The sequence below is a fragment of the Camelus bactrianus genome, chromosome 32 (genome assembly GCF_048773025.1).
Source record: "Camelus bactrianus isolate YW-2024 breed Bactrian camel chromosome 32, ASM4877302v1, whole genome shotgun sequence".
Classification (NCBI taxonomy): domain Eukaryota; kingdom Metazoa; phylum Chordata; class Mammalia; order Artiodactyla; family Camelidae; genus Camelus; species Camelus bactrianus.
The window spans coordinates 17102907-17387809 of NC_133570.1; the positions used below are offsets into that span (position 1 = coordinate 17102907).

The window sequence follows — 284903 nt, forward strand, 5'->3', positions numbered from 1 at the left end:
CGTTAAACTTTGCAGGGCCGACGGGCCGGCGGCCAGAGGAGGCGGCTGGCACCCCGGGCGCGGCCGGCCCCTCTCGCTCGCGGCCGGCCCCTCTCGCTCGCTGCCCGCCCGCCCCCTCCCTTCATCCCCGCGCTCGCTCGGCACAGACTCGGCCCCAGCCCCCTCCCTCCTCCCGCTCGCTCCTCGCGCGTTCGCTCGCTCGCCGGCTCCTCCTCACTCGCCCGCCCGCGCCCGGCACAGCTCGGCCAGAGCGTTCGCGGAGCTGAGCGCGCGTCCGCCCGGGGGGCTCCGGCGGCTGCCCTGGCCCGCGGCCCCCGCCCTGGCTCCCGCCTTCCCTTCCTCGCTTGCTGCCTCCCTTCCTTCCGCGGCTCCGGTGCCCTCCGTCCGCCTGGCATCCCGCTGCTCCGTGCCCCCCGCAGCCACGATGCCGGCGGCCCGGCCGCCCGCCGCGGGACGCGGCGGGATCGCGCTGTTCCTCGCTCTGCTCCTGGGAAGCCCCGCGGCAGCTCTGGCAGGAGGTAAGCGCCGGAGGGACGGGGCAGGGGAGGGGGCAAAGTTGCCGCGAGTGCGGGGCAGCTGGGGGTCCTGGATGGCCGGGACGACTCACATATCATCTGCCGGGATGCGGAGCGCGGGCGGCTGCCCAAATTCGGGACCCGGAACCGCGTCCCCGGGCTGATAGGAGTGTGGAGGCGGGGATGTGTCTGAAGGACTCGGGCGCTTTCCTGCTTTGGCTGCGGGCTCCCTTTCTGCCTTCCTGGCTATGGAGCTGACTCCTCTTTGCAGCCCCAGAGAATCTCCTTGGAGTGGGGTCGGGTCCAAACCCCAGATTCCCGGAGCTCTCTGCACCGCACCCGGGGCTAGGTGCCAGATAATTCTCACCCTTTCGAGGAGAGGACGACCGAGGGGGTGCCAGTGACCCGCCCTGCAACTGAAGACTAGACTCAAACAGTGCGTCTGGGGGTCGTCACCGTGCCGCGCCCTCCCACTCTAGGACCCCATGCCTGCTTTTGGTTCAGGCTGCCCCTTGGGACCGGGTTCCTCGACCGATCCCAACGAAGTGTATGGAAGCCGAACTTGGGTGTGGCTTTCGCCTAGAAGCCGGTGGAGGGGGCTCAGGAGTCTCAGAACTTAGCGGGGGAGGGAGAGGAGATGTTAGGTCACAGGCGGGAACCTGAGCGGACTCCCCTCTTTTTTCTCCCCGTCTCTCAACAGTATTATGAATTGGCGGGGGGAGGTTGTTAGTTTCACACAACACGTGCTCTTCGGCTGGGAAAGGGGCAAGATCCAAGTTTAGCGGAGGATGGCGGCCCCTCCTTCCCAGACCTGGAGCCGCACCCTCTCGTCCACCTGGCTGAGGCCCCCCAGGAAAAGTTGTGTCGGGTGGGTGTGGGTGGAGGTTCCAGATGAAGAGCTGAGTACAGCGCCTAACTCATCCAAAGCTAACCTCAAGAGCTTCGAGGGTTAGATCAGTCCACTAGGATACCCAAGGGCGGAGAAAGGCGTTGGTAGACCACCCGACCTGGCCTTTTGAAAGGTCCAACTCCCTTTCCCAGTAACTTGCACCTCACGTGGGAAATAAACAGGCAGTCGCAGGGTCTGCCCAGCTGACGACAAGCCAGAGGGCGCACGCTCTGTCCATCTGGAGCCCCGTCTCTGGTTTGGACTGTCTTGACCCCGAGTTAGGGGACAGGCAGTGCCCCTTCTCCCTGGGGAGTTCTGGACGCCTGGCTCGCACACCTGCGTTCAGCACCGAAGGCCGCGGACAGCTCTCCACTCGTGGGCCCAGGCTCTGGATCTCGTTCCCTTCAACTCTTCCCCACCGCCTGGAGTGCCCTCCTCAGCATAAATCAGGCATTTTATCCCCCACCCCCTTCTCTTTAAATGTGGAGCCCAGAGTGCAGACCAAAGGAAATAATTCATCACTTTTTGTTTAACAAAGCATATCATTAAAGAACCCCCCTTTTATGAGGCCATAATATTCACAATTTACACCGGGGCTGGACAGTTTCTCTGGGAAAGATGGGGGAAGAGAATTGGCTTAAATAAATCGTTTCCACCGCAGCATGCCCTTTCTTAATTAGCTGTCTTTTCCAACAATGGCTTGGTGGCCTTGAACAGAGTCCAGATCTCCCTCCCTCATTCCCCTTTTGAATCTGTGTTGTGACTAACACACACAAAAAGAACCTGAAGCTAGTCAGTGGCTTGCTGGCTTTTCTAAAGTGATTGTACCTCTGAGGACTGCACTCTCCAACATACCACCCTCCAGGAAAAATGTCTTAATGGTACATATTGAATTGTCATCCAAGGATTTCACATCCTGCTTCCTTCACCGGTGGCTTCAAACACAAAATGTGTGTGCGTGTTTTAATTTTTAAGACATTTTATATTGTTTTTCCGACTGCTTGACTCTATAGCTAGCCAGCATATATTTTTAATTAACTTCAGGTCACCGCCCAATTAAAGTCAACCGGTGTACTACTTCAGAACTCATTAATAATGGTGTGGTTCTGACTCCAACACTCTGAGTCATAAGAAGAGTGTAAGGGTAGCCAATGAGCTTCCGGAAACCACTGACCTTCCACAGTGAACGTGGAACTCAGCTTCCACGGATGTCGGATGGAGAACTGTTCATCTAGTTCAGTGTTGAAAACTAGTCCTTGTGTTTTCAGTGCAGTGAGGAGATTTGTAAATACAGTACTTGAAAGAAACTTGTTGCTAAATTCTTATGCGAGTCACGTGATTCTCTGGGCCATTTTGCTGCAAGGCATGGGTAAGTATAAAGTATAACTTGTTTTTAAAGAGGCTTCTTATTGTCTAAGATACGCACACGGGGAATAATTGTAACTAAGAGCTAAGACTGCAGAGCCTGAGTGTAATTTCTTTTCTTTTTCCTTGAATTAATAAAGTAAATGCAGTATTGCTCAGTGAGATTCAGATTTGCTGTTTCCCCCCAGTCTCTAATGTACATTGTTGTTAGATTCACTTAAACACTATTTTCATTATAAATCAGCCTTTTTTTTTTTTTTTTTTTTTTTGTCTGTGGAGTTTTGCCTGCCCCTGCTGGGGCCGTCTTACTGAAACCTGAGGGATTCTTGCGTTCACGTGGCTCAGTAGGACATTAGGAAAATAGTGTTACATTCATTTCCTCCCTCTTCCAAGGCAATGGGATATTTCCTGATTAGAATGACTTGTCTTCTAGTTTTACAAGTTCATTCCTGCTCTTCAAAAAGCTATTCAAAGGGGCTCAATTTACTGGTCCTCGTATTTGGTCCACAGTTTCTGCAACCAGCATGCCATTGGTGCAAACCTCCACTTGGGGCGCTCAAAGCTACAGCTGGTGCTTGAGGGCAAAAGAGGTGAATTCTGACCTTTGCAACGACCCGATGTGTGCAATGCCAAAGGTCAGTGGAATAGAGCTCTCCTATTACTAAGAGAAATTATTTGATGACGCTTGACACATACAGTGAAAAAGAGAAAAAGAAAAGTGAAAAGAGGGAGAGAGAATGCTCTCCAAAAGGCATCATTAGAATACAGGGTCCGACTGCCCTTTTTATTACCAGTTTGTGGTTTCCTTTATGGAGCCAAATTGCAAAATGCCAAAGAGTCCATGACAAGGCCATTCTGAGGAGTGTGACTGAGGTGGGCACTGGAATTAGATTTATAGGGTCCTGGAAAAGAAGTATGTGGCTTTGGACTCAGAGTGACCTGAGTCAGGTCCAGGTCTATTGTTTATGAATGTGTGACCTTCTGCAGGATGACCTTCTCTGAGCTTCCATTTCCCCACCTGTGGAATGGGGGTGGGGTGGGGATTAATGGCCCCAGCCTGGAAGGATGGTGGCGTTGATTCCATAACAGTTCTAAAGCACCTGGCACGCAGTAGGTGCTTAAGTAATGTTTACTCCCTCCTCGTCCCTACTTTCCAAAGAGCAAATTGCCCCCACTAGTGGGTGCCCAGAAAGTAGATCCTTGAAGTTGGTGTGAAGGAAGTGCTGGCATAAATATCCAGGTAATTTGGGTTGGAGGAAGGGTGATGAGTAGCTCCTGGAGAGAAGTTTTCATCACCTGGTACAGACTCCCTTTCTTTTCAAACTCTCACGCTGTATCTCTTTGAACCTCAGTATTACTGCCAGGAAGCAGAGTTCATTGTACCAGAGATATGGGATAGCAGGATAGTGGTTGGAAAGAAAACAAAAGAAGAGAGCCTTTTCTCTAGACAATTATCTATTCATTCATTCATTTGACATTGACCAAGCACTTGCTGTGTATGCAGCCGGCCCCGTTTTGGGTGCTGGAGACACACAATAACATGATGAGGGCCCCGTCCCAGTAATGGCAGCCCAGCAAGAGAGGTCTGCAGGTAAATTATCAGCGTCCATGCCATGTGATACGTGGTTCGCGAGGGGGATGGCCAAGTGCGGGGATCCTACAGGTGGGCGTGTTTAATTCTGGCCAGAGGTAATCAGTGACGGCTTCCTGAGTTGGTAGCATTTGAGCTGGCCCTCAAGGGATGCGACAGGTACCAGCAGCCACAGGGGAGAGTTGTGTGAGGGGGCAGTGAAGATCTTGAAGGAGGCTTCACTCTCGGAACACATCCCACACCTGTGGAATTGGTGCGAGGGAAACAGGAGAGAGTGGGCAGGCAAGGGAGGCAGGCAGGCACGCTCACACGTGAGGAGAGAAGAATCTCGGAGTGGCGCATCCTCTTTGCAGTCCCCTGGACTTTGCAGCACCGAGTAGTTCAGAGCTGGAACAAAGGCCCGGGAGCCGCGGTGCTCACTGTTGTCCACTAGAGGTTGTGATGGCACCGACAGAATCCTCTCCGAAGACAGGCCGGTCCAGATGCTGAGTGCAGACGGCCGCGCACAGCCCTGGGTGAACAAATGCTGCTTTACTGGATCTGCGTGTTTAATCCTCTGGTTACTGTAGTTCTTCAGAAGCCCTTTAGTAGTGGTGAAGGTGGAGTTGGGGGAGAGAGCAGGGCTGCTTTTAAGGGAGGGTAAAAGGATGATGAGTTGGGACGAGGTCACTGGGTCCATGTGACATAGTTTACTAGCTCATGGCCAGGACTGGGTCTTAATGTTGAAAACAGCACTTATTGAGTGTTGATTTTATTCCAAGCCTGTGATCAGTGGCTTATGTAGATTTGTTCAGAGTAGACACTGTTATTGTACCCATTTTACGATCGGGAAAATTGAGGCACAGAGAGGTTAAGCAGTGCGTCGAAAGTCATAAAGCCAAGAAATGGTTGCAGTCCAACCTCAGACCCAGGTCTAAGCCAGAATCCTTTAACGCCATGCCCCACTACTGCCTCTTAATTCCTGCATCCCCTGAGCTCATGTGCAGAGTCTACGGACACAGGTGAGGGGCCAGTAAATATGTGTCAGGTGTGTGTTGGATGTGTGCCTTATGCCTACCACCCTTTCTGGCACATCGTAAGCACCCAAGTAAAACTGGTCAAACTGAAGTGAGTCGTAGAGTGAAATAGGCTACAATTAATGTGTAGACAATTAGTTTATAATCATTATATCTAATGAGCACTTAATATATGTCCACCCCTTACATGGCTTATTTTATTGAAATTTCACAGTTTCTTTCCATTTTGTAGATGAGGAAACCAAGGCTTAGAGAGGCTGCTATCATTTCAGGAAACTCACAGTTGTCAGCTAGTAAGTTGCAGAGACAGGATTTGAACCCAGGTAGTTTGGCTACTGAGTTTGTGAGCTTGACTGCTGGGCATAGTGCCTTCCAACCTGGGTCCTGTGTATTTGCAAATGAAATGTGTAATAAAGATGCCTTCACTGTTACATCAGTGTGTAGCTAGGGTGGGTGAGTTCAAACCCCAGCTCACCCAACTCCAAAGACTAGCAGTCAGAAACCCAAATCAACTAGGATTTTCCCAAGCTATTAGTAACTCTCAAAAACAATGAGCGGTTATCCTTCCCAGGCAGGGAAAGAATTCATGAAAGAGGGTGAGTGATACAGCTGGTTTGTTGGTTGATTTTGAAACTGTGGCTGTTTGTAATTTTGCATTTTTCTGGGCTGCTGAGCTGTTAATGGAGAACTCACAGTGTAGAAGATTGGTTGCTCTAAGCCCCTAAGTTCAGGACCTACGCTCAACCATCTCCTAGCCATGAGCCTCAATTTTCCCATCTGTAAAATGGATCCCAGTAACCGTTACCCCATACACAAAGCCATCCTTGTGGGGCTGGGCACCTCCATGTGTTTCTTCCTGGGCTTGTTATGAGAGAATGACAAAATGTAACACTGCTATCTGTCATTGAGTGTGGGCTCCTCTGTGCCAGAGGACTGTCCAAGTGCTTGCTCTGTGTTCATTCATTTGATCCTCACCCAGCCCTCTCAGATGATGTCACTAACTAGGTGTTACCGATGAGAAGACTGAGTCTTAGAAAGGTGCAGGCGCTTGCTCACGGTGTCATGGGCAATGAGTGATGGAGCCAGGATTCAAGTCCAAGACCATTTGATTCCAAAGCCCAGGTTTGTTCTAGATGCTAGGGTATGAGTGTCTCGGTATTGCATAGCAATGGGTAAATGAAGAGCTGATGTAAACCCAGAAATCAAGGCAGTTTGACTGGCCTCCGGGAGGAGACATGTTTACTCATCCAGTGGTAAATGCCAGCTTCTCACAGCAGATCAGTAAGAGGAGAAACAGTTCATCCCAATCTTCCGTACCTGCTCTGACGGCATCTGGGTGAAGCATCCTTCTGGTCTTACTCATGCAGTTCCTTGACCCTGGACTGTCATCCTAGGAGATTGTATAGATGAAGGAGTTCAGAGAGGACCAGATTAAATTCCCAGCTGGCTGATTTAGCAGCATGATCTTGAGCTATTTGCTTTAGTGTTCTGAATCTATTTTGGCCTGATATATAAAATGAGAGGGTCGTGTCTGCCTTGCAAGATTGTTAAAACTAGTCAATGTGTATAGTGATGTATAGCTTATAGCAAGCGATCAATAAAAAGTTGCCATTATTGCTAGTATTTGTTACCTGGCGAACTTCTATTCATCCTTCAAAACCTAGTCCCTAATTATCTTTTTCTGTGAAACCTTCCCTTGCCTCTCTCCTCTTTATACCACTTATGAGTGATCTTCTGCCTCCCCCCAACACATTTTATTCCTCTATTATGAGCAGCTCATGCACTGATAATGCATGTGTTACTGGTTTACATGCCTTCCTCCCACTAGACAGTGGACTTTTTGAAAACCTTAGCCGAATCTTATCATTTCTCTCTTAGCCTGTCTCAAACCTAGTGTAAGTGCTCAGCTCATTTACTCTGTTCAGTTAACTTTCATCTTCATCTTAGTCACAAGGAGGTGGAGTCCTGAGATCTGAAATTAATTCCTGACTCTTTCTGCTACATCTGTGTAGTCTCAGGCAGCCTGTCTGAGGCTTGGTTCCTCATCTGAAAAATTAGACTAATAATAGTGTCCTACCTCATAGGACATGGGGAAAATCAATGAGATAATAGATGTGAAATCACTGAAGACTTCCACAAAGAGGAAAAGGATAAAGAAAAATCAGAAGATGAGGAAGGAGAGAAATACACTTTGTAAAGAGAAAAAAAAAAAAAAAAAAAAAACTCTGTGCAGACACAGAGCCACAAGATGGACCATTCAATGAGTGCTTGCTGAGGCCATCTTTCTTTCCAAAGGGAATGTCCATTGCAATGATTTACCCTGTGGCTTCACTCATTTCAAAATAGGAACTTTCTGGACACAACACTGGTTGTTGTAGAATCTGCCTTCTCTTGGGTCCCTGGCAGCTGCAAAAACAGCAGATGCCCAGCTGAAAACGGGGAAAGTGTAGCAAAGTGATTAAAAACCCAGGCTTTCGAGTCAGAATGACCTGAGTTTAAATCTGTTGCTTTTCTTCAGATGCGTGACCTTGGACAAGCAGCTTTGTCACTCTGAGCCGGCATTGGGCCTCGCCTGGTGGTGACGGTCTATTCTCTGCCCACTTCCCAGGGATCTAGTGATGGTCAGGGGCTTGGTATAGAGAAGCTTTGCCAAAAAAGTTGACAAGCTACCCTTCCTGGGGTCTGTAATATTAATCAGATCATAGCAGATCTATCAAGCTCCCCACCTGCCTCTGTCCTCTCCCTGATATTTTCATTTTGTTGAGGAAAGAGACTCAAAGACAGAAAGGGACTGACTTACTCAAGGTCCCGCTGCGAGTGAGCAGCAGAGCCAGGATTTGAACCTCTGACTCCTGTCTTCTCACTCCCATGTAAAGTGACTTCCCCCTTTTGCAAATGTTAACCACTCTTTATCAAAACAGATTTAGAAAACAAATTTCTTCTGTAGAGCACAGGGAACTATATTCAATATCTTGTAATAACCTTTAATGAAAAAAATATGAAAATGGAAATATGTATATACATGCATGACTGGGACAATAATTGTACACCAGAAATTAACACATTGTAACTGACTATACTTCAATTTAAAAAAAAAAAAAAAAGAACAAAGGAGTCCCAGCTCTCCTCAAGTGTATTTTCTGAGACCCAAGGAGATGTAACAATAAAAGCCTTAAGGGCATCTGTCTCCATTAAACCAATGGCATCCATACCCAAATTGGATATTTATATGATGTGGCTGTGGGAGAGGGACCACATAAAAGGAGCTTCAGTAGAAGCTAAAATCAAACCACAGCTCCCTCCTCTGCTGCCTTGGCACCTGTATCTTCAAGGCACCAGTGGACCAGCTTGCACCTGGGAAAGCTGCCATCTAAGCAGATGGCTCGAGTCAAGCAGGCAAGAGTAAGCCATGGAGGCTCAGGGAGGTGCAGGTCCCAGGCCAGGTGGCCCTCCTGCGCTTCCTTGCTCGCGCCATGGGTTGTAGAGAGTGGTTGATTGAAAAACCCAGCAGGGGTGTGGGGTGTAGAGAGCCAGGGAAGGGTCGTATGAGGCATAGATGATGTGGTCAGGGCCAGCTTTGGGCAAGTAGGACACAGAGATGATGCAGAGGCTGGAGGTTAGAGCGAGGTGGATGGGTACAGTCTAATTCGTGAGGTCTGGAGCCTGAGACAAGTCGTAGAGGGATGAAGGGGGAGTATGAGCCACCAGGAGACAGTTTCCTTGTCTGGCCTCACCCGTTCCCAGTTGAGGGTAGGCACGTGCCAAAGCTTGGCATCATAGATCGGTGAGTTCAGGATGCCGAAATGAAGCGTTGGCCCAGGACCAAGAGCCCCACTGGACAAGGCAGTGGAGCATAATAAAATGCACAGACACTGGAGTCAGAGAGCTATCGGTTCCAACCTGTGTCGTCTTAGACAAGTCACTCCACTCTGAGATGATGGTGGGGGTGAGGGGGGTGGTGATGATGACGGTGATGATTTGTTGCTGCTGTTGTTGTTATGCTGAGCTGATTCTCAAACTCCCAGATCAGTGCTGGCTTCCAAGAGAAGCACCGTTATTTCTTTGGGCTGTACAGAACAGAGATTTGCTCAGGATGGCTCAGGAATAAGAAGGCTTGCTCAAAGAATACCTCAACTATTGGGCCAAGGATGTTCCAGGGACCAGCTACTGTCTCCATTTCTCTTTCATGGCATCTGCTTCTCTCTGTGCACCTGTCGCCTCTGGCTCCCTCTCCATTGCCTGCCTCCTTCTGCTCACTCCCCATAGGTGGCCCTCTTCACGTCTGCTTACATGTGGGTCATCGTGGCTTCTCCAGCTCCAACTCCCGTGGGAGGGATGTGCTCCCTCCTACAGTAGCCATTAGTCACATGTGGCTATTTACTTTTAGATTTGAATTAATTAAAATTAAACTAAATTAGATTTAAGCACCTCAGTCCTACTAGCCACATTTCAAGTACTCAGTAGCCATGTGTGGCTAGTGGCTGCTGTGTTGGACTGCCTGGAGAGAGAACGTTTCCATCCTGACAGAAAGTTCTAGATCGTGGCAGTCCCGACAGACCTCCTAACACTCAGACTCTTGGTGTTTCCTGGTTCAGGTTCCTGAGAGGAATGTGGCTTGTCCTGCTCAGGCGGTGGGTTGGCTATTGGCGTTTGATCCAGTCATCTGTGGCTGGTGTGATAGGCGCGCACTGGGCAGAACCCGGAGCCATTCAGGTCTGTACTTTGGGTTGAGTGATCACCGCTAGTGGCATTTCTCACACTTAGTCTGCTGACCTCGATAAGTTACTTCCTCAACCCTTTTAATTGTGAGGATGTGGCTCTGGAACTCTTTTGTCGGTGCATCCATATTCATGAAGCTGTGGTCTCACTGATGAATGCACCCAGGATTGCTGGGAACTCTCACAATGTGTTGTAACCGTTGATTTGTTTCTCTTCCTCACTGGACAGTGAGACCCTTGGGGCTAGAGGTTGGCCCTTATTATCTCTCTATTCTCAGCTGTTTTGTTGAGTGGATGAGTGAATGAATGAATGAAAGGAAGAAAAGAAAGAAATGCATTTGATGGTCATGAATGACTCAGATTTGGGGGGTCAATGGTCATGAATGACTCAGATTTGGGGGGACATAGGAAAAACATTTGTATGAAATGTAGATCTTCACATCATTTGGGTAAACTTAGGAAAAAAAACATTTTTGGGCAGAAGTTTATGAGAGGGTCCTCAAATATGGTGCATTTAGGCATTTCAAGGTGCTCCATTCTCCTCGAAAATCAAGCTTGGTTAGAAAATGAAGAGAAGCTTCGAGATAGGGTCCCAGGAGCCCTCTCCATCCTTGGGAAGGTTCTTCTGGAAGGACAGCAATGCATTTAGAAGCAGTGAGGGAGGCCAGTGGGAAAATAGGATATGCTTTTTCAAACATGTGGTTCTATGCATGGTTTTAGTAACACAGCTATTATATAAGATTGTGATTTCTCCAAAGCTTTAATATTATGGAGACAGAGGGAGGAGGTGTTTGAATGAATGTATTCAGAGTGAACTTTCTGAGAATGGTGGACTCAGCCCTGAATTAGGACTGAGACAGGCCTGAATGTGAGTCCCAATTCTGCTGTTTATGTGCTGTGCAATGCTAGAGGAAGTCATCTTATCAACTGAAGCTTCGGTTTCCATCTGCAAAATGAGAATATAATGCTTCCTCTGCCTCCCTCCACAGGGTGGATTATGAGAATGCAATGCATATGGCCCATTCCCTGCACAACTGCAGGAGGAGCTATTCATACTGCAGTGTATGTGAAAGGTCCCCAGAAGTTAAGCAGTGCACAACCTATGCAGCTGTACTTGGCAGCCCTGGATACAAAAGTGCACCAGGAAACTATAAAGCGATTTGCACATGAAGAGGGTCAGTGTTACTCTCACTTCTCATTCCCTAAAGACTTCTGATCAGGCCTCCCCCTCCATCCCCCTCTTTAAAGCAGGTTTACCAAGCTAATTTGGGGCCAACCACCTTGGAAATGAATGCAAAATATGTGGAATCAGGCCTAGTTTTCCAGGTCTTCAGAAGGAAAATTTGCCTAATTTATGGCATAAATCAAAGATGATATGCTGGGGCTAATTTGCATACTTTAAGTTGAACTGGGGTTAAAAACAACATTTTGTTGTTGTTTTTAAAGGAAGCTTCAGACCCATCTTGTTCATCCACTTGTGTAAGTTTAGACAAATTATTTAACCTCTCTAGGCCTCAGTTTCCTCAGCTGTAAAATGAGAATGACAATGGACCCACATCATAGGATTATATTTAGGATCCTTGAGTTAATCCTGTAAAATTTAGAGAATAGTGGTTAGTACGCAGGGTAGGTGCTCAGTAATTATAGTAACAGGTATAATATGTAACATGTATCATCATCATCATCATCATTAATTCAACATGTATCTAGACCTACAGTTGATGTAACAAAAGAATCAGAAAGATGCCGTATCGCTGTGTAACCACATGGAGTTATTTCAAGCTCAGGACCTAGACCCCTGTAGAAATAGCAGGTGTCTGGTACTAGGACACATGAACAAATGGGTTATAATCATCATGAATCACTTCCCCACGGGTGCATGTGTTTGAAAGCCATTTTCCCCTTCTGGACAGCGAGGTCCTCCAAGGCAGGGAATATATTGCACTTGTTTCTCAGTCCCCACCTCTCAACAGTGCATCTCCAGAAAAACAGCAGTTCAGTAAATACAGAGTTGTTGGTTGAATGAATGCTGAAGTGTAATCATTCTTAATTAGTGTGGGGAAAATGTTTACGAGTAACGTGGGTGCTAATGCATAGTTGTCTTCATCACAGACGAAGAACTCTTCAAGTCTGTGTCACCCACATCTGGCTCAGAGGAAGTGACACATTGGACAGTCTAAAAAACTTCTGGGGTCCCTTCCCTAATGCCTCGCCTCCCCGCTCCTTTCCCTCCGCCTCTGCCAAGGCCCCAGGCTGGCACCCCTGCTATGGTAATAAGCCTGTACTGTTACTAGTTTTTGTTTATGCATCTGGCTTTCCCACTAGGGTGCAGGAAACTCGCAGATTCAACTACAAACAGCAAATATTTCATGAGTGTCTGCTATTCAGCTCTGGTCCAGGCACTGGTACCAAAACAGTACCAGCCCTCAAGGAACTTACCCTCTGTGGTCTTTTACTTACTGATCAGCGCATTTGTTCATTCAGTTTTATCCAGCAAATATCCATTAATTGTCATACCTGTGCTGGGTGGGCTGCATCCCCTGCGGTGATATTTACATAATCAATAATTTGCATAATCAGGTGAAAATGATGGCCTTACCCCTGCAATGAGAGAAAAAAGGTTCAGCTTGTCAGTGTGTGATAATAAACAAGGCAAAGAGTTTCCAAGGAACTTCAGGATATATACTGTATGCTTAAAAAGAGAGCCAGGGACCCTGAGAGCATTTATAACCTCTAAAGAGCAGGAGCTGCATGGGGAGGGGGGAGTCCCTCACATTGCCTTTGGGGCATAGCCAGAGCCAGGCACTTTGGTCTGACTCAACATAACTCCTTGGCCTGCACTAGCCAGGAAAGCCACCCAACCAGGAGTCAGAGATCTGCATTCTGGAGCTGACACAACTGCCAAAGATGTGCTGTGTGACCTTGGGCCCATTGCTGTCCCTCTCTGGGCCTCAGTTGCTCCATCTCTACATTAGTGGCCTAGGCTGGGTCAGGTGTTTCCCACAATTGTGGATTGCGAGTTAAAATCCCACGGAGAGCTTTTAATTAACAGACACACGTTACTACATACAAAATAGATAAACAACAAGGACCTACTGTATAGCACAGGAAACTATATTCAATTTCTTATAACAGAATGGAAAAGAATCTGAAAAGAAAATATATATCTGTATGTATATGTATACCTGAATCACTTTGCTGTACGCCTGAAACATTGTAAATCAATTACAATTCAATAAAAAAAATTTTTTTAAAAAGAAAAAACTAAAATAAAATCCCATAGGGAGCTTTCAAAGACGCAAATACTCAGGCTACACCTCTGCTTGCTGCCTAGGAAGCTCTACATACTGCCTCCGGAGATTTCTGATGCATCAGCGAAGTGCGCCTGAATTGTCTGACCCCTAAACCATGACCTTTTTTGATGCCTATATTCATGATAACTATGCTTGCATTTCTATGCCAGGCACCTCCCACTATATCATTTAAGCCCCATCAGAGCCCTGCAGGTTAGAGATGGTCATTCCGATTTTACAGCGGGAGCCACTGAGGCTTGGAGAGGGTCAGTGACTTGAACAAGGTCACACAGCTCTAGAAAGACCCAGACCTGGGATTTATATCCATGTCTGAGCATCTTTAAAAGAATTTGCTGCCCCTCTTCGGTAGCTGGGCGGAGGTGGGAGTCTCCTCAGCGTGTTCCCTTCCCTGGGGCCAGTCCTGGTCTCCTGCTCCTCCCTTCCCTGGAAATCTAGTTAACTCCTTTAATGAGCCAAATAAATGTGCCCCGTGAAGTGTGTGATCGATCACACCCAGCTTCCTGTGCGTGGGGTGCAGGTTTGCGGTGCACCAGGCCGGCCTCCCTGACATGAATTATTGCCGCCGTCAGCCCTCTTTTCCGCTTCCGTGCTTGCAGGGGACAGGCTGAGCCAGGGACGTGTTGGCACTCAGGATCCAACTCTGGGCTTAGCCAGGGTAAATGGCCAGAGATCGAGGCATTTGGAGAACTAACAAAAAGCCTGTGTGGCCAGAGTGTTGAGAACAAAGTGGGCACAATGACGTTTAGGGGTCGGGAGTTTATTCCTCTGTGCTTAGAGGCCACTGTGAGCAGGGGAGTGGCCTGATCTGATTTGGAAAGCTGTCGATGAAGAGGAAGCCCTTGCAGACAGGACTTGACAGAATTGATCCCACCCTCTCAGCCCACCACCCTGATACAGGAAAATGGGGCACAAGAGGATGTCTGTGTCCCGGGTCTCGGTGGGGTCCCTGGGATGCTCCCCGCCAAGTGAGGGTCCTTGGCTTCGCACAGGAAAGAATTTAAGAGTGAGCCACAGTTGAGTAAAAGTAGATTTATTCAGAGAAAGGTTACACTCCATAGAAAGAATGCAGACCATCTCAGAAGGCAAGAGAAAGGCCATGCAGTTCAGGGCTGGGTGCTTAGTTTAAGGTAAAAGTAGATACACATTCCATAGACAGAGTACAGACGGTCCTGGAAGGCGAGGGAGCAAGAGGCCAGGAGGCATGGTGTTTTCAGCTTTCGTGGGCTAGGTAACCTCATATGCTAACAAGTGGGAGGATCATTCCAACTACTTTGGGGAAGGGGCTGGGATTCCCAGGAATTGGGCCACCGCCCACTTTTTGACCTTTTATGGTCAGCCTCAGACATCCCATATACCTGTGGGGGTGCCATTTAGCATGCTAATGTATTACAGTGAGCATATAATGAAGCTCAAGGTCTACTGGAAGTCAAATCTCCTACCATCTTGGGCCTCAAGGTCTACTGCAAGTTGAATTCTCCACCATCTTGGTGTTAATTGCTGTGTCATTCCTTTAAAGTCTCTGCCCTGCCCTCTTCCTTCCTGTCTCACCACCACAAAACAGGCTCACCTGTCTCCTGCCTCCAGGGAAGATCTGGAGCCATCTGAATTCCATTCAGCCCAGCCCACCACTCCTGGCACAGTCTCTCTCCAGCTACAGTGGAAGGAAGGCTGGTGCTCTGAGCCTGCTCAAAAGTCCACAGGATTCCCAGATCCTTCAAACTGTGTTTCAGACTTCCTATCAGTCCCCAGACTTGCCCCCTCAAACCTGAAATTGTGCTTTAAAAGGCTTTCTGTGTACTCCCTGTAGTGGCTAGAACATGGGAAAAGCAGCAGAGAGGAGAGGAAAAGAATATAAATTTGAACAAATGAGGATTAAATCTACCCCTCCCCTCCTCCTAAACCCTGATCAGACTGTACAAAGAAAAAAAATCTTATATATATTATCACTGGCTCTCGGTTTAATGTAGGTCTGACATTGCAGGGTAAATTAAATGACATTTATAATATAGCTTAACTATAAAAATGTGCTTAGGGCAGAAATTAGACATACCAAGCCTTTTCCAGCAAAAGACATTTTTACAAATGCATGAGCACCTGAACCAATTTGGAGGCTCTGTCATTTTGATTTAGAGCCTGGGAAGTGGGGCTGATCCCTAAAGAGGAGGAACAATTCAGATGAGAAAAGGTTTTAAAAATCTGGTTCTTACCACTTACTGGCCTTGGACTCAAAAGTTTCATGTAGAGAAGAGGGTTGACTCATGTGTGAGAGCTGGGACCCTTTCTCACCTGTGTCACCCACAAATCCCATACGACTTCCACATGCACTCTCTTCCAGGGAGCCATCCCTACCCCTTGAAGCTGGGTTAGGAACATCTCATTGGAGCACATTAACATCCCCTTTGTTTCAGTTAGCTATTGCTGCATAACAAAACACCCTCAAAACTTAGTGGCTTAAAATAGCAACCATCTATTATCTTAAATGATTCAGTGGTTTGACAGGGCTCAGCTTGGAGATTCTTGTGGTCTGTGCAGGGTCGGACAAAGCCACAGTCATTGGGCATCTTCACTGGTCTAGAATGTTCAAGGGGCTCATTCATAAGTTGGGCAACTGAGCTTCTTATCACCAGAATATCTCAGTTTTCCCTCATGTGACTTTTTCATGTGACTTGGGCTTCTCCCAGCATGCAGCTGGATTTTAAGAGGGAGTGTGCCAAGAGCAAAGGCAAAAGTTAAAGATCTTGCAGGGGCCAGGTTTAGACACTGAACATTGCATTCTGTTAGTCAAAAGAAGTCTCAAGGCCAGCTTAGATTCAAAGGGAAGGGAAATATACCCCATTCTTGATGAAGGGGTGCCAGAGTCTTGGCAGCTATCTTTAATTTATTCTCTCTTGTACTCTTTCATGGTTTAGAATTTATTGTGCTATTGCCATGTTCTTGGCAGCTGCTATGCTGGGTACTCACCACTCTATACTCAGTTTATGTCTGTGTCTCCTCCTGCCAAGGGACCCTTGTCAAATTCATTTCAGGTACAAAGGAGGTGCCATTGGTTCAGGTTCAACAGAGAGGCCACAATTCTGAGTGTTCATTCCAAGTGTGGTCACTCCTAACCCAGGAGATTACTATGAAATATTACAGGAACCTAAGGACTAATATTATATTCTTTTATAGGAGCAGCAGTAATCATAATAGCAGTGGTCATAAGGATGATTTATTGTAGTATTAATAATGGTATGATCTCTTCTGCTCTAGAAGTAATAATTGTAATACTGCCTTACACTTAAGCATTTGGCCACTTAAAAAGCATCCTTATTTCTCTTATCTTACTACTCTATCCAGCAACCTTGGGAAATGCCCCAGGAGGACTTTTGTTATAATCCACAATTTATAAACGAAGAGACTGAGCCTGAGAAGAAATAAAAAAAAAAACTTACCATTGGTCAATCATAATGAATATGATTTATCAAGGACCTACTATTATGTGCTGGGCACTTTATGCCAAACATTTAGTTTCCTTCTTGTAGCAATGCTGAGAGGTAGGTGTGACCATTGCCACCATTTTACAGATGAGAAAACTGAGGCTCAGAAAGGCAGACTCTTTTACTTGTCAGTTTCATGGCTGGAATTCACTTCTAGATCAGTCTAACTCATGAGTCAGTGACTCTTGCCATGAGGCTCCACTGACTTCCTCCCAGATCACCATTTTCTAAGTTACTTTGAGCCGAGAAGACAGATAACGTTCGTGTAAAAATAGTGTGCAAAGTCAGAGGGAGGGATTCTTCTGTGCGTAACTTCCACCAGCTTTAGAGCCCACCCTTTGCAGCCTTTTTTTACTGCAAGCTTTCATTTTTCACTTGTTAATTCTTAGTGGCTTCCACTTAGCTGAGTGGAAGTAAAGTTTCAGAAAAGTGAGTTGTCATGTATATAAAGTTACATGAGGTCATTCAGTCCAATTCACCCAGGGATTAAGTCACTTTGGAGTTGTAAACTAAGTACTGAATGGGAGCAAACATATATATTTTCCAGCATCCATGAGAAAACCCATCAGTTGGTAGTTTTGGAGGACACGGTATACACCAGATACTAAAGGGCAGGCTATTGCAGGATTAGGCGCACTGCCTTGAAATCAGGCCACCTGGGTTCAGATTACATCTCTGCCACTTATCCGTTCTGCAGTCTCAGGCAAGTTATCTAACCTCTCCATGCCTCAGTTTCCTCATCTTTAAAAGAGACTTGTCCCAGTACCTATTTCACAGGGTTGTAGCAGGATTAAGCAGGCTGATATCTGTACTATATAATCAGACTTGGTTTGCGTGCTCATGTTTAAACCAGTCACCGGGGCTGGAGTGATGTAGGACCTGACTGGCCAGCCCTGGGCTCCCTGGGGGCTTCCCTAGGGAAAATCAAAATGCTGTCACAAAGAGAAAAAAGGCACAGAGAAGTCTAATACGTTAGGGGGCCAAGAGCTTCTTTTTTTCCTTCCTTGTGTCACTTGATACCTGAAGGGCTCGGGAAGGGACAGAGTATGTGGTGAGAGTAAGATGGCATGAGTAGGAATTAAGCAGACGTGCTTCTCCTCAGCAGAGTCTACAAAGTGGCTTGGACCCAGACACAAGACTGCCATCCACTCTTCTGCCTTTTTCAGGAGACAGCAGGGAAAGTGTGCAGGAGGGATCCTGGGGCTTGGCAAGACAGAGACCTGTCAGTTTAGCAGCAAGCTGTCATCGGCTGTGAAATACTATCCTATAAATACGTAAGGTGCCTGAGAAATAGGCATGTGCCAGGTCTCTCCAAGAGGCAAACATTTAAGCAGCAACCTCCTGTTTGATGAGAATGAAGAAAACGTGCCACCAGCTGAGTCTCTTCCTTTCTCTGGCCCTCAGTTTTTTCATCTGTAACATGAGCAAGTTGTACCAGATGAGCTCTTGGGACCTTTCCTGTCCTTGTGCTCGAGGAACTGCGACTAAATTTACATGGCTTTAATAACAGCTTGAAAGTGAGGGATCAGGGCACATTCACTAACTCACTGAGAGAGATTGGGCAGGCAACTATCCACCCATCCATCCCTGTCCACTATTCATCAATCCATCCATTTATCTGTCCATCTACCCACCCACCTATTCATGTATCCTTATATACAATGGTCCATTCATCCCACCATCTTTTCATCCATTCACCTGTTAATGAATCCTTCCATTCATCTGTCTATTATCCACCCATGCATCCGTTCATCCATCCCTTCATTTATCTGTCTATCAACCTGTCCATTCATCAACTCATCATATGCAAGGCCATTTGAAGACTTTGTTTTGCCCTAAGCAGTCTTATTCTGGAGCCCCAAACTCACAACATATACAAAGTTAAATGCATTTTTATTGTAACATTTTAAAGGAAATATTTAAGTTATGCTTTTGGAATTATTTTGTTGCTGCAATAACTTTCTCAATTTATGTTTATCTGTAATTTCTTGAAAAATCATCAAGCGTACTCAGGAATTCTTGGGAAATGAGACTTTAAGCCATCAACTCTTTTCCAATATAATGAAACTTTTATGAACACTAAATTTAAAAAATACTAAGTTTGACATAATGGTCTGTTATGGAGCCATTTAATTTGAGCCTTTATTAATTTTGCCTATGCAGTTTTCTTTTATTATTTTGAAACCAATAGACTGCTTTTAGCTCCCAGACATTTTCATGGGCTCTTAAAAAGCTTGTAGGCTTCAGGCCTTACTGGATAAAATACGCCCATTTCCCAAGTCCTTTATTATTAGTCCTATATTTTTTTTCAGTTCTTAGTTGAATAAAAGGAAGGACGTCACACAAATGAGCTATCTGGTCAACCCAAGATAATGTGCTTCACGAAGGAAACACAACATGAAACATAAACATCACACTAAAGAAACTGCTTCACATTCACCCCTTTAGGCATTCCCGTCCTAAATAGAAACAATAATTCTGGACAGATGAAAGAGGACAGTGAAGGCAGTTTTAAGCGCTCATCCTAAATCGTAATGCATACGTACTGTAGTAGGGAGCATTTCGATTACTTTTTGAAATGTGAAATAGCAGATTTATCTCCCGTGATCACATCAGGAACAGTTTTTTCCGTATAAAAAGAGATTTCAAGAAATGCTGGGGGTTTAGGATAATGAAGGCAAATTGCTCTTACAACAGCAGGGAATGTTGAGCAGTTTTGTGTGTCTTTGAACACGGAGAAATGAGAGAATTCCCCAGGGAAAAAGAAAACCCTTAATTTGTCACCAGAAAATCCATGTGAGAAAAACATGGCTCGATGCCTAAGGAGTACATATGAATCAGAGCCTTTGGTGAATATTCTGGTCTGTCTCCCTTTACTTAAAGATGAAGCACGTACACCTCGGAGAGAGGAGGTCACATGCAAGATTACAGAACAGGTTTGTGTCAAGGCCAAGGGCTGACCCTGGCTTGATGCCTTTCTTCTATCTTATTATGTCACATTGTCCTAAAATAGTGGGAAATGTGTGAATCGAAAAGGTACTATTTTTACAATTTCTTTTTTTTTTTCTTTATTTGACATTTTTGAACACCGGGGAGATGTGTAGAGAAAATTATCCTGTCCCCACCGCAGCACACCAGCAAAGCCTGTGTTAACAGCCAATGCGAATCTTTTCTTCCCTTTGTTACAATTTTGAAAAGCCATTTTCTCTTTATATTTCTGTATGCTTCTTGAGTCTCTGTGATGTTTAGGCTTGCCATGGCATTCAGTTTTGTTCAATTCCCTGTAGCTGTTTGGGTCAAATTCTTCCAGGAATAATAATCATGTTGGAGACGGTGGTGCCATGTGGACAGTGCACCCATGCTGGGTGTCTCTTGTGTCAGGAACTGTGCTGCTTGTTGAAGGAAAGACGTTGTCTAGGACAGAATCCTTGCCCCCAAGAGACTCGGGGACTGATGGGGAGACTGGATGTATAAGCAGACAATTTTGACAAATAGCAATGTGTCCTGTGATAGAAATAAGCCATAGACAGCCAAGCATGCACCTGACCCAGACTAGGATTTAAGGAAGGCTTCCTGGAGGAGGTGATTCCTGAGCTGAATCCAAGAAGATAAGTAAAACTTAGCAAAAATGGAAGAGAGAAGGGCATTGCAGGCTCAGAGAAGAGCAGCCTCAAAGATTGGAGGCAAGAACTTTGGGACTGAAAGCAACCTTAGATGCAGCTAGACCATACGCCCACAATTCCTAGTTTACAGATGGAAAAAGCAAGGCATTTTTGGCAGGGTGTGGTGCTATTATATAGGGTAGCTCATTCTGTTAACCTTCTTGGCCTTTATGGAAGAAAATGGTCCTGTCAAAGATGATTGTCCTGAATATCTTTGTTGTAACTAGGGCATCCTGAAGCAAAGGAGGTGTGGATTAAATGTGCCCATGAGTGTCTGTCCCCACCCTGAGCTCAGAAAGCCTTTCATTGCACCTCTGAGCTGACAAGTTTGGACTGCACATCAGCTGTCTGTGATCCCCAGTAACTGTTTCAATCCTGACCCAGATGATCATATTTGGGGGCCTGCATATGAATCAACCATTGGGGGTATCCCTGATGGTACAGGAAAGAGAACTCTGGACCTTTACCTATCTCGATTGGAATCCCAGATCCACCATTTACAAGCTATGCAAGCTGGAGCAAATGCCTGTATCCCTTAATCTCCTCACCTGTAAAGCGGCAATAGGAGGAGTTCCCACCTGGAAGGGCTTTGTGTGGATACAAACGCGAGTTAAGGATATTGACTGAGTGCTCAGGACATCCAACAAATGATAGATGTTTGCATCATCTCATCTTAGGGCCAGCTACTCCCACTGACGTATTCTTTTTAGTAAAGTTTTGTGCGGGGCATAAAGCGACAGGGAAATGCCCTGAGCTGGAGCACATCTCACATGTCCTGCAGAGCCTCCCAGGCATAGTCGAGAATGACTCAGTGTGGAGAGTTATTTCCGTTCCCCCTTTGTCTGCTCTGCTCTGGTTGTTCCGATAACTGGACTTTGCTGGATTTTGCAAGACTGGCCAGACTGAGCTCTCCTGAAGTGCCCCTCAAACTCTCAAGCTGCCTTTGATATGCCTGCTGCCTTTGGGTGAAATACTCCTCATACATAAAGTAGGGAGGGGTGGAGAAGCCTTCTAAAACTCAAGGTGTTAGGAATTATACAGTGATTTAAAAGCCCAGCTTTGGGTCAGAGTGGGCTTAGTTCTAACTTCAGCCTAGCCACTGCCTAGCTGTGACTTTGGTCTTATCAGCGCCTCTCTCTGAACCTCGGTTTACTCGTTCCTGAAATGGGGAGAGTAACACTTGCCTCGCTGGGTCTATCATGAAGATGAGATGAGATCCTGTGTTCGTCGTTTGGCATTGTGCTTGGGAAGTCGTAAGCACTCAGCAAGTTCTAGCTATTTTATTATATTTATTTGTTCATTTAGAAAAGGGAAGTATCTTAACACTTTTTCTCTATGCTATGCTCCTGGACAGATGCTAGTGACAGAGTTGCAACCAAATAGATGTGGTCTCAGCTGCCATGAAGTTCAGTCTATAAGAGGCAAAAAACAGTAATCAAGTTAAATGTATAAATATGCGTGCGCACACAATTACCAATAGGGATCAAAGGGCTGTAAAGGCATCAACCAGGGTGCTGGAACTGGGGAATTGGGTAGTCAGGGAGGGCTTCCCGGAGGACGCAAACTTTAAACTAAGATCTAATGGGTGAGTAGGGGTTTGTCAGGCCAAGAGCAAAGGAAACAGCATGTGCAAAGGCCCTGAGGAAAGAGTGAGTTTATCCTGCTGGAGTCAGAACCAAGGCCATTGTGGCTGGAGCATGGTAACTGAGGGCAGGCATGGTCAAAAATGGGTTGAGAGATGCAGCCAGGCTCTCGCAGTAAGTGTTTGGAGGCAATCTAAGAACAGTTGGAGGCAGCCACTGAGAGGTGTTAAGCAGAGGAGTGAGGGATGGAGTCTGAGTTCCATTTTTGAAATCTCACTTTGGCTGCTGGGTGGAGAATGAACTGTGAAGGGAGACCAGCAGGGAAGCTGTTAGAGTCATCCGGGGAGGCCGAATGGCAGCTTGCACTTGAGCGGAAGACGTGGAGATGGAGAGAGGTGGCGGGTTCAAGGTCTGTTTTGAAACTAAAGTCAGTAGATTCGTTGGTGGATAAAATGTGGGGGAAAAGGGAGGAAACAGAATAAAGGTTGTCCCCCCAGGTGACTGCTGAGTGACTGGCTGGATCAAGTGGTACCGTTCACAGGGATGGGAAGGATTTTGGAGACTGAACAAGCCCAGGTCTAGGGCTGTTGCAACACTGACATAGATTGGATGGTGTCTGTCAGCAGCAACACAGTGAGGGATGGAGTCTGAGATATATTGACGGGGGTGCGTACAGATAGCTGTAAATATAGATACATACACCCCCTCCCACACATACACTCAGGCTCACTCTGTTACATCCCCTCATTTCCTTCAAAGCACTTATGAAAAACAGAATTATCTTGTTACTTATTTCTTTTCATAGGTACCTCTGGGTCCCCGACTAGAATGTCGGTTTGGGAGGGTGGGGCATTCGACTGTCTTGTTTACTACTGATCCCCAGTGCCTAAGGCCGGGTCTGGCACTTAGTAGGTGCTCCATAAATTCCTGTTGGAAATGTAAGTCTGTACGTTGGCGTGGTGATGTGTACATGTAACTTAATTGCTTGCCAGGTGTTCCACTTCATGTAACTGGAATGGCCAAATGGATTCTCAGTAAAGCTCTCTCCGTGGGCTGGGGAAAGCCTGAGGCTGGTCTTACTGGGCAAGCTGCACACTGTCGCCTGTGCACTTCTGGAGGGGTCCCGGTATAGGGACAGATGAATGTCGTGAGCTTTCTGATATGGAGATAGGGTGGCCGGTGGCCTTCCAGGAAGACTCAGCAGTGTCGACCGACTGCAGGAAGAGTTAATAACTACTCCCAGCCCAGCCAGCTGGGCTCGTTGCTAAGCAACTGCCTCCCTGGAGTTATATAATATGTAAGAGAAACAATTTTTTTTTTTTCCCCCGCAAATGGAACACAGGCTTTCTAGGTGACAGGGGCTTTTCACCTTGATGTTTCTGATCTGCAGTTGGCTTGGGTGAATTAGTCGTGAGAGTGGCCTCGCAGTGGCTTTCAAGCTGCTCTGACCAAAGAGAATGCCTTTATCCAATAAGGGATGAATTTGGACAGAAGAGTGAAAGGGCAATCTGTGCAGTTCCTCTTTGCTCACGTGGAGTCCCTAGGGAACTCTGGAGTGGTCCTGCCTCCCTCTGTGGATTCTCCAAAGGGCTTAGGTGGCATCGGATTTCCTTGAAGTTTTGACCAAACTTACAGCTGGATTTGGGCAAATAGGAAGAAGCTACTGGTCTACCCAGGGTTTCATTAGCTCATGGAATTACCCATCTCCTCAGTCTTTGAGGCTACAAACATATATTGAATAAATGACCCACTCAGCAATCAATTGTAGTATTAGAGAAGCAGAGGGGTTGAGGAGTGAATCACAAGGTTTGAAATCAGACAGAACTTAGTTCAAATCTGGGCTACCATGGGGGAAATTACTTAATCACTCTGAGCCTCGGTTTTCTCATCTGTAAAATGGAGGTGGTGATGATGATGATGATAAAACTAGTCTTCGTCTTAAGTGCTCTGCAGGGCTGAGGCCAAGATCTAGTGGGGTGATGGATATCTAAGTGCACTGGGAAGCCCTTAAAGCTATGTAGATATTGGTTATCTCTGGAATTAGGCTGAGACTGTAACTTAGACTCATGGGTTCCTCTGGAAGCTCAGTGATGGGGGAAAAAAACAAAATAAAAACAGGAAGGGATCACCAGGTAAGGAGAACTCATCAATGAAGATGTGGCTGAATTTGCATGATAAGTGTGTCTGATTTGCATAATAAGCAAATCAGGAATTGATGTATAGAAAGCCCTCACTAAGCTCCTTTAATTCAGTGGTTCTCAACTACCCAAGAAACTGGGAAGGCTTTAAAATGCATGGATACCAAGACCCCACTCCAGATCAGTGGGGCCAGAATGTTTACTAGTGATTCTGGGACTTTTTTTTTTTAACTTCACAGATAATTTCGTAGACTATTTATGGAGTGCTTTACTACAATGCCCAGGACGTGCAAAGGACTATGCATTCAGCATCTTAGTTAATCTTCTCAAGAGTCTTGTGAGACGAGTACAATCACCTCCACTTTACAAATAAAGAAAACAAAGGCATAGAGATGCTAAGTGACTTGCCCAAGGCCACATAGACAGCAATAGAGCCGAGCCTCAGTTCTAGCTCCAAAATCCTACTCTCAACTCTCCCAACAGACTGCTTCTCCAGGTCCATTGAAAATATGATTTAAGGTACAGTCATTCTATTTATTCACACATTCCCGGAATCTTATCATAGGGTAAAGCAAGACTCACCTCTGCAGGTTGTGTACGTTATTAATAATATTGGGTCAACTGCTGTGCCAGAGAAATCAAAATATACTTGAGGCGTAACCAAGGCAGAAGTCTGTTTCTCTGTCAGTGAGGATCGTTCAGAGCTAAGAAGACAGATCTGGAATCTCCAGGGACCCCAGGCTCCTTCTAAGTCATTGCTCTGACATTCTTAACATGTACCTTCTTTCATATCATCAGAGACAGCTGTTTCAGCGCCTGTCCTTATAACCACCCTCCAGCCAGTGGGAAAGGGTAAAGAGAGAGGGAGTGGTGGGCACTTCTTTCTGGGGCATTCAGCGGGAGTCATACCCAGCATTTCCCATTGGCCAGAACACAGCCACATGGCCACATCCAACTGTAAGACAGGCTGCGAACTGTAGTATAGCCTAGATGGCCATGTCTCCAGGTGAAATGTGGAGATTTTATAATTAAACAAAAGAGGAGGAAAAAAAGATCTGTTTGGGGAAATCAGCAGCCCCAGCTTCCCAAGCCCTAGGGGAGTTATTCTCACAAACCTAGAAAGACAATGGGGTGATCAGTCATTGGACATTTCATAGCGAGTCTAGGCTGTTAAAGACAAGCCAGTTAGAAACTATCAACTCTGGACCAGCCCTTGAAATAAGAGATGTCTGACCGTTGGGAGATGAGAAAATGGATTCCTGGGGAATGGGAAAAGCTGGCCCAAGGCACTTGCAAATTAGCAATGGAGAAAACCAACCCACTGCCAATCAGCAACCAACCTTTGGCACCAATCACTGTGTTAGAGCCTGTGATTTAAGAAAAAAAAAAAAAAAAAAAAAAAAAGTAGCTGGAGAACCACATCCAGGTCTCACGTTGCCCGGGGCCTGATGCTGAGTGGGGAGTATGCATAGCTCCCACCTTCCACCTAGTGTTCACTCTCTGAGTGCATCTCTAGTGGACTCTCTCCAGAATAGACAGCCTGGGAGGGAGGGGATGTCTGGGAACTGATATAACTTGTGTCTGTTCATCCGAGAGGACACCCACAGTTTGATGACATCAGGAGCTACTTTGTACAAAACGACAACTTAAGAGAGAGGCAAAAGCAATCTCTTTAATTACCTTGGTTTGATTCGTCTACCTGATGCTTTTGGGGAAAGGTTAATTTAATCGATTCTCTTATGGGCAGTCCCATTACCTCTGGATGTTTCCAAAACATATTTATGCGGCAAAACTATCTCTTGGCCTTCATTCAAGTTGGACCCTTGGCCCAGCTTACCTTTCCCACCATCTGCCCATCAACATCCCACTCAGAATCTGAGCCCAATTCAAGTATTTCTAAGCCTTCTCCCCAACAGGTCCAGCGCCCTCCTTCTTGAGGCCCCACGGTTCCTTAAACCTCTTTACCTCTCCTGTGGGTTTCACTCCACGGGAGACTTGACTTTCCTCCTTGCTGACCTGAGTCCCTGGCGTACGGTAGGGACTCAATAAAAGTTAACGTAATAGACTGAAATGTCTTTGGAGGTAGTCGTGGGGCCTGATGGTAAACACGGGCTATGGCGATGACTGCTCGTATTTAAAGACCATGCTGCCACTGTTTGTAGCAACTACCTCAATTCCTCTGAGTCTCAGTTTTCTCATCTTTAAAATGGGGGTAACAATCTCTGCCTTGCATGATTGTTGGCAGGGGGTAAATAACCTAACGCATCCAAAGCATTTTCAGAGCCCTGGCCCAGGGTAGGAACCCAGCACATTGGAACTGCTGTTATTGTTGTTGCTGTTTTATTTTTTTCTGAAAAGAAGACAGAAGCAGGGGATCCATTATCCATCTTCCCTCGTACCTGCGTCTATATCCTCATGTATCCCTGTATACAAATGGCTAAATTTCTGATTCACGTAAAAGCCGAATCTATCGCTTGATGTTCCCAGTAAGCATATAAAAAGGTCCTTCCTCCGACCTCCTCAGCCACAGCGTGGTACAGATGAACAGGCACAGAGGTCCTCATGGGTTTCCATAAATTCGCGATGGCACGTTCTCTAACAGACAGTGAAGGAGGCAGGGGCTGCCTCAGGAATGTTCCGTACCTTTGAGATTGATGGATGAGAAGGCCGCCCAGTCTCCTCCCCGAAACGCTCCCTCGAGGCCACTTTCAGACATGGAATCCTGAGCTAGAGGGACAGGGAGGGGCAGGGGCTAACTCTGATATTCTTCACCCAGCGAACAATTCATCAGCTTTATGTCTTACTTTTTCTTCTGATGAGGTTAGCAGTGGAGAAGAGGGAGAGTTTAATGATGATGTGGGCGGAAGGGCAGAGCTGCCTGTCAATTACAGTCGCTCAAAAACAGAGCAGAGCTTTGGAAGAACGATCAGCTCCTCAATGATTTAGAACATTCTCCACTCACCGTATTACCGAGTTTGCATGTGAGAGATCATTAATCATCATTAGCTGATGTTTAATAGAAATAACTTTTAAATGAACACTGGGTTGCAGTAATTTTCCTTAATTGTGGTACTTTGTGCAGCACTACTTAATTTTCACATTTGTAGTAAAGTTTCTTTGTAGACCACATTTGTTTTTCTGTTCTAACCACTGAGGACAGCGAATCCCTGCAGCTCCCCCTGGTGGAGCAGTTCCTAGTTGCCCCCAGTGAGAAGCAGCTTGGCTGTAAATGTGTGCCTGCACCTTGGGGCCTCTGCCCTTGTGGTTGATTTATGGGTAGTCAGGGTGTCAGGGTCCAGATCACCTCTCTAGGACCTAGAACACTGTGGGTACCCAAGCACGTCCCACAGACGTTTGTCAAGGAATGAATGAAGCTGGCAATCGCAGCTCTCTCTCTCTCTCATCTCCATATCACGTACCTTTGCCTGGAATACCCTTTCGCATCTCTCATCTTCACCTGGGTAGCCTGTCCTTATGTCTCCATGAAGCCTTATCAGTACCCGTCCAGAGTGGGTTTGGTGAGACCGTTTTGCCCCCTTAGTCCCACACGTTCCCCTTGTGGATAGCAGCCACGATGCATGTTGTAATTTCTTAGCTTAGCTCTCTCTCCCACTAGCCTCCCAGCCCCTAGCGGTGAGGGCTTTCTTACTCACCTCTTTGACAAGCACTAGACACATAGAAGGTGTTGGTACAAGCATCTTGAATGGATGAGTCAGATCACTTGTTTCTGTCCTCTGTCACTTCCCTTCCTTCCCTGGGATTCGTGTCCCTGTGTAAAATAAGGGTCTAGTAAGCACGGGGACACTTACTAAGCACATGCTACACACCAGGCAGCGCTTTTACCATGTAGACCTCTCAACGACTGTAGGAAATGGACACTTCATCACCTTCATGCCATGATGAGGACACTGAGGTCCACAGAGGTAGGGGGACTGGACCAGGGTCCCACAGCTAGCCAGGATTGGAACCCAGTTCTGCTTCACTAAAGACCTGAACCGTCACAGCATCCCGCATGCCCTGCCTCCAGGTGAGAGCCAGACTGGGCTATATGGACGAGTCCTGTAGATCCCAGGAGCTGAAAAGGAACAGAAGTACAGAGAGAGAGCATAAGATGATGTTTTAACTTCTCTTTCTAAGTTTTGGCAAGACGAGCATTGTCATTCTGAGGCGAGAGGATTTTGCTGCCAGGCTTTGAATGGAGAATTTAAAAATTTTCCAAAGTGCCTCCCCAAAGATTGCAAACTTTAAGACACCTTCATTCTGGAACCCACTCTGCAGTCCCAGGGTCTGCACAAGTCCCTCGTGGCCCTGGGAAAGCACTGTCCATCCCTGTATCTCGCTGCTTTCCCATCTGCAGCATGAAGATTTGCTGAGATGCTCAAAAATACACGTTGGATAAGTGTATCCACTATGTGCAGGAACTGGAGTCACAGCAGGGCGTGATACAGACATGGTCCCTCTTGGGGTCTTTAATCTACTTGGGGAGTCAGACATAACACAGATGATCATACGCATAATCATTACTACCACTGTGACAAGAACACAATGCTTGGGGGGCAAAAACAGTCCAGAGGATTCTGCAATAATAGTTCCACCGCAAACACAGCATTTGCTACGTGCTGGTCACTCACTGTTCTAAGCATTTGACATGTGCTAACTCAGTTAACAGTGACATTTAGTTATGAAGTGTCTGCTATTAGTATCAGTCCCCATTGTACAGATGAGGAAACTGAGGCTCTGAGAGGTTAAGGAGTTTTCCCAAGGTCACCCAGCTGCTAAGTGGCATAACCTAAATCCAGGCAGCCTGGCACCAGCGCCTAGGTTCTTAACCATCTGGGTCTGTTGCTTGGAGAGCATCTAAAGCAGGTGTCTAGTCCACTCTGGGAGCTGGGAAAGGCTCCCTTGAGGAAGTATGTTTCTGCTGAGAGTACCACACACCTATATTAGCAAAGGATGTTTGTTTGTGAGCCAAGAGGAGAAAGTGGGAACATAACCTGGAAAGCCTCTCAGTAAATATAAACCATTACCCTTCCCCTGCCCTCCACCCCAACGCACACACATCTTTCCACTGGTTCTCATCTGAGATCTATCAGGCCAATTTCTGTTAGAGGAAAGACAAAGCAATAATAAAAGAAAAAAAAAGATCACACTGAGAAGAAGTGATGGGGTGAGATTGAAGTATAGCTCGTTCCCGACTTCCTGAATCCCTCTCCTTCCTTCTCCCTGCCTCCGACCATACAGATTTTCTTTTAACTCCTTTCCTTTTTCTAATATTAAATGGAAGAAAAGACTTTTCCGTGAACTAATCTAAAGCCTAAGCCGGTTCTCCCTGTTCCCTTCTCTCCCCCAGAGAGGAGGAGGGAGGGTTCCCATTCAGAGCTCATTCTCCTGAGTGGGATAAAGGACAGAACATTAGGGGCTTTTTTCTTTCCCTTAAGAGAACATAGTGCTCCTTTTAGAATTCGTGGGGACATTTTGGAATACAAACAACAACAGCGGAAGGCACCCGTGTGGTGATAATTTAATGTAATTCCGATGCCGGTGACACGCTGTGATGGTCTAGTCAGCGTCCCCTGGGGGCGGTTTCCTTTGTGTCTTGCCTGGGAGAGTGGGCGCCCGTACGCTTACACACCAGCCCAGCACCCTGGCGCACGTTTCCTCCTTCCCCATCCCCTTTCTCACAATGGTTTTCTGATTCCAATCCAGAGGACTCCTGGGGAGGCAAAGGAAGTTGGAAATTTTTCCAAGAAGAGAGAGTCTACAAGCCAAAACTAACCCACTTGAAGTTTTAGATTTGGCCTGAAACTATCTTACAACATTTTAAATTAATTATTCCAATATTTAAAATGGAAGACATTTGTATGAAAATCCCAAAGAAAAATCAGAAGAGCTGACACACAGGATCTGCATTCCCATATTGTGACGAGCAGGGCATGCCCCTTACTTTGGCACAGGTTGTTACCCAATATGCCATGATCCCAGCTGTCCACTTTACTCATTTGTGTGTATTTTTGGTCAGTTTTCATGGACACCTGACCTTATGAATCCTGCCCCTGAGTTATGTTATGCCCCAAGCTCCAGCCTCCCCTATAGACTTCGCCTGGGTTTCTCCACTTCTTGCAGAAGAGAAGTGCAGAAGCCACCTGGATCTGTACTGTTGCAATGGAAATTTCCACCCCATGAAAGGAAAGAAAACTTCAAGATTTTTTTTTTTCTCATTCAAGAAGTTTTGCTATAGTCAACTTTCAGTCCTGCCAAGGCATTTAATTGGTAGAGTCTGTTGGAATGAGATTGGGCCGTTAGTGGTGTTGGCCAAACTCTGCCATTTCACTGAAGAGCAGTGCCATCTGGAAAAAAGACTATGGACAAGAATGTAACCCACCCCACCCACCCCCACCCCCGCCCTAGATCCTGGGCCCGGAAGATGAAGTCTAAGAAAGGAAGACCCACCCTGCCTCCCCAACCATCCTGCTATTTCATTCTTTATGCCCTAGAACTGCAACCACAGTGCTAGAAAGCTTTAGGCTCAAAAAAATACAAGTGATTTGGTCCAAGGGGGTTTCCATCAGGATCCAGTGGAAACTGGAGGTCAGTGGTCAGCCCATGGGGCTTCTGAACTTCCCACCTCCTTCAGGTATTCATCAAACATTTATCAAAAGCTATTCTGTGACAGGCAGACAATGGTGGGCAAAAGGATACAGAATCCATGCCCTCACAAAGAAAGTCAGACGTGACTGACAGGAGAAGGGATGGGCTGTGCATTCATATATCAGAGATTCCAGCCTGGGCTTGGTGGCTGGGAACCAGTAAAGTGATAAAATCCAAAGGACTGATGGAAACTAGTGGGGTGAAATGGAGCAGGTAGACAGTGCTTCAGAGAAAGAGGATGGCAGATTCAAGATTCCCGGGTGGAGGGAACATGAGATGCATAAGGAATTAGAAGCAGGTCATTGGGCAGAGAGGAGACAGGGAAATGGGGAGATTTCAGTCCATGCAGGGCCTTTCAGATCATGATCTGGGCTCTGGACTTAATCCTAAGAAAAATGAAAAGGTTTCATAGCCCCGTGGAGTCAGCCAGAAAACCCATTTTTATCACCTTCTATGCTGCAATTCATGATATGTTCTTATTGAAATAATGGATTCCGTAGTTTAAAACAGTTGGAAAAACCATCACTCCAGCCATTGTGTTTAGAGATGAGGAAACTGAGGCTCAGAATGGGATGCAACCAGTAGGGGGTTCTGAAGCAGATGGTGCCCCTGGAGAGAGAGAGGTGGCCGGCGGGGTGCAGCGCCTGCAGCGGAGATGAGAGCAAAGGCAGAATACAGTGCCTGGAGAGCACAATTGCAAATGGCGGCCAAGACTCAGGGTAGGACTAAGACAAGAAGCTGGACCCCAGCCCTGGGGTCGGCACTCTGGTCCTTGGGACAGGGACTGGCAAGACTGAGCAGAATTGACAAGGCATGGTCTGAGCTGGGGACAGAGGCAGAAAGCCTGTTATCAGAACCAAAGCCCCATATCAGTCATTTGAGCACTGGGCTGGGTCTTAAATCCCAGATCTAGAGTGGGCTGAGGGGCCTTAAGCCCCTCCCACCAGTGGTCAGAATCCCTTGCAATGAGTTATTGTGTGGCTGGCTGAGATGAGGCTTGGTTTGTCCACACAACCTTCTCCTTGACCCCCAGTTTGTTTTTAAAGAAAAATAGCTGTTTCATTGTGGGGAAATCGTCTTTCATTTATCATTGGCTGATTGCAGTTACAGATGAGAACAGTAGAAACCTAATATGAGGAAGCAAGGAAATGGACTCAGTTCCTGGCTGGATGCAGGCAGGGCTGGATGGCCCTGGACCGGTCTCCTTACCATACTGGGCACCAGCTTTCTCGTCTGCGGAGTGGAAACAATGGTGCTTTCCACTTTATTTTGAACTTTATGGGAATGGTCATAATACCAGTGCTTTGTATTTGTTCAGAGGATCATAGCCAACTGAAGGTGATGGATGCTATCACCCCAAAACACATGCGTCCTGCATCACTGGGCGTATCGTTTAGTTGATTCACAGGCCACACACCCCATCCAAAGCCTATCCCTGCATCGCAAGTTAAGAGTTCCTACTTACTTTTTCTTTGTTTTCTTCCTTGAGAGTAGAGCCTGGTCTTTGGTTTCTTTCCCTAGAACCCAGCACACAGCTGGGCGCAGTCTAAGTTCCTAAATTAGAGAGGAATTGAATAACTCAGGCCGTAGCATGGATTGGACCCATGCGGCAGATCCAGTGTTGTGCAAGGCACCAAGGCCGTTCGGGGGTACAGAATGCCGTTCTCTGCCACACTTTGCTTGGGATTCAGTTGTACTCACAGCAATATTGCGAGGACCAGGAAAGAACCTACAAGAGAAACTGGTGGTTCTGGGGGGTGGGGGTTGTCAGTGACCTCCTAAAGCATCAAAGGGCAGGGGAGGTTGTAAAGTGCGTTGGTTAAGAAAGAGGCTTTGGCGTAAACTTTGTTTGAAACCTAGCGCTGTGTCCTTGGGCAGGTCGCTTCACCTCTCTGAGGCCAGTTTCTTCATCTGAAAAATGGAAGCAATGATTGAGCCCGCCTCATGGAGCCACTCTGAGGATTAAATGTGCGGAGGCACATGAAGTTCTTAGTACAAGGCTTGGCACACAGGAAAGAGGCGGAAAATGTTAGCCCTTCTTACCTAATTCACATCTAGACCCATTTGCCCACATACACTGCAGGACCTGGGATCCAAGGTGACAGAGTCTGCGATGGAGAAGAAGAGAAGGGATGAAAGCTTTAAAGTCCTGAAGGAGCAGGAGCTACACAAAGCAGGAGCATCACGTGGAGGGTGGTGCACGGGAATTTGCCGGCTGGAGCTCGGGTGGAATTTCAGGGAAGGAGCAGCTTGCCCAGGGGAAAGGCGCGAACAGACAGTGACACCTTGTTTTTAACAAGCCTCAACAAAAGAAATGTGGAGCCAGTTGGCCCAGATTTGGAGGGGAGGGAAAGAGAGTGGGCAGCCTGCAGTTAGAAGGGGGAGATAAAAGTAGAGCACAGAGTCACGGTGTGGGGGATTGGAGGGGGCGGGATGGAAATCGAGCTTTTAACATCGATGAGCAAAATTGCATGCCGAGAGGTCATGACTCTGGATCCTAGTCCCATTTCTCTCTCAATATTTGGCCGTGTGCCCTTTGGCTGCTCATTTGGAAGAGGAAAGGTTTCAAGTAGGTCACCTACAAGGTTATTTTGCTAAATTTTCCCGAATCTAACCATCCAGACAGGACGAGTTCTAACCATCTAGGCAGATGGACACAGAGTTGGGGTATATTGCAGACAGTGGCGGAGGGCCCAGGGCTGTGCGGGGAAAGGATGTGAGCTGGAATCTTGGCTGTCACTTGCTGGCTGTGTGGCTTCACTAGCTGAGCCTCAGTTTCCTCCACTGTAAGATACTTCATCAACTCTAAGATGGCGCCGACTATAAGATACCTAATATTTTTTTGAATTACTGAAGTATAGTTGATTTACAACTTTGTGTTAGTTTCTGGTGAATAGCATGGTGATTCAGTTATACATTATATATATTCTTTTTCATTATAGGTTATTACAAACTATTGAATATAGTGCCCTGTGCTGTACAGTAGGACCTTGTTGTTTATCTATTCTGTATACAGTAGTTGGTATCTGCTAATCCCAAACTCCTAATTTATCCCTCCCCCTCCTTTTCCCCTTTGGGAACCATAAGTTTATTTTCTATGTGTATGAGTCTGTTTCTGTTTTGTAAATAAGTTCATTTGTGTCATGTTTTCAGATTCTACATATAAGAGATATATTTGTCTTTGTCTGTCTGACTTACTTCATTTAGTATGATTGTCTCTAGATCCATTCATGTTGCTGCAAATAGCATTATTTCATTCTGTTTTATGGCTGAGTAGTATTCCATTGTATGTATGTATGTGTGTGTGTATACACACACACACACATATATATACATACACACACACATATATATACACTGCAACTTCGTTATCCAATCATAAAATACCTAATATTTTATGGGCCACTAAGGAAGAAAAAAATGCTGCTAAGGGACTGTGATACACTGTGCATCCAGATTTCGGAGATGTGTCTCAGAGACATTAAAATGTAAATCAATGTAGATTCGAGAACCAGTGAAATACAGTCACGCCTACTTCATGGGGTTGCGCGGGTGACAAGTGAGCTGATGTATACCTGGCATATAAGGGCTCAATGTGAATTACTAGATCTGAGTTAGGCAGGCCCTACATAAGTGTATATTGAATTAAAGAAATGGTTTTTCTAAAGGGGGAGAGCAAAATGGTTCCAGAAAAATGTTTCTTAGAACCAAACTTTCATCAATTCTTACATGGGTGGTATTTGGTTAGAAGGGAGAATTGAATCATATATGTGTAAATGTCTGTTGTAATTTTTTAACTTAAAATGCTTATTTTAAGTTACAATGATCATTGTATGGTTTGCTTTTGGCCTAAAGTACAGTTTTGCATCTTCGTGGTAAGGCCCTGATTTTCTCTTCCTTTGCTTGGAAAACTTTCTTTTAAACTTGTTATTATTTTTGTTTACTTATTATTGAATGACAGATTCTTTAAATTCTATACTGTTTTATAATTTTCAAAAGTTTCATACATATAATTTCATATACTCGCATGACTTTTTCCCCCCTGCTCCTATATTGCCCCTCTCCCCTTCCCTCTCTCCACTGGTAACCACTAATTTGTTCTCTGTATCTTTGAGTCTGCTTCTTTTTGTTTTATTCACTAGTTTGTTGTATTTTTTATATTCTACATATAAGTGATATAACATAGTATTTGTCTTTTTTTGACTTACTTCACTTAGCATAATGCCCTCCAAGTCCATCCATGTTGCTGCAAATGGCAAATTTTCATTTTTAATGGCTGAGTAGTATTCCATTGCATATACATACCACATCTTTTTCTATCTGTTCATTGTTGATGGACACATGGGTTGCTGCCATACCTTGACAATTGTAAATAATGATGCTGTGAACATTAGGGTACATGTATCTTCTTGAGTTGTTTTTTTTGTTGTTGTTCTTTTTGGATATATACCCAGGAGTGGATTACTGGGTCATACGGTAGTTCTGTTTTTATTGGAGAACTCCCGCCATCTTGGATTGGAAAACCAAAATGGCAGAGGCAACTCCTCTTGTTCTCAGAAGAAAATTGGCCCCTAATGGAGACACAGGAAGAGATGAAAGAAAGGAAAAGAGGAAGAGACTTGACCCCAAAGGAAATTGGAGCATAAAACTGAGAGGTAGGGAGAAACCCCATGAAGAAGTTCGCGAATGAATAACAGGATTTCCTTAGGCCTTCATTTCACAGCCTGAGGGTTATGCCTCAGTGGCCTGTATTGGGCTTGAGATCAAGTTTTCAATGCCAGTGTCTTGTCAGGGGTCATTTCAAATGTATTTGCCTCTAGAAAGAAGGGCCATTATATATAAATAATGGAATACTACTCAGCTATAAAAAAGAAAGAAACAATGCTATTTGCAGCAACATGAATGGACCTAGAGACTATCATACTAAGTGAAGTAAGTCAGACAGAGAAAGACAAATATCATATGACATCACTTATATATGGAATCTAAAAAAATGATACAAATGAACTTATTTAGAAAACGTTATTATCTCATTTACTCCATTCAGCAACCTTATGAGCTAGTATGACAACCTGAACTCACCCAGGGTCACACTGTTGGTAAGGGCTGGGACCCAAACACTACCAGCACATTTTAAAACTCAGCCCACTTCTCACAACACTCCTTAAAACCTAACCCAAAGTCATCCTCGGGACGTCAGAACACACAGGATCCAACCTGTGCTTACATTTCCATCTGCATTGCAAACATCCTCCCTTTACTCTCTTTACTTTGGCCTCACTGGCCTTTGGTGCCTCCTCCCACCACAGGGCCTTTGCACCTGCTGTTCTCTCTTCCTGAGCATCCTCTTCATATGCTTCTCCCTGCCTTTTGGCCTCATTTACTTCTACTTCTCCTTTAGATCTCAGTGTATCACTCCCACAGAGAGCTCTCTCTCTTCCTCTAGGGTAGTCATCCATTTGGGATTCCACATTAATGATGTGATTATTTAATTGTGTCATTAGTTAAGTCTCCACCCAACCAATTCCCATCTGGGTGGCCTTGAGCCTGTCTTCCCCCCTCTCTGGGCCTCATTCTCTTAGTCTGTAAAATGGATGACAGATATCCAGGGCTCGTCATGATGGGCTTCTGGGGCTCTGAGTGGACCTGGCAAATGTAGTCCTCACACCTCTATGGGAAATCTCTTCCCCAAGGAAATTCCACTTAGACCTGCCATAGAATAGCTTCTGAGGTCCCCTTGCCACCTGCTGTGATGGAAGGTGAGAAGCCTGGCTTTCTCTCATAAGAGGCGAATTGAATCCGGAATGCAGGAGGCATTCCGAGGCTGGTGCAGATGAGAAATGAACACGGACGTTGGTTCCTTCTACAGACAGTTCCTGGTGACCCTTCTCTGTCCTGTCAGACTCCTGGGGGCAGGGGAGCAGAGGTAAATTAGACATGTTCCCTGTCTTTTATGAACACACAGTTGAATAGGGGGATGGATAACCATGAAGCAGAGGGAAAGAAAACCGAGGTTTCCCCTTTATCGAGGGTGTGTTACGTTTCCGGCAGTGCTGAGCGCTTTATAAATACCATTTCACTGTCCCTTTTCAAGCACAACCAAAGCCCTCCAAAGTACTGGTAACATCCCCACTTCACAGATGCAGCCTCTGGGGCTTAAAGAGGTGAAGTACGTGTCCAGGTCCCATGAAGAGCAGTGAGTTTTGCTCTATTTCTTTGCCAAAGACGATCCCCCGGCTGCAGCCAGAATTCTCACGTCTTGAGGGAGGCTGGGTGCTGTAATATTGGAAAGTCCCAGGTTCAAGTCTTGGTTCTGACACCAACGAGCATGTGGCTTCTCTAAGCCCCAGTTCCCTCAACTGGCTGAGAAGGGAGCCCATCACCTTCCTCACAGGGTGGTTTTAATGTTTCAGTGGGACGAATCGTGGGAAAGTTCCTCATTCTTCTTCATAGAAGGTGCTGAAAAAAGTGCAAGTTTTCCTCGCTCCTGGCCAGCATCAGTAGGAAAGCAGGTCAGATGCGAATAGCACAACGGTGGAAATGGAGACAAGACTGGTTGAGTCCTGCGTGCCTTTTCCTTACAAAATCTGTTCTGTAGGTGGACAGCTTGAAAGAATTAAGAAATTAGAACTTGCCATTGAGCACGTGACTTGCTTTGTTTTCTGTGTGAACTCTTGTCTCTTGATGTCAAGAACCTTTCTCTTGTGAATCCATCTTCTGAGCCCAGGGCACCCACGTAAGCCAGGAAACTCGCCACTTTCTGAAGGCATTTTTCTGAATCTCGTGCTATGAGAAAAACCAATAAAAATAATGAGGGGCTCATTAAAGCTTCTGGCTATAGGAATAGGGCAGATTTAGCCTTGACAATGAAGAGGGACATGCAGTGCCCAGTGACAGCAATTATATTAATGAGAACAGTGTCTGTCCACCAGGGCACGGGGTAGGTGACGAGGATAGCGATACCAGGGAGCTTTGATGGGAGAACTGAGCCTCACAGGAAGTGGGGAGTGCATGTATGCTACTGTCTAATAGCTCTAGTGAGAACCCTAGGTCCACGCCTGCTCGCTGTGCGCCTCTGGGCAGGTGGCCGCACCTTTCTGGGCTGCAGTTGCCATAACTGCAAAATGGAAAGCATCATCCATTCATTCGTTCATTCAACAAATATTTACTGAGCATCTGCTATGTACGAGGCACTGTCCTAGGTACTGGGGCTATTGGTGAATGAGACTGGCAAACCCCTGCCAGTGGGGCTGACACTTGCATAGACTCATAAGTCAGAGACGGTAATAATAGTGGACCATCCCTGACCCTGCCCTCCTCAGTCCCCTACATCCCTTGGAGGCAGACAGAGCAGCTGTTGTGTCTTCACTGTACAGATGAGGACACTGAGGTCTGGGAGCACACCCGGCATTAGGCTGTGGGCCTCCCGCCTCTTTCCACTCTACCAGCTGTCTTGGGTGAACCCAAGATCTGTTGCCAGCTGAGCTTGAAGGACAGGCACTGTGCAGGCATCTTCCTCAATCTGGAACGCATCCCTGTGAGGCCACCCTGTATAGCGTGTGCAGAATCTGTCATGGTCATCGCTGTGTGGTCCCACGGTCCTCTACCTCTCTCTACCCCAGTGGATTGTGAGCTCTTCCAGGGAAGGGGCCATTGTGTCCCCAGGGCTTAGCATGGAGTCTGGCACCTAGTAAGTGCTCAAGGAATGCATGTGGAATAAAAGAAGGGATGGAGGAGGAAGGAAGAGAGGGAAGGGGGATTTGGGGCTTTTATTACACAGTAAATATTAGACTGATGGATCGATGGATAAATAGAAGGAAAGATGGCCGGCTGGATGGATAGATGGAAGGAAGGCAGAGTAGAAGGATGGATGGAAAGATGGATGGATGGATGGAAAGATGGATAGATGGTTAGATGGATGGATGGATGAAATAAGAGAAAGAGGAAAGAAAAGAGAAAGATGAAAGGAAGGAATGGAGAGAGGGATGAATAGCCAAGCTTCCTTTGGAAGAGCCCATAAATGTTGAACAAATAAAATAAAAAATGAAATACTTCTCAAATCCCTTCTCTCACTCCCACAGCTTACCCCCTGCCCTTGCCCGTCTGATTCTCCCCACAGCCTTCAAGGCCCAATTAAGTCTTACCTCTGCTGTCTGCTCCAGCCCACAGAGACCGCTCTTTCTTCTAACATGGTGTGTTCCCATTGTCTAATTGCCAATTAGCATCTTGGTTACACACTCTCACTTCCCTGACTGAAGCTAACCATAGAGCTTGTTAGCACTGGGCAGCGGTTAAATCACAGGGCTGTAGGAGGAAGACTGGCTGGGAGAATTTTGGCTCTGCTACTTCCTAACAGAGTGGCAGAAAGTTACTCCAGCTCCTGGAGGCTCCTCTGTCCCGTGTGTGAAATAGACGCTGTCAGTCCATGCCCCATAGAAGTGTCAAGAAGACTGCCCGTGAGAAAGCGTGCGGCGAGCTTCCCACGGGACTCAGTGCAGAGCGTGCGATCACGCAGGTCAGTTGCTACCAGCAGTGCTGTCATGTGATCTGTGAACGTCTCTCCTACCCAACAACACTGTGAGGTTTAAAGAGACACCTGCCATCTCTCCTCCGCAGGACACGCACACACCCAGCATAGGACGAGGTATCCAGAAGGCTTATTGGTTGATACCTTCTTGGACCCAAGTCCAGGCAGGTTTCATTTCTAAAGATCTGTGTTAGGTGATACTCGATTTGCCCACAATTTCATCCAGGCCGACTTTTCAGAAGTAAGTTTATTGCAGGAAATCAGAAAAGAATGAAGCACCAGTCTGAGTGCGTGTTCTCAGCAAGCTCACGGGACCTCTGGTGCGCTTGGGCCATAGTAGGTGAGGACAGGTTCCGGGAGCCTGGGCTCAGTACCCCTCCCATTCGAACCACTTGGAGGTGGGATTGGGACCTGGTTAGACATGAAGATTCCTAGGATCCATCCCAGACTCACTGAATCAGAAACTCTTAAGCTGGGGCCTGGAAGTCTGCATCTGAACCAGTTCCCCTGCTGAGTCTGGCTCATGCTTAGTTAAGGAACCACCGTCATGCACAGCCTCATAGAACCCTAGGCTTCAGAGCCTGGGGGCCTTTGAGAGGTTCTAGTCCAACTTTGTCACCTTAAAGACAGGGGACAGGGAAGTCCAGAGAGGGATAAGCACCCTATGCAAGGTCGCGCGGCAAGACAGGGACAGGGCTAGGACACAAGCCCAGGGCCCCCGTCTCACTGCCCTGCTGGCTTTACTCCGTTCCACCACTTGCCTCCTCCTCTGGAAGCGTCCTTGCTGGCTCATGGGGAGGAAGGAAATGAGCACTTATCGAGCCTTTACTGTATACCAGGCCCTTGACGCAGGACCTTCCAGCAGTCCTCAGGGCTCAGTAGTGTCATGCCTGTCATTCTAGAGAAGGGAACTGTGAATTAGAGAGAGAAATCATGATATTTTCTGAGAAACAAAACCTGCTGGTATATAAGACAAATTCCAACATTACAGGGGGAAGCTGGGGGAATGATTATAAAATGGCTTAATAAGAAAAAAGTATTTTTTCATTCATGTAAACAGAATATACTGTATATTGGAACCCAGTAGGAATCCCTAATAACACTGCCCATGACAAGTGGTTGCTGTTAGATTTTTATTTGTAGCTGTGGTTCTCCACTGAGGGCAATTTGGCACCCCCAGGAAACATCTGGCAATGTCTAGAGACTTTTTTTTTTTGTTGTCACAGCTGAGGAGGGACCACTGGAATCTAGTAAGTAGAGGCCAGGGATGCTGGTAAACATCCTGTGCTGCACAGGACAGCCTCCCTCAACAAAGAATGATCTGGTCCAAAATGTCCATTGTGCTGAGGCTGAAAAGCTCTTACCCTGGTTGGGATGTCGTTTGTGGCCATCTCCACCACTAGGAGGCAGTATAACTGCTGGTCCTGGCAGTTCACCCCAGACGTGATAGTCATTCAACTCTTCCCAGGAACGTTCCCTCTTCTGTCCACAAACTGGGTATATTAGGGTGGTGTCAGTGAGGCGGGCGGAAAAAGAGAGAAAATAGGTTATGCGTGAACAACGACTCCTGTCAGAGATCATGCAACTGCTAACAACTTAGACTTCAGCTCCAGGTCAGTCTAAAGCCAAAGTTAATGACATTTCAAGTACTCTTGCCTTACAGATCAAAGTCCCGCGAACCAAATTTTGCAACACAAGCCACTCAAGTCCTTTGCATCAAATACAATCTATTTTTAATTACATTGTAGAGTGAGTTGAGTTTCTCAACTTTCGTTTCAAGCGTCATTGGTGACAGAGTACCTGCTCCTTGGCCTCCCCTTCAGTGGCGGAAGGGAGTGTTCTTTAGGGATTAAAAACGCAGATTTGGTGGTCAGCCTGAGTTTGAATTCTGGCCCTGCTGATTTGTAGCTTATGTGACCTTGAAAAAAATCCCTTTGTTTCTCTGGGACTCAGTTTTCTCACCTGTAACATGGGGATAATAATAATAATCTGCATGAAAAGATTATTGTGAGTTTTAATTCAGATGATGCTTGTAAAGTGCTTAGCATAGTGTTTCGTACGTGGAAAACACTCAGTAAATGTTGGCAGTAATTATTACTATTATTGTCATCATGATTATCATTATAATTAAGTCCCCAGGATAGGGAGAAGGTAGGAAATTGAGAGTCTGGGGAATACTCAGCATTTGTAAAGCAAAGCTGATATCATCTGGTTTTGGTAATTCATAGCTCACTAAATCTTACCTATCATTTCTGCTCTTAAGGAAAGTATATTCAATATTCGAATTAATTACTATTAAAGTGGCCTTGTTATTAAGCACCAAGGGATCAGTGACAGATCCAGTGGGTTATCATCACTGAGTAAAATGTCTTAAGGAAAAAAATCAAGCTGAATTAATCCAATTGGAAAAATCCCTCATAACACTAGCTGTTGCTGACAATTAATTTAAGGAGGTTATTGATCATGAGAGAGCTTTAGAGGCAGAAACTAAGGTGGGAGGGGAAACGAGAGAGAACTGGACTTAGCCTGGCTCTTGGACATTTCTAAATCAGCGATTCTGTAACCAAGGAGGAGTTACGGAGATTTGAGGACACTTGTTACCCCAACGAGAGGTCACTCTATGAAGCAGAAGGAGAACTGGACAGGGAGTCAGAAGAGTGGGCCCCGGCCCAGCTCTGTTCTCTATAACTAGGGGTGGTGGCAGACAAAGAGGAATAGGAGAGATCAGAGAGGCAGGCAGGGACAGATCATCTAGTGCCTTTGAAGCCATGGTGAAGAGTTTGGGGTTTTTTTCCTATATACAGTGGGAAGTATCTGTTTGGGTTGAGAGCAGGAGGTGATTTAATATTATTTAAAACTCAGTCTGAACTAAAAATAGTGTTAACTTATGACCCAGCAATCCCACTCCTGGGCATATGTCCGGATAAAACTCCAATCTGAAAAGATACATGCACCTTGCTGTTCATAGCAGCATTATTTACAATAGCCAAAACATGGAAGCAACCTAAATGTCCATCAGTAGATGATTGGATAAAGGAAATGTGGTGTATATATATACACCACACACACACATATATATGCAATGGAATATTACTCAGCCATAAAGAATAATAATATATGTATATACATATATACATAACTGAATCACTATGCTGTACACCAGAAACTAACACAAAATTGTAAGTCAACTATACTTCAATAAAAATAAAGGAATATTCTGGCCACTGACTGGAGGGTAGACTGAAGAAGAGTAAAATGGGAGACCAGTAGGAAGCTATTGCTGTCATCTGCATAGGAGTTTAGAGAGGTTTGATATAGGATTAGGGTGGTGGCAGGGGTGATGAAGAGAGCACACAGATGGAAGGTATGTTTTGAAGAACAAGTTGGCAAGAGGTGCAGATGGATTGGATGTGGAGAGGGAGGGAGAAAGGAGGCAATCAAGGATGCCTCCCCTAGATTAGAGTTTAAGTAGCTAGATGGATATAAGTACCTGTGTCAGTCAGCTATTGCTATGATAATGCCGCATAACAAATCACCCCCAATTCAGGAAGTTAGAACTGCCATGGCACGAGTCTGCAGTCATCTGCAAACCAGCTGCACTAAAGTGAAGACATCTATCTTAGATATGCCATTATCTGTACTACAGAAGTTCTACAATGAATGTATTTTACTTTGGGATCTGAAAATAAGTTACTGAAAAAAATAAGCTACTTTAAACAAAGGAGAGAAATCAATGATGTGACGAGTTTGGGGTGGTATGATTCTAAAGCCCCTTGAAAAGATTTGTCCCAACCATCCCACAACTCAGGGCATTGAGAGAGAGGAGGAGGCTCCAATTTATCCCAGACTCAAGCAATTTCGGTTTTCTGATGAGCTTTGCACAGCTAGCAGGAACTTGGTCGGGCAGATAGCTTGTCACGCCAAACACAGGACGAGCCTGTCACTGGTCAGGAAGCTGACTCAGTCAGAGAGATTGGCTTGCTTCCCCCAGTCGATGCCATCCACATAACACTAAGAATCACAACCACCGCCAAGCCAGTGCCAACTCCTCCGTTACTGGTTCCAAGCAGCGGGATCACTCAGCCTGTCAGAAGCCATTAGACTTCAGGAGTGGCTGCTTTCAAGAAGGAGGGCAGGGGTCTTTTCAAGGACAAGCTGAACACATAGAAGGGAAAATAGGCAGAGGCCCCGGCCCAGCATCCGTGGCTGAGGAATGAGATGACTCCAGGAAGGAAGAGAACCAACAGGATGATGCTTTTGGCCACGCTGGGGTAAGGCGTCACATCTCCCACGGAGAAAGAGGGATCAGGGATGTGCTTGAGGAAAATCGCTGCTGTCCCAAGTGGCGATTTGCAATCTGGACAGGAAGTAAGTAAACGGGCAGCTACAGGCACCCTAAATCAGCTGCATTAGGAGCTAAATGCAGGGCTAGCCTGGCTGCCTGAAAGGTGAAGGATTTGCAAAGAAAGGATGGCTTCTGATTCCACAGAGCAGCAAACCTTCACGTGGCTCACGCTCCTCAACTCACGGTCCCCCACCCCATGCCGTGCCACAGGCCTGGTCATCTCTCTGGAGTATGTGCTGGCTTAGTGACTGGTGCTACCACGTGTGTGCTTCAGCAAAACAAAAGCGTGCACGTCATCCATTACTCCTTGCTCTCCCTCATTTCCTTTAGCCAGTCCATTTCCAAGTCCTTTTAGTTTTGCCTCCTAAATATTCCTCAAGGCAGCTCGCTTTTTCTCCATCCCTCCTGCCATCATCCCAGTCTTAGCCACCATCAGCTCTCACCCGGCCGACTCCAGCAGTCCCCTCACTGGTCTTCTGGCTTCCGACTTTCAATCCGTTCTCCACACTGCTACCGCAGCCATCTTCCCAACACACGGATCTGCCAACGCCACCTCCCAGTTTTAAAACCCTTCTGTGGCTCCCCATTGCTTTCAGAATAAAGACCAAAAGTATGAATATAATTTACTGTTCCCAGCCGGGGCTGGGTCCCGGCCCACCTCTCGCCGCTGCACAAGCTGTTCCATCAGCCTGGAACACACTTCCCTCCTCCTTTCGCCAAGCTCACCGAGTCATTCTTCAAATTCCAGCTTAAGTACTAATTCTGCAAAGCAAGTGTGTGCTTTGCTCACAGCCTTAGCTACATTTGCGATCAGAAACTTAAACACGTGCTCAGAGGATCGTGTTCCATTCCTTCAGAGCTCTTATCTCAGCTCGTAATTGCACCTTCATTCTTCTGTGATTTTTCGGTTAAAAAAATCTGTCTCCGTGTGTGAGCTCTGGGAAACTGTGGGCACATTTACCAAATGCCCAGTCCAATCCCGTCCTCTCTGGCCTTTCTCTACTGTGGTTGAATTCCCAGAATTCCTTGCAGGTAGGAATGGCCATGGGACACCGTCTGGCCAATGAGATGCAAGCAGAAGGTGCTGTTGAGGCTTCTGAGAAAGATTCTTGGAAGAGGAGAGACTCAACTTGGGTGCCTTTTGCCCTTTGTTCCTCACTGGAACATAAACCCGGTGAAGACTGGTGTGGCGGTCATCTTCCAGCCGTGAAGAGAGGAGCCACCCAAGGATGGGGAGCAGAAGGAGGAGGAGCTAGGGTTCCTTGTTGCCACCGTCGAGTGGCTGGGTCAGCCCTGGTCCACTGCCCCCTGGCCTCATTGCCACGGGCTAGGGCTTCATGTGACTGGCAGGGCCTGAATTAATTCCACAGGACTTGCACCTTATTCCATAAATTGTAACTGGTACAAGCTCCATAAAGACTTGAACTGTGAGTATTTTTTGCTCTGCACACATCCCCAGCATGAAGCCAGGCACGAAGATCTCTTAAATGAGTGGATGGAGGGAGCACCGTCCTTGGAGTCCAACAGACCGAGGCTCCAATTTCTGCTCTATTGTCGATGGCTGTGTGGCCACTGAACCTCTCTGAGCCCCAGTTTCCTCAAGTGTCAAACCAGGCAAATAGCCTCCTCCTCCCCTGTGGGTCGAATGAGGTGATGTGTAGAAAGTACCAGAAGCTCAATAAATGGGAGCTGCTAGGATTACGATTATGAGTGATTGGCTCTGTCTCCTCCACATGCCACTCTGAGCACTGACTGTCTATAAGGCTCTGTGATAGGCACTCAGGGGCCAAGATCTGCGTAGTGGCCTCTGCCCTCCAGGTTTGACAGCTCAGCTGGAGAGAAAAAAAGTCGCACAAACACATGGGAAACTCCCAGTACCTCTCAGTAAAAATATGCCAATGACCATAGGAGGGGCCGAGCCCCCAGACCCCGTGGAAGTGGAGAACAGGGGTGAATGGGATCAGAGGTGCTGATAACGTCATCCCTGGGAACAGCACTGCTTCTTCTCCCCTCACCTAGTTAACAAGCTCTTCTTGGTGCCCCTACGGTGAGGCTAAGTCCTAGGATAACATGGGCACACGCCCACAGAGGTGCAGAAATGGTTACGTGCAGATGCTCGCCTGCCTGAACAATAGGCCAAATGAGCAAAGACACAAACAAATGAACTTCTGAAGAGAAACAAACGAGCTGGAAAATAGATGTAGGTGTTCCTGAGGAAGTAGCCAAGCTCCAAAAAAGGACAGAGTCTGGGGAGATGGAGGGCCAGGCTGCAGGCTTGTGTCCCGAGCCAGAAATGGGGAGTGTGGTCGGAAAAGAAGGTGGGTGGAGGTGGAGGTGGAGGCAGGGAGGGACGATAAGGCTTGACGACACCCCACCTTCCCACCCCAGTGTCTTGTCTATGCTGGACAGCACGGCATTTGTCACTCACCCATTTCTGTGAAAGCGGAGTGTACACACCAGCATGGCGCCAGACAGTGGGCACCCAGTGGAGAAGACAAGACTCTCACCCTTTTCCACCCCTCATCCTTCCCAAGCATCTCTGCTTCCCAGGTCTGCTCCCTCCTCTCAGCCCGCCACGACAGTGGAGAGGGTGGTGGGTCTCCTGTTAATGGCAGGGTGATGGGGGGCTTAACTTTCATCAAGGCGCTCTCCAAACATCTCCTTCAATGCTTCCAATAACGTTGTGAATTTCGGACCATAAAATGAAGAAATTGAGGCTCAGAGAGGGGAAGCAGCCACCCCAGAATCCCACAGCTGGTGAGTGGCAGCACCGGAACGGGAACCCGCCTCTCAGAAGCCAAACTCTGACCTCTTGATTACTGTGCTTGCCTGTTTGAGTTTATCTTCTAAGCCAGTGGAGTTCCAAGTTGAAGGTGTACATGCAGAACCCTTTGGGGGAATTGGATAGGTCCACTGTCGTGACTGCAGTGATGGCTTCGTGGATGCAGGTGTATCAAAATGTGTCAAACTGTGCTCTTTAAATGTGTAGGTTATCATATGCCATTTATACTACAAGAAGACTGTTTTTAAAAAGCGATTAAAATAATTCATGTGCCTAACAATCACCCTGCTTATAAGAAGATGGAGATTGTTGGACCCCACCCGCTGCCCACAGAGATTTCGATTTAGCCGGTCTGGGGTGACAGCCGGTGATCTGTGACTTAACAAGCATCTTCCAGGTGATCCTGACTCAGTTGCCCCAATTTAGGTAACCGGTGGTCCTTAATGGCAGTCACGCCTCAGCGTCGCCTGGGGAGCTTTTATAAAACCCAAGGTCTGGGTCCCACCCCAGATCTGCTGAGAACGGGGAATGAGGGATGGGGAAGTTCTGCTGGTGATTCAGATATGCTGTCAAGACTGAGAGCCTCCGAGGCTCCTAAGAAGTCCTTTCGTTGCCACCAGGTCGGGGCTGTGCAAAGCCAGGTGCAGATATGAGCAGTGCCCCCGGCTCTGCCGGAACAGGCAAGTCGGGCCCTGCAGATGATCCAGAAGACGACAAAAGCCCAAACACACTCGCTAAATTACATCACTCTGGCGGATGCATGGAGAACACTGCAGAGGGGCCAAGGACAGTAACAGGACAACTAAAAGATGTGACAGCACTGAAGTTCATCCCTGCGAGCCTCAGTCTCCCCATCTGTAAAATAGGGATGACCATTCAGGTAGTCATCTGAGGCTTCCAAGGATCCTGCTGGTTTGTTCTCAGCACAGGGGTTTTAGAAACAGTGTAAAAATACCAGCCGTGAGACTCTGTCCCCAGCCCTGCCCCCATCCTCTCCCCGCGGACTGGGAGGCCGTCTGCCACGGGTGAATCTGAGATGGGAGCAGAAACACAAATTTTCCATTCAAAACCCACAGACCATTTTTGTTCAGTAATAGATTTAAACAAGGTTTTCTCTCACAGCAATCTTCCCTAATCTATGATTGTTCCCTTTTTAGAGATGCAGTGTCCTTTTGCGTCGCTTGGAGAATACAAATTAGATATTGTCTGAAACCGCTCCTTGTGTCTCGCGGAGCCTCTTCCTCGGGGCCGTCTTGTTCTCTTTCTTCAGATGCAGCCACTTCGGGGAGCTGCCTCGTGCTGTCGGGGGTGGGGAGTGATTCTCCCCGCAGGTCCTCACAGATGGAAGGTAGATGTTTGTCCGGAATTGGAGGCTCAGGGGTCCCAAGTCTGGCTTCTAACCCTTGACATCCAAGGAAGAAAGAATAGTAAAAATAAACGGGCCACCATGTGTTAATAGCACGCCTTGCACCAGCCCGCCCCCACCTTCCAGCACCACCCTGAGGAAGGGAAGTCTATTGTGCCCATTTTGCAAATGAGGAACCCTCAGTCTCAGAGAAGGTAAGTCCTTGGACCAGAGTGGCACGGCTTTCTCCCAGCCCGGAGGGAATGTGCCAGATCAGACACCGCTTCCTCATTGCGCCTGTTTGTTGAGTATTAAGTACATACAGGTCTCTGATCTAAACCCGGGAAGCAGATGGTAAACAAGTAAACCCACAAAGAAGCAGGGTGATTTCAGGTTGTGCAGGGGGTTTGTAATCACGAGTGTCGGTGGTGGGTATGTGTGATATCTTGCAAAGGTGGGCTGGGGCTGGGCTTAGACGGTGACCTTTGAGCTGAGCCCTGGGTAGTGAGGGGGAGCAGACTGCACTGGGGTGTGTGGGAAGACGGTTCTGGGAAGGAGGACTGGGCTTGGGAGTGAAGATGGAAGTACAGGAGGCTGGGAAGCTGGGACGAGCATCCACATGGGGCTCTGAGGCCAGGGAAGGAGTTCAATCTTACTCTCGGTGCAGCTGGATGCCACGGGCGGGGCGCGAGGCCGCTGTTTGACACTTCAAGGACCTTTCTGACCTCCTTGTGCAGCCTGGAGCATCAGGAGCCAGGAACAGGAGCAGAGAAGCCTCCTCAGCGTTGGAGGCACCGAGAAAAGACAGGCTGGCACAGTGGAGTTGGGGAGAGGAAGTGGAGAGAGATGAGGAAGGGAGGGGAGCCCGGTCATCCAGAGGCTGCGGTGAGGCACCAGCGCGGTCCGTGCGCCAGGTTCCCTGGGGAGCTCAGAAAAGATGGGCTTTGACGCTGATCAGTCTAGATCCCGGGCCACACAGCCCCTCAGTTACTAACCAGCCAGGGGAGAGAGGAGAAGCCGCGAGGTGGTGACCCCTCAGGCACGAGGGGCATGTGGGCGGGTGGGTGCACTGGGCATGTGGGAGGGTGAGTGTGCTGGGCAGTGCTGTCTGGGGTCTGGCGCGTCTGCGGGGAGAGTGGGGCGTTTAAGGGAACCGATTCCCCTCTTCTCCCAGGGTGTCTCTCTCTCCCCCTCCTCCTCCTCCTCCCACCTCTGTCAACAACATGGATGAATCTCAAAACACGCTATACTGAGTGAAAGAGGCCAGATCAGAAAAACAGACTACACACTACATGATTCCACTTACATAAAATTGTAGAAAATGCAAACTAATGCATAATGACAGAAAGCACATCCGTGCAGCCTGGGGAAAGCTGGTGGGGCAGAGAGGGATGAATGGAAGGAATTCTAAAAGAATTCTCTCTTCCTCTTTCTCTCTCTCTCTCCCTCTCTCCAAAGCAGGCCTTACAGACCGTATGACAGATAGCAACAATTCTGTGGGAGCTGGGGGCAGACTCGCCTGGCGACTGAGAAGTGGGACTCACTAGTCATCACCCCCTGGGTTTGAGTCCCACTTCCACCACTTACTAGCTGGGTGACCCTGTATGAGTGACCTAACCTCTCTGAAACTCAGTTTAGCCTTCTGTAAAATAGGACGAAAGCAGCATTGACCTCATAGGGTTTTTGGTTTTTTTTACCGGCTTTATTGAGGAATAATTGCATTTAATCGATTGCTCATGTTTAAAATGTATAATTTGTTAAACTATATATATGTGTGTGTGTATATATATATATATATATATCTCTGAAAGCATCCCCATAACCAAGGTAATGAACACATCCAACTCCCTGAAAAGTTTTCATGCCCTCTGTAAAAATTCCTCCCTCTCATCCTTTCCCACTTTCCCCCATCTTCCCTAGAATACCACCGTCACTACATATTAGCTTGCATTTTCTAGAATTTTCTATAGATGGAATCATGTAGTATGCATTCATTTTTTTTTTTTAAATCTGGCTTCTTTCACTCAGTATCACGTTTTGCGACATTCATCCAGGTTGGCGTGTGTGTCAAGAGGCCGTCCCTTTTTCTTGCCAAGAAGCCTTCCGTTGCCTGAGTGTCCCACAGTTTGTTTATCCGTTCGCCTGCTCTGGGACGGTTGGGTCATTTCTAGTTTGGGACTGTTACGAGCAGAGCTGCTGTGGACATGTGTGCAGGACTTTATACGGACATGTTTTAATTTCCCTTAGGTAAACACATACGAGTGGAATTTCATAATCCTATGGATGGTATTGGCTTATCTTTTTTAAAAAAACTTCCTGTTTTCCAAAGTGGTGCCATGTTATGTCCCATCACTTATGTGTGAGAGTTCCAGGTGCTCCCTGGAACTTGTCAGCACTTGGCTGCTGTCGGTTCTTTTAGCCATTCTAATAGATGTGTCAGAGTATCTCATTGTGATTTGAATTTGCATTTCCCTGTCCTTGTCAACACTTGGCTGCTGTCGGTTCTTTTAGCCATTCTAATAGATGTGTCAGAGTATCTCATTGTGATTTGAATTTGCATTTCCCCAATGACTACTGTGTTGCGCATCATTTCACAAGCTTCCTTGCCATCCATATATCTTTGGATGGCACAGTGTCTTGCCCACTTTGGGGGTTGCTTGTTTTATTACTGTTGAGTTTGGAGAATTATTTATATATTCTGGGTATAATTCTTTATCAGATAGGAGATCTGCAGATAGTTTCTGTGGCTTGCCTTCATTTTCTTAACAGTGTCTATCAAAGAGCAGAAATTCTTAATTTTAATGAGGTTCAATGTATCAGTTTTCCCTTTGAGGGGTATTTTTTTTTCCTCACAAGTTATTCAGGTAATTCAGTTCCTAGCACATTAGCAAGCGTGTAATAAATGACAGACGTCATTGTTATTATTATGAAAGGGAAAAAGACAGCACACTGAGTGAGGCCCGGAGGCCCAGTGCCTCTGCACACCTCTCCGTGTAGCTCAGCCAAGCTCTCCTCTCCTCTCTGAGCTTCAGTTTCCTCATGTGCACAGGATGGGGAGTTGCAAGGCTCAGTGATGTTTGAGAACCCTGTATCTTGGACAGATCAGAGTGTTAATGTTCTCTAAACGTTAGAAAGGAACATTGAGGGACAAGAGTTGGGGATTGGGAGCTAGGGATGGTGAGGGTCTTTTCTAGGGATCAGAACTCCTGCCTCCCTTTTGAACTAAAAGCTTCCTGCGGGTGATTTCAGATCCTCTGCAGGCATTTGGGAGATGCTAGTGTGGGGGGTGTGGGAGAACCTCTCGCCTCGTGCTTCCTAGAACTGCTCAGATACTGGGATTATGCAGGTGGGGGAAGTAAGGCTCAGAGAGACATGACTAAGAAGTGGTGGAGCCAGAATTTGAACCCCAAAGCACGTGTTCCCTCGGCTCCAACCAGGCTGGACCCTGGAGGAGGGAAATGACGGGGCAGGCAGAGAGAGAGGAACTTCAGCCAAAGAAATGTTCCCTCTGAAAGTCACAGTGCATTCCCTCCCAAGCAGCTGCGAGTAAAAAATAGAGTGGGTCAGAATTAGCAGACCTTTTTTTTTCCTCCTCTTTAATTTATAGCTTGTTAGTTGACAGGCTCTTTGGGAGAATGTCTTGCTCTCTGGCTTGGCAGCAGAGTCAATGACAAAGTACTGACAGCGCAGAACAGCCTTCCTCCTCCATGGCAGGTCATGACTGGGGGCGGAGCTCATCTGTGTACTTGGGCATCTCAGCCGTGGTGGTCCTTACACAGGCGTCCTCCAGGTTCCAGAAGGCAGAGAAACCCATTGTGGGCTTGATGGCTGCAATAGTCCTATTTCTGATGTTCATTTCCCCAACCATTTAGTCAACTACTCACTGTTCTCCAGGAACCAGAGAAATAAAGGCAATTAGGACACAGCCCTTGTCCTCAGGGTGGAGGGGAGATAGTCACATATACAAATAATTACAAGATGGTGTAATGGAAATTGCAGCAGCAGGGAACAGGAAGACTGAGCCTGGGTTGGGGCATCAGGGAAGGTTACCTGGAGGAGGTGATGTTTAAGCTGGGTTTTGAAGGATGAGTAGGAGTTCAACAGGGTTGAGATACCCACAGTGCCTGATACTCGGGGATGTTCAGTAAGTGTTTCTGTCCTGTTCTATTTTCTAGTAGTTTCTCAGCTGTTGCTCTTATGTGCTTTGCCAGGTTAAGAACTTAACGTTTCTTTGCCGTCTCTCATTTCCAACAGCAGTGGCCGCAGGACCTAACACACAGAGCAGAATCTCTCACTCTCAGCCCTATTAGTATTTTGGGTTAGATAAATCTTTGTTAGGGGCAAGAAGGATGGGTAGGGGTATGTCCTACGGCATCCCTGGACCCTCTACCACCGGCTGCTGGTAGCACAGCTCACCCTTCCCTCACCACAGTCGTGACAAACAAAAAAATTCTCCAGACATTGCCAGATGTTCCCTGGAGGCAAAATCACACTTGGTTCAGAATCACGGTCATGGACTGTCCATGTAGTCATTCATTCATTTAATTTTTCATTCATGCATTCAACAGACATTTACTGAATATCTACCATGGCCAGGCTCTTTGGCAGGCGTGAGGAACACAGGGACATGTAAGACACAGTCACAGACACTGTCCTCAGGGAGTTGCCAGACCAGAGAGGAAGAGAGGTCAACCAATGAGCTACTAGGGGGGTATAGAGGCTGTGGGAGCGTGATGGGGTGTATTCCAGGAAGGCTCCCTGGAAGAGGTAACATTTGTGCTGAGTATTAAAAATAAATCAAAATTAGCCAGGTGAGAGGGAGAGAAGGCATTCTAAACCAAGAAAATGGGTGAAGCAAAACCCTCGAGGATGGGCAAACCTGGTCCTCGTAGGGGAGACCAGCAGTTTTGCATACCTGGGGCATAGATCTCGAGGGCGGCCAGAAGACTAGAACAGAAAGCCTGTGTCCTTGAAAAGAATCTATACTGGGGGCCGTCTGGGAGCCATTGGAAGATTCGAAGCAGAGAAAGAAGGACACAATCAGGTTAAGTAAGAGCGAGGCTCTCTGGTTGCAAAGCAGCAGAGAGGCCCCAGGAAACAGCACGAGTCTTTGGCCTGGGCGATGCTCTCACAATGTCAGAGGTGCCTCCTGAACCTGCCCTCCCTGGGCCCTGCCCTCCAGGTTCCCTTCACAGAGATGTTTGGGTCCCCACCCCCATCTCTCAAGGATTCAGTCTCCATCTCATCCTGGCCCCCTTCCACAAAGGCCACCTTCCCGTCTGGCAGTTTCTCAGTGATGACAGTCCCTCCAGGTTGACTTGGGGACAGGTCTTCAGCTACCTCTGCCTTTAGACCTGTCCCTGAGCCCGATTATGTTGGGAGTTTGAAGAGAGACTGCGGATCGGCACGTGGCTTTTTTCCGGAGACTCACAGCTGCCAGCCCATTAGGGCTCCAGAGCTGAACGGAGAGGCTGACCCTCTAATTGCTTGAGAACTTTGGTGTTATTGAAACTTCCTCATGCCTGAATGATGTATGGTCTTCCCAGTGTGGTTGGGCATTTCCGCAGCTCTCCGAAACAGGCGACTTTTTTTTTTTTAAACCGTTTACTTATGTATTTTTTGATCTGCCTGGGAAGGGAAACATTAAAAATTAGGAATGGGATTGGGGGTGAGGGGGGCAGACCTTTCCAGCCTGTGGACTTGATTAATTCCAGTTGTGACATTTATTTCAAAAGGGTCCCTCAGAAAGGTAGTTATAAACTAGACCACTGGTTCCCAGTCTGCGGTGGCCAGACCCTTATGGTCTTTGAAAGGAGTGACGGGGGAGGGTCTGAGAAAGAAGGTGAGGGTTTTGAAAACCCTGCTGGGGATTCTATACTTAGTGAAACTGAGGCTGAATCTGCCAGCTCACAGGTCAGGTCGTTCTAACTTAACATTCATCAATACTGCCTGCAGGATGACATCCTGACTTTGACCTCGGAGGCTCAGCTTGACATGAGCACTGCCAGCCTCCAGGACCTCACTGTCACCATGTCCCTCCAGCTTACCCTGCTCTCCTCTCTGGCCCCGCAGAAGCCCGCACACCCCAGCTCCCTCGTACACGCTGCCTCCCAATACACACCAGCCCCCCAATACACACCAACACCCACTAAACACCAACTCCCATACACACTGGACCCCCATACGCACTAGACCCCCATACACACCATCTTCTCTCAATCCAGGTTGCACCCGAGACCCTTCCCTGCTGCCTCTTCATCATACTGAGCCCCCTCCCCCCAGTACTCAGCTCACCATCCCACCTCCCAGAAGCTGCCGCTGAGCATGCAGACTTCCCAGACCTGTGTTCCGGGGAACCTCGAGGTAGTGGGATCTTGAGTTACACGGACCTGGCTTCAAATCCCAGCTTGGCCACTTCCTTGAGGTGTGAATTCATCTCTCTAAGCCTCCGAGTTCCCACGTGTCAGACAAGGACAACCAGTACCTACCTCATAGGGGCACCACGGGGGTCGTATGGAATCATCACTATGAAGCTCTTCACTCTGACTTGCCTCCGAGAGTCCTCTCCTGTCAGCTGTACCTTCCTTCCTGTCTTCATTTCCATGTCTGCTTTGCCCGCGGTGTCTCCAAGGGGTCAGGGACCAGGTCTGGGGCCCCTTATCCTCAGAGTCTGGTGCAATGCCTCGCAAAGAGGAGACTCCCAATAAATGTTTGGGTGAAGGTGTCCAGAGACATCAGAGAGGGGGCTGGAACCACTTAGCAGCTGGGTGAACCCGCCAGGTTACTTTCTCTCTGTGTGCCTCAGTTTCCTCCTCTTTAAAATGGGTATCATGATAGTACCTACCTTGCAAGGTTGCTGGAAGGATGGACTGAATTAATACATGTAAAGCACTTAGCACAAAGCAAACACTATTTAAGTGTTACTCTTATCATTTGCTTAATAAAACCCAGGAACAGAATGATTTATTACTTCGCCAAAGCACTGTGGAAGACAAAACACATTTCATAGTATACAGTGGGGGGGTGGTATGGGGTGCTGTTAATGATAAAATTATTGTGGCTAGTGAGGTGGTCCCATCTCCCCCCGAGCCCGCCCCACCCACTCCCAGGCCTCCAGGCCAGTGACTGCGGTGAATAATGATCTGGGTGGGTTTTTTTTTCATCAGCAGAGTGCGGGTGTGCTATTTCACACACCGGCTGCTGAAGTGTATACCTAGTTACAGCTGGCTGCCTTGGATGATTGGTTGAGGGGGCCCAGTTCCTTTTTGTCCCCGATCAATCTGGAAACTGAACAGCGGCCAGAATATTCATTTTCCACCATCAGTCTGGTCAGCGGTCTGGGATTATTCTTGATGGAGGAGGTGCTGAACCCAAAGGGCCTGGGAGAGGGTACAAAAGCTGCAGTCTTCCCAGCACCCCAGGGCAGTTGGTAGATGGACAGAGGCAGGGGCTTGAGCAAACCGTGTCCCCATTATTAAGGGGCAGGCACCAGACAAAGGGGCAGGCGGGCTACGGTGGCGTAGGTGTGGCTCTAGGCCCCATCCTGTTGATGGCAAAGTAGTATCCTTGACACAAGGTAGCCCCAGGTGACGCCCAGGCGTGGAGGCGGGGATTTCATAGGCACCTGCTGCAAGCTTGAGGTTCCGCTGGGCGAAACCCTTGTGAGAGGAAACACACAAGGGAACATAAGAGCTAAAAATGCGACTTCCATCTGGAAGAATGGAACAGGCAGGGAACCGTGTTGATGTAGATCGCCCCGTGACAAGACGGCATTCATTCGGTGCTCCTTCGTTCACTTCGAAACTTAGCATCTTGCGATGAGGCAGGCATGGTTCTGATGACTTGCAGACGCCAGAGGGGAGTGAAACTCCCCCAGGAGCAGCAGCGTGAGAGGCAAGACCACGAAAGTGCTTGCACAACAACCGCAACAGTCATTGTGACAACAGTCACCGTGGCTGCCATCCAGGTGCTGATGGTGAGCCAGGCTCCGCACACTTTTTTTTTTTCCATTTATTCTCACAATAGCTCCGTGAAATAGGTCCTGTTTTTACTGTGAATTTGCAGATGGCGAGCCTGAAGCTCTAAGAGGGGTTAGTCGCTTGATTGAGGCCGGGGCAGTCCAGAAGGAATCGCAAGTTCACCCAGCCCCATCTGACCCCAAACCCTGCTGCAAACCACTCGGCGAGCCTGCCTCTCAAAACAACCAGAGCAGAGGTTTGTTTTTGCTTTCGGAACACATAGTTTTAACTGCTGAATAGGAACTGCAGGAAGGACCTTGCTCCCAGCTTGGGGGTGAACCCTGGGCAGTGACCCTCCTCCCATCTCCCCAGCACACACTGTAGTGTCTTGCACATAGTAGGTGGGCACCAAGAAGTTGCTGGATGAACAAGTTCATTCCTTCGAAACACCGTCTTTCTGAGCACCGTCAGGCGGGTGTCGTCTGCCCCCGATTTCTGTAATGTCGTTCACAAGGCATCATTTTATCCATCAAATCCGTGAAGGGGGACCATGCTAGTCCTCACTTTGTAGAGGAGGGAACGGCGGCTAGTGAGAAGCAGGCTTGAATCCAAGCCCCCAAGGACTTCAGAGCCCAAGTTCTTCGGCTTTGCACCCACGAGGGGCATGAATACAAGACCCAGCCCCCAGCCCCGTCCAGCTCCACGCGCTGCTTCTTCTTCAGATCCAAGGGGCAGTTCATCCCGCTCAGGTACCTTAACGTGGAACCGCCTTGGTGCTCTGACACCCTGGGCCACTGGGGCCATTAAACATTCTCTCTTGTCACTTTCCACGCTGAGGAAATGCATCCTAAACCTGCTGGCGTGACCTTGGGCTGCTGCACACAGACCCAAGCTGGAAGCCACTCATTTCAGTGTCATTCTCTTCCCTCTCCGACCTCCGACAGCACCCCCTCGGGCCCCCACCTGCCACTCAGCCTCGGCTTAACTTAGGGAGGTTGGGTTCCCTCCACCGGCCTGGGGGTGGAGCTTCTTGAGCTTCCTGATACTCAAATATCATTGAATCATGGGGTTTATTTGACTCCTTCCTTTATTGTTCACTCATGTCTCCCAGGTGCTGTTTCTCCCCCTGGCAGGGGTAAATCTCCTGCTGTAGCCCTCACTGCACCTTTCCCAGGGCTGGGCCCAGGGGAGATGCACGAGAAATCCGTCCGGTTGACCCCTGCACCTTCTCTCATGCTGTTCCCTCTGTCTCCTGCGCCGTCTCCCCCTCTTTCATGTTTGACTCCAACCAAACAACCCCTCCTCCGTGGTGGAAGGGAAGCCCTGCTTATCAGGGGCCTCCTGTGTTCAGGCGCCTGGTGCACGGGGCTGGCCCTGAGAAGCTGACTCAGAATTCAGACACAAGGTGACATGGAATCAGCCCTGCCTCTCGTCAGCTGTGTGAATGCGGGCTGTTGCCTCGCCTCCCTGAGCTCCACTGAATGCAGTGATAATGGTACCTGCCTGACTTGGTTGTTGGGAGGACTGGGAAGGGAATTCATTCAAAAGCATCTGATCCTGTGCCTGGCAGATGGCAGACACTTAATGCAATGTGAAAACACTTTGCTCTGTGCAATTTAAGTAATAACTTATACACTGTCCCTTCCAGGGCCACTGCTGTGTCAGGGGCACTAGGCTGAGTATTCCAGGCGCATCATTTATTCAAGAGGAATTGGGCACTTCACTATGGGCCGGGCACTTGGAGTTCATCAGTGAGAGAACAATATGGAGGATAAATTCTCGCCCTCATGGAGCTGGGAGGTGAGCAGGGAAGGCCTCGTGAAGATGTGATGTTTGATGTCCCTGTCCACCGATTCCCCAGCTCAAAGGACTGAGCCAGATGCAGACAGGGGAGGGTGACCTGCTGCGGGTGTCCACGCTCCCCCGTGATGGAGTGAGTCACGTGGACACTTCAGAGAAGAACATCCCTGCCTGTTCATTCGTTCGTTTCATCCCCACGAGATGCGTCGGGGTGTTACGATCCCCATTCGAGAGGTGATGAGACCAACACTCAGAGAGGCTGACGGCACATGTGAGGATCGCAGAGCCAGCAGGGGACATCCCTGGCTTGCTGCAAGTCAAAATATAAGACCTTGTTAGGATCCAGAGGCTGGTGGGCCAGATGACAAAGGGCGGCGCACTCTTGCACCCCTCCCGTTGCTGGCCCAGCCCGTTTCTAGGCCGCCTGTCGGCTCTGCCTCCGGGAACCTGGCGTGGATTGTATCCCATGCACGTGGCCGTGTCTCACGCCCTCCAAGGGGCCCAGCACTGGGTGGAGGAGAAAGAAAGGGAAGCCTCATCTTCTTGTTCTGGGCTTGCCTCCTCCGTCTTGGAAAGCGAGTCTCAGAACATCTGCTCAGCCAAGCCCCGGCATATTAAACAGCCGCTGAAAATGTATTGTTGCCTCCTTCAACACATAGCAATTACACGGCGTGTTTTGCTCATTAGCCAGAAATTGACACAGAGGCAGTCCTGCTTTTTAAATTACCGCTAATCTTCCCGCACCTGCTTGGGAAAAAGGCAGGAGGAGAAAAAAAAAAAAAAGGTCGGTGATAACCATTTCATGATATTTTAAAAACAAACAGTTCTAAAACGCCCTTAAAAATAGCTTTTGGGGCTTTTGGGCTTCTGTCTTATTTTAGAAGGAGGCCCTTTGCCTCATGCCACAGGCTGGCATTACTGTCTGTCCACGTCACAGCCTCCAATGCCACATGTGTCCCAGCATGAGGAACAAGGGAGGCCTGGGGTACGAACCTGGCTTCCTCGAGGTTATTAAAAATGAGATGCTGGGTGTTAAGGGACTTGGTGCACGTCAGTGAGAACCGTCATTCCTAAGAGGCTCATAGAATACTGACTTTTGGGAGAGGTGATAGGGGAACACAGATGCCTTCACAGGTGTCCCCATGGCTCAGAGAGAGGGGGGAGCCACTTGCCCACATCACACAGCTCTCCCTGAAGCTGGCATTCAGACTTACTGGCCAAACCGACAGCTAGGACCACAGTGCCCCGTTTCCCACTCCTGTCTCAGTCCATGGGGCCACATGCCACGTGCAGCACCTCCCTGCACACAGTAGGCACTCAATAACCACGACCTAGCTCTGCCTCCTGAGGCTCTCCTGCGCTGATACCCTCCGGGCCTTGGATCTGTCTCATTCTATAGGGGGCAGGCTGCCTGAGGTTCAAGCCCCTCTTTGGTTGGGTGATCTTGGGCAAACCTCTGTACCTCTCTTTTGCTTCCTCCTTTGGAAAGTTGAGATATTGATGATATTGATGATAAATGCTCCTTCAGCTTGTTGGCTGATTGGTGAGAGCCAGGTGCGATCATGAGGCCGAAAGTACTCAAGGAACTAGCAAAGTGGTCCGGGAATCACGGCTGTTACTCTGGGGTTGATCACTCCTTGGAGGAGGTGCTGGGGCACAGTCTTCGGTTAATGAGAAACTTAAGGAGAGCTTAGCACAGGACTTGGTTCTCAGTCGAGACTCACCCCATGAATTCATTCATTCATCTGAAAAAGGACTGATACAGTGCCTAGTCTTGCCAGACCATGGATGCTGGGGATTCCAGGGGCTGAGGGTGCAGCAGGGAATGGTCTTGTCCTCAGAGAGGTGATGCTCTAGAGGGAGAGAGGGTGTCAGTGCCCAGGGAAGCTGTCACAAAGTACCACAAACCGGGGATGCTTAAGACAACAGAAATGTCTTCTCTCACAGTTCTGGAGGCCAGATAGATGTCTGACATCAAGGTGTCGGCAAGGTCAATCCCTTCTGAAAGCCCCAAGGAAAATCTGTGCCACACTTTTCTCCTGGCTTCTGGTGGTCACTGGCAGCCCTCAGCATCCCTGGCTTGGAGATACATCACTCCACTCTGCCTCTGTCGTCACCTGGCGTTCTCACCTCTATGTCTGTGTCCAAATTCCTCTCTTCTTATGAGGGCGTCAGTTATTGAATGAGGATCCGTTCTAATACAATCTGACTTCATCGTAGCTTGATGACATCTGCAGAGACCTTGTGTCCAAATAAGGCCACATTCACGGGTCACCAGGGGTTAAGGCTTGAGCATATCTTTTTGGTGGAGACCATTTGACCCACTATAAGGAGATAGAAGGTAAACAAACATGCATAGAATATAGCAGAGAGTATTGGGTTCCGCCCCTTACTTGAAGACAATTAAGAAGCAGGGGGAGGATTTCAGGTAAGGGATGATCAGAGCAAGCTTCTGGGAGGAGGTGACACTGAGTGGGGAAAGAGCAGATGAATGAGATGCGGATATCAGAGGGAACAGCATTAAGATTGAGAAAAGAGCAAGTGCAAAGGCCCTGAGGCAGGACCATGCTCAGGATGTGCAAGGGGGCCAGGGTGCTGGAGCTGAATGAGTGAGGAGGTGGAGGTAATGTGGACTAGATAGGGCAGCCTATCATCTCAGAGACTGAGGGCTTCAGCTGTTACTCGGAAAGAGAGGGCAACAGTTGGAGGGTTTTGAGCCATGGCGTGACCTTGTTGTGGCTGAGGCTTTGTAAGCATCACTCCAGCGGATTCATGGAAAACAGCGCAAAGGGGCCAAGGACAGTAACAGGACGACTAAGAGAAGATGAGAGAGCACTGAAGTTCATCAAAGGACGGGGCCTGGTGATTCTGTTTAACCCATTAAACCCCCCAGAGAAGAAAAATCAGCAGAGTGTCCCATCACCCCAGTGGCGGGCTAGTAGAAGCTGTGAACCTGGCCCTACCATGAGCTGGCTTAAGAGGCCCTGGAATAAGGGAGAATCACAGTGGCCTTTGATGCAAATAAATCTGAAATATATTTGCTTCTTAAGCACCTCAGGGTGCTAAGGTCTAGTCACTGGGGGCCCAGGGATGAAGACTACAGGTTCCCTAAACTCAAAGGCCTTACAGAGGAAAGGGAAAGGCGTTTCATACACACGCAGCTCACCCCAGTGAACACTAGAATAGAGAGGCATTTGTTCTTAAAAGGGGCATCTGGAAGGCCTTACTGGAGGAGGTGGCAACTGAGCTGAGCCTTCTAAGAATGAGGAGGATTTGGGCAGAGAGATTTGGGGGTGTAGACCTGCCCAGTCTTGGAGGAGGAATTTTGAGGAAGGATGTTGAACTTGAGTTTATCTCATGGACAACTGATGCAGAGAAAATTCTCACTTTTCATTCCTTCCTCATTGTTTCTCCTTCCTGAGTGCCTGCTGTGAGCCTGGAGTTGTACTAGGCACCAGGGAAGCAACGATGAACAAGACAGACCTGGGGGCCTCTTAGAGCCCACGGACTGGTGGGGTGGCAGGACTTTAGTGCTCACGTGCAGCTCTATTGTGGAGACGGGGGACATTTTAAGTTTCAGAACAAAGAGTTTGTTTGCTCCTTCAACTACTGGAAAGCCAACACAGGATTTAAGCAGAGGAGTGACATAATTTGAACTGGGCAGTAGATAATCATTTGAGCAGCAGGTGTAGGATGGATTTGAAGGAGGCCAGAGGCAGAGAGGCGAGTGTTCATCAAAGGAAGACCTGCCTTTGTACCCTGCCTTTATCTGGGCTCTCTGGTCAACCTTGCCCCTGTGTGGTGGGGAAGTGGGGGGTGGAGCGTCAGAGGAGGGAGTACGGGCTGCAGGTCTGGGAAGGGATGAAGGGTTTCCATGGCAACCTTTGCTTGCCTGTAGCTAAGGTAGCTCTGCAAATTCCCCAGGCACCATTCCCGTGGACCTTGAAGCCAGCATCCCTGTCAGCTGAAGGCGTAGCTTTAGAAAGACCGGAATGCAGTAGAAATGGAAAAGGAGAGGGAGAGAGAGTTGGGGCAAAACTGTTCTGCTGGAACCGGGGTGCAGACTCCCAGGCAGCCCTTGAAATGCCCCCGTACCTCTTCTGCAGGCTTTTCCTCCCTCCTCCAGGCAGGGATTCTCCTGAGCCTGTCTTTGCCCCTTGGCTTACATCCTACACCATGGAGGCTCAGGACATCTGGGAAATGGGCTGACAATGCCTCCTTTCAGGGTTCTTGTGATGATTTGCAATACTGTCTGCCAAGCTCCCAACACAATGCCTGGCTCAGGAGAAGCAGCCCAGAATCCTGACGGTTATTGTTTTCTTTGGCATTGTTGTTAAAGGATCCTGGCCTGGGTGCTGGGAGGCCAGGTCCTTCTCCCAGGCCAGCACTGTCTGGAGTGTGACCTTGAGAGAGTCACTTCCCTTCCCCTGGTTCCCCTGTCCTGGGCCGCGTGGAGATGCGGACCCCTTTCCTATGCGCTGCAAGCTCCTTCGCCTGATTACTATTAGTGTTGTTGTTGCTGAAATCGTTACAATTATTGTTGTGTTATTGTTATTGGTAGTACTGTTACTATAACTCCTATTCTCTTGGCTCCTGCTGCAAAGGGCAAAAATCATATAAATAGTCCACTTAGCGGAGAATGTGAAATTGTTATACCAAAGCAGGCAATGCAATGCCCTCTCCTCTCCCCTTTTCGAGACATAGTTATAGGAAGAGAGCTCATGGAAGTGAAATACTGTATCATACATACCTCAAGGCAGGCTTGCTTGTAGATGGTGAGGCGAGGTAGGCAGGTTAATCCTTAAATGTTCTTTTGTCTTAGTTTTAATAATTGACTGGAATCGCCTGTCCCTGAGTTCCGACGGCGGGTCTGGGTTGTCTGTCCATTTCTAAACTAGGTGATTCCACGGGGAGGGTATAGCTCACGTGGTAGAGCACAAGCTTAGCATATATGAGGTCCTGGGTTCAATCCCCAGTGCCTCCTCTAAAAATAAATAAACCTAATTACCTCCCCCAGCCAAAAAATAATTACTTAAACTAGGTGATTTCAGATTAATTGAGAATGCTGAGCTCAGACCCTTATAAGGCACGGCCCCTCCTCTTGGAGGAAAGCCCATTCAGAGACCAGATTTAGTTCACTGTACTCCTAACCCTAACCCAATGTGGCACACAGGATGGAAGGAAGAAGGGGAGAGAAGGAGGGGTGAGCACTGCTTTCTGAGCCATTAATCTGGAGAAGAAGGTAGAAACAGACCCTGTCTATCTCTGACATCAGTTTTCCCCGCTCTAGCCCCAATCTTTCTCTCTTCTCTTTTACCCACCAATGCCCAAAGGAAGAAAAAATATATATTTCTAAGATGCAAGAGCCTCGGAGTTTCAGACCTGCTGGTACTCCTCCTCACAACAGAGTCAGTCAGCAACTCACCACATTTCTCCTGGGTTGTCGTTAATTGAATTAAATGAGATAATATGGGTTGGGTACTTAGCACCGCGCCTGGAAATGTTTATTGCACAGAATGGAATCCTCAACGGGCAGCGACGATTCGCGTGGTGGTTGCCACTCTTAATTGGGGTTATTAATAACCCCCTTCATTAGCACAGCACGTTGGGACTCGCAGCCCCTTTCCCAGCGCATTTCCTGACAACGCCGTCTGGGTCTCAGTCTTCCATCAGGCGGATGCGAGAGACAGCGCAAACTGTGTGAAATTGTCCGGAGGCCGTTCACACACGGTGCTACGTGCAAGGGCAAGACCCAGGTAAACGAGGGCCATCAGCAGGGCGGAGAGGTCCCAGGTGTGTTCTTAGTGGACTAGCTGAAAGCACAGACTTGGGCTTCACAGAATCTGGGTTTACATCTGAGCTCCTCCACTTCCTCAGACAAGTCAGTCTCTCTCTCCTGGGTTAATAACGCCCCCTCCAAATTCACGTCTCCCTGGCATCTCCGAGTGTAACCTGACTTGGATATTTGGGTCTCTGGAAATGTAATGGGCTGAGTTGAGGCCGTATCAGATTAGGGTGGGCTCTGAAGACGTGTGTCCTCCTAAGAGGGCCATGTGAAGTTGCAGAGGAGACACCCTCTGGGAAGAACACCTGGTAAGGAAGGAGGCAGAGACTGGAGCGGTGCAGGACAAGCCCAGGAAAGCCAAGGATGGCTGGGAGCTACCAGGAGCTGGTGGCAGCAAGGAAGGAGTCTCTCCCAGAGCCTTCAGAGGGTGCACAGCCCTGCAGACACCACCTCCAAGGGTGGTCTGCAGACCAGCAGCAACAGCATCCGCTGGGAAGTAGTTAGAAATGCAGAATCTGGGACCCCATCTCAGACCTATGGAATCAGAATCTGCATTTAACACAATCCCCAGGTGACTCGCTTACCCACATGGAAGTTTAAGAAGCACTGGGCTGGAGAACAAGAAAGAGGAAAGGGTTAGGGAGAAAAGAACCCTGCTATTGAGTTTGTTTTTAGTGATTTATGTACTTACTTGTGGTTTCACATCTGAAGGTCACACTGCCTGAGACCCTTGACAGACCTTTGGGCAGAAACATTCCTCACCCCCCAAGTATATCGGACGGCCTGCAGGCAACGTTCTTGAAATTAACACAGCGATATTAATCATGATAGCAAACAGTCTTAGAGCCCTAACTCCGGACCAGGCACTGTGCTAGGGGCTTAGGGAGAATTACCTCATTAATCCTCACTCCTACCTGGAAGGGTGAGTCTTATTAGTTGCCCTCATTTTACGGAGTTGGAATCGGAGGTGACGTGACTGGTAAATTACTTGTAAATTACAAGCTGGGCTTTGAACCAGGTCCTTCTGCTGCTCCATCTCCCTTTGCCCATCAGGTTGCCCGTCCTTACATATCAGAAGGTTGTCTCCAGCGTAATCCTTGGTCCAGCTTCTGCCCCTGTGTGAAATACATGTGCTCACGAACCTTTCACCTGCTTTATTGTCATTGCGGTTGCTGTGTTTTGTTTGTTTGTTTGTTTGTTTTGATTTGTACCTCCCACCTCCCATTTACCTTGCCCTTTCCCAACATTCTCATCAATTTACATTAAAAATGGCAGAAGAATGAGGGAGGGTATAGCTCAAGTGGTAGAATGCATGCTTAGCATGCATGAGGTCCTGGGTTCAATCCCCAGTACCTCCAATAATAATCATAAATAAACCTAGTTACCTCCCCACCGCCCCCAAAAGAGGCAGAAGAAAGGATATTCAAGCTCTTGCTCATTTTTGAATCCCTAGCTCATTGCTGGTGCACATTAGGCATCCAGGAAATATTTGCTGAATTTGGTTTATGTCTTTAGCTGAATTATTATTTGGTTCAGGATCATTAGTTCATTATTACTCGGTTGAACTATTTAGTTTGTTACGAACATTCTTAATGAGGACAGTATTGCCCCCGAGGGACAAAAATTAGTTCTTGGGTTCCTGTGTGTGTATAAAGCACAGATCTACAGACAGTACGGAAAGAGATATGTAGTCTAGCTGCTGGATGAATTTTTCATGGGAAAATGATCTTACTGGGATGGGTGGTAATGAAAAAGGAAAGATTTGATCAACACAGGTTTATGGTGTAATTTATTCGAAGTTATACTTTAAAAAATCTAGACCACAAAACGCAAATAGACAGAGTGCATAATTAAATAATTTACCAACATGAACCGCGAGTGGAAAGCCTGTGGGAAACGCTCATCCTTCTCAGAGGTCAAGTCAGTGCATCTGATGGTGTCCTTGAGGGACCACCTGACGCTGACTAAATTCGTTTAAAACGTTTAAACCAATAAGAAGGGATGCTGGCAAGGTTATCATAACATTGGGAAGCTCGGGTGTTTTGTAATTTGAAAGACCCCGTAGGAAAGCAGCGTGGCAATTCCGTTCCGCTAGAGCTGTAAAAAAAAACTTCATGCCCTTTGACCAAAGAATTTCATTCCAGGGAATTAGTGCTTGGAAGTGGACTTGATGGAAGCGGAAGCTGTACGCCTAAAAATGCTCCTTAGCCAAAGCCAGCGCTGATAAAAGTAGAAGGACCGGAGAGAGAGGGACATATGTCCTCCAAAAGCCAGCATGTGTGACGAAGCATCTAGCAGAGGGCTGAGCACGTGGCGAACCCTCCAGACAGTGGCTTCCCACGGGCCTCCCCTCCCAGCTAGCAGTCAGGTGGGAAGATCTGCGTATCCGTTCCACCTGGAGGGCTTTGGGAAGGAAGGTCAATGTCAAGGGTCATAAGGAGGGAGGTCTGGACCACAACCCCAGCCAAGCTAAGACACTGGACGGCTGCCGAGGCCGTAGGGGCGCATCCTACACGTCTCTTTGTCAGTGGATGGGGGTCTCCAGGCTGTTTCCTGTCCTCAGAACTCTATTACCTGGTCCTCCTAGCTCACTGCTGGTGAGAAAGTCAGAGCTTCCGGTTTCTACAGTTACCTTGCGTTGGTTAAGGGGCCTTCCCTGAAGCGAGCTTGGGTGCACTGTACAGAGCAGTACTGAAGAACTCTCTAGAATTCTCTCCCGTGGCCCATTTTCCTCTAGCCTAGGGATATAAAGGCATCGTAAGGCATTACCCATCTAAGGCCCAGGCGTCTGCATTTACAAACTAGCTCTTTGTTCCTCCCAGGCGTCTGGTTAATGCTTTAGGAAGCCTGTGCTAATCGCCTATAGCTTTCCCACCTGGGGAGGCCTTGAAGGCCTAGAGAGGGGCCTAAAGTCACTCTGACTGGTAAATAAATGTCAGACAGATTGTGATTTCAAGGTCCTGGGTTGATATACTGCAGTTGAGACCAGCTTGAGAAATCACTATTGACCACTGAGGATGACTTTTGCCAAGATAGCGGGAATTAAGCTCGTCTCTGTCTTTTCCAGGTGATTTCGCAATCCACCCGGGCCCACAAATGCTGGGAAAAGAATCCTAGGGCTGTCACTTGAGTGTCTACCAATTGCCAGCACAAAGGGCCTTGCCTGGGGCACGCAGGGGAGGGTGACCCGGGGCGGGTGTCCAAGCACCCTCGCAGTATCCGTTCAACACACAAGGGCGGGTACGGCACTAGACACGAGTGCAGTGACAGCAAAGACAGACAGGGCCCCTGCCCTCGTGGGGTTGAGTGACAAACAGTGACCACGTGATAAAAAATGTAAAATGACACGCGTGGGAGCTGTAGTGTTGTAGGAGCACGTGAAAGGGCTCTGAGCTGCTCTGAGAGATTAAGGAGGTGATAGTGACTGTGAGGCCTTGAGACGGAGGAGGAGGGGAGTGGGAGGAGGATGGAAGCAGGAGAGAGAGCTCCGTGTGCAAGGTCTGCTGTCAGTCTTCCTGCTCCTGTCTCCCTGCTCACGAAGCAAGACGGGAAAATAGATGAGCGAAGATAAAAATGGGGAGGAGAAGGAACCAGTAGGTGGGGAGAAGGGAAATGAGTAAGAGACAGGTGAGGGGTGAGCAGCGGGTAAGCCGTGGGGTATTAGGGATGGGAGGGAGTGTGCAGGAAGGGAGAAACTGACCAAGGCACATGGGGACAAGGAGACGAGCTAACAACTGAATCAGTGAAGTGGATGAGAGGCCAGTGGAGTGAGGAGGAGACCAACACATGAATAGAGAGCAGGTTTCTTCCATTCTAGCATTTTTCCGTGGTCAACATGGTCCAAAGGCTCCTTTTGAAAGAACTGAATGGAGACAATGTAGACGAGGTGCCTGTGGCTCCCTCCCTCTGCACCGTAGGCTTGTCTGCAACATTGGAATCACCAGGGAGCTTTAAGCGACACAAGGGCCTCACTGCCACCCCAGAGATGCTGATGAAGAGGGCTGGGGTGTGGCCCCCACAGGGGTTGGTAAAATCCCCCAGGATGACTCTCATGTGCTGCCAGGGCTGGGAACTACCGCCTGAGGGCACCGGCTCTCGGAGTCTGGGCCCTGGACCAGCAGCCACAGCATCACCTGGGACCTTGTTAGAGATGCAAAATCTTCGACCCCTTCCCAGACCTGCTACATCCAAAACTCTGGGTCTTAACAAGTCCTCCCAGGGAATCCTGACGACAGCTCAAGTCTGAGGTCCACTGCGAGGGAGGGAGCTCGTCACTTCCCGACAGTCCGTCAAGGGGGAACGTGCTTCTGGTGCAGGGAGGGCTGGGATTAATGTGAAGAAGGAAAGAGTCCAGACTCCTCAGTGTGATGATCAGACCACCACTGTCTAGGCCAGGGGCTCTCAAGGGGTGGTGGGGAGCAGCTTTGCTCCCCCCAAAAGGCTTATGGCAATGTCCAGTGACATTTATGGTTGTCACAACTTGGGTTGGGGGCAATGGCTGGCATCTAGTGGTCGAGGCCAGGGCTCCAGCTAAATATCCTACAGTGCGCTGGCTAGCCCCCACCACAGAGAACTGGCCAGCCCAAGTGTGAATCGTGCCCAGCGTAGGTGAAGGCACCTAGCAAAGCTCTAGCTTTAGAAGAGGGGCGCCCGATGTGGATTGCTTTCCTCCTGATCTCAGTTCTGTGAGCTCCTAGTTGATGGACTTAAAAGGAGCCCTACAAAATCCCAATCATCTCTCTCACGTTACAGGAGAGGAAAGAAGCCAGAGGACGGAAGTGGCTTCCTAGGGTCTCGCAGCACTAACTCCTGTCCGATAATCCATTCCATAAATCCACATTGAGGATCCACCATGTGCAAAATACCGTGTTGGCATAAAGGATATAATGGCAGACCAGACAGAGATTATTCCTGCCCTCAGCGAACTCACAGTAAACAGGGCACCAGTAAAAATTATGACGTCTTAATTTAAGGTGGCTAGAGAAGGTCCTTTGGAGGAGGTGATGTTTATGCTGAAATTTGAAGACTGGGGAGGGGCAGCCACGGGGAGAGGAACAGGAGGTGCAGAGGCTCCCGCAGCTCGGTTACTCCAGCCTGCCAGGAGAATCTGGTTTTTTTTCCCTGCAGTCGAGTGTGTCTGCAGCTCCCTGATGTGGAGGGAGTTGCTGGAACTTGGAGGAGACAGGCTTTTAGCTCTGGCCAGCATTCAGTCTTATAGAAAACCCCAGGGAGTTTATCACATCTAAGACCCTGATAGCATCTGTATTAGAAATGAGAATCTGACCAGACTGCTTGTGAAAGATTAGCTTTTAGTTCGTTCAGAATAAATGGCTTATACCAACTCTGGCCGCTTTATCGGCGTGCTCCTGCCAGCCTGCCGCCTTCTCCCTCCATCAAGATGGCCACACGAGGACTCCTGGAATGAGTCTGTCATTTCTAATTCAGTCAAGCTAAAAAGTCTTTTGTGAGCATCCACTCTGCCAGGGTCTGGGTGGAGAGCTGCGGGAGGGGCACCGGGAGAGAAGACGCAGCCTCTACGTTTGAAATACACACAGGCTCATAGGAGAGTAAGATTCTTACATGGCCGTGCATTCGACAGATGCAACCCCAGCATATCCTCCTATGCCAGGCACCGTGCCAGACACTGAGGATGGAGACAGGGAAGATGCAGCCCCTAACTCCCATGGCATGTGTCAGGTGCACAAATGGTTACAGGACAGCGTGAGAAGTGAGCAGGGATCAGGGAGGCATTAACCCAGCCCAGGAATCCAGAAAGGCTTCTTGGAAGAGATGCTGCCTGAAGTGAGAGTTCAGGAGGAGGAGTTAGCAGTTAACCAGGTGAACAGAGGGCAGAAGCACCAGCATGAATCAAGGCACAGATAACACAGCATGTTTAATAATAGACAAAAAAGGATATAAAAATATGTTGAAAGTATGTACAGTGTTAAGACCTTTATGCAGATGATCTCATTGATGCTACAGCAGCCTTTTGAGGTAGGCGCTGCTTTATTTTTCCCCCTATTTTTACATGAGGAAACCATAGTGCAAGGGCATATGACATACAGCTAGCAAACTGCAGGGCTGGATCCAAACCCAGGCATCCTGGCTATTGGACCTGTACTCCTAACCACTATTCTTATATGCCCTGTATCTTGAAATTTATATTTAATTCTGTGTCACTGGATAATTGAATTATAAAGGATCTGGGGTAGGGACACCAGGGGAAGTTGAAGCTGTAAATGTAGGTTTGGACTGGAATTGAAGGGCCTTATACACAATGTTTGAAGGAATCAAACCATATCTTGAGGGTAAAGTCTGAAGGATTTTAAGCAGAATATGGTTGTATTTGAATTTTTAGAAAAATCACCATGGAAGGAGGATCTTTTGGAGAGAGAGACAGGGGTGAGGGTGACCAATGAGGAGGCTGTCAGAATCATCCAGGCACAAGATGATGATATGTTGGGCCATTGACATGGCCGGGTGTGGATGGAGAAGGTGTTAAGGCTGAGAGAATGAACAATCACAAGACATCGTGACTGACTGGAAAAGAAGGGAGCAGAAACGGAAGACTTCCAGAATCCTGGCTTTCATTAGGGCTACCACAATTGCGGAAGTGAAAAGGAAATTATATTTTCATCCCATATGAGAGAAATAAAGGAGTACTGGGTTAAGATTAGGGTTAGTCTATGAAGATGAAACGGGCTGACACCAAGAAAGGCAGGGTAGTGATTATTAATATTTCCCTCTATGTTTGGCAAACGTGGAGAGCTGGAGGAAAATCTCCTGTGTCTACAGTAATGAGGTTCAAAAGAGAGTTTAGCCTTGAAAGGCAACCAGAGGTGCAGGTAAAGGTGAGGAACCCATGGGATCACAGCTACAAGATTCCTCTGCTCTAACTGGTTTTCCTTAACTCAGCTGGCGAAGCCTACCAAGGAGTAGGCAAAAGCACACATCCCTAGGGAAGAGGCTGAAACTGAGGACAAAGAATGGGGACAGTGGGAGAGAGCATGGCAGGAAAAGGGGTCAGGAGGGCAAAGAGGAGGCTGGATTTGGAGAGACACCCTGAAGCGTCTTCACACAGAGGTAGGAGCTCTTAAGGGCACAGTCCCTTCTAGTCACTTTCCACTCTAGGAACTGCCCCACTACTTAAAGGAGGTGCCCATTTCAGGTGGGGTGCTATCCATTGTGCTGAAACATCAGTGTGCCCAGGGTGCTTACTGTGCCTTCTAATCCTGGAGTGCAGATCGTGCCTGTCAATCTCTCTCTTTCTCTCAGTGCTCTTCATTTCACTTAATTTCTTGGGGGAAAAAAAGTTTGTGATTTCTGTACTATTGAAGAAAAAAAAAACTGAGCCATGACTTGTGATGGCCATGCGGGTATCTAATTTAATGAAGGTTTGATTATATTTTGAACAGTTACACAATGATTTCCTCCCTGGGAACTTGGATAGGGAACTCATCCCCTCTACCTCCATATGCTGATCTGTCATCCTTTGGGATCTAATTAGGGAATAAAATATCTAGAGTGCAAAGATAAACATCAGCGTGAGGCATGTATTTGGTGTATTCATCTAACAAACGTTTATTGAGCACTTAATCTACTGCAAGGGATGAGGAAGCAGGGGGTGTGAAGATGACTCAGAACCCCGTCCTCAAAGTTACAATCTAATGGGGGAGGCAGACATTGAACAAGTAGCTACAGGTGGAATGGGTGTTACACGTGGGAGGTGAGTAGCCTGTACCCACTAAGCATATGGCACTGGTTGCTGTAAGAATACAAAGTCGGCAAGACAAGGCCTCCTCTTCTTTCAAAGAATATGGTTGAGGTGGTGGGGTAGACACAGATAAGATAATTTAAAAAAAAAAAGAGTGGCTCAGACAGAATGGATGCAGGTATTTCAGAGAAGTCAGTTTGGACTGGGGTTATTGGGGATGGCTCGGAGGAGGAGCTGGGGTCGACAAAGAAGGAGCAGCAAAGAGGGGGACCACAGGGGTCCAATTCTGTGAGTGTTCTAGGGGTGGGGATTCAGAAGGAGAAAAGATCCAGGAGGTATGTTTGTCCCAGCCCTGGAGGATCTTGGAAGCCTAGAGAGAGTATTTGGATTCTTATCTCCCGGGGGAGGGAGCTGGGTTACACTAGGATGAAAGAATTCCAGGAACAGTAATCTGGCAGCCAGGAGTAGAATGGGGGACATCAAAAAAAAAAAAAAACCATTTAAAGGAATCCACAAGCCTTCTGAATTAGAAGATAAACATGAGACTTCTGGATCATTGAGGTAAATATGAGACTCAACCACACGTCATCTCGGCAATCTGTAGAAATCCCTGGGGGGAAAGGAAGGGAGAGATATTAATCCAGATGTGGCAAGGAACCAGGATGAGGTATACAAACTCATCCATTCATTTCTTTATTCAAATATTTACTTTGCCTCTTGTCTGTTCCTGACTCAGAGCTGCTGCTAGTACTAGTTTGGTTTGTTTTTTTTTTAAATGGATATAGTTTCCACTCTCAGGCTTCTCTCCTAGGAGGAAAGACAGATGTTGAGCAAGTAATTAGAAGCATGGGAGCTCAGGGAGCATGTCATGGGGACTGACTTAGTCTGGAAAGCTGCAGAGGTAATGTTTAAGCAAAGAGCCTGAAGTCTGAGTGAGAAAGGTATCCAATAGAGATGTGGAGGACCAACATGTGCACAGTTTAATGGGGGGCTGCCAAGAGCCCAAAATGTGAAGCCCAAATAATTGATCATGAGAAAGCTCAGTCCCTTAAAGAGAGGCCAACCTGAGGTCACTAGAATCCCAAAGCAATCAATAGGAAGAGGACCAGGCGATCTTCCTCCCAACACTAGACCTCGCTCAGCATCTCCCTTCTTAGGAAGGTCTTCACTCTCCACTTGCTTGCTCAGGCATAAGCCTGGACATCATCCTTGCCCCCTTTCCCTCTTTCAGTCCATTCCCCCTCCATATCCAATCCAATCGCAAGACCTCTTGACTCTAAACAGATCTGTCTTAAATTTAATTCACCTTTCAGCTTCCACTGCTAGCCAAGCCTCATCATCTTTCACCTGGAGTGTTCTCTTAGCCTTCACCCCTGCCCTCTCTCAAGCTCCAGCCGGAAAGTGGAGTGATCTCTGCAGATCTGGTTGTGTCACCTCAACCCCCATGTTCAACCCCCCCCCCCGCCCCATTGCTCTTGAGATAAAACTCTGAACCTTCAACATGGACAGCTGAGATGACCTTTGGTCATCTCTCAGATCAAGGATTCCAGTCACAAAATTTACTGCTAGTGTCACAAAGAATAAACTCAGGGTCATCCCAATTCTGGGTTCTTGGCAGACTCTGAGGCTGCATCTGCTAGAACAAACACTACAGGGGAGGATGTTAATATTTGGTGACCTCAGGAGCACAAAGGCTGAGAACCGGGCACAGACTTTGTCAGGGCTCCCTTGGAGGAGCCACAGGAAGCAGGAAGAGTAGTTATCTTGGAGTTGGGCTCTTGAGTTTGTGTCCTGATCTTGTCACTTTCCTGCTTTGTGACCTTGGGCAAGTCAGTGAACCTCTCTGAACTTTAGTTCTGTTTCCTGTACGAATATAAATGAGGAAGATGAATGGAACAAGCTGTGCAATCTATGGGGTCTAACACCAAAATGGAGCATTAGGTTGAACCACATGAAATTCCCAATATTTTACCTTTTTCTTCTTTTCGCTATAAAAATGGTAATTTCACATATTCATACTTCAAACCAGAGGTTGGCAAACTTTTCCTGTAGAGAGCCAGATAGTAAGTATTTTAGGCTTCACTGGCCATTCAGTCTCTGAGACAATTATTCAGTTCTGCTGTAGCAGCATAAAAGCAGCCATAGACTATATGTAAAAGAGGAAACATTGCTCTGTTCCAATAAAGCTATTTACGATAACAGATGGTGAGCCAGATTTGGCTCGTCCGCTGTAGCTTGCCTACCTCTGCTTTCAACCCATGGGTTTCCCTTTGCCGGTAATAATTTCTGATGTGACATTTGCGTGGAGGAGCTGTGAGAGCCTAGCAGAGGGTCTGGTGAGCAGCAAACGCAGGTTCATTTCCTTCCTCATATCCTCTCCCAGGAAAGATGACTTAGAGAGATCCAGCACGTGGATGTCTTACAGGGCACGGTGTGTTCATATTGCACTAGATGTGTTTTTAGGAGTGAGGAATCATACTCAACTATGCACCACTGAGCCCCCCACTCTCAATGACGTCATAAGCAATGCTGCAGGACTACAAGCCCCACCCTCCCGGAAGATCCTCCCCTTGGGAACACTCTAGGAGTTGCTGAGGATGGTGTAGCTGGGGCAAGTTTTCATACATTTGCACCCTGTGAATCTCTCTGGTTGACCCAAACCTTAGTCTCCTTCCCCTTCTAGTTCCCTGGAAAGGTCCTCTGAACCAGACGTGAATTCAGATCCGCTTTGTGCAAACAGACCCTCATGCAGGCGAATTCTGAGCTGGGAAGGAAATAAATGCTTCCACCAAATTAGGCCAAGTAATACCCGTTTTCTCTAGGGGGAAATTATTTAAATAGCATCAAAATCAATTTCCGTGCCATTAAATATTCTAGTCTGTGTTTTAATTGAGACGATTATATATTCCCCAAAAAAGAGACGAGCTATTTGAAGAATTGTCTTTTCTGTCTCCCTCTCACTGGAACTGACAAGGATAGCACCTCGGAGAGCGGCAGACCGCCAGTTAGCCTGTCTCTGTTCCTATTCATCTTCTTTAGCGCTAACCTGGTTTATTATTTTTCTTTAAGAAATAAAAATGGAGCTCTGAGAGGCACCCGGGGCACTGGGAACTCTGAGTTCTTCAAATAGAATAAACCAGGTCATTCTGTCTTCTCCTCCTTAAGGGACTGGGTTTATGGTATTCCAAGTGGTAGATGTCCCAGTAGCTGGCAGGTATGTTTGGTCAAAGGGGACAGAGGGTTGAGGGTCATTCCCAACCTCTGCTGCTCCCAGGCCCTCCTCCTATTTGATAAATGTTTTGACGCATCTTCAACACTCCAGGCTCCCTGAAGGAGCTCCCTGTCTGGTGGGGGAGATGTGCCTGAAAACAAATCATTAAAATGCAGCGTACCAAGAGCAAGAATAGAAACCAGGGCCCTGCTAAGTGTTCCCGTAGCTCTCATCCTGGTTGCAGTTAATTTTCTGTGTCATTCTATCACATCTGTCTTTTCTTCTAGACTTTCAGCTCCAGGAGGTCAGAGGCTGTATCAGTCCTGTTTCCACTGTGTCCCCAGTACCGAGGATGGCAGGCACAGAGCAAGGCTCAATTAAATTAAATGAATAAAGGAAAGAAGGAGAGAGGGAGGGCAGGAAGGAGGAAGGGAGGAAGGGAAGGAAGGAAGGCAGGGAGGAAGGAGGGGGAAGCAGACAGACATGGTGCTGCAGGAGAACAGGGCAAGGAGTGCCGTCTCTTCCAAAGGGATATGAAAAGGGCTTTACAGAGAAATGATATCAAGGCCAAGATAGCCGATATGAGTAGAGGTTTACCAGATGGCCAAGAAGTGTTTTCAACAGAGGGAATGATAGGTAAGAAGTCAAAATAGTATACAGATCTTCCCAGACTTACCATGGGGTTATAGCCCAGTAAACCCGTCATACGTTGAAAATATCATAAGTCTAAATGCATTTAATATCCTGATCTACAAAACCTCATAGCTTAGCCTAGCCTTTCTGAAACGTGCTGGGAACACTGACATTAGCCTACAGTTGGGCAAAATCCTCTAACACAAAGCCTGTTTTATATTAAGTGTTGAATAGCTCATGTGACTTACTGAATGTTGTACTGAAAATGAAAACCAGATGGTTGTATGGGTACTGAGTGGTTGTAAGTATATCGGTGGTTTATCCTGTGACTGCGGAGCTGACTGGGAGCTGAGGCTTGCTACCACTGCCCAGCATCGTGAGAAAGGTTTGGGCCTCAGAGCACTAGCCCGGAAAAAGATCCAAATTCAACATTCAAAGTGCAGTTTCTACTGGGGCACGCCTCTCAGTTGCCCCTGGAATAGTGAATTGGTGGATTGCTGGCATCGATGGTAGAGGTCCATGGAAGGGTTTTAAGGCAAGGGATGGTATAATCAGATCAAAGAGGGAATCACCCCCTGCAGGGAAGTTTCCTGGAGAGAATAAGGGGCAGAAATTAGATCTGGAGGCTCTGCTGAATTCAAGATCCTCCCAGCCAGGATGTGCATGAAGACCACTGGGGGCGCTGGCCTGCGTCCACTCCACTGGCATCTAAGAGGGGCTTCTACTCACAGTGGATCCAGTGGGAAGAAACTGAATTCACACACATGGCATTATCCAAACAAAGCCATGTTGCTTCTGTATAGAACAACGGGCCGGCTTTTCAGGGTAATTTAATGGCGATGGCATATCGCCCAGGCCATCCATTAAATTCCAATCCAATTTCCTTCCAAAGCATTCTCTGCCTTGGGAGATCCTTTTTAATGTGGAGCAAATCTGGCTGATGAGGCGGGAAGACAGATCGGCCAAAATGCACAATAACTTTGCCTTTCACAAAGGCCAGCCTCTCAGATCTTGTCTTGTCTTCCAAAAGAGGTCACCCAGCATTAACAGAAAATTAGACATAATCAGATCTCAGGACAGGTTTAAAGTGACAGGGGGAGTCTTATTTAGCCTAATCACTCCACCCCTGTCCTTCAAGAGGAAACTGAGGCTCAGCAGGGAGGGCTGGCATGACCAAGGTCATGCAAATGACTTAATAAGCTTCCAGAATTTGCTTTTTCATTACAGTCCATGCTCCCTTCGGCAACTGAAGGGATCCAGAGTCTAAACTCTCCAGAAGCATCTCAGTGAGCTTAGAATAGGATCTAAGTAGGATGAAGTAGGGGGCATAGTCCGGTGTTCTCTGTCTACCTGGGCACTGCTAACATTTAGGCTGGGTGGCTCTTTGTGGTGGGGACCACCTGTGCGCCGTACAGTGTTGAGCAGCCTCCCTGGCCCCTACCCACTGGATGCCAGCAGCACTCCCCACCCCGGTCGTGACAACCAAAAATGTCTCCAGACATTACTAACTGCCCTATGCTGGGCATAATCACCCCCAGTTGAGAATCACCCGCCTAGGGAAAATCCCGGAGAGTAAGATGTGTTTGAAGGAGAGGCAGGGAATCAGCACCGGCTGCTCTGTGTACTGGAAGTGAAGCATGTACATCTCTGAGCCTTGGTTTCCTTCTCTGTAAAATGGGAAGGTAATTTCTTTCCCACAAGGTTGTTCTAGGACCACATAGGGCAGTGGTGGTGACTGTGCAGTGTACACGATAAAGTGATCTAAAAAGATTACAAGATTAATTGCAATGCAGTTCAGTGCAAATTCACTGGTGTAATGGCATGGTTGTGGGGATATTATGGGATGTAGTTTTCTCCATGCCCGGAACTCCCAAAGGCAATGAGTCTTAAACATCAGTGAGCATCTGGCTTACTGTTATGGAAAATATTATGGAGATTCCTCAAAAGACTAAAAATAGACTTACCATATGACCCAGCAATCCCACTTCTTGGCAGTGGGAACTTTAATTCAGAAAGTTACATGCACCCTAGTGTTCATGGCAGCACTATTTACAATAGCCAAGACATAGAAACAACCTAAATGTCCATTGACAAATGACTGGATAAAGAAGCTGTGGTGTATCTATACAATGGAATACTACTCAGCCATAAAAAAAATAATGCCATTTGCAGCAACATGGGTGGACCTGGAGATCGTCATTCTAAGTGAAATAAGCCAGAAAGAAAGAAAAATGCCATATGATATCACTTATCTGTGGAATCTGAAAAACTGAAAAATGAATTTATTTACAAAACAGAAACAGACTCACAGACATAGAAGACAAACTTATGGTTACCAATGGGGGAAAGGGGAGGGAAGGGATAATTTGGGAGTTCGAGATTTGCCAGTACTAACTAATATATATAAAACATATAAACAGCAAGTTTACATTGTGTAGCACAGAGGACTGTATTCAATATCTTGTAGTAACCTGCAGTGAAAAGAATATATAAACGAATATATATATCTTGATGTGTGACTGAAGCATTGTGCTGTACACCAGAAATTGACACATTGTAAACTGACTATACTTCAATAAATACATATATATACATACACACACACACACAAATTGGTCCCACCTACACCCACAAAAAACCCTAATTTACTGGATTTGAGATGAACCTAGGAATCTGCATTTTTAATCGGCCCAGAAGATTCTGATGCAAGTGGTCCTTTAAGAAACACTGGCCTCAGGGAAGGCAATACCCAGAGTTTTCTGGCAGAAGATTGGGAACTTTAATGAATACATAAGCCTGGAGTGTAGAGAGATGTGGCGGACACTGTCCCAAGATCAGCATAGGAACCCTGGCCTCCTAGTTTGGAGGTCTGAGCATTCATTGCATTTTCTGTGGCCCTTTGGAAAACAGAGATAAACCCCCGTCTCTGACCTACCAGCCCCCACCACTGACTTCATTTTTCATTTGCTACTTACACAGCGTGACTGCCTCCAAAACACATTTTGATATGAGCATCACCCAGTGTCTGATCAAAAATTATGGTAAAACATTGTCTTGTCATGAGGCTAATAAAGCATGTTATCCTGCTTGTCACAGAAGCTGCCTTACAGATGCTGTTTGCTATCCGCCAGGGCCCTGCATTAATCTCCCTTCCGCGTGGCTACAAGGAGTAGAATCTGCCATGGGAAGATCAATATTGCATTATCTTGCCCACCAGTGACGTTCCAGCAGTGGCCGATGACTTGTCATGCCGGTTACAAGCCTGGTGCACAAAGGGAGAGGACCAGGAAATGAGGGGAGAAAGGATATCCAAAAAGGAGATTGCTAGCAAGAAGAAGAACCCTGGGAAGGTGTCAGAGAGCCAAGAACACAAGAAGTAGTTAAAGACACTTGCCCTGGAGCTGGAGAGACCCAGGGACAGTGCTAAGCCTACGTTCAGAAGCTTCAGGATAATAATTTCATTTTTCTGAACCTCAGTTTCTTTATCTACCAAATGGATAAAACACAGGACCTGTCACAGGATTAAATAAGATGATGGATGGTGGTGCCTTGAGCCCAGTTCTTGGCACCTAGTAAGGGCTCAATTATTATTACTGAGATGTTTTTATTATTGTTGTTGTTGTCATCTTCATTGCTTCCTGGGTAACACTGGATAAGTCACTTTCCTTCTCTGGGCTCAGTTTCCCCAAACAAAAAGTAAGGATTCTTCTGCAATTCTAAAAACAAACAAACAAAAAACAAACAAGAAATCACAAGAGCAAAAGCAGGAGACTTAAGTTGTAATAGCAGAAATGGCAGAGATTTTGGAAACAGAGATGTTGGTGCTGAAGGTTGTGATGTGTGTGTGAGCTTCTGTGTGTCGGGGGGTTAAGTACTCCTGGTAGAGGAAGCAGCACCAGCAGAGACATGGTGGCAAAAAAGGAAGAGGCAAGAGTGCGGGAGGGCAGCCGTGGAAGTCTCCAGTGCCCTGCAGGGAGGATGTGGATTCAGACGTCTTGGAGATTTAAATTCTGGACCATTGCAGAACTGCCCCGTCTCATCCTTGTACCCCTCCTGTCATCGCTTCTTCATTCAAGAGCGAGTCAAGTTGGTACATAGGAGTTGCATTGCCTCCAGCTTAAAGCCTGGTTGCCTAAGGCTGGCCCTTGGGGAGAAGCCCTCCCTGGTGCCTCTTGGATGATTATGGCTCCTCCCCGTGCCTGGACCCCCCTTCCTCCCTGCCTTTCTCTGTGGGCCGCCATCTTGAACCCTCATTGCAGGCAAGCCCAGCCCCCTGGATTCATTTTACACCTAGTTAGAAGGAGCTGCAAGAAGCAATCCCCATTCAAGGACGTAATGAGATGTCCACGGATGATCCAGACACCAAATGAGGATGAAGCGTGGCCAACCGACCCTTGGAAAATGGAAATTGGTATTGGAATAATGTCTGATTGGCCTCTTGGGATGTGCGCTTTGGTCAGGTTTTTATCCAAACCATTCATTTGTGCTTCATATGTGCTTTCATGCCCAAGTCCTTGAAGGATAGGAACAACAGAACGGCAATAAAAATAGTAACTATTAGTATTTCTATAAACAAGATTAGGTTTCTGTTGGTCCACTAGTTACTGCATCAGAGGACAGCAGCTGGATAATTTTTTTGTCAAAATTGGAAGATTTATACTAAATCTTTGGCAGTGTCTACTGAAGATGCACATGCCATACTGTGGAACCAGCATTGCCCTGGAATAACCCAGCAGGGATGGGTATATGTGTGCACCAAGAAACATGTAATACAGTGTTCACAGTTGTACTATTCACAGTAGCCAAGGGCTGGAAGCAACTCGGATGTCCGTTGGCCATAGAATGAATAATGTATAGTATAATCACAGAGTGGAATACTATGCAGCAATAAAAAGGAATGAACTACCACTACATGTGACAACATGGATAAATCTCATATATATGAGTGAACAAAGTCAGATACAAAATAGGACATGTTGCATAATTACCCAATGAATTCATAAGTAGCTAAAAACAGCCTTCCACAATAGAAGCCAAAATTGGGGTTACCTTGAAGGGGCTGTGACCAGAAGATACAGAATGTGCTGGCAGTGTTTTGCTTCATTATCTGGTGGCCAGTTATGCAGGCGTGTCCAGCTTGAGAAGGTTCATTGAGTAGACTTTTCTATGAATATGTTACACTTCAGTTAAAGTTTATGAAAAATATTAAAAAGTATGTTTGGAACCAAGAGATTCTAAATATGGTCTATATGACCATCCTCACTTTTGAGTTCTGGACACAAGAGACTCGAGCTCTCACCCAGTGTTCTTATCATTTGACCAGGCTCCATCTGGTTATCTTATGCCAAGTAGATAACCTGGGTCAAGGATAAACATCAGGGCATCCTTTGCTCCTGGTCCCATAGCCTCAGACAGATGTGGGCATCTGGGAGGGGAAAGCAGGGGCTCTAGAGTTAGCTCCCCTCTCTTTCATTTTCATTCACTCCAAGAATAGAGACTGCTCCTAACATACTGTATACCTGCTTCCATATCTCTGAGCACAGTGCCTGGCACCCAGTGGGTTCTTGGTGGGTTTGTTGAGTGACTGTATGAGGGTATGAATGAATGAAGAAATTACTATTGTGAAAAGTAAATAAGATAATGAATCTAGGATGCTTTCAACAGGACCTGAAATGGAATAGAGCTAGAAGTTCAAGGGCTCGCATGTCAAACAGACCTGGTTTTGAATCCCTGCTCTACCACCCTCTCCCAGTGTGTTCTTGGGTGAGTGAATTCCCTCTCTGAGCCTCCGTTTTCCCACTAGCAGAACAGGGAATTGAACAGTCCCTTATCAGACAGTAGTGCTGAGGATTAAAAGAGACAGTGCATGTAGAACACTTAGCACATCGTAAGGTCCAAAAAGTGGCGGCCGTTATTGTCATTACGTAAGAATTATTAGCGGTCCTGTGAATGAAGCTGCCATTATTGTTCGTGAAAAAGACAGACTGGCATCGTTCCTCGTTCGTCTCTCTGCGTCTCTTTCCCTGTGTCACAGCCCCACATGTGCTGAGCTAACCTTGGCAGAGTTGACTGCTAAGTGAATAAAAGACATTCTCCTCCCACCCCAGGGAGATGGCCCGGTGCCAGTGTGTGCGGGCTCAGTGCCCGTGAAGGGGGCCAGGTGGGCGCCAGGGCACTGAGGCTCTCTGTGTAGTCTCTGCCAGACTCGGGGGCTGACAATGGCCACTCTGAGGACCATCGGATCCGCCCCCTCCAGCGCTTCCCCCAAGCCCTGCACCTACCACCTGCCCACCGGGCAGGCCTCGGGGTGAAGGGAGGCTCTGTGCACCGCCTCGGCCTCAGGCCCGTGCACACCCGAGGCATTGTTCCTGTTGGCTGCAAGAGCTCATTAGGCTCTGGGCAGAGGCTGGCTGAACTCCAGGAGGCAGACACCAAGGCTCAGGAGTTACAGAACGGAGGAGCCTGGGGCTTGGCGTTAGATGGTGCCAATCTACTTGCCAGGATTCACTGAGCTCGTCTGCCCAGTGAGAACCTTGAGCTGTGTGAGGCTGAGGGTAGAGATGATGTGTTGTGCATCCTGTATCCACCCGACACACAGTGTGTGCTCGATACGTGATGATGGGATGGAATGGGAAGGGATGGACTGAAATGGAATAGGATGGAATGGGTGAGATGGGATGGGACAGAAAGGGATAGGATGGGTGGAATGGATTTGGAATGGAATGGAATAGGATGGATGGGTTAAGGCGGGGGTAGAATTGAATGCAATGGCTTCTCCTGTCTCTGGCCCAAGTCCCCCTTGAGGTTGACCTAGAAGTTAGCAGGTATGGACCTGGCACGGACAAAGTCACCTGAGAGAGCAGAGGAAAACTGGAGGATAAGTAGAAACTGTTTCTTCCTCCAAGTCCCAGAATTCTCAGCCGTGGCCGCAAAAGATAAACTGTCCCTTAAGGTCATCTATCTCTAAGACAGATGATCTGAAAAGCATATGAAAAACCAACCTTCCGAGTGCTTTACAAATCATGTTCAATTCTCAACCCCACCAGCTACTAGTTGTGTTGCTTTTGGCAAGTAAACCAAACTTCTTTGAGTCTCAGTTTTCTCATCTGTCAAATGGGGAGGGGTGTAATAGTATTACCTACTTCCCAGGGTGCTGACAAAAGTAAATGAAGTGATTCGTATAAAAGCATGAACTGCAGGACCCGGCATCACCATTAGCTTCCATCATCACCACCATCATCATCATCAAATGTGCCCCAGGGAAGGAAAAAACTTAGGGGAGCAGCTCTCAGACTCCCACCCCCTACTCCTGATTCAATCCATGAGGTTCCACTTTTGGCTGACTATGGGGGTTCAGTGTTCCCCAAGACCACCCTCAGGTGCAGTCATTTGCTACAAGGACTCACAGAACTCAGAAAAGCCATCATAATCAGAGTTCTGGTCTATTACGGCGAAAGGATACAGACTAGAATCAGCAAAGGGAAAAGGCACGTAGAGCGGAGTCCAGGAGCGGCAGACACAGGCTCCCAGTTCTCCTCTCCCAGTACGGCCGTGCCCACACTGCTTACCTCCAGCGACGATGTTGTGCGACACCCGCAGAGTATTGTCAGCCCCCAAAGTTCTCCTGAGCTTTGGTCCCCGGGGGTTTTACTGGGGGTTGATCACTTAGGTGTGACTGACCACCCAGGGGGCTTGTCTTAGTCCCCAGCCCCTCTAGAGGTCAAACTGATACCAAGCCCCAGGCCCCCGCCATAAATCACATTGTTCACATAGTGTGCCTGGTGGGGCCCAATGCCACCAGCTAAACAGAGATGCTCTTACCAGGCAGGATATTCCAAGGGCTTAAAGGTTCCATCCCAAGAGCCAGGGGCAAGGCCAAGCCTTTCCTTGGGATGTTCAGGGTGTGGACCACCCAGGCCTGCTGAGTTAATCCTTTACTGCACAATTGGACTTTGTCATTCCTCTTAAGGTTTTATTTGAAGAGATGATTCCATTAAACAGAGGGTAAAACTGAGGCCCAGAGATGAGAATGAGCTTACCAAAGGCCATAGGGTGAGTTAACAAGGCATCCTGACTTGCCTAATCCAGCTTTTTCCTTTGCCCCACGGGCCTCAGTTTGCCTGCCTGTGAAGTGGGGGTGCTGGGCAGCTTCCCCCACCTCTTTAGATTCTGCCTTTGTCGGAGTTGTCCTCTCGCTTTCCTCTGAGGTCCAGGCCTCAGGAAGAGCATCTGGTGTTCTGCTACTGCAGGGCGCAGTCAGCATCCTCCTCCGTCTTTGCAGGCCTCTTAGCTGGAACAGCTCCGGTGCTGATTTGTTGGTAGTAGGTAGCACACAGCATGCAGCCAGGAAGCAGCCAGGCCAGGGTCAGGGTCAGCTGGAGGAGAGACACAAACACAGGCACAGGCTTGAGGGTCAGAAAGCCCCAGTTCAAACCCTAACCTTCTGCCACTTACCAGTGTTTCCTCTTTATTAAAATGAAGATAACAATAGCTACATTTCAGGAAAAGAAAAAGGAAAAAAAAGCATTTCAATGCTGCAGGTAAAGCCATGAAGATGTTTTGTTTGCCCCCAGCAAATAAAGCCACTGTTGTCCGTGTTCTGTCTGAAGACAGGCCAGCCCTCAACTCTTTAATGAAACAGATTAAGCCTCACAGTTCTGAAACTCAGTCGTACACGTTACTGCTCCCCATCGCCCCAGTTTTGTTTCTTTAAAGTTGACCAGGCTCAGATGACTCTCTTAACCTTGTCAAGCAAGAAACTGAGGCTTTGAGAGAATTTGCCCAAAGTATATAGTAATTTGGTGGAAAACCCGGGTCTCCTGATTCCCTGGACCTTCTCCACTCTGGGCTTGTCTCAGAAGCATCCCAGGATGGCGGTGTGCTTTGTTCTTGTCTGTGAATATGAACAAACAGGGGAAGAGAAATTGTGAGCTTACTGGTGATGTCTTTTAAACTCACTCCCAGGCCATCTGGCTTCATTCCCAAGTATTATATTTGTCTATGTGAGGATGTAGGTAATTGAACCCAGATAGATTTCCCACCGGGGGGGTTCCTCTCTGAGCTGTCTTGTGTGTCTGTCTCCCAGTCCTCCCTCAGTGACTCACAGATTTTCATGTACACAAAGAAATCACGCCGTGTTCCTCTCCCCATCACTACCAGCAAGACATCACCTCGTTGCACCATGATATGTGAATGGGGGAGGGTTGGGGGAGGGTTGGGGGAGGGCGGGGGAGACGGAGGTGGGAAGCGAGGGGAGGGTTTAAATGCTAATCTGTTGGCACTGATGTCAGCCACAGTTAATCAGATTGTTAAAGATACAAAGGCGGGATCGCACCCCTGTGCCAACTGCTATGTGGGCTCATTCACTGGGAAGATGGATGCACCACTGGCCATCGCTCTGATGAAACGTAACTGAACATAAAAGAATCTTCAAGGCTTTCTGAACCCAACATGAATTGCAAAGGAAGCTCATTTGTGGGGGGAGAAGCCAGCTCACAGAGGACAATTATCAGATAATTACTCTTGCAGCCTAAACACTGAGTCTTTTCTTGCCTTGTAAAAGCTTATCCTTTTAACACCTGCTGTAAGTCCCCTGCAGCCCTCCGGGGGGCTTCTGCAGCAGACACGGGAGGGGTCGAGGTGTCCACTCACAGATGCAGTTGGTGTGAGCTTTGGGGTGATACGCACATTGCACTGAAATCTCCCCTCCACGCTTGCGACTGTGGCATGTTGGGCGGTGGCAGAAAAGCGCTGAGACCAACAAGCAAATTCACCAGTCGGGTTTCCATCTGCCCTCCCACTGCTGAAGCAAACCGTGTGATTGATGGGAGCGGGCTACCTTCCTGCTCTCTCCTGGCACCGGGATGAGATTATGTTTTGAATTAGGAATAGGTGCTTTCGTTCACCTAAAACAACTCTCCACCCGTGATCCTTTGAACCAAAGCATCTTTGTTTCCTAAGGGTTCACCTTTATGGTAGCGAGGCAGTGTTAACCGTCTGCTGGTCCGTAAGCCCTCACGTAGAGAGGTGGACTTAATCTAACACCCTGAGTCATGTTCTCAACAAGGCTGCAGGCACGGTTAGGATTCACTGAATAGATATTTATGAGGGACCTACTGTGTGTCAGGCTCGTGGTCATGGGATAGGTTCTAGGGTGACAGGGACGAATTGGACAGAGAGGATTGGTGTCCTCAGGAAACTTGCTCCTAGTAAGGAAGAATAGAAAAGATGTTAGACAAGTACGATCGTGTGATAAATGGTGTGGCTTATCTTTCGGGGAGGAGTTAAGGCAAGGCGAGAATACCCAGCAGTATGGTTTTGGTAGTATTGGAAGCTAAGGGAAGGACAGGAAACCTGGGAGAGACCACCAGCCACTGGAAAGGGATGGTTTAGAAAGATTCCTCTGACTACTGTGGATGGAACAGGCTGGACTTAGGGAGCAAAGTCCAGGAGAAAAGCAGGGTTTTCAATGTGTGGGAATACTGGGATATCTAAAAATACCTTTTTAAGATACAGCTTGCTCTCTTTGCTTCTCTCATGGTGGGACCCAGGTTCTTGGGTGCCTTGTAAAACTGAAAAGCTGAGTTCATTCAACTCCCCCGTTGGACTGTGTTGAGTGGAACCCTAGTTCCTTGACGGGGTCTGACCTGCTTTAGATGTTTCTCATGCTCTGTCTGCAACTACTCAGTGCCCCTGGAAGTAATCTCCTTAGACGATTTTTTTCGGAGCGATGAATGTCTCAGCCTGGTGGAGAGGCTGGCTTGACGATCCTTTGCTTTAGGAGATGTATCCAAAAAAATACATTGCTGCAATTTTTGTCCAAGAGTGTTCTGCCCATGTTTTCCTCTAGGAGTTTTATGGTATTCGGTCTTACATTCAGTCTTTAATCCATTTCGAGTTTATTTTTGTATGTGTTTGTAATGTTGAAGGATGTTCTAGTTTAATTCTTTTACAAGTAGCTGTCCAGTTTTTCCAACACACTTATTGAAGAGACTGTCTTTTCTCCATTGTATGTCCTTCCCTCCTTTGTCACAGATTGACTGTAAGTGTGTGGGTTTATTTCTGGGCTCTTTGTGCTATTCTGTTGATGTATGTGTCTATTTTTGTGCCAGTACCACGCTGTTTTTATTACTGTAGCTTTGTAGTATAATCTTCTGAAGTCAAGGGGTAAGTTTCCTCCAGCTCTGTTCTTCTTCAAGACTGTTTTCGATATTTAGGGACTTTGTGTTGCCATATAAATTTTTAAATTATCTGTTCTAGTTCTGTGAGAAATGTCATTGGTATTTTGATAGGAATGACATTGAATCTGTAGATTGTTGTGGGTAGTATGGTCGTTTTAACAATATTTTGGTTTTATTCTCAATCACTGGTGGGTTTTAATCAGAGATCCTATGATCTGATTTACATCTTGAAAGTACTACCCAACTACCCACAATGATTTGATCATTTCCAAGGGCTCATCTGGTACAAATCCTGATTGGGGATCAATTTTGAAGATGTGGTGAAAAATCTGCAGTGGCTCTGATGGTCTTCTTATATCTGAAGATTCCCATTTGTCTTGCAAAAATGGAGGACCACCACAGACCACTTGATAGAATTGCAAAGTCAGTACTCCCTTGAAGATCATGATGTGCTAGGTGACGTCCAGGTTACTTGTGTTTAACCTCAGTATAATAAACAAGACCATGAAACCCATGGTCTGGACTCTGGACTCTTAACTAGTCAGTGCAGGGGGCGGAGATGGTCATCACTCACCTCGGTGGTCCTCTCCTCTGATTTTAACCAAGTGGAAGACAGACACAAGGAGCCAGATGGGACCAGCTTGATCACAGGTGAAGCTGGGCTGCAGACCACGGATGAACACCTACACTCTGTCCTGCCCAAGGGACTTTGATTCGAGGGACCCAGGCACAAGGAGAGAGGTCTGGAAAGGGAAGCAGGGAACTTCACTGCTGGGTTTTTGGTCCAGCGGCTTTGCCCTGCTAATAGGATGCAGTGGATGTCAGTGATGCCCCGAATACCTTCCTCCCTAACACCTCCAGTCAGGTGGTCCCTCCTCTCCCAGGAGGGGTGAGGGAGGGATGAGAAACGGAGCACGGCTGTTGTCCCTGGGGCCTCCCTGCTGCAGTGATGCTCATTCTCCCACCCACCCTGGAAATGTGAGAGCTGTCAGAAACCCCGAGAGAGGCTGGAGTTTGTTCTCCGCCCTTCTCTGAAACTGGGGTGGCAAACCTCAGGGCGTTCATTATTATTATTAATTACTATTACTAATTACTATTTCTATAAAAGTAGTGTGCTCGTGGCAAATTAATGAAGCTATAAAGAAATGATGCACAGTAAAAAGTGATTCCCTCTCCCACCCCAAGCCTCGGTTCTGCTCTGCTGAGGCAACTCCCATTACCTTGTTCAAATGTATTCCTTTTACCCACATGAGAGCTGTTATACCCACTACACTGCCTTGGATTTTTCCACTTCACGTTGAATTCTGTTGGCACATAGCTCTGCCATTCTTTTTGTTATTTTTAAATTAGTTACACAGTTACTGAATAGGTAATGTTTTCTTGATACAGACACACATATACACACACCTCTATGTGTATATATACATACATGTACACACATAGATACATATATATGCATCTATGAAAAAGTACATAGTGAAAATTCTCCTTCCCACCCTTACTCGCCATCCTGTATTGTCTAATGCTCCACCTCCCCTGTAACCAATGTGATTAGTTTCTTGTGTCTCCTTTCAGAGTTTCTGTATGCACATATAAGCAAACGCAAACACACCGAGCTTTATTTTTCTCTCCCCATTTTCACACAGAAAGCAGCAAACTCTGCATACCATTCTTCAGTTTGCTTTTTAACAACACGGAAACCTCAGCCATCTCTCCGCTTCTGTCCACAGGCAACTTCGCCATCTTTCCTTGCAGCTGCCCGGCACTCTGTCTGGATGTTCCGTAATTGATTTAACCTTATTGATGGACACTTGGTTTGTCTCCAAGTCCTTTGCTCCTACACGTAGAGCTGCATTGCCTAACCTTTTTATGTGTGTCGTTTTGCTTGGGGGCAGGCATCTCTCTGCAGGATAGGTTCCCAGAAGCAGACTTGTTGAGTCAAAGGGGAGATGTAATTCCGGACGTTCTGCAGCTCACTTGCCATGTTATTCACCAGCGACTGTGTCTCATCCCTGCATGTGTGCCCCTGTGTGCCTCTACAGTTGTTTAGTGAGCCCCCTCTAGACAGACAGGCAAACTGTTTCCAGATTTTTGCTAATACAAACAGCCCTACTTTGCATTGTGAATGCTTTGCACCATCTCCGTGGGTGTCATGACCATAAGTGTCCCTCCATTTTGGGACATGACCAAGCAGCCTGTCTACCTAGAAATCTCCTGCTGTTTAGATGGAACCTCTTTTGCTCTCAAGCCATTCCATCCACACTCTCTTCCTAGCCCTCATTTGCCCCCGATCACCAGCCTGATCTGTGACATGAACTCTGGCCATGCTGGGGTGGACTTTCCATTCACCCTAGAATGGTCTTCCTGGATGCCTCCTGGTGAGGCAGGTGAAGGGCCAAGAACAACTTGGGGCACAGCTTTAGCAGCAACTAGACAGAGCACCTCGAAATCACCTGGGAGGTGTTCTAGAAGCTCACTGCGCCTGAGCCCAACTGCCCCAGATTCCAACTCAGATTGTCTAGTTACAAGTCACTGGAAGTTAAGCATAGGCAAAGCTGGACGGCAGCAGTGCTCCTGTGTAGAGTTTGTGGCAGGGTAAACAAAGAGGCTCAGATTATTCTGGAAAGAGCCTTTTCAGTGTCAGTCAAAATTTTAAATATGTACATCTTTTGGCTGAGCAATGCAACTGCTAGGACTCTGTCCTGAAGAATTACCTGGACACGTTCACCAAAGATATGTATTTACTGCACTGTTATTGGGAAGACAGGGTGGAGAATGGCGACAACCTAAATATTAATTGATTTAAGAGCCTGGTTCAATAATGTATATGTTCCTATTTTAATGTAGCCACTAAAAAAAGAATGAGGTGGCCACATCTGGGCTGACAAAAAGATATCCATGATAGATTTTAGGTGAAAAATTGGTGATAGAACACTAGTGTAGTGGAATACTATTGAGCAGTGAAAAAGGAATTGATCAAAACTACGCTTAAGATAGATGAATCTCACAAATTATTAACCAAAAAGAAAGGAAGGAAAAGGAAGGGAAGGGAAAGAAAAAAAAAAAGGAGGCTGAACAATGCCATATATTGTTGAGATATTGATGTGTGTGATAAATAAATGCACACAATAAATAACAGAAACAGTAAAATGTAAACAATGCACATAATAAATGAGGGTGCTGAAGGCCGAATTCAGGACAGTAGCTACTCCCGGGGGTGGGGAAGAAGGATCATATGGTAGGGAGGAACAGACAGGCTTCGACCGCCTTCTGTTCAAGCTAAAAGTGTTACATGTACAGTTATTTGTTGCCTCAGTCTTTAGCTCTTTCTGAATGACTGAAATATTTCAAAACGCATTTCTTAGTAAGTGACAGAGCGATATATAAAATGTCATAACTCTGTGAATATCCAGATTGACAGACAGAAAGCAACAATGTGCCCCTGAGGGCTGACAGGCTGCCGTGTGAACTGTGCCATTCACTCATGATCTCATCTTACTCTCAGGTAACCCTAGGAGACGAGGCTGGTATGATCCTGCCTCACAGATGAGAACAGAGAGGCCCAGAGAAGGGAAGGGAATGTTCAGGGTCTCGCGGGCAGTTAGCAGCAGGCTGAGTCTGGAACCCAAGCAGCTCTGACTCCAGCCCCACACACCTATGCGCTGTCACACCTTTTAAGGTAAAAACCCTTCACTATTTGTATAGCCATGCATTTTAATCTGAAGATTAAACCAGATCCTATTAACATGGGTCCCCTTTGGAAGGCAGGACTGTTGGATGGGCAGGGGTGGGGCAGGGCTGATCATTCTGATTTTACACCTTTCAGATATTCTTCCATTTTTAAAATAAACTGTTTTATAAGGGGAAAAATATTTGTGGGTCTGGGAAAGAGGAAAGGGCACAGAAAATAATGTCAGAAAGTGTCTAATTCCACCCCAGCTTTGCTCTATGATCTTGCATGAGTCACTTCCACTTTCTGAGCCGTAATTTTTTTTTTCATCTATACGATGGGAGAAACAACATGCCGATCTTATGGACTTGTTTGGAGGCTGGAATAAGATCACAGCTGGGAATGCACTTAGCAGGGTGTCCGTCACCACCTGAATATCAGTACCGTTAGCCTGGGCACAGGTAGAGGGCTGCGACTGAGGCACTAGACAAAGCCCCACTTCCCCCTGAGCGTACCCTGCATGTCTGCCCTTTCTGTCCCAGAAAGTCTTCTCAAAGTCCACACGGGGCCAGCACCGTGAATCTACCCAAGGGTCCTCGTTCCCGCAGGGCTGAGGGAGCCGGCTGAGCTGGGTCCTCTCTGGCTGAGAGAAATGGGTTGTTGTCATCAGTTCTGGCTGTTTTCTATCCAAGGTGGACCCCGGGATACCAACACCCCTGGCCTGACCCAGTACACAGTGGTGCATAGTGGGCGCTCTCTGAATAAATGAATGAATGAATGATCAAATGTGAGTGGGAGAAAGAAACTGAGCCCTCACTCATTTCAATGTCCTTATCTATAAAATGGGGGTTTTGCTAAGACTTTCTCCACCCTAAAATTCAATGATATAAGCAAAACAAAGCAGATCAACTCCAGGAATGGGAGGGAAGATCTGTCCTGTTCCGGGGGCAGTGCCAGTGGTCTTCAACTAGAAGCCATTTTTCTCCCCCTCCCCAACTAAAGGGACATTTGACAATGTCTGGAATCATTTTCTGGTGTCACAACTGGGGGTGAGGGGAGGTGGCTACTGCCATCTAGTAAGTGGAGAGCAGGGATACTGCCCATCTACAACGCCTCCCCTTGCCCCCCTAGCAAAGAATTTTCCATCCTAGAAAGCATAGAATGAACTGACATTCTTCACGGCAGTCCAGATGCTCCTGGGTTTGTTTCTGGTTTCATTCAGTGTGCTTTGGTGTGGTTTTTCAAGCCTCAAGTTGCCTTGTTTTGTTATGGCTGCTAACATGCTGTGTGAGCCCATTTTCCCTCTCTGGACATCAGGTCCATCCTCTGGGCATTTGTAATCAGAAGCTCCAGGAGACTTCTGATCTGCAAGATGTGATGTTTAGTTTTGGGTTCTGTCCCTGTTGGGGCCAAGCAAACCGACCAGGGCGAACTAGGCAAGTCCTTCTTGTGCAGTATGAAAATACAAGAACCCACGACTGAATCAAGTATTAATATTGATGATGAAATAGTGGCTAACATTTTTGTACTGTTGTTTAGCAAAAAGATATCAATTGATCCACCTACCATTCCTACCTCCTAAAGGTACTCCCTGTGAACAGTCTGAAGAGAAGAATTACCACCATCCCCACCAGGAGCCTGCATCCCAAAGGGGGTCAATGACTCAGTTAGTGAATGAAGCGCTTCTGTGATTACAAATGTGTGTCTGCTTCCCCTCCTCCTCTCCATCACGAGGTGCCAAAGGCAGCATTTAAACCTTGCTCTTTTCATAATTTTTTTTATTAGGAAAGTCCTAAATATTTATTATGCCCATTTTGGAAAATACCAAAAAATTGAAGGAAAAAAAGACATTGCCAAAAGTCCCACCACTCAGAGGCAAGCCAAGATCACCATTTGGGAGCCATTCCTCCGATGGGAGAAGGACTCTCTGCATTGCGATCTGTTTTAGTTGGTTGTTTCTAGTCGGTTGCGTCCACACCAGAGAACTTTACCGCTAGCTCTTTCCACTGAACGTTGTAGTAGAAGCACCATCCGGCTTTTGTTTGCTCCACGTCCCATTCTACCCTCTGGTGCCTGTGTGACGATGTGGTATTACTTGGAATCCAGGCCATTCCCGGTCATTCCACTGCCGCTCGGCATTTAAGGTACAAATATTCAGCTTCAAAGCTTCAGAACTTGTGGTTTTTCGACTTTAATGGGATGCTTCCAAGTCTAACCTCCCATCTCCCCATCAAAGTTAGAAAAAAGAGAGAGAGATGTGTTCCTCCCTCCCCCTCCCCCAACCCCGCAACTTGGACGGCAGAACAAATGCTCAGTTGCTCGGTTTTGTCTCAAGAGGGGAAACCAACATCAGGATGTATTTAATTAAAACTCTGCCTCTTCTGTTTGATACCCACGTGGGGATGTCGTTATGTGTCTGCCTTCCTCACTTCTTGAATGCAGGGACCATATCCTAGAGTGTTGACTTTCAGCCATCAGAGAGAGTCAGTACCCAATGCATTCACTCATTAACTGACTGACAGCCTTCCAGTGGGGCACTGAACGCACATGATGAAGGAAAAATCAGCCCATGTGACTACGATGGTTGGAAAAGTTAAGTGCTCTGAGAAAAAGGAGTTAATTCAACCCAGTGGTCACTGGGAAGCCCCAGGAAAACCCAGCCTATTCAAGCAAGTTCAGTCTCTGGATCTCTGAGGCTGTGGAATCCAATTTGGACTAATTCTCAAATTGGGACTTGGTTTCAGGTGGCACTCACCTGGCCAGCGTCCTGGCCGAGGACATAGGCCGGGTCTCAAAGGCCGCACACATTGCAGACCACAGATAGACACTCACCTGTCTTCAACGTGGTCTTAATTTTGGAGCCAGCCAGCAAGACCCCAGTGTGTGTGAGCTCTGAGGAGTAGGGGACATCAGGGGCAGGGAGGTGAATTTACACGGTGGATATGCAACTCTTCTCGGCAGCCAGGTGTTCAGTGGGAAAGGGCTGACTCAGTCCAGTGGATTGACTTCCTAAAACGCTTTATTGCTACCGTGAGTGGGACCGGTTTTGCCCCGGGGACCCCAGGGGTGAGAGCAGTGACTGTGGGGAGGAAGCTGACTACAGGATCCTTTCTCTTGTGTTTCCTCCTGCTCTTGTTGGCCGCGTGGGCTCTCAGCAGGCCGGGAGATTCAGGGGTGATGGGTCTGGCAGGGGAGACCGAAACTTCGTATTTTCACAAGGAACACGTTGAGGGGTGGGGCTATTATCATCCGGAGGGTTTAAGAAACATTGTAGCCCACCTAGCAGAAACACAAACAAAATGAGGCTTTAGAGAGAGGGGTGTTGACAGGGGACAGGTTGATTCAGCTTTGCAATATGACCTTGGAAAGTTCCTCAGTACCCCAAAGCTTCTGTTTGCCCACCCATAAAATACGAGTAGTAATTTCTAATTAATAAAGTGGAGAACGAATTAAATGAGGCAGTAGATACAAAGCGTTTAGCCCATGCCTCAATTCACGTATTCAGCACTCTGTCAAGCCATTAAGAATTACATGTTGTCACTGCCACTATCACTGTGGCCAAGGCGCACTGACATGCTTTGTGTCGTGGATAATCTTTCATCAGCTTCTTTGAAACAACTTGCTTCCCAGTATCTTGATCTCCCACACCCTCTCCTTCCTCCCTCTCATCCAGCCCCTTGTGATCAAGGGGACAATTCTGTAAAAAGACTGGCTGAAATTAACATAGCCACAGGACCCAGCTAAAGTCACAATCCAGTGTCAGGATCAAGGCTGTCACTTTGCCCTTTTTAGCAGGATTACCAACAGGCTCGAAGAATAATTGCCAATTACCCGGTTGTTTCAATCATCAACGTCAGAGCGGGAAGGGCCCTTAGGCCCCATCGAGTCCAGCTGCCCATTCAACACAGAGAGAGAGAGAAGTTGGAGAGAAGAGAAGAATCCACACTGTTACAACAGGGAGTAGTAATCAAGACAGGACCGTCAACCGGGTCCCCCAAACCCTGGTTGCATCCAAGCTCCGTGCATCGATCCACAGCTGGGTCTCCGGAGTCAAGTGTCCTGAACCCTCATCCTCTCCTATTTTTGTCTCATCGCCTCCTCACTCAATAGCCCACAAAGATGGTCAGCATCAATCATTTGATAAAGGCCACTGTGAGCATAAAAGTCACAGCTTTTGCACAGACGCGCAATCTGATCTGATCCTACGAAGTTGATGGAGTATGTCTATTACACAAAAAAGAGGCTTAATGGACCTGCCCACGTTCACCCAGCTAGTAACTGTCAAAAAGGCAGGATTTGAACCCAGGTCTAACTCCAAGGCCTCAGCTCTTCTTCTTGGCCCTTTCTTGGACTGAGAAACCTGCCTGGCACCTGGATGAACTTGATCTGTCCTCAGGTCGTCCACACACCCTCTCCTCCCTGATGCCCGCTCCTGCCCCAGTGCCAGGTCAGCCCGGGATGCACAGGCTGGTAACCAGTGTTACGCGGCAGGAACATCTGTCGATGCCAGTTGCAGGCGGCTGCAGTCTGTACAGATGAAGCCACTGCCCCCGACTCCATGAAAGTAAATGAACCTTTCCAGCGGCGGCGGAAATAAATTTAAATGACAGTGCTCAAGGGCCCGAGACTGATGCTGAGCGAGTATCTTTCTGTGGAATATCGACAAGGACAGCTATCGGTCTGAGTGCCTTTGTCCCCCGGACATAATTCCTTTCTATCTTGAGATCGTCATCATCGGGAATGTTCTGACTGCTCCAGCATCCTGCTGAGAGGAGAGATTGCAATGACAGTAGTAAGGACGATGACAGAGCTGGCATGTGCTAGGCACTGACTATCGGTGAGGGACCCCTATGTACGTATGTGTTATACACATCATATAACACACTGAATGATGTCAACTCTTGAATGATAACATCTATGGGACAATAACCCCATTTCACAGCTGGGGAAGCTGAGGCTCAGAGAGAGAAAGCCACTTATCAGCTTGCAGTTGGCAGCCCTGAGTTTCGGATAAGTAGATGAAGCTGCTTTGGGGCATGCTTCTGCCAAACGGCAGTCCTTGTTTACAATTACTAGGTAGTTTTACTTTCAAGACAAAAATAAATCACAAGGAGCCAGCAAGCAGGACATACAAAGCCCACCAGAGCCTGGCCCCAACCTCCCTACCTCACCAGCTTTGTCTCGAATCACCCTCCACCTCTGTCGCCTGTTCTCTTGTCTTCCTCTTTTGCCCTCATCTGAGCCTCACCTCTACTAAACCTGCCTCAGGATTCTGGATACTCAAATCTTTCTAGGTCTCCCACGAGGTCCCTTTTAGGTGTATTTAGTAAAAACAAAAACAAAAATCCTCCCCCGATCCCAGGACCATATAGTCCTGAGTTGGGGCACACAGCTTGGGGAAGAGACTGTGGGTTGGTTACAGTCCCACTCTTCCTCCTCATGGGATTTCCTTGCGCAGTGAACAATCTGCTCAACTGTACGTGGTAGTCCTGCCCCACAGACTGCGTTGGTGGCCTGTCCTCTCTGTCCTCTTAGCACACAAAGCTTCTCTCTTTCATAGCATTTATCACATGCAATATGATTGTTTCTATTTTCTGACTTCCCCTCCCAGGACATACCCAACTGGACTGTGAGATCCTTGTGCTCTCAGTTTCCGCTTAGCTCAGACTGGGCACGATCAACCGTACAAATCCATGATCAGGAAAAGGAAGGGAGGAAGGGAAGAAGGAAACGAGGTGCCCCCTGCATTGGTTGATTGGACTGTGCTGGCATCCTGGCAAGCCTTGGGTGCCACCTTAGGAGGGCCACCCTCAGAGTCTGTCCGGTGGAGGACCTAAAGCCCCCAGCCCCAAGCTAACTGATGTCTGTTCTCTTTCCAAGATATGCCACTGGAGGGAGACACTGGTCCTTCGGGTACTTACCTTCTGCCCTCGGGAGCCATGGGGAGCAGCAGTCTGAGCCAAGAGACCCCCGAAGATAGAGTGACCATGGCCCCTCTGAATCCAGCACAGCTCGGGGAAGAGCTTCATGAGCCTGAGTTGGAAGGGACAGTCCCATCCGCGCCTCAAGACTCAGTGGCCCCGTCCACACTGCTTCCACTTCCAGAGGAGCTGGGCACCAGGCACGCCTCCCCGCCGAGGAAGAAGGCGCCTTCGCTCAAGCAGGTGAACTCAGCCAGGATGCAGCTGAGGCCCAAGGCCACCTCTGTAGCAGCAGTCCAGAGGGTGGGGTCCCAGCCAGCATCCCCTGGCCTGGGTCTCCTCTCCTCCGCTACGGAGAAGCCTCAACCCCCAGGGGACCTGGACCACCTGGCTTCCGCAGGAGAGGAGACTGGCACCCTGTCCTCGGAGGAGCCCCTCTGGCTGGAGGGGAAGGAAAGTGCGGTCCCCACGACGCCTGCACCCCTGCAGATCGCCCCCTTCACCTCGCAGTCGCCATTGGCCCACACGCTCCCCCAGAGCCCCGACCCCGACGCCGGGGCACCCGCCATGCCCGAGGAGGCCCACGAGGCTCCCCCTGAGAACGCCAGTCCCATGACCCTGATGGACAAAGGTGAGAATGAGCTAACCGGGTCGGCCTCAGAGGAGAGCCAGGAGACCACAACGTCCACCATCATTACCACCACGGTCATCACCACCGAGCAGGCCCCAGGTATGCAGCCCCCAACTCTTCCAGCCCTCGGGACTGTGAGGCACCCGCTGTGCTCCAGGCATGGGGGGGAGGGGGCCCCAGGGAGGTCTACGCCCCACCATTAGTTACCATCTGGGAGCACTGACTATGAGCTTGACTTTGTGACTCGGAATTAGTATCCCCAGTTTAGAGATGAGACACCTGAGACCCTAAGTCATGAAGCAACCTGCCCAAGGCCACACAGCTCAGGAGTGTGGTTCCCAGCCTGTCGCCTTGAAGTAGAATCCTTTAGCTTGCCTAGCAGGCCCTAGCCTTCCACCACGCTTTTGCTTTTACCATTCCATGAACTTGATAAAATGCACTTCTGTGTTCCAGTCTTTCTTCTATCCTTTTTTCCATCTCAGAAGAGAGACATCGGCTGTCAATCATTCATTAATTTTGGACAAATGCAAAGTGGCCACTCATTAAAGAGTGTGAGCTCTGGGTTTGACTCCTGATCGCTGTGTGAGCTTGACCCAGATGCTCTCCCTCTCTGAGCTTTGCTTTACTTATTTCTAAAATGAGAACAAAATATCAGTCCCTCCGAAGACGCAGGGGTCCCCCCTGTAGACTGATGAGGTGCTTAGCAACATGTAGTAAGTCGTTATTCCATGCCAACCGTTGCTGTTTAATTAGCAAGTTGATTCTGGGGCTGAAGAATTAACAGCAGTGGGAGGAGAGGGGCCAGGAGGACACAGGTATTCCCAGCGGACCTGTTCCAGCCCATAGCCCATCTGAGAGATTCCATCTGAGCTGTTCTCCGTGTCCTAATTACAGTGCTTTCCTCCAGCTCTCTGCAGTGTGAGTTTCTCTGATCCTGAAGGGTACATCGACTCCAGTGATTACCCACCATTGCCTCTCAACAGCTTCCTGGAGTGCACCTACAATGTGACAGTCTACACTGGCTACGGAGTGGAACTGCAGGTAAGCCCAGAAAGGTACCCTGCGGTGGCTGCATCTTCTTGCAGGAAGTCTCTGGAGGGTTGTCTGAGCCAGGATCGGTGTCATCATCCTAACTAGTTTGGTTCTGTCTTTTCCCTAACTGTGGCAATTTGAACTGGGCTTTGGCGGATGAATAGGAGTTCCCAACTCAGTGCACAGCTGGAAATAGCTTAGCATACATGGAAGCAAGAGGATGTGTTGATAAATTGTGAGACATTAAACCCAGAAGGAAAGTCCTCTGATACCCTGCTTATCAAATTTATCAAACACACACACACACACACACACACACACACACACACTCATGGAAGCCCCACCTGGTTCATTTGTTTGCTAAACTTTTGCCTGGGAACTAAAAACAGAAAAGCAGATTGGCATAGTGCTCAAACAGCTGAGTTTTAAGTCCCAGCTCTACCAGTAATGCTGCTTGGCTTTGGGCAAGGGATGTCATTCATCTCTCTGAGCCTCGGTTTCCTCATCAGTAAAACAGAGATGAAAATGTTGCTACTGTACAGAGTCTCAGTGAAGGATAAATATGACAATGCACAGAGAGCATCCACCCAGAGCCTAGGGGAGACAGAGAGGGCGCTCAATGCATGTTACCAATTATCCCCTCCCTGGTTCCAGGCCACCCCTCACCAACCACCCCATCTTTAGAGGTCCTTTTCTACATGAACTGAGGAGCTGTCCTGGGGAGTGGTGAACTGTCCTTTTCACTGCCTCGCCGAGGAAAGGATGGAAGTGAAGCCAGAAATGGGGGCCAGTACCACGTGGTGGCAGACCCTTCCAGGCCAAGGTTAAAGGGCTGGACATGTACCTTTTTCTAATGGGCAATAAAGAGTCACCAGAAGTCTTGAGGCACAGTCAGTTGTATGGCCTAAGCAGAATGTTACTTTAAAAAGACTTTCTGTTTGTATAGGGAGGATAAAAGAGAAGCCTCTCAACAGAGTTCATGGTCCTTGCAACCCCCAGAGCTTACCACAACGTGTGGCACGTAGTAGGTACTCAATGAATGTTCATGGAATTCAGCCAGAGAACAGTTGCAGTCCCTCTGATTCTGGAACTGAATGAACACTTTCCTCCACTTGAAGAGACCCACTCTGTGTCGCATGCTGTACACAGCTCTGTATCAGACACCATAGAATTCCTTCACTGAGCACCTACTATATACCAATCACAGCAGTTGACACTAGGGGACAGGATGGTGTGCAAAAACTGATGCAGTGTCTGCCCTAAAGGACTGTCTCACTGTTTTGTGACTGAGATAGGCACACACAGAAGACCCTGGGATGCCTTTTGAAAAGGTCTCTAGTAGTGTTTATAGCAGATGTTGTAAAAATCGTGGTGGAGGGACAGGCAAGTTTCTTGGCAGTCAGGGAAGGTCTCACAATGGAGGGCAGTGTTAGTGGGGCTTCAGTGGATGAGTAGGAGTTCATCAAAGAGAAGAGAAAGGTGTTTGCTCCGAAAAAGGAAAGGCTTGTGGGTAATGCCTGCCTTGCTTAGACAAGAGACAGAGGGTTTGGGGTTCCAGGCCCCACTAGGAGAAGCAGAAATGTTCAAAATGGGCACTGGGGACTAAAGGCCCCACCTGACCCATGGCTCCATTTGTCCTTGTGTATAAGTAAAACATCTCCATTCTTTGTCTCTCAAGCCTGGAAAATGGACTTAGCAGACCAAGTACACGGTTCTTGGAGGGAGCTCTGCCACTGAAGCCACCATTGGGGAGGATGAGAAAGTTCTAGAGATGAGGCCCCCTCACTCCCTCACCAGCTGGGGCAAGAATGTATTCAGCCGTTCTATGAATATTTATTGAGCACCTGCCATGTGCCAGGCACTATTTTAAGCACTGGGGACCCTGGGCAACATGGAAATTTTCCCACCTCCCTGGAACTTATGTTCTGGTGAAAGGCCTTCTTCTGTCTCCCTGGAGATGGGACTTGAGGCACATGCTGAAAAATAAGGTCCAGGAGAGTCTCTCGGCTGCCAGCATCCGGAAGCCTGTCTCGTGGGACCCAGCTAAGGGGGCTCACAGACCCTTGCAGTGCCTCCACCCTGCAGCTTGGTTTCACTCTGTCCCCTTAGCCCTTTAGGGGCAGGAAGGGGGCCTAGGTGTTCCCAGGGCTGGGGCTTGGGGCCTGTCTTCCCCGTGGACCCAGGGCCGGTTGGAGGAGGGGTAGGTTGCTGTGCTGGTAGCCTCAAAGCCTGGGGTGGGGGTGGGGGCTGTCTTTTTTTTAAGTTTTAAACTTAAAAAAAAAATTTTGTCTGTTTTTGTAAATGGAGGTGCTGGGGATTGAACCCAGGACCTCGTTCGTGCTAAGCACGCGCTCTGTCACTGAGCTCTACACCCCCAACCCAGGGTCCTGTCTTAAACACGACTCAGGTTCTGTCTGTCTGCCCCTGTTCATCCCCAGGTAAAGAGCGTGAACCTGTCCGAAGGGGAGCTGCTTTCCATCCGCGGGGTGGACGGCCCCTCCCTGACTGTTCTGGCCAACCACACCCTCCTGGTGGAGGGGCAGGTAATCCGGAGCCCCACCAATACCATCTCCGTCTACTTCCGGACCTTCCAGGACGACGGCCTGGGGACCTTCCAGCTGCACTACCAGGGTAGGACCGGGCCGGGGCTGCCGGCACGGAACTCTTGTCTCAGTTTCCCTCTGGAGCCTAGGGTTCTCACCCTTGTGGTGCCAGGGGCCCCCTCTGGCAGTTTGGTCACATCTATGGACCCCTCCCTTGATTTATGTTTTTAAGAGCATAAAATAAAACATACACAATTAAAAAGGAAACCAGCCCTATTGAATAGCAGTTGTCAAAATACTGTTTTCATCTGTGATATCAGCATCTATGTGCTTCTTTTATTAACACATGAAATAATATTTCCCAGCAGCTGTGATAATTACTGTAATTTCACAGTACTGAGAAGCAGAAGAAATATGTCAAGATACTCATTTTGATAGGAAAGTATCTGCTGTTTCCCTCGGTGACAGAGTCGCAGGTTCTGTGATGAGGTTACAGTGCGTTGCCTGCGTTCATGATTGAAGGGAAGCACCACCATCTGAGTTAAAGGTTAATGAAAAATAAGCAAGCCCCCTTCCCCATTCAAGTTCATGGCTCCTGAATTTGGTACATGGGTCCCATGCGTCTGTGGGTTTCTGGTCGAGAGCCTCTGCTGCCGGGGTCCGCCCCTCTTTTTCCTCCTCCTCCACTATTTCTTTCCTTTTTGTCTGTCTTCCATTCTCCCCTCTTTTGCTTTCTGTTCACCTTTCTCTTCTCTTTCCCTTCCCTCTGCTGCCCCTTTTCTTGCTTCCTTCCTTCCTTCCTTTCCTCCTCTCCCTGTCTTCATACCCACCCTCCACTCCCTCTTCCTTCTCTCTCTTCTTCAATGTCATCCCAATTCCCCACCTCCTGGGCGGTTCCCCAGCCTCGGGTTACTTCCCTTACCAGGAGCTCTTAGCCACAGCTAGGGATGCTGAAAACCATCCACATTTATGTCACATTGACCAAACATCCAGAAAAAAACAATTCATTTAAAAATTTCCCCTTGGATGTTTCTGAAACAGATGGACGACTATATAGAGTGTCTATGTCATCACACCTTCTCAAGATGGAGACTGTGCTCTCTGGTCTTTGTTAATTTAAAAATGGAAAAGAAAATAGTGTGCTGAGACATGAACTTGAATTTGGTCCTTCTAATGAGTACTGGGAATGCAGGTGTCCTAGGCTGCAGGAGAAATCAGACCAGAGTCTAGGGGGCGGAGCTAGGATGGGTTTAGCATCCTCTTGTGAAAATGAAGCTTGAGTGCAATGCGGCCACACACACCCTTCTACCACCCCCATCCAGCGAGCACTGTGCACCAGACATTGAGTTACGGAGGCTCTTTTTCAGCATTTCCCGTTTAATCCTTACCACCTACCGTGAGGTAGGGACCATTATTGACTCCACCAGCAAGATGCGGAGAGTGAAGGTCAGGGCACTGTGTCACTTTCTCAAGTGATGGATGAATGGTTTCTTCACCGTTTCTAAGTGATGGAGTGAAGAACATAAACTCACATTGGTCTCCACCAGAGTCCAAGCCCTTACCTCCCAGGACAGTTGTTTTCAAGCTTTCATATCCTTGGCATTTCCTGAGGAACTAGTTATTCCAACTCTGGTCCAAGAACCTGCATTTGAAACAAACACCTAAGATGTTCGTGCAGGTGGGACTAACCAGCTGGGCAACCCCACCCCTCCTGTGCTCAAGGAGAAAGTCATTCTATGTCCACGTGGAGAGAGTCTCCAGTGAGGTATGGGACACACATTTTTCACCCCAAATCTACTGTCTCTGGCTAGGCAGGGTGGGGAGCTTTGAGCCTAGGAAAAGCGCCAATCTGGCCATCTCAGCACCACATACACCATATGATCAACCCGAGTCACAAAAATACCCACCTCCAGAGCTCCGGGGTCCCCAGGGGCCTTATCCTTTTTCCTCAGCACAAATCAGCTCCCAGGATGTGGGTCACGTTCTCTGTTCCCTCTCTGAGAGATAACCGTCTACCTCTGCATTTCTGCCCAGCCTTCATGCTGAGCTGCAACTTTCCCCGCCGGCCAGACTACGGGGACGTCACGGTGATGGGCCTGCACTCGGGCGGGGTGGCCCACTTCCACTGCCACCTGGGCTATGAGCTGCAGGGAGCCGAGACACTGACGTGCATCAATGCCTCCAAGCCCCACTGGAGCAGCCCGGAGCCCGTGTGCTCAGGTACACGCCAGCCTCAGCCAGACCAAACGCGGCTGGTCCACGAGGAGGGGGGAGGTCAGCCCCCAGGGTATTAAGATTGACCTTAGGGGAAGAGACCTCCAAATACAAATCTCTGCTACTATTTAAAGCTCTGTTATGTGATAAAATGCACATGACCTAAGATTGACCATTAATGATGTTTAGTACATTCACAATGTTACACAACCATCACCGTTATCACCTGCAAAAGGACACGCTGTACCCATTAGCAGTCACTCCCCATTTTTCCCTCCACCGAGCCCCTGACAAACACCAGTATGCTTTCTGTCTCTACAGAGTTGCCTATTCTGGACATTTCATGTAAATGGAATCACACCATATGTGATCTTTGGTGTCTGGCTTGTTTCAGTTAGCACAGTATTTTCAAAGTGCGTCCTTGCTTGTAGCATGTATTAGAACTTCAGTCTTTTTTATCACTGAATAATATTCCATGATACGGATAGGCCACGTTTTATCTGTTCATTCGTCGGTGGATGTTTGAGTTGTTTCCACTTTGGGGGCGTTATGAATGATGCCACTGTGAACATTTGTGTACACGTTTTTGTGGGGACGTAGGTCTTCATTTCTCTCGGGTACATACCCAGGAGTGGAATTGCTGAGTCACATGGGAATTCCATGTTTAACTTTTGAAGGTGACCTTACACCATCAAACTGTTTTCCACAGTGGCTGCCCCATTTTACTTTACAACCTGCCGCATACAAGAGTGCCAGTCTCTCCACATCCTCACCAGCACTTGCTGCTTTCCACGTTTGCTTTTTATTATTACAGCCATGCTAGTGGGTGTGAAGGTATTTTGCCTTGATTTTTGATTTACATTTTCCTGGCAGCTAACGATATTGTATCTTCTCACATGCTTCTTGGCCATTTGTATATCTTCTAGGAGAAATGTCTATTCAAGCCCCTCGCCCATTTTTTTAAAATTTGGTCATTTGTCTTTTTCTTGAGTTGTCAGAGTTCTTTATATGTTTTGGGTACTAGATCTTTGTCAAATACACAGTTGGCAACTATTTTCTCCCACTCTGTGGATTGTCTGGTGCAGACAAGTTTTTAATTTTGACCAAATCTGTCTTATCTATTTTTTGTTTGTATGTTGCTTGTGCTTTTGATGTGACCGCTGCCGTATTTTGTGTCCAGTCTGTATCCTCACAGCAATCCTATGTGGTGGGACGCATTATCCCCATTTTACAGATGAGTAAATTGAGGCTCATGGAGGTGAAGTCACTTGCTCAAAGTCACCAGATAGAAGTTTAACTGAGTCCAGAATCCTCCTCTCCTGAGTTCTTTCCCTTACACCTTCACTACTCGAAGTGCAGTCTGCAGACCAGTGAGATTATTAGAAACACATGGTCCTGGGCCCCATAAAACCAAGCAAATCAAAATCTACATGTAACATACTCCTTTTGTGGTTCATGTGCACATTATAGATTGAGAAACACTGGGCCCTACCACACTGTCCCTGCTCCAGTGGCCATAACGTTGACCACCTTCAGTTATCAAGAGAGCAAAACCCTACTAGATTCTCAAGAGTCCTGACCATGGCTGGAGAGTACAGGCTGCCCACGTTGGCTGAGAACCTACTATGTGCCAGGCCATGAGCCATGTACAAGGAGAAGACTGGGAATAAGAAAACATTATCCTTGCCCTCCAGGCGTTCATAGTCAATGGAACTGAAAATGCAAATGAGAGCTGATGATAAATTCTGAGATTTAGTTGTCGCAGTATTGTTCCCCCAAGGCCCTTCAGAATTTTTCTTCTTTTTTTTTTAACAAAGGAAAAAAAAATCCAAACCATAGGTCAGTTGGTCTCCATGCTCCCTTGCGTTAATTTTTATCTATGTGTTAAGAGAGGAATTAAGCCTCAATTTGTGCTAAGAAAGATGGATGGGGAGCCATGGCTGGTAAATTGAAGCCAAACAGAGTCATCAGGCAGCTTAATAAGGCAAGGAAGGGAGCAGAGAGGCAACAAATGAAAGGCATCTCAGGGAGGACAGATGGCCGGCGCCCCCCTACCAGGGACAGCATCCCCCATCTCCTCAGCTCCTGAGCTATAGGGCAGTCATGCTGGTTACATTTTGAGCACCTTCTCTGTGCCGGGGTGGCACCAAGCTCTCTACGTGCAATGTTTCATTGATTTCTCACCACGGTCCTATAAGGAGGGTGGAATTATTGTTACCATTTTACAGTGAACTAGAGGTTCAGAGAGCTTCAGGGACTTGTCCTAGATCCGTAGCAGGTAAAGTGGCACTGGCCAGATTTGAACCTCCTCTTTAGGATGGAAATAGGGTTGTGGGTGTGGAAGGAGGAGGCAGCCTGGAGAGAGAGTGACCCGGTGCTCTGTCCATGGTCTGAAAGAAGTACCAGACTTCTTGGCTGTGTCTTTGCTGTAGGTCACAGCAGAGTCCAGAGTAGAGAAGGAAGCTGACTGCCTTTCTCATCTATGCGATTCCTTATTAGTCATGCAGTCATTCAACAAACATTTAATGACAGTCAAATATTTCTTCAGAATAAGGAAAAGACTACCTTCCCACATTGTTTTTTTGTTTGTCTGTTTATTGAAGTATAGTCGGTTTACAATGACATGTTAATTTTTTGTGTACAGCATAATGATTCAGTTTTACGTATATATTCTCTGCATATTCTTTTTCACTATAGGCCATTACAAGGTTTCAAATATAGTTCCCCGTGCTATACAGTAGGACCTTGCTGTTTATCTATTTTATATATAATAATTTGTATTTATAAATCTCAAACTCCCAATTTATTCCTCTACCCTCCTTTCCTCCTTACGGTCCTGGTAACCATAAGTTTGTTTTCTGTGTCCCTGCTTTCCCACGTTTGAATAACTCTTCCTGGTTCACAAATCACTTTTTAATATTTATTGAATTTTTATGGTAAAAGTAATATATGACTCTGGTAAAAAAAAATCCAAGAAATATGAACATGTTGAAGATTGTAGCAAATCACTTTTATATTCCTGTTCTCAATTGATCCATGCATGTAGCTCACTGAAATAGGAAATGGTGGACCATCTTCCAACTTGTCTTTTTCTCCACTTAAAATATAGTGTGCATTTTCCTCTATTTTCTGTATTTATGTATTTCCTATATTCTCAAGTATTCTTTGGGAACGTAGTTTTTTAAAAACTGTATGAATGGAGTGTATGTATATCACCAAGTATCTGTACGTGGACGTTCATGTTATTTCTCATCTTTGGCTCTTAGAAACAGTCTAGCAGTGAACATCCTCATTCACACATTTTTGTGAAACTCTCTAAATCTTTTCTTAAGGTGAATTCCCAGAACCTTAATTACTAGGTCAGAGTATTTGAACATACTTTCTAGATGTTTCACGAAATTGCTCTCCTGAAAGGTCATAGCAATTTGCATTCTAACCAGGCCTGAATGAGAGTGACCGTTTCCCATCACCTGTGCCATCTCTGGTTTACTGTTGCTTTTTATCTTGACCAATTAAGTGCACGAAAATAGAATACAGTTTAGATTTGCATTTCTTTTATTATTAGTGAGGCTGGATATTTTAGTGCTTACTAAGTACCTAAAAGTACATTTCTTCTTCTGTGAACTGCCTGTTTATGTCTTTCTTGATTACCGTTTTATAATTAAGAAATGGCACAGGCAGCACCTTGGAAGAATCCTTAAATCGCAGTCATTCCTTCCTACCGTGGAGCTCACACGATGATGGTTCCAATCGTGGAATTAGATCCGCTGTCAGACAGGATGAACTTCTTTCGGGGGCAGGCCTTTCCCATGGTTCCCCTCGTCCCCACCTGCTTCTTCCACTAAGAAGTGGGGATCGGGGAAGGATGAAACTCTCACTTTCTCTCTCTCTCTCTCTGTGTCTCTCTCTCCTCTCATCACCCCCCCACCACCACTCTCTGGCCCCAGCCCCTTGTGGAGGGGCTGTGCACAATGCCACCATCGGCCGCGTCCTCTCCCCGAGTCACTCGGGAAGTACCAACGGGAGCCAGCTCTGTGTGTGGATGATTGAAGCTCCAGAGGGTCAGAAGCTGCATCTGCACTTTGAGAGGCTGTCGCTGCACGAGAAGGACAGGTAACCTCCAAGGGCCCCCAGACAGCCTCGTTCTCTCCCAGAGTGTTAGCAAGTGGCAAGGGATTTGGAGTCTTGAAATGGCTAAAACGGTGGCTCATGGAAGTCAAAAAAGGGAGGGCTGGGGAGGGTGGCAAGGATATTAGGGACCATCAGCTTCAAACTCTCCTTGTACATGTAAGGAAACTAAGGTGTACAGAGGGAGAGGGCCTTGCCCTAGTCACAGAGGGCAGGGGGAGAGGCGGGAAGGGAATCCAGCTCCCCCACATTTCACTTCCTCATCTTTCCTCCTGCACATCCCTTTTTGCAGTTGAACAAGGAGGTAATGTTTACTGCGTACCTTCTCCTAGTCATGAATTAGGCTCCATGGAGAACAGGAGAGAAGTAGGGAACTTTAGTTCCTGGTATGATAGGAAGTTGAGATTAAAAAACAGATTTACGCACATGAAGGAACTAGAGAGGATACAAGACAACATGTCACCCAGAGCACGTCTGTAGATGCTAGGTAATGTGCACAGAATCCAGAATCTTAAAACTTTACTAACCTGAGAACTTACTCTAGAATATTCTGGAATGTCCTAGAAAATTAAGACCTTAGCAGCTTTGACGTGCTGTCCCAGATTGAGTTCCCTTGGAAACAGACATGGTGACAAGGATGTGAGAGAAAGAGGTTTTTTTGGGATCTGATCCTAGAAAGCACTAGGAAAGTGAGCAGAAAAGGAAAGGGAGTAGGTACAGTATGTGTTACTGTGGAGACAACTGGGGCTCTTATCTCCTGGGGACCTCTGGGAAGCTGTGTTGAGCAGGGTTCAGAGTGTTCCTAGCACAGAGTGAGGGAGCTGGGGTATTTATCCACCTCCACCCCAACATCCATCCTGGGCACTCTGACTCCCCAACGTTGCCTGTTTGAGCTGGCTGGTTCTCAGAGACTCTGGAAGCCAGCAGAAAATAGGTGACTAATGAGTGCTGAGGGGATATGGGTTGGGCACTGACAGCATTTGCTAGACTGCCAGCACCTTAGAATTCTGGGATCTATCAGGCTGTGATCTTAGAATTATAGCACTCTGGCTTCTTTGAAGCTTCAAACCTCGACCATTAACCTCTTTAGGAAAGGATTCCAAGAGAAAATATCAGACAACTAAATAATTTACCCAACTCTGGACTCCACTTCCCTCCAAGTAGTCCAACTTTATCCTGAACAACTGCACATCAACAAATCACTGCTTTAAAGTACAAGGTGTAGAACAGGGGCTTCAGAACATGGCTTCCCAGCAGCATCAGAAGGACCTCAGGAACCCCTTAAGAATATCAGATGCTCAGTCTTTCCCCCTAGAGACTGATTGAGAAGCAAGACCCGGGAACCCTCAGTGATGAACACTTTCTAAAACTCAGACCTCTGATTGGCCTCTTCTGAGTGGTGCTAGGAATAAACCAAGCTTACATTTATACCAGACAGCAAGAATGAGTAGAGAGAGAAAAAATTAACCAAAGTAGGTATTTTCTGAAAGTTTATTAAATCCTGATAAATGTGCCAAACACACACACACACAGGTTTATGAAAGGTAGGAGTTGACAGCCACTAGGGGAAACCAGTTCTCAAGTGTATCCATAGGGAAAGAAGTTTGGAGTAGTTTATCAAGGTTAAAGATTAGCGCATGTGCACACATACGCACGCCCGCACGTGCAGACACACACACACACACATAAAATGAAGGCAAAGAGGAAAAGTTAATTTCTATTAACTTTCTCCGTGGACTTTATTGAGGAAAAACAGCTAAAATGGCACAGTTGTAAGAGGTTAGAGGTAGATAAGGCTCCACATAAGAAATAGGGCCTTGATCTAAACCTTAGAAAGTAATTTGAACAGGGAATCCAAAAATACACTGGGTGATGGAGGTGATGGAGTATCTCAAGCAGGGAGAATAGGAGTGAGGAGTGGGCAAAGATGTAGAGGTCAGTTGGGGTCATCTGAAGGGCTTTGGGTGCCAGGCTACTTCTATAAGCTATGGGGAGCCGTGGAAGGATTTTGAGTAGACTAGAGATATGAAGAAAGATTTTAAGATGATCTCCCCTCAAAATGAGGTCTTTCTAAATTCCTGTCCCATAATATGCAGTGTAAAATGTGGGTTCCCTGGTCAAACATGTTTGGAAGACACCGTATCCCTATCTCGGTAGGTACTAATGCATATTAACTGGCAAAGGCACTGACAAGTCCTGCAAGGGAAAAAATGTTTAATTCTTACTTAACCCAGCATTTCCCAAACCCATTTGACCACAGATTATATATAGATTTGAGATAAAACTTATTATCATTTCAGACATTCTAGAGAACATAGCTAGAAAATTCCTATTTTTAAGAAGATTAATTGACTATAGAGATTTTGAGATTTGGGGGGTTTCCTCCAGGGCAACCCTCTTTGCCAAAGACCTTGTTTCTTTGAAAGAGGAGTCCTGGGGCACAGTCCCCAAGATACAACAGGATCAGCAAGGATCAGAAGATTGTGAAGAGGCCCCTCCCCACTCTTGGGATGGCCAATGGCCTCTTCCCTGGCCCCCTCCTCATCCCAGCCACAGTGGACGCACGGCAAAATGAACAAACTGTGGTTCCAACATTCATGCATTTTGGTGACGTTAGCAATTCATCTGGGCAACATAATATAAACCCTTTATTGGGTCACAGTCAAAAAAACTCAAAGGGCTAAAAATGCCTGTTTAATGACTCCATAAAAATAATTTATCCAATTTGTATACTGGTTTCTTCCCCATTTTTGCAAAACTTCTTTAAAAATACCAAGGCTAGCAAAGAGTCAAGCATCAAAGGGTTTTACCAACAGTAAAAATGAATACAACATTTTGTCTAATACTGTTTATTTTTTAGGTACTTTATCCTGTTACTTTCTCAAAGCCCCCTTGTAATATAGGTAGGGGAGACATTATGATCCCTCTTTTCACAGTTGTGGAAACTGAGGCCCAAAAGGTATTGAGACTTGGATAACCTCAGTGGTGGGGAATTGGGAACTGGAAATCAGGACACCTGACACCGCACACCATGCTCTTAGGAAATGAGAATCAAAGACACAGCCTAGTTAAGGGTCCAAGGCTTCATAAACTTGACTTGCCCCTACTGTCTCCTGGGTACTTTATACCCATGGTGTCTAATGCCCACACTCTGATGTAAGTGTGCTTGTACCCATTTTACAGATGAGGAAACTGGGGCCCAGTGATGTGAAGTGTTCTTGTCTATAGTCGCACGGATCAAAAATTAAAGCCAGGACTCTGTCTAATTATATGTACCAGTATTTCAGGAATGATATTAGTCTGTCCATCCCAACTTCTTAATTAGTAATAATAATCAGTATCAGTTAAGTAGTCTGGTCATTACATCATACACATCACTTTCCTTACAACCTCAGAATCAGTCCATGAGTTTAGGACAGCCACTGGACAGAAAGGGAAACAAATTTGATTCAATGAAGTAGAGCGTCTGGGCGAGTGTGGGGTGAAGTCAGGATTTGAGTCTGGGAATAGATCTCCAGAAGGGGTCTCATGGCATACACTCTGACCCAGGAAGACTCTCAGGGGCCCTCATCTCCTTTCCCACTGCTAGGATGATGGTCTACAGCGGGCTGACCAACAAGTCCGCTCTTCTCTATGACTCCCTCCAAACCGAGAGCGTCCCCTTTGAGGGCCTGCTAAGTGACGGCCACACCATCCGCATCGAATTCACTTCTGACCAGGCGCGGGCAGCCTCCGCCTTCAACATCCGGTTCGAGGGTGAGGGTCCCGGGGGTCACCCCCTCTCCTGGAGCGGTGGTGTGGCAGTGGGGGAAGCATGGTGGGGCTGGGCCTGGGCCCTGGGAGGTACAAATCTGACCTGCTAAGGATGGGCTGGGGGCAGTGGTTAGACTGGCCCTTGGACTTCCAAAAGCCACCTCCGCAGGGTTGGGAGGGCAGAGGTTCTTATTCTCATTTTAGATGTGAAAATAACAAGGCCCAAGAAGCCAAGTGAGTGGCCCAAGGGCCCCCAGCAGGTCAGCTGGAACTAGACTGTGAGGTCCGACACCTGTTTCCCTTGGGGCTTCCCTGAGCAGCAAGAGGGGCCCCTGCTTCTGAGACACAGCACTGCAAGTGGCCCCTGACTCATCTGAGTGACTGCCCTTTCTCTGTCCCCAACGCAGCCTTTGAGAAAGGCCACTGCTACGAGCCCTACATTCAGAACGGTAACTTCACCACATCCGACCCGACCTATAACATCGGAACGGTAGTGGAGTTTACCTGCGACCCAGGCCACTCTCTGGAGCAGGGCCCGGCCATCATTGAGTGCATCAACGTGCGGGACCCGTACTGGAACGACACAGAGCCCCTGTGCAGAGGTGAGTGGGTCCCTGCCCTCCTCGCGGGGCGCACAGGGCCCTCCACCCCTTCAGGCGAACAGGCCCAGCTTGCATGCTGATTTTAGGTTTAGAGCTCTTCTCAGGGCTCACTCTCCTTTGGGTCAGGTTTGCTGCTGGTCCTTGAGAAAATTACAAAATGGCTACACTTAAAAAGGTGCCCCTCTCACAGCGAAAAAAAAATGTGACAATGAATATATGTATGTTCATGTGTAACTGAAAAATTGTGCTCTACACTGGAAGTTGACACAACATTGTAAAATGACTATAACTCAATAAAAAAAATTTTTTTAAATAAAAATAAAAAGGTACCCCTTTGTCCAGACACATGGCCCCATCGTGTACAGGTTGGTGAGCAGACCACTGCATGGATTTCAACTCCTATATGTGCTGTGCACACTTGTGCAGTGCACAACCCACCCAACAATACATGGCAGCCCTGAGTCTCATTAATAATAATGATAATAATGATAACAGTAGTTGTTAACAGGAGTGCAAAAACTGTGTTACAGGCACCCTGTCTGTGCATTATCTGATTTAATCCTCACTCCAACTCTGTAAGGTACATGTTACTATTTACAGATGTAGAAACAGAAACTGAAAAGACAACCTCAGAACACACTGAGGGTAATTGAGAGAGGCAGGAAAGGAAGTCTGGGCTCTCTGTTCTCAGAGACCTGTGCTCTGAGCCCCTCTGGACAATGTCAGCTGTGTGGGACCTTCATCTACGTGGGCTTCCAGTGCCCTGCCCTCCCCATTTCTCCACATTCAAGGTCAATGAGCCATCCTGAGCCTGGACTCATGTGGGGAAGGTGGGGTGATGAAGAGAGCCCTCGCCCCTGGTAGCTGCTGCCCGGATGGCGGTTGGCGTGAAGTCACAGCCTTGCCGTGGTGAGGGATTGATCCCTCTATTAAATGTGCTGGTTTAACAGAGCGGAATTTATTGGTGCTTTGGCCTCTGCCACATTGAGAACTTTCCAAAGGGGTAAACACAGAGTGAAATTTAAAGGGCCAAGCACCAGGTGCGGCCACATCTCCACTCCCAGTTCAGAGCCTAGGGCCTTCCACAGTCACATGAACTGAGAATCACTGGATGCTTACCTTGTGCCAGGTGCTGTGCTGCATTTGGCATCTGTGAGCTCAGTCAAGCCTCAGAATAACCCAGTGAAGTCAGCACTGTTGTTTCTCCCTGCTGTCCAGAGCCGGGGAGCGGAGGCTCCGAGAGTTATATGCCTTGTCACCGAGCCTGTTGATGGCAGAGGCACGACTCCAACCCAGGTCCACCTGACTCAAATGTACCATCTCTTAGTCACTACTTACCCTGCACAAGGGAGGGCGGGCGTGGGGAGGGCTGTTGAGGATTCACTAGGAACCTTGAGCTCTGTCCTTGGTCCTGAAAGAACTACCGTCATCCCTCGTTATCTGCAGGGGATTGGTCTAGGAACCCCATAGATACCAAAACCTATGGCTGCTCAAGTCCCTTATATAAAGTGCATAGTATTTTCATATAACCTATGCACATTCTCCTGTATAGTTTAAACTGTCTCTAGATTACTTACAATCCCTAATGCAATGTAAGTATTATGTAAATAGTTGTAAATGCAATGGGAATGTTCTAAATACAATATAAATGCTCTGTGAATACTTGCTGGTGAGTGGCAAATTCAAGTTTTGCTTTTTGAAACTTTCTGGGTGTTTTTTCAAATATTTTTGGTCCACAGTTGGTTGAATCCATGGGTGCAGAACCCATGGTATAATGTCCTTGCCCCACGTTCGCCACCCTTCTGCTCAGCAGGCAGGTGGCTGGCCCTGATGTAATCATTCCACACACATGTATGGATTGCCTGACCTCATAGCCCACAGTCTTAAGTGCGCTGCCGTATCTGCTTCCTTAGAAGTAATGTGTGTCTGTGTGTCTGTCTGTGTCTTTTACAGCCATGTGTGGCGGGGAGCTCTCTGCTGTGGCCGGGGTGGTGCTGTCCCCAAATTGGCCAGAGCCCTATGTGGAAGGTGAAGATTGTGTCTGGAAGATCCACGTAGGGGAGGAGAAACGGATCTTCTTAGATATCCAGTTGTAAGTGTTTGTGATGAGTGGACCCCCAGTCCAGCCAGATTGGGGAAGAAATTGCTCCTGCTTTATTCTTTCAACCAATATTAATTAAGCATGTACTGTGTGTCAGGGACTGTGCAAAGGACTGAGGACCCAGTGGTGGGGAAACAACAACATCATGCATGCCCAGAAAGAGTCCATATCCTCAGGAAATTCGGTCTGCTAAGGAAGCAGGCACTAAGTGAGGAAATATGTCAGTCACAGTATACTGTAACCTTGGTCAGTGATGGACAGAAAGGTGCCTGGTGCTATGAGATTCTATAACAGGGATTGGATGTAAAGAGGAAGGTCAAAAAAGCCTTCCCTGAGGATCTAATAAAGCTCAGAACTGAAGGGTGAGTTAGAGCGAACACAATGTTAGATGAGTTAGAAGGAATAGAATGTGCAAAGGCCCTGTGGCAAGAGCCAGCACAGCAGCATTTTCAAAGGACTGAATGGCCAGGATGGTCAGGAGGAGGAGGGAGGTGTAACACATTTGCTCCAGACTGTAGTAGTTTATTTTCCTACCTGTCAGCTAGACCAGGTCCTTGCACTCAGGACCTGGTCTGAGTTATCTCTGTTCCAGTGTCTAACACAGAGCCTGACACACAGTAGATGTTCAGGAAATGATTGCTGAATGAAGAAATGCTGTAATGAATGGACTTACCTGACTGTGGCTGTTTCTGATAGTGGGAGTACCTATTAGATGCTCCATCTAGAACTTTCCCCCTCTAACCTCCCAGGGATCAAAAGAAGGGGACAGAGACAAATGGGGGTGTCTAGAAAGCAGAAGAGAGCGTTCCAGCAGATCCAGACACGCGGCTGGTACGGTGGGGGGATGCTAAGTTTGGAAGAGCCTCTCTGCATGCAGCCAGGGCCTCTGGGGGTCAGCTCGCCCCTCAAGCCTGAAGTAGAAACCCACTTGGCTAGGAAGCAGGACTTGGGTTGCCTGGCTCTGCAGCGGAGGCTTGCAAGAGGGAAAATTATTTGCAAAATTATGAGTGACTGTCTTTGAAGCTGTCCTCTAGAGGTAGTGGAAGGGTCCTCAGAGGCTGTCACAGGACCCCCTGCTCCAGCTGAGTCACAGACTTACAGACTCTGCACAGTTGCCTCATGTGGCTTTGGGGCCAGGGCAGCCTGGTCAGAATTCCATCCCCTCCGTTTCCAGCTGTGTGACATTCGGCTCCTCTCTGGGCCTCGTTTTGGTTTTTTTTTTTTTAATCTGTAATGAGGTTCCTGGAACATGGGTGTTTTATGGCTGCTGGAGGCAGGTCTTAAGCATCCCTTGCACAGTGCCCCCCTTACTCATTCCTCAATGAGGATACACCCCTTTTCTTCCTTTCTCATCTGTCTGGCCTCTAGAGTCTGGAATAACTTGCTCATTCATTCAAGATAAATTTTTTAAGTGTCTGCTAGGAGCCAAGCAGTTTTAGGCACTGAAAAGACTCTGATCGTTGCCCCTTCAGCAGTAAGACTTATGTTGGATTGGCCGGTCTCGATGAACTCTGAAGAAAAAAAAAAAAAAACAAGAAACTGTGCGAGCACTAGGCTAAGTGCTGGAGGAACAGTTTTGAGAAAAGCAAACAATCTGTGCCCTCACTGTCTAGTGGGTGAAGAGGACAAGAAACTATGTGCAGTGTGATAAGAGTAATGATGGGGAGGGGAGGCAGCTGAGGGAGCCTGAGTGAAATCTTGGAGGGCTTCCAAGAGGAAGTGACTTCTAAGCTGGGATGAAAGAGGGTATAGGCAGGTGATGAAGGGAAAGGAGGCATGTCTGGACAGTGAGAACAGATGTGCAAAGCCTGGAAGTTACAGAAAGGGTGGTTGCCTTGTGACTTAAAGGGAGTTTAATGTGGCTGGAGCGTGGAGGTTGGGTAGGGGTTACAGAGGGAAGGCGTCCAAGGGAGGCCCAGGGGTATTCTGAGCTAAAGCTGCAAGTTGGAAACTCTGTTCTAAAGCTGCTTCCTCTAGGAAGCCTTCTGTGGCTCCCCATTGCCCTCATAATAAATATAAACTTATGGTTCCCGTCAGAGAGCACCCCAGCACCAGGAGTTGCTGGGCAAACCACCTCAGTCTTCAGCCAGGAGAAGAGGAAATCAGCTCCTGATATCCTGGCTTCTCTTGCAGAAGGTCCCCCAGCTCCATGACCCGAAACATTGTCTGTGGTCCCCTCCTCTCTGCCCAGCTCAGCTGTCCTCTCCTCCAGCGTGCTCCCCTTACAGACAGGATTGCTTCACCAAGACTAGCCCACGTCTCCCTTGGTATTAGAAGCCTGGAGGAGGAAACAGGAAAATAGGAACCTTGCTTTCGTCCCCTCTAGGCATCAAGTATTCAATTAACCTTCAGCTTGACACTGGCTGGGGTTTTATTTCCACTGCAAAGCACAGGATGGGGCAGCCAAGCCAGGAACTTGGAGCAGTTAAAACAGAAATCCTCCCCCAACCCCAAGCCAGGCCACCACTGGCATTAGCATCGGGAAAGGAACCCTTGCAAGGAGTAGACTTTCTTCTGATCATCTTGGCAACACTAGATGTGAGTGTTAACTGGAAGAGAGGACCCCTGGCTTCCTTCTTCTGTGCCCTAACAATGAGCCCTGAGCAACCCTGGACCCGTCACCTGGCCTCTCTGGGCTTCACTTTCTTTCTCTACAAAGTAATGAGTTGCCTTCAATAGAGAGGATGGAAACAGACTCCTGCAGGGCCAGGCAAGTAACATAAAATGGGAATAGGGGCTGGTATGAGACAGTGTGGAGGGAAAGGAAACTGTGATGGATTGGGAAGAACGTCCTCACCTAAATTCAATTTTTTTAAAAAAATAATGCCCTCCCACGCCAAAAAGTATCTGCTGGATGGATTCAGACTTGAGAGACCGTAAGTCTAGCCTGTGGTTAAGGTCCTTTCTCATGGAGGTGATAAAGAAAGCCGTTTCCATCACTGAGTACTTACTGTTTGCAAGGTTCTTTCCAAACATTAATTAATTTACTCCTCAGAGTAATCCTATAAGTTCAGTACAGCAATTATGTTCAACTTGTACCCACCTGCTTTCTTCCCCGGTCACTTGGATGTGTGTAAGGGGCATCTCCGACGAAGTGCCCCTTGATTCTCTTTCTCCAAACTCTTTCACATCATCTTCCCCATCTCAGTGGGGAGTCAGCTGCTCAGACCAAAAAGATACGGCGTTATTTGAGAGCAGTAGAATGCTGGTAAGTGTGCAGCAAGTAGGGCGGGGAACAACTCCGTATTTGTAACGTCTGCCAATTTCCATGGTGTGAATTGATCACTCCCACTGTGATCAATTTCAGGCAACCAACACAATGCCCACAGGCTCAGTGTGTGCCTGGTCGTTTCACAGTCCGCTCTTAGGACCCAGAAGGAGCCACCAGCTCCAGCACACTCACTGTGAACTAGATTCTTCCCTTTCTCTCACACCCTGTCCCTAAGTCCTCAGTACATCTGTTGATTCTACTCAAGAGTCAAAACCTGCCCCGAGTTCAGACACTTCAGACACCCCCACGACCACCACCGTGGTCCAAGCCACCGCTGATCCATCCTAGGACTATAGCAGAGCTTCCTCCCTGGTCTCCCTGCTCCTGCTTTTGTCCCCTTGGGAGCTGTTTTTTTCATTGAAGTATAGTTGATTTGCAATGTTGTTAGTTTCTGGTGTACAGCATAGTGATTCAGTATACATACATATATTCTTGTTCATATTGTTTTTCGTTATAGGGCATTATAAGCTATTGAATATAGTTCCGTGTGCTATACAGTAAGATCTTGTTGTTTATCTGTTCTGTAAATAGTAGTTTGTATCAACTAGTCCCAAACTCCTAATTTATCCCTCCACCCTGCCCTTTCCCCCCTGGTTAACCATAAGTTTGTTTTTTTTTTTTTTCGTGTCTGTGAGTCTGTTTCTGTTTTGTAAATAAATTCATTTGTGTCATTTTTCTTTTAGATTCCGCATGTAAGTGATCTCATATGATATTTGTCTTTCTCTGACTCACTTCCCTTGGGGGCTGTTTTTCACCCAACACCCTGAGTGACCCTGCTGAAACCTGAGACAGATCACATCATGCTCTGCTTCAAACCTCGCAGTAGCTCCTCATTTTATTCAGAGTAAGAGCCAAAGCTCTTACAAAAGCCCTGTGTGATCTGGCCCTGGTTACGGCTCCTGCTTCATTTCTTTCCACTCTCCTCCTTGCTGTCTCTGTTTGGCCACACGGGCCTCCTTGCTGTTCCATAAACATACCTCAGGTCCTTTGCACTGGCTGTCTCTTTCCTCCTGACCTCCTGATGCTCTCTCTGTCCTGAATATCTGCATAGCTCACTCCCTAGCTTCCTGCAGGTCTCTGCTCCCCTGTAGCCTCCTCTGAGATATCCTTCAACATCCTTATCTAAATTAGCAGGACATGGAGAAAAAGCTTCCCCAGGGACACTTAGTAATGTCTGGTGGCATTTCTAGGTTGCCATAATTGGAGGGAAAGATGCTACTGGCATCTGATGGGTGGAGGCCAGGGATGCTGCTAAACAACCTGCCAACCACAGGGCAGCCCCCTCCACAAAGAATTAGCTGATGCCAAATGTCAGTGATGCTGTAGTAGAAGAACCCTGATCTATGCTGAGCTGAGACCAAAATACAGACAGCAGATGGGCAACACTGGAGGGAACAGTGTTCCAGCCGAAAGGAACAGCATGTGCTAAGGTCCAGAAGCAGGAAAATTTGTCTGTAATGTGGGATGTGTGCTGAGCACTTAGTTCATCCACGGCATTCACATCCCAGGCACCTTCACAACGAGCACGTACAGTGGGTCCTCTTATTATCTCCACTTTACAGATGCGTAAACTGAGGCTCGTAGAGTTAGAAAAATGACTTTGATCACACAGCCAGGAACTGGCAGAGCTAGGATTTGAACTCTGCCTGCCAGGTCTCCAGGGTCTGGGGTCCTCACCGGCCCTTCAGTGGAGCTGGAGGAGGCCCTGTGCACCTGGAGCTCAGTGATACAGGAGGTGCGGCGTCAAGGAGGAAGCAGTGGAATCAGGCAGGGTCTCGAAGGCTGCATTTGGGGAGTCTGGACTTGCCCACAGTGGGCAGCAGCAGAAGGGTTTTAAGCAGTTAACAGGATTAAAGCTTTGCAGAAGGGAGCTGGGCCCTCAGGTCACTGGCCCAAGGCTCTCCCCGGCAGACTCTGGCACATGCTTGGCAGGGCGGCATCTGGACTTGGCACCCCATTCCTCCCACAGAGGGAGTGAAAATAGCCTCTCACCAGCAAGGAGTAAGTGGGGCTGAGGAGCTGTGGGGCTTAATTTATCTTGCTTGGTTTCCACTGACAGTTTTAGTAAACCAGTTTGGGTTTGATAGTAAAAATAATTCCGTCCTTGGGGCCCCTCACAAGGCCTGAGTGTTTGCAGTTGCTACGTATCACATGGGCGAGGGGGAAGGAGTTTGCACTGCCGACTGAGCCAGGAAGGTGGCCCGTAGTAGGTGCTGGGCAACGCTGGCTGAGTCGTGAGGACTTACGCCCCATGTGTGGGATGAGAGGGGACTTTTCTCCCTGTCACCTACTGGGCAGGTCTGTTGATGCTCTGGGCGTTAGGATAACGGTTCTAATTAGTCATCATTTATGAAGGACCTACTGTGTGCTCGGCCCTGAGCTGTGTGGCTTATACCCATGAGCAATGATGAACTTGAACATGATTACGTAGAGATAATAATTACATAAATTAGAGCTAATGTGAGAAGAGAGCATTACAGAGAGGTAATTACCCAAATGTAGAGATGATGTGCAAAGCACATCACTGGGGTCTGGCTCGTAGTTGGCGCCTCATCAATGAAGACTCCGATTGCCAGGAATCCTCAGGAGACAGCTACTGTCGTCACCACTTAATGGGTTTGGGAATAACAGCACAGAGAGGTGAAGTGGTGTCCTCAGGTCACACGGCCGATGAAGGACAGAGCCAGAGTTTGTGCATACACCTTACCCTCCACATTTACTGACCTGAACGGCCTTTGGGGGGACCAGCTATGTCTCAGTAACGGAGCAGGGAGGCTCCCAGGCCTCCAGAAACTCCAAGGTCGGGAAGGGAAGTGGGGCCAAAACAGACAGCCTGGTGAGATGGGGGGAGACTGCTGTGGCTGGAGGAGGTGGGTGTGGAGGGAGTGGAGCACTGCACTGATCTCTGTGAGTTGGGGAGATGTCACAGAGAGGGTGACATCCAAGCAGAATTTTGAAGAGTGTCAGTCAAACTTACTATTTGCCAGTCACTCAGTGCTTTCCCCATGCTGTCATGTAAGTCTCACCAGGAAACCTATGTGATAGCATTATAATTACCCCCCCAGTTTACAGTTGGGGAAACTGGGGCTCAGAGAGGTAATGTCACTTGTCCAGGGCCACACAGCTAAAAAGAAGCCAAGTTAGGAGTTGAATCCAGATCTCTGGGGCCAAAGCCAGTGTCCTAACCACACAACAAAGTGTAGCGAGGTGCTCCACAAGGAAGAACTCCCTCACCCCATCTTCCAGAAGAAATTGAGGCTCAGAGAGTTGCCCTTCTCCCATTTCCTGGACACCTACTGAGAATGGACATACTCCTGGAAGAAGGAAGTTTTGGGCAAGCTCCAGCTTGTCTTTCTTGACTCCATGGGGGAGCACATCCCCAAAGCTCTCCCTGTTTATGGGCCCCAGCCCAGTCCTTTAACCAGGAAATAAAAGGACCCAGTAACTGTATGATTGATAGCTGGGTCATATTTCTCTTCAGCTGCTGCCAGCCTGTTCTGTGCTAAGTTAATTCCAAGCCCTAAAAATTAAGTGCCTTGTCCAGAGGCACTTCCGTCCTTCAAACAGAGATATAGCTGCTTTGGGTGGTAAGAACTCAGCGTGAGAGCCAAACAAGAAGGGAGAGTCAAGAGTTAAGGGCTGGGTTAGGGAGATGGGTATAGCTCAGTGGTGGGAGCACCTGCTTAGCATGCACAAGGTCTTGGGTTCAATCTCTAGTACCTCCATAAAAAAGAAAAAACAAGAGTTAAAGGCAGCTCTGGCCCCAGGGGCACAGATTTCCAGACACCAGCAGAAATCATGGGATAATTGGCCACAATAGAAATACAAGCCTTGCAATCCATTAGTGGAGGGGAGATGGGATTTCCCAGAGCCCAGGGTTTAAAGGAATCTGAGAAGGAACAGCACAGTTCAGAGTCCAAATTCCATCACATTGCAGATGAGGAAGCTGAGACCCAGAGATGGGAAAAGACTGTCCCAAGACTCCTCTATCAGTCAGCTCTTGCTGCATAACAAATGACCCCAAACTCAGTGGCATAAAACAGCAAGCTTGTATCATTTCTCATGAGTTTATGGGTCAGCAAGGTGGTTCCTCTGCTTTCATCTGGCTCACTTCTGTGGCTGTGGGCAGCTGTGGGTTGGATAGGTGGCTCTGTAGATCGTGACTGGGGCAGGTTGGTTGTCAGACGGTCTAGGCAGGCCTAGCCTGGGATGGCTCGCCCCTGTCACACGTGTCTCTCATCCTCCAACAGCTAGCTTGGGCTCCCTCCCAAGGTGACTGGTAAAAGAGCAGAAGCCTTCAGGGCCTCTTGAGTGAGCCTAGACTGGGAATCGGCCCAGCATCATCTCCCATACTCTGTGGCGAGTCACAGAGCAAGGACCAGCCCGGACTGAAGGGGTGGAGAAACAGACGCCACCTCTTGGTGGCAGATGCTTCGAAGCCTCGTGGCAAAGGATATGGACATGGAAGAGGGCAGAGCCTTGAAATCATTTCTGCATTCATGCTACCCCAGCCAAAGAAGAGTAAGGCTTAGAACTCAGGTCTCCTGGCCCCAGTCCAAAGCTCCAGATGACATCTTGGTGCATAACTGACCCTACGAGGTGGCCATTATTATCCCCATTTTACAGCTGAGGAAACGAAGCCTCAGAGAGGTGAAGTAACTTGCCTACAATCCCATAGCTAGAAAAAGAACAGGACAAGATTTATACCCACGGCTTGGTGCTTGGCCATTGTTAATTATTTTATAGTTGGTGGATTCTGAGATTTTCATCTAGGAAACTGAGGCCCAGGCTGGACGACTTGTCCAGAGTCACAGGGCAGAGAAGAGGCAGAGAGGCGCCTCTCAGAGAGATCTCCTGACACCACACCCACTCTCCCCTTAACAGGCTGTGGAGTTCGTTATAAATATACTTTTTTTTTACTTGCTAATTTTTTAAAATTGAAGTACTGTCAGTTACAATGTGTCAATTTCTGGTGTACAGAACAATGTCCCAGTGATCATTATAAATATACTTTTTCAAAGACAAAAAGATGCTCTGTTAGTTGACTTCCTGGCACTATTTAAGTCATTTACAGCTCTCAGTAATATTAGCCCCATTTTACAGGTGAGGACACTGAGGATCAGAGAGGTTAAGCCACTTTCTTGAGGTCACCCAGCTAGAAACCAGCTCACTTAGGATTTGAACCCAAAGCCCATTCTTTTAGCCCTCCTTCTCAGGATGGAGCGAAAACACCAGGGTGGTTGAGGACTAATCTCTTTGTGCTCTCCCAGCAAAGCAGCTGGGAGCTGTTGGGTTTGCCCCTGGTCTGTAGTGCTGGGTGAGAAGTGTCTTCTCAGTGACCTTGCCAAAGGTCTGCCCACCACGTTCTGAGATGGCTCGTTCCAGGGATGTGGGGTGATCCCGGAGGAAGGCACATCCAATGAGGGGGTCCCTTTCTTCTTCTCTTTGGGAATAATAGGGGGAATTGGTCGAGAAGGGGAGAAAGGCAGAAGAAAGAAAAAAGAAAGAAAGGCAGAACAGAGACTGGGTCTCATCCACATTGACACCTCCAGGGCAGCAAATCCGTCCTGGCTGCTGGTACAGCCTCCTGGGGAATTTCATCAACACTGACACCCGGGACCCACCCACAGGGATGCCGAGGGTCTGATTGGCCTGGGGTGCAGCGAGTTGTTAAATCTCCCCAGAGATTCTCCTGTACAGCCAGGATTGAGAAGCACTGGGCAAGGGCTAGGTCTGAGCTGGACGCAGACCAGTGCTTGGCGGGTATCTGGGGGGAGAAAAGGAAAAAGAAAGGAAGAAGGGGAGGAAGGAAACAGGGAAGGACATAGCACAAAATGAGAAAACTGTTCTGTTTTTTTGCTTTAATGGATCATTTTAGGGAGCCGAAGAGATTGGTTTTCTCTGCCCTCCCTGGAGGTGACATGGTTTCTTGTTCTGCCTGCCATTTTATCAAATTAAATTGAAACCAAATTAGCGCTGGGCCAAAGGGCCCTCAGCAATTCCACGGTGTCGAGGAGCACCTGGCGCTGGCTGGGCGGCTTCATGAAGGAGCGAAGGCCTTAGGATCTGGGCCTTCCTGGCCTCAGTTTACTTCACTGTGAAATGGGATTAATAGCATGTTCTCTGACACCCTTCACCATGTGGTTGAGGGGCTATAATAAGAAAACGGGTGCAAAAGAATTCAAAATAGGTCTTTTTTTTTTAAGGCTTTCAAGAAAAATGTAAGTGTTTTTAAAAGTTTTGCTACACCTACCACTGGATTTGAGTTCTGGTTCTCTTTTTTCCCCCTTATTTAAACCCTACGGTGTCCTTAATCACCATCTCTACCATCCCGTGGAGGTCCTGCGTTAATTGCAAGATGGTGTTTTCTTTTTTTTTCCTTATATTAAGTTTTATTTTTCTGTCAATTTTCTCCTTGATATCCATTGTCTATTTTTCTCTTTTTTTCTGCCAAATCTTTTTTTTTAACTGAAGTGTAGTCAGTTTACAATGTGTTAATTTCTGGTGTACAGCATAATGCTTTAGTCATACATATACATACATATATTCCTTTTCATATTCTTTTTCATTATAGATTACTAAAAGATGTTGACCATAGATGCCTGTGCTATACAGCAGAAACTTTATCTATTTTATATATAATAGTTAGTGTCTGCAAATCTTGAACCCTCAATTTATCCCTTCCCATCCCCTTCCCCACTGGTAACCAACTGTAAGATTGTTTTCTATGTCTGTGAATCTGTTTCTGTTTTGTAAATAAGTTCATTTGTTTTTTTCAAGATTCCACATATGAATGATAGCATATGGTATTTTTCTTTCTCTTTCTGGCTTGTTTCACTTAGAGTGAAAATCCCCAGATCCATCCATGTTGCTGCAAGTAGCATTATTTTATTCCCTTTTATGGCTGAGTAGTATGCCATTGTGTGTGTGCGTGTGTGTGCATGTGTGCGTGTGCGCGTGTGCGTGTGCACGTGTGTGTGTGTGTGTGTACCACAACTTCTTTATCCAGTCACAAGATGGTGTTTTCTTAGGAAAGTTTTTTAATCCCAGTGAACCTCAGTTTGCTCACCTGGAGGAAAAAACCAGAGCTGAATCTCCCATAATTCACCCATGTAAATAACACAGATTTCACCTGTGCCAAGCCCCGTGCTGAGTCTAGGGATATGAGGGCAAAGGGCATGAGCCTTCCGGAAGCTCGTAGCCCGGGGTGGGAGCTGAAACAGGCAGGTAGAGTCCTGTGGTTCAGTGCTGGGGATTTACCTTCCAACTACGTAGGTTTGGCCTCTGACTCTTCTTATGACTAGCTGTTTGAACTTCATCCCATTTCTTCACCTCTGAGTGCCTCTGTTTGTTTATCTGTGAAATGGGTGAGAATAGTAGTCCTTAGAAGGTTCATTGGAGGATAAAATGAAACGGTACATGTGAAGGGCTGAGAACAGCGCCTGGCACCTTGGAAGCCTTATGAAAGCCCTGGCTAGCTATCATCTAGCTGTAAACGCAGGCGGGTGTGGGGAGCACAGGGGGCAAAATGTTGTCCAGCAGAGAGGAGAGGGGAGGCATTCCAGATCCAGGGGGCCAGCTGGCTAAGGCAAGTCTAGGGCTGCAAAGGATCTGGCATCCAGAGATGTTTGAGACTGCAGAGGTGAGCTAGGGCCCGACCGTGGACCTCATGGGCGTCCTAGAAGGCTGAGAAATTGAGCTTTATTCTGTGGGCTAATTTTTGCAATTTCCACCATCCAATTCTATTACCAGCTACTTCTTATTTTCCCCCTTAAACTGCATATCAATTGCCTTGCCTTTTTCACTTACCTGACTCTCAGCAAAGTAATGTCCGTGAAATTAAAAGTTTGATGTGCAAACCACATATTTATATATTTTTCTAATTCACATTTAAATAAATGCCTAGCCATTAGACATTTCCAAGTATGTTTGCCTACCTAAAAAGCATCTTATGAGCACCACTCAGGAAAGACTTTTAAAGGCAAGATTTCTAAGCAAGGTTCAGACGTTTATTTGGAAAGGAATAAAGAAAAGCAAGGTGGTTTGCTCACCATTTATTTCTATGCCTTCTGTGGAATATTAACTCCAGCTCAACAGTTACAAACGTCACCTACCACTGTCTCCCCACATCCAGGCTCCTGGTTGATTGGGGGTAAAGGTGGGGGGACATTCTGCTGGGGAATTGCCGCTATACCTTACTTAGACATACACTGCCCTCTACTGGCCAAGAGAAGAATTACTTCACCAGGGAAGGGTTTGCTAATGTGTGTCAGATTCAAATCTGCGTTCCATCCTCACCTCTTTGACTCTGGACCCTAGTGAAAGCCATAATGAGAGTCCCCTGGGCTATTTTTATCCACTTTTAAAAGGTAGTACACTCACACAATTCAAAACCCAACGATACACAACAGTCTACTGTGAAAGTCAAGTTTCCCACTGTCCCCCAGCAAACAGCCTCCTCCCTCGAGGCAAACACTATACCAGTTTTTTATGCATCCTTCCCGGACTCTTCTAAAATATTTCCAAAATCATAACAAATCTCATGCCACTAAAATAAAGCCACGCAGTCTAAGTAGTCAGTTTAATGGTGATTTTTAGCGCCTACTCTGTTATACACGAAGGAGAATGGCAACAAAGAGAAACAAATTTGCTACCAAGAAATGTAAATTGTTTAGGAGACAAGATATTTTTAAAACAGGGAGTCTGAAGAAAGAAGAAATATTATCTTGGGAGGGGAAAAATCTTGGAAGTCATGATTCTAATCATATGAACTTTAGCGATGGCATCATGAGAATAAAAGGCGTGTCAGAATGGAGGGAGGAGGGGTGGCAGTGAAACGGGGCTTCTTCATCCTGCAGGTTTTATTTGCAATTTTTAATTCATGTTTTCTGAATTAAACCTGGGCACATTTTTTGGTGACAAGTATATGTGGCTTTCATGGGGTGTCATAAAATAGTGGTGCTCCGGCAGACTTAGGTTTGAGTCCTGGGTCTGATTCCTACCTAACCTTGGGTGGGTGGTTTCTCCTGGCTGAGCCTCAGTGTCCTCATCTGGGGATAAGGGGGGTAAGTTGTAAGTCTTAGTTTATGGGGTGGTTGCTGTTGTTTGAGTGCAGAATACTCAGGAGGCAGCGTTGTTATGCAAAAGCTAAGTGAGGTCTTGGGAGATCTTTTCTCCCAAAACACCGTGAGACCAGTATTTTTACGGCCCTGCCACAGAGAGGAATTGAAGGGGATGCTAGACGTGGAAGCACTGGATGGCGTGCCTGCCGACGGCTGCTCAGGCACTGGACGGGGCTCAGGATGTGCCTGGAGCAGCATCAAGGGGTGGGGAGGGGCGCGGGAAAGCTAGAACCCAGGTGGTCAAGGCCATGGGTTGGCATTGGAGTGACTTATCAGGCACGTATGGGCGTCGTGGTATCAGGCTTAATTCCAGTGACCTGTATATGTAAGAAGAATGGAGGGCATGGGCAAGAAGGGTCCAGGAGGCAGGTGGGGCAGAAAGCATTTGGGGCAGCTCCCATCATGTAAGGCTTTCAAATTAACTCCTGGGAGCAAGTGCTGAACGTAGCCAGAACCAGAGGAGTCCCGCTCCCAAGGCTGGCCCAGGTTAAGGGTCCATTTGGGGTCAGGGTCCCAGGCAGAGAGGAAACCAGAACCACAGTCCAACTTGAGTGGGAACTGAAACCGGGACATCTGCCCTGGGCTGGCGCTGATTCACCCAGCACACACTCAGCACCGTGCCGAGAGCCGGGGACACAGCCGAGAGCAGGCAGATGTGCTCCCCAGCCTCGGGGAGCCTCTGGTCTGTGCAGACACGCCCAGACCTCTGGAGCATGAGTGCTGAGCTCTGTGTGAGGGGTGAGCACAGAGGGGCTCCTAGCCCACATGCAGGGGGCGGTGGGGGCCCCACGCGTGAGCGAGTCTCAGAAGACTGAGAAAAGATGGAGCGGTGGGGTCACCCAGGTCTAGAGAGAGAAGGCTAAGAAAGAATTCAGGGTACAGGGACTGGCACGTGGAAAGCCCCAGAGGTGGGCAAGGGCACCATTCTTTGGGGGAATTGACAAGTAATTCAGTCTGTAAAATATTTGTGTTGGAGAGATGAAGCCGTGGGGAGAGGAGGAGGCGAAAAAATAGATACACGGAGCCTTGACACTAGGATCAAAAACTTGTACTTCACCCAAGATGAGTAGCATTTTTTAAATGGAGATGAAATTCACGTTAACCATTTTATCATGTATAATTCAGTGCTATTGAGTCCACGCACACTCTTGTGCAACTACCACCTGTATCTAGTCCCAAAACACTGTCATCATCCCCTAAACAAACCCCATGTCTATTAAGCAATCACTCTCCATTCCTTCCCACCCAGCTTCCGGGCCCTTGGCAATCACCAAGTTGCTTTGTGTCTCTATGGATTTACCTCTTCTGGATAGTTCTTATAAATGGAATCATACCATATGTGGCCTTTTGGGACTGGCTTTTTTCACGCAGCATAAAGTTTGTAAGGCTGGTCCATGTTGCAGTGTATGTTGGTACTTCATACCTTTTCAGGGCTAGGTAATATTCCATTGTATGGGTAGACCACATTTGTATATCTACTGATTTTTTTGAAGGGGGAGGTAATTAGGTTTATTTACTTATTTATTTTAATGGAAGTACTGGGGATTGAACCCAGGGCCTCATGCATGCTAAGCATGCACTCTACCACTGAGCTATATCCTCCCCCCGCATCTACTGAACTGTCGAATGAAGGGTCCATGTCTGATTCACCTGACTTCTGACGGGAGAGGGATTGCGGCCAGGGCAGGATAGAGTCAGGAGGCCGTGAGGTTCTGTCCCACAATCCAGCTGAAAGACGATGGGGGAGAAGCCAATGGCAGAGACAAGGAGAAAGGGGTGGCTTGTCAGATAGGAGACAGAAGCTGAGGTCTCCTGGCAAGAGCTCAAGACCCTGTGCCCAAAGAAAGCCTTTCCCCCCTGCAGCTTAGAACGCAGGCAGCGGCTGGCCTTGGGAAGCTCTGTCTTCCGGTGGAATTCTCCCTCCGGGGTCCTGCTACACCCAATTCCAGTCAGCTCACACCCACCTGCCTGCCGGCACCTCTCCATCTCCTGTTTGCTCTGGAGTCAAACTGACATCTCGATTTCTCGGTGCCTCCTTGGATTGTATCTCGCTGACATCTCTCTTCCGTCCTCGGCAGACAGCCCTGCTCTGCCCTGTGGCCAATCCCTCTACCGTTAAGTCTCTGCATCTTCCTCTCAGTTGCTGAGGATGGCCCGGTGGCCGGGACCTTGGATGACTCAGTGTATCCAACACAGCCGGGTGGGCGAGGAAAAACGCAGGCTTGTTTTGGGATCGGGGAGAAAATTAATTACCAGCATTTGTGTGTATTGTTGGAACCTGTCTGTCAAAAAGGTAGATCACAAGAGTACTGCAGAGAGGAATTTTATTCTTTCTCCCACTGCCCCTTCACTCCTTCACATTTCTTTTCCTTTTTTTGGGGGGGGGGGGCTTCTTGTGGTGAAAGCTTTGTTTTCATGGATCTTCTGGTCACAAGTGCAGTTCAGTCTGATAATCGTATAGCTCTAAGCATCATTCATTTTAAAACCTCACCCCGCTGTCAGCAGGGCTCCTCGGGCTGGGAATTCTGCAGTGACGAAGGGCCCCATGGGCTGCTGCCTTCTCACAGGAAAACCTAATGTGTCCCCGCTGTTATGTTATGGAATGTGCAGAATGCTGGTTTTTTTCTTCTCTCTTACGGGGCACTTGACGTGAGTGGAGCCTGCCGAGCCCGGCTGCTCTTGACCTTCCCCTCTGCTGGATCCCATCACACTTTTAGGGTGGGAACACTTTTAAGGAGACCCACAGGGTCTGCCTTCATCAGGGTTCACATCTAGAGCTGGGAAACCTCTCCATTCCCATCAGTCATGGGCAGCTCACGCCCAATACCACACCCCCTTTTCCCCTCTTTGCTCTGCCCCCAGGTAGGCAGGCAACTTCAGGCTGATTTGTATCCTTACTGTTTTCTTGGTGAGCATCAAATACAGACACTGTTTCCCAATCCCCCTCCCCCCCAAAAACACCTTCCAAACCACCAAGAGTTTCTTCGAAGCCCTCTTCACTAGATGAGGGTGATACATCATCTCCCTTCCCCATGGATCCCCTCCCGGAGTGACATGCCCCTCGAGGCCATCTTTCCTGCAAGCCTCTTCATGGCCCAGTGAATTCTCTGTGTTCTGTAAACTCAAGGTGGGAGGAGGGCTCAGATTGGAAGAGCTGCATAGATGGTGGTGGCTGATGCCATTGGTGTATTACCCAAGCCCTACAGCCCTTGCCACTGTGTACCCACGATGGCTTCCTACTGCAGCCTTCTTTGCCTGAAGGCTTTATGTGGTACCTAGTGAGCAAGTCAGAAGTGCTGGAGATTCAGCACCCCTCATAGCAACCCTCAGCCAATGAGGGATGGGAGTTGGAGGATAAATACCCCAGCTCCCTCTCTCCTGAGGTATGTTCTACACCATCTCTCACAGTTCCTGCAGGACTGAGACCAGTGCCCCTAGTGGAATTTGCCCATCCGTGCACCATGTACTGGCTCCTTCCCTTCCTCCTGTGTCCTGTGCTGCCTGGGATGGTTTCCCATATAAGCCAGACTCCAAGAGACAATCTCATCTCTGCTCAGGCTTTGCTTCTGGAGAACCCAGTCTTACTCAATGGCCACGTGTATCCCTTTAGAAAATAGGAATGCTCAGTACCTATTTTGGCTTGTTCTTAGCTTAGGGAGTTTTGTCTGAAATTTCCAGGACAACAGGAGAAGTGGCACTTAATAGTTTGTTTTATACTGTTGCAAAATGCATTCACATAAGTAAGGGTTTCTCAGCCTGAGCACTGTTGACATTTTCAGTCCAGATTGTTGTGACCCAAATTCTTTGTTGTGGGAGGAGGCAATCTTGTGCATTGTTGGATGTTTACCAGTCTCCCTGACGTTGACTTACCAGTGGCACTCCCTTCACTGGGACAACAGTGCCTCTAGACTTTGTCAAGTGCCTCTGAGGGACAAAACCTCCTGTGGTTGAGGTTGGGTGTAAAAGACAACCGAAAAAGAGGATGATGATGGTTCTAGTGATGGTGGTGATGGTGATGACCATGATGATGGTGGTGGTGATGGTGATGATGCCCGTAATAACATCACAACCTGATGTAACATTCACATGACTTGACCAGACTTGCTCAGGTGCTATCAGTGAACCTGGAATCTGATCCCAGATCTTCTGCATGTCTCACCTCACTCCAAAGCCCATGACATAGACTGGAAGTATTAAGACTGTCTATTCACAGACAAGGAACTTCAGAAAAACCACATGCCCTCTATGAAAATGTCGAACCAAGAATCAAACCAAAGCTTTCTGATTTCCAAGGCATTCTGCTCTCTCCAGCACACTGCACCTTCCGATTTTACAAAGAACAAAGAGTTGCACTAGAGTTTTAAAATTAAAGCTCTTCGCATCCTTAAAGATGCTTCTACTGCATTTAGATCATTGAAATGAATGATAGAATAAAGCCAAGTTGTGCACTGTCTGGAACCCACTGTTACCAGCGGATCGGCTGTGAAGTCGGCTTAAGGAACAAATATCCGCCATCTACCAGGTTTCACGCTAGCCCAATCCGACACTTTCATGAGCTATTGATGTCTTCTTGGTACTTTGAGTTAAGAGGCTGTTCCCTACCATAGTTCAAGAGCTGACATCTATTTCTGTTGTCACATAGGCAGTCTGGCAGGCTCTTTGATACCATACCGTTTATTGAGCACCTACTGTGTGCAAAAGAAGGGGGCAACTCCAGAATTTCAGTATAATAGGGGTTTAGAGGCTGTCACCTAGTTGGAAACTGGCAGAAGGTAGGGAGAGTCTAGGATCTTAGTCTTTTTCATTCTTATTTTCTATTGAAGCGTGGTCGATTTACAGTGTTAGTTCCAGATGTAGAGCAAAGCGATTCAATTACAGATATAGGTAGGTAGGTAGGTAGATAGATAGATCGATTCTTTTCCATTACAGCTTACTACAAGAAATTGAATATGGTTCCCTGTGCTACACAGTAGGTCCTTGTTATGTATCTGTTTTATATATAGTAATGTGTATCTGTTAATCCCAAACTAGGAGTTTAATCTTGAAGCCATGTGTGCAAAATGAGCACATAGCTTTTGTTAGGAGAGGATGTTTTGGGGCTGGAGCAGGGGAAGATGATGGAGGTTATGAGGGCAGTTAGAATCTCCCGAGGCCACCCTTTAGGACAACCTGACCTGAGGACTTGTGAGAGATGCTGTGGAAGATACAGTGGTGAGTAACATGCATTCCCTGCCCTCTGGAAACCAGCCTGCAGCAGTGCACCTTGTGCTTCTGTCATTTTGTTCTCACTGCCTGAAGCATCAGCATGGGTGGTTTCCACGTCTCCTCCCCACTCCCAGACTGGCAACAAATACCGCCCTTGGGCATTGGATGAAGCTGGGAGGTGGGGGTGGTTCTTGTCACTCTGTATCAATTCCAGGAACTTCGGGCCATTTCCTGGAACGCCTCTCCTCTGGCGGTGAATTGCTTAGTCAGGATGCTCCTGTTTAAAATCCTTTCATGTCTCCCATCCCCAACGGGATGACATCCAAATGACCTAAATTTGGCTTCCTAAACCCTGCGTGGTCTGGCTCCTGCTCCCATGTCTATGCCCAAACCTGGATGCACTGACCACTAGACAAGTTCCTTTGTGAGCCTTGATCCCTCTCCCTTCCTCCCTCTGCCCCAGGCACTGCCTTCTTCCTACCTCTTGTTTATCCGCCTTGTCATCCCCTTTTCTTAATTGAGGATCCGAAGCAAGCATCACCTCCTCCAGGGAGGCCTCCATGATGCCTCCAATCTGAGTTAGACAGCCTTCTCTGCACTTACCTTGATTGTCACTCCTCCCACAAGCCCTGGCTTTCTCTTCCACATATACCACTGCTCTGTGACTCCTCGTGTCCTCTGAGCACAGCACAGTGCCTGGCACCTAGTAGGTCCTTGAAAATATGAGGGAGCAGACACAAGAAAAAGAGAAAGACATAAGAAAGAAAGGGAAGAAGGAAAGAGGGGAGAAGGAGAAAGAAAGGAAAGAGGCACGAGTTGATACCTGTCCATGACTGATGCAGCCAAAGCTGAATTATCCGGCATTCTTTCAATAGGAGATCAATTTTATCCAGCACACCTAACACAGCACGTGTTTCTGTAGCATACTGAAGCACCTTCTGGATTATTGACTATCCATCGCGATCCAAATGTCTAGTGTCAAGGTACTTTCTTGCATTTGAGTCTTTTAAAATGTGTCATCCTGGAATGCTAAGAGTAGTGATAGCAACTCTGAGTGTGTTTCATGAGTAAGACGGGCCTCCTTCCCACCCTCTGCCTCATCCCCTAAACATGATAGATAACCTGGTTGAGTTTGAGGAATTTGCCACATGATAAATGGAAGGATCGGTTCACCTTCTGTGAGAATGCAAATTACAATTAGCGTGCAGTCAGCTTGTTCTGCATCAGAGAAGAATGAAAGGCCCATGTCACAGCCCCAGCAGGGAGCCCCGTGCCCAGCACTTGGTCTTGCCCAGGAAAAGGTGGTCAATGATGAGAGTTCGGAAGCATCTCTGCAGCACTTGGCTGCAGTGAACGCCGTGCGGGGAAGGCTGTTTCACGAATGACACTTCAAAAGCCCAGTCCCTCCCCAGATCCGTGTCCCGTGCTCCTAGGAAGGATCGGCGTACCTCGCTCGCGTGTTCGGTCTATGCCGACCTCACCCCCAGGTCCTCGCTTGGGGCCTGATATGTAGTATGTCTCAAAAAAATGCATATTACCTAGAAAAATAAATCAAAGGCTTGTTGAATGTCCGTAACTTAGCTTCACAAGACCCCTCCTCTTCTCTCTGCCCTCGCCCCAGCCTGAACTTGAGCAACAGTGACATCCTGACCATCTACGACGGTGATGAGGTCACGCCCCACATCTTGGGCCAGTACCTCGGAAACAGCGGTCCCCAGAAGCTGTACTCATCCACGCCGGACCTGACCATCCAGTTCCACTCGGACCCCGCCGGCCTCATCTTCGGGAAGGGCCAGGGATTCATCATGAACTACATAGGTAGGTATTCCAGGCTGTCATGTGTTTTTCTTGGTGTTTAGATATAAGTTAAAATGATTTCCTCTAGATATGCCTTTTTGGGAGTGTTGTGTTATGTGGGTTGTTTTTTTTTTTTTAACATATTGGCCCAGTAAATATATGTAGTTTCTTTAAGAGGTTGGGTTCTCAAGTCGGAAGGACTAGGGTTCAAGTCCTAGTACTGTCATCAATGGCTGTGTGACCTTGGAAAAGTCACTTAACCTCGGACAAGTCACTTAACCTCTCTGCGCCTCCTTTTTGTCATCTGTAAAATGGGAGTAGTGATACCTACTCCGTGCGGTTGATATCAGGACTTAGTAGATAATGTCTCATAACTTTAAGGTTCATCATGTTTCATTTGCATTCAGCTGGGACTTTATATCGTCAACGCTTTTATATTTGCAACTTCTCAAAACACCGTCGGCAACATCTTGCCTGAACTGAAGCTTGGCTCTCTCCTAAGGACTCTTCTTCCCCTGCAGCCCCATCCAACCAAGACAGCCCTTTCTCTCCCACCTCCCGTTCTTTAGGATATTCCTGCAAGAGATGCCTTTCTTGATGTTCAATGTGGCTTCCAAACCTTTTCTTTACCCCTCATCTTAAAAAAAAAGAAAAGAAAGAAAGAAAACCTGCTATAAAGTTCAAACTAAGTTCCCACTTGGCCATCCAAGACCCCCTTCTTGCTGTTTCATCCACCCACACCCTTCCTTCCTCACTGCCCACCCGGTAACTCCCCCTTCTTCACTGCTGGCTCCATCACTCTCCTCTGCTCAACTTCTAAACCCTGGAGGGTCCCAAGCTCCATCCTGGACGCTGTCCTTTTCTCTGTGTGTTCTCATCCAGTCCCATGGCTTTCAACAACAGTTACCTATATTCCATTGACCCCTAATTTGTACCTCCAACCTTGACCTGTCCCGTGAACTCCAGATTCATCTATCCAACTCCCTGCTAACTACCCTCCTGCTTGTCTAACTGACATCTCAGATTTAACATGGCCAAAACAGATCTATTTCTTTCCCGGCCCCCTGTCCACCACCACCCAACTGCTTCTCCGGCTGTCAGCCCATTCCAGACAGAACCACACCTGGTTTCCCAGACTGCTTGCTCTTTCCTTGTCCCTGTTTCCCAACCCGACTTCCACAATGTGTCTCAAATCCAAGGACTTCTCTCCATCTTTCCACAGCCACCACCCTAGTCCAAGCTGCCAACATCCCAGCAGTCAGGGGACCAGAACACCATGAGGTCCCACTGATCCTAGCCCTGGAAGGGACTTGAACCGACAGAGCATCTGGTCCAACACTGTCGTGTCACAACAGAAAAAGCCCTGGACCACCAAGGATAAGGGACTTGCTTATCAGGGGGAGGACCTGAGGTTCACACCCAGGCTTCCTGGCTCCCAGCTCTTAGGGTTTCTCCACCTCCAGTATTTCTGGCAACAGTAGACAACCTGGGGGACACAAGGGGGCAGTTAAGACCTAACTTCTTTTGGCATCCAGGATGGTGAGTGTTGCCTCCTGAGGATTTCAATGGGCAGGACTCAGCCAGCAGTTAGGGGACTTGCCTGCATCTCCCAGGAAAGAGGTTGACATCTTGAAGTCCCAAGATGGAAAAGGAAAAGGAGGATTGTTCCTGCTGAGTCTCTCTGCCAGCATCCCCCCCCCAACCAAAGACCCTCTGGCTTGAGCAAGATTCCACGTCTTTGGTTCTTCCTTCCCTCTGGCTAGGAGATTTGCCCATCTCTGTCTAATGCAGAGTGCTCTCTCTGTGCCTCCTCCTGCCTCTGGAATACGGGCTACTTCTCTGACCACTGGCTGTCTCAGGGGGCCCCACACACGTGAAAATAAGTCCCTTCCTTATTTTTTGCTTCCAGCAGGTGGACACTTCCCATCCCTGCCCTGCTGTGCGCGCACCTCTCAGAGAGGCCGTCACAAGTGCTCACCTCCTTTTTGATGTTTCTCAGGGCCCCTGTGGCCCTTGATTGTGATGCTAAGTGTGTTCAGAGCACCAGGGTTACCACTTTGCATGTGTTCTTTGGCAGGCGGTGCCCTGGGTGTGGGGGGATGGCTCGGGCTGGCTGTCCAGGCAAGGTGCCCTCTGGAGTGAGCTGCCTTTAGAGGGAGATTTTCTGATGACTTGGCTTCCATCTCCCTCCCTAGACTTCTCCTCCCCCACCCCTCCCTACTGGAAGATGAGGTCATAATTTTGCTCATTTGTCTCCTCTGGTCCCTCAGTCAGTCTCCCCAAACTGCATTCAGCTTGATGGCAGAAATCTGACTCTATCCAAGGCTGCCCAGGGTTGACCAGAAAGCCTGGCCAGTGTTCAGTTTGGCACTGTGTTGAAGAGGATGTGCTCTTGTTCACTGAAGCTGAAACAGATTCGTGCGACAATTTGAAGCTGGCGAGCACTCTTACATATATTATTTTGTTTCATCTTCAAATGCACAATCTCCATTTTCCAGAGAGTTTGGCTCACAAATCTAAGTGCTAGACCCTGTGCTAGGCATCAGGATACAGGAAAGGATAGAATTCTCTCCCTGCCCTTGAGTCAGTTAGTGAAAAGGAGAGAGACAACGTCAGGGTCCTGTGCTGACGAGCACAGGGTTTCAGAGAGTGCTCCCCCAGGGTACACAGCCTGGCTAATTTGGGATTAAACAAAAAGAGAGAAACTTTCAATGTTTTCTCCTTATTTCTGTTAAAGAAACACATCATTAATTTCACAGAGAAGGGAAGTGGGCCTCTGTATTTAATTTTGATGTCAAGCAATTCCTCGTGACTACTTATACTGAAGACCATGTTGCATTTAGAGGAGGCCATGCCTGAAATCAGTGGGAAAGAGTTCCATGATTGATTAGTGATGTCTGTCATGGGCATAGGAGAGGTATTTGCTACCCTAGGTCTAGACTTAACCAGACGTAGATGCAACTCCCATTTCTGTAAAGGGATCAGATGGAAGGGTTAGGGGTTTCTGTTGTCATCTAGAGAATTCTGAGGCTCCTAGACTGATCTCAAGGCCAAAACCCAGCTCTGGAAAGTGGCCAGGGCTTATCTGCTCTGGTTGCTGTCAGAACCTTCCAGAGGAACACTCTGGGCGCACATGGTTCTGACTTCAAATAATTCTCCTCTGCACAGGCAGAAGCAAAGACCCACTCTACTCACTGCTACTGATGTTTTGCTAGTGTCTGTGGCCAAGCGCCTGTGGAGGGAAAGGAATAAAAAGGCAGAGATGGGAAAGCAGTGTCTTCCAAAGATTTTGGTCAGTGGTGTGTTTATTCCTCTAATCCCAAGGTAATAAATAAGCTCCATATTGTAGATCAAGCCCCATCAAATGACAGTGGATCCCTGGTGTATTGTGTTGAGAAGGATGGGGAGGTTTCAGCTTGATTCAAAGAAAGAGATTGCTGTGATTGATTAGCAATGCCTGCCATGAGCATAAGACCCGTCATTGGTGGCATGCACTCAGTGCATTTGGGTGTTTCTTTTGCCCAAAAGTTGGACCATGGTGCTGATCTTGACCATGAGAATGGAACCATGATCCCTATATTCAGATCCCTATATTCCTGGTGCCTGGCACATAGTAGGCACTCACATCTTAGTCAAACAAGTCAATGAATCCATGTAACTCATCTTAGTGTTACTGGTATATCGTGCACATGACTTAGTTTTCACTTTGCCCCTAAGGCTAGACAGGGTCATGATTCTGCTCTCCACTCTGTGATTGAGGACAGTGAGGCTCAGAGATGTTTATGGACATGACCGGAGTCACACAGCTTCTAAAACAAAGAAAGGATTAGAAGCGAAGTTCTCTGACTCCAGGGCCAGTTTTGTCATTCTTAGCAAAGGAAACAAGGGTTCATAGAAACAGATGATCCCAGAACCTCCACCTAGGATGTCTGGTGAACACGCAGATTCCTGAATCAGGGTCTCTGGGGGTGGAGCCTGGGAGCTGAAGAACAGAAAGTTAAGTGAGTTGGCCAAAGCCACCCAGGTGGTAGACAGTGGGGCCAAGATTTGAGTCAAGGCTGTGCTGCACTGTGGCAGCCACTGAGTAATCCCAAACGCAGTGGATGCCACAGAGGAGACGGGTGGTCCTGCAGGACTGTGTAGACCTGTCGGCTAGTATTGAAAAGTCAGACAAGCAAACCTTTCTTGGTCTCAAAGCATTTGGCACAAAGCAGACCACATATCCAGTTTTTGCCCCCATTTCTCCTCTTTCATCCATAGTGTGAGCATTTGCAGCTGTGTCCGCAATCCAGGGCTCAACTGATTTTTCAAAGGCCTAAAAATAGAGGCTCCTGCTCCCCACCAAGCAATTCTAGAAGCCATTTCCCGTTCCCCTTCTTCTTGCAGACACCCATGAGATCTCCCTCCCCCAAATAAAATCACGATGAAATCCCGGGAAAAGCCATGGCTTGTTTCTCAGAATGACTTTCCTGCAGACAGCGGAGGCGCTTTGCTTTCCCCAGAAGCACATGAGAGCTGCAAATTAATTACATGGCATAATTAGCTCTCTTCTCAAAATCTGTGCAGTGGGCACTTTGAAGCGAGACTCGTAATAGTGGGCTTTGGGTCGCTACCTTGGTAACGAAGGTTTGCAGGAGGAAAGCAAAATCATTCCAGAGGAGGACTCTGTGATAATTAACTGTGTGTAGCATTTTCTGGAGAGTGGTTAATGTTCGCTGATGATCTGCAATGTGATTTGAAGAATGTGACCAATGATTATTTCTATTCTAATAGTTACATTGTTATCTTAATCAGCATGACAAAAATGTATATTACTAATCCATCAAACCAGTAGATTTATAGACATTCTTAGAATGAGGCTGAGTGTCGCAGCAACGTATTGCTGTGTAACAGATTACCCCCCAAATTAGCAATAAACGTTTCTGATCTCACAGTTTCTGTGGGCCAGGAATTTAGGAGTTGATACTGGGTAGTTCTGACCTGGGATCTCTCATGAGGTTGTAGTCAAGATACCAGCTGGGGCTGCCATCATCTGAAGGCTTGACTGGGGCCAGAGGCTCCACACCCAAAGTGGGAAGAAATTATTATAAAATTGCACTATAGAAGAGTTCTTGCAGGTTAAGGGATTTCAGAAATTGCATTGCTTATTTTTGGAGGCCTTTTCTTCTATTTCCTTTTTCCTCTGACATTCATAAAAGGAAAAGATAACAGTTTTTTGTTTTAAAGAGGTGTCAAGGAACGACTCCTGCTCAGATTTGCCGGAGATCCAGAATGGCTGGAAAACCACTTCTCATACAGAGCTGGTGAGGGGAGCCAGAATCACTTACCAGTGTGACCCCGGCTATGACATCGTGGGGAGTGACACCCTCACCTGCCAGTGGGACCTCAGCTGGAGCAGCGACCCCCCGTTTTGTGAGAAAAGTAAGCGTGGTCTTGTTTTTCCCTCTGGATCATTGCCCGGTAAATCCCTCCCACCCATCGTCTCTCCTATTCCACCGACACACCGGTCCTGCTCACAAATGTCATTTTGTAGTCCAAGGGCAGGAGTCTTAGACTCAGGTGCTTTCAGAAATCTGGCAGGTGATGTAAATGAGTGAAGCAAGCTGGGTGTGAGACCGTAGGGAGCGGTGTGGACTGCAGTGAATGTATGTAGCTTATGTAAAAACATCATTCAAATTCAGTTCTTTAAAATACCTGCAGTAATCAGCCCAAACTAGTCTAAGTTGGCCCTTGGAGCCCCAGTTCAGAATCCCTGCGGTAGGTAAATGACTTCATCCAGCCCTGTCTCCTGGTCCCTCCTGCCTGCTCCCCTCAGGAGTGCGGGCCAGGTGTGTCGTGACAGCTGAGTCTAGCGTCTTAAAGATGGGTAGTGAAAGGAAGTGCTTCTGGTCTCTACATGGATGTCATAGTAGCAGTGGGCGGAGCTAAACTTGGAGGTGGCCTCCCCCACCCCCAGCCCTTTGCTTCCCACCTCCTACCTAAAGCTCTAGTCTGCTGGGAATCCTTGGATCCTGGGGGGTACTTTGGTAATTCTGATCAGCATGACCTAAATCACTGATTGCAAAATAAGAAATATGGACTGTGAGCAGAGAAAGAGAGTATCAGGGAAGGAAATTGTGGGGGTTCCATACAGTTCTTACCACAAACATTCCAGCATCAAGGAACATTCATTATAATTGTGGGAAACGTGAAGGGCCTCGCTAGTCACCAAACCAGCTATGGGAACGTATCTGTCTGTTCTGCAACAGAATGCATGTGGGGGGTGGGGCACAGCGACAGAAAATTGAAATGGACAGTGCAAAACGCCACGTGGTGGTGGCTGGAGAAACCCCTTATGGACTCATTGATGTGATCTACATCACCATTATTTTTTTTAAACATTTTAAAAGCTTGGAAGGGACATAAACTAGCTCTGTGGGACAGTCCCCTCACGTGCCTCAATTTTTGCCCAAAAAATAAAAGGACCAAAGCAGAGGGAATAAATTTGCATTGGGCCCCTTGTGTGTTTAGTTCCCACGCTGGGAGCCTAACCGACTCTCCACGTCTGAGATGCAGACCCACCGCCCTGCTTCGGTTACTTTCTCTTCTAGTGAAACGAGGGCAGGAGAACCTCCGTAGGACACTGGGGTCCCACCTGGAAGTCCCTAGATGTCATTACCACCTTTCACTGGTTAAGCTCCACCCCCGATGTTAACCACATCACACAAGTAACAAATGCTTGCTTGTGGTTCTCGGGCAGTGGTAAAACAGCGAGGTCGAAGGAGCAAGTCGGTGACAGCCTGCTGTCTAGCGGTGGCGCCACTCTCGAAAGAATCGTTCCAATTGCACGTGTCCGCATGGGTGTCCGCATGGGTCTGTTACAGATACACAGACACGCTGTATGTTTCGTGCAGGTGGACCCGCAGGGCTACATACAGAAATCACTGGTATGTCACCATGACAGGCACCAGTTCGTACAGACTGCCCTGCAGCCACCCTTTTTTTCCAACTCAGAAATACAGATATGTTTTTTGCAGCCCACAGCTTGTCTACTTCATTCTCTTTTAGTTGGATGACTGTTTTCCTTTCATCTATATTGACTTCTTTAATTTTTCTTTTTTTTTTTGAGCCTTTTTTCTACAATTTTGCATTTTTTAATTTTTATTTATTGGGGGGGTCGTTAGGGTTTTATTTATTTATTTTTAGTGGGGGTCCTGGGGGTTGAACCCAGGACCTTGTGCGTGCTAGGCACGCACTCTACCACTGAGCTACGCCCTCCCCACCCTATGTTGACTTTTTAATTAAAAAGTACTAGGTGTTTGTTTGACCACAGTCAAGCCCTACAGAGAAAACACTTTGTTCTCTTTAGTGGTGGATCAGGATGTCATGGAATGGTTGTTCCATGACACTTACCTCTTCTTCTGTTAAAGGCTTTGTATTGGGTTTCTTTTTCCCTCCTTTTTCCTATTTTTTAACTGTTGCAAGTAATGGTGTGATGTATAACCTTGTACATAGATCTTTGGGCAAATTCCTAGAAGTGGAATTAAGTTCAGGTCTCGGGTGCCCTGGCCTGTTCGCCAGCCACCTGCCTTGTCTCTCACACGGGGAAGGAGCTAAGGGAGGAGGCTCTCTGGCTCGTTCTGGAGTCGTCAGCAAACCTCCGGTCACCCGGAACCCTAACGCCCGCCTGGTCTGCTTTCGTCCCGCGCAGTTATGTACTGCACCGACCCCGGGGAGGTGGACCACTCGACCCGCTTGATTTCGGACCCTGTGCTGCTGGTGGGCACCACCATCCAGTACACCTGCAACCCCGGCTTCGTGCTGGAAGGGAGCTCTCTGCTGACCTGCTACAGCCGCGAAACCGGCACGCCCATCTGGACGTCCCGCCTGCCCCACTGTGTCTGTGAGTCCTGTTTACTGACTTGAGCCCCCGGCTCACCCCTCAGTGACATAAGTTTCTACATCTTGGTTATTGTGAATAGTGCTGCCGTGAACATGGGCGTGTTAGTACCTCTTCAAGTTCCCAATTTCAATTCTTTACGGTAAATACCTAAACGTGGGATTGCCGGATCACATGGTGTTCTATTTTTAACTGTCTGAGGAACCTCCATAAGGTTTTCCATAGCGGCCGCACCATTCTGCATTCCCACCGAGGGTTCCCTCTTCTTCACGTCCTCGCCAACTCTTACTGTCATCTGGTTCTTTGATAAAGACCATCCCACCAGGTGTGAGGCGACACCTCACTGTGGTTTTGATTCACATCTCCCTGATGACTAGTGGCGCTGAGCATCCTTCCTGTCCCTGCTGGTCATCTGTGTGTCTTCTTCGGAGAAATGCCTCTTCCAGTCCTTTGCCCATTTTTTAACGGGGTTATTTGGTTGTTGGCTATGGAGTTGTAGGAGTCCCTTACATATTTTGGAAGTTAACCCCTTGTCAGATACATGGCTTGCAAATACATTCTCCTATTCCCTAAACTCGAGATTTCTCTCACCGATTATTTCCTTTGAAATTGCACCCTTACCTCATACTCTACACAAAAGGCAACTCAAAATGAATTAAAGACTCAAACATTAACACCTGAAACTGTAAAAATTCTAGAAGAAAACATAGGGGGAAAGCTTCATGGTTTTGGTCTCGGCAGTGATTTCGTGGCGACAACTCCAGACGTACGGGTAACAAAAGCAAATACAGGCAGGTAGGAATTCATCAAAATCGGAAGCTCTGCACAGAAGAGGGGAGACTTCGTTGTTCTGTTGTCACAAGCAACAGGGGCTCTTGCATCACACAGCCCTGTCTCCCCATCTGCCCTCTTCAGTCTGAGTCCCAGAATTTCAGAGCTGAAGGGAATCTGGGAGATAAAATGCAATTGAGGGGTAACCTTGAGATGACACACAGCTGCCCCCATTTTACAGACAGTAACAATAATTGTTATCTGTCAACCGTGCAAGGCATTATGCTGAGCACGTTGTGCATGTTTGTGACCGACTGTATACATGTGTACAGTATGTGTGTGTATATATGCAGATGCATCAAAGAGACTCAAGCTCGAAGGGAAATACAGAGATCAGGAGTTCTCATGTGCGAAACACATTGCTAAACATATGTAGGGAGAGAGAGATGTGAGTGTATGTACGTACACACATATACAAATGTGTGTGGGAGGGTGTGTAAAGGAAACTGAGACTCAAAGGGAAACATGACTAAGGTCACAAAACTTCTTCATGGGCAGGACTAGGATTCAGATTTTGGATTCCAGTCTCTAAGGCCAGCATTCCTTCCCCCAGTCTTGCCCCATCCTTTCACTGTGAGTGGCAGGGTCCCAACCTGCGCAGGGCTGTCCCAGGGGAATTGCGATCTGTGGCCCGAATGCCTTAACCACAGCCACATCCCCTGACCTTTGGGCCAAGTCCACACTGGTTGTTTCCCATTGTGGGTTGAACTGTGCCCCCCCCCAAAAAAGGTATGTTGGAATCCTAACCCCCCAGGACCTATAACTGGGACCTTTTTCAGAAATAGGGTCTTGGCAGATACAGTCGAGTTAAGATGAGGTTGCATTGGATTAAGGTGGGCGCTAATCCAGTGACTGGTGTCCTCATAAGAAGAGGGGGACTGTGACCCCGATGGAGACACAGACACAGACAGGATGCTGCAGAGATGGGAGAGCCGCACCTGCATGTCAAGGATGCCCTGCTGCCTCCTTGATTTCAGGCTTCTGGCCCCCAGAGCTATGAGGCAGTGAATGACTATTGTCCCAAGCCCCCCAGTTGGTGGCACCTTGTGACAGCATCCTGGAAAGCAAATATAGCTCCCTTCCCCCTCCCAGTGACTGAGGGTGATCCAGAGCATCCTGAGTAATTCAAGCTCCTGAGACCCAGAGATGAAAAGCTACAAATAAAGGCTCATTTAAAAATACTGAAAGGTGGAGCTATGTTTAAAATGAAGGAAAAGGCACCTCAACTAATGAGGCACACAGCCTCCAAAGAGCCCCTGGGCTGCAGCGGCTGCTGAGCTTCGAGAAGCCGACTTCCCCCCCTCCCTCCGGGGCTGCCTTCCCCTGAGACCCAGGGCGCTCCGGTGAGAAGGCGTCCTTGACACCCACGCTGATGAGTTCACGAGTCAAGCTGGGTGTCAGGAGACACGCCGATCCTCCTTACAGAGAGACGCCTGGAGCAGAACCCGGTGTGGGGTTCCAGCAACCTTCCAGCCAGGCGGGGCTGACGGAAGCTGGCACGTGGGGTGGGAGGATGGTCAGATTCTAGCAGTCAGGTGCCGGGGCGAGGGGGAGGTTGTATCTGGGGTCCAAGAGTATTTTTAAGGACGAAGTTGTTGAACATAAAACAGCTTTAAAATGTTTCCTCTGCTGAGCAGAGGAAACAGCCTGGTTTGATGAGCATCTTGGCTGCACCCTTTCCCAATATTGACATGTTTAATTCTCACAAAACTGCACGAATGGTATGTATGTCCACTTAAAAGCAGGCAGAGAAGGCTCAGAGAGGGTGAGCAGCTTTCCTGAGGTCACACAGCAGGGGAAAGAGAACCCAGGATTCCAGCTCAAGCCTGACTAACCCCTCAAAGCATCATCACTCTGCAGCCTTAGCTCCTGGGTAAAGTTTTGGGGCTCTCCTGTTGACCAAGATCGTCCACCAACAAGCTCATGAAGTGGATGGCAAATTGTATAAGCTCTGGTTGTCTATAGCCTCTGTTCACATCACTTGCCCAATGTCGTGGTTTGGTCCAGCTGGGACTCAAAGCCATGTCTTTTCACTCCTGGTCTGTTTACCTCAGGCCACTTTGAGAACGGAGAGGTCAGGTATAGATTTGCCATCAGACACACCCCCTAGCTCTGCTGAGTGACGTTGGGCTAGTAGCTCTCCCTCTCTGGGCCTTAGGGTCCTCCCTTGTGAAAAGGAATTACTACTTCCTACCAGGCAGGATTGCTGGGTATAATTCAGTCATTTAACGTGTCCTCCTCTAGGCAGGCACATGCTAAGACGGAGGTTCCCAAACTTTCTCAGCTCACAGTCTCTTTGGAGAGTTGGGGTTGTTTTGTAGATTTCCTGGGCCAGGACACCTAACAATTATATTTAGTAAACAGTTAGGTCCAAACCACTTAATAAGTAGCTATATATCCTGACACCCTTGCAGCTGCTTGAAAAAGTAAGGCACATAAGGTGAAAGAAAAGATGTTATTTTTATTTCACTTTTTTTAAAATTGAAGTATAATTGATTTACAATGTTCTGTTAGCTTCTGGTGCACCGCATAGCGATTCAGTTATGTATATGTATGTGTATATTTCATATCCTTTTTCATTATAGGTTATTACAAGCTATTGAATATAGTTCCCTGTTCTATGCAATAGGTCCTTGTTGTTTATATAAGAAAGAATGAAATAATGCCATTTGCAGCATAGATGGACCTAGAGATGATCATACTAAGTGAAGTAAGTCAGAGAGAGAAACACAAATATCATATGATATCACTTATATGTGGACTCTAAACCAATGACACAAATGAACTTGTTTATTTCATTCTTAAATAACACTTACTTACAATTACAGTAATTGTAATGCAATTGTAATACAGTTACTACTGCAGAGATGCCTGTTGGGCTCCACCAAACTTCTCAAACTTTCAGCATCAGGTTGGACTCCGCCCCCTTCATCCCCTGGTCCTTATTGATTTTGTCACAGTTCTTGCTTTTGAGAACCACAACCACAGAAACCTCGCTCTGCAAAGACGGGGCATCATCCAAAGGGAAGAAGCTCAGTCTGATGTTAAAGCTGTGACCTTCCCCCAGCTACTGGTGCACATGGGACTGGAAGATGTCACTGTGTCTCCTCAACATTTTTTTTTAAAACCTCAAAGAACCCCAGTGAGATTGTGGTGGCACCCCAGGGCACCATGGCACCTAGTTTGGGAACAGTAATGCTAGGCTCTGAAAATATAGCAATGTACAAACAGACCCAATCCACATTCTCAGGGAGCCTGGGGTCTGTTGAAGATGCGGGAGGAGAAACAAGTCTATGAAGGAAATCATAAGAAATCCTCAGCATCACCTCCACCAGGAAGGCCTCCCTGACTGCCAGGCTAGGTCATGTATCTCTCCTCTGTGCTCCCATGGCTTCTATAGTTACATAGCACTTGCTGCAGCTGACTGAGATGACCTGTTTACGAGTTCCGAGACTCAAACACATACCTCACCTGCTAGGATTGTATCCAGTCGGTTCTTGTATCCCTAGGGCCCAACAGGCTCAAAACAATGACAGTATTTGTTGCTATTACTGCCATCATCACCATTCGCAGTACTCATGCAGTCTTAATTGCACTTCGTAGCTTTGTTGCAACTTCTCTTTGGTGACGGCAAGGTAGACAGCTGCTGGGGCTCCCGCCCAGAAAACATCAGCCACACCATGAAAAGTAATGATCTGACAAACCCAGCGAGGGTTTTGTGGGTGGCTCTCTGGGGAGGTACAGAAGGATTCTCCTGGGGGCCCTTGGCCTTCGCTGCCTTGCCCCCAGAACACCACAAATAGGAGACAAGGAGATTTCCTAGCCTAGGAGGAGCCCACGTGGCCAGACCGTGGCCATAGTAAAAGTTTCCACTGACGAGTCATCCCCAGGGGCTTCCCCTCTGCCAGCAGGCTGAGCTCTAGCTGGGTGCCCGTCTTCATTAAGAAATTCCTGTCTCTGAGAAAGCCATAGCCCAGGGGATTCGGGCACAAGAAGGGCCCTTCATTCTAGCAGAACCGTTAAATGCACAGGATTTAAAAGCCAGCAGGTCACCTTTGCATCTCAGCTCTGCCACTGGACAGCTGCGTGACTTTGAACAAGCTGAAGCTGGTGTCCTCATCAAGCAGAAGCTCATGACAATGTGCCTAGTATACAATAAGTGCTCGACTAACATTGGTTGCTAATTACCGCTCAGTTTCAGTGTCCCACGACTACAAACCCTTCATAACAATAGCCAGGGAGCCTGATTTTGAGCATTTTGCTCAAATGTGCTCCAAAAATGTACATTTTTTCCTATACTTAATGCGGTGTGGAGGGAGGGGAATAGAAATGAGGGCAGGTGTGTGATTATGTCTGTAAGACCATCAGTCCAGCTCTCTTGAATTCCTGGGAGAGAACGGGATGAAGTCACACCATTGTGATCAGAATCGTTTAAACCTAAGACAAGTGATTGTCAACCAGGGGTGACGTTGCTCCCCAGGGGACAGTTGTCAGTGACAATTTCTAGAGACAGTTTTGGTTGTCACAACAGAGGGAGGGGAGTGCTCCTGGCATCTCGTGGATGGAGGCCAAGGGTGCTCCTAACACCCTACCAGACACAGAACCACCCACCACAGAGTTGCCCAGCCCAAAATGTCAGTAGCATGTAGGTTGAGAACACCTGCCTTAGATGATCTTATTTCAAAGTGTGGGTACATACTCGGAATGTCATTGTCCAGCCACATCCCACCTAAGGAGGAGGTGTTGGTCCAGTCCATTTACTTAACAGGCAGGAAAAAAAAAATGAAGTCCAGAGACATAAAATGATTCACCCAGGGTCACACACTAGATCCAAGCCTCCGGTTTCAAATTCAGGTCACTTTCCATCCTGCCATCTTCTGGGAGCTGAGGATAAACACAAATGCCTTCAAAAAACAGCTGGCTTTTTGCCAGGGAAAGAACTTTGTATGGAATTCTCAGACTCTTACTGATGGCCGGGTCAGAATTGAAATGGACTGACTTTGGAGTCAAAGAATCAAATCACAGCTCAGCCACTTCCTTCTTGTGGGACCTTTCACAAGAGACCTTCCCCTGAGCCTCAGTTTCCTCATCTGTAAAAATGAGTGTATAATGCAGTGATTAACAGCAAACTTGGACCACTTGGATTTGAATCCTATCTCTCGCACTAAGTTAGCTTAACAGGTTACCCAACAAGATACCCAAGAGTTCTGTGCTTCACTTGCTCAGATATAAAACATGGACAATGATAATAATATCTGTGTCTTGTGGTTGTTGTGAAACTTAAATGAGTTTACAGCTATAAAACTCCAAATAGTGCCTGGCTCATAGGATGCTCTCAGTAATTGTTGGCTGTTCTGCTCGGAACTGTTAACCATCTTTAAGGACTTGAGGGAGGATTAGAGGTAATATTTGTAACTCAGCTGGTACAAAATGGATATTTGAATTAATTTGAGGAATTAATTAATTAAATGATTAATCAATTACTTAACCATCCCAAGACACCAAAGCAGCAGTTCTGAGCCCTAAATCCTTCAGTCCTAAAGTTCTGGCTGGACTTTAGAATCACCAGGGGAGCTTTAAAAATAATACTTTGGGGGAACTAATTAAATTAAAATACCTTAGGGGGCAGAGCCAGCTCACTGAATAATCTAGGGTGATTCTAGGATGAAGCCAGGTGAGAACAGCTGGGGACGCCTCCCCCTCATCTTCCTAGACCTGCTGTCAACATCTTCCTTTACCCCCAGGTCTAAGAATTTGCCTTTTGTCCCTTTCTATCTCCCCAGGGTCAGGACAGTGCCTGGTCCAAGAAATAACCTGTATATTACATGAACGTTAAGTTACGAAAAGGCAGGGGTCACGTCTCTCTTTCTCATCATTGTATGTCCAGGGCCAAGAACAGTCCCTGGCACATAGAAGGTGTTCAGTAAATATATGTTGTACTCATTAACCTGTTAATTTATGAAAGAAAATTCCAGGGAAAGTCCGTGGGGAATGCCTTCTGAGTTGCCACTGCCACCTGCTGGCACCTCTGCTACACTGCAGGTGCTGCACTTGGAATTTGCCTTCTCTTCAAGGATCACTTACTTCCCCTCCCCCCAGAAGGAAGGGAAGCCCAGGGAATTAGATCAGCATTTCCCGGGTAGGGGGCATCAGGGAAGGCTTCCTGGAGGCGGAGACCTAAAGGCTGAGTATTGAAAGACAAGACTTATCCAGGCTGGGTGGGCAGGTGAGGTGTAAGGTGAGAAGCAAGAGGAGTATTTCATAATTTAGCAGCACCACTGTCCACCGTTTACTGAGTACCTACCTTTCAAGGGCATGCTAAGCCTTTGCACACATTGTCTTACTTAATCTTCCAAGTCCCTATGAGATGGGCACTGCTATTATCTCCATTTTACTGATGAGGAAACTGAAACTCAGAGAGTTCATGGCCCTTGATGGAGGTCACACAGCTAGTAAGTAGCAGAAGCCAGATTTGAACCCAGACTCCACAGTGTGGTACATTCTACTGTGCCCCTGAGTAACCCACGCCCAGAGGTAGGGGAGGGAAAGGGGAGTTTGAGAAATGGGAAAGATCTCCATGCAAGGTGGGGACGTAGAGAAATGATGCTGGGGAGACTGGACTCAGTCACACTGGCTCTGAGTAGGAGTCCCCAGAGATTTGCGTCATCTCATCAGAGCTCCTTTTGGCTTGCCTTTTAGCGGAGGAGTCCCTGGCGTGTGACAACCCAGGGCTACCTGAAAACGGGTACCAAATCCTGTACAAGCGACTCTACCTGCCTGGAGAGTCCCTCACCTTCATGTGCTACGAGGGCTTTGAGCTCATGGGCGAAGTGACCATTCGCTGCATCCTGGGACAGCCATCCCACTGGAACGGGCCACTGCCCGTCTGTAAAGGTAAAGAAACTTACCCACATCCCGGGGACCGAGGGCTTTGAGCTCATGGGTGAAGTGACCATTCGCTGCACCCTAGGACAGGTTTCCCACTGGAACTTGCCACTGCCCCTCTGTAAAGGTAAAGAAACTTACCCACGTCCCTGGGACTTAGGTACCCAGAGATGTAAGAGTTGACTTGCAGGGATTCTAAATTTGCTCTAAAAACCCAAGCTACTGTGTTTCACTAAATCTAAGACCCCACCACTATTATTTTCCAGACCACCGAGAAAGAAGGAAGTGGTTGCCAATTAAACAATGACACCATGCCTTCTCCTTGCTTGGCTTTTTTTTTTTTTTTTAACTTACTAAAAGAGCTCTTTCAAGATTAGACTTTTAAAAGAGGCAGCCTGCCTTTGACTCCTGCTGGCACAGCGTGACTTAAACGTCTCCCGCCTCCTGCACTTCCTTCTCCCAACTACTTTGTTCCCAAGGGTTACGTGCACAGCCTCTCGCCGCTCCTCCCCACCATCCACCCCACCCCCACCCCTGCGCCCGTTGCCTCTGGGGAATTCTCCCAAGGCGTTCGCACCCATCCTCCAAAGGCTGAAGAGTTTGCGCTAAGGATTCCGCGCGCACGAACACCGTGAGCGCCGCCTGTTGGCCGCGATTATAACACCCCATTGGTTTTTTAAGACACGCCCCCATCTCAGAGATGGTAAAGGCGGGGCGGGGTGGGGGAAGGAGGAGGTATATTTTAAAATCAGTGAAACACTCATCATTGAAATTAAGTTATGACACATCTATTGAGATTTGGGTCCATTTATCTGTGTCTTTCATATGTGAAATTAATAATCATATCCGAAATATGTTCAATGCTTTAGGCAAGTGGATTTAACCTTTTACAGTTAAAACTCTCTTAATAATCAGGCAGAATTCTCTCCCCATGGGGAAGGGAAACATACAGTTCTACGTTTCTACCTGGGGATCTATAACTTTAGCGGATCCCCAAATGCCTATGTTCAGCACTTTTTTTTTTTTTTTTTTTTTGGATTGATGACAAAAGTGTTTCCTGCAAGAAGCAAAAGAAATCAGAGTTGCATAAGAAGCATTGGCCGTGGCTCCCTCCCTCCCTTCCCCTACCCCTTCCGCGTTCCTCTCCAGAATCCAGTACTCATCACCTTTGAGCTTGTATGAGTCCCGGCTTCCTGGGACTCATACAAATAGACAGACTGGAAGGATGGGAAGGGGTTGTTTGTTTTTTACAAAAGGAAAAATAAAAAAAGGAGGGGCATGTCATACAGTTCTCGTGTTTTGCTTTTCCCCACTTATCAGAGACATCCGTTGAATCAGAAAACAAAACCATAGCTCTGCCTTATCTTTTTGCAGCATTTCCGATCATTCCACACTGAGTGTCTGTCATCATGCACTCAGTCTTGCCAGCGTGGGTGGATCTGCCGGTTGTTTCCCTGTTTCTTGTTGGGTTTGTTTTGCCAAAAACATCCTCGCCGGAGAATTTTCGGCCCTGGCTCTGCCATCGTCCACCTGCCCTCCCCCTCTGACCTGGGTTTCCCCTTGGGTGAAATAATTGGATGAGTCCACTCAGGTTTTCTAAAGGAGGGTCAGTGGCTGGGCCAGCAGCAGCAGAATTACAGGGAAGTTGGCCAGAGCTACAGACGGGCCAACCCCAAGGACGCCGCCTCGGCAGGTCCAGGAAAGGGCCCAGGAAGCCGCACATTTTATCGCTGACCACACTCCAAGGTACAACATTTCCTTCCAGTTCTAAGATTCCATGGAAGCTTCTGCCCCCCCAAGACAGGCACTCAAGGGTCCAGCTCATGTCTAGGGTGGAAAACATCTGCCTTTGGGATTTTGTCTTGACCCTCACCGTTCATCAACCTTTGTCCTACATGGAAACAGTGAAGAGGCCAGAACTGCGCAGTTAAGAGCAGAGGCTCGAGACAGCCAAGCAGGTTGAAGTCCTGCCTCCATCCCTTAGAAGCTGTGTGGTGACTTCTCTGAACCTCCGTTTGCTCATCTGTTAAGTGGGGATGATTATAGTATCTAACGAGATTGTTGTGAGTGCTAAGTGCGCAAATGTATGTAAAGCTCTTGATGTGCGGGATCTGACACGTGGTGAGTATCAGGAATTCGTGCCCTATTTCTTTCATGTCTATCCCCTCAGCTCTCAGGAACTTAGGAGTGTGTGCAGGCATTTCCGCTAACTCCAGTAGCCCAAGATTTAAAACAAACAAACAAAAACTGTAACTCTAACTTCAGCGCAGCGTGGCATGGACTTTTGCATCTAGTTGGGGGGAGGGGGCGGCTTCATTTCATGCAAACGGAGTGAGTTCACTTGACATTGACCAATGGTCCAATTTCCCTTTCAGTGAATCAAGACAGCTTTGAACACGCTTTAGAAGGTGAGTCCAGTGATGACAAAATCCAGTAAACCAAGCTCATTGCAGAAAGCAAGGGCAGGTCCTTGAATATCCTTACCCGGGTGCTTTAAAAAAATTTTTTAAGCAAAAATTCTGCCTTCACACTGCCGAAGATCATTTCAAAATAGATGATATGAAAAAGAAAAAAAACTGTGGAATTTGCAACTTACAGCCCAAATTAGGACCTGAGAGAGAGCTGGCCCCAGCTCTGTTCATGCAGACGAGGTAAAAACTTCTGGGAGTCCCCTCGCCTGAGAAAGGCGTCACCCTCTTGTAAAGCTTTTCAACCATGTGGTGCCACTTTGGGGAACTACATCCATGGATGCATCACCTTCCATGCCGAGCATCCTCCTGGTTTTGGGGGAGAAAGATCTTCCCCGGGGAATTTTCTGTTTTCCCCTCTGTCTCTCTCTTCTCCAGCATAGCTGTCCATGGATCACCCCCCTTGTTTTCTGTTCTTTTGTCAGAAGTTACCAAGTGAGATTTATTAATGTAGAACAAGATGCTAAAAAGTGATCCAGGATTTTGTTTTTATTTTGTGGTTCCCTCCCTTTTCAGTCCCTCCCCCAACACGTAAAGTCCTCTGCTGTCTGTATAACCTTCGTTCAGTTTGGTCCAAAACCACTCACTGGGCTGTGGTGTCAAAAATATATACTTTTTGTTTCATTTTAAAAATCCAAGTTTTAACCAATTAGACAGTTTTTATTATTATTTTGGGAACCACTTGGCTTTCTGACAATAAACAGTTCACTCAGAATCTGGGGCGGTGGGAATTCCATGCCATTAGTTGCTCGCTTTTGCAACAGATGACATTTTAATCCAAGCAGACAGAGCCAGGGCTCAAATACATGAGCGGGGCGGAGAGCACGTGTTAGTCACTCCACTGGAAAAAGAGAGAGCGTTTATTGGTGCTAGGCTCTGTTCAGGCCCATCCTTTGCTGTCTTCCACCAACCAATGAACCGTGCAAACATGTCAAAGGCCTGGCTTGCTCAGGGAGTCTGATGCCATCGTGGTGTTCCGTGCGCACACATTTCTCTTGGGCATTAGGATCGATTTTTCAGACCCGAAGAGTGGCGGTTAATGGATTATAGATCGGCTGGCGTGCAGCCGGGCCCTGTTAGACATGGCGGCGGAGAACCGCAGAGGGGCGGAGGCCAAGTGTCCCGAGGGGATGTGGGGGTCTTCCTTGGAGCCATGCTGAGAAAACGCCCCCATCGCCCCCGCCCCCTCCCCCACCATGGTCCTCATAGTTCTTGGGGTCTCCACAGACCGTGGGGAGGTAGCAGGAGGCTCCAGGGGAGGCGGAGAGGGCTATCAGAGAATGAGCGGCCGTGGCCTCTGAGGATGAAAACGGGGTCTTCCCAGTTGGGGTGTCGTGGGGTGCAGGGTCCTGAGCACTGACCCGGCTGCCCAGCGCCCTCTGCTGGACGGTCTGGTTGAGCCGCTCTAGGGGGGACCTGCCAGTCTGGACGCAACAAACTCTCTTCCCCACGGAATGTCAAGCAAATCTGCCTTTCCTGATAGCACATTTGAGATTTTATCCAAGTCTTCCCTTGAATTGGATTTTAACCAGATTTCAACCGGTAACCACCCTCCCCCCCCCCCCCAAGAAAATGAGTTAAAAGAGTGTACATCTTGGTGGCCTCAGTGACCACCCCATCCAAGGATGGGTCTGGGCTCTGTTGCAAAGAACCATTTCCTCCAGTCTGCCCTTCTCCCTTCTGGGGATGGCTCTCCAATGGCCAAGGCTCTGTGACATCAGCTCTTTGAGTGGGTGCAGGACTGGGAGGGCGGGAGCTCACCTGGGAGCCAGGTGCCCTCACCAGCCTGTGTGTTTAGTAGCAGAAGCGGCAGCGGAAACGTCTCTGGAAGGAGGAAGCATGGCGCTGGCTATCTTCATCCCAGTCCTTGTCATCTCCTTACTGCTGGGAGGAGCCTACCTCTACATCACCAGGTGCGGGGCTTCGGGTGGCGGTGGCGGTTGCCATCCATTCAACAGTCAGTGCCCCGGGGGACTGGGCACTTCACCTCTCTGAGCCTCAGGTCTCCACCTGTAACCTTGGGGACAGTGGCACTTGTGTGATCATCAGGATGGTGTGATTCGACTCAACTCTGGGAGAAATTTTTCTTATTGAAGCCTAGTTGGTTAACAATGTGCTAATTTCTGGTGTACAGCATCGTAATTCAGTTCTACATACATATATATATATTCCTTTTCATATTCTTCTCATTGTAGGCTATTATAAGATATTGAATGTAGTTCCCTGTGCTGCACAGTAGGACCTTGTTGTTTATCTATATTATATGTAGTAGTATCTGCAAATCCCAAACTGGGAGAAATATTTAGATTGAGCACCTACCAACCCTCCGTGCAGCAGCGAGTCAGACAGACAGTATCCCTGACGTCATGGAGCTAGGGTTTAGTGGGAGAGACAGACATGTGCTGTTACCCGGCACACTCACTCATTCATTCTGTCATTGACTCATTCATTCATTCCTTTATTCAACAAATATGTATTGACAATCTAATGTCATCGTCCCTGGTGTTGGGGATCACAGAACTTGACTTTAATGAAGAAGGAAGACACTCAGCCATGGCCAGGATACTCACTAATTCATTCAACTTCACAATTATTGAGCACCTACTATGTGCTGGGCCGTCTTCTGGGCTCTAAGAACATCACTGTGCACAAAACAAGAGGAAATCTTTGACATGAGGGGCCCAGGTTCTAATGAGGGAAGATAGACACTAAGTAAAGTATAAAATAAAAGTATGTAGTACAGTAGAAGGTGCTAAATGCAGGGAGAAAAAGCTTGAAAGACAGAAAAAGGGATCTGGAGTAGGCGATAGTTGCATTTTAAATAGGGGAGGTTGAGGGGACCCCACTGAGAAATGACATTTGAGTAAGAGCTTGAAAGCAATAATGAGTAAACTATGCACATATATGGGAGAGGAGGATTCCAGGCAGAGAAACAGCATGTGCAAAGGCCCTGAGGCAGGCTTTTGCCTAATATAAATGGTCTCTGCCCTGTGGAGCTCACAGTCTGGAAGGGAGAGAGTAGAAATATGCAAATTATAAGACACTATGATAAATACAATGAAGGAAAGAGGATAGGGGGTGGGAACAGAGACCACCTCTAAATAGGTGGCCGGGGAAGGCTGCTCTGGGACAACACAGTAGATGCCTAATAAATGCACATTATTTTTGCTGTTGCTCTTTGCATTAAAGAGGGACTTAAATTGCCTTACAGGTGGAAAAACCTTAAGCCCCACCCCCTCAAGCCCCACCCCCTCCCCAGTAAGTGGAGCTACAGGGCATTAGTGATCACTGGCTGGGTTAGGCTCTGAGAGCAATTATCATTTCAGCTTTCACCCCACTCAGATTCTCGCCTGCAAGAGGCTGTTTCCACACATCCTCCTTGTCGTTCGCAGAGGTGCTGGTGCTCAGGAAGGTGCTGATTCCCTTCGGAATTGTAAGGTATCGCCTAGTCCAGGAAAAGTAACTTCTCTTCCCTTGACTGTCTCTTCTCCAGATGTCGCTATTACTCCAGCCTCCGCCTGCCCCTCATGTACTCCCACCCCTACAGCCAGATCACCGTGGAGACCGAGTTTGACAACCCCATTTACGAGACAGGGGTGAGTTGGTCCCTCTTCATCTGCTCTGTATTTGTCAGCATTGAAACCGGAGGTTTAATTTCCTTTTGCTCACAGTGCCGCTGGTGGAAAGGCATGGCTAGTGGTCCCGTCTCATCCCCACTGAGACCCCTACTGAGACAACTGCCGGAGAGCCCAGCTCTTTTTGCGAGCTGGTGACAAGTCCGTCGCTCTGTTCATTCTTAGCAGAATGACCACAGAAGGAAGAGGCTGCTGGATGGGTCAGAGCCCACCAGTGGCCTGGTAGCAACAGGTGGCATTCCCAAACACCCTGTTGAACTCCATTCCTTGCTGAATGGCAGTGTGTAACATCCCTCCACATTTGAGTGGCAGGCTTTGTGTTGGGTACTAGGTACACAGCTAAGCCAAACAGACACAGTCCTTCCATTAATGAGCTTATAGTCTTGCAAAGGAGGCAGATCTTAATAATAATAATAATAATAATAATAATAATAATAATAATAATAATAATAATAATAATAATACGTACCATGAGCATATTAAATGCATATCACCTTATGCATAATCTCCTTGAATCCTTTCAACTCCATATGATAGATTCTCCAGTTATTTCTGACTGACTGATGCAGACACTGACGTTCAGGGAGAGGAAGAATGATTTGGTCAGGTTGTACACAGTCAGGGCACATAACCTGCACCTAGGACGCAAATTCTACATGATTCCGTTCATCATTACACTCTCCTGCCTCCCCTTGAACCTCAATCTCATGTGCCAGTGAAAGTCTTAATTGCAACCAACCGTAATTTTTAAGGACCATGAAAGAAATTGGACAGGGTGCTATGAGTGTATGGTGGGGAACACTTGGAGGGGGTGGGAGAAGGCATCTTTGAGAAAGTGAGATAAAGCTGAGACAAATAAGGTGGGTAGAATTTATATGGTGGTTGAAGAAGATGCCAGGAAGACAGGAGAGCACATGCAAAGGCCCAGAGGCACATGTGAAGAATTGGAAGGCTGGAGTGACTTTGCAAAACCACAACCCTTCAAATTCACTGTGTAATGATGTACAGTCATCTCCCAGTATTTGGGGGCATGAACTTGACTTGATCCTTGTCCCTGCTAACCTTCCCTTCCTCCTACTCACTCTGACTTCCTGTGTTGGTTATCAACTGCTATGTAACAATATTATTGCAAATTTAGGAACCTAAAAGGATATACCTCTACCACCCCATAGATTCTGTAGGTCAGGAGTCTAGGCACAGCTTCTGTAGGTCCTCTGCTCCAGGATTCAAAGACTACAATCAAGGTGTCAATCAAGGCAGCGGTTTCATCTGAGGCTCAACTGGAGAAGGTCCACTTCCAAGCTCCCATGGTTGTTGATGGCATCCAGTTCCTTTCAGGCTGTTGGAATGAAGGGCTTCATGGCTTGCAGGCTGTCAACCTTAGCTCCTTTTCATGTGTCCCTCTTAAGGGACTAGTGCACAACATGGCGGCTTGCTTTTGCAAAGTCAGCAAAAGACAGACAGCGTCTCCTTTCCAGATGGAAATCACAATCCTATGTAATATAAACATAGAAGTGACATCCTGGTCCCTTTACTGTGTTCTCCTGGTTAGAAGCAGAGCATAGTAAGGGGAAGAAATCATAGAAAAGTGTGAATACCAAGGGATGGAGATCATGAGGACCACCTTAGAGTCTGCCTACCACACTTCCATCTCTCATGAAGCACAAATGTAATCGCTTAACTATGTTGACCTATGGGAACTGTAGATCTCCTTTCAAAACATGTGACAGTGACCCTTTCTGGAGCCAAGCCTATGACTTCTTATATCTCCCTGCTCCTCTGCCCTGGGGGCCTGGAGTAGATTACACACACTCCATGAATATTGGAGAAATTGAACTGATTGCTACCTACATGTTGTAGCCATTTTAGATGTGGCACTGGTAAGAAGAGGTCATATGTTGTTTTACATTCTGCATAGTTTCTTTCTGACTCCTAAAAGAAGGTCCAGCTGATGAAAAATAGCATGTTAGAAACTATACCTTATTAATACTTATTAGTATATGTATCAGTTACTTAGTGCTATGATAATGCTGAGTAACAAACAGTCCCAAAACTCAGTCACTCGAAGCAACAAACATTAATCTGCTCATCAGCCCAGGGGACGTGTTTCCAGCTCATTTCGGCTGGGGGATAGTCCTCGTTCGGCAGTCCTCACTCACACATCTGGGACTGGCTGGTGGTTGGCTGGGTGACTCAGCTCTGCTGTCTGTTCCCCTCATTTTCTTGCTGGTGGAAATGGCCATCAAGGCAGGCTCTGCTCATATGATGGCAGAGGGGCAGGACACAAGCAGAAACACACATGTGCTTTTCAAACCCCTCTTTTGACCCACTTTCCCCATAACCCACTGGCAAAAGCAAGTCAAGGTCAAAGAAAAGAGACTGCAAAGTCACATGCCCGATGTCTTGGATGCAGAGATGGGAGAAGATCCGGAACCAATTTTGAGTCACTGTGGCACACAACGGGTTAACAGATCTGGGCTTCTCTCTCTTGCAGGAAACAAGAGAGTATGAAGTTTCCATCTAGAGAGAGCTCCACTTGAGAAGGGAACTTACAGACAGGAATTCAACAACAGCCTCCTCGAGAAATTCATCCAGAGACCACGTGGCATTTGATGGAAACCCCAGAGTGTTGACTGTCTTTTCTTTAGACTCTTTATTGAAGATTTGCTGTTTTCTTCACTGTATTTATTATATTTAAAATCGAAATAGGTGTGGTTGGATGTATTGCAGCTGCAGCCAAATTCATGGTACAGCCTCAATCCTGAAGCCAGCTGGAGGGCCTACAAAATGGCAAATACAGCAGCAGGGGGAAGAGAAGGGGAAGAAAGAGGCTGAGTTTCTCCCAGCAGTGCTGCCGTGCTATGGCTGCATCAGATTGCATGCATCTTCGCAATCCACGCCCACGGCGTTTTTTCCTACAAATCTAAGTCCCAAGATTAGGTTGGAAAGGGTGTTTCTTGTTGAATTAACTTGGGTTGGAATTTAGCATGGGTCCTTAAACAGGTCTGCTCCAAAACCCACATGTGTCCTCCCTTCCAGTTTTCGCAGCTTCTCAAAGGTCCCGCCCCATCCCCACCCCCACCCCCCACGGCCCCTCTGAAGGCAGCAAAGGTGTTACCACATCGACATTCCCTTTTACTACCCTGGCCTCGCTGGATGCCGGCAAACTAAGAAAATGTTTTCTCTCCATAAAGGCGACAGATGACAAAGGAAAATTTTCAGAGAAGATGAGAGGTTTGAGAGTTCCAGTGAAGAATTGGATGAGGGGGAGCATTAGGTAAGGGAGTCGAGCTAATTAAATGTTCTTTCCTCTGACACTCTTTCAACGATGAAATTGATGCTCCAAGTGCCAGAATTGTTCAGCGAGGCCACCCTCAAACTGCGAGAATAGATCCGCAGGCTTTGGACGTGTGAGCAGCACCCCCCGTATAGTTAAAAGGGTTTGTGTAGCAGGAGAGACATCCAGGGGTGAGCTCTGGTCCCCTCTCGGGGTCCCGGAAGGCCAGAGCCCTCAAAAGAGAGGAGACTCGAGTGCACTGTCACCCTAAGAGGTGACACCTTCAGAATACACTTGCCTTCCAGTATTTTGCGGGGAGAGAGGGTCCTCAAAGAAGAAACTACTTTTCCAGTGTTTGAAGCTCTGCCCAGATGTTGGATGGTGGCATGAACACTTGACATGGACCATGGAGGTGCAGAGGAACAGGGCCACGGGGATTAGAACCATGACAGCATCCACCCCCATCACACGATTCGATCTCCGATGGGGAGAGAAGGAGGGGTTCCAAGCCAAAAAGGAATTCTCGGCATCTCATTAATACTATGAGCGTCCTTGTGTGTTATCAGGGTCCTTTCGCCCTAACCCAGTGGGACTGGTGAGTGTGTGACTATCTTCCAGAAGATTCTTTTCTAAGTAAGTATAAAGAGAAGGCAGAGGGTGAGGCTGCAGGGAGGAATCGTGTGTGTGAGGCTGATCCACCTCCCGAGGGATGGCCGATGGCTCAGAGAGGCACACGGGTCCAGTGGCTTTGAGGGCCCTCTTTGGCGCCTTCCCAGGCTCTCTAGAATTGTTCTAAACTAGCTAGTTTTCAAACCAGAAAAGACCTTTCTGGCTGCCACGGCTTTGGGAGAATGGCCGGGAGTCCACGTTTTTGGTAGCTTGCCTGGGAAGCATCTGGAACGGAATACAGCAGTTGGCTTTGTGCGCACACACCTACCCTTCCCACCCCCAGCCAGGAGCTTGGACCTCAGTCTGGAGGGATCTGAGGCCCAAGTATTTCCCTCCTGCCGGAAAAGCATCCCCCACACGTGCTCCTTCGAGCTTGCATTCGCGAAGCACCGCGAGATCAGTAAAGGCTGCCCCCCTCAGCCACTCCGAGCCCCCCCACCCCCGTCTTATTCGGTCATTTTCTAAAGTCAGAATCTGGTCTTGGCTTTTATTTCTATTTGATGCTTCTTCTAAACCTAACCCTGGGTCATCCGAACGAAGAACTCTATTAATGATTTTTAATTTTAGAACATACTATGGTTATGTGAACACTAAACACTTGCCTTTCATAAAGACTGACGAAATATACAATCTTTATGCTAACCCTGTCCCCTAAAACTGGCCAGGCCGTGGCCCAGCAATTCTTCTTGGTTGTTGGACGGACAGAGAGGTGTTGATTTTTATTTTGTTTTTCCAGGATACCAGTGTCTTTGTTCTGTCTTAGAAGTATGACACCTGTAACCATGTTTTTAAAAGTTTGTTTTAGCCTAAAGCTGGAGTGGGCAAGCTTGACAATGTACAGTGTGATTGAAAAGACAGGTTGGTGTCTATTTTTCTTTTCGAAATACCTGAATGTGTCTTTGTAATAGGTAAAGGTAAAACAAATAATAATAATAGTGCCAAAAATGTACCAGGCATCTCATTTCCGCTCACGTCATGTCTGTTTTTTATAAGACCAATGTGAAAACCCACTGGGATTAAATATTTTTGAATCGGATACAATCTTGAGAAACTCAAGAATGGACTGAACCTTCCTACAAGCTACTCTTTGTTTTGAAAACATCGGGGAAACACGTTTACAGCTATTTCGAGCTTCAATGAATGAGTGTGATGGTGTGTATTACATGCTAATTCTCCTAAGCTGTATCTGTCAGCCACCCCCAACCCCGGGCTTATAAAAATGCACGCCCTCCACCCTCTTCAGCTTGGAGCTCATCCTTCTGCTGTTTGTCGGGGGCAGGGGGTACAATTATTGAGCCAACTTGATGGCCGTCCTTACTTCGTTCCATAGACATGCTTTAAAAATGATCTTCTGAAGCCAGCTCCTTGGAGAGCCTACAGATCCTCAAGCTGATAGCTTTGGAAACAGCCAAACAGCCCAGCAGGAAGCAAAGTGGCTCTGTAATCGGGATGGTTGTATAAGCAGAAAGGACTTGGCAGATATATGGGTAGATTCAGGCTGAGCGTGAGCCTTGGGCAAAAATGACCTTTTCTTTGGGGTCAATCCAAAGGGTATCGCTTTCCAATGCTCTTGAGGGGCCACTGGGTCATCTGAGGCCAGGTTTTGATTGAGTTGTTCAGCACCCCCCAAAGGTACGCTTTCTCCTGGGGAGTTTCCATTTCCATTTGATGTCCAAACCGAATAAAAATGCAAAACAAACTTTCTAAGCTAATGAAATTAAGTCATTTTCCACTTTGTATATACTGATGCTAATAAAACAAATGAAAAAGAGTCAGATCAGTGGGGTTTTTGTTACAAAGGCTCCAGGATGACACGAAGTGGCATGTTTCCAGTTTCTGGGGGTTCAGTTGGGGTAACACCCACTGACACTTTGAATGCCAAGACAGGACGGCCAACTCGGGACTGGTTCCGGGAACATTTGGGGAGTGTGTGGAACGAGGCACGTCTGCTGCCATCTTCAGACATACCGCCATCCAGGACACCAGGAGCACCAGCGTCCGAGGGCAGAAGAGGGCGGACAGCCCAGCTCGAGCAGACGGCAATGCTCAGGCAGTCGCTGGACCAGAAGACGCCCACCTGCCTTGGCCCTTTGCTCGGCCTCCCAGTTCGAATGTTCATCAATTTGGGAAACACCGTCACAGACACACCTAAAAATAATGTTTGGCCAGCAATCCAGGCACCCCTTAGCCCAGTCAGAATTAGCCATCGCAGCCTGTCTCCATTTAACAAATAAAGCAGCCATCCAGGTGGCACCCAGAAGGAAGGGAGACAACTCCTGACAGATGAGCACCAGCGATGATACGTGCGGAGAATGACGAGGACCCGGATGAGCCAGGTGAGGCTGTGGCTGGGAGTGAGTGGCCCAGGAGGTGATTCTAAGCTAAGGCAGGGAGGTTGAGCAGAGCCCTGCAGGGTTGTTGGGGAAGCTTTTGGGCGGAGGGAGCACGTGGAGGGAGGACGACGAGAACCTAGCCCCTTGGAGGGACAGCGGGTGTGGCTGAGGGTAGGGGAAGGTGTTGCTTGGCCGGAGGGGGCCAGGGAGGCCGGACGTGTAGGTAACCGGAGGGACAGGACCGGCTCTGTTTAATGCGCCCTCTGGTGGCCATATTGGGAATCCAATCCCAAATTGGGTAATTCAGGAGGCTGGGAGCTCCAAGTTGGCCCTTTATCTCACGGACAACAAATGCGGAAGGGGGTCGGGGAGGAGGCACGTGGGGAAGCATCCCGGTGGACGGATTGACGTCAGGCGTGCTCCTTCCCTGCAGGTGTCCAATCATCTTATAATATAAAACGAAAGGGTGGGGCTTCTGAAAGGTCCCCTGGGGAGAAGCTTTACCAGTGTAGGGGGGATGGGTGGCACTGGCAGGACTAGGATGAGGCTGAATCAATCATGGGCTTGTCACTCAATCAGTTCTTGAACTGAGATTCCTTGGAAGGACAGACAAGGTGAAAGACAGAAAGGCAGCAGGATGCTTTCAGAAACCAAGATGCTGTTTCCAGTGCCCGGCTGCCTGCAAATTTAGAACAGTAGTGGAGAGACAGCTTCCCTTGAGGCCAGAACCCACCTGCACTGGTAGATGTGCTTCAGACAAAATGAGCAGGATGGACGGCCCTGGGCCAGGAGAGAGAGAGCCATAAAGCAGTGACCAAAGAGATCCCTGCCAGGATGATGTAGCTGATGACATTAACAATCATAGAAATAGTAATAGCTAATAGCTGGCATTTATTGGCTGCTTGCTAGTTCTTTTTGTTTTGTTTTCTACATTTTAAATACACGTTTTCTTTGAGAATAGTTTTAGATTTCCTAGTTATTTGATGCACTTTAATATCTCATTTACTCCTGTGAGGAAAGAAATTAGTATCATTCTCCTTTGACAGATGTGGTATCTGAGGCTCAGAGAGGCTAAGTCACTTGCCCAAGTCCACACAGCTCATCCAGGAGGAAAGGGGACCCAGGAGGTCTGGATCCTGGTCTATGTCTAGGGTAGGAATGGCTGAAGGCCAGCCCAACCAGTGCTATCTCCTCCTAGGGCACCCAGAACTGAAGCAGATTTTAGCCCGTGGACGCCCTGAGCACAGGGATTCTGCCTCACTTGGCTTTGTCCCAGGACTGTTTGGCTGGGTTCAGCAGTGGCGAAGGGCGGGAACTCTGGGCTTGAATCTTGACTTGATCGATGATTAGCAGCTTATTGGGGTGAGTGGCGCAGGTAGAGAGGTGATGCCTTCCTACATCCCTGTGCAGCCCCCGGATGTGGAACTAATACATCCCTATGTAAAAAAAAGGAGGAAAACAGAGAAAAGATTTCACCAACATGGAACCTAAAAACAAAGGTAAGGTGTGAATGCCACTTTCTCGAAAGTTCTGTCAACTTTTCAGCTCTTGTGCCCCAACCAACCTCCCATTCCAAGTATCTCCCCCTCCTTCCTTCCTTCCCCCTCTGCTCTCCCCAACCCGTTTCTCTCCATATTATGACTCTGTTGAAGAGTCACGAATCCCCTGCCCTAAAACATGGTATAGTAGTTTCAACATGAATTTCATGGCTTACAAGTTTTAAAAACCTACTTTTCATTTCCTTACATTTCCAGTATCTTTTTTTATTTGCACTCAACTAAGACATTACCATTTTAAAACAATGCTGTTCGTATGACTGCAACGTTGTTGCCTGGGACACATAGGCATTCTGAAAGATTCGCTGGAGGAATGAATATCCACTAGCAGAGAAATCCAAGGTATGACCAGCGTTGAGAGCATGCTGGGCCCCTTTAAACCGCCAGGTGGCAGCCTCAGCAAGGCTTTATTGGGAGGTCGCACTAATCCTAAAGTGACAGTCACACTTCACTGCCTCAATGGTTATTTTCTTTGGACAAAGTCAGCTGATGAAATGGATTGTTTCTGATACAAGAGGTTTCAATTTGGAAACTTAGTGGACTGCCCTTGACTCTTGACAAAGAAAGAGATGAACATCTCTGGTGCTTCATCCTTGCCCATGAAACAGACCCAGATGGAATGTGTTCTGGGTAAAAAAAAATGGGCCCACCTTGGACCCTGGTCTCGTAGTGTCGCCCTCAACCACTCTTAAGTCCACAGAAGATTTAAAAGAATCTAACTTTTACAGCCAGTCTCTCAAGGGAACTGAAAGGGAGGCATGTCACCCAAGGAAACTTCTTGAAAATTCTGCACCCAATTCTGTCCCGGAGAGTCTCACGTTCCTGGGGACCTGCTCTGCTCTCTCTCCCTCCCCAAACCCCAGCTCGCTCTCCCCACTTGCAGATCTGGGGTCCCCTGCTCACCACCCCCATCCCCTACCCTGACATCTTTCTTCCTTCCTTATAAGGCTGCCAAATTAGACAGTAAATATAGAGGCTACCCAGTTAAATTTGAAAATCAGATTTTTTTTTTTTAAACAACATATAAATCTGTAATATAAGTAAGTTCTGACTCCACGGGCACCTGACTACCCTCTGGCCAATTAGAGTTTCCGTGGTTAGTTCAGAGATGGTCACATGACCCAAGCTGGACCAGTGGGAAAGTACAATTTTGGAATTTACTTATACTAAAATGTAGTCATCCTTTATGTGAAATTCGAATTTAGCTGGGCATTTATCTACCAACCCTACCTCCCTCTTCTATAAAAGCTATAAATGCCTTTTCATTTCTCTAACCCCCAGCCTGCAGGACCTTCCCTGGTCCTCAATCTTCTTAGCAAGCAGGGTTAGCAGAAAGGGGAGAGTTTATTATTTTGAGGTTGTTCACAAATGCAACATACTCATTCCCCTCTTCCCATTTTTGTTGTATTGCATGTGAAATATATACATGTATAAAAATGGCCCAGGCTGATTATAACAACTCAAACAACCCACTGGGCTAGTAAGCAAGCCCTCTAGTCCCACATCCTTAAAATATTAATATGCAATGTTTGATGAGGATCCTTCTATACCATTTCCTTTGGTCTTAAAAACACATAGGAGAGATTTAGTTTTCCTCAAAAAAAAAAAAAAAAAACCTGCACCTTGCTCTCCTCCCGCTTGATAGAGGTGGGGGCAGGACATGTCTATCCCACACATCTCGCCAGGTCATTACACAAAGCTCCAACCCATTCTTCCCAAAGCTGAGTTATAGTCCATGGTGTGCTGCATCGTAATTTATTCCATTTATCCCACAGAAATACAAGGCACCGGGGTGAGGATTTTTGTACAAGGTTGTTTATTACGGCAGAATTTGTTGTGTCAAAAGCTTAAAAGAATACGGAGGACAATCAGTAGGGAACCATCATGCTTATTTATCTGAAAGGCTTTGCCAGCAGTTCCAGAATTCCTCTTTTCCCATCAGCCAAGCTCTAACCCTCGGGACCCCACCTGGATGGAGACTCTTCTACCTGGACCTCGTGTCTACAGAAGCTAAAGTCCAACTCTGCCTCCTCAGCGTCCCTCCCGCAGAGCCCCTCCTTCCTGAATTTCAACTGTTTTCTACTGTAGAATTCTCTGAGAGGTTTAATCACAACCAAATTATAAGGAAAGAACCGTACTTTTATTGCAACAACGTGGTCAACCGACCACGTGCCTCTTTAGGAAGACCCTGGTACATGTTGGTCTAGATCTCAACATATTCCAAAAGCAAGGTCCCTTTTTTATCGCAGGCACGACACATGCTGGTTGTAATGGAAATCTAGGCTCCCGTCTCTTGGTCAAAGCGCGCCTCAGTTTTGCTTTGGGGAAGCAAAGAGAGAAGGATCTGAGCCCACGTGTTGGGTGGAGCAGCCCTACCTCCGGCCTCTATGAGCACCTGACCACAGTCTAGCCAATCAGAGGTTCCGTCATTAGCTCAGAGGTGGTCTCATGACCCAAGCTCGGCCAATGAGAATGAAGCTTGTTCTGTCTGTGCAAGTGGCCAGGCTGCTGGAGGGAGGCCAGGACCCGCTGGCAGCCGTTGCCATGTGGGACAAGACTGGCTGTGCATGAAAATAAGATCAAGAAAAACAAATCCCAGAAACGGAAAAAAAGATTCCTGGTGATGCTGCTGTTGAGGCTCTTGGATCCAACTGGACTGAAAGGCAGACCTGCTTCCTCTTACCTTTGCAATCGTCTGACTCAAACCTTCTCTCTGGGTTGAAGCCAGTTTAAGCTGGGTTTCTGTCCCCTGAAACTAAAAGGTGTGTTGCTAACAGAACAGTATTTTTATGTCGCGTAATTGAGAAAATATGTTTTGTGTACATGCCTCTCTCCCACACACACACCCCCACAGAGCTATTAAGAATTCAGTCATAGTCACAAAGCATCTAGATACATCTGAAAATGTGTAATATTTAGGTAATGTGCAGACAATTCTGTATCTCCTAATAACTGTTGTATGCCTATATTTAGGTAATGTGCAGACAATTCTGTATCTCCTAATAACTGTTGTATGCCTATATTTAGGTAATGTGCAGACAATTCTGTATCTCCTAATAACTGTTGTATGCCTAAGGTCAAGACTCACAGGTAAGAATCAAATACTCTGTGGGAGGAGGGGTAGAGCTCAGTGGTAGGACGCGTGCTTGGCATGCAGGAAGTCCTGGGTTCAATTCCCCAGTACCTCCATTAAAAAAAAAAATGAAAATGAAAAAGGCCAAGTTTAGAAAAAAATTAAAAGAATAAAATACTCTATGTCGGTGGCTTGCAGGCATCCGGAAGTGCTGGAGAAATGCACCTGGGAGCAGCTCTCAGCCCCTGAGGGTGGAGTTGAGGGACTGACATCCCCGCTCTCACTTCCCTTGAGAGACGCGACTGTGAGGTATGTTTCTACGCTGTCCCTGGAGTTCCCAGTGGGGCTGGACCTCTGCTGCCCGCAGTGCACACTTTTTGTTGGCTTCCTTCCCTTCTGAAGATTACAGCCGCATTCTCCTTGTGCTTCCTGGCCTCACCTCTCCGGCAAGCACTTTTAGTGGCATCCTGACTCAGGGTCTGCTCCTGGAGAGCACCAGCCAGGACAGCTACGTCCAAACTCAGGGGAACCAGAGCCAACTCACACCCCCAGATTAAGAACCCCTGTTCCGGAGGACTTGACACATCCCTCAAGGGGTGCTCACTGCAGGGTCACCTGACACCTTATGTTAGCGACTTACTTCAGGAAAACAAACCCAACCGGCAAACCCCTGTAAACGCCTTGCACCTGATGCTTTAACTGGACATCAGATGCTGATATTTTCTGAACTCTTCTCATTCCCGGGACCCTAGGGCACAGGCAGGCTGTGCTTTTAGGGGCATGATTTACTGCTTCCTGCCAGTTCTGCCCGTACCGCAGCGTGTGAGAACTCCTCCATCAATGGGGAATGGCCTTCTTACTGCGTTAAGGCTGCTCCCCTTTATGTCCCTCTAATCTCCCTGCGGGCGGGAAGAAGTCCTGGAGCTGATGCGCCTTCCCCACCTGCTAAGCCCCACTTCCTGTCCCCTGTCCCTTTTAGAAGAGGACTAGAGAGAGACAAAACTGGCCTGACTGTAACGAGCGAGGGCTCTAGACAGATGCACCTGGCCGCACCACTTAATAGCCTTGGGATTTTAGCCAGTGGCCTCGGTTTTCTCATCTGTAAAATGGGGCTGGTAGTAATAACAGCCACTGTCTCTAGTTGTTAATGAGAATGAAACGAAATAAGGCAAGTAAAATGCCTAGCACATGAGAGTCCTTGAGAAATGGAGGGTTGTGTTGCCAAATATGAGACTAGCCACAGGGTGGCCATCTTAAATGTCTGTTGAATGAATGAATGAATGAATGAATGAATGAAATAACAGAGAAGCCCCAGGTAGAGTCAGTACCTCTTGCCATTCTCAGAGGCCCCGGGTCCTGCCTCTCCCACTCACTTGCCGTACCTGAGGGCAGCGGAAGAGCCCCATGCTTGGTTTAATGCTCTGCTATCAATGTCTTGAAATTCTTAATAATTTTTGAACAAGGGGCTCTGTATTTTCATTTTGCCTTACAAATCGTGTGCCCGGTTCCACTTGTAGGAGGCTCACAGGGTCTTCCCAAAGTCGTGTCCTATGAAAAAGCATAGCGTGCCTAGGAGAGGGGCAGAACCTGGAGAGGGGACGGAGAGGGAAGTCGTGTACAGAACCAGATCCATAAACCTCTAACACAGCCTGGACACTAGACTGGGGTTCAGGGCTTCCAGAGGCACAGGACTGACTGATTATTGCTGATTTGTCCCTCCACCTGCAGGAGGGAAAAATACAGGAGACGGAAGTGGGGAAAGGGCGGGCCAGCAGGGATTCACTGGCTAATCAGGTCCCTCCCACCCCCTCCCACTCCTTGCTCTGCTCTGTTTCCTTTTTCTCTCCTTAAGTTCTCCCCCACAACACACTTTTTTTCTATTTCCTTGGACCTCTGTGTTCTAAGTTAACAAGCATCCTTTTCTGTCCTTCTTTCTGTCCTCTGTCTCCTGATTCTTTCTCTTTTTGTCTGGTCTCTGACTCTTTCTGTTTCTCTGCTCCATTTCTCTCCTGGTCTCTGTATCCTGCCCTCCCACCCCCACCACCACATCACCCCATCACCCCTAAACCAGCTCCCTCTCCCAGGGACCTGATTGTCAGGCTGTGCATATCGTGGGCTGCCTGGAAACCTGCCTCACGTATCCATGGCTGGATTTTTCCTGTGTCCACGTCTGTTAAAAAATATCTTTTGACCTTTGAGATTCCATCAGTTTCATTCCTAAGCTTTGTGATTTTGAATGACACAACCGGAGGGTGTGGAGGTCCCTGCAGGTCCTGGTGGGTGTTGCCCTATGCCCAGTCCTCTGGCTCCTTCCCCTCCCACCCACTCTGGAAAGGCGGAGGTGAGCTGAGCTGATGACAGTTCTATTCTCTGGAGTCTGCCAGCGTGCGTGGCAGATGTGCCCAGCAGTTGTTTCTTAATCCTGCTGAGCCATTTGCCACAAATCCCTGTTTTGTCACAATTTAGCTGTGAATTTAAGAGAGCGACATGAGAGGGGGGAGAGGAGGAGCAGGATGAGAATGTGAAGCGTCCTGGGGAGATGTTTAAGAATACAGCCAGGGAGCCAGACATCCCAGGGTTCAAGGCTGGCTGGACACATAAGGTCTGAATAACCTTGGGCAGAGTGACGGCTAACAAGTGTTAAGCACTCACAATGTGCCTGGCATTGCACTGAGCTCTGTGGAGATGCTCTCATTTAATACCCCCAGCAACCCTGTAAATGACAAACCAGCATAGAGAAGGAAGCTGAGGCTCAGAGAGGCTGGGTAACTTGTCCAATGTCACACAGCTAAGTGGTCACCCTTCAAACAGACTGATTTCTGAGCCCAGTGCCTGGAAATCTTTTGGGGATGGTGCTCCTGGGACCCAGTGCCCTGACCACCATCGCAGTCCCCACGGGAATGTCTCATTCATCACAGACCCACCTCTGGGAACTGTGTGGCTGCTTCTAGTTCTGCCCCCCCCCCCCCCAATGGAATGGAGTCCGTGAGGTCTCTGCAAATTTAGGGATCCAAAAGACCCTACTTGTCAGGGAAGATGGGTAATTGAGTATAGGGCATTTCCAGCAAGTGTTGGGGAGACTGGGTCCATTTCCTGAACATCCAGCGTTTCAGCCAGCAGCCCCCCAAGGCATGTCTCTAGGCCGCTGGAGAAAAGCAAAGAGGGCGTGGAGAGTTAACCAACCAACCCCACGAAACACAGCCCTGCCCTTCAGACAGGCTCTTCTGCAGGGAAGGCGAGATGGCCAGCAATCTAAGACAATTTTTCCTTTTCACATTTGAATATTTCTGAAATCAGGGTGCATCTTACAAACGATGCCCTTGCATCACGACCTGACAGGACTTTCAGTCTACGGGAAAGAACTGTGAATCCTCCAGGCAAAGACGTAGTCTTCTATTCCATGAACTGCGGTAGCTCAAAGACCAGCTCTCATTGGTCCAAGCTGATCACGTGCCAGTCGCTGGCCAATCACTGGGCCTCTGGTTGTTACGCCTTAGTCAGGTGCTTCTCCGGTTAGTTAGGGGTTGGGGTCAGCATCGTCTAGCTAAGCAGGTGGACCCACAGAGGAACGGTGGTTTCTGAGAGAAAATCAAAGTGTTGCTGCCAGAAGAGAGGGCTGTGGAAGCCGGGCAGGAGGCAGGAACAGCTGTCGCCGCTTCTACCCAGAGTCATTCTGAGATTCGGTAAGAACATTGCCTGAAATACTGGGCCCCTAGTACGCACCCAGCACACGTGTCCGCTGCTACGTTGAGATGTCAGTTAAGATGTTTCACCTGAGCCTGCGAGGGCTTCTAGCCAGAATTCCCAGTTTACAGAAAATGCCCAAGATGGAAGAACGGGGCCAGTGGCACCGCCACGAACTACTTGGGCAAATCCGAATTGTTAAATCTAAGCAGAGGGCATGCAGGTGATCTGTGTGTGTTCTTTTTACGTGTTTGGGAAAGAGGACATGAAAAAGGTAATGAGATACTGTCCACCTTCTAGGATAGACGTAATTTTAAAAAACGGAAAATAGTAAATGTTGGTGAGGATGTCAGGAGATTGGAACCCCTGTATAACCACTGTGGAAATAGTTGGGCGATTCTTCAAAAGTTAACCATTGAGTTACCATAAAAGGCGGCAATTGAGCTTTTAGGTCGTATAGGTCCAAATGAATAGAAACCAGGGACTCAGACAAATACTTGTACGTGGGTGTTCATAGCAGCACTGTTTACAGTAGCTTTAAAAGTGGAAACAACCCAAATACCTATTAATAAACAAATGGATAAACAAAGCTGGGTGTATCTATACCATGGAATATTATTCATCATAAAAAGCAATGTACTGACACAGGCTACAACTTGAATAAACCTTGAAAATACTATTCTAAGTGAAAGAAGCCAGACTCAAAAAGTCACATATCGTATGATTCTGTTGACAGGAAATACCCAGAATAAGTAAATACGTAGAAACAGAATGCAGATTGGCGGTTGCCAGGAGCCGAGGGGAGGGGCGAGGGAGAGTAAATGCTTCATGGGTGTGGGATTTGCTTTTTCACCCATTAAAATGGTTTGGAATCAGAGGCGGGGCTGCACAACCCTGTGAGTTACCAAGTGCCCTTGAACTGCTCACGTTAAAATGGTTAATTTTAGGTTATGATGTGAATTTCAAAATTGGTGATTTTTGGGGGGGGGGGGGATTAAAATAATACATAAAAAGCCCTCCCAGGAACTATCCACAGGTAACTAGGGAAATGAGTCAGGGGAAGAGAGGCAGTAAATAAGGGCATAACTTGCTTAATGAAATTCTGTTCCACCCTGGAACCCTGGGAGCCAGTGTAGACATGCACCCTAGCCTCCCCATTCCAGTTACCAAGAGTTAATTGTCCCTCACATCCCACCAGTGGTTGGATGACAGCTGCTCTCAGAGGGTGTCAGCTCTGTGGCACTGCTGGCCTGCCACCTGTGCCCACACGTGGGGCTCTCCAGAGAAAGCCCTCAGGGCAAGGAACACAGGTGCAGAGAAATGGTGAGGGCCTTGAGGATGGGTGGCATCTCCTGCAAATTCAAGATGAGCATCCATGACAAAACAAAGACCTTTCTTCTGTGGCCAAATGGCTGATGAAATCCAGAGCAGATAAATATAACCGTTTCTCCTTTTGTAGTTGTGAGGATGGCACAGTGTTTGCTGAATCTCACTGAAGATTGTTTTCTTTTTTTAAACGTGTGCCACACCCAGCTCATTAGGCAGCTAGAAAGAGGTCACCAGCTCTCCTGCTGACAGCGCCCCCATACCTGGCTCACCTGCAATTGGACTTTTGCAGGCAGGTCACACACCTCCCAGAAACATCTCCCCAAATCCAGCAGACTCTCAGGGTTTGTGAAAAACATATGCCCCTCTCTTGTCCCTATGTGCAAGTATGTAAAAGTCATGAATCCTTAAAGCAACTAACTGAACCTGAAATCTAGCAAGACACGCTAGGGTTCCTGGGAATGAAATCCACGAGGTAGGAAATGCCAGCCAATGGGCAAGTCACCTCCTCTTGCCAGAGCCATCTCCTCTCTCCAGCGCTGTGATCACACGCATTTCACAGACAGCAGTCACCGCATCTGTTGTGCTGGTGGCTTCAAAGAGGGAGTCAGAACGACTTGGTGATGCAGAGAGGAATGGAATACAGACCCAGAATGCTGGGGGGAGGGGCAGAAAATGGCTTCATCTTCATCATTCTGCATCTCTGTCTTTAGAAGGTCAAGTTGGCCATGTCAGAGAAAAGCCCCAGAAGGTGGTAATTTTGCCACTGGCTTTAACAGACTGACTGACATGCATCCCCCACCACAGTAGCTGGTGTGTGCTGAACCTGTCACCGCCTCTGCAAAACATTGCTGGTTTCCACGGAAACAAAAAAGCATTTACCGAAAGAGCTGCTGGAAATTTCAAGTCGAAATGTCCAAAACTGTCCCTGCTCTGTATTTTTTTCTAAGACCCGATTGGAAAGAGAAACAATAGCACAACTTGGCAAAGACAAAGGAAGATAATGATAAGAAAGACTTGATACCATTTCTAGATCCCAACGTCCTGTCTAGAATCTGTCCTTTAAAAAAACAAGCTCAAGGGAGACACTGGGTGAAGCAGATGCACTGGTCCACAGGTTTCTGACTTCTGACAGGATTTTATGGCCAACGAGCCTACTTGCTTTGCTGTTCATGGAGTTTAAATCTTGACAGGACAATGCAGCAACATAACTCTGAATACACTTGCTTAAATGAAGCTCCTGCACGCCAATCTGCCTCCTACTCTCTGAGCTAAAAAAGAGCTCCTCAACTCGGATGATTATATACCTATTTTTTTAAATCCACTCTGTATGGCGGTAAAGTGAAATGAAAGATAAAGGCTCCCTTTAACCGTTGTCAGATTGGCATTCCAGAAGATGAAATTTTCTTTTAAACTCCTAAAGAAGATGTTGAACTAATTTCTTAAAAATAGACTCAAAAAATAATTAGACAAACTGGAATTTTTTGAAATCTCTCTAGTGTGATAGAAAAACGTGTCAGCAGCATCCTCCCACTCTAGTCTCTGAATTTAGTTGGGGCCATTCGACAATGGTGGCCTTATTCTCTTGGTTTTTCCCATGATTCACATAGTGGAAAACTTCTGCCTTGTCCATTTCACATGTTGGAATCACCTTCCTTCCTTCCAAGGAATCAACCTTGATTCCTTTTTCTCCTTCAGCCCCCATGTATCAGTCAGCTCAGGCTGCCATGACTGGGTGGTTTAAACAACAGAAGGTTATTTTCCATTGGTTCTGGAGTCTGGAAGTCCCAGATCAGAGTGCCAGCATGGTCAGATTCCAGTGAGAGTTCTCTTCCTGACGTCCAGATGGCCACTTTCTTGCTCTATTCTCACATGGCACAGAGAGAGAGAGAGAACTCTCTGGTATCTCCTCTTAGAAGGCACTAATCCCATCATGAGGGTCCCACCCTCATGACCTCATCTAAATCTAATTGCCTCCCAAAGACTCCCACCTCCAAATACCATCATGTTGGGGGTTAAGATTTCAACATATGAATTTGGTGGAGGAACACAATGCAGACAGAGGCATCCCCATATCCACCAATCACCCAATCTTGTTCATTTTGTCTCCCAAATATCCATCAGGTTCTTTTTCTCCTGTCACCACTACCCCTATCCTAGTTGCAATGCTTATCATCTGTTGCTAAGACTAGCGCAGTAGCATCCTAGCTAATCTCTCTGCTCCCACACTTGCCCTCTTCAAATCTACCCTCCATGTCGTAGTCTTGTTTTCCAAAAACTGAGGCCAATGGATAGAGTCTGGAAGCCAGATATCATGGGAAGACATATCTGAGAAGTTCACTCACAGTTGATGCTCTGCTTCTTGGAAATCCCAGCCACCATCACCACAGCTGAAGTCTCCACTGCCAGCTTCCTTGCCTCCCGTGGAGTGAGGCTGGGGTCAGGCACAACGTCTATTGCACCTGCCATGGTAGGAGGCACGGCAGCTGTGGCACCCAGGTGCCTGAGCACGCCAGATTCGGGGAGACTCTGCTCCTCCCATCATGTCTAGACCTGGATGAAGCTCCTTGCAGCAGGACCTGGGATCTGATCTCCCCAGCAGCTTCCCAGAAGGGCTGGGTAAGTGTAGGGACTTAATGCTCTGCGGGATAAACTTTGAGCAATGAGCGTCAGGAGCCAGGAGAAAGCCTCTCTCTCCCTCTCCTCAGTGAACTGGTCTGTGGCCCAGCGTTTCTGCACATCCTGTCCACAGACACCCTGTGTGACAGAGCGTCCGGCTGTGCTGCTTCACAGCGCCTTGAACTTGTTCCGTCTCCATCTTTGGCTTCTGCCCTCTCATCTTCACCGCCTGCCCACATATCCCTTCCTCTGTATCAGCGTGCCTATCTTCCCACTGTGCATCCCTGCCCCACCACCAGCACCAAAGTCAGGTGCCCCTTCTCTGTACTTCCACAGAAATCTGAATTATTGAAACCGTTAGCTTTACTGAATGCTCCTCCGTTGCTCTGCCCTTGTAAACTGTGAACTCTGCTGGAAGCCAGAGCCATGCTTTATTCATTTCTTTCTTTTTTTTATTGAAGTACAGTCAGTTACAATGTGTCAATTTCCAGCATACAGCACAATGTCCCAGGCATGCATATATATATATATATATATATATATATATATATATATATATATATATATATATATATACACACACACACACACACACACACATATATTCGTTTTCATAGTCTCAGTTTATTTTTTTGTAATCCCCAACACTTAGCACTGTGCCTGGAGCACTCAGGATTTGCAAAACTGAAGCGCCCATTGAGAGTTACTTCGTGAGACCTGAAATAGTGGACAAGATTTCCTTAGACATGATACTCGAGGAAGGCATTCCTGGACACAGAGGCAGCCTGAGAAAACACCCAAAGTCAGAAAAATGCTGGAGTAGAGGGGATAAGCAGGGCCAGGTAGGTTGACGCTCTCTTGGAAGGTCTTGACAACTAAGCCAGTGATCTGCATATCTTTTCAGTGGGTAAGCTGGGAGCCTTTGAAACCAGGGAGTTGCTTTGGAAACTTTAAACTGCCAGTGATGCGTAGGATGAATGGGGGCAGGGGACCCAGACTGGGGAATTGCGCGAATCGGAATTGCTATGGTAGCCAAGAGACTGAGAAAGAGATGCTTGTGGGAGAGACCGTGGCGGTCAGGGCTACTGGGTCTAGCAAGCGCTTGGGCGCCGAAGGAATCGACGTTGGCGTTTAGCACTCAAAACAAGGGCTCTTGTTTGGAGAATGGTGCGGCTGGCAGTGGAAACTGTCAAGACAGGAGGAATTTTTGGCTTGGAGCTGGGAGGAAGGGTCAGAAGCATTTTCATAAAAGATGACACTGTTTTGCTGCAACACATGCAGGCACACACCAACACTCACACCACCACCACCACCTCACTCACCATCACCACCAGCCACAGCTGCCAGTCAGGTATGGTGGTTCTGACTTTCATGTTTTCCCACCACTGCTTTTATCATGAGCACTGGGCCCAGAAGTAAAATCACATTTCCACAAACTCAGAGGGCAAGAGTCTTCTGTCTGGCCAATTTATGCTTTCAGTGTAAGGTGAGTCGGCAGAAATGAAAGTGTTGGCTGCCCCTTCGTTGGTTCCCTGCGAAGTTCCATTGCTTCATGTCCACCTAAACACTCATCCCCTGGGCACATACTTCTTGAGGCTAAATGAATAAATTCCTTTAGGGACAGACAGTGTTACTGGGGCAGCAGAGAAAGCCAAAGAGTCCGGAAGAAAAAGTGCACGTTACATAACAATAGGAAAATTCCTCTTCCCTTACACCAAGTCATCACTCTTCTCAAAGGGAAGGCTCTTGGAGGCTGCGTATCCGAAAGGCTGTGACTGTTATTGCTCTCATCATCATTTCCACGTCGCAAGCGTGATGCAGCGCCCAGCTGGGGCTGTTAATTGGCCAGAGAGTTAAGAGCATCAGTGGAGCCTCCTCTTGGACTGTTGCCACTAAGGGAAAGATGGAGAAGAAAAGGCGCCGTCCCTGCCCTTGGACAGTACTCTCTGACCCACGCAATTCAGGCACAGAAGATCATTGAAAAATAAGAGACTGGAGGCTAGTAAATACAATATTTTCAGTGTGCAAGGAAAACACTCAGGAAGGGGTGTTTGGGGAGCCCAAGAGCATCGTCTTGGGATGGAGCAGTTTGGAGGAAGTTCTCTCTTCCTTTTCATCACGTTATTCTGGGCGGGCTTCCCAAAGATGATACATCAAGATGGAAAGAGCTGTTAAATCAAGTGCTTGGATATTACAAAGTGATTCTGAGATAAGGGAAGAGAAATCCATTCCAAAAGGGAGAGTGATCGGGGGAATCCAGCAGTTTCTAAGGCAAGTCCACAGTTTCTCAGTGTGGCCCTCAAAACATCTGCACCAGAACCGCCTGGGCAGCTGGCAAATGCAGACCCCTCCCCAGGTCCCACCCAGAGCCTCCGATTCAGCTGGTCAAGGGTGGGGCTGGATGGTCTGCATTTTAACTCAGCCCCAGGTGATCCTGAGGCATCCTAAGTTTGAGAACCATGGCCAGTCCTTCTCCTGGGTCCTCCCATCCCTGGAATCGCTCTCCTGTATTCAGTAACTTATTCAAATTTGTGCACTGAGTCTCTGCTATGTGCCAGGCTCTGTTCTAGGCACTTGAGATGCAGGAGAGAATGAAAGGGACCAGGTCCCCACCCTTCTGGAGTTTATATACAAGCAGAGGAGCCAAGCAACTAATAAATATACAATAAATATGGAATGTGGTGATAAGCATTTCGGGGGAGCCAGGCAGGACAGTGGCTGGAGAGGACTGAACGAGTGATGTAGGACATCAGAGGTCCTCTCTGATATGTGGCATTTGAGCAGAAACCCAATCCTTCTGAGTGCCCTGGCGCCCACTGGCTGGTGTGCCCTTTCCTCCAGCTCTTCCTTACCCTCCAAATTCATTCATTCACCGATATTGTGGGCTTCGTGTGTGCCAGGCAAATCCCCCCAGCACCCGCCGCACAGCCTCATTAGGGTTGCTTAATTTTCACTCCCTGCCATTCTCAGCAGTTCTGCAGTTTTTCACAGCCCCTCGTGGCCCCCCAGGTCTCTTCCACACCCTCACATTCCATGACCCTCCACCCACCCACCTCCTGTACTTCCATTGTTCTGAATTTCCAACTTCCCAAATCAACAAGGCGCTCCGAACATCACACGCCGTAGGACACAGGCTGCAGAAGGCTTGGCAGGGGCTGGATGATGGCCGGAGCTGCCGGGAGTGGTGAAGTCTGTGAACAGCAGTAAACGCCTTCATGATTACATCAGCTCCTCTTGTGGTTAAGCAAGATCCTGAAGTCAGCAGCTTGGATGTTAAAGGGTTAAAAGTGTGTGAATAAGGAGACTGGGAACAGGAGGGCACTAATATGTCTGATCACCTCTAAACCAGCCTATGTGATTCGTGTCATCCCATGTGCTCCTTACAGCAATGCTATGAGCTTGGTATTAAGCCCATTTTGACAGGTGGACAACTGAGGCTCAGAGAGCTTAGGTAACTCGTGTCTAAGGCCACCCAGCCAGTGATGGTTGGAGATGGGATTCAAATCTGGATCTGAGTCTCAAGCTCCTTGCTTCTTCCACCAAGTGAAGTGTGAGTTTGTAAAAGAAGATGTTCTGAACAGTGCATCTCAGGTTAACAGAGATCATGACAACTTTGCCAGCTAAAGTCTCAGAGGAACTTTGAGTACACCACCCTTCAGTCCTAGGTAGGGCAGATGTGTCAACGAGCAGGTTGGGTTTATGATAATCACATCGTGACCCGACCACCCTCCCACGCCACCGCCGAATCAGCTGGGTAGAATCCGGCAGAGTTGATAAGTTACTACCTTAGACAGGTAGGAGCAAGGAGGAAATGCAGACTAAAAGACAACGAAAAGGAAGCTTGCAAAAAAAACCCCCAAAAAACAAAAAAAAAACACCTGAACTAAACCCTAATGCATGTGGTTCAGGCTGTTGCAAATTCCCAGGTATGTGAAAACCAGATTAGTTAATCAGAAATGCAAAGAGGACTTAGCTCGGTGGAGCTGTCCTCAGTTCACGTACTGAGCCAGAGCTTGTAACGGTGATCCAGGTGATTTCGTGTTGTGGCTCCGCGGGACTCACCTTCTCCCTCTAGGAAAGTGACCGGTGAGGCTGAGACTTCTGTCTGGTCTCTTCCAACTTGCTTCTCTTTCCCTGGGATCCAGGAAATTCTGGCCACCTGCAGTGTGCAAAGGCAGCTGGCCAGGCAAGGAAGCCGGCGCCAGGTCCCGGGGCCCCTCCCTGGAGGGAGCAAGTGCCTCTCGGGTTGCAGCTGCAGAATGTGGGAGGAGACTGGGGGGACGGGATGGAGAGCAGCGGTTTGGACATCAGCTGCGTGAGTCATGCCCCAGGCAACTTTTCACCGGAGTTGCAAATTCCAGTAACAGCAGATCAGGGCCATCCCTCAAGGGACTCCTGACCAATCAAAGATGCCTCTGGCTCCATCTTGGCAGGTCTGAGTCCGCAACCAAATAGCTTATCTTCACAACCAGATCCTGAAGTTTTTCTTTGCTCGGGTCGCCGGGCTTCCTGAAACCACGAGGTTGTTCTGCCCTGAAGTTGGAGATGTTGGGTGATTGCCATTGTCAGCAGACACCACGTCTGAGTCTGGCCCCTCGTCCACATAGAGATGCGATTTCCTTTTCCCACGTCCTGGGAGGACGAACCGGGTGTTTTTCCTTTTGCCCCTCCAGATCCACTCTCTGGCTTTCTCTTGTTCCCTCCCCTGAGGAGGCTAACCCGTGTGGTTTCCATCAATGGGCTCCCTCCCTTCTGGTGTCCAGTTGGTGGCCGAAGAGGAGATAAGAATGCAGTTAGAGAGTGAAGTCACTCCTCCCAGCTTCCTCTGTGTGGGGTCCCACGGGCTGACTAGGTCCCTTATGGGAAGAGTACAGCCCTCTCTCAACAGGGTATTGCCAGATTCTGGTAACCACTCACCCTTGTTCTTTCAGGCTTGGGTGGGGTGTGTAACAGCTCCCCCTGTCACTAGCTCTGGGTATTGCACCATCCTAGAGATTTCCTTAAAGTCCGCCCACTCCCTTAACTAGACCCTCCTCCAGTGACCCAGTGGGAGTGCACCATCTTTCCACTTCTGGGCACCTGAGTGATACTGATCATTTAGGTAAAAGCCACCCTTGGGGAGGAGGGGATAGCTCAGTGGTCGAGGGCATGCTTGCATGCTCAAAGTCCTGAGTTCAATATCCAGTAACTCCATTAAAAATAATAAATAAATAAACCTAATTACCTCCTTCCAAAAATTTCTTTAAAAAGCCAGCCTTGCCCACCTCTCTTCCCCCTCCTGTTGCTGCCACCCTAACCTACTCCTTGTCTACAAGGACTATCAACAGACAAGCGTTATTCAAAGAGCCTTTGTGGGTGTCGAGCAGAACCCATGTCAGCCCACTTAGCTCCCAAGCTCCTTCCCGGGGCTTGAAAGGCCTCAGCCTGCTCTCTGTACTCCCCTCCCTCCAGGCTCCCCCTGCCCTCCCCAGCCACATGGGCTTCCTGCCCAGATGGTTCACACTTGTAAGCCTTCCTCCCCTCTGCCTGCTGCTAGGTCCTGAGGTGGTCAAGTTTAAGGCTCATTCCAACTTCCCAGAGGCAGATTTTTTTTTTTTTTTTTTTTTTTTTTGGCATCATTCTGCTCCGGGAGTTACAAACTCACGTGCCTACGGAACATGTCAGATAACGTAAACAAGGGAAGTGGCCAAGGCTAATAAAAATCATTCAGCTCTCTTGGTCTGGCTTGTGTTTTCCCACTTTTGACAGAGACCTGAAAGCTGAGAAATAGTTCCTTCCTACACACACACACACAGTGCAGCGTCAGTGCTGGGGGCAAGTGACAATCCTTGGAATTGAGCAGTAGGGCGGGGGTGCAAACGGCAGCCAACCTCCTACCAGCCCGTTTGCTGTTCTGCAGAAATCTGGCTCATCGTGGCTAGAAGTTGCCATTTTTCAAGAGAAGCTGGAAATCCAGATTTGTATGTGGTGTCTCCTAATTTTTTGAACTTGATAATTTTTTAAGTTGAAGTGTAGTTGATTTACAATGTTGTATTAGTTTCAGGTGCACAGGAAAGTGATTCAGTTATACATAGGTATATACCTCTCCTTTTTCAGATTCTTTTCCATTACAGGGTTATTGCAAGATATTGAATATAGTTCCCTGTGCTCTGCAGTAGGGCCTTGTTTATTTTATATATAGTAGTGTGTATCTGTTAATCCCAAATTCCTTATATACACTCCCCTCTTTCCCCTTTGGTAGCTGTAAGTCTGCTATGTCTGTGATTTTATTTCTGTTTGTAAATAAGTTCATTTGTATCATATTTTTAGATTTCATGGATAAGTGATATCATACAATGTTTGTCTTTGTCTGACTTACTTCACTGAGTATAATGATCTTGAGGTCCATGTTGATGCAAGTGGCATTATTTCCTTCTTTTTATGGCTGAATAGTATTCCATTGTGTGTGTGTGTATGTATATATATGTATGTATGTATATATATATAATTGCACATCTTTATCCATTCATCTGTTGATGTACATTTAGGTTGCTAACATGTCTTGATTGTTGTAAATAGTGCTGCTGTGAACATTGGGGTGCTTGTATCTTTTAGAATTAGAGTTTTCTCTGGATGTATGCCCATGAGTGGAATTGCTAGATCATATGGTAGCTCTATTTTTAGTTTTTTAAGGAACCTGCATATTGTCCTGCATGGTGGCTGCACCAATTCACATTCCTACCAACAGCGTAAGAGGGTTCCTTTTCCTCCAAACCTTCTCCCACATTTATTATTTGTGAACTTTTTAACGATGGCCCTTCTGACCAATGCGAGATGACACCTCATTGCAGTTTTGCTTTGCATTTCTCTCACAATGAGCGATGTTAAGCATGTTTTCGTGTGCCTGTTGGCCATCTGGATGTCTTCTTTGGAGAAATATCTATTTAGGTCTTCTGCTGTAAGGTTGACAATTTTTAAAAGCCCTGTGCAGACCACACTGAAGGTTCTTCATGCTGGATTTAACGGAGAGGCCACTAGTACTCAGTCACTGCTGTATATTCAGTGGGCATAGCACAGAGTATACGTCGAACAATTCTGTGTCAAATAAATAGAATAAATAGTCTTCCCCAGGTGACTTCTCGGAGCTTAAAAATAGCTGACAAGCAGTACACCTTCCCTTTATTGGAAATGTAGAAGAAGTGGGTTTGGAATGGGGGGGTGCATCTCCACTCTAGCTGGGAGCTTTAAGATCCGTTGCTCCTGAGCTCAGAGGCAGCCTGAATGGAATTCCATGAAGATGAGATTTCTGTGCCGCTTGGTCTGCGGCTGATGGGGGTCGGTATGCACTGATGTGCCCATGCTGGTTTTTTATAGCCTGCATCCATCCTGATGGCCGCTGCCATGGTGTACTGGTTGTTAAATAAGTTTAATATCAACCCCAACTGGATGCGAAGACGGTCGTCGTCTGTTACCACCAAGAAATGAAGGTGGTAACATGAAGGGAAGGAAATGAAGGTGGGAAATGAAGCATGTTGTCAAAACACAGTCTGATTCATTTAGGGGTTGAAGTCTGTTTATTCCAGGTTTTGTAGAGGGCTGGTTCTCTTAAAGATCTTATGAACCCAGCCATGCTTCTAAGGTCTGTTTTGCCATCACAAAGACTGATAGGTTCTCAAACCTACCTTCCATGATTAGTCAAAGCTATTCCAAAGCTTCTAGAGAATTTGGAAGGACTAGAGTGGTCCAGATGAGGGTAAGGAGCAGATCAAGTGCCGGGTGATCCAGGGGAAGACAGTGGCAGAAATAGGCAATGGCTTTGGAAAGAAGTTCTAATTAATCCACTGACTCCAGTGTATAAAGCAAGCTCCCCTGGGCTTCACAAGCAGCGGGCTCACGTCTGGTTCTACCTATTTGCACTGTAAGCAGGAAGTTCACCGTCTGTTCAGACGCTAAATAGATGTTAGCAGCACTTTTTTGGATCAGCTCAAGGTGATTTAGATTTGTTCTTGGAACCCATTAAGCCTCTGATAACGCGGAAGTGGGGCTCTGCTTTCTGGACAGATAGAATTACTCCTCTGTATATGCTAACCAACCGAAGTGTGTCATCCAGTGTCATAAAGCCATTTGGAGAGATTTGCAAACTCATTCCCTAGGATTTCTGACTCACGCTTATCCTGACACTGCCCAGAGCAAAGCTTCCCAGCTTTTATTAGGGGTAGGACAATGGTTTGCAAACTTTTTTTTTAAAACAAACTTATTTTATTCTTAGGATCTTTTACTGCCCAAATTCAGAAGGTGGATACATAAAGCTAATGCAAAGCAGGCTACTGAGGGGGAAGTAACAAAGAGTAACTAAGTAACTAAGAGAAGTGCACCCCGTTCCAAAACCCACTCCGTTGGACCCTTTTCTCCTGTTGCCCCTACAGGGGCTACTGGGAACTTCCCAGTTGGAACACAGTCCAAACAGCTGTTCTGGCAAATCTCCCAGTAGCTCGAGTCCTTTTGGAAACCTGCAACTCCCACCTTTAAAAACAAAGGTCATTTTACCCAATCAAACTGCCTTCTTCTAATTTACAATTGTGTACTCTTTCTAACATTTAGAGGGAGTAATAGGACACACATGTATGTACCCACTGCTTGCTTTTATCAAATCAAAATGCTTTGCTTTGTTGCTTGGGTTTTTGTAAAGGAATAAAATATTAAAAATATTGTTAAAGCCCACCCCCCTAATGTGCCCCTCCCCAATCCTATTTCCCCTCCTCTCCGCTCCCCCCTCCCTGCCCCCTCCCCCTCCCCCCTTCCCCAGGAATAATCTCTAGCCTGAATTTGCATTAACTGTCCCCATGCAAGGTTTTTACTATTCATACATACATTAACATATACATTTTTCCTGATTATATATGCATGCATATGTAACATATATATTGTGTGTATATACATGTATTCCCTAAACAGTATATTGTATTGTTTGCAAGAGTTCATACTTTTTGTTAGTACTATGCTATACACGCCATTCTGCAGTTTCCTTTTCCAGCTCAACCTTTTCTTTTTTAATGGAGGTACTAGGGATTGAACTCAGGACCTCGTGCATGCTAAGTATACACTCTACCAATGCATTCCAAGTATGTACTTTACCCCACAGCATTGCATTTTGGAGACTGATCCATGTTGAAACATTTAGCTCTGTCTCTACCACTTTAACTGCTGTATCCTGTTCCTTTCTGTGAATTGATCTGTGCATTTTCCTCTTGAGGAATGTTTGTGGCCTCCAATTTTTCACAAAATGTTGCAATGCATATTCCTGTCTGTGTCCCATTCTGAAAATTTCTCTAGGGCAAAGGCTTTCAAACTTCCCTGACTCCACCCACTATCAGAAATGCATTTTACCGTGGGACCCAGAATAGCACCCACATGCCCACAAACACACAGTACTCTTAGGACACTTTCGGAAATACTCTCATAATTTTGACTGAAATTTATTCTATTTTGCAGTTTTAAAATTGTGGTCATGACTCACTCTATCAGTTCTACCACCATCAGTGGAACCCCTAGTTTGAAAGGGGGTGCCCTGGAGCGTATATCAGGAAGCGGAGTGGCAAGATTGGGGGTGGGCTGTGCACACTTTCAAACTTTGCTCAAGATGGCCAGAGTGGTTGTGCAAATTTATACTCCACCAGCAGTGCACAAGAGCACCTGTTGGCCCACAGCCTCGCCAACACTTAACATCAACTGGCCTTTCAATTTTTGCTCACACGATGAAAGCAAAATGGCGTCTCATTGGGGTTTTAGTTGGCATTTTCATGGGGAGTGATGGGCAGGGCACTTTCCCAGTTGTTTCCTGGCCATTTGTGTTTCCTCGTGTGACTTGCCTGCTCACATCCTTTGTTCGTTTTTTATTAGGTAATTTCATTTTGTCTTTAGCTTCCTTAGCCCTTTGCTTTCCTCTATAAATTTTATGATCAATTTATTTTTGCACACAAAAAATTGGGATTTTCACAAAAATTGAGTTAAATTGTACACGTCATTTAGGAAGACCAAAATTTTTATGTTGTTGTCTCTTCATGTCCATGAATTTTTGCATACATGGTCATTATTCACAATTTATTCTCTGCCCTTCAGTATTTTTATTTCCCTTTTTTCATCTTCCTCATTTTAGTGAAATTCATCCCTAAGTTCTTTACAGTTTTGTTTTGTTGCTACTATGAATAGTTTTTTTCCCAATTACTATTCCAAATTATTATTTTTACCCAACTCCTATTTCTTTTTCTTGCCTTATTGCACTGGTGAGAAGGCCAAGTACAATGTTGAGTAGGATTCGTGAGAGCGAGCAGCCTTGTCTTTTCCTTTTTGAAAGTTAAAATACTTCTGTATGTTTGCAAACACACAGCACTTTCCCAGAAAAAAACGCATAAGAAATTGGTGATAATGATTGTCTCAAGGAATGGGAACCCGGTGGTTAAGGGCCAGAGGAGAGGGATAGTCCTAGCAGCTCATTAGTCCTTTTTGCTTTTTGTTCCAGGAGCATTTAAATCCTTTTGAAAATATTAAGTGAAATTAACACAGTAACGGAAGATGCTGGAATTCCTTTTGTTCACTGTGTCCAATTCTCACTCCTTCCTGACCTCCCCTGACGTTGCTTCCTCCGAGGGATATTCTTTGTATTATAAACATTGTAATGTCTTCAGTTTTAAAAAGGGGACCACACTAGAGTATTCTTCCAGCATTTACCTCCTGCTTTTGCATAACTGTGTGTGTATATATCCACAGAAACTACAGAAGAACGTTTCGTGTTGTGTATTTGTGTATTATGGAGGTGAAATTACACTGCAAGTATAATTCTACTTTTTTTGCTCTATTATTTATTCAGGAGCTTTATCCATATTGTTATAAATATATCTAGCTCTCTTCCCTTTTAATAGCTGCACAGTATTATATAACACGAAAACATAACTATTCCTTTATCTACTTTAGAATTCCTCTAGGCTAGATACAGAGTCGTGAAATTGTTGGTTCTAAGGGTATACATATTTGTTGTTGTTGTTTTAACAAATACTGCCAAACTGCTCTACGAAGTGACTGTGTCGGTCTTTTTCATGCACCCATCGAGTATGTTCTCGAGGATTTACACAGTCCCTTGCTGACTTGCTGTGGCCTTAAGGCATGTTTCCTCTCTGGACCCCTGGTGACTCCAGCTGTTGGAGGAGGGAGTTGGGTGGACCCCACAAGTGTAGGAGACGGCGTAATGATAGTTTGTGCAGCCTCAGAGTGGGTCGGGAGCGGCTGCCCTAGAGAAGACAGGGAGAGGAGGAGGACGCGGGTGGCAGCCAAGCTGAAGACAGGCAATTTATGTGCACTTGGCCCGGATCTCAACTCCTCCATTAGCGCAGCAACAATTTATCTGGAGCTTTCACCCAAAAGCCCCCTCTGGAAGGCCCAGATACTCTTTTCCCTGGGGAATTCACCTCCTAGGGTCTCCCAGAGGAAAGAATGCAAGCAGGATTAGCAAAACGTGTATATGGTAACATTGCCACTGAACAGACAAATACTCTCCACAAGTACAGAGCCATCTAACTGCACTGTTCAAAGGTAATTATAAGATTTATAGACAATATTAATTCATAATGTACTACAGATGACGTGGTCCAGTAATGGAACACACATTTACAACTGCGTGAAGGCTCTTTTCCTCTGTCATCAGTGTCACGCGGTGACTGAATAGATAAGTGTCTTTGGAGAAGTCTAAATTTGAGCAACTTTCTGCATGGGAGAGACACCAAATGCCCTCCCACCTTCTCTACCCTACCCAGGTCAGCCACTCCGAGGCTGGCAGTGAAAAGACGCGTCTTGTTTACTGTTTCTAAATCTGATGCCTGTGTCCATTTACCCACACTTGGTACAAATCAGGATACATTGTATGGTTTCCCGATGTATGCATTTTGGTTTATTTTACGTGAATAAAAGAGAAAATACTGTTCTTCCTCCTTTGGTCTTAAGAAAAGGGGAGAGATGACAGGGATGAAGTGGATTTTAGGACATGGTAAAGGTAGATTCTGGGCCACAGTAGATGTGGATTCTGAGCTACAATAGAGGTGGGTTCTGGGACAGAGAGCAGGTGGGTTCTGGGACAGGGGTGAGAGGAGGGTTCTGGGACATTGTAGAGACAGGTTCCAGGACAAAGGTGAGGTGGTTCCTGGGACAGGGAGAGATGGGTTCTGGGACATGGTAGAGGTGGGTTCTAGGACGAGGACCAGGGGCATTCTGGGACAGCGGTGAGAGGAAGGTTCTGGGACAGAGGCAAGGTGGATTCAGGGACAGGGAGAGGTGGGTTCTGGGACAGAACAGATGGACTATGGGATTGTGGGCTAGCCATCCCACGTCATGTTCCAAGAACCCCCTCCTCATGCGTAGTTCCCCTGGAGCTCTTAACTCACTGCCACATTAACTTAGTCTCCCACAGGCCTTAGCTCCAACATCATGTGCTCAGAGAGGCCTCCATGGGGCCCCCAGCCCCGCATGGCCCCCTTGTTACACTCTCATCCTGTCCTGTACTTTCTCTTGGTACCCCTCTGCCTGGCCGGTGATGGTAGATCTGTACCTGTGATGACTTGGGCATCGTCTACTCCTGACTAGACGGTGGCTTCCTGCGGGCAGGCGCCATGTCTGAACTGATCGCCACAGAGCACAGGGCCAGCCCCAGAGAGGTTGCTCAGTAATCATCTGTATCGAACGAGTGAGTCTTCCATGAGACGAAGGCTCCTGTTTGATGTGCGGTTTCATTCCTCGTGCCCGAGAGGCCTTATAAGTGTCTGATGAATCAATGCATAAAGGAAAGGAAGGTGTCCGGGCAAGAGGAAGTGAAGGAGGAAAGAATAGGGAGGGAAAGTGAAAGAGAAGGAAAGGAGGAAATGTAGGAGGGAGAGACTCAAGAGAGCCAGAGACAGGGAGAGAGACGAAGGGAGGGGAACTGACAGAGGCACAGAGGGAGAGCCGGGAGCGAATGAATTAATGCACGCCGGACTTAATGAAATACCCAACGCCCTCCCGCCTGCGCGCGCCCTCGGGCTGGGCGGGCAGTGCGTCTCCCTGCTCGGGGCCACGGCCGCGCCCGCAGAAGCCACGCGGGCGGGTGGCGCGATCCCGGCCCGGGTGACCCCGCGCTCGCTGGGCGCTGAGGGTCTCGAGCCCGCCCCCAGGCCGCCCCGCGCCGGCCCCGCCCCTCCCCTCCTCGCCCGCGCCCCCTCCCCGCGCCGCCCGGCCGCGCGCTGCATTGTGGGAGTTGTGGTCCCCGCGGCCCCGCGGAGCGCAGCGCGGCGTCGGCACCAGCGGGGGACCGGTTCTGCTCGGGCTCCGGCGGCGTGGGCCGGGCAGTGGCCGGGCGGTGGCTCCGCGGCGCGGGCAGGGGGCGTCCGCGCGTCCGCGCCCTCGGGCGGCGGCGTCACCCGGGCTCCAGCGGCCGCGCCTGCCGCCCGCGCACCCGGGCGCAGGTAAGCGGCGTCTCCCGGGGCTGCGGGGCGCGAGGGCGGCACGGCCGGGCCGACCCCGCGGGAAGGAGGGAGGAGGCGGGGGCCGGGCGGCTGCAGGCCCGCGGTCCCCACGCCCGGCGGCGCGGCCGCTGAGGATGCTCAGCGCCCCACATCCCGGCCCGGCCGAGGGGCTCCGCTGCCCAGCGCTCTCTACGTGCTGAGCGCTGCCGCCTCGGCAGTGTTCCCGGCCCAGGCATCACCCTCCTCCTCCTCTTGCCTCATCGCGACCCTCTGCACTGTGTTAACACCCTGTACCCCCGTCACCCTCCTCGGTGGCCATCCTCTTAGGTCCTTTCCCTTGCTTGCTCTCCCCTCCCCCATCCCTGTTATCACCCACTTCCCGTTTCGCATGGAGACCCTCCACTGTCCCATTAGTTATCACCATAAGCCTCCTTCCCTAATCGCCCACTTTTTCTGTCAGTACTCTCCTTTCCATCCCCCACCTCCTGGTGGTCACCATCTGTGTTAACCTATCCTGTATCCTCCCTCTTTCCCCCACTCTCCTGAGTGGGTGGATACTGGAAAAGCTGGCCAAGAAAGTGAGGAGAAAAGGTCTCCGGTTCCCCACAGGGGAGTGCTGGACCCGGGGCAACTCTCAGGCTCCTGGGGGGCTTCGCACATGCCTCACACACCTTACCCAGAGCTGCCCTGCCCCTTGGGGAAGCTTCTCAGGTGGCCTGGCCATACGGTACCCTGAAAGGGACCAGAAGCTCTTTAGCACTGGCTGCCTCTTGGACTGGTAATGTGAACTGGATTAATCAGGTTACAGCTATGAGTCTGTTCCCCAAGGTGTTCATTGTATCAGAAGTTATACCTGATAGAATTTGCTCACCCAAAATTGGCCATGAATTCAGACCCTGTTCCCCAGAGATGGTTGACTTTTAAGACCTGGAGTTGCATGTTACTAAAGTGCAGAGCTGCAATGAGATGCCCCCATCCCTAATGAGGACTGACATGGAACGGATCTGTAAAGGAAGGAGGAAGTTACTGTGGTCTCCAAGACAAGGGGTGGGGGTGGGAGTGGAGAGGGCAGAATTCATGCCCTCCCAGCTGGAGGGCTGGGGGCTCGTCTTTGGACGCTTTGAGGGTCAGATGTTTGAACCAGTGCTTGATAAACTGCCAATCATCTTGCAAAGGTAACGGTTTAATTTAGTGCCACATTTCAGCTGTGAGCTTGTTAATCCACCTCTGGACACAGGGACCTGCCAGCAGAGTTTGGCTGAAAATAAAGTGACAGGTACGAAAAGTCCTTCCCTCAGCTCTCAGTGCTGTTTGTGATCTTGTGAGCAGGGTCCAAAGCTGGAGTTCAGGGCGTCAGGATCTTTTGCTGCCTTTGGTTTATAGCTCAGTTGAGGGAGCGTTCATGGCTGGCGTTGTAGAGATGAGGCTTCCCTGAGGAGCGGGTAACCGGAATGAGTGTCCGATGGAGCGATTCCCTCCTCGTCTGCCCGCTCCTCTGGGTCTTCATTTTGACTGACTTCCACTTTAAGCAGGGCTGATGGGACCTAACACTTAACAGGTGTTTGTTAAATTATCATCATCTCACCCTTAGAACGTTTGAGAAAAAGCTCTCCTCCTGAGAGACTCAGTTTCAAAGTTCCAATTAGGGCTTTAGCTCAGTGATGGGGGAAATCCTTTTAGTAAAAGTGCTTGTTAATCACGCTGATGATAGTTTCACACTGAATTTCAAGAATCCTGGGGTTCTGTTTGGGAGGTGGCTTGCAAACAAAACACCTTTCATCCAGATTTTCTTAGCCTTTTTCTCAAGAGGAAACAGCTGAACTGGAGCCACTGGGGTGGGGGGTGGGGGTCTGTTTCCATCCTTTGGGGCCCAGCCTTTCTCTCTTCTCCCCAGTCTGCGAAGAAATGGAGAACATGTAAGGAAAAAATTTTTGCTTCTAACCTCCCCACTCTTGTATTTTTCCTAGAAACATAAAAAATGTCCATGAATATTCAGCATGTGTGTTTTTGACTTAACTAAGTATTATAGTCAAGCGATTCTCTTTATTGAACCTACGCTGGGAAGATGTAAGTAGGCAGTTAAGGAGCACCTAAGGTTTCCCTTTTGGTTTTAGCTCTGCATGTCTGGGGACAAAAAAAATAACAAAAAACACCTGAGATGTATGGCATCAGGAGAGTCCAGGCTTTACCTTTGTCATTGGAATTCTCTATCTTGAGACACCTTTTCCTGAAGACCCATCTTTGGTCTGCTGGCCAGTGGGGATGGGATGTCACACGTCATAGCCGGCACACACCAATCCATCGCCATGATATGATCATTAAGTGCTTTAAATCCACTCGTTCCCCTTCATCCAGTAGGAAGAGCATCACCCCATCTCACAGATGAGCAAACCAAGGCTTAGAGAAGGGAGTGACCTGCCCAGTGTGGGTTCTTAATCTCTCTGCTATGTTGCAAGAGTTTTCAGGGCAAATTTAGTGGCCAAATTTAGTCCCCGGTGAAAGGGGAGGGTATAGCTTTCCTGTTTTGTTAGTTGCCTTCTCATATTCCTGAGAGAGAAGAGAGAAGGTACAGTGCAAAAGGAAATTTCTGAATTGTCCTGCTTGGCGAGGTGAGAGGATGTATTACACTTGTAGCAGAACGTAGACCTGGCTGTCCTTATCAGATTAGAAAAAGCAGAATGGACAAAGAGTTTCAGCTGGGAAACACGGCCGGGGTTTTTTAGACTCAGGCAACGAGACAGCTGGGCTATGATCGTGTTTTAGGTTATTAGGAGACTCAGAGTGCTAGACACTGGCCCGAACCATCAGCAAGATAGGAGGCAAAGCACTTGTGTCTATTCTGGAGACAGTCAGAGACCAGAAAGGGCTTCTATCTTCATTCTGTCCATCATTTCACTTTCATAACCCCGCGGGTGAGGCCAGTAGGTAGACTCCCAAGCGAGTAGACAGAAAATGCCCCGTGTCAGCCATGGGTGTGACCCCAGGGAGCCCACTTCCTTCTCCAGCTTGATTTAAGCCCAACCTATGTCAGAAGGGCAGGAGAGATTAAATGAGAATGTTGAAGTGCTGTGAAAAGAGAGTAAATTGAAGGATGTGCAGTTTTAAGTTCCTTTGCCATCTTTAAGATACTTTTGAATCCAAATTTCTCTTTAATAAAAGCTACAGAGCTTTAAGGAGAATAAGCATTTATTACATCCCCACTAGCAAAGTGGGTAGACTTTGCTTTGAAGTGAGATAGGGTCTGTGTCCCTGCCCAGCTGTGTGAACTGGGGTGAGTTTTAGGACCTCTCTGAGCCTCAGTTTCCTCATCCATAAAATGGAGATAACAGTCCCGCCTAAGGATGGCACAAAATAGATGGAACGACTATCATTATCAAACAGTATTTGATGCAGCTTAAACACTCCTGTCCTTTTGGGAAATGAGGATGATGGTAAAATGCAGGGAAGAAGGTACAGGGTTGAGAAGTGTGTCACCTTCCAACAAAGGCCTTACTAAATGACCTGGGGCTTTTCCAGTTGAGGACTTCTCCAGGTGTAAAGATTTATGCTGGTTCTTTTGTTTTTTCATCCCAGGTTTGGACCGCCTAAAAAGTCATTTCACAGTGACCAACCCTGCTTGCTCATGTGACCCAAGGCAGCTCCTTCGGCCCTGCCCGCAGTGACTTTTACCGGGAGCGGAGTGGTGGGCGCAGGCGTTTGTCAATGGCAGGACCCGAGAGACAGCCATGCCTCCCCCTGCCCCAGCCGCCCCTCGCCCCCCGCGCTAACCTGCACGGTGAGGGTGCTGCCAGGATCCCTGAGAACTGACTGGCTGACCTTGCCGCAGACCCCCATCGGCCACCCCCCCCACCCCAAAATGTCGCTTGAGTGGCTGGTGGCCTGGAGCTGGTCGCTGGACGGCCTGAGGGACTGCATCGCCACCGGCATCCAGTCCGTGCGGGACTGTGACACCACGGCCGTGGTCACCGTGGCCTGCCTGCTGGTCCTGTTCGTGTGGTACTGTTACCACGTAGGCAGGGAGCAGCCGCGGCCCTACGCGGCCGTCAACACGCTGATGCAGGGCCCGGATGCCGGCGGGCTGCAGAACGGCTTCGCCTACTGCCAGTCCCCCGAGTGCGTGCGCTGCAGCCACAGTGACGGCCTCAACCAGAAGCTGTACCACAACCTGCAGGAGTACGCCAAGCGCTACTCCTGGGCCGGCATGGGCCGCATCCACAAGGGCGTCCGCGAGCAGGGCCGCTACCTCAGCAGCCGGCCCTCCATCCAGAAGCCCGAGGTCTTCTTCCTGCCTGACCTCCCCACCACGCCCTACTTCGCCCGCGACGCGCAGAAGCACGACGTGGAGCTGCTGGAGCGCAACTTCCAGACCATCCTGTGCGAGTTCGAGACCCTCTACAAAGCCTTCTCAAACTGCAGCCTCCCGCAGGGCTGGAAAATGAACAGCACCCCCAGCGGGGAGTGGATCACCTTTTACTTGGTCAATCAGGGGGTTTGCGTCCCCCGGAACTGCAGGAAGTGCCCACGGACGTACCGCTTGCTTGGAAGCCTTCGGACCTGTATTGGGAACAATGTTTTTGGGAACGCGTGCATCTCCGTGCTGAGCCCCGGCACCGTGATCACGGAGCACTACGGACCCACCAACATCCGCATCCGATGCCACTTAGGTAGGTCGCAGGGACGGGGTCTCCTGGGATGGGGTCTTGTGGCACGTGCTGTTTGCAGGATGGCCTGCCTGCCAGACGGGAGTCCAGACACCACAGCAGTTCAGTAGCCGGCATGCGGCTTTTCACATGCTTCCTGTGCTGTGATCAAAAATCAATGCGTCACACGTAAACCACGTCGGCACAGCAGAGATTAAGACAGAAAGGAAACATGTGATCAGTATGAACCTAATTTGTGACAGAAGCTCTGTCCAAAGGAACTGACTGTCTGCAGTGGTGGGAATGGGCCCATCCGCACTGTCCGACACGGGAACCACCAGCCGCGTGTAACTGCTAAGTGCTTGCACTGTGGCTGGTGCAACTAAGGAGCTTGATTTTTAGTCTAAATTTAAATTCTCACATATGGCAAAGGGCCACTGTACCGGACAGGGTAGATCTGGAGCCCAAGGCTTTTGGGATGATTACCGAGGTCCGCGATGCCGTCGAGGAGGCTGGGAGATACCCAGGTGCCTTCTGATCACCAAGGATGAAGTGATGCTTGGTGTTAAGTTGATTTTACTTGGGTTCTCAGGAAGTTGGTGATATGTATAGTGCGTGTCGCAGTGGTTTTGAGAACAGGGGTCTGGAGTCAGGCCTCCTGTGTTTGCATCCTGGCCCCACCAGCAGCTGGCTGTGTCACTTTGGGCAAGTCGCTTCACCTCTCTGGGCCTCAGTTGCATTTGGAAAGTGGAGATAAAAAGGTCATTTCACAGAATTATGTTGTGGGTCTGGTAAGATAACGTGTTCTAAAGCATTTGTTCATACAGAGCCTGATAGAGAGTGAGCAGCTGATAAAAGTAGGCTTCAAAACGACTTGGTGAAGAGGGATATTAGTTCCCCCAAATGCCTCCTTCCTGGTGAGTCGTGATAACATGCTGGTTACCAGGGCAACGGCACCACTGGTTAGCATCCCAGATTAGAGCAGCTGCCGAGAGCCTCGGCAAGGTCCAGCTTTGGAAGTTTGCAACGTGGCTGCGCCAGCTTGGGAACGGAGGGAGAGGACACGGGGAGCCCCCGTGTAGGCAGGAGCAGGGGTTCATAACCACACTCTGTAGGGGACCTGAACCCGCCACCCCGGCCCTCTAGCCCCTCTACTCCTCCCACTCGCTCTCTTTGGGGATTCTGAATAACATGTGGCTTGGACAGCAGGGTTCAGTGCTTTAAAAAGAAAAAAAAAAAAAAAAAAGAACTACTAGATTTGAGCAATTGACACTTGAGTATTTTAAGAGTAAAAGCAGGACAGGGGAGGGGCTCTGGAGGAAGGAGCCTGGCTTCGTGGTCAGCTGTGAGAGTCTGGGCAGTAACTGTGTCTGTAAAATGGGGAGACTACACTTACAGGAACGTTGAGAGGTGTAAATAAAATAGTATCTTCCATGGCAGCTTGACACGGTGCCTGGCCTCTGACGGCATTCGGGAAATGGTATTCGAGGAGCTTTTATGGTCAAATGCTGTGCTGGGCAGTGTGAAAACTAAGACATAGTCTCTGCCCTTGGGAAACACAGGGAAATGAACAGACCTGGGAGGCACCTGGAGTCGGGTCCCAGCTTAGCCCCACTTGCCGAGGGACCTTGGGCAGGATCTGAAACTCTCTGCGCCTCAGTTTTCTTCTCCCTAAAGTGGGAGTAATACCTACCGGGGGGGCTGTTTGGACGATTAGAAGTATGCAGTGTGTGTAAAGTACTGAGCAGGTGAGGGGCAGCCAGTTAAAGGGGCTCTGGTTAATCTCAGAAATGAGATGATTGTCTAAGTGGTGATCACGATCAGTAAAATCTCTGTGCGAGGCACCAGGGCGTGTGCTGAGCTCCGAGGATGCAGGGGCTGCAGGTGGGCGCTCTGGGGAGATGGGTCTGCCCCTGAGGGCTCCCTGGGACCTCCAGGGTGGGGTGGGGGTGCCAGGTCTGGGCTCACCAGGGAGCCTGCTGGTGGGGGCTGAGCCTGGGCAGGTGGGTGGGAGCAGACCGCAGAGGCCCCGCTGCCAGGCTGAGGAATTGAGGCTGTGGGCAGCGGAGAGCAGTGCTGTTCTTTTCAAAGGTTTTCCTTGTGCGTTTTTAAAAAGCTTCAGGATGACAGGTAGGGAAGGGCATGTGAGGTTGATGCGGTCGAATTCCAGGCAGGTGTGTTGAGTAGGATGTGCTGGTGGATCTGCCTCCTGGGTGTTCATGCCTGTGGTGTGTCTGTGCAGCGTACATGCATGTGTGTGTGTGATGTGTGTGTAAAGCATGCCTACATGGGCCTCTTTATGACCTATCATTTCCCTCCTGGCCCAGCGAGTTCCTTCTCACCAGGGAAACTGGGTCAGCCGTGTCACCCTGGACAGGAGGCGGCGTTGGAAGGCATCCCTCTGGTGTGGGGCTGTTCCCGAGGCTGGGGCGAGCGCCAGGGTTGGGTTTGCTCCGTGGTGTCCATGTCCGGATCCACCCAGGAAGGAGACAGAGGGGTGTGAGACTCCCGTGGCCCTGTGTGTTGACAGAGGGCGTGCCCAGAGAATGAGGTCAGAGTGGGCAGGCCTGGTATGTGCCAGAGGCCACACCTCTGCCAGTTACCTGGCTGCCGCGGGAGGCACCTGCGGTTCCAGAACTGTGCCCTTGACATGTCAACCCAGGCCTCATTTCCTGCCTCTGTCTGCATGGTGACTGGGGGCGCTGTCCTTTCTCATGGCTGCATCCTCTCCGTGTGGCGCACGCTGGCAGAGGTCTGCTCTGAGCTTCCTCTAGGGACAGCGTCACTCAGCCTCCCCTCCCCACAGGACCACGTGACAGTTGTGGGCCAGCTGTCACTCAGCATCATGTACGGCCAGGATGTCCCGAGCCACTGCCACAAGCCTCCAGGGAACAACCTCTGAAACTAACTAGGCAGGTGTTACCGGGGAGGCAGATACCTGTCCAAGTGGCCGACCCTCAGGAAAGGGTGGATGAAGATGCATGTGCTCCAGTTCTCATGAAACAAGCAAATTAGACTGATTTCCCTTTCGTGAGTATATTGTTGGATTTCTCTGCCGTCTGGTGGGTGAAACGCGTGGTTCAGCTTGTGTCTGCCTTGCCAACCCCGAGTACCAGCTGCCAGCCTCCTGAGGTGGGGCTGCCGGTGGGCAGAGCCCCCTCCGCACCCATCCTGCGCCTCCTGCAGTGGGCGGTGGGGACAAAGCTGCAAGCCCTAAGCCAGAGGAGCCTGTGGATATAGGACTGGCCGAGGCCGTGCATGGGGCCTGTTCCCAAGGGCCACCAGAATGCTTTATTAGGGGGGGCTTTTTTTTTTAAATGGAGGTACTGGGGATAGAACCCAGGACCTCGTGCATGCCAAGCATACACTGTTATCACTGAGCTATACCCCCTACCCCACATTTGGAGGAGCATTGACCGTTTCTGCCCACTAAGCTGGTTTGCGGCAACAGGCAGGGAGGGTGGGCCTCCGGAAGGCTGGAGCAGAGTGCAGGGGAGGCGGAGGAGAGGCAGCAGGGGGCTGTGAAGCCAGCGAGCCAGGCCATTTTTCTCTTGTACCATGGCACGTGGCAGTGAATCATTTCGTGGCCCGGAGAAAGGGGAGCTTCTTTCTGAAACCCTGAGTGACTGTCCCTGCAGGCCTTCTCCACCCGAACCAACCAGTGAAAGCACACATGAAAAGATGTGGCCTGTGGGCACTCTCCATCTGGGCCAGCGAGCGGCACCCCTAACCTCTGCCCCAGCAGCTGTAGTGGGAGACTGTGGTTCCACAGGCAGAATGGAGAATGTCAGTGGATTCTGTGGAAGGTGCTATTGGTGGTTGAAACGTACTAACTACAGGACAATTAGCATTCGCTTGGTACCACTGATGTGATACCTAGCATGTAGGCTACTGTCCAGGGTTAGAAGAGCCTGTTCTTTGGAGTCAGATTCAGGTTCAAATCTCAGTTCCTGCAGAACTAAGTAGTGACTTCCAGCAGGTCAGTTAACTTCTCTAAAGCTCAGTTGCTCCATCTGGATAAGTGTGTGAAGTGATGTCTGTAAAGTGTTTATTTAACTCAAACCTGCTCACAGTGAGTCTTCAGTTATTGTAGCCAGGATGGTGGTTGTGCAGCCCTGGAAGGCGAGCATGCCACTGTCCCCTCTTTACAGACGAGCAGGCTATAGCTCAGAGAGGTTGAGTGACTTGCTCAAAGTCACCCAGCACATAAGGGTCAGAGTCAGTCTTCTGACCCCAAGTCCTCTATCCTGCCATGTGGCCTCTGTTTGAATTCTTACTCCATACATGCTCCCTGGAACCATCCATTTCTGGTTGAGAGGGTGTCTTAAATATTCTGGCTGTTAGAAGGCTGTGTCGTGTGTCGTGAGGGACACGAAATCAGACAGGGGTGCCGACTGGCCCAGGGTCAGTTGTCGGGGGAGTCACTGAGGACAGATGAGAACACCGCTACCCCAGCCCCTCTCCTGGGGCCCTGCTGCCTCCCGGGTCAGGCCTTTCGGAGAGCTGTCTGTCGGGCCATCCCAACCTCTTCTGAGTCTGTTAGATGGCTGCGCTGGTGCCTTCATTTAGGACGACCATGTAGTGCCGGGGCCACACGTTCCTTCAGACCCTCCCTTGGGTTGGAGATGGGGGTGTGAAATGCACACACAGCAGCGCTTCAGCCAGACCCCCTTTCCGGGGTCGTGCACCCGAGCATCGGACCCCCACTTGCATTTTGAATGTACGGCTTCTTGCGAAGGGGGCAGTCTGTTTCCTCTCGGAGCTCCAGCATTTCCTCAGGGGAGTCTTCTGCTCCCCCAGAACGAGGCTGGGGGAACTTAGACTGAGAAGGTGCCATCCTCGGGCCTCACGATGGCTTTAGAGGTTGGGACCCAAAGGGGAGGGCGGCGTGTGAGTCTTTGCGTCTTTAATCTCAGTGGAGGTAGCCCCTGCCTGTTGGGCCAGGCAGGGCTCTGAACCCGGCCTCCCTCGATGTCTGAAGGCCCCATGGTTGGGCTTCAGGAGACTCAGAGGTGTGGTGCAAGCCCCAGTCCGCGCTCTGTAACCAGCGGAGCCCGTGGCCCAGAGCAGATCAAGGCCGTGGAGGGATGGGTTTTTCCAGGGAGCACAGTGAGGACCCAGGGGTACAGCCTGTGTCTGTCCTGTCCAACCCACCCCCAAACAGGGCTCCTGAGGGGTGAGGCGGGAGGCGGTGCTTCGGAAGCTGGGAGCTCTCTCCAAAGCCAGCCACCCCGACTTCCCGCGTCCCTGCTCCGCCCTCCCTCATTCTCTTTCCTCTGCTTCTCCCCCCCCCCCCCCCCCCCGCCAAAGGTCTGAAGACTCCAAGTGGCTGTGAGCTGGTGGTGGGCGGGGAGCCCCAGTGCTGGGCAGAGGGCCGCTGCCTCCTCTTCGATGACTCTTTCCTGCACACCGCATTCCACGAAGGTGGGTGTCCGCCGTTCCTGATGCCACCTTTAGAAACAAAATCAGAAACCTTGTTTTTTAGAGCAGTTTCTGGTTGCCAGAAAAACTGAGCAGAAAGTACAGAGTCTGCCCCTTCACATGACCCCCCCCATACAGTTTCCACTTTCATTGGCATCTTGCATTCCATTCGTGTGGTACCTTTGCTATGATTGATGGGCCAGTTTTGACACGTTGTTATTAACTGCGTCCACTGTGGCAGGATCTTACGGAGTAGCTTCACTGCCCTAAAAACCGTCTGCGCTCCACCCACCGCTCTTTCTCCCCTCCTTCCCTCTGCCCACTTCCTCTCCGGCATTCTGCTCAGAACCTTCTGGAGCCTTCTGGTAACACTGCTGATTATGAGATCAGGAGGTGGTTGTCTTGCAATCTGTGTTAAGGGGCAGGCCGGGTCCCCTCCCGAGAGCCGGCCGTGCGGGTGCCTCTCTGCGTGGGTCCTGGCTCCGGGTGGTTTGAACCTCTCCTCTCTCACCACCCTCCCCCCAGGTTCAGCGGAGGATGGCCCACGGGTGGTTTTCATGGTGGATCTGTGGCATCCAAACGTCGCAGCAGCCGAACGGCAGGCCCTGGATTTCATCTTTGCTCCGGGACGATGAGAGCGCTGCCCTTGCTGGAGTCGGCGAGAGGGGCCGCGGGGCCGGGTGCGGCCCAGCCCCCGCCCGTGGTTTCCGTGCTCACAAACCTGCCTCAATGGAAGTTCTTATTTGCAATTTTTTTTTCATGTTGGGTCCCTCTTTCCTTTGATTATTGAAAACGGGAAATTTTCAGCTTGTATTTCCTTAGATTCTTTTCCTTCCAGTCATTTGCTCTGTGGTTCCTTTCTGCCTAGTGGCGCATTACTCTGCTCTGTGGCTGGAGGCGCAGTGTCCCTGTTGTCTGCGTCATGCTGCTACCTGGTTTTGTCAGCGCTCCGAAGTAGAGTCGCCAAACGGTTATCTGTCTGAATGTGATAGCGTACAACTTCTCGTGGTCGTCTTAAAAGAAAAACAAAACAAGAAAAACTGCTAACCGGAGAGGCTGGAGAACTCGGCCTCTGCTGCCGCCAGTCACCCGGGGGCGGCTGTGGTCACTGTCCCTGGCCAGCTTCACTGGCAGGGTGGCCCGGTCGGGGCAGGGCAGACTCACCATCACTGACCTCACCCCACACCCCGCCAGGTCCCTGGTGGCAAAGCGCGTCGGGCTCGTGGGACTGGAGGCTTTTCTGTAAATGTCGCTTCTGACCGGGCTGGGGCTGGGGCTCCGTCGGACCAGCCGTAGAACGTGTGACTTGTTACCTCACTGCCTACAGAAGCCCCACTGCCAAAGCGGGCCTGGAAGACCCCCGCCTGAGCTGTTCTGGGTCCCCGGCGATGAGCCGCGGTTGGGTGAGACCTCACCCACCCAGTGATGTTCCGGGAAAGCCTCTCTCTGGCAAAACTGGAATCGTAGACCCGACCAAAGTGTCTGTTTTGCTTTGGAGTTCTGTTTCTATGATTTTCCATTTATTCGTCTGTACATAAATGTTCCAACGCTGGGCTCAGAGATCGTGGAAGAGTTGGCCCTGTGTCTCTGTCACCGCACGAGGGTGTGGGCCCAGTGAGGGCCACCTACGCGAGTGTGTGCGCGTGAGGACACGGCGGGGACCTACCAGCCCGAAGGACCCACGGTCGTGGCGCTGGTTTTTTGATTTCCTGGGAGGGACGTGGCCAGTTTGAGACGATAAGTCTAGAAATGGCCCCATGGGGGCCGGTGTATGAAAAAGTCACCTCGAGCCGCATTTAGAGATGCCTTTTTTGAATAATGTGTTATGGCAGTCAGGTTTATAAAGCCGTGGAACGGTCTGGAACGCACTGCTCATCACAGGTCCAGGTCCAGGGTTTCTCTCCGGACAGAAACCAGCAGCTTCTGGGAGGAACAACCGTCAGAAGTAAACACGGTCTGACACGCACCAGGGAGTTACTAGCAAGTGTGCAAAGAAAACGTGTCTGCATTTGAGTAAAATTTCTACACAGGTATTTTTCAGTGATTAGAATGCAGGAAAGGGCAGACATTTCGAACACACCTGAAGTCTTTTTACTCATTAAGTTTCTTGTCAGAGAATCACTGAGGTGCATGATTTCTCTACGTACTGACTGCTCTGCGTTTACAAAACCAACAGCCCGCACAGGCACCTGGCTGCCTGTGCGCGTGCCACGTGGTTGGGGAACAGGAGATAAATAAAAGATCTTGCTGAAAACCAGAGTAAAGTGATCTGTTGGAGAGGAGGCGTGACCTGGGCAGAAGGTCTGAGCAGGGCACTCGTGTGACTTTGAGGCTCTTGGTTTCTGGATCATGTGGCAGAGACAGGCGGGCCCCTGAAGGTGATCACGGACAGTCAGTGAAGCAAGATGGAATGCTGAGTAGTGGGCGTGAGGTGGGGGAAAGGAGCAGATCCATGGAGTGTTCGGGAACTGCAGGTGTCACTCTGGGCAAATAACAAGGACTGTGCATCAGGACTCAGTGCCAGGAAGTCGCCCCCATGTGACCCTGAGCAAGTCTCGGGGCCTCTGGGAGCCTCGGTCTCCTCCTCTGTGGCGGCAGTGCCTGGCACATGAAGCCTTTGTGATGTAGCAGGGGTCTGAGCAGTTGTAGAGAAATGGGTGAGGAGGAAGGACGGGTGAGGAAGAGACGGATGAACACGGCCAGTGGTACTGGTGGCCAGGGGAGCTGCGGCTTCTTTCCAGTGTCTGTGTCTAAGTTCAGTGGGGGAAGCAGGGCCCTCAGTAGCTAGGTTTTGAATTTTCCCCCTTGTCCTAGAAGACAGGCAGGGGACTCTGGTGGCCTGGAGCAGCCTGGCCACCGGGCGTGTTCGCAGCCAGCCCACTTGCCGCAGCAAGCAGAAGGGAAGGGCGCTCGCCCGGGGCGGCGCATTTCTCACTCCCCTGAAGTGTGTGCTGCCAGCCGGGCAGCTGCTAAAGTGATTCACACGTTGCGGCCAGGGATGCTCACGGTGGGGAGGAGCCAGCACAGCCGCCCAGCTCCACATGGGAAGCCCTGCCCTCCATCCGGAGGCAGCCTGCCTCAGCTGCAAGGCCAGACCGGTTACTTGGTTTGACAGGGTCACATCCCCAGTCTCCCAGGCACCTGCTCGTCGTCCCCTGCAGTCACCTAGATTGCCTGGGTTCGGAGCCCTCCTTTCGTGACTGTGGCCGCACTTGTAGCATCGATCACCCTACAGCGTGTGCCGGGGGAGGGGGAGGGTCGTCCTCATTCACTGGTGCCGGACTTTGGCTGCACGGCACAGTCACCCGGAGAGCTTTGGAGAAATACTGATGCCACGCTCTGCCCCCAAAGCATCTCGTTTCTTTGCCCTGGTCTTGTTATTTATTTCGACTCATTTCCTGGCCTGACTCTGATGTGTAGCTGGGGCTGAGGGTCGCTGCTCTGGGTAGCAAGAATGGCAAGGCTTTTGAAACCAGCCAGCTGGAGGGTTGAGGCTGCACTGCACCCTGTGTAACGCTGGTCTCTAGGGGACGGACACTTTTTAACACTCCTCCAACAGTGCTTTGATGAGTCTCTTGCAAGACCGTAACATTCCCCTTCTTAGTCCTTGAGTTTCCAGGACTGACCCAACCTCGGCTGCAGGGCAGGGCACCTGACCAGTCAGAGCCTTCTGAACTCCTGGGTACTCAGAGATGGGGTCAGGGCTGGTCACGTGTGGTCCAGGTTCTTTCCTGGGACCATTGAGAAAGCAAGGCAGCCTTTCATGGGGTTGGGAGTGGGGATCCAGTGTAAAGAAAATCTGAGGGTGAAACCCACAGAGGAAAGCAGGTCCCACCCTGTGGAGAGCATCTGAGTCCTAAATGTAGCTTTGCCTGGAACCGGCCCTACCTCTGGACTTTTCAGTTACAGGAGCCAATAAACTCCCTTTTAATTAAGTCAAGTTTGAGTTGTGGTTTCTATTCATTGCTACTAAATGCCCAAGTCCACTCTGAGCTTCCTCTATAAAGTGGGCCTCGTGCCTCCTCTCATAGGCTTAAAGGGAGGTTTGAGTAAGGTATTATTATGTCAAGTTGTGGGTGGATGGGAAATGCTGCCTACATGTTTTAAAATGTAAATAGGAGAAGTGAAAGTTAAGTACAAAACGCTGTTTTCACAGACCGTCATGCCCTGCTGCAGCCAGCACCTCCCCATAACACGGGCATGCCCCACCGGATCTTGCTAACCAGATGTAAACACAGGGAACAGGACAGAGGAAGGCCGTAGTTTCAGGGCTGCTGACAGATGGCAGTGAAAATGCGCGAGCAGATTGTAGCGTTAGGTGGCAGGAGGCAACACACAGAAGTGACTGACTTTCCATCTCCTTCCTGGGCACACACGTTGGTCCTCACTTTGGATTACCTGCCCTTCCCCACATTTCCCACTTCGCCGGCTTAGCCACCCCGGATTCAAGGCAGATGTGCTTCCTCCTCGAATACAGAGAGCACTGTGCCCTCGGGGAGATTCCTTCGCGTCCATAACCACCCCACCATGCTTGCAGCCTTGCGGGCCAGGCAGGGACCTTGTGCCCACTCAACACGGGACGAGGTAGGCTCACAGTGCAGAGGATGTGAACCAGGTCGTGGTGCTGGAGGACGAGCTGCAAATAGAAGCCAGGTGTCCCAGGTCCCAGCTCAGCATCCTCAGTCTTTTGAACTCTGGGCATTCGTTCAGGCCTCTCTCCATGGTGGGCAGAGGCTCCCCCGGAAGGCTGTTGGCCCTCTCAGGACACACGCTCTGAGCCCCACTCTCTGCGAGTCCACAGTATGCCAGATTTTTACATACACAGCCTTTCCTCTCCACTTTAAAGAAGACACTGAGGTTCAGAGAATTAAATTAACGTGGCCCAATTTCCACAGCACTAAGTCCCAGAGCTGCGATTTGAACCCAGGTCTCTGACACATGCTCCTGCAGCATCGGGAACCAGCTGGGGCGGGCTGGAGAGTGTGGACACGCTCTGTACCTCCTCACTGGCAAGGGAGACAGAGACGGAGATGGCCCGTCTCAGTGCCCCCTCGCCGCCCCGCTTCCCGCCCTGCGTCAGGCCCCCACACCTGCCCTGGGAGCCCTCATGCCAGCTGAGCAGGAAGGCGGGGCAGCGAGGGGCCAGCACTCGGCTTGGACCTGAGCACGCACGGGCAATCTTGAAACAGCCTCTTCTTGACTCTTGACATGACTCAAAAGGCACTCAGGATTTTGTTCCCTGGAGAAATACAGCTCGTTTCAGGTTCAGACATTTAAAATAAACAGAGAGGAAGTGTCTTTTTTCCCTCTTGAAGCCCTTAGAATCTTCACCTTAAGCCTCCCAAATTCAAGGACCACGTTGAGAAAAAATCCAGGGTATCTTATCTTATTTTCCCCTGAGCTCAGATGACAAGTGTTGATCTTACATCCTGCCCTCCCCAGCGGCCCAGTGGCAGGGGACAGGGGACTTCCCCTCCTGCTGCTCTTTTCCCAGGACAAGACCACGGTGAAGGCGGGGGCAGGCGTGTGTGTGTACACGTGTGTGTAGTGGGAGGGCGTGAACAGACGCTGGTGTTGCCTGCAGTTCAAGAGTATCAGCTGTCGTTTCCTGCTTACGATGGAATCCTTCCGACTAGGGCTCTGCCTCATGTTCTCCATCCTCTCTCTGCCCCGAGTGCCCGCGTGTCCAGTCTCCCACGTAGTCCTCAGATCTGCTCATTTCTCTCTGTGGTCCCGTTGCTCCCCGCCCCCCTGCTCCGGGCCAGTAGCCTCTCCCGCCTGGACAACCACAGCCTCCTGAGGGCTTCCATTCTTGCCATCTGAGAGCCAGCGACGTTTCCAGTGAGAACCAAATCGAGTAACTCCCCTGCGTAAAGGCTCCCCACCACCCAGCGCCCGGCAGCCTTGCAGGGTCCTTCGTGGCGCGCCCCTGTCTCCCCCTGCCCCGTGCTCCCTGGCACCACACTGCTGAACGACAGGGGCTTGGAGCTGCCAGGACACGCAAGTTTGCAGCGTGGGGGTGTCAGTTTCCTGTGGCCGCTGTGACAAACGACTACAAACTTGGGGGCTTAAAACAACAGACCTCATTCTTTCGCCCTTTGGGAGGCTGGAAGTCCAAAACTGGTTTCACTGGACTGAAATCAGTGTGCTGGCAGAGTCGTGGTCCTTCCGGGGGCTCTGGGGCAGGGTCCGTCCCTGGCTCTCCTGGCATCTGGTGGCCCCAGCGTCCCTCAGCTTGTGGCCGCGCCTCTCCATCCTCACGTCGCCTCCTCTCACATGAATAATCTCCCTCTGCCTCCCTCGTGAGCTCACTTGTGATGGCACTTGGAGAACTTCCATCTCAAGATTCTTAATCACACCTGCCAAACGTTGGTCACGTGAAGTGACGCTCACAGGACCGAGTTGGAGCCTTTGGGGGCCACCGTTGGGCCCGTGACGCAGGGGCTGTGGCCTGATGTGAGGATGGACACACGTGAGAGGCAGCCGCACTCCCCTCACTGCGGGATGGGCGTCAGGAGTGCAGTCACGGGGGCTGGGGGTGGAAGCATCTCAGCCCTGCCAGGAGGGACCACCATGAGGGTTAAACACTGGGGAGAGACACCCGAGAGGGTGACTGCATCCAGGGCCCAGTCTCCCCGTGCTATTCTGTCAAGGTGACAAGAGCCGTGAGCTGGGGTGCTCCCTCCAGCGGGAAGCAGTCTGATGCGGCTCACGTCCCCACAGGGAGCAGAGAGCCCTTCCTGGTGGGGATCTGACTGCCACTGGTAATCACGCTGTGGGAACTGTTCGCTCACAGCTCACAGGTGGCAGCTGCTGCAGGGACTGACCCCAGGCAAAGCCTTTCACTCCCTCTCTCTCCTCCCAGGTCCCCGGTGTTCGCCGCGCCCTGGTGGAGGCCGTGGTCCTTGGATGACCATGGCACTCTGGTGTCATCCGGAAACTGAAAGGTGGGGGCGCACTCGCAGTTCCTCCCTTAGTTGTGCAGCCCAGGTCTCCACGGTGGGGAAGGGGGTCGCTGGGACCTCAGACTGATGCTTTGTCGAGCACTGGGCCGCAGGACCCCCATGCCAAAGTGGAAAGGAACCTAGTTCAGTGGGTGAGATGCAGGCTTGCAAGTGTATTATTCATTACCTATTGCCGTGTGACAAATTACCCCAGGAGTGGCTTAAAGCCACACACATTTATCATCTCCCACACTTGCTGAGGGCGAGGAACTCAGAAGGGGCTCAGCTTGACGGCTCTGGCTGTTTCTTAGGAGGTTAGGCAGATGTTGGCAGGGGCCGAGCCCTCTGAAGTGACTGGGGCTGGGCACCTGCGTGCAGGGAGGCTCCCTCACGTGGTGTCGGTAGGCGACCCTGACCCGTAGGGCTGCGTGAATGTCAGCTTCTCCCCAGAACAGGGGAACCCAGAGAGCTGGCGGCCGGGATGGGGCACCTGTGCTGGGAGGTCAGGGCCACGTTCTGCTCACTGGATGTGAATCACTAAGTGCAGCCCACGCTCAAGGGGCACAAGTAGGTCCCTCATTTGTAGCCAAGAAATGGTGGACTGACTTTAAAGTGACCCTAGCGCATGGGTCTTCCCGCCGTGCTGACCTCACGCTCTAAATGTGACTGCTGAGACTCGGCTCGGGGTGGGGGGCGCGCGCCGGCGGCCTGCAGCCCTGATTCTCAGCAGCATTTTCTATGACACGCATTTGAGGCTCAGGAGCAGCCCTGGGAAATGAGACGAGGAGAGAGGCTTCTGGAAGCAAAACAAAGGATTAAGATCTGCCAACCCCGACATCTAGGAAAGGGCCCCGGCACAGCCCAGAGACTTTGCTGTGAAGCAGATCTTGTTTGGAAGAGTCCTCGGGCCCAGGAAGTTAGCGGAGCTACTGGGGGGACAAGGGGCAGACAAAAGTGTGTCAGCAAGGAACGGGTCATAGTTTCACCAAACTCGAGACTTGGAGATCTCACAGTTCTGGGGCTTCAGTGGCAAAAGGGAAAAAAGTTTGGCTGCTTGAAAATACCCTGCGACAGAAAGGGAGTGCGTCCTGTCCGTCCGTTGTGGGAAGGTTCCTTGAGAGGCGGGGCTGGTCCTCGTTGTGAGTCTGCCCTCAGGGAATCTGGCAGAGAAGTGGGACAACATACAGTTCTCTGAGCCCGGGGTGTGGCCCCCTCCAGCTGGGAAGCTCACCCTCTTAGACCATCCAGTGACAGGAGGGACCCCAGAGAGGCCAGAGGAAGGGTGACACAGGCCTGGTGTGCTGGGCCGGCCATGCCGAAGCCGATGCCCCCGGAACAACTCGTCACCCTCGCGGACAGACCATTCTGACGGTTCCCGTCCCCACCGGCCAGCCTGGGTCAGCGAGGCAGAGGAACGCGTCCACGCGGAATGTGTACGTGCGAACGTGGCTTCACCCTTACTTTGTCACTCGAGGTGTTACTATTACTCAGAACTCAATAGCATTTTTGGCTATTTAATTTTTAGCCCTTGGAAACTTGTTTCAAGAAAAAGACAACCTCATCATAAACATGAGATATTGATTCGCTGACATGAAGTTATTAACATCGCAGTTTTCGGACAGCATCTCAGGGGCTTCCAGTAAACACTCGGTGAGGATTTTGGTAAATGTTTTCATCCTGTGACCTGCATCATGTTATAAAACGTCTGACAGTGATGTAACAGAACTGATGCTCCACGTGCTACCCCGGCCCAGAAACAAACCAGCGCTGCTCCCTCCCACGCAGCCACCATTGAAAAGCACCAAGCCCTCTGGACACTCCTGTTTGGGACGCTCGCTCGGGGGGAGCCAGCATCACAGCCGCTTCCCACCGAGGGGCACCGCCTGCTCTGCCGTCACCCAGTTCTCCGGGCTCGGCACCCCAGGGCACTCAGTTACCTCTAAACCCCAAAACCCTTCCACGCCAGCGAGATCTGCCCCCACCGCAGGTAAGCCAAAGAGCAGACCCCTCGTTCTGAATATAGTTCCAGAAGAATTCAGACAAGGCAGCTGGTTTCAGCATCCCTGGCTGCTTCCCTGCACTAGGCACCCAGGCCTCCCCAGGGGACCGCTCTGAAGACACTCCGAGCAGTGGGAGTTCCGGTCTGCTTGCTGACAAATCCATCTCCTGGCCGCCTCAGACTGGCCCCCTGGAGACAGGGCAGGAGAGACACCCCAGATTAGAGATCACTCGGTTCTGGAGGAAACATCAGCCTGGATTTGTGTGGTACCAGTCAAGGCGAGGCTGGAACAGCAGCAAGAAATGTCAGGTGCCTCAGGCTTAGTGTGACAGGGGACCTCAGCGGCCCTGTGTCACTTCAGTGTGAGAAGCCGAGGCGCCCGCCCTGGCCCCAGTGCCACCCACGTCATCAAGTTCTTTGCCAAGTGCTCTAGGTCTGCAGACCGGAAGACCGACCCCCTCAAACCCCAACCTGCAGAAGGAGTAACACACACTCAAATATTACATTCCTAAAAGAGGGGGATATGCCAGGGAAGATCAAAGGGAACTTTTCCACTTAACAAGGCAGAGCATCCTTTGCTGGGATTCGGTTTGACAGTCGTCTGCTGGGGTGACGAGCCTCCCACCGCGGGCGCGGTTCAAAGCAGGTTCACCCCATGCTTCAGCAGCTTCTGCCTGGCCTTGCCCGGGAGGCCGAAGGCACCGTCCTGCGGACTCGGGAAGCCGGAGCCCCGCGCCACCGGCGCCAGCTGCTGGAAGTAGGTCTCCTGGACGGGGTTGCAGCAGGCGTACACAGCCGTGGAGGCGTTCCTGTCGGAGGAAGACAGGAGACAACAGCCCGATGGATGCTGCCTGTGCAGATCTCAGGCTTCAGAGACCCCGCAAGGCGCTGGTCATCGGCCCAGAGCACCCAAGAGCCGCAGGGGCAGGCCCATGGCTCGGCCCAGCCGGACGAGTCTTGGACCAGTCATTGCCGCCATGGAGAGGGGGCACTGCGGCCTGGTGCCCATAAGTGTGGCTCTGGAGTCACACACACCTGGGTGCCCATCCCAGCCCTGTGACTTCCTGGCTGTGTGTCCTTGGCCAAGATCCTCAACCTTCCTGAGTCACAGCTTTCTCATTGGTAAAACAGATATGATGAGAAAATTCCCTCACTGAGATTTCTTTAAGAGAGTAAATGAGTAGAAATATATATACATTTCTTAGCACACGGTGACTGGTGAAGAAACAGGAGCTACTGTTTCTATTACTATTAAAATAATACGTATCCCAACGCTAAAGCCCTCAGCTCCAAGCGAGGTGAAATACTGCAGGGCCACGGGGTGGCTGACGGATCAGACACTGGCGTTTAACTGACTTCCATCTCTCACGAAACAGACACACGTGCCCCCAACACAACCAGTTCCCAACCAGCGGCTGCAGCTGCGGACAGCCCACAGCTAGGCCGCCAGCGTGGGGCAGCTCCGCCTTCAAGCCAGGAAACACAGTTACTATGAACGATGTAGAAACAGTGGCTGGAGATGGCGCAGGGCAGACCTTTGGACCTTGCCACCATGATAGCCGAGGCTCCAGTGGGCGTCTGTGTGAGTCTGGGCCCCTTCTCCCCCCCAGAACTGGATAGGTGTGGAGAGGACATGAACTTTAGAGATGAGACACCTGGGCTCAAATCCTGACTCTGATACTTAACAGGCACGTGACCCTGGGACGAGTCGTCCATCCTGTTTGTGCTTCAGTTTCCTCGTCTATAAAAAATGCATTTGATCAAATCATTCCAAGGACTTAACTAAGTAATATACAGAGCAGGCACCCCCTTTCCGACCCTCTTGCTTGCCTTGTTTTCTGCTACTGGTTTCATAAGAGAATCATGTAGAGAGGAAGGGTAGAAATCGGTTGGTTAAATACTGTCGGTTACAATAGTGATTAATAGACCTGGATCTACTGGCACTCGAGACATGCCGCAAAGTGAAAAAAGGGACCTTATGAAACAGCGCGTTAGTATGATCCAGTTTTCTAGATGAAAGACCATTAAAATAATTAAAATCAAAATACTAATCGTCTGGGGGAGGGTACATCTCAGTGGTAGAGCGCGTGCTCAGCACGCACGTGGTCCTGGGTTCAGTCCCCAGTGCCTCCATTAAAAGAAACACAAAAAAAAACAATGAATCATGTATCTTTTATATGCAAAAAAGAAAAACCAGCACCACCACCAAAGCCAGGAGCGATGTGCACCAGACTGTTGAGTGTGGGTCTCTTCGGGGCGTGTGGTATGCGGGGAGGAAGACGTTGTACCTGGTAGACTGGGGAGAAGTCTGGGTGTTTCGATCATGAGCGCGCAGGACTCGCTAAGTTAGAAGACGACAACCGGACTTCAGCATTTATGGTGAAGAGACAGACGCCCTCCCTGCCCAGTGGCGGATGGAAGCTCCGAGGCGGGAGGCCCCGCGGTCTCCCCCCCGCTGTAAAGCAGTGTGTAAAGCAGGCCAAGCCCCAGGAGGGGACCCAGTGAGGACGTGACATGAGGAGGCATGCGGGGGGACAACGGTCACAGGAGCGGATACAAGGTCTTGGACAGTCACTGGAATGCTCTTCAGTTAAGAACAAGGCTCTGCTCAGGACCCCAGGAAGGCAGCTCCTGGTGCAGGGCTGTGACCCAGGGGACGCTCACCTGACGGTCACCTCGTACAGCGTGGGCAGCTGGGCGAAGTCAGAATGCATCAGACTGACGGCCTGGAGGAAGCGGCGGTCCTGGGCTGTGGCCACCTGGGGCAGGTTGGCTTCCAAAAGAGGACACAGAAGTGGTGAGTAGCGGACTCCTCCCCGCACCCCCAACCCCCAGGACCGGACGCGGGGATGGAGCGAGGCTGCCGGCCAGGAGCGTGGGTGCCAGCGGCGGCACGGGACAGAGGCCCGGGTGCCGGCCCTGCAGCTGCCACCACGCCACGGAGCACATGCTGTCCCAGACTGTGAGCGACACCGGTCTCTGCACACGAGTATCAAAACTGCGAGGCAGACCTGATAGCAGATATTTCAACATGTGCGTGCTTCTCTCAAAATGTTGGAGAAAAGGCCAAAACAAGAAAAATGAGCAAAGAAGTGTTTGCCAAGAGAACCGAAACTCCGTGGGAGCTGGGCTCCATGGGAGGAAGCAGCATCCTGACTGCAGAGGGGGCGACCCTGGGCAGAGCGCTAACCCCGCTGGGCTGACTTCTGTCCCCACCCCGCTCTGAGGCGCCAAGGCTCCGAGGCTCCAGGCGGCTTACCTGTCAGCACGTTCTGGATGCGGTCGTAGTGCGTGAAGCTGTAGGCTCTGCCCGGGGGCGCAGGGGCAGCCTGGTCCTGGGGCAGCGTCTCCTGCAGGTGCACCTCCAGCCCGTTGAGGGAGGCCAGGCTGCCGTGGTACTGCGGGGCCAGGAGAGGGGCGCGGGCTGCAGAGCTCACTTAGGGAGGCCCCAGAGAACCGCTGTGCGGCTGACTCAGCGCAGAGGACTTCAGCGCTAAGCAGCGTTTGCACCTGTTTTCAGAGAAGTCCTAACTTCCCGCCCATATCATCTAATGCTTTTTTAACTTGTAGAAAAATCAGAAAATAGAGGGGAGTGGAAAAATAAATTTAAAAAGAACAAAGCAAGGACAAACGGCCCATCACCTCGACATCCAGACACACACTGTCAACACCTGGGGGCAGCTCCTTCTGCCCGAGGCTGTCCCACCCAGCTGTGCGGTCTCCCAGGACAGCTGGCCCACCCCCCAGTGCTCCTCAGCGGGCTGGGGCTGAGAGGTCGTCCACCTGTGCCACGAGGCCACCTGTCCGGGAGGAGAGGCCCAAACACCTGGATTTTCAAAGCCCTCCCAGCAGACGTCACGTGCAGGCACGGCTGAGAACACTGGACTGTCCCACTTTGTATGATTCTTTGTTTATAAACAAAAGACGGGCCCAAACCATAAATAATGACTGATACTAGTTTTGTAACCTAATGAGAGAGCGTGAACTTCGTTCTTCATCCTTTAACGGTTTTCCTGCGACATGATTCTCTACGGCAGAGCTGCAGTCTGGGCTCAGCCAAGTGTGTCAGTCACGTCCTGACGGGCTCAGTCTGACACAGGGCCTCCTGGGGCTGCTTCACCCACAAGCTGGCCACTGTCCCCGGGCAGCCGCTGGCTCAGCCTCTTTCCAGCCAGGTGACCAGGGGCAAGTTACTGAATTTCCTGTGCCTAATTTTTTTTTCTTCACCTGCGAAACAGGAATACTCCAGGGCTGCCAAGTGGATGGATAACATATATAAAAGTCCTTTGTGCGTTCTAAAGTGCTACCCCGAGGGAAGGCATTTCTACAGTCACAAATATGGAAATCATCATTATCAGGAAGTGGTGTCTCTTTAACAAGCCCTTGTCTGTGGACTGACTACTAGGTCTTGTCCCAGGATTGACTATTTTACAACAGCTGCATAAAAAAAAGGGCACGTAAAAAGTACATAGATGCAAAGAGAATGTTCGGAGGTGAATGCCATGCGGCCTAAGTGTTACCTTGGGGAGTGTTCTGGGCTGAAATTAGTTTTTCTATCTGAATGTGGTAGAAATGGTATTTCAAAGCCGTAGGTTTTTATGTTGAGCCCTGACCCCTGCGACCCCAGGGCCCCGCGGAGGGCCTGGCCCCTGGGAGACGCTCAGCAAACAGCCCCGCAGTGACTGGTAATAAGCATCACCTTCCACTCACAAGCTACGTGGGTTAAGTCGAGGGTGCGCAGAGGCATGGCAGGGGGACCGGCACGCTGTCCCCTGCTCAGGTCTCTGGAACAGCCTCCCCAACGCAGTCAGCAGGCGAGGCTCCTGTGTGAGCAGGTGTGTGTGTGCAGGAATTCACCACAAAGTCAAACCCCAGCCTCAGTGGAAGTTTCTGGACCTCAGGAATCTGAACAGCCATCCCTCCCCACCTCCAGCCGGTGCCCAGTGGAAGGAAGAAAGGGACAGAAAGTGAGCCAGGCCAAAACCCGTTTCCCTGTAGGCACCCAGCGCCTCTTCTGGAATCTTCTGCCCAATGTGTACTCAGGATAAAATCATTTAAAGATAAATGCAGTTAATCACAAGAAGTTACATCAGATGACATGTGGATAATTTTCTCCTGGTGACCAAGTGTTTTCGTATGTACCAGGAGTCGGCAAACCGGGGACCGGGGACCAAATCGTCCGTTGACTGTTTTTGTGTAGCCTGGGAGCTGAGAATGGTTTTTATATTTTTATGTGGTTAGGGGAAAAAAAATAAAAATAACAGTATCATGACATGAAAATTACATGAAGTTCCAATTTTAGTGTCCATAAACAGTGGACCAAAAAACAGCCACGCCGTCTGTGTACATACTTGTTTATGGTTGTTTTTGTCCGACAGCAGAGCTGAATAGCTGTACAAAGCAGAACATATCTGCTATGTGTTCCCTTTACATCAAAGTCTGCCAGCCCCTGAGACATACGACCACATACGTGATCCTTGCAACAGCGCAAGGACACACGGAGCTGGGGCTGTTCCTGGATCCTCTGCCTTCTAGTCTGTAGCAAAGCCAATGGCTCAGATGTTAGCGTGTCCCCAAACATGCAGAAGAAATGATGCAGGAACACACATTTACTCAGAAGCACCAATGTCAAGGGAGGGGGGTGCTTTTTCGTATTTTATGCTAACACTCCCACCGACCTCAGGCTCCGTCTCCTGCACACAGATGCCCCAACGTCCTACTGTAGCAATGAACAATTGATCTCACTGTAGCTGAAGGTCAGTGAGATGATGGTTATCTCAGGCTCTGAGCAGGAAACTACCGGCGGCTCTCTGCTGCCCCCTGGTGTGAGCCTGCTCTGTTCCCTCTGAACTGATGCCCACCCCACCAACCGCCTTCCACAGGGCTCCCCATCCGCCACCCTCAGATAACATTAAAAAAAAAAAAAAAAAAAAAAAAAGAGTGGCAGCTGATCCACTGAAAGACAGGATGGTACCCCAGCGATGGGGAACATCAGCAAGGGGCCTTTCTGGGGGGCTGTGTTCACAGTCACTTCTGAGCTGTCGTTTACCATCTTGCAGGGTTGGCTTTTCCAGACAGCAGCAGAGGGTCTGGAGGGAAATCAGGTCAAGTGTTTTGTATGCAGGTCTGAAGGCAGGAAAAGCTTTCTCCTAATTACAAGATAGATGGCCTCCGGGCCTGAGCAACCGGCCCGGCTCTCAAACCAGCAAGCCGACCAAAGTTAGTTATGCCCTGCTCTTTTTACGAAAGACTAGTCATTTTTTTTTTCTATAAAACTGCGTTTTCTTTCCTACCCAACCCCAAACCCGACCTTCCATGAAGGCCCAGGGAGGTCGCTGTCCTGACAACAGGGAAGCGCCATGACACCAAGTGACATCCATGCACTGGGGGCCACGGAAGGCAGGGCATTACTCCTTCACCTTCCCATCTGCCGCTCCCAGGTCAGGTCAGCAGGGGACAGAGGCAGGGACGGGGTGGAAAACCAGGCAGGAATTCTACCACCCACAGGCCTTGGGTCTTGATCTCAGCGAGGTGGTTTTCTTACCTGCCTACCCCCAGAGCTGTTCCAGAGCTCGGCTAAAATGGCAGATGTGAGGTATTTAGCATACAGCGAATGCAGAATGCATCTTAATTTACTTCCTTCTCCAAGAGCAGCCTGTGCTATTTTTCTTCTTTTTTTGGAGGGAAGGTAAAAAGAGAGAGATGGGATCCACTTTACTGCATCCAAACACTGGGTCCTCAAAATGCCCTGTCTAAGCTCGGCACGAAGCAGGACAGACCATGAAACAATGGCTTTGGCCAGGCGACGGGGGTACAAAACTGCAGCCACGGGCCCTGAGCTGTTAAATGAGGAGGTGGAGACTGTCACTCAGAGGTACAGGGAAGGAAAGGGTGAAGCCAGCAAGTGGGCACTCGGGGGGGGGGGGGGGGAGGCAGGGGACGGGAGCACAGCAGGTGTGGGAGGCGCTGTGCTGCCCCCAGGCTCCATGCGGGGGCAGCGCCTTCCCTCCTCCACTGAGCTCCAAGGTGACTCGCTCGTCGGTGGAGGGTCACAGACCCTGCATGCTAACAGGATGCACTTAGAATAAGATAGATTTAAGAACAAAACCAGGCGAGCCCCAGTTTCAACCTGCTGTCCATGCCACTCGCTCCCTGCCAAACAAAGCAAGCTGCTACCATGGCAACGGGCCCTCCAGCGTGGGCCAGGCCCAGGGGAAGGTCAGCCTACTGCTGAAGTAGGGGAGGGCTGGGGGCTTGGGGAGGAGCCCTCCTGGAGCCAGTTAGCGTCTCAGACATCCCAGGCCTTCTAGGTAGGAGCTTCAGACGGAGAAGTCAGGGCTGGTGGAGAACCCCCAGCCCAGGTGGTGACACGTGTAGACTCCAGCTACACAGGGCCTGGGCGCCAGGCTAGGGAGTGAGGCTGCTGGTGGCGGAAGCACAGTAATGGCCATGTGTGTGGTCATCGCCTGCGGGACTGCCCGGCACCCCACCCCGCGGATGAAGACCCGGAGGCTCGGAAACTGGAAGCTGGAAACGGCAGGAGCACCAGCACCGCCGATGTCTCTGCACTTGGCCCTGTGCTAGCCCCAGATACTCTGTCCCTGCGCCCAGGAGGCTGGAGCGGGCCCGGGGTCGGGGGAGCGGGGCGAGAGGTCTGTGCACACTCACCACCTCCTCGATGGCGGCGCCGTCTCCCAGCAGTGGCTCCTCGGCCAGCAGGGACAGCACCAGTCCCTTAACGCAGTGAGTGTAGAGGTTCATCCGCACGAGGCCCACGCTGGATGTCGGGGCCGACCTGGAGTTGGTTCTGTCCGCAGAGGGACTGTTGCCAGGAGGGTCTGCCGAGCCCGAGTCGCATTCAGGGCCGGGGCCTGGGCGGCTCTCAGGACCCCCGTCATCGCACTGCTCCTCCCGTTGGCCCCCCACAGGCAGCTCCGTCCCTGTCTGCCCCGAGTCTGAGCAACACGCTGGCAGCGGCCCGCTCGTCCTTGCAGGGGGGTGGTCTTCCCCGGGAACAGGGGCTTGGCTGCTGTCACCAGAGAGGTGTCCAAGCCTTTCTTGGGCTCCATTCTGCACGAGCATCTCAGGAGCAGAGGGAGGGAGGAGGCCACCGATGGCTGTGCCCACGGGCGGGGCCTTGGGTGACTTGGGCTCGGGGCTGCCAGAGTCACTGCCGGACTCCTCGCAGCCAGGATCGGCGCCCTCTGGGGCACGCACGCATGGGAAGTCAGAATAACCTGAGGAGGTTTCCGTTTCCTGAGCTTCTGGAATGTGGATTTCAGACAAGTCCAGTTCCTCCTTCCCCCAGGACAAACCAGGTTCCTTCACCAGGGCGCGGCTGAGACCAGGCCCCCGGCCCCGGGCAGAGTGGCGCGGTTTTGCAGGCCCGACGCTCTCCCAGTCACGGCCATACCAGTGTCCGTTCTCCCCGCTGCCATCTGGCCAAACTGTGTTAGGGGACGTGGGCTCAGGGGTGGTCGCCAGCTCCCAGGCCATGGCTTCCGTGTGCCCAGGGTTGTTTTCTTTCGGGGCAGGTGTGCTCCAACCCTTTGGAGGGCGCAGGGCGGAGGGCTCCTGGAGTCTGGCTGCAGATGCAGGAGTGCTAGCGAACAAGGCAGGCGTGAGGAAGGGCCCTTCCCCAGGGGAGACTACAGCAGGGCTTCCCTAAAACGCATGACCATTGGCGTCAAGTGGGCGCTGAGGCCACAGAGCCTAAGAGGTCATGGTCAAACCACAGGAGTAAACATAAGGCACTGCCTGATCCTTGGGGCTCACGCAGTGACACCAGGATCACCTACTGGGAGCGGCAGAGCCACCTGAATCAGAGGCACCCGCGTCTGGAGGTCGGCTCTGAGTCGGGCCCTATACTGGGAGCTACACATATACGATTTACATCTTTCATGGTGGTCGCATGAAGTAGATATTTACCAGGCCCATTTCAGAGGGGAAAACTGCAGCTCAGGCAAGGAATGGACTTGCCAAGGTCACACGGCTGATAAGCAGCAGATCTGGGATCTGAAACATACACTTGCCTCACTGTGCCAGACGCCTCTTATCTGAACGCTGAAGCCCCAGCTGCCCCTTCCCAGGCACAGTCTGGGGAAGATGGAATTATGGAAGGATGGGACGTGCCAGGGGCTCAGTGGATAAACCCACAGGAGGGGGAGCCCAAGGCATGGTTTGAGGGGAACCCCCTGAGCTCCCCTACCTGGTCACAGGCTCCCTGGGGAACTCATGGAGACTGACAGCTTCCCCTTCCGTCACGAACACAGGCCTGATTTGGACATCTGGAGGAAGTGCCGCTCCTAGAATTGCAAAGCAGCGTGGACAGGGCTTTCCCCTGGGCCAGAGAAGACCGGGGACAGTAACTGCTCCTGGGGTGGTGCAGCCGGCCCGCAGGCCAGCTGGGAGAGCAGCCCTCCGCTGCATTCCTCAGCCCGGAACAGAAGCCACAGAACGGCTACAATTTCCGTGATTAGTGAGCAAAAGCCTGTGTGGGCAGCCGGGCTCCCAGGGTGATGAGTTGGGGCAGAAAATTGAGTGGCACTTAAAAAAAAGACAGACGTTGGAAAAAAGCACTTCCACCTGACAAAAGGGATCCGCCCCAACTTATGCTTCAAAATAAAACAAAACAGCCCTCTCGGGGGCACTTCCACATGCTGCCAAAGGCCTTGCCGGCAGTTGCCACTGGTCTCACTGTGTCCTAATCAATGGTGACCTTATGGAATGAGTAGTGCCATAAGGGTGAGCTGAGGAGGATCTGAAAACAGGGATTTAAAAGGTGCGCCTGAAATCAGGAGCTTCACAACTAGGATTCTGGTGGGTAACTTTGTCTGGGAAGGCCTACTTTCCCAGTCTCAGCAGCCAATGGAATAACTGCATGGGACCACTCGGCCTTTCGCACGACTTGAACAGGGACAGGCAGCTCACAGACCATCCTCAGGATGCAGCCAGCAAGGTCCTTCCCACTTACCGCCTTCCTGCAGGGCGTCCCCTCCTGGAGGTGGTTCCTGAAAACGAACACACACAGAAGAGGGTGCCGGGTGCCGCATTCCCTCCTGACCCAACCAGCAGGACTGTGCGGTGCCATCTGTTCCGAGAACGTCGCCAGGCCCGGAGTGCTTGTCCCAGCCATGTGCCAATGGCAGAGCAGATGGAGCAGATGCTCCCCCAGGCTGCCCACTCGCCGCCGACGCGGGGTCGAGGGTGCCTCGGCCTGCACAGGCTGCGGGTGCCCTGGCTCACAGCAGGCTTTCCGTTCTGGTTTCTGTTTCCCTTCTCTGGGCCTAACAGCAAGCATCCACGCTCTCTTTTAGACCTCGGAGAACCTGCCTAGAACACAGCCATGTCTGCTGCAGCCCTGGCGCAGAGCTCACACAGGTCCCACGTAACAAAAGCCTGAAGGGCCTGGGGCCGTGACAGAGAGGTTCAGCCTGAACCAGGTGCCCTGCCCCATCCCCACCCCCTGTTGCGGTTTACAACCAAGGGGAGGAGCCCCAGAGTTTTCTCAAAAGGGCTTCCCAGCCATCTCCACCTAAGGGTTCCAAAAGGACCCACCAAAACAAAACAAAAAAACCAAAAACTACTCTTCGAACCAAAATGACGTTCACTCCTATGAAACAACTTTGTTTCTTTGCATAAGCCGACTCTAGGTGAAAATTCTCAAAAAAATCACGTATCGTTCCCCCCACCCACAAGCTAACACTGTTAACACTGGGCCCGTTTTCCTTCAAGTCTATGCATTTTTTTATACTTTGAGGCCACATTATATAAAATTCTATTTTTCTGCTTGAAAGGGTGACATGCAATTTCTGTCATTAGAGCATCGTTGGCCATTTTAAATGGCTGGCTAAAATTTTAGGAAGTTTAAAGTGGTGCAGGTGAATTAATTGTCTTCCTGCTTCTGACCAGCAACTGGCAAACCAGTCTGCAAAGGGCGAGCAGCGGGTACGTTCAGCCTTGTGGGGCGTGCGGTCCAGCTGTGGGCAGCTTTATTCCCAGTGAGCGTGTGTGACTTTTCCTTCGTTATAAAAGCAACTAAGTAAATATACGATGGAAGCATTTTAAACGTTTCTGTTGTCCTAAGTCATCTTTTACAGTCTTTCCCTGAAAATTCCCACATCTCCTTGACATCAGGCCCATCCTTGAGGGAAGTCAGATTCTCACAGCTCCACTCGAACTGCTGACACACCAACTAGCCAAGGCTACCAGGCAGAAGAAAACATTTTCTTTCAGCCTTGCCAGTGACCTCACTCTTGAGGAAAACCACACTGATGGACCTGGGGTCCTGAAAAGGACAAGGTGGCAGCCACCCCCACCCAGCCAGCGCTGGGGATCAGCCTCGCCTGATACAAAGACAGACCCGCTGGCTGGAGTGCCCCAAGCCAGGCGGAGGGGCTGGACGATACCTGGTCCCGAGGTGCAGCTGGATGGAACAGGACCTTGGCCGTGAGGGAGGGTGGCAGCTGGGTGCTAACGATCCTGGAGGTCAGACACAGGAACAGGAACACCGTGAGAAGCAGCACACTCAGGACTCCGAATCGAAAATGCTACTAACACCCCACAGGGACCAGGCTCTCGGGGACACAGCTGGCAGAAGACTGAGCCGTGGAAAGCCCTCACAGAGGGCTCTCTGGTTCCCAGCGATGTTTAAAATGTCCAAACCCTTGGACACGACTTGTACCAAGGTGTGTGCTTAAAGATATTCATTACAGGAAAAGTGGTAAAAATCATTTTTTAAAAAAAAGGGTACTGACAGGCATGTGCAGAATAGATAAACAAGTTTATACTGTGTAGCACAGGGAAATATATACAAGATCTTGTGGTAGCTCACAGCAAAAAAAAATGTGACAATGAATGTATGTATGTTCATGTATAACTGAAAAATTGCTCTACACTGGAATTTGACACAACATTGTAAAATGACTATAACTCAATAAAAAAATGTTAAAAAAAAGGGGGGGTAAGCAATTTAAATGCCTACAAAAAGAGAGTGAATTAATCATGACACAGCTGTGACACCAAAAAACACACACCCATTACAAGAACAAGGTGGACCGACACGGACTGATGGAGAAATCTCTACACGTTAAGGTGAGGACCATATGATCCCATTTATAACGAGCAAAAATAGACAGTCAATACATGCCTGTCTGGGCAGGTGTGTGAAAGCCCAGAGAACACAGGAAGGATGCTCCCCAAACTGCTCCCAGTGGGGACGGCCTGGGGGGGCGCGGGGGACTCTTGTGTGTTGTGTGTTTCCCTCTTGGTTTACTTTTGAGAATGTGTTCATGCGTTAGGTGTATAATTTAAAGATAACTAAGATATACCAGAACTTAACACAACATTGTAAACCAACTATATACTTCAATAGAAAAAAAATTTAAAAAAAAACAAACTAAGAGATGCAAAATCAGGAAGAAAAAAACCATTTTTGATGCCATGTTGCTGGTGAGCCTGGCGGCGCCCCAGGCTGATTCAGAACCATCAGAGTGAAAGGCTGGGGAGGGGACGAGGGGCTCATGGGCTGAGGGCCACTGGGGGCCAGGACTGTGCCCTGTCCTTCTCCGTCGCTCATTTCATTTCCTTCTCCACCAAGTATCCCCACTTCCCGGGAGAGAGTGGAGATTCAGCAACTTGCCCAAGGTCCCTGGCTGTGAGGAAGAGCAGCCAGTTAGGCCCGAGAGCCTCCCCGCCCAACTGAGTGCTTGGAAAACTTCTCCAGGGCACATCCCTCTGGTCATCGGAAAGCTCTGGGCACAGAAGAACAGCCCTCTGGCCGCCACGAGGCCTGGCAGAGGCATGCAGTGGCTCTGGGGCACCCAGGCTCACCAAGAGGCCCTCCAGCTGTGTGAAGAGGTGCTGTGAGATCCCAGAGGCCCGCCCAAGGTGGACCCGGCCGTGAGGCCGCAGGAGCCGAGCAGCAGCATGCAGCGCCAAGCGCACGGGGGCGCCGGGCCGCAGGGTGGAGGGCCTCCACGCTCCTCTATGGACGGTGCTGGCGCCCGGCAGCCCGGGGCGTGTGGACTGACGGTCCGAAGGCAGACCCCACCAGAGGAATTCATGGACCTCTTCAAAACCGCCTTTTATATTCCTGACTCTTTTTCAGACACAACTGTTTCCAATTTCTCAGCTTTGTGCAAAGAAAGGAAGGGACCCTAAGTCACAGCTAAACTACGTGACATCTGCCAAAGAAGCCCACCTGGAACTGGCCACACGCGGAGCTTCCCAGCCACACTGTGGAGGTGGCTGGGATGGCCGGTTCTGCAGCAGGGGGTGGGGTAGAGGAGAAGGGCCGGGCGGTACTCACAGTCCCTTGTAGAGGATGCAGCCAGCTAGAACGTGGCGCGAGCGTTGGCAGGTCTGCAGAATGAGGGCCGCCTTCAGCAACAACAGGGGCTCCACCTGTGCCGGGCAGGAAGCAGGCCACAGGTTCAGCCCAGTCAGCAAGGGCGGAAGGGGCAGGGGCTTTGCAGAGCAGGCGGACAGGTCCCGACCCAAGCCTGGAAGGAGCGCGTGCCGCACGGTAACTAACGTCTGTGTCCCGCCTCATACCCAGAACGGCTGCACCACAGAATGCCCAGTTCTTGGAACAAGGAGGCCTCTCTGGAAGCCAGAAGGTGAAGTGAATACACCATGTGGATATCCACAGGGGACAGAGGAGATTGCCAAGGAGACCCGGACTGTCAACCCTGAGACCAGGAGGCCGCAGGAGGGGGGCCCGCACCTCAGATTCAGGTCGTGGGGCCAGGTGAACCCACCCACCCCATCCTCCACCCGCCCTCGAAGCCCAGGCCCCACTGTGTCACTGGCTTGATGTCTGGCCAGGGCCTGTCGCTTCCACACATCAAATGAAAACATCACAGTCTTCCCTCAGGGGTATCTGCCTCAGTCCACACTCCTTGTAGAAAAGTTCCTAAGAGCAGAAAAGCATTTGACCCTGGCCAAGAATGGCCAGCTATAACCAACGCCTCTTCCTGCTCCCTGTGGCGTGGCCAGAACCCGTGAGGACCCGGGAGCCGTGAGAGCCGGGTGTTAGGGAGCCACGTGCCGGAGCTGATGCTGTGCGAAGTGGGTTAATTCTTTCACTGCCCAGGCCCGGCCAGCCAGTCTGAACAGCTCTGGGGCCGACTCCAAGAAGCTCCCACACAGGAGCAGGAAAACCCGTCCCCATTTCTCGCAGAGTCATGGTGCCACATCCCCGTTAAAGGGACACCATCAACCACAGCAGCGAGGCCCAGCCCCCGAGACCCGAGAGGCTCAGGAGTCCTGGCTTAAGGGGCACTGCCTCGCCACTCTTTGGCTGCCGGACAGTGAGGACGTGACGCTCACCAAGATCAAGGCCACTGAGCAGCAGGCAGACCGGCTACGAGGGCAGCCTCCTTCCACTGCCTGCCGATGGCAAAAGCAACAGCCCAGAGACAAAGTACGTCCCAGCCCCGCTCCCGGATACGGCAGCCTTGGCTGTAAACTGTCAGCACTGGCATTTCTGACATCGAGAATAATTCGATCATATAATGAAAAGATGGAGACGGGGACCTCAGGTGCCTGAGTTCAGCACTTCTGGGGCATTAGCAAAATGATAGCACCCTTTCCTGAGTGTCTGCTTTCTGTCATCAGCGGACTGTCTCATTTCATCATCCAAACAGTTCTGGGAGGCAGGTCTTACGCGACCATTTTACACGTAAGGAAGGTGTGGTTCTGAGATGCAGCCCGGCCCTCCAAGCTCACTCGGCTCGCGAGGGCAGCGCAGGGCTCACCCACCGCGCGGACTGGGACCGAGCTCAGTTAAGGGCAAAGACAAGCACCCAGAAGCCCGATTCTGGGCGTGCAGTGAGCAGGGGCCTGAGCCTGTTACCTTGGTTCGGTCCAGGTTCCAGAGGGAGTTGAATATCCTGTGCAGGTCACTGGTGTTGCTCAGAATCTGTTCAATGAAGGTGTCCCACCCGGCACTCAGTTCCTCCCGGGAGCCACTCTGAAACAGAAACAGCCGGGGGTCACTTTCTGAGATGCTGAGAGACACACTCTTCGGCAAGGACTCCAACTACCGCTACAACTGTTCCCACACAGGAAACTGGCCGGAAGGGAGGGCCTGTTCTGAACACGCGAGGCGCCCACCTCCTGCCCGGACAACCTGCCTCCCCAGGCCAGGGCACCTTCCCAGCCGTCCCGGGGATGAGGGCCTGAGGACACACATCTGGGTGAACAAGACTCAGGCCACCACGGAAGAAAGGCATCTGACAGGGGCTCCCAGGGCCTGTGACCTTGTCGTGGGACATGGTGTGTTTACGTAAAGCACACCAGACCCCAGGGTAAAGGCTGTGATCTGGCAATATCAGTTTCACTGAAGAGGTTTCCCCATGAGACTCCTCAGCGCCACCCTCGTACCTCGTAAGCCAGAGAAACAGGTCCGTTGTAAAAAGTGAAGACTCCGATGAGCTGGTCCAGGAGCTGCTTGCAGCTGCCATCAGGGAGCTCCACAGCACAGCCCAGCACCTGCAGGGGGGAGGCCAGGAGGCCAGGCATGCTCCTCTTCTCTAGGGCTCACTAGCCCGAGAATCCACTGGCCCGTTAGAATCCATCTTCTGCTGTGCAGCCCCGTACCCTCCACCCAGGCTGGTCTCCAAGGGAAGCAAAGACTTTCTGAGCCTGCTCAAGTGGTCTAGCCTGAATCTGCCCCCCTAACCCTCTAGGGCCCATGGTGGCTTCTGGCACCCCAGGAGGTCTGTTCTGATCACTTTAGCCAACACTGCTGACCTCTTTCCTGGTCCCCTGTATTGTGAGCACTGTTATTTGGACGCTGAATGTTCACTTGGGTTTTATTGTAAATGCTGGACTCAGAGTGTTTCATGAATGGCCATCTGGTCTCTCCAGCGGGATGGAATGCTTTGAGAACGGGAACGGACTGAATCCACACACAGTTCTCGAACCCCAGAATGCTGTGTGGTGCTCAGTTCCACAGAAGATAAACACTTGCTCAGTTAGAAAAGACCCTGGCCATGTGTTTAAAGAGCCTGAAAAAAGTTCCTATTCTTTGACTCCGCTAATTCTACCTGTAGGAACCTTTCCTAAGGGAATCATCAGAACCTTAAACAAATCCTGACAGAAAACAAATTAAAGAACGTCCTCTGAATGTAACTCCACCGAGGCAGGGGTGTCTGCTTTGTTCACTGATGGAACCCAGGTGTGGACAGTGGCCGGGCACACAGCCACTGCTCACTTCATCCCCAGTTCATCTATGGATTGAATGAAACTCTAATCATCCCAGCAGTATTTCTTTAGAAACTGACAAACGGATTCTATGCTAGAAATACACAGGACCTGATATATCCAAAAGCTGTCTTGGAGAAGGAACCATCATTTGATTTTAAGACTTAATACAAAGCTACAGGAATCAAGACAGTGTAGTACTTGCACAGAATCCTCAAAAAGATCAATGAAAAGGAATCGAGAGCCCAGAAAGAGAGCCATCCCTAAATGGTCATTTGATCTTCAACAGAGGAGCCACAGGAGTTCAACAGGAAAAGGAAAGTTTTTCAACGATGGTGCTGGAGCAACTGGATGGCCGTGTAGGAAAAAAAGGACCCTTGACCTCTGCGTCACACCATACACAAATATTTACCCAAGGTGGATTACAGACCTGAATTCAACAGCTAAAACTATGAAACTTACAAAAAAACCCACTAGGAGAATGTCTTCTCCAATGAGGCAGGCAGTGGGTTTAGACAGGATACAAAAAGCAATAACCATAAAAGATAAAATTAAAAACTTCTGCTCATCAAAAGACGTCATTAAGAAACGTAATAGGCACACTGAAAACTGGGAGAAGATAGCTTTAAATTATATCTGACACAGAACTGACGTCCAGGGGATGTATAAAGTACCCTACAACCCAATTTTAACAAAAAAATAAAAGACCCAATTTTAAAAATGGGCAAAAGCTTTGGACAAATACTTCTCAAAGGAAGATATACAGATGGCCATGAAGCATATGAAAAAGCCTTCGTATCACTCGTCATTGGGGAGATGCAAATTAAAACCACCATGAGATACCACTTTACATCCAGCAAAACGGCTAAAATTAAACAGTCTGGCAACGTCACTGCTGATGAGGATGTGGAAGTAACTGGAATTTTCATACGCCGTTGGTGGGAACATAACATGGTACAACCACTTTAGGGGAAAAGTCAGGCGGTTTCTTATCAAATCAGTATACACCTACCCTGTGACCCAGTTCCACGCCTAGATGTGTACCCGTGAGCAATGAAAATGTGTGTCCACGAAAGGCTTGTACAGGACTGTTCCTGGAGCCTTACTGTCAAACGCCCCAAACTGGACACAGTTCATGTCTCCAGAGAAGGAGAATGGATAAGTATACCGTGGTACATTCAGACAATGGAATACTGTTCAACAATAAACAGGAATGAATCGCCGGTACGTGTTACAACGTGGACGAATCCCACACACGTTAGGTGGCAGGACAGAAACCTGCACAGAGGGATGCCCCACGTGTTATGTCACGCGTATGATGCCCTAGAACAGGCAAAACTAACCTGTGATGGACAAATTTAGGGCAGCGGTTACCTGGGATTGGAGGGGTAGAATTATGGACACAGGGAGCTTCCCAGCCTGATGAGAATGCTCTGTATCCAGACAGGATTGGTGTTACCCAGGTGCGCCATTTATCCAGATGCATCAAACGGTACCCTCGAGATTTGTGTATTTCATCATATGTAAATAAATTTTACCTCTAAAGAGAAAAAGAACCACAAACAAATACTGAACCCGAGTGCACGTTACGCATGATGAAGCAGCGGGGGCGGGGCAGGCGTATACTCATGTGTGCGACTTTGAAAAGCATCAAAATAAAATCTGGATTGATAAGGGGTGAACAGACAGATGCCTGATCCGACAACTAGACTGCAGTGTTCACTGCAGAGTCTAGGAGGCTGTGAGTATTCACTGTAAAGTTCTTCCAACTGGGATGTTAGAAAACTCCCATAATAAAAGTGTTGGAAATAATACCTACAAAGGTCAAGATACTACCTCACATTTAAGCATCCCCTCAGCTCAGGACTAAGTTTAAAATAAGTACAGGTGTGAGACAACGGCACTTGTGAGGATATGGTACCACTGGCTGTCAAGGAATTTTTTTTAGATGGTTCTTTGTGGTGTTTTTTACTGAAGTGTAGTTAATTTAGTGTTGTATTAGTTTCTGGTGTCCCGCGTCGTGTTTCAGTTGCACGTATATATATTCTTTTTCATTATAGGTTATTATAAGATATTGATAATAGTTCCTTGCACCATGCAGTAGGTCCTTGTTATTTATCTGTTTTATACATAGTCGTTTGTATCTGCTAATCCCAAATTCCTAATTTATCCCTCCCTTTGGTAACCATAACTTTGTTTTTTATGTCTGTAGGTCTGTTTCTGTTTTGTAAAAAAGTACATTTGTATCATTTTTTTAGAGTCCATATATAAGTGGTATCACATATTTGTCTTTCTCTGTCTCACTGACTTCACTTAGTATGATAACATCTAGGACCATCCATGCTGCTGCAAATGGCATTATTTCATTCTTTTTTATGGCTGAGTAGTATTCCATTGTGTACATATACCACATCATCTTTACTCAGTCATCTGTCGATGGATACTTAGGCTGCTTCCATGTCTTGGCTATCATAAATGGTGCTGCTATGAACATTGGGGTGCATGTGTCTTTTTGAATTAGTTTTCTCTGGATATATGCCCAGGAGTGGAACTGCTGGATCATATAAGTCTATTTTTAGTTTTTTAAGGAATCTCTATATTGTTTTCCATAATGGCTGCACCAGTTTACATTCCCACCAGCAGTGTAGGAGGGTTGCCTTTTCTCCACACCCTCTCCAGCATTTATTGTTTGTGGACCTTTGAATGATACCCATTCTGACCGGTGTGAGGTGATACCTCATTGTAGTTTTGATTTGCATTTCTCTGATAATTAGCAATGTTGAGCATCTTTTCATGTGCCTCTTGGCCATCTGTATGCCTTCTTTGAAGAAATGTCTGTTTAGATCTTCTGCCCATTTTTGATTGGGTTTGGTTTTCCGGTTATCAAGCTGTGCACATATTACTTTCTAAGCCTCGTCATCACAACACTCGTCACCAAGACAAATGACTCGGTCGAGGCCACCCCATTGGCACCGGTTCTGCCTGTTAAACTTACCCAAAGATAATCGCCGTCAACCTTTATGGCGAACTTAAGTTTCCGCAGACGGACAAAGGTTAGGGGAGAGCCAGAAATGTCGGAGATACAGTGGACGACCCCGGCGATCTGTCCACAGAGCAACTCCTGTTGGTCGAGCAGGGTCTAGGGGAAAGGAGCAAATTCCAGGTGTGAAGCTGACGCTCCTGAACCCTGGTGGCATCTCTTGGAGCAGGGGCTTGCGGCCTACAGCCTGTAGGCCAGATCAACTCTGCTGCCTGTTTTTATATAACCCATCAGCTAAGAATGCTTTTTATATTTTCTTAAGAGTTGTCAAAACAACAAAGAAGAATATGTGACAGAGACCTTACGTGGCTCGAAAAACCTAAAATATTACCTCTGGCCCTTTGTAGACAAGGTTTACTGCAGCCTGCCCAGGATGACTGAACTGTCACAAGACAAGCACAGTGAACACGTAAGATGACTGCCCGGAACCACAGTGTTGTTCCGAGGATTACAGGCATGTGTGTGGGTGGAAGCATGAGCCTCCATCCCTATTCAGATCCCCTGTGGAGTGGCCAAAGCAGCCGAGACTAATCCCCACCATCCAAGGCAGAGCACAGTCACATGAGCCAAGACACAGTCCTCCTACCCGATCTTCGCATTAACTAAACTGGGGTGCAGACAGACGTTATGTGATGCAACAGAAAACAAAGAACTCTGGCCGAAAAGAGCTGAACTTGAACCTAATCAAGGCTCTGGACCTTACTACTACTAGTTTGCAGGAAATGCGCTGGGAAGACAGTAACCGACGCCATCAGGAGTAAGTGACTAGCCAGATCTGGAGCTGGGGATGTGCTGACGTCATCTGCATGAGTGACCTGGTTTCTTCAAAATTTCAGTGGCACGGGGGCGGGGAGCATGGGGTGGGTGAGGGGTGTTACACAATAAAAGGGACTTGAAATGCAAAATAACCAAATGGAGTATGTGGGCCTTGTTTGGATACTGACTGGGGGGAGAGAGAGGCAAAGGGGGAAGGAAGGAAGGAAGGGAGGACTAAGTAATATCTAAGACAAGAAAGGCAAAATTTGAACACAGACCATATCTGATGATATTAAGGACTTATTGTTACTAATTATTGTAACTTTTGCTGAGTGGGATGTTAAGTACAGCCTTTGCAGTTCGAGATGTCACTTGATACCAGGGAGATGCCACAATGGCTAGGATTTGCTTCAAAACACTCCAGGGACTAAAAAGGAGTGCGGAGAAGTTGGGATAGGTCATGCAGAGCTGGCCAAGCGCTGATCATTGTTGAAGCTGGTGATGGGCCCACGAGGGCTGAGGATGCGCGCCTCTCCACTTTTGTACATGTTTGAAGAAGAGGTTTTATTCAACAGGGGGCAGACAGAAAATCAGGATGGTATCAGAGAGCTAGGGAGGCCAGAAGTGGTGGGCTGCCTGGGCATTTCAACACCAGGACAACAATACACAGTACAATTAAGAATAAAAGAGTAGAAACGGCAGATGCCTGGATTGTGCAAAGAAAACTCTCCAGATGTGAACCCCGTCCTTTTGAAAAGTCACCACTTCGAGGCTGTGGGATCCCCATTAAACAATAAAACGCCGTGGTGGCTTACCTGCGAGGGATAAAAGTAACAGATGCCAGCTCTGGTCGGGTCGCCTTCGCCCTTCACCTTTGAACCATCATAAAGGAAAAAGTAACTCCACCTGGCAAGAGAAAAGAAGGGAGCCACGTTTCCTTCTATCCTGGGAGCAGGGCGTTTGAAAACACAGCCAGAGAGGGGCGCACTGCACGGGGTTTGAAAAGCCTTTTGGTGGCCCCAGAAGAAGGAACCCAGGGGCTGCAAGTAGATAAAACCATTTCATACATGCAGTCGAGTCAGACTAAAAATATGCCTCTATCCAGCCGTCAGACCATCTGCCCAAGAAAAGCAGGGGAACAGCTAAGGAAAGACGGGACACCCACAAGGACGCCTCTTATCTGAGACACTGAACCTTAACTGTAGAACCGTGTGGTCGGGCAGTGTCTTTTAAGGCCCTGATAACGCAGTAAGTTAGGGATGGCTCGGTCAGCGCCCCCACAACTGCCAGGCACGAGACCTCCGGAAAATGGCCCTCCACCCGGAACTCGTGCGTTCATCTGACATGTTTGCTGAGGGCCTGCGGTGTGTGCTGCGTGTGCCAGTCCTGGGGCCGTGGTGAGAAAAGGCAGGCAGGAAGCCTGCAGCTTCCACACAGGATAGTGAGTCTATAATGGGAAAAATGGGGGCGTGTGAGGGTTCAGAGAGGCACCACACCCCTCCCTGCCTGTCAAATCCTCACCCATCCTTTAACACCATCCCTCATCAAACTTCTGATTTTCTCCCCCCAGAGGAAGCTCTCTCCTCAATTTCTATAACCCTCTACTCCCTCTGCGGGAGCAGAATAACTATAATTACCTCTTTAAGACCACAAAGCAAACTCCCCAGGCTGGACCTGGGTTTTAACCTCTCAGTCTCTGAGAGCACACACACGTCAGGCCAGAGCATGTGACCACTCTGTCACCTGCACTCTTCTCCCCGATCCACGCCCTCCCCCTGCCACCCTCCATGGCTCCCACCTTATCTTCCCAATGACAAGTACTAACTCTGTTCCAGCACAGTCCACTTTCTCGAGTCCTAGGACCCAGTGTGTAACTGGCTACAGGGCAAGTTCACATCACAGAGCCTCAAAAATGTTTCATAACCAACACAGAAACCCCACTGCCACGTGGTGAGTATTTTGTAACATATAGAAATATCAAACCACTACGTTAGACACCGAACTAACATAGCGTTGCAGATTGACTATACTTCAAACAAACTCAGAAAAAGAGACCAGAGTTGTGCTCACCGGACGACAGAGGTGGGGGAAGGGGGAACTGGATGAAGGCAGTCAAAAGCCACAATCTTCCCTGTTATGAGATAAACAAGTACCAGGGATGTAATGGTCAACATGATTAATATAATTAACACTGCTCCTTGTTATATGTTACAGTGCAAGCTAGGAGAGTAAACCTTGAGTTCTCATCACAAGGGAAACTGTTTTCTTCTTTTATTTTGTATCTGTATGAGATGACAGATGTTCACTAAACTTACTGTGGTCATCATTTCATGATTCTGTAAGTCACATCATTGTGTTGTACACCCTACGCTTATACAGTGCTGTGTGTCAATTTTATGTCAATAAAATTGGAAGCTACCTGGCTAGGTAAATGGATAGACGAATGAATGAATGAATGAACCCCACTGCTGGGCCCCTTTCTTTATGTTCTCTGGGTGAAAGCACCCCCACTCTTCCAGGCACACAAAAGAAAACCAGGGTGTCACTCTGACCTGCACACAGAGAATCCGTCACTAAATCCTGCTCGTTCTATTGAAACCATGCCTCTCGCTTTCAGCTGCTCGATTACATCTGCTGAACCAAATTACAACTGGCTTACCCCATGTGGGTGAGGAGGGGACTGACTTGCAGGCAGATGTTGTGTAATACCCTTCAAGAGCCAGCCCTTCAAACCTCTTTCCTTGGAGTAATTCTGCACCAAAACCATTTCTTGTCTCTCAGAAGTGAAGCCTCCGGTGCCCACGGTATTAGCAAGGCCGGCTGCAGGGCCCAGCCCCAGCTCTTTTCCACCATCTCCCAGCAATGCTGGCCTCATCCAGACACTGCAGGCGGCTCCCAAGGTTACAAACCATCAGCTTTGGAGAGGAATGGCCCTTGATTCACTGAGGAAAATGGCATTTCCCCCTCCTTAATAAAATCCAGACAGTCTGGCTGGGGTTTTCCGTTAACCCGAAGCATCCATCCGGCAGCCCGGCAGGAACCACCGCACCGCAGGGCTTGCTACTCACCAGGAGGCTGACTTCGTCTCTGTTGAGTCGGAGGCGGCCATTTACTCTCCGCGGGCCCTCATTCTCTTTATTTGGGTTTTCTTTTCCAGTCTCGCCTCTTTCTCCCCAGCAGTGACAGTTCCTCCGCGTCCCCAATCCAGTGAATCCAGATGTGGGAGGTCGGTGTTTCCAGTCCCAAAGGCTACTTGCTTAGTTTTCATTCAGCACGAAACTGCTACTTCCCTTCCTTGCAGACCCTTGGGTCCCCGTGAAGACCGGCACACCTCTCAGGCCTCTGCGAGACAATATAATCAAGTAAGAGAATTTTATCAGAAAAGTCAAATCCACCAATCAGGTTCCGTGAGCATCAGCTCTCTGGCCCTCTGCAGAATGACCCCTTCCAAGAGCTCCTTGCCAGGGAAGCTGGGCCAGGGAAATGCATGCTGAAGGCGGTGCTCTGGAGCGACTTCTAGCTTGTCTGGTTCAGAGCCATTCTGAAGTTTTTTTTAAAAAGTTTTGAAGCTTCCTGTTCAAACATCAGTGCTGTGGTCCTAAAATAAACACAAAGAATAGATTATTTCAGAGTCTCATGAGTGAGCATGTGACCCAGCCGGGTTAAGCAAATGGTATTCTTCACAAGAGCTTTCCAGAAAGCTGAAAAGCATGTTACAAAATAAAAAAGAGAGGGGAGCAAAACTTCAGCGTTAAGTCCCATGGTTACTTGCACAGTGATGTCACACAGAAGATAAAACTAAGTAACGGGTGCGAAAAAGCTCTGGGCGTCAAGGACTGCTAGCTATACAAATGAGGCGGGCGCTGTAGTAATAATGGAACTCAAATTAAGGAACTGTCACCTTGACAGCCCCGAGGCAGTCTGAACATGCAGCATCCCAGAGCTGGGCAAGTTTCCAAAAGACAAAAAGGGAATTTAACAAGTGGCTTTCAAACTCCCACAAGAGACAACTTGGGGTATTGTGATGTTTCAGACTCAGAAGGGATGCTGGCATGACTTCCTCTCATCCTCCCTCTTGTATTCTCCTTCCAAAACTACCTGACTGTCTCTGGCTTACCTCCCTCCAGAGACAGGCAGTTCACAGTGTTAAATCTGTCCTCCCGCCAAGCTAAAATTGGCCTCCCAGTAACCTCCAAACACAGATCTGGATAACAAGGTCTAATCCTTCCACAAGTCAGCCGTTTGGTCACTTCAAAACTATTCCCACTGTCACTTTCTTCAAACTTAATGTCCCCAGAGACATGGTTTCAAATGCCTGCTCACCATCTGTCACCCTGCTGGGAACACAAGAGAGTTTTTTTAAGCTCCTTTGGTAGAGAGAAGTCCCCAGAGAGGACACCACCAAATCTCTGATGGCCTGTAAAACCTCTAACTTTTCTCAGCTCTAGATATCTTGGGCGGGGGCCTCCCCAGGGTCATACTCATGGTATCTATGAAGCCTATCTGGATGCTTGTGGAGGCGGCATCTAAGCCCGTGGAACCAAGGACTGCAGCCTGGAAACCCCCATCCTTTGTTCCCAGAGGCTTGGGCCCTAGGTCCATTAGCCTATCTCTGAAAGGTCCAGAAGCCGGTAATGGTCTTGGGATAGGGCAGGTGATGGGATGTGGCCAGAGAAAGTTGTGGCCTGGAAAGTCTGAGTAACCACAGGGGGAGTCAAAGACATGGCCGGCAAAGGCCTAGGGGTGGTAGTGATGATGTAGGAAGTGGCCTCAGTGGGTCCACAGAGCAAGAAAAAGGGGCGCTAATGACTGCGATGCGCCAGGAGGAGATCGGTAACGGCCGAGAGCACTGGAAAGTGTCGTCGGGCCTCAGCTCCAGGGGGCTGGGATTGGTGGGCAAAGGCGCGGGGGTCAGTCGGGGCCGGGTCACAGCGCGGTGGGGCCGCCAAAATACGCTCTCGGCCGGGGTCCCGCCCTTTGGTGTCCCCGCGCCGCCGGGCGCCGCCCACCCGCTAGAGTAGCCAGGCAACCCGGGGATCGGGGTTCGGGGCTCCGGACCCAGAGGTCCCAGGGACTCCCGCCCGGTACCTACGCGCGCGGCGGAGAGGCCCCATGGTCACGCGCCACCTGCGCCTACCTCCCCCTAAAGTTCCCGCAGAGCTGGCGCGGGCCGATGACGTAGGCCGCGCGCGCCGGTGACGTCAGAGGCCCATGGCGGCGGCGGCGCTGGAAGCCTGGCAGGCGGTGTCTCCGCGGAGAAGGCGCTCAGCGGCGCGGCGTCCGAGGCGGAGGGAGGCAGCGGCGGCGGCCGGGGCCCCGGGAGCCGAGCCCGAGGTGGACGGCGGAGCAGTGCTTCGTCGCATCCGGGAGGCCGGGTGAGTACGGGCTCAGTCCTGGGTCCGAATCTTCACGCTTTGGGGACCCTCCAAGCGATCTGTAAAGTGGGAGTAAATGCAAACCCTTTAAGGGGTTATTGTAGGATTAAACGGAGGTAAAGAACTCGTTACAGACTGGAGCACAGAGAGCGCTTAATAAAGTTTGTTACCTCTTCTTACTGCAACTGCGGCTGCTTGATTTTGGGCAGAGTACATAATGTCTGTGAGATGGACATGAAAGTAGTACCTCTATGGGTTTGTTTTGAGGATTCAGTGAATTAGTAAATGTGAACCATTCCCAACAGTGTCGGGCGCGTGGTAAGAGCAGTACCAGTGTTTGGTATTAATATTACGCGAATATTGGTTATTAGTGGTTTTGCTAACACCAGGGCAGCAACCTGCACACGTGATTGTCTTCATGATTATCATCATTCGTTAATTGAGGACTGCTGTATGCCTGGCACTGCGTAGGAACTCTATACACTTTATCAATAGGTACAATTAAGCTAAGCTGGAATCCTGGTAGGGCGCCCCTTCTTAAAGAGACATAGGTATTGTAGGGAATCAGGATTCACCCCTGCCTTTGTGACTCCAAACACCTGTGCTTCAGAGCTCTCCATTATTCTGGTTTATCCCCCACTCCCCACTCTTCCATGCCTTGCCGTGTACTTTAAGATAGTGCTGAGAAGGAAGCGTTTCTCTACCCTTCTAAGTTCTTTTGATTGGTCTAATAATCAAATTGACACAAGACAGATTAACGGAAGGGGAAACCGAATTTAATTAGGAATGTACAGGCATCCCATGAAATATGATACCCAAAAAAGTGGCCAAAACAGGCAGCTTTTATACCTTTTAGACAGTTATTTGTGACAAAATAAAGGGGCTTGGATTTGGGGTAGCAAATTAGTGAAGTAACAGTTTGTTTATAAAGCATTCTCATTCTTGAATTACCCATCTCTGGCGATAAGGATGCCTTTTATCCTCCTGGTACAGGGAGGATGTTTTCATATGGCAGATTGATTTCCTGCTTTCAGGAAACAAAGGAGGGTCAGAGTGTTCTTGAACTGGATATTTTTCAAGTGGCTATAATTCCAAATAATCAATATGCCAAAGTGGCATATTTGGGGGCAGTCTGCCCTGACCCCCATCAGTAATGCTTAGAACAGTGGCTAACGCCCAGGAAGCACTCAATAAATGTTACTAACTTTTGTTAATTAGTATTATTGCCTTTCTTTATTTGCAGTCCTTTAAGGGCTCAGTAAATAACAGCTTTTGTTAATGCTTTTCAATCAATAGCTGAAGGACTGTCACAACTGAGAGAGATTAGACTAATTTTATACCCCCCGCCCCAAACGAATTAGGACCAAGAGGCAGTGTTAGCCTGAGAAGAAAAGCAGTGACTTTTTCTAGAATCTCATGCCGGTGAGAATGAGTGTGCCTAGGGGTTTGGAGAACTCCTAAGGTGCTTTCCATACGTCCTGACATTGTTCTTCCTCCTCAGTTTCTTCAGTGTGCCCCAGGGACTCCCTACTTCTCCCTGTACCCTCTAGTGTGGTGGAGTCCCCACTGCCCTGAGGAGAGAAGAGCCTAGCACTTCACACGCTGTCCTCCTGTGCACGCACTCCCCGGTGTACCACGCACTCCCTGTACATCACAGCCCTCCTTTACCCTCTGCGCAGGGCATGAGGGCAGCCTCTTCAACCCCGTCTCTTCTCTGAGCCCCCTGAACACTAGCTTCTGGCTTGTCAGGTCAAATCCAGTTCATTTTATATTTTTACAACAAGTTTCTTGTGATGAGAGCTTAAGGTCTCAGCAATTTTCAAATACACAATACAGTACTTTTAGCTATAGTCACCATGCTGTACATTACATCCCCATGGCTTATTTATTTTCTAACTTAAAATTTGTACCTTTTGACCCCCTTTATCCGTTTCACCCACCCTCCAGGCCCCGCCCCTAGCAACCACCAGTCTGTTCTCTGTAGCTGTAAGCTTGATGTTTGTTTCTAAGATTCCTCGTGTAAGTGAGATACGGCATTTGTCTTTCTCTCTGCCTTATTTCACTTAGCATAATGCTGTCAAGGTCCATCCATGTTGTCACAAATGGCAAGATTTTGTTCTTTTTATGGCTGAATAATACTCCTTTGTGTGTATATACACAATTTCTTGGTTCCTTTTTTTTTTTATTTGAGTAAAGGTAGATTTATTTAGAGAGATACATACTGCTTAGAGTGTAAGGCAAGAGAAAGGCAAGGAAAGAGGTGTGGGAGTTGTGTGCACAGGTTAAAGTAAAAGCTACACACTCCATAGACAGAGTGCGGGCCGTCTCTGAAGAGGAGGGAGCACGAAAGGGAAGCCCACAAATTTTCTTTTATGTAAACAAAGTTTATTCAAGGACCAGCAACTCATTGAGAGGGAAATCCGTTTTAAAATTTACATATATGTACTGTTCATTGTTTCTAAGAACAGTTCAGAGCTTTAGCTTTTAAACTTAGTTATCAAAGGATTAAAGCCAACCACAAAATAAGAATCAAATGAATGCAATAATCCAGTCATAAAGGACAGTCGAATGTGCTTACACATATTCAAGAAATCAGTCATCTAAGTTATAAATAATTAGTTCATTTGCATCCCTTTTTTTTTTAGATTCCACATACAAGTGACATCAGATGGCATTTTTCTTTCTCTTTCTGGCTTACTTCACTTAGAATGATGATCTCCAAGTCCATCCATGTTGCTGCAAATGGCATTATGTTGTCAGTTTTTATGGCTGAGTAGTATTCCATTGTATAAATATACCACATCTTCTTTATCCAGTCATCTGTCGACGGACACTTAGGTTGCTTCCATGTCTTGGCTATTGTAAGCAGTGCTGCTGTGAATGTTGGGGTGTATGTATCCTTTTGAATTAGAGTCACCCCTGGATATATGCCCAGGAGTGGGATTGCTGGATCATATGGTAAGTTTATTTTCAGTCTTTTAAGGAATCTCCATACTGTTTTCCATAATGGCTGCACCAAACTACATCCCCACAAGCCGTGTAGGAGGGTTCCCTTTTCTCCACACCCTCTCCAGCATTTATTGTTTGTGGACTTGAGAATGATGGCCATTCTGACTGGTGTGAGGTGACACCTCATTGTAGTTTTGATTTGTGTTTCTCTGATAATTAGCGATATCGAGCATTTTTTTCATGTGCCTATTGGCCATTTGTATGTCTTCATTGGAGAATTGCTTGTTTAGGTCTTCTGGCCATTTTTGGATTCGGTTGTTTGTTTTTGTTGTTATTAAGTTGTATGAGCTGTTTATATATTCTGGAAATTAACCCTCTGTAAGTTGCATCATTTGCAAGTATTTTCTCCCATTCTGTAAGTTGCCGTTCTGTTTTGCTTATGGTTTCCTTTGCTGTGCAAAAGCTTGTAAGTTTAATTAGGTCCCATTTGTTAGTTTTTGCTTTTATTTTTATTGCCTGGGTAGACTGCCTAGGAGAACATTGCTAAGATCTATGTCAGAGAATGTTTTGCCTATGTTTTCTTCTAGGAGGTTTATCGTGTCTTGTCTTATGTTTAAGTCTTTAAGCCATTTTGAGTTTATGTTTGTGAATGGTATGAGTTTGAATACTTCACTGATTTACATGCAGCTGTCCGGTTTTCCCAACACCACTTGCTGAAGAGACTGTCTTTTCTCTATTGTATATTCTTGCCTCCTTTGTTGAAGGTTAATTGACCAAAAGTCTGTGGGTTTATTTCTGGGCTCTCTGTTCTGTTCCATTGATCCATATGTCTGTTTTTGTGCCAATACCACACTGTTTTGATTACTATAGCTCTGTAGTATTGTCTGAAGTCTGGGAGGGTTATTCCTCCAGCTTCATTCTTTTTCTTCAGTATTGCTTTGGCAATTCTGGGTCTTTTGCAATTCCATATAAATTTTTAGATTATTTGTTCTAGTTCTGTGAAAAATGTCCTTGGTAATTTGATAGGGATCACATTAAATGTGTAGATTACCTTGGGCAGTATGGCCATTTGAGCAATATTGATTCTTCCAACCCCACAGCATGGGATATCTTTCCATTTCTTTAAGTCAGCTTCAATTTTCTATTGACTGTGTTTTTCTCTGGTTCGTGGGACCAGTTGACTTTAAAGAAAGCCCAGCCCTTGGGATTGTCCCTTTTACTTTCCCCTGAAAATTATGTATAACAGCAAAGGCCATGACTGAGTACCTGCTCCGTACGAGGCACTATGCTGAGTGTTACCAGTTACTCCCTGTAACCCTCTGTGGCAGGTACAGTTCTCATCCCCACTTTAGAGATGAGGGAGCTAAGTGCAGAGAGGCGAGGTCTGTGCCTTCCCCCACTATTCATGGAGCTGCGCTTGTGCCCTACTGCTGTTGTGGACCAAGGATACAGAACAGCCAGACCTGTCCCCGGGGATCAGGCCCTCCTCCAGGAAAGCCTCCTGCCTTCCCCGAGCCCAGCTGCGCTGCTCTGACTCTGTACGTGGTCTCCGTGTATCATGCTCCAGTCTCACGGGTGGGATTTGCATCTGAGGGTCCTCCACCTTCCCACATCCAGATCACGGTTGGGAGGAAGGTCACTGTTGGAACAACCCTGAAAGGGACAAGAGATGACCACGCCATTTCTTCTCAACAGGGAGGACCTGCTTATCTCTGATTTCTGGAGCTCAGCACTAGGTGGGTATCACCCGGCTCAGGCTGGAGGCAGTCGGGGTGGGAGGGCCCCCACCCTCATCTGATGACCTTTTGCTTCACAGCGGTGTCCGTGCCGGGTTCTAAGTCTGACTCTCCTTACAACTGTGTGTCTCTGGGCGCTGAACTCTGGCCCTCAGTTTATCTGTGGAATGGACATGATAATTATGTGTAGTACAATTTTGAGTATTAAATGAGGTGTTTAGTAAAGTGCTTAGAACAGAGCTTCCCTGCTGCACAGGAGGCAGTGGTGGCTAGTTGTCATTATCAGTGTCACTGAGGTGTGTATTTATCCTGCTCTTTTCCTTGACACAACGTTGTACACTCCCCCAGCCCACACGCCGCTATAATCTCTTCCCAGACATAATGTGTGGCAACAGAAATACTAATACATGGAGTGAATATACCATAGGTACTCATTTTTATCGAGATTGTTGATAAATCGACGTAATTTTTGTTGAGATTATCAAGGGACATTTAGTTTACTTGTTTTTTAGTTATTATACGTAATTTTGCAGTGAGCACCCTTTTGCATAAAGCTTTTACCAAATTTAGGGTGATCTTAGTATATATTCCCAGCGGTGGAATCATTAAGTGAAAGAGGGTGACCAAACTGATACCCGGTGTCAAATTGCTTTCCAGAAAGCTTTTACCAGTTGTTTCCCCAGCAAGGATTAAAAGAGCCAGCTTTTCATGCAGCCTTTCTGAGCCTGCGTCTTATTTAAAGCTCTCTTTGCTAAGTGAAAATTAGTATCTTATTATGGGGACATACGGCTGTTTGCTTTTTCTTTTGCTTTACTTACAGATTTGTTCTACTAAATTCAGTACCAGTGCAAGGAAAGGGAAGAGACTTAGGGTATTTAGTCTCAAGAAGCCCCAGCCCAGCTTTTTTCTTTTAATTTTTTACACATCATTCTTATTCCCTGTTATTTATAGTGTGATTTTGAGAGCTCTGCTCCTCTATTATTTTTTTAATGGCATTTCAGAACATAACCTGCGTTTACCAGGTTGCCTCTTATTAAGTTAGGTTGGGCTCACGTGAGCGTTGGATGGAAACCATGCCCGAGAATGAAACCTAGTTTTCGCTTGACAGTCCCTGAGGCTGCGGGCCGTGGGCAGCCTGTCAGTCTCGGGCGGACGTGGCTGCGGGTCCCTGGCAGGTTTGGGGTGAGGTCCGAGGAGCTGAAGCCTTCCCGGCCCCGCCCCTCTTCTCGCGTGGTTGACTTCGTTCACGGGGTCGGAGCGCGCCCTCTGACGGTGTTCAGGGCCTGCTCTTTTAGAAACCATCATCAAATGTCTCCGGAATTATCTGGAACAACTGAAGGCTCCTGCGGGGACTCTCTCGGAAGCCCTTGGAAACCTGTATCTGGACTCATCACCAGGTGAGTCGGATGTGGCAGCTGGCTCCCCCCAAGAAGAGACCCTGGTCACAGGAAGCTGTCATCTGAAGTGCGTGTGTTACGGCCTTGGGAACTTTGCCACCTGCGTCATAGCTAGGAACCAGCTAGCGTTTTTGCTTCTCCTCCTGGAGAAGTGTCAGGTAAATTGCTCTGTTCCTCTTCCTGGCCCCCGCCCTTGGTCTTGTGCACACAGGCGTTGGAATAAGCAACTCATTTTCCCTCCGCAGATTCCCAGAAGTCACTGCTGGGTGTATGACCCTCTGTTCAGCCAGCTCGAAATTGCAGTTCTGAACACCCTGGGTGTGACTGTGCTCAGTGAGAATGAGGTATGTGGTTTAAGGAAGGGGAGTAGGGTGGGCTGTGCAGCTCTGAGCACCCTGAGCCCGGGCTATGTCCCCAGGCTCTGTCCCCGGGCTCCAGTTTTCCTTGAAATAGCAGTTCCCTTCTTTTCAGCACTCGCTTGCCTAGTGCCTCCAGTATGTTAGCCACATTGTGTGCCTACGCTGTGCCTGTGAGGAAGAAAAATTGCACAGAGGGCATGAGCCAAACATGTTAGGTGTGCAAAATTCTTGTGTCCAGAAATTATGCAAAGTGGGTGTTTACTGTCGCTTTAAGAGAAAGAGGACACACAGTCTCTGTGCCTCAAATGAGGTCCTTCTGGTTGGAATTTACCCTGTCCCAGGGGAAGTAATAAACTGGGAGGGAACATGTCCCCTCTGAAGCTGTAGCCCAGTCACACCCTTAGCACCTGGCTTTGAGTCGTGGGTAAATCCTTGGCCTACCCGCATCCCCTGAAGTAGTTGGGAGTCAAGATTTCTGAAAGCTCCAGGAAAAAAATCATTGCACAAGCAGAGGGCTGAAGCCAGTACAGGCAAATACGTCTGAATTTAGTTTTGCCTTGTCTTGGGGATTATAGAGTAATCATCTTATTCCTCTAAATTCCTCTGTTCTAAAACTGCCGTCTCATGGCTTATTATGAAACGTGAACATTTAGGCCCAGCTGAGAAAAGAGAGTCAGCCACCGATGTCCTCAACCACTGCTGTTCGGCTCAGACCGTCTTTCCAAGTGCCTGCTCTGTGCGAGGCAGCTTGGGGAGACCCAGGTAAATGGGAGCCGGTCCCTGTCTTCGGGGAGCTCACGGGCACTTCAGGCATGTGGCTGTAAACAGGTACACAGTGAACAGATCAGTGAGGCAGAGCAGCAGGTAGAACAGAGAAGGGAAGGAAACCCGTGCTGTTGGGGCTCCAGGAAGTCTCCCCAGGTCTGAGCAGGGAGTTAAAGGTCTACTGGAGTTTGCTGAGGGCCAGGGCCAGGACTGCAGGCAGTGGTGCAGAGCTGACCGTCAGGAACCCCGGCCAGTAAGCGATGGAAGCTGCAGGGAGAGGAGAGGCCCAGGCCAGGCGGCAAGGGAGGAGGGCTTGCTCCCGGCCAGGGAGATGGCTGCAGAGCGGTGGTTCTTTGGGGCGGGGGGGAGGTGTTTGTACCCCTAGGGGACATTTGAGGACTCAATTATGATGGGAATCTGCAGAAAGGGACACAGTAAGCCTGCAGGGTTACCGAACATGGTACCCGAGGGACAGTAACCTTTGCCGGCCCTCCTGCCCTTGCAGTCACGGACCCAGGAAGCCCCTCCGTTAGTCCGGAGTTTTCTGTGTTCATGAGACACACACGTGAAGTAAATGTGAGTTCTTTCCAGACATCAGGCCTCCGTGACTTTTAGTCCCGTGTCATTTTATAGGTTCCCTGTGTACTGACGGGACTCTCCCACCAGGGACCGTCGTCATCATTTTTTGCCATTTGATACTTCAGTTTGCCTTCCTCTCAGCTCGTTATTTTTCTGGCTGCACTGAGATGTTGTGACGTATAACATCACATAAGTTTAAAGTGTACCGGTTGGTTTGATACATTTATATACAGGAAATGATTTCAAGTAAAGTTAACCCATCCATCATTTTGCGGTGAGCCCTCACAGCTCAGTTACCGCCCTCGCTCCCCCTCCCCTTGTAAGGAGTGAGCGTTGACACCTGTGCACGCTGTACCCCAGGAAGGGAAACGGAGCGTGCGCGGCGAGCCCACCGTCTTCTACATGCCGCACTGCGGGACGGCGCTGTACAACAACCTCTTGTGGAGGAACTGGGCAGCGGATGCCCTTTCCAAGATGGTTGTCATCGGGAACAGCTTCAGAGGACTTGAGGAAAGGTAGGCCCGGGAGCACTGGGGTCCTTGAAGCCCACGCCTCAGGTTGCCCCACAAGCAGAACACACTTTGTGACTGTCGTATGTGGAAGTGCTTTTCCATGGGAAACTGGACAAAGGGTTAGAGCTGGGAGACGGTGACCCTGAGTCAAGCTGGGAAGCAAGTTAAGGCATCTTTTTGCCAGTAGTTCCTCCCTTCCCTTATAACACTGGATTTCTCTTCTTACAGCTGCGTAATCCTCTCCTGCTTCACGATGCCTAGGTGTCTGCTGTGTCATTTTTCCCTTGAAAAAATGGGCACTGACTGGGGCAGTCACGTCTTCTACTACTTAACCGTCCCTACATCACATTTTAAAAAATTTCTTGATTTAGGTCATCTTGCCTTTCTCTATGTCTTTAGTTGAAAAAAAGCTCTTATACCTCCTAATCATGTTTAAAAATTTTTTTGTTTTTAGATTGTTGACAAGGATTCTGCAGAAACATTATCCCTATGTTGCAAAGGTATCCACTTGAATGAAGGGCCTGGGATGGAAAAGCGTGTGAAATCAGTTTCTCCATTATGGAGGAGAAGTCTGCTGTTACACATATGGGCGGGAGCTCCTGGGGGGCCAGCTGAAGGCACGGAGAGGCCACCGTGCTGTCAGTGAGCTCTCCCCACGGCCCGCATTCCAGGAATCTATGACCTTTGAGCATGTCTCTTTATTTCCTTTATTCTCAGTATCCAGTCCAATGTAAGGACTGCCTTTGGGGCTTGCAACTCATTGCACAAAGTACTTATATATATTATCCCTTATTTTTTTTAAAAGGATAACATGTTAAATGGACATCTATCCCAGGGGGGTGGGTTTACTGTGACTGTCAAATTTTTGTTATACGTTTGAATTTTTCTGCTCAGGTTTTAGAAGGACTGGAGGAGCTTGAGTTTCCTCAGACTTCACAGTACATGGACATATTTAATGACACTGCCGTCCACTGGTTTCCTGTACAGAAGCTAATACAACTCCCCACGGACACCTGGGTTTCTCGGGAAGAACCAGATTACCAGGACTGTGAGGATCTCGAAATCATCAGGAACAAGACAGAAGGGCCTTGAGCCTCGTAAGTGAGCTCGCTGTAGTGTGTGTGTGTGTGTGTTGTTGGCCAAGGCAGGAGCAGCTGTCCGGAAGACTCCAGGGAAGGTGGCTGTGGAGGGACCCCCCCCCATCTGAGAGAGAGCAGGAGAGACGTCAGCTGGGACTAGGCTCCCCTCCCACGTGGAGGAGACGCTGCAGGAGGGCTTGGTGTAAGACTTACACACCTTTAGTGCGTGGGGCCTCTCTCCTGAATAGACAGACACCTTTTTCAAAGACTATTTTAAAATGTCGTTTATTCATAAATATGTCCCTGTCGGGTGTGACTACCCGGCCGCGGTCTACTTGGCCATGTCGATGAGGCTCTGCAGGGAGGTGGGCACCCAGGTCTTCTCCCCCTGCACGAACACCACGCCCCGGTCGATGTAGATGACGATGCGGCCGAAGGTGTAGAGCTGCTTCCCTTCGTGCCGCTTCCCGATGACAGGCATGAACACGATGTTGTGCTCCTCGGCCTTGGTCTCGATGAGGTCTTTAAAGTTCATGGGCACAGAGCTGGCGGCCACGCCGATGCCGCGCTGGGCCATGTTCTCGGCCTCCCGCCGCTCCTGCATGGCCTCGTACTGGAAGTCCTTCCTCCGCTCCGTGTGGGTGAGGTAGGCAATGTTCTCCCGCGCTCCGGGCTGCATGTAGGCACCTGGGTTTAAAGGAGGGAGGGTGAGGACAGGCGTTCCACCAGGACAGAAGTGACTCACAGAAGGGCAGCTGTGTCTCAAAGTGTCAGCAAGGCACTCAGCAAGCAGAGAATGGCGTAAGTGGTTGCGTTCCTACCCCTACCCTTTCAAAAGACAGCTTTTAGGGGCTGCGGGCTATAGCGCAGTGGCAGAGTGTCAGCTTGGTGTGCATGAGGTCCTGGGTTCCATTCCCAGTGCCTCTGTTAGGGGAAAAAAAGCAGCTTTTAGAACCTTGAAAACATATGTCTTGTACTAGTGATGCTTTTAACTTACCCACACAGGTCCCCCACCCTGGAAGAATTGTAAATGTATCCGGGGAGCTGAGACACAGAGACTGCAAAGGCCCAGGGTTAGCTGGGGGGTACGTACAGATAAGAAGTTCTGGGAGCCTAGGGGCTGAGGAGGAACGTCTAGAGTATGAAAACAGAGATGGCCCTGGAGGGACCTGGGTGAGCAGAGCACAGACTCTGGGTAACTCCGCTCCATGCAGTAGGCTAAGGACAGAGAATTAAAGGCTCAGGAGATAGAAATTATAGTCCCGGCCGCTCTGTAGCTGCGTGAGCTTATACTCCAGTGGCCTCTGCGTTGAGACGTGAGTCGGCTCCCAGACTCCTGATGGAGGCCGAGTGACTTCCCTAGAACTGAGCAGCTTTAGGAACAGCCAGTAATTGAACAGCTGACACACCAGAGACACCACCTAGGGGTGCTGTCCACAAACGGTAACAAACAGTCCTCGGTTCTTAATAAAGCCTAGAAGTGGATACTGTTTGACAGGTAAATGGGCTGAGAGAGGTTAAGCAACTACTACTAAGAGTTAGACTGCCTGCCTGACTTCACGGCCTGAGCCGTTTACTTGAGCAGCCTCCCCAACGCAGGCTGAGCAGACGCACGAGCGCCACGCCGCACAGCTGTTATGAAGGGGGGACGCGGAGGTAAACGCACACGCGTGAACCCAGCCTGAGCCCCTCCCAGCACGGGAGGGTGGGCTTCACTCAGGCAGCCCCCAGGTAGCTGAAAACTCATTCTGTGTCTTTTGTGTGTAAATACAGAGCTCCGGGCCAGGACTTCCAAAATGGAATCCCTACTCACCAACATTGGAGGACACGGCCCTGTTCATGATGTCAAGTGCTTCGTTAAATTTGTCCTTGACTGATGGGTGTGCCAGCACTTGGTCTGAAAACATGGACTTCCAACCCAAGTACCACTTGGTGATCTCCTCGTAATTCGGGCTGTTACTGAGCCAGGAGCACAGCACCTGCCACAAAGGAACAAGTAAGACTCTTGTGTCCACAGTGGCCGCAAACGGAAGCAAAACTTCCGAAGGGGCCATTCGTTTTGTTTGGTAGCCAAATACTCTTGCCTGTAAGCTCAGCCTACACTGTTGGTAAAGCACAGTCCCCAGCCCAGGGGGCTGCTGTGAGGAGGGGAGAGAATGCAAAGCGCTCAGGACAGCGCGTGGTGAACCTTCAGTAAGTGGTGGTGGCTGTTCCTGCTGCACTCACTCCTGCTCCACTGTGTAGTGACTACGGCGCTCCCACCGACGGTTATCCAAGGAGGGAGCGCCCACGGTCAGACCCGCGCCCCCAGCACCGTAAACAAAGCGTACCTGAAGCCACTTGGGGAAGAAGTGCTTTTCCAGAAGCCCCACCAGGCTGGAGACAGAGATCATCCCTTCCCAGTCGATAACCCAATAAAAGGCATCCATGTGCTGCTGGTGGGGGTTGATGACTAGCTCCCCAAGGCACATCCCTGGAAGAGAAACCCAGTCCGTATAAGGCAAAGCCACAGAAGCACAAAGAGCAATGTCAGCCCTTGATCTGCTTTTAGAGAACAATTTTAAGCTCTTGCTAGATTGTTTTCTTAGTAGGGAGGGGATGGCTGAGTGGTAGAGTGCATGCTTAGCACGCACGAGGTCCTGGGTTATTCCCCAGTACCTCCATGTAAATAAACCCCCTCCCCAAAAATAAAATTAAAAAAAAAATCATTTTCTTTAACCCAGAGTTAATTCTGTGTTTAGAATAGATTCTATATATACCACAAAAATTTCAGAAGACCTATGGCTATCACTACCAGAAGCCACAACTGGGCCAGTCAGGAGACATGCTGAGTGTGATGAAGGAACCGCAGGAAGGACCCTGGTTCCATTTATATTCAGCCTCTGCACAAAACAGCATCCCTTCTACGCTGAGAAACATCATGAGCTCGAAGGCCATGTTTTAAGAAGCATGGTGATTACTGCTGGTCTCAGAAGCCAGAGCACCAGAGTGGCAGGCTTGGGCGTGTCCCCTCCTCCTTACCCAGCTTGGGCACTATGTTCTTGACCATGAATGCTTCCCAGGAGCCGGGGGTGAAGACGTCTTTCCAGGGCTGGAGGATGAGCTTGGCCGAGGAGTCGCTGGGATGCCACTTCTGCAGGGCGCTGGACAGCTTGCTGCGGATGGGGGAGTACAGTGGCTCCAGGCGTGCCTGCATGAGCGGGAGCCACGGGTGGATCCAGGAGTGGATGGGGACGGTGTCTGTCAGCGGGTTCCAGTTCTCCACCTGCGGGTGGGGCAGGGTCACACGATGCCCTGCTCCCCTGGCCGCGGTCTACAGCCCTTCGCACGTGTCCGGGACACAGTCTCCATTTTATGGAGGGACCCGTTCGGTACAGAGAGGGGGCCAAGGTGCTCTGTTAGCATCTTGCACTGTGTTTCCCCAAACAGGGAAACTGACCCACAAACAAATACACCCGTGCAATCGTATTACATTTCAGACATGGCACAATCCTAATTTCATTCAAGAAACGGAGTAAATGAATTCCCTGCTAAGGGGAGGTTTGGGGGAAAGTGCTGAGCAACGGGCTAGAGTTAACATTACAGAACAACACTGGTAATTCCGGGCGTTTTAACAGCACGGAGAGAAGCGCTGACAAGCCCCCAAGTTTCCCACAGCTGCCCTACCTCCTTCTGCAGCTTGGGGAAGATGAGCTGGTCCAGTATGTTGTCCAAGATCCACACGGGAATAATGTGCACCCAGCTATCCAGGAAGTCCACCATCGGGTCACAGTTCCTCGGCTGCCACTGAGTGACGATACTTCGGACAAAAGGCATCCAGACTTCCCATATCAACCTGTGCGAGAGGCGGGGCGGCGGGCTGCACTGACTGGGCTGCACGGACACGCGGGACCCACCGCCCACCTCCAGAGCAGTAAGCAGGAACAAGGCGGTGGCACAGCGACCCGGCCACAGAGCCAACGGAGCAGCCCATGTGGCGGCCTGACGCGCGCCTGCCCCTCCCCGCCTCCGGGCCGCCCACGCCACTCCAGGCCGTCTCCTCGGTAGGACCAGCCTCTCTGGCTCGGCTGCTGGTGGGTCACCAGGGCCCCTCCAGATGCCACGTGCTTTCCTGCCTGGAGCGCGCTCTGCACAGCTGATGCCCCTCATGCTTTCACAGCTTAAACATCACCTCCTCTGAGAGACCTCCACCTCAATTCCATCCCCGCCAACCCCACCCAAGTGCGCACCCTCTTCACTCTCCCTGGCTGCACTCAGTCTGCAGCCGGGTTTACCCATCCGCTTTCTTGGTTACCACCTGCCTTTCCCACTTCCTGCAGACACGCGTCTGCTGTACCCCCGGGCCAGCCAGCACAGGCAGCATCCTCCAGATGCTCCACGAATGCAGGGTGAACGAGAGCGTCAACCCAAGTTCCCGGAGCAGCCCCGCTCGGACTACCTGTGAAAGGCGTCTGTGGAGAGGTCCTGCCCGCCGTGCGACAGGAGCTGGTCGTTCTCCAGGAGGCTCTTCCACTTGGAGATGATCTCGGTGCCGTAAGTACAGTCCTGAGGAGAACCACGGCAGCTGAGAGCCCGCGGGCTAACGGCCCCATGCCCTCCGGAGCCCCAGAGGAGAGGCGGGGCGAGCGCTCACCTTGAGGGGGTCCCACTCCTTGAAGTACTCCTTCATGAGCGGGTAGACGATGGCCACGGCCAGGTCCACACGGTCGGACATCCTGTACTCCTCGTAGTACTTGTCCTGCAGCGTCTCAAAGACGCGGGCGCACTCGTCCAGGGTCAGGGGGTTGCTGCAGTTGGGCTGCAGGCGCCGCTCGCACTCCTCCACCATCTCCAGGACCCTGCTCAGGTTGGAGATGACCCGCTCCTCGTGCTCCAGCACCTCCGACATCTTCTCCAGCTCGTGGGACAGGTTGACCACCATGTCCCGCTCGTACTGCAGCTGCCGGTCGTTCTGGATGATCTCCTGCTCCGTGAGGTCGATGAGCAGCTGCAGGTTGTGCTCCAGCTCGGGCAGCGCGAAGCCGGGGGCCTTGGCGTCTTTGCCGGGCTGGGGCAGCGGCTGCGACTGCGGCGGGAGCCCGTCATCGGGGACGTTGTGCTTGTGGCTGATCTGGCTGTAGCTGTAGTAGACCTTCTGCTCCCGGCCCGTCATGTCTATGACCTTGGAGAAGGCGGCAGAGGGGGCGCGGGTTAACGCTCGCCTCGGCGCCCTAGCAGACGCACACCGCGGCCCGGGGGAAGCACCGTGTAAAAGCCCACCGCTCAGCAGAGCTGGAGGAGGGTGGTGCTTCTCCCCGTGGGGCCTGGGCTGCACGAGATCAGAAGGGGCTCCGCGGAAAGAACGAGCAGATGCCACAAGCAGCTCTGGGCTGGATCCCCCGGGACAAACCAGATGGAGCAGATATCTCAGGAAAACTAAAGCAATCTGAACATGGACGATTCAGTTGAGATGAAAATCTGTTTTCATGGAAGTGTAGAGGCTGTACTGACCAGAGCAGGTAGTAAAACGTGTATAATCACAACGTCCAGTGTTGGTTAAAAAAAACACACACACACACTTAGACAAAGATCTGGAAGGACGGACGTCATGGGTGTTAAAACTGGTCATTTACGGGGAGGAAAGCAGTATTTAATATTTTTGCCTCTGTATTCCCTAATTGTCTAAGATGTACTGCATACATTAGTACAGTTGTTTTAATTTAATTTAAAATTAAACAACTTTTTCAATTTAAAAACAGCATGAAACATACAAAACCCACAAAGACAACCAGGAAATGAGCTAATTTCACATCGACCATCACTTTTCAAGAGAGTGAGCCGTGAAACAGCTGCATTAGAATCTCCTGGGTCACAGTCAGCATGAGTCCTCAGACCCAGTCCAGATCTCCTGACCCAAAATCTCCAGCTGTAACCTGGACATCTGCATTTCCTCCCAGGTCCCCAAATAATCTGATACACAACACCCTGGCCTTTGAGAACCCCACTCAAGACCGAGTTCTATCTCACTCACACACACACACAGAAGCTCCTACACTGAACTACGACAGACACTGGCACCCTTGTTCTCTGGCTGCTTGGGACAGTAACGGAAAACCTCAGAGACTGTGCCCATAACAGTGGCTGAAAATCTAACCACCTTGAACTCAGTGTCGCCACGCCCCGCACTCGGCGGGTGAGGACAACCTTCCCTCGGTTTAAGGGCCTTAAAGGCCCCCTGCTCTTTCACCTGGTGGCCGCGCTCTGGGACTCTGTCCCCCGCAGCTGTCTGGGACAGGCACAGGCTGCACACAGACCAGCCAGACCAGAGACAGTCAAGGTCTAGCAACAGAATAGCAGGGACAGAATTAAATTCCCAGACAGCTGGGAGCACTGTTGGTTTCCCCACTCCAGTGCCCCAAGGAGCACCTGGCACAGGGTGGGGCCGACGAGACTGGCCGTGCAGGCAGTAAGTGGCCACGGGCCACTACTGCCCCAGAAAAACAGGACAAAGAAAGATCCTAGATGGCAGGCCCGCAGGGAACTCATGAGCAAGTGTTCGGTGACTGACTGGTGTGTGGGCAACTTTCTGTACGTCTTCCAAGCCCTCGGCCTGGACTGGGCGTCCCAGGCCCCGTACCTTGACCTGAGACAGTTCCTTCTGGGGAGCAGTGAGCTTCTTGCTGATCCTGCCCTTGGCCTTCAGCTCCTCCACTGTCTTGTAAGAGTACTTGGGCTTCTTCTTGCTTCCGCTGGGGTCCTTCCTCCACTGGCTCAGCTCCTTCTGAAATTCCTGAATCAGAGGGATATGGTCCATCACGACAAGAAAGGCTACTTTTTTCAGCAGGTGGGGCTCCTGAGACCGTGACAGACACTCAGTAGCCACTGAGACGTTCACAGGGCTCTGTGCTAAGCCCTGTGCCTGTGCAGCACTAAGACCATCGGGCGACGCTGCCTGACGCCCTGCCCTCCCCATCTGACAAACACTGAGGCTCAGGCCCCATCCCCACACACCAAGCCCCGTCTTCTCCCTCTGCTTCCTGGCACTGCCGCTCTCCTCGCTGCACTGTGGTGGTTCACTGCGTGCCTGTCCCCCAGGCTCTGAGCCTGTGCGCTGTGGACCACCAGCCTCTGGCACGGCATCTCACACACAGTGTGCAGTCAGCCCATGAATGAACGAACACACCCACAAATGAGACAGTCGAGGGCAGACAGCAGCGCCCCATCTCCGGGCTCTCACCTCTTCAGCTTCTTCTTCCGAGTCAACCACGGGGAAATCCTGCAGGGACTGAGTCGTGCGCTCCGAGCCGTACGCCCCCACCGCGCCTTTCCCCTTTCTCTGCTTGGCTTCGATTGGGTTAATGATACCTGACCAATTTCAGCAACAGAGAAAGGGACATCAGATCACAGCAGTTCTTCCATGTGAATGAGCCACGAAGGGAGACTGACCACACTTCCTCGGTCCTCACACAAAATACCAGGCGGCCTGGGAAGGAGAGCTCTCCTCCACCCTCGCCAACGCTGTTCCCCTCCTGTGTGACCTGAAGCTTCTGAGCGTCTATGCTGCCACAGAACCGTGTGCTGACACCAGGTCACATATGTCCTCAATACACGTTTCCATTTCCCCTTGGAGTCATTTTTTTGGTGGACAGTAATATTCATTTATAACTGGGAACTCTGCATACTAGGGTCTATGCTTTGCTCATTTGGAAGCCTATTAATATGGAAAATGCAGGAATTCAGATGCTGTAATGAGTCTGACCGAAGTGAGGTAAAGCTGCCATTTAACATGAAATTCCATCTGTTTTACTTAGTAGTTCATGTCTCCTACGCTTTACTTGTTTTGTAACATGGTTAAGCCTTGGAAATAAATGTTTCTCCTGTTAGAGAGTTTACAAACAGGACTGCATCATTTCAGTGAAGAACTCCCCCGTCTCAGCCTCTGCACCCACCCCCTCCAGCTGGCACTGCTGGAGTCCCAGGTGAGAGCTGTCCCTCGTCCTAGCTCCAGGCCACCTTTTCCACCTTCACTCTAGTTCCTGGAGTTCTCACCAATTTATAATCTGGGTCTGACCTTAATAATACTTAGGGACTGGACTGTGGATTATAGAGAATAGTACTGAGGACATGCACTTGGTGACCGCTCATGGGAAGGAATTCACACAGAGGGAACACAAGTTTCCTGCAGGAAGAATCTAACTGCTTGGTCTGATTCTTGGAGACTGGCCTCAAGGAGATAAGAATGAAGGAGGTGCTGTCCTGCCGGAGCAGGGGGTGGAAAGACAAGAGGAGATAGAGCTGCGGAGGGGCAGGGGGCACCCAATGCCAGATCTGCCCAGCCATGCCTACAGCCACACCTCTCCAGCTGTGAAAAAAGTCATACCCGATGTTTTATGGATATTCCTGAAGGACAGGAAACTTTTTGCAAAGCTTCAACCCTTGTGAGCAGGGACCACAAACTCACATGCCTTCAGGGTGCAGGAAAATTACTGTGAAGAGTACAGTGTGGGTTGGGGTGAAGACAACATGGGAACGTGGAGACGTGTCCGAGAGGAGGACATGGGTACTGACCCGGGCAGTGAGGATTCAGCTAAACCATCACTGCCGGGCAAGTCTAAAATTTAGCTGAAATTGTCTGATTTTTTTTTTTTTTAAGTATTAGCGACCAATTTGATTTTGTGAAAACACTGGGCAGGCCAGAAAGCCCGTCTTCAGCCTATCAGCCTGCCACCTGTTTAGACCCTAACCTCTCCCTCCTGCTGAAATAAGTATTTTATGTAACCTGAGTTTCGATCAAGTGAGGTGGCTCAGAAGCACAGCTGTCCTGCGTGGGCAGACCAGGCTGCAGAGTCACGGGACTCCGAAAAGCAAAAAAGCACAGAAAAGCCAACCACCCCCTAACTGCTCTTCTCCCCTCTGCCTGGCCACCCCCACATGATGACGGGGCGCTGGTGCCACACCTTGTGCGTTCTTCCCCAGGCCCCTTCCAGGGACGTAGCCCATCTTCTGAAGAAGCTTCTGTCCAATTCCTTTCGTGTGTCTTTCCCAGCTGCCAAAATCCATGAAAGACTTAGTTCCTCCTGCAAAACCTTTCTGGCTGGGTTTAAAATTGCCACCCTGAGAAGAAGAAAAATCAAAGTTTAGTTGATGGAAAAAAAAAAAAAGGAAAATCTAAAAAAGACAGCTTGGCTGATAGGAACACGGCCTAGAGTCACATGGTGATGTGAGCAGCATCATACAAGCCAACATCTCTGTGACACGTGTTAGGAAGAGACTGCACTGCACACTTCCCTCCTCAGGGAAGCCTGCCACCACAGGGAGAGGCCTGCACAACTGGCTTCCAGCCCAGCCCCCTACTTGCCAGCAGGTGCCTGAGCCACAATGACCTTCCAAGAATATTACTAAGGCCACATTCCTTCAATAAAGATGCTACCGTTTTTAACTTCTTTGGTCCAAAATCCTTAGGAAATTCATCCTGCTTGACAGGCTTCTCTTCATCATCAGAATCTTCCAACTCTGCCTCCTCTGCTGCCCCTTTCTTGAGCCCCGCGCTGATGAAGTTGACTGGCGCCGAGTAGTCGCGGGCCCTGCAGGCAAACACAAGGCCCCAGGGGGCCCGTAAGAACTCTTCTGCAGCCACCCCCTGTCCAGAGAACTTCTCAGAAGGGACCTTGTGGGAACTGTTTTAAAAGCAACACTTTTAGGGGAGGGTATACAGCTCAGTGGTAGAGTGCACACTTAGCATGCACGAGGTCCTGGGTTCAATCCCCAGTACCTCCATTAGAATAAAATAAACCTCATTATCTCCCTCCCCCCCCAAAAAATAAAATAAAAGGATCGTCTCAGTCTCTTTAAAATTAAAAGATAGCTAAATTTTTTGATGTATCTTTTTAAAAAAAAAAAAAAAAAAGGGCAACACATTTAGTTATATAAAAAGGTCCCCAGACCTGGCTCTAAGCACATTGGGCATTTTTACCTGATGGGTTCAAGTCAACTCTCTATGGCTCAAGAGACCCATCAGTGTAAAGTTGACTAAAAATTCTAAATATGATGTGACTATCCAACTTTCCTTTCACATTAAAAAAAATTAACTTACTTTAAAAAGTAAGTGTTTCAAACACAAGTACAAAAACCAAATAAAGACATTGTGATGGGGGAGGTGAGGAGATGGCAGACTAGAGACAGCTCGCCCCTTCCCACAAACACACCAAGAATTACATCTACAAACCCATGGAAGTGCACAGAACACCTATTGAACTGTGGAAGTGTCTCTCACTTTGAAATACAGGAGGATTCTCATAAAATACAGTAAGACAAAAAAAGAAAATGAAAACTGGTGTGGGACCGGTCCTGCGGGGAGGGAGCACACCCTCAAGTTGGGACTCCCCCCTCCAGCTGGGAGGTCAGCAGGAACAGAAGAGGAGCTTCTGAGGCTCGGAGAACACGGCAGCTGCTTGGGATACAGAACTAAGAGAAACTGGCACGAAATCAGTTTCCAAACTGGGTTCCCTGCGATCCCCAGCCCTAGACGCGAGCCAGCAGGGACAATATGGGACTGGCTCCTAGAGATTGGTGATGAGCCCGGGGAGAGGGCTGGGGTCCACTGCAAAGAGGCGGCTTCAGGGGACTGGAGGGCAGTGTGAGCTCTGGCTAGGGGTATGTGCAGAAGACAGCAGCCTGGGACCCCCATAAAAAAGCACCACTGTTGGTCAGTGGTGGGGGGCACAATGCAGCCATGCCATAGCCGCTGTCTCCACTTGACTCCAATGTAAGAAAAGAGGTGGGCACAACCACATGAAATTTATGGGATGCAGCAAAAGCAGTCCTAAGAGGGAAGTTCATAGTGATATAGGCCTTCTTCAAAAAAAGAAAAACAATCTCAAGTAAACAACCTAAAAGAATTAGAAAAAGGAAAGCAAACAAAACCAAAAGTCAGCAGAAGGAAGGAAAAATAAAGATCAGGGAGGAAATAAATAAAGTAGAGATTAAAAAGAAAACAACAGAAAAAAAATCAATCAAACCAAGAGCTGGCTTTTGAAAGATTAAATAAAACTGACAACTCTCTGGCCAGGCTCACCAAGAAGACAGAAAACATAAAATAAGAAAGGAAAATGGAGAAATTACAAGCACAGAAATACAAAAAAACTATAAGACAATACTATGAACAACTATATGGAAACAAATTGGACAACCTAAAAGAAATAGACAAGTTTCTGGAAACATACCGTCCACCCAGACTGAATCAAGAAGAAACAGACCACTTACACAGACTGATCACTAGAAATGAAATAGAATCAGCAATGAAAAAAAAAACTCCCTGCAAACAAAAGTCCAGAACTAGATGGCTTCACTGGGGAATTCTACCAAACATACAAAAAGAACTCATACCAGTCCTTAAACTTTTCCAAAAGACTGAAATACTCCCAAACTCATTTATGAAGCCACCATCACCCTGACACCAAAACCAGACAAAGACACTACCAAAAAAGAAAATTACAGGCAATAGCACTGATGAACATAGATGCAAAAATCCTCAACAAAATATTAGCAAACAGAATCCAACAGCACATAAAAAAGATTGTACACTGTGATCAAGTTGGATTCATCCCAGGGACAAATGGATGGTTCAACATACGCAAATCAATCAACATGATACACCACATCAACAAGAGAATCACATGATCATCTCAATAGAAGCAGAAAAAGCATTTGATAAAATTCAACACCGATTTATGATAAAAACTCTTACCAAAGTGGGTATAGAGGGAACATATCTCAACATAATAAAAGCTATGACAAACCCACAGCCAACGTAACACTCAATGGTGAAAAACTGAAATCTTCCCACTAAAATCTGGAACAAGACAAGGAAGCCGACTCTCACCACTTCTATTCAACGTAGTTTCTGAAGTCCTAGGCACAGCAATCAAGCAAGAAAAAGAAAAGGGCTCCAGACTGGAAGAGAAGAGGTGAAATTCTCACTATATGCAGATGACATACTATATGTAGAAAACCCTAAAAGCTCCACACAAAACTACTAGAGCTGATAAAAGAACTGAATTCAGCAAGGTAGCAGGATGCAAGATTAACATGCAAAAATCAGTTGCATTTCTTTACACTAACAATGAGTTAGCAGGAAAACAAAGTAAAGGGACAATCCCTTTTAAAATCACATCCAAAACAATAAAATACTGAGGAATAAATCTGACCAAAGAGGTGAAAGACTTATACATGGAGAACTACAAAACAGTGACTAAGCAAATTAAAGCTGACTTAAAGAAATGGAAAGATATCCCATGCTCTTGGGTTGGAAGAATCAATATTGCTCAAATGGCCATACTACCCAAGGCAATCTACAGATTTAATGTGATCCCTATCAAATTACCAAGATTTTTCACAGAACCAGAACAAATAATTTTAGGATTAATTCTGAAAGACCCAGAATTGCCAAAGCAATATAGAAGAAAAAGAATGAAGCTGAAGGAATAACCCTCCCAGACTTCAGACAATACTACAGAGGTACAGTAATCAAAACAGTGTGGTATTGGCATAAAAACAGACATATGGATCAATGGAACAGAATAGAGGCCAGAAATAAACCCACAGACTTTTGGTCAATTAACCTTCAACAAAGGAGGCAAGAATATACAATGGAGAAAAGACAGTCTCTTCAGCAAGTAGTGTTGGGAAAACTGGACAGCTGCATGTAAATTAGTGATGTATTCAAACTCACACCATTCACAAACATAAACTCAAAATGGCTTAAAGACTTAAACATAAGATACTATAAACCTCTTGGAAGAAAACACAGGCAAAACATTCTCTGACATAAATCTTAGCAATGTTCTCCTAGGGCAGTCTACCCAGGCAATAGAAATATAAGCAAAAACAAATGGGACCTAATTAAACTTATAAGCTTTTGCACAGCAAAGGAAACCATAAGCAAAACAAAATGACAGCCTACAGAATGGGAGAAAATATTTGCAAATGATGCAACTGACAAAAGGTTAATTTTCAGAATATATAAATAGTTCATACAACTTAATAACAACAAAAACAAAAAATAAATAACCGAATACCAAAATGGCCAGAAGACCTAAACAAGCAATTCTGCAATGACATATAAATGGCCAATAGGCACATGAAGAAATGCTCAATATCACTAATTATCAGAGAAATGCAAATCAAAACTACAATGAGGTATCACCTCACCTCGGTCAGAATGGCCATCATTCAAAAGTCCACAAACAAATGCTGGAGAGGCTATGGAGAAATGGGAACCCTCCTACACTGCTAGTGGGAACGTAGTTTGGTGCAGCCATTATGGAAAACAGTATGGAGATTCCTCAAAACACTAAAAATATGATCTCACCATATGATCCAGCAATCCCACTCCTGGGCATATATCCAGGGGGGACTCTAATTCAAAAAGATACATACACCCCAATGTTCACAGCAGCACTATTTACAATAGCCAAGACATGGAAGCAACCTAAGTGTCCATCAACAGATAACTGGATAAAGTTGTGGTATATTTATATAATGGAATACTACTCAGCCATAAAAAAGAATAAAATAATGCCATTTGCAGCAACATAGAGTGACAATCTCCAGGTCCATCTAAGTGAAGTAAGCCAGAATGAGAAAGAAAAATACCGTATGATATCACTTATATGTGGAATCTTAAAAAAAAAAAAAAAAAAAAGACAAATGAACTCACCTACAAAACAGAAACAGACTCATAGCCATAGTAAACAAACTTATGGTTACCAGCAGGGGAAGGGGTTGGGAAAGGATAAATTGGGAGATCAAGATTTGCAGATACTAACTAATATACATAAAACAGATAAAGAAGTTTATACTGTGTAGCACAGGGAACTATATTCAGTATCTTGTAGTAACTTACAGTGAAAAAGAATATGAAAACAAATATATGTATGTTCGTGTTAACTGAAGCATTGTGCTGTACACCAGAAATTGGCACATTGTAAACTGACTATACTTCAATAAAAATATATATACAAGACATTCTGACAAATAAAAATCATAAATAAAAGATAGTTATAGAGATTACATAAATGGAAAGTATATTAGCAATTCTATCAATCAAATTCTTAGAAAAAGCTCATGTCCATTAAATTTATTAAAACTAAAATACCTAAAAAATTAATTCTGTAAGGTGGAAAGTATGATTTTAACCCTGACTGCCTCAAGAACAGTACTGACAATAAGTCCTTTGTCACAGTTCCCTTCTGTATAAACTGGAGTTGGTACCTTGTCTGGTTAAAGGAACACAGAAAAGATTCCAATGGAAAAACCCCAGGAAATACTGCAAAATAAGGTGATGCTTTATAAAATGAATAACCTAGTAAATAAACATCCTCGTGGCAGCAATAAAATTCAGAGAATTTTTTCCTAGACGCAAGTTATATAAGAGCCCAACTCTAGAGTCAGACAGGCCAGATTTCACAGCTTAGCTGCATGACTTTTGGCCACAGTTTCTTAATCTGTAAAATGAAATAACAATGGTAACTTTCCCAAAAGGTAAATGAGACGAGGCCTGTGAAGAACCCAGGACAAGCAGGCACCGACTAGGTTTTGGCTGCTATGACCATCTTAACATCATGCAGTTCTTGACCCCTGATCTAGTCATCATCCACTTTCAGATTTCTTGCCAGATGAGAAGAGGGTGAACTGATCTCTGTGCTCTTTCTCCCCAGCCTCCTTTGTGAAAAACGTAGAGTCTCGATGGACTGGAGCCTCCAGGCCTCAGGTGGGGACAGGGAGACAAAGCCAAATCTGCTACACACTCTGGTCAAGCGAGCTACAGCCAGCGCACACGACTTCACACCAAGGAGGAGGCTTTTGGTCTCAACCCTCTTCCTCCTGCCACCATCCTAGCCCAGGGCTCCACCACCTCGGCAGGGACCACTCCTGGGCCTCCTCACAGAGCCCTCTCTTCCACTGTGGCTCCACGCCAACTCTGCACATGAGCAAAGGGGCTCCTCCAAACACACCCCAACAATGTCACAGCCTCTCTACACAAACCCACGGCATCTGCTCAAACTACACTCCCCTCCATCTCCCCACTGCAGCCATGAAACCTCTCGTATCCCCTGGATACCCTGTTGCCTCCCATCAAGGGCCTTTGCTTCTCACGCCTCCCCCACCACCCAGGCTTCCCTGACCTCCCAGAATAGTCAAACACCCTAAACCCAAATCACAGCTACAAACTTCCACTGTGTGAGCTGCTGATTAATGCCCATCTCCATCCACTAGGGTCTGGGCTCCTGGGAGACAAGTACGGGGTCTACAGCCAAGGCCTGATACACTCAGTTGCTCAATAAATATCGACTAATGGTTAAATCCGTGAAAGGGCAGCACTTTGGTCTCAGAGGAACTGGACACCCTAGCTACTGTCACAGCTAAGGACTTGGTGAGGCCGGGAGAGAAATGTGTTTAGTAGGGTATCTCCCCAACTCCTGGGGAAGCAGCCCCATGCCAACCATACCGTTTGCCTCCAAAGCTGGGCCGCTCTTCATCCGAGTCTCGCTCGGCCCACACTCCGTAGGTAGCCTCTTCTTTAGTCTGCCAGTGGCGCTGCCGGTTAGGGTTGAATTCATTCTGGAGATCCCAGTCGGTGATCTCAAAGTTCTCCCGCTCATCCTCGTCGTCATCCATGTGGCCTTCCCCATCCCGGTACAAGTGGGACAGCGACATGGCCTGTCACTAAATAAAGGGATGAAAAAGGCACAGTCTGTGGCAAGTCCTGGGAGCCTCCCTGTGAGTCCCTGCTCCTTGCTGCCTTCAGAACTCCCCCCAAAGTCAAAATTCACTAAAGTCACTGCTACAATAATAAAGCAGACATTAAAACCATATTTTAGGGAATAATAAGCACTAAAACAGGTGGAACAAAAGACTAGTCCCAACAGTCCATGTGATTCTTAAGCATGTATTTCCTTGTCCTAGTCAATGTCATAAAACGTCACACACACGCATATATATAAGCTATATAAAAACAACCATGTAAGTACGTTATTCTATGTATTATTGCCCCAGAAATTGGGTAGACATCTTCCTGGACCCCAGATTTTATTATTTTCTCTACTGTCAAGTAAAGAGCTTTATCTGGACCTTTGATAGTCACAGAAAAGTGGTATTTTTAAGAAGATACTTTCTGAAATATATTATTTGAATAAGACCCTGAGACTATATTTTCCTCCCTCAAAACACAAACCTCTTCTGATGAGCTGGAAGGCACTAAAAATGATAAACACTACTTTAACAGTCAGACACCTGTGAACTGGAACAGAGAATTCAACTCTTGGCAGCTGAGTGGTAAGATTTTGCTTAGCTGTCTCTTGAAATGGATTAACTACAGTACCAATCTTATACGATGCTTGTTAAGGCGGATACAATGAGATGAGGCTTAAAAGACACATAGCTCACAATAAATGCTTAAGTAGCAAAAGCTGATACCATAGTCCCATCATCAGGTTCATGCCCTTAACCATTATTGGACCTGGGGATGAACCCAGCAAAGTGACTATGACATCAGGTGCTAAAATCACAGCCTGAGTTCAAATCCTGACTCTACCAGGTACTCGATGTATGAGTAGTAAATGCCCACGAAGTGCCAAGCAGGGTGCATCACATAGCAATACATTCAAAATATGACATCACTTGTTAAGTCCTGCCTACCAGTTGCTGCAAATAGCTTTTGGAAACAGGGAGGACACTACTTCCACAGGCAACGTCAAACTCTGTCAGCTGTTACAAAGTTTTCCCTGACTGTTCGACTCGCTGGTGCACCGGTCGGGTGCTGCTGGTCCCAGCCTCATCCAGGCGCGCAAAGGAGGGAAACACTCTCAGAGGAGGTGGGGAGTGCCAGATATGTGGGAGTCACTAACAACCGCTGCCTCCTTAGGCACAGGGCATGGTAAAAATCACAGACTTGTCAGGCGTTACAAAACCCTCAGTAGGTGCTAAGCACTTGCTGGACGCTTCAGAGCGATAATCTAATACAAGCATCAAGACGCTTCTACGAGATAACCACTATTAGCGTTTCCACGCTTCTGGTTAAGCAACACGAGACTCAGAGCAGTTAAACAACTTGCCCTAGGTTCCCCGGCTGGCAGGGCTCGGGCGTCTCCCTGCCGTGCTGCCCGGGCCTTGTGGCGGAGGCTCGGTCCTTAACTCGGCCCAGGCCCCGACTGCCCGGTGACCCCGAGTGGACCCGCCTCGGCAAAGCTGTCTGCGAAAGGAAAGCGCAACCCGCGAGGCCGAGGCCCGCCTTCCCCGAGCCCCGACTCCCAGGGCGCGGACTCCCTCGTGTCCCCTGTCCACTCCCCGGCCGGCTCACCTCTCCCGGGCTCAGCGCACCAAACACAACTGCCTCCCCGGTACGAGAAGCGCGCCGCTCTGGGGCCGGTACCCGGATGGGCCGGAACTGGGAAGAGCCGGGACAGGCGCTCCGGAAATGACGTTTTCCGACAGCGGAAATGCCGTGCTGGTTGCCATGGCAGCGACGGGACGCTAGGGCGGCTTTGGGTCTAGAGCTGGTGAGCTGCTAGAGAGGATTTTCATGGCCTGGAATGGCTGAGGGATGATTTCCCTGTCTCACCCGCTTCGTGGCGACTCCCAGCCTGTGAGGACTACGGTGGATGTGGCCGAGCCACGCTGGCCTAGGAAGACTCCTTTGCCAGCCTGAAATTCTAAATCTGCAAAACAGGCGTTTAGGACTAGCTCACGGCATAGTTGCGTGCGAGGCAGCTGGGAAGCTGGGACATGGCATTCAAGTGGGAAGAATGTCTCCTGGATCTTTGGGTCTCTCAGTGTAAGCACCGTCGTGGGCACAGAGCAGTTGCCTTATGCAGTTTAAACTCTAGAGCTGTATTCCCTCCAGGAACTCTTTCCATCTCTTCCTTTCCAGCAGGTTGGTAAATATATCCATTCAGTAATCTCATAAAAATGTACTGAGGGCCTACATTGTGCTAATGTTACTGAACACAAGTTCGTGTGCCCAAGGTATGGTGAAGCCAGAAAACACAAAAACATGAATTTAGAGCAAAGAAAGATTTATTGCTGGGCCGAGCAAGAACAGTGGACTCCTGCTCAGAAAAACCTGAACTCCTGGAAGAGTTTCAGCTGAGCATTTTTAAAGGCCAGCTAAGGGAGGGGCATCCCAGGGTATGTGATCAGCTGTGTACAATTCTCTTATTGGCTGATGGTGATCAGTCCTTAGGCCCCAGGTCTGCTATGTGCTCATCATCATCAAGTAGTTAATTTCTTTCATTTGGTGGAGTTTTTTAGCATCTGAAACACCCATGAAAAATGCACTAGATACTGTTATCTGGGCGCTTTAGAAAGGAGATACAGCAGAGGATATGGGGGAGGGGTCTGCCCTGGGAAGTCCCCACAGGGTCCTCCCGGTTTACACTAGAAAGTGAGGTTTTAGTAGAGGAGAATGTCAGGGGGAGAGAGTCTTACAGACTGAAAGATCCACTAGGAAGCAGAGGGAGGGAAACAAGAAGATAAGATAAACCGTTTTAATCCTGGAACTAAAAATGTATATGCATCTGTTGGTAGGCGAAAGCCAAAAATAAATGTAAGCCTGGCTTCTCTGTAGCTATGCCCTTAGCTTTACAGCAGATTTTGTGGATCTGCAGTTACTTTGATGCTGAGGGACCAATGCTAGCGGATTTGCTTCACCAAATGGACCCTACTACGTGGCTTCCGGAGAAGGAAAATGTGTAGATGGTTGTGGGGTCAATAAGAGTACAGGCTCTGATCGGGTGATCAGAGCATGCAACCCCAAGAATGGGACAAATGGAAATCACTTGCTAGAATGTCCTGAGAAGATTGCAGCATCACTTCCATGATTTCCTGTCAAACATCAATGGAATCATGAGGATGTGGAAGACAAACCCAAATAAAGGGATTTCTACAAAACAACTGGTCTGTAACCTTCAAAAGTGCCAAGGTCATGAAAGTTAAAGACACTGTAACTGTTCCATAGTGAAGGAGACTAAAAAAACATGACAATTCAGTGCAGCACAGCATTCTGAACTGCATCTTTTTGCTATAAAGGAGGTAATTGGGGCAACTGGCAAAACTTAAATGGAGTCTGCGGTTTCCACGGTAGTGATGTGTCCATGTTAATTTCCTGATTTTGATGGCTGTCCTGCGGTTACATTGGAGAACGTCTTTGTTGGAGTGATGGGGCATCACGTAGGCAATTTAATCTCAAATGATTAAGAGAAAAAAAATGTCTTCTCTATGTACGTAGATTTTTTTTTTTTAATGAAGGTTCTGGAGTAAACCTCAAGGATCCAAATCTCCACTTTGCTGCTTCCTAGATATGGGACCTGGGGCAGGTTGCTTCACTTCTCTACACCTGTTTTCCCATCTGTAAGATGAGAGTAAAGATAGTACTGCTCTAAAAGGGTTGTTTCCAGGACCAAAAAGAAAAAAGGGGGTAGGGGAGGCTACTTAATGCATGTAAAGCTCCTGGCATAGTAAGATCTTCTTAAATGGTTGTGGGTCTTTCTATTTAAAAGACCTAGTCATGTATCTCTGCATAGACAGTCTCTAGCCTCGAAGATCAGTGACTATTTTTTTTCCAGATTTTTAGACTCAAAATGTACAGCCTGAGGAAAAGCAAGAAGAGAGGCAGCCAGAGGTTTAGTTTCAGGATCTCATACTCAGCCTGGTCTCCTGTCACTGCCCAGACAAGCCCTTGCTTTGGGACCCAGGGACATCCAGGCCCGTGTCTAGATTCCCAATGAGGTGCTCAGACATGGAGCCTTCCTAGAAGGGGTTGCCAGGCAACAAGGCTGCTCAGCAGGAGGCTGGCAGGGAGGGCCCTTGGACACTCATGGGTCCATCCCTCCCTTTTCATGAAGGAGCTAGAGGAGTCCGTGCCACAGGGGAGGTACTAGGGCGACACAGAGTTTAGGGCAGAGTCAGGCCAGTTCTTTCTCTGCCGTACCATGCATGGGGCCCCACACCATTTCTGTCCACTTATTTGAGCTAATGCTTACAAAGTGACTCCTGTCTGTTCAGGCTCACAAAGACAAAACCTCCACATACATCATCTCTTTGACTCCTCAACATTCCAAAGTAGTTTTCCATCACCACCCGAGTCTTCACTCCTAAAGCAGCTTATGCTGTGCAGTCCTGTTTCCACATTGCCTTCAGAAGATTTGGGGTGGGGAGAGGAAAAAATCCTCCCTCAGTTACAACTTTAAATAGGTTGGTACCATAGAAACAACCTGTAAGTGGCATTTCAAAGATGATATATTTAAAGTCTAGCACAAGTACCTTTTCTAGGACACTGACATTATACAGTTGCACATGGCTTATTCTTATTTGGAGTTTTGTCCCAAAGATATATATATCATGTCCCGAACTTGGCTAAACTGAAAATCCAGATCAGCAGAGATTAGCAAATCTGGTTTCCTTTTCAATGTTTCTGACAGATGGTTCCTACCCTACTTATCTTTCAAGAATTTGTGAACACCATCCTTATCTAGAAAGCTGGGACATGAGATTCGGCAGGCCTGGGGCACAATGTGTAAAGCAAGCATCCTCAAAAGGATACAGGTGAGGCGAGGACAGGCGGCCCTCATCATTCACTCATTCACAAGTATTTCATCAGTTCCTATGTATTACTTATTACAGTGTAAGAAGTTCCTCCAAATTTAGTGGCTTGAAACAACAGGGAAGATTCTCTCACACAATTCCTATGGGTGGGAATTCAAGAGTGGCTTAGATGGGTGGTTCCTACTTGGGGTCTCTCTTGGGGCTGCCATCAAGGTGTCACCTGGAACTGCAGTGACCTGCAGGCTTGCAGGGGCTGGATGGTCCACTTTCAAGGTGATTCACTCATGTGGCAGGAGGCCTCAGCTGCCTGCCACGTGCACCTCTACACAGGGCTGCTGACTGGCCTTGTGGTGTAGTGACTGGCCTCCCCAGGGAATGAGTGAACCAAGAGACAACAAGGCAGAAGCCATGTGATCAGATATGAGCAAGTCTCGGAAATCACACACTGTCATTTCCCTAATATCTCACAGGTTTTACAGTCAGCCCCATTTAAGATGACCAGATTTAGCAAATAAAAACACAGGATGCCCAATTAAACTTGGATTACAGATAAGAAAGGAATAGATTTTTTTCATCTGTGTATGTCCCATGAAATATTGCAAAATCCTAGAAGAATGATTCATTGCTTTCTCTGAAACTTAAATTTAACCATCCACCCTGTATTCATCTGGAATCCTGTCCCTATTCACTGGGGAAGAGACAACACACAGAAGGGACCACCAGGAGGCGAGGACCACATGGGGCATGCTGGAAACTGGCTCCCACAGGCCGTGACACACTGGACATGATGTGGGAATAAACAGTGACCAATGAATATACTGGTCCCTGCACACATGCCATTTACAGTCTGGTGAGATCAACTCAAATCAAATTACCAGGCAAATAGATACAAAACCTTAACTATGACAAAGTGCTTCAAAGAGAAGTCGCTGGAGCTTGGGACAGGGCCGGGGTCCTCATCAGAACACCATTTTCATTTGTCTTAGAGATTGAGTTGTTACCTGTGATGCTCCATGTAGGGAGGTGGGGGGGGGGAGGAATGGAAGGTTCTGCCACTAAAGGAAGGAAACAACTTTGAAAATACACACATGTGAATACATGCAAAAAAAAAAAAATGGTGACAACTGAATGAGGTGTATGGTCTGCAGTCCAGTTAGCAGCCTTGTCCTAATGTCACTTCTTGGTTTTGATGCTGTCCTGTAGTTGTGTGCGATGCCAGCACTGGGGGAAACGGCATGAAGGATACAGGGGGCTCTTTGGACAATGTTAGCCACTTCATGTAAGTCTGTAATTATTTCAAAACAAAAAGTTAACCAACCACCCGTTTAAAACACAAGCTGTTACAATGGAACAAGGTTAGTTCAGAATAATGCAGACTTGGGAAAAGACTGACCTTGGAGTAGGGCCACTTGGCCAAGAGCACGCCCTGCGGGGCGGAGCCAGCGCTTCCACCTGAAGGAGTGACATTCTCATTGTTAATTCTCCTGAAGAGCATTTGTTTAGAACCAACAAACCAAGGAGGACAGGGGTGAGAGAGGTCCTCCTGGGTCCAGGCCCAGATCTGGGGCTTGAGGAGACCTGGAGTAGCTTCATCAGTGGGAAGGACGGTCCCTTGTCCCAGGCTGGGGGACCCTAAAGAAGCTTGGGGGTTTTGATGACCTAACCTTTTGGAGGAGCTGGAATTATTGTAACTTAAATAGTAAAGGAAAGGTATCTCTCTATTTTGTACCCTAATTGGAGATGGAACATTCTGATGTCATCAGCATTTCCCAGGGAGAGACTAATAAAAAAATTAGGGGGGAGACCCTTGATTTTTTATTTTTATTTATTCTTCTTTTTAAATTTTTTTGCAGAGGGAGTTAATTAGGTTTATCTATTTTTTTTTTTAGTGAAGGGACTGGGTATTGAACCCAGGACCTTGTTCATACTAAGCATGCACTGAGCTGTACCCTCCCCCCTGAAACTAATTAATCTGATGAATTCATATGCTATTTGATGACCTGCTGGAGAGGCTGATGAACTGGTTTTTATGATGACTGTGACCAACTCTATGTCCCAAAGTCGGCGAAACCGTCTCTCACCCACCTGCTCTTCTGCAGGGTGACCCTACCACTGCGCCATCAAAAGGAGGGTCTGTTTCTCCATTCCCTTGAATGCAGGAGGGCCCTGGATGACACTGCACCAGGTCCAGGCCTATCCCTTAGTTGTGTGGCGTCTGCTTTGGGGGAGGCCGGCTGCCACGTGGGAATCTGACACTCCTGAGACCGCCACGCTGTGCGGAAGCCCGGGCTCGCCACGTGCAGAGGCTACATGACAGTGACGCCAGGAGATGCCTCTAGGTGCTCCGACCATCCCAGCCCAGGCCCCAGACATGTGACTGAAGAAGCCTTCAGAGGACAGAAGTCCTGGCCACCACTTGACCATGCGAACCACTGAGCTCGCTCTAGTGAACTCCCAGAGCGATTCAACAACAAATGGTTTTAACGGGGGGAGGGTCATAGCTCAGTGGTAGAGTGCGTGCTTTGTATGCACAAGGTCCTAGGTTCAATCCCCAGCGCCTCCTTTAAAAAAACAAATTGATAAATAAACCCAATGACCTCCCCGCCACAAAACAAAACAAAACAAAACAAATGGTTTTAAGTCCTGAAGCTGGGGGCCGGCTGGTCTGCAGCACCAGGTGAGTGGGACAGTGAGCGAGGCTGGATGTCTTCTGCTACCCCTTGAGGGGTGACCACGAGCTTCCGGTGTCCATGGCTCCAACTGCCCCATCCCACTGCTGTCGCAAGGCAAGGAGAGACAAGAGCTGCCTCACACGGTGGGCTCATCACATCCCAGGCACCACCGCCCATGTCACCCATCAGCCCCTCCCAGTAGAGCCAGGAAGTTCTAACTTCCCCATTTTACAGATGAAGAAACAGAGGCTCAAGCCACACAGCTGGTCCACTGGCCTGACTCCCACACTCCACGCCCCTGTGAGTCACTGCCTTCCCAAAGCCCCACTGCTATCATCAGAGCTAAGGCAAGACAGCGTGGGCAAAACATTTAGCCCTTAAAGATATGAAACCGTTCTGGGTCCGGCTGATCCCTAAGCATTTGGGGATTGTGCAATCAAGGCCTAACTCGGCAGGCTTGGAGAATTCAAACCCTGTATGTGCCAAGCAAAGGACTGGCCCGTGACCAGTTCCTGGGAGCTCATCTCTGAGCCCTTGCGATGTCCTCACTGATAAGAATGCCTTTGTATACCTAGGACCCTGGGCCACACCAAGCCAGAGAGTCTATGTTAACGACGTGATTTATGGTGAGGGGGGGAGTCTCGGGTCATGCTGTGTATCATTTGACTTTTGGAGGGGCTAGAGACCAAGAAACTAAGGGCAGTCAATGTCTGTCCCACACCTTTGTGACTGATGCCCAGTAAAAAATGCTGCCCACCACGGCCCCGGTGAGCCTTCCTGGCTGGCAATACTTCGTGCATGTGGTCACCCATCACTGGTGGGAAAATTAAGCTCATCCGTCAGACCGCACCAGGAGAGGACATGTGGGGGCTGGTGCCTGAGCTCTCCTGCACTCCGCCCTGTGCCGTGAACGAGGCTGGACGCCTTTTTCCCTTGCTGACTTTTATCTATATCCTTTCACCGTAATGAACTGTAACCATGAGTCCAACTGGTTTTCTGAGATCTGTTGAGTCTTTTAGCAAATCGTTTCCCCCAAGGGTGGTCTTGGGGATCCTCGACACAGGAGTTCAGCTGTGCCCTGCGTGGACCTGTTCTCCAGCCTTGGTTCACCATCAATCCACCTGACAAAACTCAACACGGAGGGAAAAAAATCTACTCGCTCTGTAAAGCAAGGCACCGATAAATGAGTCCCTGTTCAGTTGATTCAAATAATATATATATTTTTTCCTCTGTGAAACTGAGTAGAACTGAGGAGGAATCAAAGAAAGCCTCATATATTAAATTCTTAAATAGATTCTCTGAATTCAAAAGTTAAGGGTTAATGGGAGAGGCACGGGTGGTGGGCCTTGTCCCAGCAAACAAAGCCACCACAGTGGTCCTGCAAATTAAGGAGGATGGCAAATCCCTTTCTTCAAAAGAAAAAGTTCTCGAGGGGGAAACATATAAAATATCTAAGTTTCAAAAGCCGAGCTCTTCCACACTGTTGCTTCTCTACCCCGGATTGTCCTAAGATAGAGTGTTTTAAGGTTAAGTTTTCAATGTTCAGCTTTTTGCAAATATATGCAAATACGTTTCTCACGAGCAGTCCTGATTTGGCGATTAATAGCAAGCAATATGCTTGGATTAGAGGTCCGATTTCCACTCGAATGCAAAGTTTCTTCTCTTCCGGCAACAAAGCCATTTGCAGAGATCTGAGAGGGGAGAAAAACAGGCGTTAGGCCCAGAGTAACAATTCCGAAATAGAGCTTTTATATTTATACGTGTGATTACAGAAGGGAAGGTCTTCATGCATTCACATGAGCTTGTGAGATTTTCTATTCCATCCCAGAGGGTTGGAGAGAATTTAGATTTAAATACATTTCTTGGGTTCTTACCCACCCCTCAACCTGCTGCCACTTGACCTCAAAGACACACTTTTCTGATTTACGAAGAGCAAATGGCAATGATTATGTGAAAAGTGCCAGTGACTTTTTGGAGTCCAGGGAAGGGGCAGCCTTTGTTCAAGGGCAATTCTCTACCAGGGACTAGCCAAAGCACCCTGTCCATGATACCTCATTTTAACGGTAAAGCAAAGAATATATCTGGCTTCTGTCAACGAGAAGGTTCAGGGTTGGACTAATGAATCTGCAGGAGTGAGGGGAACTGAGCTGGGGAGACACATGGAAAAAGGCTGCTTTCAATGTGAGGAACCCTTTCTTTGGAATGAAACAGAAGTCCTGGATCTCAGCACAGCTTGAGACAGGAAACCCCAATGATGACAGTGACTTAGCATCTCCAGCCTTGTGAGCTGGTGCAAAGTGGATTTCAAGAAAAAATTTTAAATATGCTATTTACTTAAAAAAAAAAAAAAACAAGATAAAGGAACTAAAAATAAACTTGAGGCTAGAAGCTCTTTTACAGCTTAAAAGAATAGGGAAAATACCCCGGCAGGTTGGTTCTGGCCTCTCTGAGTCCCCCAGGTTTGCTTGCACCTGATCAGAGAGGCTGGTGGGGCGTGAGGAAGTGAGCTCACTCGTTGGAGCCTTAACTCCAGTGCCCACGTCCACAGCAGGGGCCCAGCACTCCCACCTGGGCTCACTTCATTACAACCACCCTTGAAGGTAAGAACCCATTCTCCAGATGGGGAAAACAGAGGCCAAGAGAAGTCTGGAGTGAGTTCTTAAATCTTTGACTTCCCAAGTTCAGAACCTGTTTCCCTACCCCTTAGCCAAAAAGGGATGGATAAATATGCACTTAACATTTGCTTATTAAAAGCAAATCCTGAGGGAGATGACTTGTGGAGGGAATTCTGCCCTTTGGTGGCTGTGTGGCCTTGGGCAAGTCAAAGGCCTTCTCTGGGCTTTGGTTTTCTCCCCCATAAAATGGGAAAGTCATGTCATCCACCTCCCAGGGATGCTGAGGGTTAAATGAGTAACCCGGGAGGAACACCTGGCCCAATGCAGTCTGGGCTGTTCTTAGACCAGAACTGCTTGTGACTGTGATTAGAACATTAATTGCTCTGGGCGAAGCCGATGCTGATTATAGAGGCTGGCTTGGCAGACAGCATTCTGTGCAAAATGGTTCTAGAAGCCCCCTGTCACACTGGTCCTCCGTCCCCCCTCCCCAGTGCCAGGCAAACCTTCTTCTGGTTGGTTCAGTGTTGATCCCTGCCCCCACTCCTGATTCAGAGCTCAGAGACTAAGCCTTGATTCTATAAATAGGCTGTCACCATGGAAACCTCCGGATGGGGCTGGGTCAGCCCACCTTGGTGGCCGCTCCTCCCCCAGGGAGCTTTTCGGGAGTAAGTGGCCCCTGGGCTCAGAAGTGGCCGGAGCCCCAGCAAAGTCCACAAACCTACCTGGAAATCATGAGTTTCCTAAGTGGGAGGAGGTACTGTTCTGGTTCACCTGGAGAAAGACAACACACAGAGCACGGGTCAGGGCCAGGTGGGGGTGCCCTCCGCATCACTGAGTTGGGCACACTGCCTCATCGAGTATCTACTGCACGCGTACTATGTGCCAGGTGCTGGGGCTCCTGTGAACACGACAGACCCCGTCCTGGTCTCATGCAGCTTATACCGTGGCGGGGAGAGACTGCTCAGCAGACATATACACAGGATGCCATCAAGTCCAGGCAATACTGTGGGCTGATATGAGTGACTGGTCCCAGGCTACTTCAGACACAGCGGTTGGGCAAGGCCACTACCAGGGGATGACATTTAAGCTGCGGTGTGATGAAAACCACACGTTTGATCTTTGCCCTGGGTTCCTGGCACAAAGCTCCTAGAACTCTTGGAATCTCCTGAGTGATAAAAAGCATCTTTGGTATACAAATGAGATGACTGGTGGCTGGGCAGCCCCCTCCTGGCACCAGAAAGGCCAAGGCATATCAAAGGGTTGGAAATTTCCATGCTCCCCTCCTCCCCCACCAACCCCAACCTCTGGGGAAGGGAGAGGGGCTGGAGATCAATAACCGATGGCCGATGACTTAATCAGTCACACCTACTGAATGAAACCGCCTCAAAAGTCCCTGAACGACGGGGTCTGGAGAGCTTCGGGATTGGGGAACTCATGGAGGCGCTGGGAGGGTGGTACAGGCAGAGAGGGCCTGGAGGCCCTGCGCCTTCCCCCATCCCCCACCCCACACTGCATCCCTGCCACTTGGCCCTCCTGGAAATATACAGCCCTTATGATAGACCGATAATCTAGGAAGTGAAGTGTTTTCCTGAGTACTGAATTGTTCTAGCCAATTATCAAACTTGTGGTGGGGGGTGGTCGGGCACCCCCAGATATGTGGCTGGCCAGGCAGAAATGTGGGTAGGCCCAGGCATCTGAAGTGGGGACAGTCTTGTGGCACTGGGTCCTCAACCTGTGGGGTCAGACGCTCTCTCTGGGAATCCGTGTCAGAACTGAACTGAATCATGCAACACCCAGTTGGTATCCAGAGAATGAGAGAGTTGGTTGTTGGTGCTGGAAAACACCCCATAAGCAAAGATCTTAAAACTGAAACTGAGGCTAGGCATGCACAGATCTGGGTGGAAAAGCATTCCTGGCAGAGGGAACAGCAAAGACCTGGAAGGGAGAGGGCGTGTGGCGTTTATAAGGCTTGAGCAGACATTTTTGCGTGAGTTGAGATTCTAACGTGTGAGCTGCTTTGTTTTGCTTGCTCCCTGTTGCCCCACCTTTGGGGTTTCACGATTACCATTTTGGATGGCTACACAGTATTCTGTAGGACATAAGCACCACCATTACTCAACTGTTGTCCTAAGACTGTTTCCAATTTTTGCAATACCCTGAATGAGGTCACGTGCCCAGTGGGGGACAGATGAGGGTGGAAAGTAGGGGTTCGAGGTAATTTGCGAGGCAGCTCTCCTGAGGGTGGGAGTGCTGATGACAGAGCATACCCCATTCCCATTATATTTTGCACCTAATAGAGCAAAAACCAGTCAGGCCAGCTAGACATCTTGAATACACCAGATAGTGCAGGAGAGTGTAAACTGGTCCAACTCTTTTGTAAAACAATTTTAGCCTCGGAGTTCAAGAGACTCAAAAAGATCTGGACCCTGCCAGCCACTGATTCCACGCCTTAAAAACGTATTCTACGGGAAAGATTCATTAAAGGGCTTCCCCAGCCCTCGCTCCACAGAAGAGGGGCAAAATCAGGGTGATAGGTACGTGACATCATTCGCCATACTGCCAAAATTGCAAATGATCTTAGGGCAACAGTTAAATAATTGGTGGCAAATAATGCGTTCCAGAGAATACTATGCATCTGAAATAACAGGGAAACCCCAAAGACGGAAAAACAGAAGGAAAGCAAAACCAAGCAGCTCGTGCAATAGGATTAGAACGAATGCAAACGTGTACCCGGGTGGGCAAGAAAATACGTGTAAAAATGAGAAGCGTTTTAGATGGTGGCTAATTGCCCTCACCGCACTTCTGTCTGTTGTTCCTGTTACATCATCTTTCCGGTCAAAACAAATAACAAATTAGCACTGACTAATTCTGGCAACAGTTTTTCACAGTGGCAAGAGATGGGTTTCTGATTCCCACAAAGGGAGTGCGGACTCATCCCCCAGAGAATCAAGATGTGCAGGACCCCAGCCATGTGACTTCGCGAGTCTGATGATTAAACTGCGGATTGTGGCACACTCTTCATTTGCCAAGTTAAATACACAGACACACTGAAACTCCTGATTTGAGTGCCACCTCTTCATTTAGAAAGGAGCACTTTGGCAGCAAAAGGCGTATGGCTATAATGGCGGTCCAGGGAGCAGTTCTTCTCGACAAGATTCAAGCACAGCCTCCCACAGACACGGGGACGCCAGGCCGTGGGGATGTGTGGGGACACAGGAGTGTATTATGTCTACATTCCCATACAGACCCGCCTCACATGACCCTCATTTTTTTGTACTGATGAAATTTTTGCACTGGGTGATTCGGGAACTGCCACTTTAAATGAGGTTGAATTTAAGGCCCGTGACAAAGTTTGACAGAAAGTCCCCACCAAGCCCCTCCAACTGCTTTCAAGCCCAGGGACAGGGTGAAGGAAGGGGCCTGGGTGGAAGGGCTGCTGAGATATGGCCCAGGTAGCTCAGACACTTAAGAGCCTCTGGCCCCACTCCCACCCCCACCCAATATTCTGATGGGGAACCCATCAGCCACCTTACAGAAGTTAAGTATACAAGGGCATACAGCAAGCTACTGGACAAGGGCTAAACCGGATTCAGAATCCCCCCGGGGGTTTCTAACCTGAAAATATCCCTTCAGATTGGCTGGTGTTTTATAGTCCCCTTTCAAGACCTAGGAAAGAGGGGAAAAAAATCACTGTCATGGAAATAATCCAAAAATAAAATTCAGTCCATCACTTCCACACCTATCCACCCATCCATCCACTCTCCCATACATCCATCCTTCCATCCATCCATCCACCCACCTAACTTTTCCATCTATCCATCCACCCATCCATCCATCCTTCCATCTATACATCTACCCACCTTCCTATCCATCCATCCCTCCACCCCTCCATCTATCCACCCACCCAACCTATCCATCCTTCCATCCATCCATCCATCCACCCACCCATCCATTCCTCCATCCATCTACCCACCCAACCATCCATCTACCCATCCATCCATCTACCTACCCACCCACCCATCCCTCCCTCCATCCATCTACCCATCCATCCATCCACCCACCCAACTTTTCCACCTGTCCATCCACGCATCCATCCATCCTTCCATCTATACATCTACCCACCTTCCTATCCATCCATCCATCCTTCCATCCCTCCATCCATCCACCCACCCACCCACACCTACCCATCCATCTATCCACCCAACCTACCACCCATCCATCTATCCATCTACTCATCCATGCATCCATCCAACAAACATTCATTGACCCTTCTTATTCCAGGCATTATTCTAAGCTCTGGGGGGCACAACATTAACTAGACAATTAAAATTTCCACTCTCCTGGAGCTTCCATTCTAGAGTAGGGAGGAGGCGGACGATCCACAAGCAGCAATAAACACAAATAAACAAGAACGTCAAACCATGGGAAGTGCTAGGAGGGGAGGAAGACAAAGGGATGCGACTGGGCATGATTTGGCGGGGGGGAGCTCTTTTAAGTCTGTGGTCAAAACAGGGCTCTTAGAACAGGTGACCTTTGAGCTGAGACTTGAGGGACAAGGAAAACCCGCCAGGCTGAGCTCTGAAGGAGCATTCCAGGCAGAGGACACAGCTAGGGCAAAGGCCCTGAGGTAGGAACCAGAAAACTCCAGGCCTTCCCACTCTCTCCCAAATACAAGGCACCGGATAGACCAGCGCTGTCCAATGGAATGGAATGTGAAACGACTCTGTAATTTTACATTTTCTAGTAGCCACATTAAAAAAAGAGAAAGAAATAGGTGAAATGAATTCTAGTGATATTTAAAAATTTATCCTGCTGTATCTAAAGTATTAAAACTTTAACATGTAATTGATGGGGTTCAGGGCAGGTCGCCCCCAAATCTACCATTTTGGCATTATTAATTATTTTGAAACAGCCGCTGTAAGAAGGATACTCTAACCCTCCTTTGTGGCTCTCAGAGCAGGAAATAAATCTCCCCCATGGAAGACTTCCCTCCTGCATGGGAGACAGGCATCCTTATCACCAGGGATGGAGAATTCTGGGCCGAGAAGGCTGCGTAAACAAACCTTGTTATTCTTCACTAATTTACCACCCCAAGCCCAAATTTTTTTTGTCTTATCAGTTCTTCACAAACGTACTGTTTCTTTGTCTGAAAGGTATAAAAGATGCCTGCTTTGATCACTTCTGTTGAATCTCATATTTTAATTGTCTGTACGATATTAAATTTGTTTTCCTTCCTGTGAATCTGTCTTATGTCAATTTAATTATCAGGCCAGCCAAAGAACCTAGAAAAGAAAAAGGGAGAAGTCTTCCTTCCCCTACGTAATCAATATGATGAATGAGAAATTTTGCATGCTTTCTTATGGGGGGGGGGGGTACAAGGATTTCAAAACCCAGTGTGTGTTTCACACTTAATATATAGCACCTTTCAATTTGGACTCATCACATCTCACTAGTCATATTTCTTTTGTTTTGTTTTATCTGTTTGGGTTTATTTGGGGGGGATTAGGTTTGTTTATTTATATAATTAACTTTTTAATGAAGGTACTGAGAATTGAATGATTCAGTACAAGAACCAGTGAGTTGGGAGGGAGGGGAAACAGGTGAAGGGGGTCAAGAGGCCACAACTCTCCAGCCATAAAAAAATTGAGCCACAGGGTTGTAAAGTACAGCACGGTGACTACAGTTAATAATACTGTAGTGCGTATTTGGGAACTCTGGTGACAGAGGGTAACTAGGCTCATCATGATGATCGCTTTGCCGTGCATACAAATATCAAGTTGTTATCTTGCACACCTGAAACTAATATGCTACTGCAATAAAAAATTTTAGTGCAATTAAAAAAAAAATAAAGAACACTTTGCTTTCTAAATTCACCATGTGTTCAGAAATGTCAAGCTTTAGCTTAAATTAAAACACCAGATCTTACTAACTAAGGCTAGAAGGGCTCTTCCTCAGGCCTGGGTCCCATTTTCAGATATTTTCATTAACTTCGTGTCTCTGAGGAAGTCAGAACCCAGCACCTACTTCTCTGCTTCAAAAACATCTTCTCAAAGTCATTTCCTCTTGACCACCTACACTCAGGGGAACTTAGAAAGCACTTCAAACTGTCAGAAGCTCACATTTGTCTGCGAAATCAGCATTAAACCTCCTGGGGGCAAGAACGGGACCAAGTGTTGATTTATTTACACCCAGTCTTAAAATGCTTTACAAACAGATGAACAAACGGCCAGGGAAACAGGACGGAAAGAGTAAATCAGAGGAGAGAAAGAGGATGAAATCGGTGCACAAATGGGCCTGCTATTAGACGCTACAGAGAATGAGAGACAGACTGCCAGTTGGTTTTGAGCTTCCTTGTGGCTCAGGCAAAAATGGAAATACAAGCAGTCACACGATTCCCCATGCCCATGACATAGAAACAAGCCAGCTGCTTAGGAATCAGAGACTAAATGTTTTCTCAGGTCGCCAGAGCCTCCACCCCTGCTGCACCCCCAGAGCGCATCTCCAGGCATGCAGGTGGACTCACCCGGTGTGTGTTGTTGACGACAATGGGGTCAGGATTGCCGTAGTTGGGTGGGTTTGCATAGGGGTCGTAGCCGAGCCGAGCCAGCATGGGGGCGATCTGGGCCATGTCCCTCATCACATCCCTGGGGATGTGGCCGGTCCACTTGGAGAGAGCTTCCAGGTTCACGGGTTTGATGACCTGGTCTGTGGATCGCTCAATCCTGGGGAGAGAGGACAGGCTGGATGGGGCAGGGGCAGACCCAGATGGTGCTTGGGCAGAACAGTTTGGGGGGACCTGGCCCCCAGACCGCTTGGCCGTCATCAACTTTAAGAATGTGGGCAAGTTACTTGGCCTCATCATACCTGCTCTGTGCAATGGGGAGAAGAGCAAGCAGTGGGAAGCTGGCAGAAAGCGCTGGGCAGTGCACACTGGTGGTGCTAAAATTCTGCTTCCTTCACCTCTCTGCCTTTTTTAAAATAACGTTTGATTTATATGACTGGGATGGGTATTTTGTTCTTGAGAAATATTTATAAAACACTAATGGCAAAGTTCAGAGTCCCCGTGGTCATCACTCTGAGTCCATCAGCTCCCCACAGGGACCTGACCTGAGCATTCTGGAACACATCCTTTCAATCGGTTTTCTGTGCTTTTAAAAGTCGAGCGGCTAAGTGCAGACTCAGGGGCCAGACTACCTCGGTGCAAATGCCAACTGTACCAAGCCGGGCTGGGTGGCCTTGGGAGAGTGGCTAAACCTCTCTGAGCCTGTTTCCTCATCTATGGAATGGGACTCATAACCAGTACCTACCTCACTGGGCTGTTCTGGGTAGTAACTGAGTACTGATAAGAGTATCTAGTACATTGTAAGGTCTCTGTAAGTGGTAACTCTCTCTCCCTCTCCTGCACATGTATATATAGAAAATCTGTTTGTTTGTTTTTTTTGGAATGGGAGGTAATTAGGTTTTCTGTTTATTTATTTTAATGGATGTACTGGGGCTTGAACCCAGGACTTTTCGCATGCTAAGCATACGCTCTACCACTTGAGCCATCCCCTCCACTGCAAGTCTATGGTTTTGTTTGCAGATTTAAAACCAGAAATTAACCCTTCAGGGAGTCTGGGGGTTTTGAGCATTAGTTACCCATTCTGCTTGCTCGGCCCAGTAATAAACCTTTCTCTGCTCCAAAAAAATAAAAAATAAACCCAGAAATTATATGCTATATATAGTATTGGTTTGTAGGGTTTTTTCCCCTCACTCAGTACCTCATTCTTTTTCCATTCCCCTAAAGACGGGCAGTTAGACTGTTTTTAGTGTTTTGCTCTTAGAACAGAACCACCATCATCTTCTGCACGCTTTTTTATTCTCCCATAGAACAGGGCATCTGAACCACGAAGATCTTACCAATTATACTTCGGAAGCTTTACAGGATGGGGGCTGGGGAACTCCTAGGATGGAAGACCTACTTCTAGATGTTTCCATCCAACTAAGAGATAATGTGGGAAAGAAGAAGCAGAAACAAACAGACGTAGCAAAAGAAGGAGGGGACTGGGGAGGGTGAAAGGGTGCGGACTGGTGGGAAAAACACAGATTTGGAGTCTGCAGACCCGGATTTAAAGCTCAACTCTAACCAGGGTGCCAAAAATCCCAAATACAGCTCTAAGTAGCTTTTCTGTAAACATCTTTGCCATAAGCAGTTTCATCCCACCCTGGTTGGCCGCAAGGCCATTTTGCCATAAAAGATAAAATAACTGGCTGACACCTTAGACTAGAAAATGGTAACAGATCAGTTTCTGCAAATCCTTCAGGGAGCTAATGTAGGCCAGGTTCTGTTAGAATTTTCACCATTTTCCAGACGCTCACACTCGTCAGGAATCAGGTAACCACTTCCTTTTGAGGGGATAAAAGAGCTTGATTCTTCTTTGGTTTCCAACTCCTAACACTGTGTGATAAAGCTGGTGAAGACGGCAGGAGAGAGCAAGCCGATGTTTCTAAATTAGCTAAATCGAATCACTGACGAATCGATCACTGATGCTCTCGAAGACCACTGTGAACTGGCAAGCTGCCCCTTTTCTACGTGCCACAGCTCAGTACATTTTCGGTTTTGACAGGTGAGGAGGGATGACTGAGCTTGCTGAAGGAGCTGCCGAAACTGACATGTTATCATTTTCTAGGGTCATGAAATCAACGCTGCCAGTCAACCAATTATTTTATCTTTTACAGCAAAATGCTCGCTGCAAAGACATTCACAGAGAACCTACCCGCCATGATCAAACAGGTACACGGCCTTTGCCACCAGCCTTGTGTCTCCAGGACTTTATGAGACGGAAATCACCTAGACGCGTCACAGAACACGGATGGGAGCCAGTCAGTAACCAAACTATCCGACAACAGGAGAAGTTAAATAGAATACGGGGATCATGTGGCGGAGTATTATGGAGCCCTTCAAAATGATGTCGCAGCAGAGTGCTGGGGGCCATGGGCAAGTGGCCCCAACTACAAAGTGAAGAAAGGTTACAGAATCACATGATCAGCAGGCTTCTGGTTTTATGAAGATGCCCTGACCAAGGACCAGCAGGTCACACACCAAAATCTGGGTGGTGGGACCATGGGTTGTTTTTCTTCCTTGTTTTATGTATTTCCCCAACTTCCTACAATCAGAATGCATTCCTTTGGTAATCTGATGTTTCGTCATGATGATTGACAAAATCCTGGCTCCAGCACCAAAAGGCCGGAGGACCCAGCCCATGGACACTTCACTGCCAGGGGAGAGCTGCTGTCAGCTCCCAGCTCAGCTCAGGGCTCAGGAGCTCCAGGGGATGGAGCCTAGGAGGGTCCAGCCATGAAAGAAAGGAGAGGCGTTGTCCCGGGAAGGACCACCCTTCCACTGGGCTCTTGGGGGTGCTTGTACCAGACCAGGCTGGAGACAAAGATGGCCCGACTCACTCTGGTCCTGCACCATTCCAGTGCTCTGGGTCTCCGGAGAGGGATGGCCTCCCCAAAAGAAAAAGGCAGAGAGCGAGGGACAGAAGGGGGAGGGAGGATGCATCCACGCCCTAGAGTCCAGCAGACCTGGGTGCAAATCCCGACACCACACTTTGCTAGCTATGTGGCCTTAGGCCAGTAACTTCTTCCGAGGCTCAGTTTCTTCATCTGTAAAATGGGGATAAGTGCAGCAAATATGCCCTAGCTTGCTATGGGGATTAAAGGGATAATGATTGTTGGGGGCTTAATTCAGTGCTGGCTCCACAGCAGGCACTCAATAAATGAAGGCACTGGCGAGGCCGATGCGTACTCCAGTAAAAGCCAGGTCAGCACTAAACTGCTGATACTGGGACTTACAGCACCTAACTTTAGATGTTATGAACCCATTTTTTGGGTATTAACCTATTTGATGTTCACACTTGTGAACAGCGTGTGGAGACTGTACCCCCACGCTGCAAATGAGGAACTAGAAGCACAGAGAGGCTGAATCGCTTGCTCAAGGTCACACAGCTAAGAAGTGGCAGAGCTGGGACTCGAACCCAGACAGCCTGGTTCCAGAATCTAGGCTCTCAACCTTGACCTATACAGCCTTTACCCACGATGGCTGACTACAAAGCATATTCAAAGTTGGCCGCTTCTCTCAGAAAAGAAAGGAGTGATCAAGAGGCTGAGGCTCAGAGAGGTACAGTGGCTTGGTCAACACCACAGAGCTATGAGGTAGGAGATCTGGCTCAAGGTTCTGCTCTTAACCCCTCTCTTCTCAGATCGTCTCCATGACGACAGAGGAGGCTCCGAGAGGCACAGTGACTTGCCCAAGGCCACACAGCATGGAGAGGCAGGGCTGACCTGCCCACCGAGTGCCTCTGACTCCAGGATCAGGGGTCTGAGTGGAGGGCGGGGGCGCCACTCACTTGGACAGGGAGACGCCCCCGGGCTTGCCGATGAGGTCCTCGTGGTGCAGGACGGCATCGCTCCAGGCGATGCCGAGGAAGTCGAGGATGAGCTTGAGGGAGCGCCGGGGGTGCAGCACCAGCTGCTCGTAGTACACGGGCAGGCACTTGTCCTTGCCCACCTCCATGCACTGGGCGTACATCACCTCGATGGCCTTGTTCCACTTGGTGAGGCAGTCGCGGTAGCTGCTGAGGTCGAAGCCGGCGATGGTGACCTTGCGGGTGATCATGGAGTGCACGGAGGCCCGGCCATCCCGCACCATCAGCAGGAACTTGGAGTTGGGGAACAGGCGCGACAAGTAGACGGACGACTTGAGCGTGAAGGGGTCCTTGTTGCAGAGGACGCGGGCCGGCTCACCGTGCTTGGCGATCACCTCCAGGATAAAGGCCTGCATGGCGGCGTCCAGCACCTCGTCCGTCACGCCCGCCTCGTCCAGCCGCAGCTTCTCCCGGCCGGACTTGGACCAGGCCTGGCGCATGGCCAGCACGCGGGGAATGATGCGGGTCTCCTCGCCGCAGCGCACCTCGGGGTGGGCGTCCAGCATGGCGCGCATCAGCGTGGTGCCGCTCCGGGGCACGCCCCCCACGAAGATAAGCGGCATGGCCTTGCTGTAGCGGTACTCCACGTGGTCCATGCCCACCATCACCAGGTCCTCCTGCTCCGGCTGCATGGTCCGTCGGGGGCCCAGCGGGCCCCCCAGCACCGCCCGGCACTCCAGCACCTGCTGCCCCAGCTGGACCGCCAGCACCAGGGCCAGGGCGAAGCCAGCTGCCAGCAGCGCCCTCCGCACCGACAGGCGCATGCTGGGCCTGGGGCGGGGGGCGTGCTTCAGCGACAGGTCAGAGGGAGGCCCGCGGGGCTCGCATCTGGGGAGAGAGAGGGACACGCATGCGGTCAGGGAGGCCTGCGGGCTGCAGGTGCCTCGCCATACAGACCCCAGTAACAGCAATGATGGGAGGATGGTGATGTTCCCAGCAGAACAGCTGGATGTGCGCTCACCACGTGCCTGGTGCTGTGCTGGGCACCTCATCCATCTTAACTTGAGACTCTCCAGCAACCCCAGGGCTGGGTGCCATTAGCCCCATGGGGGCTGGAGCTGCAGGGCCTGGGTTCAAATCCCTCCTGGCCACTTCCTAGCTGTGGGACCTGGCCCAGGTCCGTAATCACTCAATGCCTCAGTTTCCTCGTCTGATAAATGGAAAGAGCAATAATTATTTTAAAATGAACTTTACTGAAATCAAGTTCTTGGAAATTACTTAAAATGGAAAATTATAAAGCATGAGAATGTCACATCTCAGCAGCAGATCCGTGTGCTGAGGACAGTTTCTGCCTGTTTTGTTCACAGCTGTCTCCCCAGCTCCAAGCACAGAGCCCGGTACCTACTAGGTGCTCAATAAATACTTATGGCGTGTGCCTGGACCAAATGTTGGGGCCTGGCATAGATCAAGGGCTGTGAAATGATTATAAGAGAAAGAGGTGGAAACCAGGGTCTGGAGAGGTGGTTCACAGTCACCCAGCTGGGAAGCAGCCAAGCTGGAGTCTGTGATTCCGACCCTGGACAGCCGGCTCCGTGTCTGCTCTGAGTGAGGACAGGCTGCCTCTGCAGGAGATGCTTTTCAGAAGGTGCAAAATATCCTGGTCTGGGCTTCTTCGAGAGTCCCAGAATCCATTCATTCAGTCTTCACTCAGTCAATGCTTATGAAGCACTAAAAAGTGCCAGGCACCTGCTCAAGGCTGGAGACAGGAGCATGGACGAGGCAGCCAGGCCTCTGGTGTCAAGGAGCTTATGTCCTAGCCGGGGATACGAATGGTACACAAGTTACAGCCAGAGCGTGATAATGGCTTGCAAAGAAATGAGCTGCACTTTGTGAGAGGGATCAAGTAGGGGAAGGAGGAGGGAAGTCAAGGAGGACTTCTCAGAGGAGATGACATCCAAGCCGAGAGGGCACTGGCTGAAGATGTATGGGAAATGTGATCCAGGCAGAGGAAACAGTGCAAAACCTCGAGATAGGAGAGGTTTAGGGGTGTTCAAGAACCTGAGAGGAGCCTGCTGGGGACCAAGGGGAGGGAGGGGGAAAGTGGGGTGCAGCTGCCAGGCATATCCTCAGGGGACGGAGAAGGGCTGGACTTACTCTAAAGGCAGCCCCTGAGGAGACGGCCTGCAGGGGTGAGAATGGAGGTGGGGAGGTCAGGGAGGAGGTTCCTGCTGACCGGCATCCTGGGGAGACTCAGGGATGCCGTGACTGTGGGGGTGATGTGGGAACAGAGGGAGTGGAGGACTCAGGACAGGAATTATGACCCTGAGCCTACGCTCCTCACCCCTCCCAGTGCCACTAACAAAGATCGGACTTCCATGCAAATTCCTTAGGTAGGGGCTGGTTTCCAGCAGCAGGGGTCCACCCAGCCCAGCCACCACTTCTCCAGTCACTCAAATGTCAGATCTGCCCTCTTCCCTAGTTTACCCTCAAGGCCCCTCCACTACGAAACCTAAGCCCAAAGCAGAAGGTGCAGGCTCAGACACTGGATGGACACACAGCCCGCTTGGGCCTCCCCAGCCCTTCTCTGCCCCACCCCGGCTGTTTCACAACCTCTGTTTCCTCTCCTACCTCCTTCTAGACTCAAAATAAGGGCTTGAGGTCTCTGGGCATTCAAGGAGGCCGACAGGCCTGGGTCTAAATCCCAGCTCTGCGACTTCCTGTGGTTGTGTGAGTTTGGGCACAGACTTTCCTTCTCTGAACCTCATCTGTAAAATGGGTCTAAGAGTGTTAACCTCAAAGGGCCATGATGAAAGAACTTAAGAATGTACCCAGTACGTAGGAACCATGTGAAGGAATATTAGCCATGATCATTGGTTATTGATTTATTCAAACAGTTCGTGAGGTTCTACTGTGTGGGGAGAGTTGGGCTATGGAGCTAAGAGACACAGCCTCAACCCCACCAAGTCTACCCACATAGTGGACCCACACCTGGGAAGCGGCTGCTGGGTTCTAGCTGTGTAGGTGAGAGAAGGCTTCCTGGAGGAGGCAGCCTTCCTGCTGAGTCCTGAGCAGTGGACAGGTGGAGCTCTGAATAGCCGGGTGGAAGAAAGAGAGAAGGCTGTTCCCAGCAAAGGGAACAGCCAGCGCAAAGTCACAGGCAGGAAAGAACCCAGCACGAATGGGGAGCTGCAAGTGATCGGGTGAAGGGTGCAGGGTCCGGAGCGAAGGGAGTGGAGAGACAGCTTTCCTCTTCAGATGTGAGGTTCAGCCGAAACCTCCAAAGGACCTGCTGTGCAGCTGGACCAATCCACCCACAAAGGCCTGGGCTGCCTGGGGCCTCTGGGGCCGGAGCAAGTGGAAAATAAACATCAAAGCTGAAGAGGCGCACAGGCTCAGGCCTGGGGGTGAAGCTGTTGAGAGGCCCTGGCATTTCCTGGCCATGTGGCTTTGGGAGACTCACTTCCTCCATCGAAGCCACAGTTTCCTCAGCTGCAGAGAGGGGTGGGTCCACTGACCTCAAAGGCTGCGGTGAAGGCTCTAGGAGCAACTGACAAAGCAAAGGGGAGTCTCATCCAGGGGTCACTGGCTCCTCTGAGCATCAGATAGCTGGGGCCCTACTCCCCAGAAATTTGCACCTATCATGTTGCTGAAACTGTTGCCGGTTCATGGGTGCTCCGGATTCAGGTCTGGGATGGGGAAATCTAATTCCAGGGCTACTATCAGGGGGAAGGCAGGCTGGGCGGGACATACAGTCACTCAGATATCCTTCCAAGGAGCCCTCAGCTTCTCTAAGAGCTCACCGAACTCCTCCCCACGGACCTGAGACTAGAATTCTGCCAAGGATTATGACTTCGGTGTCAATGCCCCTGGGGGACTGTCAATCACACTTTAGCTTGAATTAGCACCATCTCCCTTTCTTCCTGACACTTGGTGGGGAGTGAGAGACTGGAGCATTTGGGAACAGATGGTGATGGGGGATGAAGAGACACGGAGGAATGGGGATAATCTGGGAAAGTTGTTTCCAGAAAGGATAGATAAAGTGTGCCTGCCACTGCCTGCGTGCGTGCGTGCGTGTGTGTGTGTATGTGTGTGTGTGTGCGTGTGCGTGTGTGTATGTACTCCTGAGCTTATGTTTGGGGTTGGAAGTGATCTGGGTACTAAATACTAAGGGGAAAGGCCTGGAAGAAGGGGTAGAAAGGATTTTTCAAAATGTTACCAAGACAGGGAGGTATAGCTCAGTGGTAGAGCGCATGCTTAGCATGCACCAGGTCCTGGGTTCAGTCCCCAGCACCTCGATTAAAAAAAAAAAAGTAAACCTAATTACCTATCCCCACCAAAAAAGTAAATAAATAAAAATGTTATCAACTCACAAGTTTTGCTTGAGACTGATCCTTCATTTGGCTACAGGACTTCAAAACCAAGCACCTGAGTTGCGTTTTTACGTTCACTGAGCATGTACTCTGCTCAAGCTTATTCTAGGCACCATTTAGCGGGGTCCTCTCCACCACCTCGGGTAGGGATGCCCTGCGCCCGGCAAGCAGCTCAGAGAGAAGCGGCAACTTGCCCAGGATTGCACAGCCAGAGCGGCAGGCCTGGGTCAGAGCAGGCTGAGGCCAAGCTGGTCACTGTCCTTGGACATGACCCGGCGAGGGGCCCATCTCTGCCACCGGGAGAAAACGACTCAAAGTGGGCAGGTCAGCTGTGAGCAGGAGACAGCAGAGGCCTGGAGAGCGGCTTGAGAAGCAAAAGCAGGGCGACTTGGCAGAGGGAAAGCAGCTGGGAACCTACGAAGCAGAAGGCAGCTTCCTGGTCACCCAGAACCAGAGACTCCACCCGGCCCAGGGACCTGGGCCTGCCCTCCACCCCACCACCCGGCTGGACCGTGCCGAGGGAGATGTCTGGCATCCTGGCAGTGAGGAGGTGGCTGAGAGCCTCAGATTTGGAGACTTACAGCCCCAGGTACAAATCCAGCCTCGGCCAGCTGGAGCACGGGACAAGGGACTTCACCTTGCTGAGTTTCTGTTTTCTCCTCCATAAAAGGGGGATGATAACAACCTTTCCTTGGTGAGCGATGACGGGGTTCAGGGAACTCTGGGATGAAGCGCTGAGTCAGTGGCACTGGGAGATGCGGCAGACAGGGTCTGGACTCTGGCTGTGCCTTGATTCGGCTCAGTGACACCAGGTAAGTCCCTGCCAGCTCTGGGACTCAGCCTTCTCCTACCCACCAGGAGAGTCATTTTCCCAGGAGGTGAGGAAGAGCAGAGGCCCGCCCTCTCCACGCTCCAGGGGTGCAGCTTTGTCTAGCACAGATTTGGAACAGGGGAGAGGGATGCCCAGAGGAGTTTGCTTGGTGGTCAGTCATGGAGGCTGGGGGCGTGCAGGTGTCTCTGGAGGAGCCGGGACTCTGGGGGACCTTCGAGAAGCACTTACCTCCCCTGGGCACACTCATCCCTGGGCTCTAGCCCTCGCAGCTGCTGGCCAGGACTGTCCACCGGCTGAGCCCTGCAAAGGCAGATGAGATGCTACATTAGGGTGGGTGCCATGCAGAGGGGCTGGGCCCCCTCAGAAGGGCAGAGGGGGAATGCCTGGCTTCCCAAGGGCACCCGACAGTGCTTTGGGGGGAAAGCACTCTGGGGGATGAACAGCAGCACAGAGACAGGCCACCTCAGCCCATGATGTCACAGCTGGGATCTAAATTCACGGATTCTGCCAGGGAATGAACTGGCCCACTTCTCAGGCAGACAGGTGTGAGCTGAGGATCTGAGCAAAGGCACTGTTGCCTTGGGGAGCAGTGGGTCTCTGCCAACCAGGCTCTCCCTTCCTCTTGACCCTGGACTTCAGGAAAAGTAAATATAAGAAGCAACAACCACCACCACTCAATCACTAGTCACCATCTAGGAAGGCTGGTTATGGTTGAACAGGCTGTGCACTGCCCAACTCCAAAGGGCACCGCGTACCTAGCCTATGATCAAGATGGCGCCCCCCCCGGAACTGAACAACACCTTGCCGCCGCCACCTAACACTGACCAAACGCCTACCATGTGACTGCTTGGGCCATTTAACCCCCCTACGAGGAAAGCACAATGATCCCAATTTTACAGGTGAGAAAAGGACACCAAGAGGAAGAGCAACCGACTCTGGGAACCAGGATCGCCATCCAGATCTGTGGGACTTTGGTGCTCAGGTCTTAACTGCTGTGTTAGAGGAATGGGGCCATGAGCTCACTGGGGTCTGGCGTGAAGTCTGGCTGATGTGGAACCAAGGGAGTCCTTGTGTACATCTCACTGCTGTGTCCTCACCATTTCGGGGTAGGGAAGTGTGGATTTTTAGTCCAACCCTCACCTTCTCCCATTTTACAGATGGGCAATTTGAGGCTCAGGAGCAGAAATCACTTCAAAGACTCACTCACAGAGTCTCAGGCTCAACGCCCCTCCTCTTAGTCCTATTCCAAGAGGTGGGTGGGGATGGTTAAGGATGCAGCCCTGGAGTTGGATGACTCCCCAACTACCTAGACAGTTGCTCTTTTGAGCCTCAGTTTTCCTATTCTGTAAAATGGGCTATTGGGAGGTTTAAGGTAACAGCAAGTACTCAAAAACCTCAGTGATTGTTTTTATTTGTGGTGTGATAGAAATAAACTGGGTGTAGGCTGTTACTCCGTTTCTTTGGTCCTCTCTCCCTTCCTATTTGCTCACTCCTTGCCTCTATACAGGTTTTTTTTCTACCCTTGAAATACCAACCTGATTATAGTACATCTAAACCCAGGAGGAGAAGGGTTCCCACCCCCATCCCTCCTCCCAGCTACAGAATACACGGGGGCATGGGTGGCCAATGAAGACAGGCCTGGCTCTTGGAACAAAAAAGAAAAAAAGGCAATTAGGGACCAGAGCACTTAAAGATCTTCCGGAGACAAGATGGCTCAGGCCCAGCCGCCCTCAGGCAGCCCTTGAAATGCCAGAGAGTTCAAGAAGCCTGCCAGCCGGGCAGCTCCCACGGCCCCTTTTCAGGGCGGTGGGACAGGGCTGTCGGCCTTCAGTCACTAACAGCTGAGTGTCCAACAGGGCACACCAGCCACAGGTAGGCATTTAGACTTCAGTAAAATTAAATACAATCTACAATTCAGCTCCTTGCTTGCGCTGGTCACGCTGTAGAGCCCAGCCAGGGGTCACAGAGGAGCCCAGGGTGGCCACCGCCCTGGACAGTGCTGTCCCTGGAGGGGGGCAGCACACTGTGGACCGTGGGCCACATACAGCCCTCAGCCTGTTTTGTATGGCCTGCGAGCTAAGCCTGGTTTTCACACTTTTTTTTAAGGGAAAGAGGAGGAGGAGGGGCTGGGGAGATGCAGCAACAATCAAAACTCTACGTGTCCCACAAAACCTGAAATATTTACTATCTGGACATTTACAAAGTCTGCGGGCCCCTCTTCTAGAATATTCCCATCATTTGCACAAAGTTCTGTTGGCCCATGACGACTCAGGAGACAAGGGGGAGGCCCGGGGGCGTGGGGAGCGTCAACAAGCCCTCCTTTTCCTGTAGGAGGAACCTCAGCATTTAGTAAGCACCACTGTATATTTAACACCAGACCTGGGACTTTCCACGCCCTACCTCGTTTCACCCTCACTACAGCCCAGTGGCAGGGCAGGGTGGGGAGGCGGCACCTTGGTTCTCTAATTGAGGGATGACAGAGGCCCACGTGGATCCACCACGATGCCGAAAAGTCGACCAACCCAAGCAGCGAACACAAACCACAGGTAAGAAAAAAGATGAGAAGGGAATATACTCAAAATGCCACCAGGGATGGCATTCAGGTGGGAGGTGATAATATTTTTCTCCTAAAAACAAACTTTTGTCTTTATCTATATAATAAGACAATAAAATGACCATTAGTTTTTGAATTATATGCCAGGCATAGTAGGGCGTCAGACTGCTCGGGCTCAAATTCCAGCTCTACCAGTTACTGGCTGTGTGACCTTGGCAAGTCACTTAACCTCTCTGAGCCTCAGTTGCCTCATCTGTAAAATGGGGGTGACAGCAATACATGTGGCACCTGGGTACTTGAAATGCGGCCAGTGTAAGTGAGGAACCGGCCTCACAGGAGTACTGGGAAGTGACAAGAACTTAGGAAACGTTAGAACACCGCCTGGCACACCGCGACTGCTCTTCACAACTTTGGCTTTCATTTTCTCATTTCATCCTCAGCTGAACTTTCTAAGGCAGGGATATTCGTCTCCATTGGATAGATGAGGAGATGGAAGACCCGAAAGTTGTGATTCACAGAAGCCCCCCAAAGCCAGTTTCCAAACCGGGCTCTGTCCTCACGATAACATCCTTGGTCTCATGTCACGTGGTTCAGAAGATGGACCCGGCAGGAGAGGATGGTGGGGTGGGGGGCATCACTCTCTCTTTCCCCTGACCCATGGGCTGCCCTGAACGACTGCTGGAAGGGACGGAGGGGGAGCGGCCCCTAGGCCCAGATTCATTCAGTCCACAGATGTTTCTCGAGCATCCACTACGTGCCAGGCAGTGATCAAGTTGCTGGAACACATCCGGGGCAGCACACAAGGGCTCTGCCCTCACGGAGATGACATTCTCGTGGGGAGCAAGGAATCAGCATGTGATAAAGACTTAGAAGGCCATGCCCGGGATGGGAGAGGAGACAGGCCCTAGGGGGTCAGACTCACATGAACTTTCTAACTCAGCAGGATTTCTCCAAGCCCAGCAGATCAACGGTCCCAGGACAGGGGAAGGAGGGCCGGAGCATGCCATGCCAGCTCAGGAGGCAGATCACCGCACTTACAGAGCAACTGGGGAGGGGGACCCTACGCACGTGCCAGAGCTCAGCCATCAGCCTTGCAAGCCCTCTCTGTGGGAACCAGCTCCCAAACATTCCATCACCCTGGCAACCACCTACCCTGCTGGGGGGCCCGCTGACCTCACCACCCCAAGCTCCAAACCTCCTGCTCAGAGTCGGGGGTGGGGGTAGGGGT

The 284903-nt window shown here is 48.8% G+C and overlaps 6 protein-coding genes across 22 annotated transcripts in view; 3 read left to right on the forward strand and 3 right to left on the reverse strand.

The window, feature by feature from the left end:
• The first annotated feature begins 223 nt into the window (after positions 1 to 223).
• SEZ6L (seizure related 6 homolog like) lies at positions 224 to 159572 on the forward strand. 2 transcript variants are annotated; one of them, XM_074356146.1, is made up of 17 exons: positions 224 to 518; positions 95746 to 96516; positions 97325 to 97458; positions 99888 to 100080; positions 102027 to 102212; positions 106154 to 106319; positions 109924 to 110090; positions 110495 to 110689; positions 112643 to 112781; positions 132010 to 132206; positions 137412 to 137606; positions 139876 to 140067; positions 147595 to 147789; positions 150156 to 150188; positions 152047 to 152161; positions 153742 to 153844; positions 156378 to 159572. In XM_074356146.1, exons 1-17 carry the CDS (start codon positions 425 to 427, stop codon positions 156405 to 156407), a joined length of 3105 nt encoding a protein of 1034 aa, XP_074212247.1. In that variant the 5' UTR covers positions 224 to 424; the 3' UTR covers positions 156408 to 159572. The 2 variants fall into 2 exon arrangements, with proteins under 2 accessions (XP_074212247.1, XP_074212248.1); XM_074356147.1 differs by having other exon boundaries at positions 152050 to 152161.
• Positions 159573 to 185727: 26155 nt separating this feature from the next.
• Positions 185728 to 204296, forward strand: ASPHD2 (aspartate beta-hydroxylase domain containing 2). Its single transcript, XM_074355870.1, has 4 exons — positions 185728 to 185883; positions 189457 to 190547; positions 195834 to 195947; positions 196470 to 204296. The coding sequence occupies exons 2-4, from the start codon at positions 189740 to 189742 to the stop codon at positions 196577 to 196579; spliced, it is 1032 nt and encodes a 343-aa protein (XP_074211971.1). The 5' UTR covers positions 185728 to 185883; positions 189457 to 189739; the 3' UTR covers positions 196580 to 204296.
• A 90-nt stretch (positions 204297 to 204386) lies between these two features.
• On the reverse strand, positions 204387 to 230156 carry HPS4 (HPS4 biogenesis of lysosomal organelles complex 3 subunit 2). 7 transcript variants are annotated; one of them, XR_012503516.1, is made up of 16 exons: positions 229985 to 230079; positions 227961 to 228490; positions 225708 to 225798; positions 224092 to 224235; positions 220275 to 220382; positions 219745 to 219861; positions 218197 to 218291; positions 216296 to 216368; positions 214861 to 214897; positions 214096 to 214192; positions 212556 to 213489; positions 208147 to 208285; positions 207552 to 207660; positions 207176 to 207228; positions 205448 to 205696; positions 204387 to 205076 (listed from the first exon to the last, which is right to left on the reverse strand). XR_012503516.1 is itself a non-coding variant. In XM_074355862.1 (15 exons), exons 2-15 carry the CDS (start codon positions 227999 to 228001, stop codon positions 205548 to 205550), a joined length of 2187 nt encoding a protein of 728 aa, XP_074211963.1. In that variant the 5' UTR covers positions 228002 to 228490; positions 230030 to 230156; the 3' UTR covers positions 204387 to 205547. The 7 variants fall into 7 exon arrangements, 5 of the variants coding, with proteins under 5 accessions (XP_074211963.1, XP_074211961.1, XP_074211962.1 ...); XR_012503517.1 differs by lacking the exon at positions 207176 to 207228; XM_074355862.1 differs by having other exon boundaries at positions 204387 to 205696; positions 230030 to 230156.
• Positions 230055 to 247507, forward strand: SRRD (SRR1 domain containing). 6 transcript variants are annotated; one of them, XR_012503520.1, is made up of 10 exons: positions 230055 to 230267; positions 234912 to 234952; positions 236248 to 236507; positions 236595 to 236693; positions 238413 to 238567; positions 239019 to 239064; positions 239459 to 239661; positions 240121 to 240289; positions 240649 to 240728; positions 241417 to 242361. XR_012503520.1 is itself a non-coding variant. In XM_074355871.1 (8 exons), exons 1-7 carry the CDS (start codon positions 230104 to 230106, stop codon positions 239654 to 239656), a joined length of 963 nt encoding a protein of 320 aa, XP_074211972.1. In that variant the 5' UTR covers positions 230058 to 230103; the 3' UTR covers positions 239657 to 239661; positions 241417 to 242361. The 6 variants fall into 6 exon arrangements, 2 of the variants coding, with proteins under 2 accessions (XP_074211972.1, XP_045369874.1); XR_012503519.1 differs by lacking the exon at positions 240649 to 240728; XR_012503518.1 differs by lacking the exons at positions 240121 to 240289; positions 240649 to 240728 and adding an exon at positions 242385 to 247507 and having other exon boundaries at positions 230058 to 230267; positions 241417 to 241639.
• Positions 239913 to 257130, reverse strand: TFIP11 (tuftelin interacting protein 11). The gene is made up of 13 exons (XM_010951271.3): positions 256982 to 257130; positions 255131 to 255348; positions 249053 to 249206; positions 248580 to 248736; positions 246860 to 246987; positions 246260 to 246412; positions 244277 to 244804; positions 244082 to 244188; positions 243310 to 243478; positions 242665 to 242908; positions 241974 to 242116; positions 241457 to 241622; positions 239913 to 240330 (listed from the first exon to the last, which is right to left on the reverse strand). The coding sequence occupies exons 2-13, from the start codon at positions 255337 to 255339 to the stop codon at positions 239975 to 239977; spliced, it is 2514 nt and encodes an 837-aa protein (XP_010949573.1). The 5' UTR covers positions 255340 to 255348; positions 256982 to 257130; the 3' UTR covers positions 239913 to 239974.
• Positions 257131 to 264089: 6959 nt separating this feature from the next.
• Positions 264090 to 284903, reverse strand: part of TPST2 (tyrosylprotein sulfotransferase 2) — a 47780-nt gene continuing 26966 nt past the window's right edge. For 4 of the 5 annotated variants that reach the window (XM_074355869.1, XM_074355867.1, XM_074355866.1 and 1 more), the window contains 6 exons: positions 281350 to 281421; positions 275902 to 276807; positions 272034 to 272232; positions 269126 to 269176; positions 266233 to 266281; positions 264090 to 264586 (listed from right to left, as the gene is read on the reverse strand). In XM_074355869.1, coding sequence (XP_074211970.1) covers positions 266240 to 266281; positions 269126 to 269176; positions 272034 to 272232; positions 275902 to 276743 — 1134 coding nt within the window. In that variant the 5' untranslated portion in view covers positions 276744 to 276807; positions 281350 to 281421 and the 3' untranslated portion in view covers positions 264090 to 264586; positions 266233 to 266239. Of the gene's footprint in view, positions 264587 to 266232; positions 266282 to 269125; positions 269177 to 272033; positions 272233 to 275901; positions 276808 to 276940; positions 277114 to 281349; positions 281422 to 284903 lie in introns of those variants that run through there. The other variant, XM_074355865.1, reaches the window with a different exon arrangement.

Excerpts from the sequence above, each read along its gene's own strand:
- SEZ6L (XM_074356146.1), top strand. The coding sequence starts at position 425 with ATGCCGGCGGCCCGGCCGCCCGCCGCGGGACGCGGCGGGATCGCGCTG. Across the intron at positions 110,690-112,642 it reads CACAGAGCCCCTGTGCAGAG|CCATGTGTGGCGGGGAGCTC; the intron begins GTGAGTGGGTCC and ends TGTCTTTTACAG. Across the intron at positions 147,790-150,155 it reads GCCACTGCCCGTCTGTAAAG|TGAATCAAGACAGCTTTGAA; the intron begins GTAAAGAAACTT and ends TTTCCCTTTCAG.
- ASPHD2 (XM_074355870.1), top strand. The coding sequence starts at position 189,740 with ATGTCGCTTGAGTGGCTGGTGGCCTGGAGCTGGTCGCTGGACGGCCTG. Across the intron at positions 190,548-195,833 it reads CCGCATCCGATGCCACTTAG|GTCTGAAGACTCCAAGTGGC; the intron begins GTAGGTCGCAGG and ends CCCCCGCCAAAG. Across the intron at positions 195,948-196,469 it reads GCACACCGCATTCCACGAAG|GTTCAGCGGAGGATGGCCCA; the intron begins GTGGGTGTCCGC and ends CCCTCCCCCCAG.
- HPS4 (XM_074355862.1), bottom strand. The coding sequence starts at position 228,001 with ATGGCCGCCTCCGACTCAACAGAGACGAAGTCAGCCTCCTG. Across the intron at positions 225,799-227,960 it reads GAGACGAAGTCAGCCTCCTG|GTGGAGTTACTTTTTCCTTT; the intron begins GTGAGTAGCAAG and ends TTCTCTTGCCAG. Across the intron at positions 218,292-219,744 it reads GGAACCTGGACCGAACCAAG|GTGGAGCCCCTGTTGTTGCT; the intron begins GTAACAGGCTCA and ends TGCCCGGCACAG.
- SRRD (XM_074355871.1), top strand. The coding sequence starts at position 230,104 with ATGGCGGCGGCGGCGCTGGAAGCCTGGCAGGCGGTGTCTCCGCGGAGA. Across the intron at positions 230,268-234,911 it reads CGTCGCATCCGGGAGGCCGG|GGAGGACCTGCTTATCTCTG; the intron begins GTGAGTACGGGC and ends TCTTCTCAACAG. Across the intron at positions 236,694-238,412 it reads CTGTGCTCAGTGAGAATGAG|GAAGGGAAACGGAGCGTGCG; the intron begins GTATGTGGTTTA and ends GCTGTACCCCAG.
- TFIP11 (XM_010951271.3), bottom strand. The coding sequence starts at position 255,339 with ATGTCGCTGTCCCACTTGTACCGGGATGGGGAAGGCCACATGGATGAC. Across the intron at positions 246,988-248,579 it reads CCTGGGGAAGAACGCACAAG|GTATCATTAACCCAATCGAA; the intron begins GTGTGGCACCAG and ends GAAATTGGTCAG. Across the intron at positions 244,189-244,276 it reads AGGAGTGGGACCCCCTCAAG|GACTGTACTTACGGCACCGA; the intron begins GTGAGCGCTCGC and ends GGTTCTCCTCAG.